The 268,469-nt window shown below is 40.9% G+C and overlaps 4 protein-coding genes across 7 annotated transcripts; 2 read left to right on the forward strand and 2 right to left on the reverse strand.

Moving 5' to 3' along the window:
* Positions 1 to 1,159: 1,159 nt before the first annotated feature.
* nid2a (nidogen 2a (osteonidogen)) lies at positions 1,160 to 162,551 on the forward strand. 4 transcript variants are annotated; one of them, XM_061904667.1, is made up of 62 exons: positions 1,160 to 1,421; positions 6,073 to 6,258; positions 18,046 to 18,165; positions 44,048 to 44,149; positions 44,281 to 44,420; positions 53,817 to 53,949; positions 54,027 to 54,356; positions 57,852 to 57,963; positions 67,453 to 67,492; positions 67,746 to 67,855; positions 67,921 to 68,054; positions 68,191 to 68,302; positions 74,859 to 75,059; positions 75,138 to 75,368; positions 92,339 to 92,485; positions 101,570 to 101,698; positions 106,953 to 107,078; positions 110,567 to 110,700; positions 113,023 to 113,128; positions 113,214 to 113,338; positions 117,857 to 117,962; positions 118,644 to 118,777; positions 118,854 to 118,959; positions 119,050 to 119,174; positions 119,252 to 119,357; positions 119,443 to 119,567; positions 119,645 to 119,750; positions 119,836 to 119,960; positions 120,045 to 120,150; positions 120,236 to 120,360; positions 120,443 to 120,548; positions 120,634 to 120,758; positions 122,079 to 122,184; positions 122,265 to 122,395; positions 124,643 to 124,748; positions 134,867 to 135,000; positions 135,068 to 135,173; positions 135,261 to 135,385; positions 137,706 to 137,811; positions 137,916 to 138,043; positions 138,117 to 138,222; positions 138,306 to 138,430; positions 140,173 to 140,278; positions 140,362 to 140,489; positions 140,557 to 140,662; positions 140,751 to 140,875; positions 141,946 to 142,051; positions 142,134 to 142,258; positions 142,332 to 142,437; positions 144,729 to 144,856; positions 144,921 to 145,026; positions 145,117 to 145,241; positions 145,317 to 145,422; positions 148,715 to 148,844; positions 148,917 to 149,017; positions 149,915 to 150,087; positions 150,162 to 150,291; positions 153,039 to 153,210; positions 156,565 to 156,722; positions 156,785 to 156,908; positions 156,977 to 157,089; positions 162,077 to 162,551. In XM_061904667.1, exons 1-61 carry the CDS (start codon positions 1,227 to 1,229, stop codon positions 157,086 to 157,088), a joined length of 7,848 nt encoding a protein of 2,615 aa, XP_061760651.1. In that variant the 5' UTR covers positions 1,160 to 1,226; the 3' UTR covers position 157,089; positions 162,077 to 162,551. The 4 variants fall into 4 exon arrangements, with proteins under 4 accessions (XP_061760651.1, XP_061760654.1, XP_061760653.1 ...); XM_061904670.1 differs by lacking the exons at positions 141,946 to 142,051; positions 142,134 to 142,258; XM_061904669.1 differs by lacking the exons at positions 118,854 to 118,959; positions 119,050 to 119,174.
* Positions 162,542 to 175,038, reverse strand: rtraf (RNA transcription, translation and transport factor). The gene is made up of 8 exons (XM_061904671.1): positions 174,881 to 175,038; positions 174,689 to 174,813; positions 169,792 to 169,891; positions 167,289 to 167,369; positions 167,131 to 167,219; positions 166,983 to 167,051; positions 162,931 to 162,979; positions 162,542 to 162,847 (listed from the first exon to the last, which is right to left on the reverse strand). Exons 1-8 carry the CDS (start codon positions 174,939 to 174,941, stop codon positions 162,693 to 162,695), a joined length of 729 nt encoding a protein of 242 aa, XP_061760655.1. The 5' UTR covers positions 174,942 to 175,038; the 3' UTR covers positions 162,542 to 162,692.
* A 3,241-nt stretch (positions 175,039 to 178,279) lies between these two features.
* sap18 (Sin3A-associated protein) lies at positions 178,280 to 186,194 on the reverse strand. The gene is made up of 4 exons (XM_061904673.1): positions 186,008 to 186,194; positions 181,941 to 182,050; positions 178,627 to 178,749; positions 178,280 to 178,547 (listed from the first exon to the last, which is right to left on the reverse strand). The coding sequence occupies exons 1-4, from the start codon at positions 186,077 to 186,079 to the stop codon at positions 178,391 to 178,393; spliced, it is 462 nt and encodes a 153-aa protein (XP_061760657.1). The 5' UTR covers positions 186,080 to 186,194; the 3' UTR covers positions 178,280 to 178,390.
* Positions 186,195 to 191,734: 5,540 nt separating this feature from the next.
* LOC133555151 (gap junction alpha-3 protein-like) lies at positions 191,735 to 232,717 on the forward strand. Its single transcript, XM_061904672.1, has 4 exons — positions 191,735 to 191,797; positions 219,925 to 220,013; positions 220,231 to 220,781; positions 230,694 to 232,717. Exons 2-4 carry the CDS (start codon positions 219,945 to 219,947, stop codon positions 231,448 to 231,450), a joined length of 1,377 nt encoding a protein of 458 aa, XP_061760656.1. The 5' UTR covers positions 191,735 to 191,797; positions 219,925 to 219,944; the 3' UTR covers positions 231,451 to 232,717.
* The last annotated feature ends 35,752 nt before the right edge of the window (positions 232,718 to 268,469 follow it).

A 268,469-nucleotide genomic window follows, 5' to 3' on the forward strand; every position in this document is an offset into this window, starting at 1 on the left:
AATAACGTTTAAAATATTAAACATGCTCATGCATTTGAATCCATCCATCCTTTTTTCTACCGCACTTGTTCAAGAAATTGCATGACTTATTTATTATTGTTTTTTTTAGGGCTTGCCCTCCTGGGGGTTCTTCAGACCACCAAGCACCGACATGAAAGCCTGTTTCAGGGTTACGATATCTTTTTATTTTTTAATAGGGCTCTCAGTTGTTTTCCAGCAATTGTATTTTTCTCTTTCGTTCTCGCTCGCGCTCTGACTCCAGCTCCAACGCTGTCTCCCCTCCCGGCTGCTGCTTATAACAGAGCGGCAGGTGATTAGATAACAAGGCCCAGGTGGGCCATCTACGCACCTGTCGCTGATTTCGAGGCCGGTCCTGGCACACCCTGCATCGCTGCAGGCCCGCAGGCCACGCCCCTCCACAGTTAGCTTCAGAATATCAACGTTATTACAAAGAATACGAGACCTATTATACTCTAGCAATGTTGGTCTTACTTAAAAATGCACACGATTAGCTGTGTTCAGTGTTGAAAAAAAAAAAGATCTGGCTCTTACGGAAATACATTTTAAAATATTTGGATTCTTGGCTCTCTCGGCCAAAAAGGTTCCCGACCCCTGGCCTAGTGGTTAGAGTGTCCACCCTGAGATCGGTAGGTCATGAGTTCAAGCCCCGGCCAAGTCATACCAAAGACTATAAAAAAATGGGACCCATTGCCTCCCACTCAGCATCAAGGGTTGGAATTGGGGGTTAAATCACCATGAATGATTCCTGGGCGTGGCACCGCTGCTGCCCACTGCTCCCCTCACTTCTCAGGGGGGTGATCAAGGGGATGGGTCAAATGCAGAGGACAAATTTCACCACACCTAGTGTGTGTGTGACAATCATTGGTACTTTAACTTTTTAAAATGTTGTCACATAAGGAATATATATAGCATGAAACATTTAACATATATGCTTGATTATAAAGTTGGCAGTGTGGTGCAAAAATGTAAAAACAATGAAAAGTGTTGTGGAACAAATAAAAGTTGGATGATATTGTGTATTTATTTAGTCCTAAGTGGAGCCAGATGTTGAAGATGTCGCCACCCACCGCTGTCCTCCATCCCCCGCCTTAACTCCGCCTCTCCCTCCCAGGGTATTAGCGCCTCCGTTGCTTGGAGTTGGAGGATTTCTTCCCCTTTTTAGTCCTCCTGTGAGTCCAGCTGGAGTTCTGTCCTCTTCTTCTGCCATGGAGCGAGGACCGGTGTTATACCTTTTGACCTTCTACTGCAGCATAGTTGCAGCCTTGGAGAAGGCCCAGATGTTCCCCTATGGCTCCTTAAGTGGAGATTCCCTTTTGGAGGAAGGGGACGATGAAACCTCCAAAGTCTTATCTTTGCCTAAACCCTTCTACTTCTACGATACCCCCTTCTCTCAGCTTTATGTAAGTATGTTTTTTTTTTTTTTTTTAACTTTTCACACTGATGATTCATTCAAGCGCGCTCCAGTGAGAAAGTGAACATCCCTCAGTATTCTCAAATAACAGGTTATTATTTTCTGGATTTCACATGTCACATGCAGCTGGTGAACAAGCTCCATGTTGCACCAGTTGGTCACAAACTCAGAACAAATCAAAAATGTTGTCTAGTATATATGTCAAATATTCAACTATTTAAAAAAAAATGCTCATATATTGTATATGCAAAAAAAAAAACTTCCCCTGAAGCCAGTCACTCTACAGCAGGGCTCACCAACGCGGACCCGTAAGGACCAGATGAGTCGCCCGCTGGCCTGTTCTAAAAATAGCTCAAATAGCAGCACTTACCAGTGAGCTGCCTCTATTTTTTAAATTGTATTTATTTACTAGCAAGCTGGTCTCGCTTTCCTCGACATTTTCAATTTTAGGAGACAAAACTCAAATAGAATTTGAAAATCCAAGAAAATATTTTAAAGACTTGATCGTCACTTGTTTAAATAAATTCATAAATTTTTTTTACTTTGCTTCTTATAACTTTCAAAAAGACAATTTAAGAGAAAAAATACAACCGTAAAAATGTTTGGAGGATTTTTAAATACATATAAATTTTTACCTTTCAAATTCCCTCCTCTTCTTTCCTGACGATTTAAATCTATGTTCAAGTAAATGTATTTTTTTTATTGTAAAGAATAATAAATACATTTTAATTTAATTCTTCATTTTAGCTTCTGTTTTTTCGACGAAGAATATTTGTGAAATATTTCTTCAAACTTATTATGATTAAAATAAAATAAAAATATTATGGCAAATCTAGAAAATCTGTATACTCAAAAATAAATCTTATTTCAAAGTCTTTTGAATTTCTTTTAAAATTTTTGTTCAGGAAAATCTAGAAGAAATAATGATTTGTCTTTGTTAGAAATATAGCTTGGTCCAATTTGTTATATATTCTAACAAAGTGCAGATTGGATTTTAACCTATTTAAAACATGTCATCAAAATTCTAAAATTATTCTTAATCAGAAAAAATTACTAAAGATATTTCATAAATTATTAAAAAAAAAAATTCAAAAAGATTCGAATTAGCTAGTTTTTCTCTTCATATTTTTCGGTTGAATTTTGAATTTTAAAGAGTCGAAATTGAAGATAAACTATGTTTCAAAATTTAATTTTCATTTTTTTGGTGTTTTCTCCTCGTTTAAACCGTTCAATTAAGGGTTTTTCTCATCATTTATTCTCTACAAAAAAACTCCCGTAAAAGGAAAAAAAATGTACGACGGAATGACAGAAATAAATACCCATTTTTTTCCATATATATAGATTTATTTATTAAAGGTAAATTAAAAAAAAAAAAAAAAGGTAAATTGGGCAAATTGGCTATTTCTGGCAATTTATTTAAGTGTGTATCAAACTGGTAGCCCTTCGCATTAATCAGTACCCAAGAAGTAGTTCTTGGTTTCAAAAAGGTTGGTGACCCCTGCTCTTCAGGGTGTCCCTAAACTCTGCATTTATAACATCCATACATTACACAAAAAAACTTTAAGTCAATTCAAAATTAATGAGTAAATAAACATAATTGTCTATTTAAAATACTGGTAATCAAAATTAAATAAATAAAACAATCAACAAATAGAAAATACATTAATATTCATCAAATATACCAATATTAATCAACTCATTATAAAAAAGAAAATACGTATTTATGTTACAAACCCAAAACCGGTGAAATTGGCAAGTTGCGTTATTTCGTAAATAAAAACAGAATTCAATAATTTGCAAATCCTTTTCAATTTATATTAAATTTCATAGACTGCAAAGACAAGATATTTAATGTTGGAACTGAGAAACGTAATTACATTAACGTAGAAATTAATGGCAGCAACACATTGCAAAAAAGTTGGCACAGGGGTATTTTTTACCACTGTGCTACATGGCCTTTCCTTTTAACAACACTCAGTAAGCGTTTGGGAATTGAGGAGACCAAATTTTGAAGCTTTTCAGGTGTAATTTTTTCCCATTCTTGCTTGATGTACAGCTTAAGTTGCTCATCAGTCCGGGGTCTCCGTTATTGTATTTTACGCCACACATTTTCAATGGGAGACAGGACTGGACTACAGGCAGGCCAGTCAAGTACCCGCACTCTTTTACTATGAAGCCACGCTGTTGTAACACATAGCTTGGCATTGTCTTGCTGAAATAAGCAGGGGCGTCCATGATAACGTTGCTTTTACGGCAACATATGTTGCTCCAAAACTTGTATGTACCTTTCAGCATTAATGTTGCCTTCACAGATGTTTAAGTCGCCCATGCCTTAGGCACTAATACACCCCCATACCATCACAGATGCTGGCTTTTGAACTATGTGCCGAGAACAGCCCGGAGGTTTTTTTTTTCTTCACAACAGGAAACGACATCCACAGTTTCCAAAAACAATTTGAAATGTGGACTCGTCAGACCACAGAACACTTTTCCACTTTCCATCAGTCCATCGTAGATAAGCTCCTGCCCAGCTCCTGGGTGTTGTTGATAAATGGCTTTCGCTTTGCATTGTGGAGTTTTAACTTACGGTGTAACGACAAATTGTAGTTACTGAAAATGGTTTCCTGAAGTATTCCTGAGCCCATGTGGTGATATCCTTTACACATTGACGTCACTTTTTGATGCAGTACTACCTGAGGGATGAAAGGTCACAGGCTTAGCTGCTTACGTGCAGTGATTTCTCCAGATTCTCTGAACCTTTTGATGATATTATGGACAGTAGATAGTGAAATCCCTAAATTCCTTGCAATAGCTTGTTGAGAAATGTTGTTCTTGAACTGTTCGGCAATTTGTTCACGAATTTGTTCACAAAGAGGTGACCCTCGCCCCATCCTTGTTTGTGAATGTCTGAGCATTTCATAGAAGCTGCTTTTATACCAAATCATGGCACCCATCTGTTCCCAATTAGCCTGTTCACCTGTGGGATGTTCCAAAGAAGTGTTTGATGAGCTTTCTCTTTTTGCCAATTGTGCCAGCTTTTATGAAACATGTTTCAGGAATCAAAAGTTAAAGTTAAAGTAGCAATGATTGTCACACACATACTAGGTGTGGTGAAATTTGTCCTCTGCATTTGACCCATCCCCTTGATCACTCCCTGGGAAGTGAGGGGAGCAGTGGGCAGCAGCGGTGCCGCGCTCGGGAATCATTTATGGTGATTTAACCTCCAATTCCAACCCTTGATGCTGAGTGCCAAGCAGGGAGGGAATGGGTCCCATTTTTATAGTCTTTGGTTTGACTCAGCCGGGGTTTGAACTTAAAAAAAGGCAATATCGCCCAGACCTAACATGAACCCAACAAAACAAATACCCGGAACCCCTTGCATTACTAACTCTTCCGGGACGCTACAATACACACCTCGTTACCACCAAACCGTGCACCCCCCCACCCCAATTCGAAAGTCTCAAGGTTGGCAAGTATGAGGATCATGTGTGGAAACCCAGAGACACAATGTCCATTACAGCAGTGGTTCTCAACCTTTTTTCAGTGATGTACCCCCTGTGAACATTTTTTTAATTCAAGTACCCCCTAATCAGAGCAAAGCATTTTTGGTTGAAAAAAGTAGATAAAGAAGTAAAATACAGCACTATGTCATCAGTTTCTGATTTATTAAATTGTACAACAGTGCAAAATATTGCTCATTTCTAGTGGTCTTTCTTGAACTATTTGGAAAAAAATATGTAAAAATAACTAAAAACAGGTGATTCAGTTATAAATAACGATTTCTACACATAGAAGTAATCATCAACTTAAAGTGCCCTCTTTGGGGATTGTAATAGAGATCCATCTGGATTCATGAACTTAATTCTAAACATTTCTTCACAAAAAAATACATTTTTAACATCAATATTTATGGAACATGTCCACAAAAAAATCTAGCTGTCAACCCTAAATATTGCATTGTTGCATTTCTTTTCACAGTTTATGAACTTACATTCATATTTTGTTGAAGTATTATTCAATAAATATATTTATAAAGGATTTTTGAATTGTTGCTATTTTTAGAATATTTAAAAAAAAATCTCACGTAACCCTTGGCATACCTTCAAGTACCTCCAGGGGTACGCATACCCCCATTTGAGAACCACTGCATTAGAGTAAAGTGTCAATTATAAGTTGTTGTTTTTTTTGTTGTTGTTTTGTTTTTTACAAATTAAACTTATCATATAGTTAAGAGAAGTAATGGAACAAATATGTGAAAAATGATAACACCTATGAAGAATTCAAATGATTATATTCAATGGAAAACTAATTTCTTCTAATTTTAGAACGCATGAACAAATGCTATTTTCAAGTGTTTAGTGTAGAGTAAATCAACTTTATTGAAGACATGAAGATGCTTTGCTTCACATAAAATCTATTCACCAGTTAGTTTTTTCATACATTTATGCATTTTATTTCCTGGTGATGCCAAAGGCTCTGTTTGATTGGAATGGCTGTTATCTTCTCTCATTATTTTCCCTACGTCAGAATTGCACATAATCAAGTTGATGTTTGTGGTGAAAGTTTGGCTTTTTGTGTGTTGTTCAAGCTGATCATGTGATCATCAACATCTGGGTGATTTTTTTGGTGCTTTTGTCCAGGTGGCCACCAACGGAATCATCTCAGCTCAGGACCTGCCGATGGAGAAGCAGTACGTGGATGACTCCTTCCCCACAGACTTCCCAGTGGTGGCGCCGTTTCTGGCCGACATGGACACCAGCGGAGGACGAGGACAGATTTACTATCGGGTGACTGAAACCCCGAGCATCCTCAACAGAGTTGCCCAGGTGTGTTTAATTTTATCACACGACTTGTGTCAATGAGAATGAGTAAATTCAAAGTTGATCCCAAACAAAGCTCCTATGGGCAGCTCAGTCGGGAAAAAAAACTAACTTCATAGCCAGGATAAGCAAAGATACACATTTTACGACAATGAAACATGCTGCTTGATGGGTAGAAAGTGTGGCCTTAGCATCAAAGTCGCATCTTTCGATCTGTATTTCACAAACAATGACAATAATGTGTAGAAAAACAAGTTACAGTGTCAGGAAGCTAAGCAACTTCGACCAAGTGTGACAATAAATCTATCAATTAAAGTTTATTTATGTAGCCCTTAATCACAAATGTCTCAAAAGGCTGCACAAGCCAAAACGACACAGATCCCACATCAGGGCAAGAAGAAACTCAACCCAATGGGATACAATGAGACACCTTGGAGGGGACCTGCAGATGTGGAGACTCACCCTGGGTGACCGGTGCAATGGATGTTGGGTGGATGTAGTTAATAGTGTGAGAGTCTCAGCGCGGGGGATAAACTGTAACCCCGAAGCAGATAGCATTCAATAAAAATATAAGCAACAACTGGAATTATGTGTGGAGTTTGCATGTTCTCCCCGTGAATGCGTGGGTTCCCTCCGGGTACTCCGGCTTCCTCCCACTTCCAAAGACATGCACCTGGGGATAGGTTGATTGGCAACACTAAATTGGCCCTAGTGTGTGAATGTGAGTGTGAATGTTGTCTGTCTATCTGTGTTGGCCCTGCAATGAGGTGGCGACTTGTCCAGGGTGTACCCTGCCTTCCGCCCGATTGTAGCTGAGATAGGCGCCAGCGCCCCCCGCGACCCCGAAAGGGAATAAGTGGTAGAAAATGGATGGATGGATGGAATATAAGGGACACTATTTATTTGCCTCACAAATTTAAAGAATGAACCATTTTGAAGTGCATCGATGGGAGAGAAAAAATAGGCGGGTATTTATTTAAGAAGATAGCCTCTGGAACTGCAGAATGATGGCTAAATTTGGACTCCCGAACAAAAAACTAATTAGATTAAAGGCCTACTGAAATGAGATTTTGTTATTTAAACGGGAATAGCAGGTCCATTCTATGTGTCATACTTGATCATTTCGCGATAGTGCCATATTTTTGCCGAAAGGATTTAGTAGAGAACATCCACGATAAAGTTCGCAACTTTTGGTCGCTAATAGAAAAGCCCTGCCTTTACCGGAAGTATGTGCGCGTGACGTCACGAGTTGCAGGGCTCCACACATATTCACATTGTTTTTAATGGGAGCCACCAACAGTAAGAGCAATTCGAACCGAAAAAGCGACAATTCCCCCATTAATTTGAGCGAGGATGAAAGATTCGTGAATTAGGATATTGATAGTGAAGGACTAGGAAAAAAAAAAAAAAAAAAAAAAAAGCGACGGCTCCGGGCCGCGACAGTGTGAGCGTTTCGGATGTGATTAGACACATTTACTAGGATAATTATGGAAGATCCCTTATCTACTTATTGTTTTAATAGTGTTTTAGTGAGATTTTAAAGATTGTAAAGACGTACTAGTGAGATTTTAAAGATTGTGAAGACATACCTCGAGGTCGGATGGCTGCGGTGAACACGAAGTGTCTCAGAGAGAAGCCGAGGAGCCAAGCTCACAGCTGCCTTTTAAACAGCTGCTGCAGGACGACGAATAATCCAATGATTTCTCCGGTAAGATATACTGTATATCACAATTTCCCCATCCAAAAACATGCTGGTTGACGTAGAGAAAACATGTTCGCTTGACTGCTCCGTGTTTAAGCTTCACAACAAACAAAGAAACACCGGCTGTGTCTCGGTGTTAAAGACAGCTGCAATCCGCCGCTTTCCACCAACAGCATTGTTCCTTATAGTCTCCATTATTAAATGAACAAATTGCGAAAGATTCAGCAACACAGATGTCCAAAATACTGTGTAATTACGCCATGAACAGAGACGACTTTTAGCCTTGTTTGGTGCAGCGTTAATATTTCCTTACAGTCCGTGAAGTCACGCGTACGCATCAACATTCCGCGACGTTTTCAACAAGAAACTCGCGGGAAATTTAAAATTGCAATTTAGTAAACTAAAAAGGCCGTATTGGCATGTGTTGCAATGTTAATATTTCATCATTGATATATAAACTATTAGACAGCGTGGTCGGTAGTAGTGGGTTTCAGTAGGCCTTTAAATAGAAAAAAAGCAGGTATACATAGTATAGTACGTATTATTATTATATACATCGTACATATTAAACTTACATACATACATTGTACATATTACACAGAATAGGTGGCTGACAAATTTGGATGATTGACAATTATTAATGGACCTTTTTTAAGACGTACTGTAAGACTATTATGTGTAGGTCTTTACTTTGTCTGACACACACATTTGTGTATCAGACAAGTGTAACCTTTCAATATGAACTAGTACAAGTATACATATGTGACATCAAGTTTCAAATAGGTTGATTGGCAACACTAAATGGTCCCTAGTGTGTGAATGTGAGTGTGAATGTTGTCTGTCCATCTGTGTTGGCCCTGTGATGAGGTGGCGACTTGTCCAGGGTGTACGCCGCCTTCCGCCCGATTGTAGCTGAGATAGGCGCCAGCGCCCCCCGCGAACCCAAAAGGGAATAAGCGGTAGAAAATGGATGGATGGATGGAAGTTTCAAATATGAAATGGGATAAGCACTCAACCTATGACCACTTTTATTCCGAACTTGCAAACTAGTTATTTTGAAGACACAACATCAAAGCCAAGTTAATGATAAAAATATGCAACTCAAAATACACTTTTTGCAAAGACATTCAAGCAACAACAAAACTGCTGGGAAAGATTAGCTCTACGGGTTTTTTAGTTATGCATTTATCCAGTAACTCTTTAAAACAGAGCCATCATATCCTTATTTTCTTTTCTTACTTGTTTTTTTTTTTTTTTTTTAATTAAAGAACAGACATTATTTCCCAAATTTTATCCAGGAGATTTTTAAGTTGTTGTTTTTTTCATAATAAAATATGTCGAGTCACTCTGAGAAGCATTGTTCAGTAAACTTTAAAAATCATTTAAGTATCTCATTGCCAGGGGAGTGTACTGGTTTTTGAAAATTAAAAATACTGTATGTTCACCCTATGACAGGGGGATCCAATTTTTTTAAATTGAGGGCTGCACACTGAAAAATTAAAACATGCCAGGGCCAATTTGATATTTTTAATTTTCAACACAAATACCATATATAGATTTTTGTAACCTTTCGGGCACCCCTCAAGTTTTGTCCCTGGGACCCGGAAGGGTTTCAGTATTTTTTTATTTTTTTTAAACACGTCATATGTTATGTATGTTTTTTATTTAATGCTTAAATCTCTAGATCATCTTCAAATCTGTTGATATAAAGTTAAATTGTTATCCTTTTTTGTCAAAGCTGTGGGTTTTTTTTTTACGAAATGTGCAATATATTCTCTCCAAAACATTTCAAAGTGGTATATTTGATGTGAAGTAATTGCAGCCTTAAATAGGTCAATAATCCATAAAATCATTAATTATATCTCTTTTTTTTTTTTTAGCAATTAAAAAAAAAAAAATCCCACTAAAATTCTGGGAATCCAAAAAGGCCCCTACTCATAAAAGTGTTTAAATAAAGTCGTACATTTTATATTATTTCTTTTTAAAACGTTCAATGCTTAAGTCTTTATATCAACTCCAGATATATCCTTTAAACATACATTATATTTTTGTTTGTTTGTTTGAACCAAGCGGTAGAAAAATGGATGGATGGATTCATGCCCTTTTTGTCAAAGAAAACTTATTTTTTCGTATGGTGAACACATAAAATATGCAATATTTTTCCCCAAAATATTTCAAAGTGGAATATTTGATGTATTTTTGGAAAAACGACAGCTTTAAAGTACCAGTAGAATGGAAAAACAGGTTACCGCTATATTGAAACTGTTATCATATATATATATATATATATATATATATATATATATATATATATATATATACTGTATATGATTTATTGGGCAGCACGGTGGCACAGGGGTTAGAGCGTGTGCCTCACAATAAGAATATCCTGGGAGAAACAGTAGAAGATGGATGTATGGATGGGTTCAATCCCTGGGCTCTGGGTATTTCTGTATGCTGTTGTATGTTCTCCCGATGACTTTATGGGTTCCCTCCGGGTACTCCAGCTTCCTCCAATCTCCAAAGACATGCACCTGTGGATGGGATGATTGGCAACAATAAATTGTCCTTAGTGTGTGAATGTGAGTGTAAATGTTGTCTGTCTATCTGTGTTGGCCCTACGATGAGGTGGTGACTTGTCCGAGGTGTATCCTGAGTGGGCTAAACCGCGGAAAATATATATGATTTATGACAGCGAAAGTCTTACAAAGTTTGCAAATAAATTGACATGATCAAAATAATATCAATGCCACGGAGACTCCCGAGCAATTTTGAGCGATAATAAGCTCGCCAGTCACATGATTGTGTGATTAGGGTAAGAACCGCAGATCCCCTCCCCACCAACAACAGTGCAAATCATGCAGACTTTGTGAGAGTCACCAACGAATATCAATCAATCAATCAATCAATCAATGTTTATTTATATAGCCCTGAATCACAAGTGCCTCAAAGGGCTGCACAAACCACAACGACATCCTCGGTAGGGCCCACATAAGGGCAAGGAAAAACTCACGCAGTGGGACGTCCACAATAAAGACTATGAGAAACCTTGGAGAGGACCGCATATGTGGGCAACCCCCCCAGGGGACCAAAAGCAATGGATGTCGAGCGGATCTAACATGATATTGTGAAAGTCCAATCCATAGTGGATCTAACATAACCGTGAGAATCAAGTCCAAAGTGGATCCAATATAGTAGCAAGAATCCCATCCATAGTGGAGCCAGCAGGGAACCATCCTAAGCGGAGGCGGATCAGCACCGCAGAGATGTCCCCAACCGATACACAGGCGAGCGGTCCATCCTGTGTCCCGACTCTGGACAAGCGGTCCATCCTGGGGGACGTCCCGACTCTGGACAGCCGGTACTTCATCCATGGCCACCGGACCGGACCCCCTCCACAAGGGAGGGGGGGGGACATAGGAGAAAAAGAAAAGAAACGGCAGATCAACTTTGAATACTTTGGGGACAATTATTATCCAGAACAGTATATTGTTGAAACTCTGAAATAAAAGAGGTTCAACTGCAAGTTTAAAAAGCTCCGCTAAACTGATCCAACTTGACTGAAACACTAAGCGTCATGTAGCAGTATTGCTAAGTGCTTAGCAAGAAATACAAACTACGAACATAATAAAATGAATAATTACTGTACAATGTCTGCTCTTACTTCGATGACCACTGATAGGATATCTATACCTTTCCGTTTAGATAAAGAATCAATCATGATGTACACAAAGGTTTAACAAAGACAATTCTCCTTGCAGCCACTGTCTTTGGTTTTCACAGATGAACAACTTCAAGATTTATGGCAAAATCCTCCTGATATCCAGATGAGATGCATTATTTATAATACAATTTTGACGAGCCGTGGTAGGATGATGCGGGAGCAGCAGGCTACTGCTGCCGGCTCACAGTAAAGGCAGCAGAGGGCTACTGGGATGTGTTATACATCAATCTACTGCTAAAAAATAGTTTGTCTGCGTTAGAGCTTATAATAACAAAAATGCTAATATTTGGTTAATATTCAGGTTATAGCATGTAAGGAAGGGAGTCGGGAGAGGAGTTTCAAAAGAGGAAGCTCGCTGTTTTAATTCAGTACTCTAGATCCGTGCTTTTCTTTGGTCTGTGCACAGCAACAACAGAAATGTGTTCCCTTCAAACCCATCCAACCAGAACTCTCCAACCTCAACTCAAGATTTGTGGGTAAATTATGCAATGTAAGCCCCCCCAGAATTCACCCATAGTCAAAATTTTCGCGCCGGGGAGGGATGATGGCCCGACCACAGTGGGTAGAGACGACAGGGGCCGAGGGAGGGAGGGCTGTGGCGGGTGTAGCTGGACGACCCCCAGGGCAGGGGGGCAGTGGTGCTGACAGGGCAGAGGGCAACCTGATTGGATTAAGGAGTTAGGGCATGGGAGGGTGGCTGCAGTGTGGGGCCTCGGCCAATTCCAATGGCCTTGACACATCTACTTAGGCCGGCTTGATCTTATCGATGTAAACAACCTCAGGTCTGCCCCCAAAGTCCACGACCATGTTCTTATCACACCGTTATAGGACCTTAAATGGCCCGTCTTACGGGGGAGGCGCAAGGGGTCACGAGGGGGTACCCGAGAAGCGGGGGTAACATGTTGTGACGTAAGGACGAGTGCAAAGGTCATGGCGGCCTCCACCAGGCTGCAGACCAGGGTGAATTGGCAAACGGAAAAAAATCCCCCGGAACTCGCAGAACCTGGCCATAGACAAGCTCGGCAAAACAAGGGCTGCGGGTCTTCCTAAGGGGTGGTCCTGAGGTCTAGCATGACCTAGGGAAGTTTGTCCACCCTATTCCAGTCAGGTCAAGGCAGAACGTTGGGCATCTTGCGTGGAGCAGTGGCAGCGCTCTCACAAACTGTCAGCCTGGGAGTGGTAAGCGGTGATTTGGTGCAGCTTTACCCCCCAGGCCCCCGGCGACTGCATTCCAGAGCTCTGAAGTAAACTGGCCGCGGTCAGAGGAGAGGTCTAAAGGGGTTCGAAGCATGCGACCCACGTGCTGATGAAGGCCCGAAACATGTCAGGGACTGACGCTGACACGAGGGAAACAGCTTACAGCCAGCGGGTTGTCCTGTCCACCATCGTGAGGAAGTAGGTGAAACCGTGTGCCCACCAGGTCGAAGATAACATGGTCGAACCTCCTCTCTGGGACAGAAAACGGCTCCAACGGGGTCATGGTGTGGCGGTGTATTTTCGCACACTGACAGGCCACACATGACCCAGGCCCTAACGTCCCTCTTCATCCCCCTCCAGACAAACGTCTGAGCTTCGCAGAGGCCTATCTGCCAGGGTGGGAGAGACTGTGGACTGCCTCAAAAACAGCCCGCTGCCAGCCAACTGGGACTAGGGGCTTCGGCTGGCCAGTTGAAAGATCGCACCACAGCCTGACGTTTGAGTCGCAGACCGCGACCTCTTCCAGTCGCAGTCCAGTGTCCGAACCAATGTTTCCTTTAATTGTGCATGTGTGTGAGCAAACACTCAAACTCCCTGAGCATTCAGTGGAGCACATGTGAGCAACGTCATACCAGCAGCACACCTGTCTCAAACCAATTTGAATATTTTATTATAACACTCAAGTGACAGGAGTCATTTTCATGAGATTATTTTCTAATATTAGTGATTTGGCCCACTTGTAATGAAAATAACAAAACAAATCTTGTTTTTCATAAGCTATGTATTAATATTTTACAGTATGTCTAGTTAGGGGTCCTGCTTTGGAAATGATTTGTACCCCTTTCAGAGATCACATTTAGTTCTTAAACATCCTCCTGTTGAACAATTAAATGTAAGCATGGGATAAAGAGAACAGTCCTGTAACTTCCTCCAGTAACAGAATTTCGCGATTAATATCCAGAAATTATCATAACGATAAATGACAGTAGAATAAGCACACACATGATTGAGGAGTCTTAGTGTAACGTTGTGTGTTGTTTGAGTTTTCTGACTTTTTGTGGGGTCCAAGTGCTATGAGTGGTGTGTTGGTGCAGGTGAAAGAGAGCGAGCGGCTGCTGTTGATATGACGGATGACAGAGTTGGTTTTGGCCTGGTTTGTACGGTAAAAAAGTTTTTCAAGATAGAACATTTTTACTCATGTTTTTGGTGTGGTTATGGCTGAATACAAACATCCATCCATCTATTTTCTACCGTTTATTCCCTTTGGGGTTGTGGGGGGTGCTGGAGCCTATCTCAGCTACAATTGGGCAGAAGGCGGTGTACACCCTGAACAAGTCGCCACCTCATCGCAAAATCATACAGAATAAATTATGTGTTTATTTTGTTTTGAACTCAGTTGGGATTGGATTTTGTGCGCAGCATAAATTTGCTGTGCGCAGAGGACGCTTCAGCAATGCACAATTGCGCAGACGCACACCTTGGAGGGAATGTTGGTCCGAACCCTTAAAGGGGAACATTATCTCAATTTCAAAAGGGTTAAAAACAGTAAAAATCAGTTCCCAGTGGCTTGTTGTATTTTTTGATTTTTTTTCCAAAATTTTACCGGTCCCAGAATATCCCTAAATAAAGCTTTAAAGTGCCTTATTTTCGCTATCTTCGAAACCACTATCCATTTCCCTGTGACGTCACACAGTGCTGCCAATACAAACAACATGGCGGTTACCACAGCAAGATATAGCGACATTAGCTCGGATTCAGACTCGGATTTCAGCGACTTAAGCGATTCAACAGATTACGCATGTATTGAAACAGATGGTCGGAGTATGGAGGCAGATAGCGAAAATGAAATTGAAGAAGAAACTGAAGCTATTGAGCGAATAGCTATTGACGCTATTCACCCATAGCATGGGTGTACCTAATGAAGTGGCCCATAGCATGGCTGCCTTATTAGCATCGTCGGTAAAATGTGCAGACCAAACGATCAGGACTTTCGCATCTTGTTACACTGGAGCAACTGAAATCTGTCGATTGGTAAGTGTTTGTTTCGCATTAAATGTGGGTATCTAGTTTCAAATGTACATACAGCTAGCGTAAATAGCATGTTAGCATCGATTAGCGTAGCATTTTAGCATCGATTAGCCGGCAGTCATGCTGCGACCAAATATGTCTAATTAGCACATAAGTCAATAACATCAACAAAACTCACCTTTGTGTTTTCGTTGACTTAATCGTTGCAAATGCATCTGCAGATTATCCATACATCTCTGTGCCATGTCTGTCTTAGCATCGCCGGTCAAATGTGAAGACACTTTGGTACATTCAATGGGGGTCTGCCGGCAGATTTCTTGCCAGTGGTGCAACTTGAATCCCTCCCTGTTAGTGTTGTCACACCCTCCGACAACACTCCGACAAGGCATGATGTCTCCAAGGTTCCAAAAAATAGTCGAAAAAACGGAAAATAACAGAGCTGAGAGCCGGTGTTTGTAATGTGAAAATGAATATGGCGGTTGTGTTTCCTCGGTGACGTCACGTTCTGACGTCATCGCTAAAAGACCGATAAACAGAAAGGCGTTTAATCTGCCAAAATTCACCCATTTAGAGTTCGGAAATCGGTTAAAAAAATACATGGTCTTTTTTCTGCAACATCAAGGTTTATATCGACGCTTGCATAGGTTTGGTGATAAGGTTCCCCTTTAAGTATCAGATTCCCATGGTCAGAGGACTGGTCCAAATTCATATATGAGTAGTCAAGACCCAGTTGCATCGCGCAGACGATCGATCTGGAGAGGCAGTCTTCAACCACATGGGATTTTCCCGCGATGTGTCGGATGCCTGTGGTGTACTCCGAGATTAATGAGAACTGGCATTGGAGGTGGGGGGACCAGACGCCAGACGCCAGACTCAGCCACCTTGGACATGGAGAATGTGAGGGGTTTGTAGTCCATAAAAACCATAAACTCGCATCCTTCCAGGAGGAAGCGGAAGTGGCGGATTGCCAACCAGACGCCGAGCAGCTCTCTGTCAAAGGTGTTGTATTTATACTCCCTGGGAACCAGCTGATGGCTGAAAAAGGCAAGTGGGTGCCAGGCGCTGTCGACCCACAGCCCCAGCACAGCGTCTACGGTGTAGTCGGATGCATCGGTAGTGAAAGCGACTGGGGCGACTGGGGACAGGTTGACCAACATAGCAGCCCGGCACAACGTGACCTATGTGTTTTCGAATGCCTTGTCCCTCTCGCCTGTGCAGTCGACATCCTGGTTGGGGGACTTACGCCAAAGGGACAGGGGACGCATGATGTGGGCTGCCTAACAGATAAACCGATGGTAAAGCGTAACCATCCCGAGAAATTATCTCCGCCTTCGGGCCAGAAACAGCTTACCCCTTCGACGGCAGGGGGGTAGCCCCATCCTTGCTGATGAGGTGCCCGAGGAACTGGAAAGATGGCACGCCAAAGACTCACTTTATCAGGTTTATGATCAGTCTGTGCTGGTTGAGCCTCATGAAGAGGTTCCTGAGGTGTGTCAGGTGCTACCCAGCGGCCAGTACATCGTCTAAATAGATAAAAAACGAAGGGCATGTCTCTATGTGCTGAGTCCATCAGCCGCTGGAAAGATTGGGCCGCGTTCTTCAGTCCGAAAGGCATCCTGAGGAATTCAAACACCCCGAAAAGTGTTACCACAGCAGTCTTAGGGATGTCTGCAGGATGCACAAGGTGGTAGCCCTGTACCAGGTCCACTTTGGAAAATAGGAGCTTCCCTGCCAGATGCGCAAAGAAGTCCGGAATGGGAGAGGAACAGGTAGCGGACCCAAGTGGTTGTATCATTCAATCAATCAATCAAAGTTTGCTTATATAGCCCTAATCACAAATGTCAAGCCAAGCCACAACGACATCCTCGACTCAGATCTCTCATCAGGGCAAGAAAAAACTCAACCCAATGGGAACAATGAGTAACCTTGGAAGGGACCACAGATGTGCACCGTGACTGGTCCAATGGATGCTGAGTGGATACAGTTAATACATAGGCATATTGAATCAGTAAACTTTGCCAGCTTAATGTTGTTATCTGCTTCTTGTAGATGGAGCTAGCATTCATGCTAGCATGTAGCATGAATTAATTAACGTGGACACCGACTTAAACAAGTTGAAAAACTTATTCGAGTGTTACCATTTAGTGGTTAATTGTACGGAATATGTACTGAACTGTGCAATTTACTAATAAAAGTTTCAATCAATCAAAGCTATCGGCGCGAGCAGAGCAGCAGCACAAACAAAAGTGGACAAAAGGACTGACAACACTGTTGGCCCTGTCACGCCAAATTTCTTCCCCCTACAAAAACCTTCCCCCGGAAGACCCTCCAGTGCCTGAAGGACCCCAATGAGAGCGGAACAATACCAAGTTATATGACTCTTAAGGGTTACAGCTGCAAAATTTGCAAAGCAAAAATGGATTGAAAGGTTAGAAATGCTGGAATGCTAATATTTTTTCCTCACCGTTATTTTTCACCAATGACAATCAAGCCTATTATAATGCTTTTAAAACAGGCAGCTGTGTGGGCTGCTTTAAGGTCCTTCCACCCTCATTGGGGTCCTTCAAGCATTAACGTCAAATGTCTTCCGGGGGAAGGTTTTTGTAGGGGGAAGAAATTTGGCGTGACAGCCCCATCATCGAGTCTGTGTTTCACTCTAAGTTAGTATTTTAAACTTGAAATGCGCCAATGATAAGATGGTTGTGTTACTTTAGTTTTAGCCAAAGTTCTATTTTGAAGCAAAATTGGCCGCCTCTCATTGTGATCACAGATCGTGTAACAAATGTTTGTGTCTTCCAGGTTAAGATTTAACCTAAATGTGATTAGTTTTCATTCATATTTGATAACATGATCATTTTGTTTTAATAATCACAAGCAATAACGCATTAACTTTGACAGCCCTAATATAAAGTCAACTATTTTTCCCACTCTACTGGTACTTTCAAGAAAAAAAATTGTCTGCATGGCAGTATATTTAGAATGTGCCGCAGGCCGTTAAGAAATTAACCGCGGATAGACTAAAATGGCCTTCATGCTAGTCAGCTCATTTTCCATCATTTGCTTTTAAAAACCCCAAAACAGCCTTAAAATGCTTTACTTGAATCAGTTCCCTCACCTCCATCATTCATGTACTTTCTTGCAGGAAGTCCAACGAGGGTTCCCGGAAGCCAAATTCACACCCAACTACGCCGTGGTGGCGACTTGGGAAAACGTAGCCGCCTACAACGAGCCCACTCGAACCAACGGAGGCACTTCCAATGAGGTAAGATTTGATACCACACCTGGAAAAACGCAAAAGTCAACAATTAGCCCAAATTCCTGCAGGCTTCGTACGCCCTTTGTATTCTCGCCTCAGGGCAAGTACATTTGTACTCTTTCTACTAATCTACCCCTTAATCTTTTCAAAAGATCAGAGGTCAACTTTAAGGGTCACCTAGATTTCCTTCCCACCCTTTCAATGCAGACAAACTACATTAACCCAAGCTCCTTCCTGCTTTATGTTTGCCCTCCAGGTAGCCGTTAATAACTAAATAACTAAGTTAATGTCTAAACCTCCCAAGTATTTCATGCAGTGTGTAAGAAAGTCCACTAGAACTGGACTACATGATTTTAATGGTAATAAACATCAAATTTTACTCGTTTATCACAACTTCGTTCAAAATACATTTTAGTGTAAAAAAATTAATTTACATTAAAACAATGGAAATACCCTCCTAAAAGTCAGCGTACGTCACAGGTTTTTGCATAACAAAGTTTTCTTTCCTGACATTTGTAATTCCGGCCAAAATAGTGAATCACAAACAATTAGGTTGTCTGCAACATCACATATTAATTAGTCATATTTTTCTGTTGTGTTAGTATTTGTTGTGTATTCAATTTGTAAATAATCAAGCAGGAAGGAGAGGAGCAATAGCAAGTATGGTTTTTGACTTTGAAAGGTTTTGTTTAGAGATGTCCGATAATATCAGACTGCCGATATTATCGGCCGATAAATGCTTTAAAATGTAATAACGGAAATGATCTGTATCCAAAAGTAAAATGTATGCCTTTTTTAAAACGCCGCTGTGTACACGGACGTAGGGAAAAGTACAGAGCGCCAATAAACCTTAAAGGCACTGCCTTTGTGTGCCGGCCCAGTCACATAATATCTACGTTTGTATGACTTTTCACACACAAGTGAATGCATGGCATACTTGTCAACAACCATACAGGTCACACTGAGGGTGGGCGTATAAACAACTTTCTATCAATTAATCAATCAATGTTTACTTATATAGCCCTAAATCACTAGTGTCTCCAAGGGCTGCACAAACCACAACACAAACCACTACGACATCCTCGGTAGGCCCACATAAGGGGCAAGGAAAACTCACACCCAGTGGGACGTTGGTGACAATGATGACTATGAGAACCTTGGAGAGGACGAAAGCAATGGATGTCGTGCGGGTCTAACATGATACTGTGAAAGTTCAACTTTAACACTGTCAAAAATATGCACCACACCAAACAAGAATGACAAACGCATTTCGGGAGAACATCAGCACTGTAACACAACAGAACAAATGTCCAGAATCCCTTGCAGCATTAACTCTTCCGGGACGCTACAATATACACCCCCCGCTACCACCAAACCCCGCCCCCCCCCCCTTCCCCCCCGCCTCAACACCCCCTCTCTCTCCATCTCCCGAATTCGAAGGTTTCAAGGTCGGCAAGAATGGCCAATGGCCGGCGTGTATTTGAAAAAGACTTTCTAAGAACGCCCCCCTTTGTGTTCAACCAATCAGCGATCGACAGCACAGCCCGCCCTCGGAAAATGTTCCTGTTCGCTCGGAGAAGTCCCACTTAGCTAGGAGAAACTCCGAAAATCTATCCGGGTAGTTTTTGGTGGAAACACAGGGGGAACTTTATTTAGCCTAGTAAGTGGGAAAGTTCCTGATAAAGTTCCTGCGGGGGAAACATGCCTATTCTAAACATTGAAACAGGACATAAAACTCTTAAAATGTAAACATAACAAAAGGTCATAAAACCACGTACAATGTAAACATAAGAACAGGACATAAAGCAGCTTTCATCAGTTCATGCTCACAGACTTAGAGAGGACAGCTCTAGTCATAGATGAATGGGACATTTCTTATCAGCAGTTGTAACACAACGCTGAGATCTTTTGTTCAGATTGTTCGAAGTGGTCCCATCTTTCATTTTATACACTTCTCAAGATACAGATTTTTTTGTAAAATCAGTGTTTTGGTATTTTTTAATATGCCAAATACTGTTCATGCAAAGATTGCATTGGTTTGACATTTTGTGTAAATAGTGCTTGGGGGAATGAATGGTGGCTGGAGGGAGTGGTTATCCAAAATCCACAGGGGATCCTTGTGACTTCTCATCTGTGTTTGTCTTTGCTTGTGCTCCAAATCTGCCTCGTCTGAGGCCTCATCCCCCTCATGTTTCACAAACACTATTACATAAACGGTATGGACGGTGATTTCCCAGAGTGCTACTACTTTCAGTTACTTCTTCAATTGCGTGGATTAAGAGGAAGTTTGTCAGGGAGGGGTAATGGTCTTACTGGTCCCAGCAGTTCCACAGTCTGTGGGCTCATGGACTGATAGCATCTCGCTTTGAAGAGATTAGCCAGACGTGCTGGGTGGAGCTCAGTGGGGGTGGACTTGTCCTGGATGTGTGAACTGATTAAGTGGAGGACAGGACGTGGATTCTAGGTGACGGTTGGGGGAAGTGTGTGTTATTTGGGGGTAGGACATGTTGAAAAAAAGGGAGTGGATATACCAAAGACCAAGTGGTACAAATGGAAGATATTTAAATACTTCTAACTAGGATATACTTGCGCCTCATCTGTGGTCACCTGGTAACCTCCAACCCCAGGAGAGGGGGGCAAAGCAGAAAAGAAAACAGATGGCAGATCCATCCATCCATTCATTTCTACCGCCTGTCCCTTTCAGGGTCGCGGGGGCTGCTGGAGCCTATCTCAGATCAACTGGTCTAAAAGGGGGGTCTATTTAAAGCCTAGTGTATACAAATGAGTTTTAAGACGGAACATAAATTCTTCTACTGAGGTAGCATCTCTAACTGTTATTGCTAGGGCATTCCAGAGTACTGGAGCCCGAATAGAAAACATTCTATAGTCAACTGACTTTTTTTAGGCTCTGGGAATCATTAATAACCCAGAGTTCTTAGAACGCAGATTTCTGGCCGGGACGTATGGTACAATACATTCAGCAAAATAGGACGGAACTAGACTGTTTAGTATTTGAAATAGTAAATTCTGTGGTGACTTGTCCAGGGTGTACGCCGCCTTCTGCCCGAATGCAGTTGAAAGGTTCCAGGACGCCTTGCCAACCATAAAGGGACCAGCGGTAGGAAATGGAAGGATGGATGGACAGTAAAACCTTGAAGTCGTATCTTAAAGGGGAACATTATCACCAGACCTATGTAAGCGTCAATATATACCTTGATGTTGCAGAAAAAAGACCATATGTTTTTTTAACCGATTTCCGAACTCTAAAAGGGTGAATTTGGCGATAGAAATGCCTTTCAATTGTTCCCTGTCTTAACAATGACCTTCCACCCGTGACGTCACAACAGGAAGCAATCCGCCATTTTCTCAAACACATTACACACACCAAGTCAAATCAGCTCTGTTATTTTCCGTTTTTTCGACTGTTTTCCGTACCTTGGAGACATCATGCCTGGTCGATGTGTTGTCGGAGGGTGTAACAACACGAACAGGGACAGATTCAAGTTGACTTACGTGGAGTGTGCTAATCAGACATGTCAATGGCCACGGCATTACTGCAAGGTAATCGATGCTAACATGCTATTTAGGCTAGCTGTATGTACATATTGCAACACTATGCCTCATTTGTAGCTATATTTGCATCCAGCCTTTCCCTCCACCCACATCTAATGCCAAACAAACACATACCAATCGACGGATTCAAGTTGCACCAGTGGTCAAAAGATGCAATCGCTGGTTACAAGGCGATCGCCGAATTCGTCCTCTTTGCCATTGTCTGTCGTGATATGGCTCAATAGCTTCATTTTCTTCTTCAATTTCGTTTTCGCTATCTGCCTCCACACTCCAACCATCCGTTTCAATACATGATTAATCTGTTGAATCGCTCAAGCCGTTGAAATCCGAGTCTGAATCCGAGCTAATGTCGCTATATCTTTGGGTTCTATCAGTTGTAATGGCATCACGCAGTGACGTCACAGGAAAACGGACGGGTGGATATAGCGATGGTGAAAATCAGGCACTTTGAAGCAGTTTTTCGAGATATTGCGTGATGGGTAAAACTTTGAAAAAAACTTTGAAAAATAAAATAAGCCCCTGGGAACTGGTTTGTATTGGTTTTAACCCTTCTGAAATTGTGATAATGTTCCCCTTTAAGTGCACAGGAAGCCAGTGCAGATGAGCCAGTATAGGCATAATATTATTATTACACTTTCTTGTTCTCGTCAAAAGTCTAGCAGCCACATTTTGCGCCAATTGTAATCGTTTAATGCTAGACATAGGGAGACCCATAAATAATACGTTACAGTAATCGAGACAAGATGGAACTAACGCATAATCAATGATCTCAGCGTCGGTGGTGGACAAAATGCAACAAATTTTAGCGATATTACGGAGATGAAAGAAGGCTGCTTTAGTAACACTCTTAATGTGTGACTCGAATGAGAGAGTTGGGACGAAGATAATACCAAGATTCTTTACCGTGTCGCTTTGTGTAATTGTTTGGTTGTAAAATGTGAAGGTGGTTTTATTAAATCTGTGTCGGTGTCCACCAGGACCGATAATCAGCATTTCCGTTTTTTTAGCGCTGAATTGCAAAACGTTAATGGACATCCATTGTTTAATTTCATTTAGACATTGCTCAAGGTTGACAACAATCTGCCGTGTTGATCAGCTTGAAGGGCATTTAGAGTTGGGTGTCACTGTAGAGTGCAGGGCCAAGAACCGAACCCTGTGGAACTCCGCATGTTACCTTAACATACTCCGAGGTCATGTTATTATGGGAAACACACTGCATCCTGTCAGTAAGATAGGAGTTAAACCAAGACAAGGCTTAGTCTGACGTAGCAATACGTGTTTTGATACATTCGTACGAATAACATTTTTTGATCGACAGTATCGAAAGCAGCACTAAGATTAAGTACCAGCAACATGGATGACACATCAGCATTCATCGTTAGCAGTAGATCATTTTTCATTTTTGCGAGGGCTGTCTTTTTAGAGCGATTTGCTCTGAAACCGGATTGAAAGGGTTCACAGAGATTGTTAAACGCTAAAAAATTGTTTAGAGGATTTTTGAGATAAAGAAGGGTAGTTTACCATTAGGTCAGGATTGAGGTTAGGTCTTTTGAGCAGAGGATGGATAACCACTTTTTTGAATGCTAGGGGAACACCGCCAGAGGAAAGTGATCAGTTAATCATATTTAGCACAGATGGACCTAATATTACAAACAGCTCTTTGATAAGTTTCCCAGGAACTGAGTCAAGTAAACATGTTGTTGGTTTTGTCCTATATACAAGTCGCAGGACTTCCTCTAATGTTATATACGTTTCGGACAGACTGTTTTAGAGGGCAGTATCCGTCGTATATACATTCATATCTGTGTTAATAAAACCCAGTTGTAGCTGGGATGCCTTGTCTTTAATCTCCTTTCTAATGACTTAAATGTTCTTATTAAAGAAATTCATCAAGTCATCTGCCGAGTGGGTGGAGCTACTGGGATTAGTCCCTTGTTGGGTTAGCGATGCGACAGTACTGAACAAATATTTAGGATCTTTTTTATTGAAAATGATGATAAGAATGACATGGGATGAGAATCAGCACCTCCAAGTTTGAGTCCATGGTTCTCCCCGGAAAAGGGTGGAGTGCCATCTCCAGTTTGGGGAGGAGACCCTGCACCAAGTGGAGTAGTTCAAGTACCTCAGAGTCTTGTTCACGAGTGAGGGAAGAGTGAATCATGTGATCGACAGGCGGCTCGGTGTGGTGTCTTCAGTAATGTGGACGCTGTATCGATCGTTGTGGTAAAGAAAGAACTGAGCCGGAAGGCAAAGATCTCAGTTTATCAGTCGATCTACGTTCCCATCCTCACCAATGGTCATGAGCTTTGGGTTATGACCGAAAGGACAAGATCACGGGTGCAAGCGGCCAAAATGAGTATCCTCCGTCGGGTGGTGTGGCTCTCCCTTAGAGATAGGGTGAGAAGCTCTGCCATCCGGGAGGAACTCAAAGTAAAGCCGCTGCTCCTCCACATCGAGAGGAGCCAGTTGAGGTGGTTCGGGCATCTGGTCAGGATGCCACCCGAACGCCTCCCTAGGGAAGTGTTTAGGGCACGACCGACCAGTAGAAGGCCACGGGGAAGACCCAGGACACATTGGGAAGACTATGTCTCCCGGCTGGCCTGGGAATGCCTCGGGATCCTCCGGGAAGAGCTAGACGAAATGGCTGGGGAGAGGGAAGTCTGGGCTACCCTGCTTAGGCTGCTGCCCACACGACCCGACCTCGGATAAGTGGAAGAAGATGGATGGATGGATGTTTTTTATTGAGGCGGATGAGATTGGAGTAGTAATTAGCTTTAGCTAAGGTAAACATGCGTTTATAAGTTTTTAAACTATCACGCCATGCTTGATGGCAAACCTCAAGTTTAGTCACACGCCATTTGCGTTCCAGCTTTCTACATCAATCAATCAATGTTTATTTATATAGCCCCAAATCACAAATGTCTCAAAGGACTGCACAAATCATTACGACTACAACATCCTCGGAAGAACCCACAAAAGGGCAAGGAAAACTCACACCCAGTGGGCAGGGAGAATTCACATCCAGTGGGACGCCAGTGACAATGCTGACTATGAGAAACCTTGGAGAGGACCTCAGATGTGGGCAACCCCCCCCCCTCTAGGGGACCGAAAGCAATGGATGTCGAGCGGGTCCAACATGATACTGTGGAAGCTCAATCCATAGTGGCTCCAACACAGCCGCGAGAGTTCAGTTCAAAGCGGATCCAAGACAGCAGCGAGAGTCCCGTCCACAGGAGACCATCTCAAGCGGAGGCGGGTCAGCATCGTAGAGATGTCCCCAATTGATACAGGCGAGCGGTCCATCCTGGGTCCCGACGAGCGGTCCATCCTGGTTCTCGACTCTGGACAGCCAGTACTTCATCCATGGTTATCGGACCGGACCCTCTCCACAAGGGAGGGGGGGACATAGGAGAAAGAAAAGAAGCGGCAGATCAACTGGTCTAAAAAGGAGGTCTATTTACAGGCTAGAGTATACAGATGAGTTTTAAGGTGAGACTTAAATGATCGTTTAAGAGCTCTGGTTTCTTCTTTAAACCAGGGGGTACGCCTTTTAAGGGCCTTTTTTTTTATCTGTAGTGGTGCTATACTATCAATGGTGTTCCGCAGGGCATAGTTAAAGTTGTTAGTGAGGTTATCGATAGAGCCCACATAATTTGGGAATGCATTACCAAAGGCAGTAGGCCAGCAAGAGTCATAGTTGTGAGAGCATTAATGTGGCGGCTGTTAAAGCAGTGGTCATTAGCAGCTGGAATTGTTGTTTGGACTGCTTTTGTGAATATTCCGTAACAAGCATGAACGCCAAACCAATTCCTTGTTATATGTATATGTGTATATATATTCATATGTATGCATGTGTGTGGATATATATATAGATACATCCCTTATTTCAATCTTTTTTTACAATTTATATTACCAAATTGTATATGCAACTTAGGGGATCTGCTCCAATTTCGTTGTTCTTTGAACCTGTTCAATGCAATAATGACAATAAAACTCTATTCTATTAAATTGGTAAATTGGTTATACTTGTATAGCGCTTTTCTACCTTCAAGGTACTCAAAGCGCTTTGACACTATTTCCACATTCACCCATACACACACACATTCACACACTGATGGAGGGAGCTGCCATGCAAGGCCCTAACCATGAGCCATCAAGAGCAAGGGTGAAGTGTCTTGCTCAAGGACACAACAGGCGTGACGAGGTTGGTAGAAGGTGGGGATTGAACCAGGACCCCTTACCATGAATTGATTAACGTGGACCCCGACTTAAACAAGTTGAAAAACTTATTCGGGTGTTACCATTTAGTGGTCAATTGTACGGAATATGTACTGTACTGTGCAATCTACTAATAAAAGTATCAATCAATCAATCAAACCCTCAGGTTGCTGGCACGGCCACTCTCCCAACCGCGCCACGCCGTCAATATTCTATTGTATTGTATTCTATTCTATTCTATTGGACTGGTAAGCCATTTTTAATCATTTTACAATTGTGAAGCATATTGATTGTTTGATTGAAACTTTTATTAGTTATTAGTTCAGTACATATTCCGTACAATTGACCACTAAATGGTAACACCTGAATAACTTTTTCAACTTGTTTAAGTCCACGTAAATCAATTCATGGTAATTCATATGGGTCTTTAAAAAATATAAAGTTTAGGTACTGTTAAACCACTAATAGTAACATAAAATAGTGTCATAGAATAGAATAGAGACATCGGAATAAACGTAACAACGTATTCTGTTACTCTCTGAAACATTTCACAAGGCGACCACAACATGAAACCCTTGGTGGTCCTAGTGTGTACGTATGTGTGTGTGTGTGTTCGCGCGCGTGTGTGTGTGTATGCGTGCATGTGTGTGTGTGTACTCCCACCTACACACTATCACCCTTTTAAAGAAAAGGTGAGAAAAACAAGCGTTTGGTGGTGTGGGGGTTGACACCTTTGATGTGTGTGTGCTGCAATTGTATTCCACCAAACACCTTCTACGCCAAATGGTAAGAAACCTTTTTAATTAGTCTTCTTTCTGAAACTACTACAACTACTACTACTCGATAGTCTTTCATGTTGACCGGGAACATATATGTTAATACACCTGATGATTTTACATTAAATCATACATTCTCAGGGTATGGAATCGATCGCAACTGGACTGTTCAGATTGTCTAAGAATAAGTTTTGCCTCTCATCTGAGAAGCATTCATCAGTTAATGTCTCCTGAGACAAAATGAACAGTCCAGTTGTGATGAAATCAATGCTTTAGGAATACAATGACCTGGATGAATGAAAATATTTACAGACATCAATACATGAACATAATCATGGTGTGAGCTTTTAATATGAACGGTTGCCTCAGAGAGTATGGGGTATCGGACTGTCTGATTGGGGCAGTTCGTTGTTCGCTCCCTGCACGATCAGTGTCAGAGCTTGGTCCGCATTGCTGGCAGTAAGTCGGACATGTTTCCAGTGTGGGTTGAACTCCGCCAAGCTGCCTTTTGTCACCGATTCTGTTCGTAACTTTTATGGACAGAATTTCTAGGCGCAGTCAAGCCGTTGAGGGGTTACGGTTTGTTGGCCGCGGGATTAAGTCTCTGCTTTTCGCAGATGATGTGGTCCTGATGGCGTCATCTGGCTAGGATCTTCAGCTCTCACTGGATCGGTTCGCAGCCGAGTGTGAAGCGACCGGAATGAGAATCAGCACCTCCAAGTCCGAGTCCATGGTTCTCGCCCGGAAAAGGGTGGAGTGCCATTTCCGGGTTGGGAAGGAGACCCTGCCCCAAGTGGAGGAGTTCAAGTACCTAGGCGTCTTGTTCACGAGTGAGGGAAGAGTGGATCGTGATATCGACAGGCGGATCGGTGCGGCGTCTTAAGTAATGCGGACGTTGTACCGATCCGTTGTGGTGAAGAAGGAGCTGAGCTGGAAGGCAAAGCTCTCGATTTACCGGTCGATCTACGTTCCCATCCTCACCTATGGTCATGAGCTTTGGGTCATGACCGAAAGGATAAGATCACGGGTACAAGCGGCCGAAATGAGTTTCCTCCGCCAGGTGGCGGGGCTCTCCCTTAGAGATAGGGTGAGAAGCTCTGCCATCCGATAGGAGGGGCACTGTTGCCTATCTCAGCTACAATCGGGCGGAAGGCGGCGTACACCATGGACAAGTCGCCACCTCATCGCAGTATGTGTAGAAATCTTTATTTATGATTGAATCACTTGTTTATTTTTCAACAAGTTTTTAGTTATTTTTATATCTTTTTTTCCAAATAGTTCAAGAAAGACCACTACAAATGAGCAATATTTTGCAATGTTATACAATTTAATAAATCCGAAACTGATGACATAGTGCTGCATTTTACTTCTTTATCTCTTTTTTTCAACCAAAAATGCTTTGCTCTGATTAGGGGGTACTTGAATTAAAAAAATGTTCACAGGGGGTACATCTCTGAAAAAAGGTTGAGAACCACTGCTCCAAAAGCCGTAGATGTTATTGTCACATATGCATGCACAGTAGATGGCAGTATTGTCCTGTTTTAGAGTGTCACAACATTGCTGTTTACGGCAGACGAACTGCTTTACGGTACACGAAAACGTGACTGCTGTTGTTGTGTGTTTTTGCCGCGCTGGGAGGACTGCCTAACAATAAACCCACATAAGAAACCAAGAACTCGCCCTCGATCATTCTACAGTTATAACGTCATTGGGCAGGCATTCTGTTTGTATTGTGGGAAAGCAGACGTGAAAACAGACTGTCGACACGTCACTCGGGTCCGCATGGAGCTGGAGGGGGCGTGGCCTCCAACGCCGCCTGAATTTCGGGAGATTTTCAGGAGAAAATTTGTCCCTGGAGGTTTTCGTGAGAGGCGCTGAATTTCGGGAGTCTACCGGAAAATCCGGAGGGGGACCGGGGGTCTTATGGTAAATGGTAAATGGGTTGTACTTGTATAGCGCTTTTCTACCCCTTTTTAAGGAGCCCAAAGCGCTTTGACAGTATTTCCACATTCCCTCATCCACACACACATTCACACACTGATGGCGGGAGCTTCCATGCAAGGCGCTGACCAGGACCCATCAGGAGCAAGGGTGAAGTGTCTTGCTCAGGACACAACGGACGTGACTAGGATGGTAAAAGGTGGGGATTGAACCAGTAACCCTCAGATTGCTGGCACAGCCACTCTACCAACTTCGCTACGCCGTCCCTTAAACGTTGACATTGTTGTGTGTGGACACAGATAAGGTTAGGTGGGATTTACCCTTGATAACCTTGTCTGGCTTAGTGTAAACAGGGCCTGAGATTTACTTTTTTATCTAATCCTCCCCGAGGGTCTAGCTTTTTCCCACCTTTTACGGGGAGCCATAGATCCATCAGCGTTTTTCTTCTGTACCCTGAATCAGAATAACGCTTCTGTGATCTTAAACGGGTTTGTGCTGAAAACAACATTTTGTTGTACTTATGGACACGGTCATAACACTGGAGAGGCGTTTTTTTTTTTTTTGTCCTGTCCAGCTTCTCAGGCAAATCCTATAGCCCCATATGGGCTGTTCAGGTTTACTTTACAAAAGAGAAGTGTAGGATACTTCTCTTGTTGCCTTATTTGAATTTGACTTTATTAAATGTATTTATATTATCAATTGGTGCAGCCGGGCCGGAGCAGGAGTATATAGAAAGAGAAAAAAAAGGAAGACAGAGGGGGAAATTGTGGGGATAAGAGGGGGATTAGACAGAGAGACAAAAACAACAACAGCAAACACAACAATAACAACAACAACAATAGAACAACACCAGCACATACGATATGTACAAATATGATCGTAAAAGTGATAGCAAAGAAACAGTTGGTTAAATAAATAATAATATAGAAATGACAATGAGCATTTTTACACTACAACTGGAGCAATACAAATACCAATAGAAAAAGCGCTATTGATCATGAACAATAACAATAGTTTACCTCTATTATCAACAATACAGTTGTTCAAATGCAACAATACGTATACATGATGATAACTAGAAAGATTGAAAAAAAAAAAAAGGAATACCGAAAGATGGAGGGGAAGCGAGAGAGGCAACCTATATTAATCTTGTAGATTGTTATAGTGACAATAGGTTAAGCTTTGTCAGTATGCCATGTGTTACCCAGTTTACCCTAGGGCAGGGGTCTCAAACTCCATTTACCGGGGGGCCACTGGATGCAGAAACTGGGTGAGGCTGGGCCGCAAGAAAAGATTTCTTAAAAAAATCTAACATGCATTTTTTATTGAATTCACCTTCTTTGAATGGCTTTCCCGCCCTAGCAACATACTTGCCAACTCTCGCGTTCTTTACGGGAAACACCTGAATATCAGTGCCCCTCCCGACAATCTCCTGGGGGCAATCACTGTGCCGGTTTCCACCCGGACAACAATATATTGTACAATATACACCCCCGCCGCCCCAACCCCGCCCCCTATTGTAGCCCGGAAGAGTTAGGGCTGCATTGGATTCTGGGTATTTTGTTCTGTTGTGTTTATGTTGTGTTACGGTGCAGATGTTCTCCCAAAATGCGTTTGTCATTCTTGTTTGGTGTGGGTTCACAGTGTGGCAAATATTTGTAACAGTGATAAAGTTGTTGATATGCCCACCCTCAGTGTGACCTGTATGGCTGTTGATCAACTATGTCTTGCAGTCACTTACTGTGTCTTCACAAGGTAAATACAACATGTTGCTGGGCTGGCACGCTGTTTGTACAGATTGTAGAGGATGTTAAAGGCAGTGCCTCCACGGTGCCCCCCTTATTATCGTTGTTAGGGGGGAATTCGGGAGAATGATTACCTCTGGAGGGGTACTGACAACTGGGAGTCCCCCGGAAAAAGCGAGGATATACAAGTATGACCCTGTAAAGCATTATTCATTGAAGACTCGCGGGCCGCACCAACATTAAATTTTCATATTAAGGTGCGGGCTGCAAAATAACAATCTGCGGGCCGCGTGTTTGAGACCCCTGGCCTAGGGCAACAACGTTGATATATGTTTGATGAAACGTGATTATGTGCATGAGTGTATGTATGTATATGTACTTGTATATGTACAGAATGTGTATATGAATGTTTGTACAGTAAATGTAAATGTACAGTATTTTAAAGTGTCTGTGTTCACGTGAACACGGCCTAAAGACAAAGCAAAAACAGATTGATGGACACCCCCCAAAAGACACCCTAACCCCCTCTCGTTAAAATGAGCCTAGAAGCTGCAAAAGTCCTCTTTTATCCTTTACAAGACAGAAGATGGTTTAAAGGTGTTTGTAAATAACAACACAATATAAGGTTAATGAATATAGGTGAGAAGACATCTGGATGTGTGTGTGTGTGTGTGTGTGTGTGTGTGTGTGTGTGGGTACACTTTACAAGCATGTCTGCTGCAAGCATGCGTGTCTTGATGATTCCCATGAGCGATGTGTGCACCCTCAGAAAGACAGCTGTGCACATCAACATCGAGCTTTGTAATTGTGTGCGTGTGTGTGTGTGCATGTGTGTGTGTGTGTGTGTGTGTGTCACATGGAATCACTCACAGTCCTCCTCTCATGTTTCCCCCCCAAACCGTGTTTGCAAGTCGAGATTATTTGCAATACGAGACAGGGTCCCTAATCACTGAGCTACGGGTGTTTTACAATATTCAACCATTCCATTAAGAGGAATCTGATTCAATTATCAACCTCGCAGTCAAACTGTCGGACATTAAATCCACCTCCTCCTTTCATCGGTGGGAGGCGAGTTAAAGGCCTACTGAAATGAGATTTTCTTATTTAAACGGGGATAGCAGGTCCATTCTATGTATCATACTTGATCATTTCGCGATATTGCCATATTTTTGCTGAAAGGATTTAGTAGAGAACATTGACGATAAAGTTCGCAAGTTTTGGTCGCTAACAGAAAAGCCCTGCTTTTACCGGAAGTCGCAGACGATGACGTCACATGTTGAGGGCTCCTCACATCCTCACATTGTTTTTAATGGGAGCCTCCAACCAAAAGAGCTATTTGGCCCGAGAAAACAACAATTTCCCCATTAATTTGAGCGAGGATGAAAGATTCATGTTTGAGGGTATTGATAGCGAAGGACTAGAAAAAAAAAAAAAAAAACGCGATTGCATTGGGACAGATTCAGATGTTTTTAGACACATTTACTAGGATAATTCTGGGAAATCCCTTATCTTTCTATTGTGTTGCTAGTGTTTTAGTGAGTTTAATAGTACCTGATAGTCGGAAGTGCGTGTCCACGGGTGTCTTGAGGCCAGTGTGTGATGAAAGTCGACGGCAGCTGTATGGACTGCACAAGCTCAACTGGTCTCCGGTAAGAGGCGACTTTTTACCACAATTTTCTCACCAAAAACTGCGGGTTGACATTTGGTTGGGATCCATGTTCGCTTGACCGCTCTGATCCATAGGAAAGCTTCACCTCCGGAAATTTCAAACAAGGAATCACCGTGTGTTTGTGTGGCTAAAGGCTTTAGCTTCCCAACTCCATCTTTCTACTTTGACTTCTCCATTATTAATTGAACAAATTGCAAAAGATTCAGCAACACAGATTTCCAAAATACTGTGTAATTATGCCGCTAAAGCAGACGACTTTAATCTGTGTGTGTGTGGAGCGCTAATATTTCCTAACAGTCCGTGACGTCACGCGTACACGTCGTCATTTCGCGATGTTTTCAACAAGAAACCCTCGGGAAATTTAAAATTGCAATTTAGTAAACTAAAAAGGCCGTATTGGCATGTGTTGCAATGTTAATATTTCATCATTGATATATAAACTATCAGACTGCGTGGTGGATAGTAGTGGGTTTCAGAAGGCCTTTAAATACTTGAGAACCCACATGTACAGCGGGTGTGTCGGGAGGATGTTTCAGGATGAAGGATGGGGGGCTCGACACCATGTGGGCCAAAACCCCTTTCCGGCCCCAGTGAGACTAGCCCGAAATTAGACTCACCCTGAAGGTGTAGTTTGCTTGTGCAGGAGGCCTCCCTCACTGCTCTCCTCTGGCAAAGTTAATGATCCTTCAGCAGGTTCACACACAAGAACTTTCTTACGACTTTTATTTCCTCAATTTGGTCAAGTCTTCTCGGCGCTTTGCCTGAGCCAAAGATCCCGCTAAACTATTGAATCTCTACTGTGTTTATTTGTTGATCCGAGTGTTTTAGCCTTTTGAGTTGGAAAAAGTTGCAAAATAATTGTGTTTTTTGGTTATTTTCATTGAAGGACTCTATTACTGGGCTACACGGTGGCAGAGGGGTTAGTGCGTTTGCCTCACAATACAAAGGTCCTGAGTAGTCTGGGGTTGAATCCCGGGCTCTGGATCTTTCTGTGTGGAGTTTGCATGTTCTCCCCGTGAATGTGTGGGTTCCCTCCGGGTACTTCCTCCCACTTCCAAAGACATGCACCTGGGGATAGGTTGATTGGCAACACTAAATTGGCCTTAGTGTGTGAATGTGAGTGTGAATGTTGTCTGTCTATCTGTGTTGGCCCTGCGATGAGGTGGCGACTTGTCCAGAGTGTACGACGCCTTCCGCCCGATTGTAGCTGAGATAGGCACCAGCGCCCCCCGCGACCCCAAAGGGAATAAGCGGTAGAAAATGCATGGACTGTACTACTTTGAACTTCTTTGCACGGGCTATGTTTACATCCATTTGATGTTATTTACACTCAGAGAGGGCAGCACGGTGGAAGAGAGGTTAGTAAGTCTGCCTCACAATACGAAGGTCCTGAGTAGGCCTGGGTTCAATTTCCTTTCTGTGTGGAGTTTGCATGTTCTCCCCGTGACTGCGTGGGTTCCCCTCCGGCTTCCTCCCACTTCCAAAGACATGCACCTGGGGATAGGTTGATTGGCAACACTAAATTGGCCCTAGTGTGTGAATGTGAGTGTGAATGTTGTCTGTCTGTCTGTGTTGGCCCTGTGATGAGGGGGGGACTTGTCCAGGGTGTACCCCACCTTCCGCCCGATTGTAACTGAGATAGGCACCAGTGCCCCCCGCAAGACAAGTCATTTTATTGTACTACATGTCTAAATAAAAACCCCACAATACCATAGATTCGACTGATCGTCAATTTAGGGCAAAATCTAACGAATCCGATTCGACTATGAATAGTTTTTGTTGAAGTGATTCGTACACTGAGATATAGATTCCAATCATCATCATCATCGGCGGTCACTCAAAGCGAGTATGACGATCCTCCTGGTAAGGGGTACCCCTTTATGGAGGATGCCTGTGCGTGACTTTGTTTAACATGGGGAGACCGGTGCACAGACAGTCACCACACGATACTTGCCAACCCTCCTGGATTTTCCAGGAGACTCCCGAAATTCAGCGCCTCTCCCGAAAACCTCCCGGGACAGATTTTCTCCTGAAAATCTCCCGAAATTCAGGTAGAGCTGGAGGCCACGCCCCCTCCAGCTCAATGCGGACCCGAGTGACGTGTCGACAGTCTGTTTTCACTTCCGCTTTCCCACAATATAAACAGGGTGCCTGCCCAATGACGTTATAACTGTAGAATGATCGAGGGCCAGTTTTTGGTTTCTTATGTGGGTTTATAGTTAGGCAGTTACATTAAAGTCCTCCCAGCGCGGTAACAACACACAACAACAGCAGTCACGTTTTCGTCTACCATAAAGCAGTTTGTCTGCCGTAAACAGCAATGTTGTGACACTCTTAAACAGGACAATACTGCCATCTACTGTACATGCATATGTGACAATAACATCTACGGTAGTGGGTAGATTGGCCGGCCAGAAACCTGAGGGTTGCAGGTTCGCTTCCCACCTATTAACATCCACATCGCTGCCGTTGTGTCCTTAGGCAGGACACTTCACCCTTTCCCCCGGTGCCGCTCACACTGGTGAATGAATGATGAATGAATGATTGGTGGTGGTCGGAGGGGCCGTAGGCGCAAAACTGGCAGCCTTGCTTCCGTCAGTCTACCCCAGGGCAGCTGTGGCTACAGATGTAGCTTACCACCACCAGGTGTGAAGGAATGATGGGTTCCCACTTCTCTGTGAGCGCTTTGAGTATCTAACAATAGAAAAGTGTGATATAAATCTAATCCATTATTATTATTATTATTTTCAGAGATGTACCCCCTGTGAACATTTTTTTAATTCAAGTACCCCCTAATCAGAGCAAAGCATTTTTGGTTGAAAAAAAAAAAAAAGATAAAGAAGTAAAATACAGCACTATGTCATCAGTTTCTGATTTATCAAATTGTGTAACAGTGCAAAATATTGCTCATTTGTAGTGGTCTTTCTTGAACTATTTGGCAAAAAAAGATATAAAATAACTAAAAAACTTGTTGAAAAATAAACAAGTGATTCAATAATAAATAAAGATTTCTACACATACTGCGACGAGGTGGCGACTTGTCTAGGTTGTACCCCGCCTTCTGCCAGATTGTAGCTGAGATAGGCACCAGCGCCCCCCGCAATCCCTAAGGGAATAAGCGGTAGGAAACGGATGGATGGATAGCTGTAAATATACTCCTCCCCTCTTAACCACGCCCCCAACCACGCCCCTCACCCCACCCCTGACCCCGCCATCCCAGCTGTTGTGACACTCCATAGGGTTAGCAATCATCCTCCGCCTGTTCAACCGTTGAGGTCTTGGGTTGTTATTTCCCCATAACTGGGCCCACATGCCCTGCGATGAGGGGGAGACTTGTCCAGGGTGTACCCCGCCTTCCGCCCGATTGTAGCTGAGATAGGCACCAGCGCCCCCCGTGACCCCAAAGGGAATAAGCGGTAGAAAATGGATGGATGGATGGGCCCACATGGATTCCAATACATACAGTCCATGGTGTTTAGGAACTAAAACTCAAGGCTACCTTTTGGGTGGTCTCTCTTATACACAGAAGTGGAAATGAAAGCATAAACACAATTATGGGGTCCATCACAGTACCAAAACTCTAGACATTTTTCATACTGGCTAATGTAATTTCATCCACGCTATTACACATCTTACAAAAAGCATGAGGATGTTTGACAGGCTTGCTCTGACGACTTTAGGTAAGGCAACTGATTGATTGATACTTTTATTAATAGATTGCACAGTACAGTACATATTCCGTACAATTGACCACTAAATGGTAACACCCGAATAAGTTTTTCAACTTGTTTAAGTCGGGGTCCACGTTAATCAATTCATGGTACTCGACAGATTTCCTGTCAATTTCCAACTTACCAAGGGTGCTAATTATCAGTGGAGAGAGTGTTTAGTTGGTAGAGTGGCTGTGCCGGCAATCTGAGGGTTATTGGTTCAATCCTCACCTTCTACCATCCTAGTCACGTCCGTTGTGTCCTTGGGCAAGACACTTCACCCTTGCTCCTGATGGATCCTGGTGAGCGCCTTGCATGGCAGCTCCCGCCATCGGTGTGTGTGTGAATGGGCGAATGTGGAAATGCTGTCAAAGCGCTTTGGGCTCCTTAAAAAGGGGTGGAAAAGCACTATACAAGTACAACACATTTACCATTGAACACTACACAGAGTAGTTTGGGAAGCTACTCATTAAACCGGCACATTGGAAGGGTCAGGATGTTACCAACAAAGCTAAAGACAAGTTTCTGTTTTTGAGTTAATATATCAAGATATTAACTCAAATAATGCGAACGTTGTACCGATCCGTTGTGGTGGACAAGGAGCTGAGCCGGAAGGCAAAACTCTCAATTTACCGGTCGATCTACGTTACCATCCTCACCTATTGTCATGAGCTTTGGGTCATGACCGAAAGGATAAGATCACGGGTACAAGTGGCCGAAACGAGTTTCCTCCGCCGGGTGGCGGGGCTCTCCCTTAGAGATAGGGTGAGAAGCTCTGCCATCCGGGAGGAAATCAATGTAAAGCCGCTGCTCCTTCACATCGAGAGGAGACAGATGAGGTGGTTCGGGCATCTGGTCAGGATGCCACCCGAACGCCTCCCTAGGTAGGTGTTTAGGGCACGTCCAACCGGTAGGAGACCTAGGACACGTTGGGAAGACTATGTCTCCCGGCTGGCCTGGGAACGCCTCGGGATCCCCCAGAAAGAGCTAGACCATGGTCGATCTCGGAGGGTGTGTCAGTCGATCTCAAGCCAGGCATTAAAAATAGACATACAAATGAGCAATCATCAATCATACCAAGACTTCACTTTCGTCAGTTGTTTGACATTCTCGGCACCCGAGGATCTTGTGAGATGACGCTGGCTGCTGCAAGCCCATATTTAAGAAAAAAATCACTAACAGGGCGGACGCAGAGAAACACATTTTATTTCTAGAGACTCCGTACCTACTGTCAAAACTCTAAAGACCGACTGCACAGTTCCTGTCTTCACCATAAAAGACCTGTTTCATCCTGCCTGTGCTAACAAAATAAGAGTCTCAGAAAGCTAGCGTGCACAAGCTAGCAAGCTACGGAGTTTGATGCCAATGTATTTCTCCCCCGCCCTCAGCGACCGCTTTCTCACTTGCTTGCCCACCCGCACAGTCACTGACGTCACTCACCTGCTGCCAGACATTAAAGGGCCACACACATATGCTACTCTCATAACAAAGTGTTTAAAAACGAGTATGCAAGTTGGACAAATGAGATGCCAAATCCAACCACTTTCATGTGGTATTGGACAGAAAGGAGGACTTTTTTTTTCCTCCATTTGAAAATGCGGACGTTATCAGCACCACTGTCTAATTCCAATCAATGCAAGTCATCAGAATCAAATACACCAACTTATATTCTTGTCTTCATGAAATAAAGGAATCTATGTGTGTTAAACATGCTTGTATTATCATTAAACACTATTAACTTGTTAACAAAAATGTCTCTTTCATAAATAAATAAATATAAATTATAAATAGGAATGAGGTAGATCTCCTCGACTTGGTCAATTGAAAAGTAGCTCGCCTGCAGAAAAAGTGTGAGCGCCCCTGAGCTAGACGAAGTGGCTTGGGAAAGGGAAGTCTGGGCTTCCCTGCTTAGGCTGCTGCCTCCGCGACCCGACCTCTGATAAGCGGAAGAAGATGGATGGAGGGATGGATATCAAGATATTACAGTTTCTCTTCTCACTCCATGTTGTAAGTGTGTGCATGTTTGAAATAAACTCAAACCCTCACCATAACCACGCAGAGAATCTACGGCAAGAAAGAAAGACGGCGCAACCACACTTGTTATGAGAGTAGCGTATGTGTGTGTGTGCTCCTTTAAGAATGGCAGTGTGTTGGGTGAGTGAAGTGAGTAAAAGAGTGAGGAGAGCGAGTTGTAGCACGCAGCAGTAGTGGCGACTGGCGAATGTGTCCAGTTGTAAAAATTGTCACAAATCGGAGGCCTCGTCATTTTGACCCAAATGCGGAGCCTAGAAAACCTATTATTGGGTACATTGAAATGTGTTACCAACAACAAAAACATGGGCCCTGGAGGGAACGTCTCCCCTGTGCTCCTTGACTACGGTGTGCGACTAGGAGTCGAGCAGCAGGAAATATTTAGACATTTATACCAGTGGTTCTCAACCTTTTTTCAGTGATGTACCCCTGTGAACATTTTTTTAATTCAAGTACCCCCTAATCAGAGCAAAGCATTTTTGGTTGAAACAAAGAGATGAAGTAAAATACAGCACTATGTCATCATTTTCTGATTCATTAAAATTATATAACAGTGCAAAATATTGCTCATTTGTAGTGGTCTTTCTTGAAGTATTTGGAAAAAAGATATACAAATATCTAAAAACTTGTTGAACGATAAACAAGTGATTCAATTATAAATGAAAATTTATACACATAGAAGTAATCATAAGATTACTTCTATGTGGGCGGCATAGCTCGGTTGGTAGAGTGGCCGTGTCAGCAACATGAGGGTTGTGGGTTCGATTCCCGCTTGTGCCATCCTAGTTACTGCCGTTGTGTCCTTGGGCAAGACGCTTTACCCACCTGCTCCCAGTGCCACCCACACTGGTTTAAATGTAACTTAGATATTGGGTGTCACTATGTAAGGCGCTTTGAGTCACTTGAGAAAAGCGCTATATAAATATAAGAAGTAAGAAGATAAATACAGATTTCTACACATAGAAGTAATCATCAACTTAAAGTGCCCTCTTTGGGGATTGTAATAGAGATCCATCTGGATTCACAAAAAAATAAATCTTTAACATCAATATTTGTTGAGATCCGCTTTTTGGATCCTCCACATATTATTGTTTGTGGTTCCGTTTTTATTTTCACTCTCCGTCTGATCCTATTATTTCCTGTTTAAGTCGGTCACCATGGTAGCTTATTAGTTTCACCTGTTTCTCACGGCCCTGCACACCTGTCCTCACTAATCACCTGCCTTATATAAGCCTGCATCTTTTATTGTTCAGTCTGCAAATTTGCACAATACGTCTGCTTTGCGCTTTTGCTTACATGCAAATTTCAGTATAATTCTCGCGAGCTCTCACGCTGCGCACTTTTATTCAATCTTAGCTCTCATGCTAAATGTTTTGTTTTCCCCTTTGTGTGCCTATGTGCCAGTTTAGTTTACTATTTGTTTATCCTGGCTTTCATGCTAGCGTCTTTCGTTTGCCTTTTCTTAGCTCCGGTATTTTTGTTCTCTAGCACCTTTTGTTAAATAAATCATTAGTTCATACCGTTTGCTGTGTTCAATTTTCAACGCATCCTCGAGGGAATCGAACCCGGCATCACAATGCCGAACAGGCGTAACAATATTAATGGAACATGTCGACAAAAAAATCTAGCTGTCAACACTGAATATTGCATTGTTACATTTCTTTTCACAGTTTATGAACTTACATTTATATTTTGTTGAAGTAGTATTCAATAAACACATTAATAAAGGATTTTTGTATCGTGGCTATTTTCAGAATATTTTTAACAAATCTCACGTACCCCTTGGCATACCTTCAAGTACCCCCAGGGGTACGCGTCCCCCCATTTGAGAACCACTGATTTATACTGTTACTCAGTGACTCTTCCTGTTTGCTGAGTTCCCACAAAGCACAAATAATTTCATGAAACAAAATCTTGCTTCAAAATTTCTGGTTTCTTCTGAGCCAAAAATATAAATATATATCGAATATTTTATCAAACACATTTATATTGATATCGAAATGGACAAGCGGTAGAACATGGATGGATTGATGGATAATGTGTCTATTGCGATATATATTGATATTTTATTATTAACCCAGGTCTCGTTTCCAGGATTTTACAATAAGACAAGAAACAGTGGCGAGGTTAGTAGAGTAAGAGAGTTGTAATCAATCAAAGTTAACTTATATAGCCTTTAATCACAAATGTCTCAAAGGGCTGCATAAGCCACAACAACATCCTGGGCTCGGATCTCACATCTGAGAAATAAAAAAAACGAGAAACCTTGGAAGGGATGCGGCGGATTGGAGTAGTGATTAGTTTTAGCTAGGGTAAGAGCATGTTGCAACACATGCCAATACGGCCGGTTTAGTTTACTAAATTGCGATTTTTAATTTTGCGCCGAAGTATCCTGCTGATGACGCTTGCGCGTGACGTCACGCATTATAGAGGACATTTTGTTCCAGCACCGTTCCCAGCTATCAGTCATCTGTTTTCATCGTATAATCCCACAGTATTCTGGACATCTGTGTTGCTGAATCTTTTGCAATTTGTTCAATGAATAATGGAGACGTCAAAGAAGAAAGCTGTAGGTGGAGAGCGGTGTATTGCAGCCGCCTTTGGCAACACAAACACATTCCCGAAAGATGACGGTGAAGCTTTACTATTGAACAGAACGGTCAAGCGAACACGGTTAGATTGGACCACACACACAAAGTACAGTGTATTATTCAGCGATCATTTTGAAAAATCGTGTTTCGAAGACGGTCTCTTGCGAAGGGCAGAGATGGGTATTGCCACCACCCGTCGACTGGTGCTGAAGAAAGGTGCGGGGCCGACCTTCAGGTTGTACAGGTGCGACCATATAATCTCACTAAAACACTAGTAACACAATAAGCAGATAAAGGATTTTCCAGAATTATCCTAATAAATTTGTCTAATAACATCTGAATCGCTCCCACTGTATAGTGTTTTTTTTTTCTTTCTAGTCCTTCACTCTCACTTTCCTCATCCAGGAATCTTTCATCCTCACTCAAATTAATGGGGAAATCGTCGCTTTCTCGGTCCGAATCGCGCTCGCTGCTGGTGGTCATTAATGTAAACAATGTTTGGATGTGAGGAGCTCCACAACCCGTGACGTCACGCGCATATCGTCTGCTACTTCGGGTACAGGCAAGGCTTTTTTTTATCAGCACTAAAAGTTGCGAACTTTATCGTGGATGTTCTCTACTAAATCCTTTCAGCAAAAATATGGCAATATCGCGAAATGATCAAGTATGACACATAAAATGGACCTGCTATCCCCGTTTAAATAAGAAAATCTCATTTCAGTAGGCCTTTAGGAGCTCTGGTTTCTTCTTTGAACCAGGGGGGAGGCTTTTTAGGGTCCTCTTGTAGCTTTAGCGGTGATATACTACCGATGGCGTTGCACAAGGCATCATTAAAGTTGTTAGATAGCTATCAATAGAGCCTATATTATTTGGAAATGGTGCCATTACTGAGGGAAGTAGCCCAGCAAAAGTCGTAGTTGCTACAGCAATAATGTTCCGGCTGCCAAAGCATTGGTTATTAGTAGTTTGTTGACAATAAGTCAGAACTGCAAATTTTATAAGGTAATGATAGAACCAGAACTTTGGAGGTGGTGACACCCGGGACAAGGACTTGATCTATTACCCTTGCGATGTGTGGGTTCACTTATTTATGATGTAAGACCACAGCTATCAATTATAGTCTGGAGCGCCACGCAAGGAGGGTCTGATGGGGTATTCATATGGATGTTAAAATCCCTTATTATAATTATATTATCTGCATCACTAGATCAACGACAAACTCTGAAAATTCACTGATGAAGTCCAAATAGGGCCCAGGGGGGTGATAGCTAACAGCTAAAAAAAAGAGAGGTAGCCATGTGACAGACCTTTACGTTAGTGGTAAGGTTAAGGTTTTCATGGGATATTAATGCAACCCCTCCACCCCCCTTTAAGGAGGAAATATGTGCACTCGTACAGTTTGGAGGGGATGCCTCGTTTAAGCGGGTAAAATGTATCTGGTTTTAGACAAGTTTCGCAGAGACTAATGAAGTTAGGATTGTTGTCTCTCCTGACCTCATTAACTAATAACGATTTGGGAGACAATGATCTGATGTTTAAAAAGCCCATGTTATAGGTAGTGGGCTGTTCTGAGGCATTTTTGTTAATGGTATCTGTAGCACTGATAAAAATAACTTTAAAACAATTATAAGCACACAAAAAGATAGAAATATTTTTTTTGTAACAAACTAAGTTCTCAGACAGACCCGTCTGTATGTTTGTGGCAGGTTAAATCTATTTGTAGCGATCGTAAAAATGCTTTTGTTTTGTTAAGTATATAGGTGTTTTTAGCTTTGTTAGTTTTTAGTTCCCCATAATAATGAATGTGACCATTAACACACACACAAACACATACACACACCATACTTGACAGCCCTCCCAATTTTTCCGGGTGACTCCCGAATTTCAGTGCCCCTCCCGGAGCAACCATTCTCCCGAATTTCGTGATGGCACTGCCTTTAGCTTACTCCACAATCTGTCGTCGCGTCCACTTTTCCTCCAAAATAGAAAGCGGGACGACCAAGTCACGTGTTGCATATGGCTTCTACAGACACACGAGAGTGACTGCAAGGCATACTTGCTCAACAGCCATGCAGGTCACACTGAGGGTGGCCGTATAAACAGCTTTAACACTGTTGCAAATATGCGCCACACTGTGAACCCACACCAAACAAGAATGAAAAAACACATTTCAGGTGAACATCCGTACCGTAACAAAACAGAAAAAATAACCAGAATCCCTTGCAGCCCTAAATTTTACGGGACGCTACAATATACACCCCCGTGTCTGTCCCTGACACCCACATTTCAGGCTCTGGAAACACTCTGTGGAAACGCTTCCTACCCACACTGCTTGATGCTTCATCTGAACTGCTGTGACTTAGATTACGATAGTAACTAATTAGGTGACCGTAGTAACTCATTTAGATTATCATAGTTACTAATTAAATGACCATAGTAACTAGTTTACAATGCAGGAGTGCATATTCCAACCATTGAAATACTTTGTATAGTTCAAGGGTCGGTAACCCCCAGCTACGGAGCCGCATGCGGCTCTTCGACCACTCTGATGTGGCTCAGCCGCATATTTGCCGACCGCCCGGAGAAGTCCGGTAAATTTCGAAATTTTAGTGTCTCTATCAGAAATCGCCCGGGTAAACATTTTTCGGCCGGCTGGTCACATTTTGGATGCGGCCTCCGTTCTGAAGGCATTCGCTACTGCAAGGCATACTTGTTCAGCAGCCATACAAGTCACACTGAGGGTTGTGATATAAACAACTTTAACACTCTTACTAATATGCGCCACACTGTGAACCCACACCCAACAAGAATGACAAACACATTTCAGGAGGGTTGGGTTGGTGGTAGCTGGGTATTCTGGGTATTTGTTCTGTCGTGTTTATGTTGTGTTATAATGCGGATTTTCTCCTGAAATGTGTTTGTCATTCTGGTTTGGTGTGGGTTCACAGTGTGGCGCATATTAGTAAGAGTGTTAAAGTTGTTTAAACATTCACCGTCAGTGTGACCTGTATGGCTGTTGAATAAGGATGCCTTGCAGTCTCTTACGTGTGTCTGCAATAGCCTCGTCAAACAATTCTTTGGGCCGGCAAGCTATATGTACAAGCTGTAGAGGGCGGTAGTGCCATCATTGTACGCCCTTAGTATTGTTCATTGGGTGAACACCAGCGTACTTTCGAGAGATTAATTACTTTGAAATTCGGGAGTCTCCCGGGAAAATTGGGAGGGTTGGCAGGTGTGACGATGTCAAGCGGCATTCATATAAAACTCGCGGGCCGCACTAATATTACATTTTCATATTAAGGTGCGGGCCGTGTGTCTAAGACCCCTGGTTTATACATAGCACAAAGCAAAAAAAACTGTGTATGCAGTATTATTTCATTATGTGGCTCCCATTGGGTCAAAATGGGTCTTTGAGTGGTAAAGGTTGCCGACGCCTGGTATAGTTCAACACTTAGAGTCATTAGAAAACATCACTGCACATCAAAATGGCAGCTACAGTTTGCATCTTAGAGCTCTAAATTCCGCATGTGGCTTCTGGACCTTAATTTGCCCTGGTCTGACTTAATCACTAAGTCAGGCCAATGTATTATCAGCGTAGTTTTATTCCAAGTTTTCAACCGCTCCCTCTGTACAGGTCAACACCTTCCAGGCCGTGATAGGATATGATGAAATCGACTCGTACGTTCTCTTCCTCTACCCGGAGGGTGGCCTGAACTTCTTTGGGACGAGACCCAAGGTAAACGCAGCAGAAACAAGGAAGTGCTTGTTTTCGCTGCACATGCCTGCATGCAGATGCTCAGCATCATAGCGGCGCGGCCCCCACGCCGCCTGTGAACACAACTTTACATTGTTTTCTTCTTCCCCCAGGAGTCATATAATGTGGAGATCGAGCTTCCTGCTCGAATCGGATTCAGCAGAGGCGAAGTAACGTATCTGATTTTTTCCCGAACCGAGGGACCTCACTACAGCGTGACCAGCGATCAACAGAGTATCAAACGTCTCTACCAGTTAGTGCACTTCTTATACTCATATATTTGTCTACACATGCGTGTTCATGATGTGAAAAATTCGGAGAACATACAAAAATACACGGGCAAAAGTCCTGAGACGCTCAAGCCTGCCTATACCTGTTCACTCCGGAATTGGTATAGTATTGGAATTGGGGGTTAAATCACTCAATCAATCAATCAATGATTATTTATATAGTCCTAAATCACTAGTGTCTCAAAGGGCTGCACAAACCACAACACTAACCACAACGACATCCTCGGTAGAGCCCACCCAGTGGGATGTCGGTGACAATGATGACTATGAGAAACCTTGGAGAGGACCGCAGATGTGGGTATAAGCCCCCTCCAACCCCTTTAGGGGACCGAAAGTAATGGATGTCGAGCGGGTCTAACATGATACTGTGAAAGTTCAATCCATAGTGGATCCAACACAACCATGAGAGTCCAGTCCAAAGTGGATCCAACACAGTAGCGAGAGTCCCGTCCATAGTGGAGCCAACAGGAAACCATCCCAAGCGGAGGCGGATCAACAGCGCAAAGATGTCCCCAGTCGATACACAGGCGAGCGGTCCATACTGGGTCCAGACTGGACGAGCGGTCCATCCTGGGTCCCAACTCTGGACAGCCAGTACTTTATCCATAGCCACCGGACCTGTGTCCCCCCCACCTCCCTCCACAAGGGAGAGGGGGACAGAGGAGAAAAAGAAATGAAACGGCAGATAAACTGGTCTAAAAAAGGGGTCTATTTAAAGACTAGAATATAGAAATTAGTTTTAAGGTGAGACTTAAATGCTTCTACTGAGGTGGCATCTCGAACTGTTACCGGGAGGGATTTCCAAAGTACTGGAGCCCGCACAGAAAACGCTCTATAGCCCGCAGACTTTTTTGGGGCCCTGGGAATCACTAATAAGCCTGAGTCCTTTGAAGGCAGATTTCTTGCCGGGACATATGGTACAATACAATCGGCAAGATAGGCTGGAGCTAGACCGTGTAGTATTTTATACGTAAGTAGTAAAACCTTAAAGTCAAATCCTAAGTGCACAGGAAGCCAGTGCAGGTGAGCCAGTATAGGCGTAATATGATCAAACTTTCTTGTTCTTGTCAAAAGTCTAGCAGCCGCATTTTGTACCAACTGTAATCTTTTAATGCTAGACCCGAAAATAATACGTTACAGTATTCGAGGCAAGACGTAACAAACGCATGGATAATGATCTCAGCGTCTTTAGTGGACAAAATGGAGCGAACCAAAAACGATTACCGGGCGCGGCCACCGCTGCTAGCCACTACTCCCCTCACCTCCCAGGGGGTGAACAAGGGGATGGGTGACATGCAGAGGACAAATTTCACCACACCTAGTGTGTGTGTGTCAATCATTAGTACTTTAACTTTAACTACTCCGACCCCTTTGATGTTGTCTTGATTTTATAGTTTTATTGTGTGCACAAATGCAATTCTGCAATTTTTTTCAAAGAGTTAACTCTCGTCAACTATTTATCTTGTCAGCTTCCTTCGTTGCAAACACATAATAGTAATTACACTAAAGTGAGACGGAGTGTTAAAGGAGCTGGAACTAATTGATGAGTTATATAAGTCACTTTTATTGCAAATGTTGATCCAAAATCAGAGGAGAAGGCATTCGCAGAGGTAGGTTCTGCACTCTCAGAACTACTCTAAAACTGTACATACAGGAAGTTATGTACTAGATAGACTAAGAATTTAACAACCCTGTTTCCATATGAGTTGGGAAATTGTGTTAGATGTAAATATAAACAGAATACAATGATTTGCAAATCCTTTTCAACCCATATTCAATTGAATGCACTACAAAGACAAGATATTTGATGTTCAAACTCATATACTTCATTTTTTTTGCAAATAATAATAAACTTAGAATTTCATGGCTGCAACACGTGCCAAAGTAGTTGGGAAAGGGCATGTTCACCACTGTGTTACATCAGCTTTTCTTTTAACAACACTCAATAAATGTTTGGGAACTGAGGAAACTAATTGTTGAAGATTTGAAAATGGAATTCTTTCCCATTCTTATTTTATGTAGAGCTTCAGTCGTTCAACAGTCCGGGGTCTCCGCTGTCATATTTTACGCTTCATAATGCACCACACATTTTCGATGGGAGATAGGTCTGGGCAGCAGGCGGGCCAGGAAAGTACCCACACTCCTTTTTTTACCAAGCCACGCTGTTGTAACACGTGCTGAATGTGGCTTGGCATTGTCTTGGTGAAATAAGCAGGGGCGTCCATGAAAAAGACGGCACTTAGATGGCAGAATATGTTGTTCCAAAACCCGTAGGTACCTTTCAGTATTAATGATACCTTCACAGATGTGTAAGTTACCCATGCCATGGGCTCTGATTACTGCTTTGCACACTCTTGGCATTCTCTCGATGAGCTTCAAGAGGTGGTCACCTGAAATTATTTTCACTTCACAGGTGTACTTGAAGCTCATCGAGAGAATGCCAAGAGTGTGAAAACAGTAATCAGAGCAAAGGGTGGCTATTTTGAAGAAACTAGAATACAAAACATGTTTTCAGTTATTTCACCGTTTTTAAAGGATGCGTTCATTCATAGTTTTGATGCCTTCAGTGACAATCTAAAATGTAAATAATCATGAAAATAAAGAAAACGCATTGAATGAGAATGTGTGTCCAAACTTTTGGCCTGTGCTGTAAATGGCGAAACATTTTGCAAACGGTGGCTCCGAAGTGCTATTATCTGCTAGCTGCTTCTTATTTAACCATACGAGGAACAGCTTTCCCCCCTGGACTGGCACTTTCTTTCTGTCCTCGGAGATATATTTAACCCCTTTGGTAAATTCAGCAACCATATAAACGTCCTTTTTTATAATCGTTGCAATTGTGGTACGATGCGTCGTTGCCGACACATACTCCTCGTTATACAAACCCTGTTTCCATATGAGTCGGGAAATTGTGTTATATGTAAATATAAAAGGAATGCAATGATTTGCAAATCCTTGTCAACCCATATTCAGTTGAATGCACTACAAAGACAAGATATTTGATGTTCAAACTCATAAACTTTATTTTTTTTGCAAATAATAATTAACTTATAATTTCCTGGCTGCAATCCATGCCAAAGTAGTTGGGAAAGGACATGTTCACCACTGTGTCACATCACCTTTTCTTTTAACAACACTCAATAAACGTTTGGGAACTCAGGAAACTAATTGTTGAAGCTTCGAAAGTGGAATTCTTTCCCATTCTTGTTTTATGTAGAGCTTCCGTCGTTCAACAGTCCGGGGTCTCTGCTGTCGTATTTTACGCTTCATAATGTGCCACACATTTTCGATGGTATACAGGTCTGGACTGCAGGCGGGCCAGGAAAGTACCCGCACTCATTTTTTACAAAGCCAAGCTGTTGTAACACTTGTCTTGCTGAAATAAGCAGGGCCGTCTATGATAACGTTGCTTGGATGACAACATACAGTATGTTGTTTCATGGACCTTTCAGCATTAATGGTGCCTTCACAGATGTGTAGGTTACCCATGCCTTGGGCACTAATACACCCCCATACCATCACAGATGCTGGCTTTTGAACTTTGCGCCTACAACAATCCGAATGCTTATTTTCCTCTTTGTTCTGGAGGACACCATGTCCTCTGTTTCCAAAAACAATTTGAAATGTGGACTCGTCAGACCACAGAACACCTTTCTACTTTGCATCAGTCCATCTTAGGTGAGCTCGGGCCCAGCGTTACAGGATATTGTTGATAAATGGGTTTGGCTTCGCATAGTAGGGTTTTAACTTGCACTTACAGATGTAGCTACCAACTGTAGTTACTGACGGTGGTTTTATGAAGTGTTCCTGAGCCCATGTGGTGATATCCTTTACACACTGATGTCGGTTTTTGATGCAGCACCGCCTGAGGGATCAAAGGTTCGTAATATCTTCGCTTACGTGCAGTGATTTCTCCAGATTCTCTGAACCTTTTGATGATTTTACGGACCGTAGATGGTAAAATCCCTAAATTCCTTGCAATAGCTCGTTGAGAAATGTTGTTCTAAAACTGTTCGACAATTTGCTTACAAATTGGTGACCCTCACCCCATCCTTGTTTGTGAATTACGTAGCGATTCATGGAAGCTGCTTTTATACCCAATCATGGCACCCACTCTTCCCAATTAGCCTGCACACCTGTGGGATGTTCCAAATAAGTGTTTGATGAGCATTCCTCAACTTTATCAGTATTTATTGCCACCTTTCCCAACTTATTTGTCACGTGTTGCTGGCATCAAATTCTAAAGTTAATGATTATTTGCTAAAAAAAAAAAAGGTTATCAGTTTGAACATCAAATATGTTGTCTTTGTAGCATATTCAACTGAATATGGGTTGAAAATGATTTGATTGTATTTCAGTTATATTTACATCTAACACAATTTCCCAATTCATATCGAAACGGGGTTTGTATATGTAAACAGGATGTGATGTCGTGGGGCCCGTTTCCTCAAAATGGCCGGCAGCCCCGATAATGCTTCCATAGGCACACAAAATGAATGAATGAATGAATGAATAAATGAATAAAGCGCTCGTAAGCTGAGACATTGTGTTCACACAGAAGCACATTAGGTTCCATCTAACATTTTATAAATAGAGGTGTTGTTATATCGATGTTGCATTGCACACAAATAAAATTGGATTTAACATAATTTAGAAAAAAAACATGTAGAATATGTTTTAAAGAGCCAAGTACAGCACAATTCCTCTCTTGACACGCTTGAATTGAGGTATTCTGTGGTTTGGGTTATTCCGTGCGCTCACAAATCGCCTCATCATGGAATCACTGTAATTTGATCGCTCCTTTCAGTCTACATCCATATGTTTATTTTGTATTTCATTTATGACAGAATAACCTGCCAGCAGCAGTTTATGTTTAAACATGATAAATCATGGACCGTGAAAGAAGTTAACACAAAAGCTCAGCAGTTTTATGTTTAGCATTTTGTTCCACCAACCTTTTTGAAACCAAGAGCTACTTCTTGGGTACTGATTAATTGCGAAGGGCTACCAGTTTGATTCACACTTAAATAAATTGCCAGAAATAGCCAATTGGCTCAATTCACCTTTAACTCTATGTTCCATCCATCCAGCCATTTTCTACCGCTTATTCCCTCTTGGGGTCGCGGGGGCGCTGGCGCTTATCTCAGCTACAAACGGGCGGAAGTCGGGATACACCCTGGACAAGTCGCCACCTCATCACAGTTAACTCTATGTTATTATTAATAATTATTGATATTTATCTTTGCGGAAACACTGGTCATCTTAATGATTTCTCACAATACATATATATAGAAACAGATAAATATCAATATGAAACACCATCCATCCATCCATCCATCCATCATCTTCCGCTTATCCGAGGTCGGGTCGCGGGGGCAGCAGCCTAAGCAGGGAAGCCCAGACTTCCCTCTCTCCAGCCACTTTGTCTAGCTCTTCCCGGGGGATCCCGAGGCGTTCCCAGGCCAGCCGGGAGACATAGTCTTCCCAACGTGTCCTGGGTCTTCCTTATGAAACACTTTATTTATATATTTTCTCTAAGTGCACATTTTTCAAATTGAACACTTTCAAATGATCACTTCTAAGACAGTCTTGTGAAATCACAATATTCCATTTAACTAGCTAGCCACTAACATTGTTTAACAAATCATGTTTGTACAAATAATAACTCATGTAAAATACAAAAGTCAACTCTCAAATGTTTAAATAAATCATGTCACACTTTGAACTGGACACCAAATCTGTTATCTGTTTCTTTGTCAGTTAGTGGAATGCCTGGCTTTGCTGTTAACTATTGTGTTGTACTCTGGTGTGTAACTTGACACTGCAATACTGAGTGAGTCTTGCAGATGTGCATCAGTGAGGCCTGTTGTGTGTTTACCAAACAGGCTTGCAACCTTCATAGCTGCCGCACATACACTGCAAAAAGTCGGTGTTCAAAAACAAGAAAAGAAATTACAAAAATGAAACATATTTTACTTGAACTAAGCAAAATCATCTTCCAATAGAACAAGAAAATTTGGCTTGTCAAGACTGTCCAAAACAAGTAAAATTAGCTAACCTCAATGAACCCAAAATACCTTAAAATAAGTATATTCTCACTATAACAAGTGCACTTTTCTTGGTAGAAAAAAAACCTGAGACTTTTTTTGCCCAATATGTTGAAAAATATTCTTAAATTAAGCTCCTGTAGAACTTTGTAGTGTCTGGCCTGGTTTTGTAGGCCGTCAGTACTTTCAGACCCCACACTGCAAGAAGTCAGTGTTCAAAAACGAGAAAAAAAATACAAAAATGAGGGGTATTTTACTTGAACTAAGCAAAATGATCTGCTAATAGAACAAGAAAATTTGACTCGTCAAGACTTTCCAAAACTTATCAAATTAGCTAACCTCAATAAACCCCAAAATACCTTCAAATAAGTATATTCTCACTCATAACAAGTGCACTTTTCTTGATAGAAACATTTTTTTTACCTTTTTGCTCTATTTGTTGAAAAATATTCTTAAGTAAATGCTAGTGCCATTATCTTGACATAATGATATGCGCTCGGAATCTTGATTTTTTTTTTCATGCTTGAAATAAGAAATGATGACTTTAAAAAAGTAGTTTTATACTTGTGAGTGTTAATGACACAGCTTTGCAACACTTGATATTATACTTTCAAGCATGTTTTACTCAATATAGGTCATCATCACATCTCAGATAGATAGATAGATGGATAGATAGATAGATAGATAGATCGATAGATAGATCGATAGATAGATAGATAGATAGATAGATAGATAGATAGATAGATAGATAGATAGATAGATAGATAGATAGATAGATAGATAGATAGATAGATAGATAGATAGATAGATAGTACTTTATTGATTCCTTCAGGAGAGTTCCTTCAGGAAAATAAAAATTCCAGCAGCAGTGTACAGTGTTGAGATCAATTTAAATAAAAGTAAAAAGTAAATAATGAGGGTTTAAATGGAAACAAAATAGAGAAATATTACAATAAGAATAAAAACTAAAAAGCAACAATGGGAATACAAATATAACAGTACAATAAGAATATAACAAGACAAAGTAGGCAATAGTGACCATGTTATGAAAACGTATTGCACTGTTATTGTTTTGCATCCCCTTTCATCCGAGTACCCCCCGTCCCCCGCCCCAGCGAGGAGGTGTACAGTCTAAAGGCGTGTGGGACAAGGAGTTTTTGAGTCTATTAGTCCTGCACTTGGGATGAAGCAGTCTAGCACTGAACAGGCTCCTCTGGCTACTGATAACGCTATGCAGAGGGTGACTGGCATCATCCAGGATGCTCACTAGTTTGTCCACAGTCCTCTTCTCTGCCACCGTCACCAGTGTGTCCAGTTTCATTCCCATTGTAGAACCGGCCCGCCTGATCAGTTTCTCAAGTCTGGAGCTGTCCTTCTTAGATGTACTGCCCCCCCAGCACACTACCATGTAGAACAGAACACTGGCAACCACAGACTGGTAGTACATCCACAGGAGTTTTTTGCAGATGTTGAAGGAGTGCAGTCTCCTGAGGAAGTACAGCCTGCTCTGTCCTTTCTTGTACTGGTGGTCCGTGTTAACAGTCCAGTCCAGCTTAATGTCCCCCCAAACCCCGAGGTACTTGAATGAGTCCACGGTCTGTACCTCAACTCCCTCGATCACAATAGGTTGTGACCGTGGACTCGACCTCTCAAAGTCAATTACCAGCTTCTTGGTCTTTGATGGATTGAGCTGCAAGAGGTTCGTGTGGCACCAGACAACAAAGTCCCTCACCAGATTCCGAAACTCCTCCTCTCTGCCGTCCCTGATGCACCCGATGATGGCTGTGTCATCCGCGTACTTCTGGATGTGACACAGCTCTGAGTTGTAGCAGAAGTCAGCGGTGTACAGGGTGAAGAGAAGAGGGGCCAGCACCGTTCCCTGCGGTGCTCCGGTGCTGCTGATCACAGTGTCAGACGTGATGTCCTTCAGTCTGACGTACTGTGGCCTGTCGGTGAGGTAGTTCGAAATCCAGGCAACAAGCTGTAATATCTTACCGACATCATTTAGGACCAGAACACTTAAAACAAGTAAAAGACTGGAAGATAAAATCTGCTTAGTGAGAAGACTAATCTTATCAGAGAAAAAATAAGCAAATATCACCATTATTCGAGATATTAAATCTTACTTAGATTTCAGTTTTTGCGGTGTACACCACTGTACTTTTCTGTGTCAACAAGGCACCGAAAGTTTGCTACATTCTGGTGGCTTTAAATTTTAAATTGCCAGGAAAGAAGAGGAAGGAATTTAAAAGGTAAAAAGGTATATGTGTTTAAAAATCCCCAAATCATTTTTAAGGTTGTATTTTTTCTCTAAAATTGTCTTTCTGAAAGTTATAAGAAGCAAAGTAAAAAAATTAATGAATTTATTTAAACAAGTGAAGACCAAGTCTTTAAAATATTTTCTTGGATTTTCAAATTCTATTTGAGTTTTGTCTCTCTTAGAATTAAAAATGTCGAGCAAAGCGAGACCAGCTTGCTAGTAAATGAATACAATTTTAAAAATAAAGGCAGCTCACTGGTAAGTGCTGCGATTTGAGCTATTTTTAGAACAGGCCGGCGGGCTACTCATTGGGTCCCGCGGGCACCACGTTGGTGACCCCTGCCTTACAGTATGTACCAAAGTGCCGATGAAGTATGTGCCGAATCGTGTTTTTGGCTTTTTGTTACACACCACAGTGTGGATATGTTTATTTTACTTTTTATTCATAGCTGTATGTAGAAGTGTCTGCTTGTATCTGCTGCTTTAATGTCTTTAATGTCCTCTGTGTTCTTTGATGTTTGATGTTTCCCTCTTGCACACATGGAAGAGGGATGTGTACTATGGCTATGAGTTGTTTTTTTTTTTGTTTTTTTTCCCATTGGCCTCAGTCTGCACCCCCTCTCCAAGGCCCAGGCTAAGACCGATTTTTTTAAATTTCATTTTAATCTTCTGTCCCCCCCCCCCCCCCCCCCCCCCCACCCCTTGTTTACCTGTATCTCATCTTTTTTTGTAAGGGGCGCTGGAAGCCAGCAGACCCGTCAGCGATCCTGTTCTGTCTCCCTGTAATGTTTGTCTGATCTTGAATGGGATTGTGCTGAAAATTGTAATTTTCCTGAAGGAACTCTCCTGACGGAATGAATAAAGTACTATCTAATCTAATCTAATCTAATCTAATCTAGTGCTAATATGTAGTTGTTTTGGTCCCCTCACAAAACATGTGCACTATATCAAAGGGAAGTTGTAGTGATGGAAATGTGGCGAGCAGCATTAGGTCAAGAAGCTTTGCATCCCTTCTGGACTCAAGTGACGGTTTGATGTTTGGTCCATTGAAGGGCTGGCAACACAGGGACTCCAGGCGTTTGGCTTTTCCACACCGGGAACTACTATTCTTTTGAAAACATCGTGCCTGCGTCGAGTAGCGGCCTCCTTTCAACATTGGCACCAAGAGAACATGCCCTGCCTCTGGTAATTTCTCTTTGTCATTCATTCATGTTTCATACAACATCGTTCACATTAACGTCTGTGTGTTTTTTCCCTGCCAGGACACCACCACACCCGAGTACAGCGACTTTGAAGAGTACACAGACAGCAGTAACTTTAACTCCGCTAACGAAGAGGAAGAGGAGGATTACCCTCTGACTGGTGAAGATCCGGAATTCCAGCCAGAGCTCGCTAATGAATCCCTTCAGCCAAGAAGTTCGAACCCTCCTTCGTCAGCGTCCGAGGACTCGGCTCGACAAGATTTACCTTTGACCGCTGAACCCAGACGCAGTTCAGAGAGTGTCGATAGCCAGTACCTTCCTCATCCTCATCCTCGTAGAGATAGGATCCCAGATGGAGGGGACCAGCGGTCGCATGGGCAGAAACCTCAGGTATAGTAATCATGATAAGCCAATAATGAACCACACAAAACCTGGAGTTGTTTTTTTGGTGATTTTTGAAATCCTTCAGGGGAGCACAATATTTTCACTAGAGCTAAGGCGCTGTTTGGTTCACTTTGGGTAAGACTTAGACTTAGACTTAGATAAACTTTAATGATCCACAAGGGAAATTGTTCCATACAGCAGCTCAGTTACAATGATAGAAAGTGTAAGGATGGAAAGGACAGTGCAAGTATAAATAGACTAAATATAGCGGTATAACATATAACACTGGATCGGTTTGCAGCCGAGTGTGAAGCGACCGGAATGAGAATCAGCACCACCAAGTCCGAGTTGGGGAGGAGAGACCCTGCCCCAAGTGGAGGAGTTCAAGTACCTAGGAGTCTTGTTCACGAGTGGGGGAAGAGTGGATCGTGAGATCGACAGGCGGATCGGTGCGGCGTCTTCAGTAATGCGGACGTTGTACCGATCCGTTGTGGTGAAGAAGGAGCTGAGCCGGAAGGCAAAGCTCTCAATTTACCGGTCGATCTACGTTCCCATCCTCACCTATGGTCATGAGCTTTGGGTCATGACTGAAAGGATAAGATCACGGGTACAAGGGGCCGAAATGAGTTTCCTCCGCCGTGCGGCGGGGCTCTCCCTTAGAGATAGGGTGAGAAGCTCTGCCATCCGGGAGGAACTCAAAGTAAAGCCGCGGCTCCTTCACATAGAGAGGAGCCAGATGAGGTGGTTCGGGCATCTGGTCAGGATGCCACCCGAACGCCTCCCGAGGGAGGTGTTTAGGGCACGTCCAACCGGTAGGAGGCCACGGGGAAGACCCAAGACACGTTGGGAAGACTATGTCTCCCGGCTGGCCTGGGAACGCCTCGGGATCCCCCGGGAAGAGTTAGACGAAGTGGCTGGGGAGAGGGAAGTCTGGGTTTCCCTGCTTAGGCTGTTGCCCCCGCGACCTGACCTCGGATAAGCGGAAGAAGATGGATGGATGGAACATATATACTAGCGTTGCTAATCTTTGGGTGTCCCACAATTCGATTCAATATTGATTCTTGGGGTCACGATTCAATTCAAAATCGATTTTTTTTTTCCCGATTCAACACGATTCTCGATTCAAAAACAATATTTTTCCGATTCAAAACGATTTTGTATTCATTCAATACACAGGATTTCAGCAGGATCTACCCCAGTCTGCTGACATGCAAGCAGAGTAGTAGATTTAAAAAAAAAAAAAAGCTTTTATAATTGTAAAGGACAATGTTTTATCAACTGATTGCAATAATGTAAAGTTGTTTTAACTATCAAACAAACCCAAAATATGACTTATTTTATCTTTGTGAAAACATTGGACACAGTGTGTTGTCAAGCTTATGAGATGCGATGCAAGTGTAAGCCACTGTGACACTATTGTTCCTTTTTTTATTTTTTATAAATGTCTAATGATAATGTCAATGAGGGATTTTTAATCACTGCTATGCTGAAATTATAACTAATATTGATACTGTTGTTGATAATATTCATTTTTGTTTCACTACTTTTGGTTTGTTCTGTGTCGTGTTCGTATCTTCTCTCAATTGCTCTGTTTATTGCAGTTCTGAGTGTTGCTGGGTCAGGTTTGGTTTTGGAATTGGATTGCATTGTTACGGTATTGCTGTGTATTGTTTTGTTGGATTGATAGAAAAAAAAAATCGATTAAAAAAAAAAGAGAATCGATTCTGAATCGCACACCGTGAGAATCGCGATTCAAATTCGAATTGATTTTTTCCCACCCCCCTAATATATACGTAATACTTACATAATATATGTACAGTATATTATATATACTGATATATTATATTATGTCAATGTCATATATACAATATATAACAATTACCATGTACAATATTACAGTATATGTGACAGCTGCAGCATAAAATAGAGAGTAAATCCAGCAGAAAATAGAAACGAGACTATAAAAACAAAGAGAAGTTGCTAACCTAGAAGGTAATAGACAGATATCATCTATAAGAGAAAAAAATGCAAAACAAAGCTGCTTAATTTGTGTTACAACTGTATAACAATTTTTAAAATGAAGCATATAAATTGCACGTAGGTAAGTCTAAAAAATAAATAGATAACAATTTGTAAATTCGAAAACAATCAAAATAAGAATCCATCCATACTGTTGCGTACGTTGGAGAAGAAGACGGCACTGAGGCAGGGGCGTCCTTTAGCCTGAAGCGTATTTATTAATATATAATAAAATGACGTGTGTAATAATTCCAAACGTGTATGGTGTGACTATGTTGTGCGTCTAGCTGGTGAGTTTTGCCGTACGATGTTGAAGGTGCGTGTTGTGAGAGGGGCGAAAGATCAGAAGGGGCAAGGCAGGCTCGGAGGTCCGTGGGCAAGCAAGAGGTCAGATGCAGGAGCGAGGCATCAGAGTCCGTGTCCAGGCGAGGGGTGGAGATCCAGGGAGGCATCCAGAAGAAAAGGGGAAATCTGGGAAGAAGAGAGACAGCACAAATCTAGGGAACGAAGAGGAGGGGCGGTATAGCTCGGTTGGTAGAGTGGCCATGCCAGCAACTTGGGGGTCCCAGGTTCGATTCCCATTTCCGCCATCCTAGTCACTGCCGTTGTGTCCTTGGGCAAGACACTTTACTCACCTGCTCCCAGTGCCACCCACACTGGTTTAAATGTAACTTAGATATTGGGTTTCACTATGTAAAGTACTTTGAGTCACTAGAGAAAAGCGTTATATAAATATAATTCACTTCACAACTGCAGGTTGATGACACAGGAGAGGATACAATGAGCACAGAGGGGACGACGACACTGAGAACAAAGAAGCACTTAGAGACGTGTAGGGCTTACTGTACGAAGAAAAGTAGCTACGTTCTGGCACTGGAACGCAGGACACGCTGGCTTATGAAGGACGAGGAGCTCTCATCAACGGCAGGTGTGTTGATTGCCGAGGCGCGGCCGCAGCAGGAGAGGAACACCCGTGGGCGTGTCCAGAGGCGCGCTCCGAGGAGCACACAGCAGGCTGTGTGGAGGCAGGAGCTTGAGCCGTTACACATACCTAATAGAAAAATAAATATAAAATGTTTGAGCTTTTTCATGTCGATATTACTCGACATAGTCGCCAAGCCCCAGCACCCATGGACCATGCCGAGCACCCACGTGATGGATGCCAAATTCTTTCTCACCGCCAAGCAAAAACCGTGCTTGCTCAGAAAAGTAGCGTCAGATTTCCCGCCCGTCCAAGCACCTACTGGCAGAAATGTTCAATGTAGCGAGGAAATATTGATATAGAAAAAGTAATCTTGACTAAAAATTTGCTGATTTCTTCTCTCCTATTTTTGTGGAATAGTACATCAAACAATAGTGTAAAAAGCTAGATTTTTCAAAAATATGGTCCCAATGATAAAGATGAGATGTTTGGTAGATGTCAAGTTGGTTGCTTCTGGAAGCTTTTTCCTATATAAACATTGTTTTTCTTGCCTCTCGTAGGTTCCTGTGGATGTGGTAGACCTGTACCCCTCTCACGGAAACCACCCCCCACTGTCCCCTGGGGGTCATGTTGTCAGTGTGGACGAAGATGACATTGACTTTGACACAGGAGGTAAGACAAATACCGACACTGTAAAAGAAAAATTCTGTAAAAAAACGGTCATCCACTGGCAGCTACGGCTGCCAAACGAAAACCATAAAATTAAAGTAAAACATTGCACACCAACAAATGATCAAAAACATTTTATTTACAGAAATTTTCATGTAACGTTTTGCGGAGGAATATCGTAATTTTACAGATTTTTACTAAATTATTAAGATCAACCACCTTAAATAAAGTGGCGATGCAAACAGTTCTGCAGTAAAATATCTTTATTCTACAGAGTGTTTCCAAATTATTACGATCAACCACCTTTAATGAAGTGACAATTCTGGCAGTTCCACAGAAAAATACCGTTATTTTACAGATTTTTTCTGAATTGTTAGGATCAGGGGTCTCACATGCACTCTACCGGGGGCCACTGGATGCAGAAACTTGATGCAAAGTGGGTTCACCTTCTATGAATAGCTATCCCGCCCTAACAACATACTTACCGATCCTACAGCAAGACTGACGGTGACCATCTCGTAGGTTTAACCCGACGTTTGCCCGGTCAATTATATCACGGGCGTATTGTGAACACGCTTTGCCACTCTCTACGTTCGCTCGTTCACCGAACCAACAGCGAGCCGACTTAAACGTGTAATGTGTACGGCTCTAGTGGACAAATGAGAGTGACTGCAAGACATACTTGGTCAACAGCCATACAGATCACACTGACGGTGGCCGTACAAACAACTTTAACACTGTTACGAATATGAGCCACACTGTGAACCCACATCAAACAAGAATGACAAACACATTTCGGGAGAACATCTTCACCGTAACACAACATAAACACAAAAGGCACGCCCCCAATATGGTTGTCCGGGTGGAAAGCGGGAGAAATTCGGGAGAATAGTTGTCCCGGGAGATTTTCGGGAGGGACACTGAAAATCTGGAGTCTCCCGGGAAAATCTGGAGTGTTGGCAAGTATACTCGCGCGGTGTGAAAGGGTTATGGCTGAGAGGGGAACCATTAACTCGCCCTCTGCAGCTGCATTACAATACTGCTGTTGTGCAGCTTCCAAGTGTGTGTGTGTGTGTGTGTGTGTGTGTGTGTGTGTGTGTGTGTGTGTGTGTGTGTGTGTGTTAGTCATCTGCATGCATGTGTGTCCCAATGTCCCTTGCCTTAAATAAAACTGAAAATATGTTTTTTCTGACTTGGGAAGGGTACAAAGCCTTTTCTCTTACTCTAATAACATAACAAGTTTCACTGTTTTGCTTTCGTCTTTATTTATCAAAAAAGGAACCTTATACTTTTCAAAATAAATGAACAAAATAGCCTGACTGAGTGGACTTGGCTGGTTTTGGACCACAGCGCGGACACAAAAGTCGTCTTAAGGCCAGCCAGGAAAACAACACATACAAACCCTGTTTCCATATGAGTTGGGAAATTGTGTTAGATGTAAATATAAATGGAAAACAAAGTTTTGCAAATCATTTTCAACCCATATTCAATTGAATGCACTACAAAGACAAGATATTTGATGTTCAAACTCAAAAACGTAATTTTTTTTTTGCAAATTATAATTAACTTAGAATTTCATGGCTGCAACACGTGCCAAAGTAGTTGGGAAAGGGCATGTTCACCACTGTGTTACATCACCTTTTCTTTTAACAACACACAATAAACATTTGGGAACTGAGGAAACTAATTGTTGAAGCTTCTAAAGTGGAATTGTTTCGCATTCTTGTTTAACGCTGTCCTATTTTACGCCTCATAATGCGCTGCACATTTTTGATAGGAGACAGGTCTGGACTGCAGGCGGGCCAGGAAAGTACCCGCACTCTTTTTTTTTACAAAGCCACGCTGTTGTAACACGTGCTGAATGTGGCTTGGCATTGTCTTGCTGAAATAAGCAGGGGCGTCCATGAAAAAGAAAGCGCTTAGCTGGCAGCATATGTACCTTTTAGCATTAATGGTGCCTTCACAGATGTGTAAGTTACCCATGCCTTGGGCATTAATGCACCCCATACCATCAAAGATGCTGGCTTTTGAACTTTGCGTCGATAACAGTCTGGATGGTTTGCTTCTCCTTTGGTCTGGATGACACGATATCAAATATTTCCAAAAACAATTTGAAATGTGAACTCGTCAGACCACAGAACACTTTTCCACTTCGCATCAGTCCATCTTAGATGATATCAGGTCCAGAGAAGCCGGCGGTGCTTCTGGATGTTGTTGATAAATGGCTTTCGCTTTGCATAGAAGAGCTATAACTTGCACTTACAGATGTAGCGACGAACTGTATTTAGTGACAGTGGTTTTCTGAAGTGTTCCTGAGCCCATCTGGAGATATCCTTTAGAGACTGATGTTTTTTATACAGTGCCATCTGAAGGATCGAAGGTAACGGTCATTCAATGTTGGTTTCCGGCCATGCCGCCGCTTACGTGGAATCATTTCTCCAGATTCTCTGAACTTTTTGATGATATTATGGACCGTAGATGTTGAAATCCCTTAAGTTCATGCAATTGCACTTTGAGAAACATTGTTCCTAAACTGTTTGACTATTTGCTCACACAGTTGTGGACAAAGGGGTGTACCTCACCCCATCCTTTCTTGTGAAAGACTGAGCCTTTTTTGGGAAGCTGTTTTTATACCCAATCATGGCACCCACCTGTTCCCAATTAGCCTGCACACCTGTGGGATGTTCCAAATAAGTGTTTGATGAGCATTCCTCAACTTTATCAGTATTTATTGCCACCTTTCCCAACTTCTTTGTCACGTGTTGCTGGCATCAAATTCTAAAGTTAATGATTATTTGTAAAAATGAAAAATTGATCAGTTTTAACATGAAATATGTTGTCTTTGTAGCATATTTATCTAAATATGGGTTGAAAATTATTTGCAAATCATTGTATTCCGTTTATATTTACATCTAACACAATTTCCCAACTCATATGGAAATGGGGTTTGTATATTTTTCTGACTTGGGAAGGGTACAAAGCCTATTCTCTTACTCCAATAACATAACAAGTTTCACTGTTGTGCCTTCGTCTTTTTTTTATCAAAAAGGAACCCGATACTTTTCAAAATAAATGAAAAAAATAGCCTGACTGTGTGGACTTGGCTGGTTTTGGACCACGGCGCGGACACAAAAGTCGTCTTAAGGCCAGCCAGGAAAACAACACATACAAGGAGCGGACCAAAGAAACAGTTTAGGAAGACGCCGACGAAACAATAGTCAAAAGTAAAACATAAATCGTACCCTTAAGCAATGTAAAAAAAAAACGACAGCACATTCAGAAACTAAGGAACAAGACTGAGCATGGCAGCTGGCAACATCCAAACAAAGAATTACAGAATAGAGAGCGCTCATCAACACAGGAAAATTATGATGAATAATCTGTCATCTTCCAGGCGAGGACACAGCGCTTATAAAACGTAACGATATTCTGATTGCGTCCACCTGCTTCGTTCCGCCGCCCTGTAAGCCTTGCAAACAGAGGAGGGGACAGGAAACGGCAGACAGAAAACAGAGCCTGACCAAAATAAAATTGAGTAGGGCTACAGACATGACGCTAACATGCAAAACGTCCTTGGTCAGCGCATGCGTTCCGTTCCTATGATGGTGATGTAAATGCAGTTCTAAATTTGTACTTAAAGCTGAGCTACACCCAAGTCAGTGACACGACACAAAACACATGAAGGACATATAAATTACAGTAATAAAAGATGAAAGACAAGAATGACATGAAACAGTAAAAAAGAGAAAAGTCTGGTGCAGCCTATGTTATTTACTAAACATTTTACCAGGTTTCAATTCTCATTACTTCCCTTTTGTTTTAAAGGCCTACTGAAACCCACTACTACTCACCAGGCAGTCTGATAGTTTATATATCAATGATGAAATATTAACATTGCAACACATGCCAATACGGCCTTTTTAGTTTACTAAATTGCAATTTTAAATTTCCCGGAAGTTTCGTCATGAAAACGTCGTGTAATGATGACGTGTACGCAAGACGTCACAGACTGTTAGGAAATATGAGCGCTGCACACACACACAGCTAAAAGTCGTCTGCTTTAACCGCATAATTACACAGTATTTTGGAGATCTGTGTTGCTGAATCTTTTGCAATTTGTTCAATTCATATTGGAGAAGTCACAGTAGAAAGATGGTGTTGGGAAGCTTTAGCCTTTAGCCACACAAACACATGGTGATTCCTTGTTTAAAATTCCTGGAGGTGAAACTTTCCTATGGATCAGAGCGCGGTCAAGCCAACATGGATCCCGACCGAATGTTAACCAGCAGTTTTCGGTGAGAAAATTGTGGTAAAAATTCGCTTCTTACCGGAGATCAGCTGAGCTTGTGCCATCCATAGCTGCCGTCGACACCCCTGAGACATTGGCGTCAAGACACCCGTAGAGACACCCTTTCGACTCTTAGGTACTATTTAACTCACTAAAACACTAGCAACACAATATAAAGATAAGGGATTTCCCAGATTTATCCTAGTAAATGTCTCTAAAAACATTTAATCATTTTTTTCTTGTAGTCCGTCGCTATCAATATCCTCAAACACGAATCTCTCATCCTCGCTCCAATTAATGGGGAAATTGTCGTTTTCTCGGTCCGAATAGCACTTTTTGTTGGAGGCTCCCATTAAAAATAATGTGAATATGTGAGGAGCCCCCACACGTGTGACGTCATCGTCTGCGACTTCCGGTAGAGGCAGGGCATTTCTCTTAACACCGAAAGTTGCAACCTTTAGAGAATATCAACAATAAAGTTCGCAACTTTTGGTTGCTAATAAAAAAGTCTTGCCTTTACTGGAAGTAGCAGACGATGACATCACCGGTGTGAGGGCTCCTCACGTCCTCACATTGTTTATAATGGGAGCCTCCAGCAGCAAGAGCTATTCGGACCGAGAAAGCGACAATTTCTCCATTAATTTGAGCGAGGATGAAAGATCAGTGGATGAGGAAATTTAGAGTGAAGGACGAGAAAAAAAGAAAAGAAAAAAAAGGCGATTGCATTGGGAGGGATTCAGATGTTTTTAGACACATTTACTAGGATAATTCTGGGAAATCCCTTACATTTCTATTGTATTGCTAGTGTTTTAGTGAGTTAAATAGTACCTGATAGTCAGAGGGGTGTGTCCATGGGTGTGTTGACGCCAGTCTCTGAGAGAAGTCATGAAGCTGCAGCAGGACAGAAGCTCCGCTGATCTCCGGTGAGAGGCGACGTTTTACCACAATTTTCTCACCGAAACCTGCCGGTTGACAAGTGGTCGGGATCCATGTTCGCTTGACCGCTCTGATCCATAGTAAAGCTTCACCTCCGGGAATTTTAAACAAGGAATCACCGTGTGTTTGAGTGGCTAAAGGCCAAAAGCTTCCCACCTCCATCTTTCTACTTTGACTTCTCCATTATTAATTGAACAAATTGCAAAAGATTCAGCAACACAGAAGTCCAAAATACTGTGTAATTATGCGATGAAAAGAGACGACTTTTAGCTGCAAGTGGTGCTGGGCTAGTATGTCCCCTCCAACCAATAACGTCACAAACACGCGTCATCATTCCGCGACGTTTTCAACAGGAAACTCCGCGGGAAATTTAAAATTGCAATTTAGTAAACTAAAAAGGCCGTATTGGCATGTGTTGCAATGTTAATATTTCATCATTGATATATAAACTATCAGACTTTGTGGTCGGTAGTAGTGGGTTTCAGTAGGCCTTTAAGTACTGCCATCACATAAATCTGCCTCACACATTATGTCGGAAAAAAAGTAAACGGAAAAAAATGATCGCACTCCCCACAACTTTTTTGACTTGTAAGTCTTTATTTCTGAGTTTTGCATTGATTTCCATTTTATTTTGACATCGTGCTTCCTGTGTGACAAGCGAGGCAGTTACTTGACCCCTAAGTGAGAGCGTTAGTGCCTCACCTGTTGATGATCAGCAATCAGGGTGCTCACCTGTCTGGAATGGTTCCTCTGGAAAGTTCTCCAACCTCGTGTCATCACTTTGTCACTGATGAGTATTTAGGAGGATCTTTCCTGAGGTGCATTCCTTTTGAGCGCCAGGCACCATTAAACAAAAACAAGAATTAGAGGAAGATTGGACTGACTGGTTCTTTGTGGTGGATTGAGTCAGACTGTCCTTAAACTTGTGTCAGTGTGTTTTTGCAATTGCTTGTTTTATATTCTTGGATGATTCTGTATTCTTTGTATGACGCTGCATCTCCTGTTTTTCCTTAAGTCTTCTTTTCGGCTCAATTATGTTCATTTTCTGTCCTCATTCCTGCTCTGTTTTGGTCCTGCTTGATCAACATTAAATATTTTTTTTACTTTCACGTTTCTTATCTCCATGCTCGGGTCACACACAATAAACAAAATTATGTTGTTCCTCAGTATAGGGAAATGCGACTATGTAATCTTCAACGATAAACTACAAACCCCGTTTCCATATGAGTTGGGAAATTGTGTTAGATGTAAATATAAACGGAATACAATGATTTGCAAATCAATTTCAACCCATATTCAGTTGAATATGCTACAAAGACAACATATTTGATGTTCAAACTGATAAAAAAAAAAAAAAAATTGTGCCAATAATCATTAACTTTAGAATTTGATGCCAGCAACACGTGACAAAGAAGTTGGGAAACATGGCAATAAATACTGATAATGTTGAGGAATGCTCATCAAACACTTATATGGAACATCCCACAGGTGTGCAGGCTAATTGGGAACAGTGGGTGCCATGATTGGGTATAAAAGCAGCTTCCATGAATCGCTACGTAAATCACAAACAAGGATGGGGTGAGGGTCACCACTTTGTAAGTGAATTGTCGAACACTTTTAGAACAGCATTTCTCAACGAGATATTGCAAGGAATCTGGGGATTTTAAATCATCAAAAGGTTCAGAGAATCTGGAGAAATCACTGCACGTAAGCGATGATATTACGGACCTTTAATCCATCAGGCGGTACTGAATCAAAAAGCGACATCAGTGTGTAAAGGATATCACCACATGGGCTCAGGAACACTTCATAAAACCACTGTCAGTAACTACAGTTGGTCGCTACATCTGTAAGTGCAAGTTAAAACTCTACTATGCAAAGCCAAACCCATTTATCAACAATATCCTGAAACGCCGCCAGCTTGGCTGGGCCCGAGATGATCTAAGATGGACTGATGCAAAGTGGAAAGGTGTTCTGTGGTCTGATGAGTCCACATTTCAAATTATATTTGGAAACAGAGGACGTGGTGTTCTCCAGAACAAAGAAGAAAATAACCATTTGGATTGTTATAGGCGCGAAGTTCAAAATGGGGGTGTATTATTGCCCAAGGCATGGGCAACTTACACATCTGTGAAGGCACCATTAATGCTGAATGGTCCATACAGGTTTTGGAGCAACATATGCTGTCATTCAAGCAACGTTATCATGGATGCCCCTGCTTATTTCTGCAAGACAAGTGTTACAACAGCGTGGTTTCGTAAAAAAAAGAGTGCATGTACTTTCCCGGCCCGCCTGCAGGCCAGAGTTATCTCCCATCAAAAATGTGTGGCACATCATGTAGTGTAAAATACAACAGCGGAGACCCTGGACTGTTGAAAGACTGAAGCTCTACATAAAACAAGAATGGGAAATAATTCCACTTTCAAAGCTTCAGCAATCAGTTTCCTCAGTTCCCAAACGTTTATTGAGTGTTGTTAAAAGAAAAGGTGATGTAACACAGTGGTGAACATGCCCTTTCCCAACTACTTTGGCCAGTGTTGCAGCCATGAAATTCTTAGTTAATTATTATTTGCAAAAAAAAAATAAAGTTTATGAGTTTGAACATCAAATATATTGTCTTTGTAGTGCATGCAATTGAATATGGGTTCAAAAAGGATTTGCAAATCATTGTATTCCGTTTATATTTACATCTAACACAATTTCCCAACTCATATGGAAACGGGGTTTGTAGTTCTCTTTTTCTTTTTGTGCCGTATTGATCATTAATGGAACGGCGTAATATCCATGAAATAATGTAACCATGAGACTATAGAACACAAAACATTATAACACGGAACGTCGTATTGCCAAAGGGGTTAGTGAAACGCGGTAACCCAAAACGTTGCCACAGAAACATTGTAGCACAAAAAAGCGGAACGTGTAACGGAACATGAAACATAACACTGAATAGCGTATCAAAAAACAGCGTACTACGAAATGTCTTAACATGAAATGCCGCTACGTGAACTGTAACGTCAAAATACATAGCCCAAAATGCGAGATATTAAATTGAGAAAAATCGTAATGCAAAGCATCACAACACGAAAATTGTAATGCTAAATATTGTAACACAAAACGTTGTAACAAAAAATGTCTTAAGACGAAAAGTCATAACACAAAACGTCGTAACACAAAACGTAACATAAATGTCGTAACACAAATCGTCGTAACACAAATCGTCGTAACACAAATCGTTGTAACACAAAACTTTGTAACACAAAACTTTGTAACACAAAACGTTGTAGCACAAAACGTAACAAAAACGTCGTTACACAAAACTTTGTTACACAAAACTTTGTTACACAAAACGTTGTTACACAAAACATCGTTACACAAAACGTCGTTACACAAAACTTTGTTACACAAAACGTTGTTACACAAAACGTCGTTACACAAAACGTTGTTACACAAAACGTCGTAACACAAAACGTTGTTACACAAAACGTCGTTATACAAAATGTTGTTACACAAGACGTTGTTACACAAAACGTCGTTAAACAAAACGTCGTTAAACAAAATGTCGTAGCACAAAACGTCGTTACACCAAACGTCGTAACACAAAACGTCGTAACACGAAACTTTCTATCACAAAACGTCGTAGCACAAAACGTCGTAACACAAAACGTCGTAACACAAAACGTCGTAACACGAAACTTTCTATCACAAAACGTCGTAACACGAAACGTTGTAACATGAAACGTTGTAATACGAAACGTTGTAACACGAAACGTTGTAACACGAAACGTTGTAACACGAAACGTTGTAACACGATTAAAAACACTTACCAGTTTTTCATTTTAAGTGTACTTGAGACAGGTTGCTACGGTGAATGTGTGTGTGTGTGTGTGTGTGTGTATGTGTGTCCTCCTCTTTTGTTTTTTTTGCTTCTTGTTTTTCCAGCTCCTATACTCGTTTTTACCCTTTATAAAATAATACATTGAAGGCTAACTCTATATTGTGTGCGTGTGTGTGCGTGCGTGCGTGTGCGTGTGTGTGTGTGTGTGTGTGTGTGTGTGTCTACAAACTCCTTCCAGCACGTTCTTGCAGCATCCTCCTTTCTGTCTATCAAGTCTTACTTCGAATGAAGAACAATAAAAAACACTTAAAAACTCATCACGGTCATGTGCAAACATCAAATCAAAGCTACACTTTTAACACAATATACATAAACAATATATCAATGTATGACTAATATGACACATATCTTTTTTTTTTTTGTCTCTTCTAAGTGATCCAGTACACCACTGAGAACAAGGAAACATGTGCCAGGTAGGCTGAGTGTTTCAGTGTTGCAATCACTCTTCAGGTTGCATTCCTACAGTAGAACGGCTGCTAAATAATCCACCAAGTCAAAATAAATATGGGTAATTTAATGAATGGTCAAGCTCCTCATATACAGACAGCAATCATGTAAATAAGATAAGAATATTGGTTAAATAAGAGAACAATGCAAGGATCAAAAAAATATTGTTGTCATCGGGTTAACACAATAGTCATTGGAAATCCATGCTATTTGTTGTAGGTTCCAGCAGCAGTGTTCCCAGAATGCATTTTGTTCTGACTACGCTACAGGCTTCTGCTGTCACTGTCAACCTGGATTTTACGGAAATGGCCGTCATTGTCTGCCCAAGGGTAAGTAAGTCCCCTCTTGTCATATCTAGCGTGGACTCTTTTCAAATCTTGTTTCTGGTCTTCAGCGGCCCCCCAACGTGTCAGCGGCAAGCTCAGCGGGACGGTGATAGTGGGTATGACCCCCGTGGAGCTCAACCAAATCGATCTCCACGCTTACATCGTGGTGGGAGACGGGAGGGCGTACACAGCCGTCAGCGAGGTAGAAATATTTTCTTTGTGTTTTTATGCATACTGAAAACTAGCAAAATATTATCTACTTTTTCAAAAAAATTGCCATTATTTACATGTACATTTAATTTCCTGGTTTCTCTGCTGGGCTTCATGTAATTGGTTAGATCCCTGAGCCAGTGGGTTGGGCCTTGATGCCGGCTGCACCGATTGGAGAGTTGTTTGGATGGCTGTTTGCTCTGGAGCTGCCCAATAGCCAAGCCGGATTCAAAACTACAGGTACAAAAAAAGAATGCTGAAAATGTAACCTGAAGTCAAGACGAATGAGAAAAAATATGCATTTACTGTAGAATTATTTTCAGGAAAAAATGTATGAATTTAATATACATTGTAAATTGCAATGTTTTGTATTGGTTTAATTTCATATTTCAATATATTTGTATATGAGCCAATAATTAATTTCTCTCCAAAAAGTTTTCATTGTTTAACTCTAACTATGGTAATATACATAAAATGTGATTTGGTCCATCTCAGGCAACTTTATTTTTTTTTTTTAGTACAATGTGTCCAAGATGAAAACGACACATTCGAGTAACAGGACTGAATGTAACAGGAGTGACCTCCACTAGTGTGGCCATTTCAACAGTTTTTATTTTTGAAGTATTATTGTACATTTAAAACAAGTTTAATTGGAATCAGGAGAAGGATCCATCCATCCATTTCTGCTGCTTATCCGAGTCCGGGACGCGGGGGCAGCCGTCTAAGCAGAGAAGCCCAAACTTCTTCGACTTCCACCCGGGGGACACTGAGGCATTCTCAGGCCAGCTGTGAGACAAAATCTCTCCAGCGTGTCCTAGGTCTGCCCCAAAGTTTCTCCCGACTGGACATGCCTGAAACACCTCGGAGGCGTCCAGGAGGCCTCCGTAGCAGATTCCCCTCAGCTTGCTCTTCTCGACGTGAAGGAACAGCGGCTCTACTCTGAGCCTCTACCGGATGACCGAGCTCGTAATCTCTAAGGGCGATCCCAGTCATACTGAGCAGTAAATTCATTTCTGCCGATTGAATTCGCAACCTCGTCACCCAAAGCTTGTGACCATAAGTGAGGGTAGGAACTTAGACAGACCGGTAAATCTAGAGTTTTGCCTTCTGGCTATCTCCTTCTTCTCACAGTGACTGCATCACTGTCAACACTGCACCAATCCGCCTATCAATATCACCCTCCATTCGCCCCTTACCTGTGAATAATACCTAAAGATACTCCTTCAGTTGAGGCAGAAACTTCCTCCCAACCCAGGGTAGGGTTGGATATCGTTTGAATTCGAACGATTCCGATTCCGATTCTTTGTTTTGATTCCGATTCCTGACGATTCTCGATTCCGATTCTTCTTGTACGGGATCAATGTGTTTGACAGGTAGTACCTGGAAGGTGGTATGTATTTTGGGTTGAGAGTTTTCACTAAATCCCTGCAAACATAAACAAATTGCTGTTACTGTTTAACCCAGTATCAATTAGCTTAGCTCTAACGTTAATGCTTAACTAACCTAAATGTTGGAGATTCCACCTCTGAAAAGGGATGCAGTCTTTTGACTGTGTGTGCAGTGACCTTTCTGTGGCACTCTTCCGTCTGTGGCACCGACATCTTCCCCGTTGCCGCTACGGTGAACGGAGTACGCTGAGCACATCGTGGAGCCTGGCTAGCAGGTTGTAAATTGTCTATGAAAAAATATGCGAGCTAATTTGTTAGCTGCCTCAACGTTGGCGCAAAACACATTATTTATTGCATATATATTGTTTTACTTACCGGATTCGGACTGCAGTGCAGTCACCGAAGTGCCAGGCTGGGCGTCGGAGCCGGAGCCAGAGGAAGAGGCAGAGGAGGACGGTCGGCGCAGCACGTCGAAGACTGGACACGCATTTATTTGTACTCAATGAACTCGGAGGTGCTTCATCATGTTCGATGTGCACCCCCTAAGCACGAAACAGTCCTGTCGCACGTGTTACATTTTGGCGATATTTCATTTTTTTTAGTAAAATAAAGCCACACTTTCGACCGCCGACGCCCGCTATCCATGCTTGACTAACTCGCTCGGATACATAGGCTCGGCTATGCTAACACTTCTTCGTTGGTGTTCAGCGGCTTCTTCTTCTGGTCGGCGGACTTATTCTTTTTTTCCGGTCGGCGGACTGCGTATCGAAACTAGGAATCGAAATTTTAACTTTTGAACGATTCCGGGAGAATCGGAAAGTTAGTCCCGGTTCCAATCAATACTAGATACTCGATACCCAACCCTAACCCTATAGCCAGGGGGGCTTGATATTTATATTCATATTCATCCCAGCAGCTTCAACTCCACCCCAGTAAACACTGGAGGTCACAGCCTGATGATGCCAACAGGACCACATCATCTGCATAAAGTAGATATGTGATCCTTTACCCACCAAACTGGAAATCCAACACATCATGACTGTGCCTAGAAATTCGGTCCATACAGATCATGAACAGGACCGGTGGCAATGGCCAGCCATTGCCGAGTCCAACATCCACTGTGAACATGTCTGACTTCCTATTGGCAATGGGAACCAGACTCCTGCTCTGAACGTACAGGGACCAAATGGCCCATAACAACGGACTCTGGACCCCGTTCTCCTGGAGCACCCCACACAGGTCACTGCGAGAGACGCAATTGAATGCCTTCTCCAAATCAACAAACTTGTCCAGAGTCAAGACCCAGGATGGACCGCTTGCCTGTGTATTGGCTGGGGACATCTCTGCGCTGCTGATCCACCTCCGCTTGGGATGGTTTCCTGCTGGCTCCGCTGTGGACGGGACTCTCGCTGCTGTGTTGGATCCGCTTTGGACTGGACTCTCGCGGCTGTGTTGGATCCACTATGGAATGAACTTTCACAATATCATGTTAGATCCGCTCGACATCCATTGCTTTCGGTCCCCTAGAGGGGGTGGGGGGGAGGGGGGGGGTTGCCCACATATGTGGTCCTCTCCAAGGTTCTCATAGTCATCATTGTCACCGACGTCCCACTGGGTCATCATTATCACCGATGTCCCACTGGTTGTGAGTTTTCCTTGCCCTTATGTGGGCCTACCGAGGATATCGTAGTGGTTTGTGCAGCCCTTTGAGACACTAGTGATTTAGGGCTATATAAATAAACATTGATCGATTGATTGATATCGACTGGTTGAGTAAACTACCATGCCACCTCCAGTACCCTAGCGAGGGTATAACTCTGATCATGGTCTCCCTGAACTCCTCCAATGCCCAACTTTTTGCGTTCACCACCACAGAGGCCGCGGCTCGGTAGGCCTTTGGAACCTGTCAGCTGCTACGGGAGTCCCACAAGCAAGCGCCATGTTTGGTAGAACGTTTGGGCCTGCCAGGTCTGTTCGGCATCCTGCCCCACCACCTGATCCAACTCACAAGTTGACCCGTTGACAGCTCAAGCCTTTCTTCACCCGACTGTTCAAGACATGCGGTTGCACATCTGATGATACCACTACAAAGTCGATCATTGACCTGCAACCTAGTGTGCTCGGTGCCATGTGCACTTGTGCCCACACTTAAACTTGAACATGGTGTTGGTTATAGACAAAACGTGGCTAGCGCAGAAGTCCAATTACAGAACACCACTCTGATTCAGATCGGGCAAGCCGTTCCTCACACTCCTTGAGGTTTAGCTGTTACTGCCAACGTGAGCGCTGAAGTCATCCAGCTAAACGATTCCCCAAGAAGGCTTTGTATTACAAAATGCCAATTGGCGTGGACGCGCAAACCACAGTTAGAGCCTTTCCCTCAATCCGAAAGCGTAGGGAGATAACCTTCTCGTTCACTGGGGATGATGCCAACACACAGGCGCCAAACCAGGGTCTTAATAACATGCTCGCTGAAACTCCAGCACAGAGCAAAGTCCAACCACTCTCAAGGAGTTTGGTTTCAGAGCCTATGCTGTGCGTTGAGGTGAGACCGACTGTATCTAGATCAGGGGTCACCAACCTTTTTGAAACCAAGAGCTACTTCTTGGGGACTGATTAATGCGAAGGGCTACCAGTTTGATACACACTTATATAAATCGACAGAAATAGCCAATTTGCTCAATTTACGTTTAATAAATAAATCTATAAAGAAATCATTCCGTCGTACATCTTTTTTCCTTTTACGGAAGGTTTTTATAGAGAATAAAAGATGAAAAAACACTAAACTGAACGGTTTAAAAGACGAGAAAACACGAAAAAAATGAAAATAAAATTTTGATACACAGTTTTATCTTCAATTTCGACTCTTTAAAATTCAAAATTCAACCGAAAAAAATGAAGAGAAAAACTAGCTAATTCGAATCTTTTTGAAAAAAGATAAAATTAAAATAAGAATTATGGAACATCATTAGTAATTTTTCCTGATTAAAATGTATTTTAGAATTTTGATGACAAGTTTTAAATAGGTTAAAATCCAATCTGCACTTTGTTAGAATATATAACAAATTGGAGCAAACTATATTTCTAACAAAGACAAATCATTATTCCTTCTAGATTTTCCAGAATTTTTTTTTTTAAAGAAATTCAAAAGACTTTGAAATAAGATTTAAATTTGATTCTACAGATTTTCTAGATTTGCCAAAACATTTTTTTTGAATTTTAATCATAATAAGTTTGAAGAAATATATCACAAATATATTTCGTCGTAAAAACAGAAGCTAAAATGAAGAATTAAATCAAAATGTATTTATTATTCTTTACAATAAAAACAAATAAATGTACTTGAACATTGATTTAAATTGTCAGGAAAGAAGAGGAAGGAATTTAAAAGGTAAAAAAGTAGATTTGTTTAAAAATCCTAAAATCATTTTTAAGGTTGTATTTTTTCTCTAAAATTGTCTTTCTGAAAGTTACAAGAAGCAAAGTTAAAAAAAACTAATGAATGTATTTAAACAAGTGAAGACCAAGTATTTAATATATTTTCTTGGATTTTCAAATTGTGTTTGAGTTTTGTCTCTTTTAGAATCAAACATGTCGAGCAAAGCGAGACCAGCTTGCTAGTAAATAAATAAAATTCAAAAAATAGAGGCAGCTCACTGGTAAGTGCTGCTATTTGAGCTTGTTTTAGAACAGGCCAGTGGGCGACTCATCTGGTCCTTACGGGCGACCTGGTGCCCGCAGGCACCGCGTTGGTGACCCCTGATCTAGACGGTATCTCTCGACCTCAAACACAAGCTCGGGCTCCTTCCCTGCTAGAGGGGTGACCTTACATATCTCGACAACCAGATTTGGCGCTCGCCTTCGACTGCTCCCCAGTCCGCATAGCACCGGACTCTCATGGATCCCCCTGCAGGTGATGGGTCCGCGGGCCGCTAAGGAGGAGCGCAAATCTTTTAAGTGACATGATTACATTTGAAGGGGAACATTATCACTAAACCTATGCAAGCGTCAATATATTCCTTGATGTTGCAGAAAAAAGACCATGTATTTTTTTAACCGATTTCCGAACTCTAAATGGGTGAATTTTGGCAAATTAAACGCCTTTCTGTTTATCGGTCTTTTAGCGATGACGTCAGAACATGACGTCACCGAGGTAAGACACCCGCCATATTCATTTTCACATTACAAACATCGGGTCTCAGCTCTGTTATTTTCCGTTTTTTCGACTATTTTTTGGAACCTTGGAGACATCACGCCTCGTTGGTGTGTTGTCGGAGGGTGTAACAACACTAACAGGGAGGGATTCAAGTTGCACCACTGGCAAGAACTCTGCCGCCAGACCCCCATTGAATGTACCAGAGTGTCTTCACATTTTACCGGCGATGCTAAGACAGACATGGCACAGAGATGTATGGATAACCTGCAGATGCATTTGCAACAATTAAGTCAACGAAATCACAAAGGTGAGTTGTGTTGATGTTGTTGACTTATGTGCTAATCAGACATATTTGGTCACGGCATGACTGCCAGCTAATCAATGCTAACATGCTACGCTAATCGATGCTAACATGCTATTTACGCTAGCTGTATGTACATTTGAAACTAGATACCCACATTTAATGCGAAACAAACACTTACCAATTGACGGATTTAAGTTGCTCCAGTGTCACAAGTTGCGAAAGTCCTGATCGTTTGGTCCGCACATTTTACCGGCGATGCTAATAAGGCAGCCATGCTATGGGCCACTTCATTAGGTACACCCACGCTATGGCCGAATAGCGTCAATAGCTATTCGCTCAATAGCTTCAATTTCTTCTTCAATTTCGTTTTCGCTATCTGCCTCCATACTCCGACCATCTGTTTCAAAACATACGTAATCTGTTGAATCGCTTAAACCGCTGAAATCCGAGTCTGAATCCGAGCTAATGTCGCTATATCTTGCTGTGGTAACCGCCATGTTGTTTGTATTGGCAGCCCTGTATGACGTCACAGGGAAATGGATAGTGGTTTCGAAGATAGCGAAAATAAGGCACTTTAAAGCTTTATTTAGGGATATTCCGGGACCGGTAAAATTTTGAAAAAAACTTCAAAAAATACAACAAGCCACTGGGAACTGATTTTTATTGTTTTTAACCCTTTTGAAATTGTGATAATGTTCCCCTTTAATGGTGAAATCAAATTTTACGGACCACAAACTGAAGTAATAAAGATGTTTGTATACAATACAGTATGTGCAAAACTGTAGTGTAATATTGAAGAAGACATTTTATTATTATTGAATTTATTTTATTTTTCAAGGCGAGAAACCAAGCTGTAGGCCCAAGGTTTACAGACTTGATGTACAATAAAAATGATAAAGGAAGCATTTACTCACAAAAATAATGTATATCAATATTTACTTTTACCAGGAGCGGAGTTCAAGCGTCAAGTGGAGCTCATCTTCTACCCTGGAAATCAGCGACTGTCAATCACTCAGACAGGACGAGGCCTGGATGACCACAACCACCTCACCGTGGACACCATGCTCAACGGCAGCGTGCCGTTCTTACCGCCCGGTGCAGAAGTGACTATGGACCCCTTCAAGGAGACCTACCATTACTACCCATCAGGTAACTATGATAACCAAATGAGTCAGCTACCATGAAGTGTGCTCCAGCTTTAACGGCATCTGTCTCATTGGCTTCCAGTTGCCACGTCTACTTCTGTGAGGGAGTTTACGGTGGTCTCACCGGACAAAGGATCGGAGTCCTTCTCCTTCCAGATAAAGCAAAACATCACCTACCGGGACTGTCGACATGACAGCCGGGCTCCCCCTGTGGAGACCCTGCAGATTACCATGGAGAGAGTGTTCGTCATGTATGTGAAGGAGGAGCGCATCCTGAGATACGCCATCACGAACAAGATCAGCCCAGTCGGAGGTGAGTCTAACCGCTGGGGTTGGGAATGGCGGGTTGAGTTTATTTAACGTTCTAATGCACAGCTGACATAGCAGGCATTCGTTACATCAACATTCGTCCATTGGATACAATTGTACACATTTACTAGTGTATGTACAAACCCCATTTCCATATGAGTTGGGAAATTGTGTTAGATGTAAATATAAACAGAATACAATGATTTGCAAATCATTTTCAACCCATATTCAGTTGAATATGCTACAAAGACATATTTGATGTTTAAACTGATGGGGGGGAAATAATCATTAACTTTAGAATTTGATGCCAGCAACACGTGATAAAGAAGTTGGGAAAGATGGCAATAAATACTGATAAAGTTGAGGAATGCTCATCAAACACTTATTTGGAACATCCCACAGGTGGGTGCCATGATTGAGTATAAAAGCAGCTTCCATGAAATGCTAAGTAATTCACAAACAAGGATGGGGCGAAGGTCACCAATTTGTAAGCAAATTGTCGAACAGTTTTAGAACATTTCTTAACGAGCTATTGCAAGGAATTTAGGGATTTTATCATTTACGGTCCGTAAAATCATCAAAAGGTTCAGAGAATCTGGCGAAATCACTGCACGTAAGCGATGATATTATGGACCATTGATCCTCAGGCGGTACTGCATCAAAAAATGACATCAGTGTGTAAAGGATATCACCACATGGGCTCAGGAACACTTCGTAAAACCACTGTCAGTAACTACAGTTGGTCGCTACACGTGTAAGTGCAAGTTAAAACTCTACTATGCAAAGCAAAACCCATTTATCAAAAACACCAAGGAACGCCACTGGCTTGTCTAGGCCCAAGATCATCTAAGATGGACTGATGCAAAGTGGAAAAGTGTTCTGTGGCCTGATGAGTCCACATTTCAAATTATATTTGGAAACTGTGGACGTGGTGTCCTCCAGAACAAAGAGGAAAATAACCATCCGGATTGTTATAGGCACAAAGTTGAAAAGCCAGCATCTGTGATGGTATGGGGGTGTATTAGTGCCCAAGGCATGGGTAACTTACACATCTGTGAAGGCACCATTAATGCTGAAAGGTTCATACAGGTTTTGGAGCAACATATGTTGTCATCCAAGCAACGTTATCATGGACACCCCTGCTTATTTCAGCAAGACAATGCCAAGCCACGTGTTACAACAGCGTGGTTTCGTAGTAAAAGAGTGCGGGTACTTTCCTGGCCCGCCTGCAGTCCATACCTGTCTCCCATGGAAAATGTTTGGCGCATTATGAAGTGTAAAACACGACAGCGGAGACCCTGGACTGTTGAACGACTAAAGCTCTACATAAAACAAGAATGAGAAAGAATTCCACTTTCAAAACTTCAACAATTAGTTTCTTCAGTTCCCAAACGTATATTGAGTGTTGTTAAAAGAAAAGGTGATGTAACACAGTGGTGAACATGCCCTTTCCCAACTACTTTGGCACATGTTGCAGCCATGAAATTCTAAGTTAATTATTATTTGCAAAAAAAAAAAAAATGTTTTGAGTTTGAACATCAAATATCTTGTCTTTGTAGTGCATTCAACTGAATATGAGTTGAAAAGGATTTGCAAATCATTGTATTCCGTTTATATCTACATCTAACACAATTTCCCAACTCATAATGAAACAGGGTTTGTAGTTGTAATCCCATTGTTTGATATGGAACCTTTAGTTTGGTACAGACTGAATAGCTGAGCATAGTAGCCCAAAGTTGTACACAAGTAAGAGTGCCATTACTTTAGAGCAGGGGTCGGGAACCGTTTTGGCTGAGAGAGCCATTAAAGCCCAAAAATTTAAAAAGTATTTCTGTGAGAGTCATATAATATATAAAAGTAATTGTTTGCATTTTTAAGTAAGACCAACATTTAGTATAATGAGTATTGGCTTCACGGTGGCAGAGGGGTTAGTGCGTCTGCCTCACAATACGAAGGTCCTGCAGTCCTGGGTTCAAATCCAGGCTGGGGATCTTTCTGTGTGGAGTTTGCATGTTCTCCCCGTGAATGCGTGGGTTCCCTCCGGGTACTCCGGCTTCCTCCCACTTCCAAAGACATGCACCTGGGGATAGGTTGATTGGCAACACTAAATTGGCCCTAGTGTGTGAATGTGAGTGTGAATGTTGTCTGTCTATCTGTGTTGGCCCTGCGATGAGGTGGCGACTTGTCCAGGGTGGACCCTGCCTTCCGCCCGATTGTAGCTGAGATAGGCGCCAGCGCCCCCCGCGACCCCGAAAGGGAATAAGCGGTAGAAAATGGATGGATGGATGGATGGAGTGTCTTATTCTTTTTAATAACATTGTTATTTTGAAGCTAACCAATAATAAATAAGACACTGTCAGGCTTGCCACTGACTGTTTGTGTTTAAGTTTTTCCTCCTGTGTGTTTAGTATTTCCTGTCCTTAGTTCCTGTCAGCAGTCTTATTTTGGTTCAGCTTCCTGTTTGTCTCCCTGAGTGCTTTGTTTCCCCTCAGCTGCGGCTGATTGGCACCTGGCCACACCTGGTGTGAATCAGCCCATTCCTATTTCTACCTGCTTTGTCTTCCAGTCAGTGGTGGATTATTGTCATGGCGATGTCGCTCTTGTTGTTGCTACCTGTCGTGTCGTATCATGTCTTGTCAATGCAGCGTTGCGGTAAGCTATATTTGATTGCGGTTTGTAGCTTACTGCCTTTTGTTCCCTGCTTTCAAGTTTGTTTTCATATTACATGTACGACTTCTGTTTCCTGCGCGATACCTGCTACCTTCCACGCTAGGCCTTTTTTGTTTTTGCTAGCTTCCATGCTAAGCTCAGTTTATTTTCTAGTTCCCATGCTAGCTCTCTGTGTTTGTTTCAGCCTCGTGCGCGCTTTTAGTTGTACCCCTTTGGTTTGTCCTTGCTTCAGTTTTTTTTTTTTTATTAAATCCATCCATCCATCCATTTTCTACCGCTTATTCCCTTTCGGGGTCGCGGGGAGCGCTGGCGCCTATCTCAGCTACAATCGGGCAGAAGGCAGGGTACACCCTGGACAAGTCGCCACCTCATCGCAGGGCCTTTTATTAAATCATGTTTTCTCACTCCATGCCTGCCTCCATCTCTGCATCTTGGGGTTTGTCACAAACTAACTTTGACAAATACTTCTGAACTGGTGGGTTGGAAAAATGGATGGCAGAGGGGTTAGTGCATCTGCCTCACAATACGAAGGTCCTGCAGTCCTGGGTTCAAATCCAGGCTCGGGATCTTTCTGTGTGGAGTTTGCATGTTCTCCCCGTGAATGCGTGGGTTCCCTCCGGGTACTCCGGCTTCCTCCCACTTCCAAAGACATACACCTGGGGATAGGTTGATTGGCAACACTAAATTGGCCCTAGTGTGTGAATGTGAGTGTGAATGTTGTCCGTCTATCTGTGTTGGCCCTGCGATGAGGTGGCGACTTGTCCAGGGTGTACCCCGCCTTCCGCCCGATTGTAGCTGAGATAGGCGCCAGCGCCCACCGCGACCCCGAAAGGGAATAAGCGGTAGAAAAATGGATGGATGGATGGCTGGATTAAAAAAAATGCATGAGAATATTTTATATTTTCTAAGTTGTTTTTAACACCTTAACACAGACCATGAATTGATTTACGTGGACCCCGACTTAAACCAGTTGAAAACTTATTCGGGTGTTATTATTTAGTGGTAATTTTACGGAATATGCACTGTACTCTGCAATCTATTTATAAAAGTTTCAATCAATCAATAAAACCAATCAAAACTGTGGTTACCAGCTAAATTATTCATTACTTATCGTGTTAAGCTATGTCAGCTAAGATTTATCTGAGAGCCAGATGCATTCTTCAAAAGAGCCACATCTGGCTGGAGAGCCATAGGTTCCCTACCCCTGCTTTAGGGTAATATTACTCTAGTAAAAGTAAAAAGTAGTCATCCAAATAATTATTTGAGTGAGGGTAAATATTTACTGAAAAAATACTTAAGTACTGAGTAACTGGTAAGTAACCTCTGATTTATTTGGAATCTATTTTAATGGTACTTACACTACAGTTGTAGTTGTGTGTGTGGATGTGTTTATTAATTATTAATACAAAAAAAAACATCTACAAATTACAGTGCTATTAGGAAGAAGTGTCTCTGAGAAGCCAAAACAATGTATTTGCAAGCAGTAATTAATCCATCGATTTCTTGCCTATCATTAACATATAATTGAATGGCAGCAACACATTGCAAAAGGGGTATTTTTACCACTGTGTTACATGGCCTTTCCTTTTAACAACCCTCAGTAAACGTTTGGGAACTGAGGAGACCAATGTTTGAAGTTTTTCAGGTGGAATTCTTTCCCATTCTTGCTTGCTGTTGAGCTTAAGTTGATCAACAGTCCGTGGTCTCCGTTGTGGTATTTTAGGCTTCATTTTTGCACCACACATTTTCAATGGGAAAGAGGTCAGGACTTCATGCAGGCCAGTCTAGTTTCCGCACTCTTTTACTATGAAGCCACGCTGTTGTAACACTTGGCTTGGCCTTGTTTTGTTGAAATAAGCAGGGGCGTCCATGAGAACGAGTTGAGTTTATACCATAATGGATACATGGATGATACAGCAGAGGATTGGGAGAATGTCATGTGGTCAGATGAAACCAAAATAGAACTTATTGGTATAAACTCAACTTGTCGTGTTTGGAGGAAGAAGAATACTCTAAGTTGCATCCCAAGAACACCATACCTACTGTGAAGCATGGGGGTGGAAACATCATGCTTTGGGGCTGTTTTCCTGCTAAGGGGACAGGACGATTGATCCGTGTTAAGGAAAGAATGAATGGGGCCATGTATCGTGAGATTTTGAGCCAAAACCTCCTTCCATCAGTGAGAGCTTTGAATGGTTGACCAAATACTTATTTTCCACCATGATTTACAAATAAATTATAAAAATTGCTACAATGTGAGGTCCTGGAATTTTTTTTTTCACATTCTGTCTCTCACAGTTGAAGTGTACCTATGATGAAAATGACGGACTTAACACGGATCAATCGTCCTGTCCCATTAGCAGAAAAATAGCCACAAAGCATGATGTTTCCACCCCCATGCTCCACAGTAGGTGTGGTGTTCTTGGGATGCAACTCAGTATTCTTCTTCCTCCAAACACGACGAGTTGAGTTTATACCAAAAAGTTCTATTTTGGTTTCAATCTGACCACACAACATTCTCCCAATCCTTTGCTGTATCATCCATGTATCCATTTTGTTATAAACTCAACTCATCATGTTTGGAGGAAAAGGAATACTGAGTTGCATCCCAAGAACACCACACCTACTGTGAAGCATGGGGGTGGAAACTTATGGCTGACCAAATACTTATTTTCCACCATAATTTACAAATAAATTATTTAAAATTGCTACAATGTGAAATCCTGGATTTTTTTTTTCACATTCTGTCTCTCACAGTTGAAGTGTACCTATGATGAAAATTACAGACTTCTGTCATCATTTTAAGTGGGAATTTTTTGCCCCACTGTAAGTGGTATATTTTTTGAGTGAAACAAACACTTCTCTCTCCAATATTGAGGGGGACACGTCCCCATTTGTCCCACCCTATTCCCACGCCCCTGCAGGAAAGTCCAGTTTATTGCTAGCGATAGTGCCAAGGAGAATTCTGAGCTTGAAAACCATCTTTCAAAGTCGAAATCTCTTGTTTGGGAACAGTCTCACTCAGCCTTTTTGGTGAAATAGGTAAACAAAGACAAGTGGATAAAATATAAGCAGCTTGCTGCTGTTCTTTAGTGGAGTACAAGCTGCACTTCAGCCAATGATACACTTTACTTGACTTTACATTCTTCAAACTGTTACTGTTCCAATTTAATCCAAAATATGTTTTTTATATTTAGTTTTTTTTTTGAATGGGAGGGCCTTTTACCTTTTCATTTGGAAGACCAGGCCAAATTTATTTCATCTGTATGTCAACACATTGATTATAAATGTTATACGAGACGCACACGTGCAACTCTGCGAACACACACACACACACGCATACACACGCACACACACTTACACACACACACACACACACACACACACACATACACACACGCCAAGAGCACAGCTGGAACAGCTTTCGGGGATCAGGGGTTTTGTAAACATGGGTTAAGTGCTGTGTGTGCGCGCGTGTGTGTGTGTGTGTACGTGAACGTGTGTGTGCATGCCTTTCTGTGTGTGAGTGTGTGTGTGTGCATGCGTGTGTGCGCGCGTGGATGAACGGGTCTCACAGTGTCTGGGAAGTTATATTCCATCCAATGACAGATGACAGATTTAAAGGAAGAGGAGGTTTGCCAAGCAAAATAGTTGCACTGTGATGTCATGAGAATCACTGGACTGACTCAGAGGACGGGAATGCCAAAGAACCATAATTTGGATGGACGCTAATTTTTTGCATTTTTAAAACATTCACCACCTGAGACAAAAACAAATAGATCAATTAGTACAAACCCTGTTTCCATATGAGTTGGGAAATTGTGTTAGATGTAAATATAAACAGAATACAATGATTTGCAAATCATTTTCAACCCATATTCAGTTGAATATGCTACAACGACAAGATATTTGATGTTCAAACTCATAAACTTAATATTTTTTGCAAATAATAATTAACTTAGGATTTCATGGCTGCAACACGTGACAAAGTAGTTGGGAAAGGGCATGTTCACCACTGTGTTACATCACCTTTTCTTTTAACAACACTCAATAAACATTTGGGAACTGAGGAAACTAATTGTTGAAGCTTTGAAAGTGGAATTCTTTACCATTCTTGCTTGATGTACTGTTTAAGTTGTTCAACAGTCCGGGGTCTTGTTGTCGTATTTTATGCTTCATACTGCGCCACACATTTTCGATGGGAGACAGGTCTGGACAGCAAACGGGCCAGGAAAGTACCCGCACTCTTTTACTACGAAGCCACGCTGTTGTAACACGTGGCTTGGCATTGTTTTGCTGAAATAAGCAGGGGCGTCCATGATACCGTTGCTTGGATGACAACATATGTTGCTCCAAAACCTGTATGAACTAATGCGACCCCATACCATCACAGATGCTGGCTTTTGAACTTTGCGCCTATAACAATCCGGATGGTTATTTTCCTATTTGTTCCGGAGGACACCACGTCCACAGTTTCCAAATATAATTTGAAATGTCGACTCATCAGACCACAGAACACTTTTCCACTTTGCATCAGTCCATCTTAGATGAGCTCGGGCCCAGCGAAGCCGGCGACGTTTCTGGGTGTTGTTGATAAATGGCTTTCGCTTTGCATATTAGAGTTTTAACTTGCACATACAGATGTAGCGACTAACTGTAGTTACTGACAGTGGTTTTATGAAGTGTTCCTGAGCCCATGTCGTGATATCCTTATGTCGGTTTTTGATGCAGTACCGCCTGAGGGGTCAAAGGTCCATAATATCATCACTTTCGTGCAGTGATTTCTCCAGATTCTCTGAACCTTTTGATGATTTTACGGACCGTAAATGGTAAAATCCCTAAATTCCTTGCAATAGCTCGTTGAGAAATGTTGTTCTAAAACTGTTTGACAATTTGATTACAAATTGGTGACCCTCGCCCCATCCTTGTTTGTGAATGACTTAGCATTTCATGGAAGCTGCTTTTATACCCAATCATGGCACCCACCTGTTCCCAATTAGCCTGCACACCTGTGGGATGTTCCAAATAGGTGCTTGATGAGCATTCCTTGAAAAAATGTTTATCAGTTTTAACATCAAATATGTTGTCTTTGTAGCATTTTTAACTGAATATAGGTCGAAAAGGATTTGCAAATCATTGTATTCCGTTTATATTTACATCTAACACAATTTCCCAACTCATATGGAAACGGGGTATGTATAACAGTATATGCAGTATGTACAGTATAGGAAGCTACACATATGAAGGTGTCTACAGTTCTTTGGCAGTTAGGTAGTGACAGTATTATGAACAAAGGTATTGGAACAGAATGACTTCTTTATACACTTGTTTTTACATTATTTACAGTCATAGAGTCAGTCAAGAGACATCCCCGATCTCCAAAGCCTCCTTAAGTTGAGATACGGCTGTTCTTTGTTCAATTCAAAGTACATCTGTGGTAGCCTACTTGGTCAGCCCTGACTCCATGCTCTTATGGAATGTTGTGAAAAGCAACAGGTGGGAAGATTCTAACAAAGAAAAAAAAAAGTCTCCTAACTCTGACGATGCACAGCGCATGAGAAAATGGTGTCTGAATGTAAAAGATAATCCACAAATCTTTGCCAGGTGCACGGCAAAGGCTTGATTAGAAGTGAGCACCAGGATCTTGCCTCAGGAGAGGAAAGCAATCTGAACTTGATGTCTGCATCTACAGAATGTACAGTATGTGTACATTCTGTCCAATTCTTTCTCCTTCTGTTTCACTTGCTATTGCAGCTTTGTGGATTATTTTAGAGTTTTTCTGTTGTGCAGGTTTGTGACATGTTACCGTGTAAGCCCGATAATGAAGTATTACAAAATGGGGAATGTTTTCTTTTTTACTCTTTTAACTTTCAAGTTACTGAGTTGTGGAATATTTACACGGAAGAATGCGTGCTCAAAGTGAAGTCATAGTGTAAGGCAGGGGTCACCAATGCCACCAGGTCGCCCGTAAGGACCAGATGAGTCGCCCGCTGGCCTGTTCTAAAAACAGCTCAAATAGCAGCACTTACCAGTGAGCTGCCTCTATTTTTTAAATTGTATTTATTTACTAGCAAGCTTTGGTGGCCGCGGGATTAGGTCTCTGCTTTTTGCAGACGATGTGGTCCTTTTGGCTTCATCTGGCCGGAATCTTCAGCTCTCACTGGATCGGTTCGCAGCCGAGTGTGAAGCGGCCGGAATGAGAATCAGCACCTCCAAATCCGAGTCCATAGTTCTCTCCCGGAAAAGGGTGGAGTGCCATCTCCGGGTTGGGGAGGAGACCCTGCCCCAAGTGGAGGAGTTCAAGTACCTAGGAGTCTTGTTCACGAGTGGGGGAAGAGTGGATCGTGAGATCGACAGGCGGATCGGTGCGGCGTCTTCAGTAATGCGGACGTTGTACCGATCTGTTGTGGTGAAGAAGGAGCTGAGCCGGAAGGCAAAGCTCTGAATTTACCGGTCGATCTACGTTCCCATCCTCACCTATGGTCATGTGGCGGGGCTCTCCCTTAGAGATAGGGTGAGAAGCTCTTTCATCCGGGAGGAACTCAAAGTCAAGTCGCTGCTCCTCCACATCGAGAGGAGCCAGATGAGGTGGTTCGGGCATCTGGTCAGGATGCCACCCGAACGCCTCCCTAGGGAGGTGTTTAGGGCACGTCCCACCGGTAGGAGGCCACGGGGAAGACCCAGGACACGTTGGGAAGACTATGTCTCCCGGCTGGCCTGGGAACGCCTCGGGATCCCCCGGGAAGAGCTAGACGAAGTGGCTGGGGAGAGGGAAGTCTGTGTTTCCCTGCTTAGGCTGTTGCCCCCGCAACCCGACCTCGGATAAGCGGAAGAAGATGGATGGATGATGGATACAAGCAAGCTGGTCTCGCTTTGCTCGACATTTTTAATTCTAAAAGAGACAAGACTCAAATAGAATTTGAAAATCCAGAAAAATATTTTAAACAATTGGTCTTCACTTGTTTGAATAAATTGATTTATTTTTTTTACTTTGCTACTTGTAACTTTCAGAAAGAACATTTTAGAGAGAAAAAAAACCAACCCTAAAAATGATTTTAGGATTTTTAAACACATATACCTTTTTACCTTTTAAATTCCTTCCTCTTCTTTCCTGACAATTTAAATCAATGTTCAAGTAAATTTATTTTTTATTATAAAGAATAATAAATCAATTTGAATTTAAGTCTTCATTTTAGCTTTTGTTTTTTTGACGAAAAATATTTGTGAAGTATTTCTTCAAACTTATTATGATTAAAATTTAAAAAATATATTTGTCTTTGTTAGAAATATAGCTTGGTCCAATTTGTTATATATTCTAACAAAGTGTAGATTTGATTTTAACCTATTTAAAACATGTCATCAAAATTCTAAAATTAATCTTACTCAGGAAAATTTACTAATGATGTTCCTAAATTATTTTTTTAATTTTTTCAAAAAGATTTGAATTAGCTACTTTTTTTCTTCTTTTTTTCGGTTGAATTTTGAATTTTAAAGAGTCGAAATATATTCATAAAAATATTTATCTGTTTCTATATATATTTATTGTGAGAAATCATTAAGATGATCTGTGTTTCCACAAAGATAAATATCATTAATTATTAATAATAACATAGAGTTAAAGGTAAATTGAGCAAATTGGCTATTTCTGGCAATTTATTTAAGTGTGTATCAAACTGGTAGCCCTTCGCATTAATCAGTACCCAAGAAGTAGCTCTTGGTTTCAAAAAGGTTGCTGACCCCTGGTGTAAGGAAACCACACACACACACACACACACACACACACACATCCGCTCACTCATCACACACTGTGTGCTTGTGTGTCATGTCTTTGTTTGTCTAACTTTGTCCATATGTTGTTGAATATCGGGAACCCGCAGGACGTCATTTCCGAAAAAGGGAGCCATGTTGTGGGATTTGTTGAGACGTGTTTGCTTAGCCTTGACGTTGTAATCATCACTAACACCATTAATTAATGCTATTTTATTGTTGTCATGAGCTCCGTCTCATTTGTCTGCAACAGTTGGCAAGTTTTCAGTGCTGGACTCTTTCCCATAAATATGTTTAAAAGCGTACACATTTTTTTAATTATTATTACATTTCTATTATACTTTACAGCAGGGGTCACCAACCTTTTTGAAATCAAGAGCTACTTCTTGGGTACTGATTAATGCGAAGGGCTACCAGTTTGATACACACTTAAATAAATTGCCAGAAATAGCCAATTTGCTCAATTTACCTTTAACTCTGTTATTATTAATAATTAATGATATTTATCTTTGTGGAAACACTGATCATCTTAATGATTTCTCACAACCAATATATATTTTTGATGACATGTTTTAAATAGGTTAAAATCCAATCTGCACTTTGTTAGAATATATAACAAATTGGACCAAGCTATATTTCTAACAAAGACAAATCATCATTTCTTCTAGATTTTCCAGAACAAACATTTTTTTTAAAATTCAAAAGACTTTGTAATAAGATTTAAATTTGATTCTACAGATTTTCTAGATTTGACAGAATATTTTTATTTTATTTTAATCATAATAAGTTTGAAGAAATATTTCACAAATATTCTTCGTCGAAAAAACAGAAGCTAAAATGAAGAATTAAATTAAAATGTATTTATTATTCTTTACAATAAAAAAATTAATTTACTTGAACATTGATTTAAATTGTCAGGAAAGAAGAGGAAGGAATTTAAAAGGTAAAAAGGTATATGTGTTAAAAAATCCCAAAAATAAATTTTAAGGTTGTATTTTTTCTCTAAAATTGTCTTTCTGAAAGTTAGAAGAAGCAAAGTAAAAAAATAAATGAATTTATTTAAACAAGTGAAGACCAAGTCTTTGAAATATTTTCTTGGATTTTCAAATTATATTTGAGTTTTGTCTCTTTTAGAATAAAAAATGTCGAGCAAAGCGAGACCAGCTTGCTGGTAAATAAATACAATTTTAAAAATAGAGGCAGCTCACTGGTAAGTGCTGCTATTTGAGCTATTTTTAGAACAGGCCAGCGGGCGACTCATCTGGTCCTTACGGGCTACCTGGTGCCCGCGGGCACCGCGTTGGTGACCCCTGCTTTACATTATTGTTACACTGGTGCCTCCATGTTTGTCACTAGTCTGTTTCAAGAGGTTCGACAAAAACTAAAGCAAATTTTCCCGTAAGAAGTAACGTAAATGGGATTACATTTAGAATTTTTATTTTTTCAGAAAAAGGCTGAAACCATCAATATGCTGATAAATTATTGATATTTGTCAGCGGCGACATATCATTTTATCAACATAGTGTTAAAGTCTTCAAACTTTTTTATTTAATTTTATTTTACCAATCCAATCCAAAGATTTTTTTTTTCTTGTTTAACTCCATTTTTATCATTATCAGCATAATTGGCCATTACACATGTGCATGTAATTTTTTTGGGCACAAAGACATTAAAGTTCATAATGTCATGACCTTCCTGGCCATTTATTTATTGCAGTGCCTGGTTTTACAGGGCAGAGCCACCTTCGAGTACACCTGATACCTATTACATACCTGACTACTTAAGCACTCCAGTTAATTCAATCAGCGGCAGCTGATTCCTGATACTTCACCCTTCCAGTTGTGTTCATCTCTTCTGCTTTGGCTCCACTCACGTTCTTGTTCCTGTGGCTTTGCCCCAGCGCTCCTGTGTAATGTTTACTTGTTCCTCTCCACACCTATTGTGTGCATCCTTAGTTTTTTGTTATTATTTTTGTTCTTTCTTCTTTGCGTTGGGGTCCTACTTGGGCTAAGGCTGATCATGACACATGAACAGTTAAAAAAAAAAAAATATATATATATATATACACATATATATATATATATATACATATATATATATATATATATATATATATATATATATATATATATATATATATATATATATATATATATATATATGAATACAGTGGGGCAAAAAAGTATTTAGTCAGCCACTGATTGTGCAAGTTCTCCCACTTAAAATGATGACCATCCATCCATCCATCATCCATTTTCTACCGCTTATTCCCTTTTGGGGTCGCGGGGGGGCGCTGGCGCCTATCTCAGCTACAATCGGGCGGAAGGCGGAGTACACCCTGGACAAGTCGCCACCTCAAAAATGATGACAGAGGTCTTTAATTTTCATCATAGCTACACTTCCACTGTGAGAGACAGAATGTGCATGATGTTTCCAACCCCATGCTTCACAGTAGGTGTGGTGTTCTTGGGATGCAACTCAGTATTCTTCTTCCTCCAAACACGACGAGTTGAGTTTATACCAAAAAGTTCTACTTTGGTTTCATCTGACCACATGACATTCTCCCAATCCTCTGCTGTATCACCCGTGTATCCATTTTGGTATAAACTCAACTCGTCGTGTTTGGAGAAAGAAGAATACTGAGTTGCATCCCAAGAACACCATACCTACTGTGAAGCACGGGGGTGGAAACATCATGCTCTGGGGCTGTTTTTCTGCTAAGGGGACAGGACGATTGATCCGTGTTAAGGAAAGAATGAATGGGGACATGTATCGTGAGATTTTGAGCCCAAACCTCCTTCCATCAGTGAGAGCTTTGAATGGTTGACCAAATTCTTATTTTCCACCATAATTTACAAATACATTCTTTAAAATTCCTACAATGTGAATTACTGGATTTTTTTTTCACATTCTGTCTCTCACAGTTGAAGTGTACCTATGATGAAAATTACAGACCTCTGTCATCATTTTAAGTGGGAGAACGTGCACAATTGGTGGCTGACTGAATACTTTTTTGCCCTACTGTAAATTAACTTTTTTCTGTGGCTTCTTTTCGTGGGTTTGTTTAATGTCACAAACTCGACAGACTGTGAGTGCTTGTTGAGAATAGTAATGCATACTTTCATGTAGGAGTTTTAGAACGTGTCCAGTAAGATCAGAAAAAGTTGCTGGGTTCGTCGCTAGTCAGTTGTTGTTTTTTTAAATATAGTGTACAATGTAGAACGCTCTGAATATTGCTAAATATAGCAACAATGTTGCTAAGCTGGCAACTTTGATTACGATGCCAGAGTTGTAATGACAAGCAACATTTAGAGACAGTCCTGTTATTAATGTATTTAGAGGCGAGAGCAAAGTGGAAGCACCAAATTATGTTGTGCCAAATGTATTTTTGGCCAGCCGTATAAATGAATTATAGAAAACACTACTTGATGAGTTGGTCTAGCACAGGCCTGAGCAATAATTTTGACTCGGGGTGCCAAATTTAGAGAACAAAATGTGTCTGGGGGCCGGTATATCTGATTCTTAGGAACACCAATACAAAACCTCACAATAATGTCTGATTGAATGCTAAAAACGTTATGACAGACCGCCGTAAAAAGCATAATGGAAATTACATTTTTTTACTCCATGAAAATAAAGAATGTGGGATTTACAATATTAGCAATGAACGATAAAACACTGAATATTGACAACATATGAACGTCACAACCCATCTCGATCGACATATTTTACAATCAAGCAAAACGCAACCAAAATGCAACAAACACAGCAAAATATGAATACAAAGGGTAAAAATGTGATACATCTGATATATCACTAAGCTTTATGTCAGGTTGGGTTGGTGACGAACCCCAATCTGCAGAGAAGGCGGCCGGCATTGTGCGGGAAAACATTATTTAATCTTTAAAAATAAGGAAAAGAACACAAACCAGGAACCAGAAACTGACAAACTGGAAACAGGGAACAGGAACCAGCAAACAGGAAAGCAATCCACGGCAGCGACAAGTAGGAGCACAACATCGACAGGTATTAGCGACAAGAGGTAACAACAATAATCCAGCACTGACTGGAGGAGAAAGCAGGTCTAAATAATGTCTGGCTGATTGACACCAGGTGCGGCCAGGTGCCAATCAGCCACAGCTGAGGGGACACAGCACTCAGGGAGACAAAGAGGAAACAGAACCAAATTAAGAGTGCTGATAGGAACTAAAGACAGGAAACAAAGACAAATGCAGAGGAAAAACTAAGACATAAACCAAACTGTCAGGTACAAACCTGACACTTTCAATCAATCAATCAATGTTTACTTATATAGCCCTAAATCACTAGTGTCTCAAAGGGCTGCACAAACCACTACGACATCCTCGGTAGGCCCACATAAGGGCAAGGAAAACTAACACCCAGTGGGACGTCGGTGACAATGATGACTATGAGAACCTTGGAGAGGAGGAAAGCAATGGATGTCGAGCGGGTCTAACATGATACTGTGAAAGTTCAATCCATAATGGATCCAACACAGCAGCGAGAGTCCCGTTCACAGCGGAGCCAGCAGGAAAACATCCCAAGCGGAGGCGGATCAGCAGCGCAGAGATGTCCCCAGCCGATACACAGGCGAGCAGTACATGGCCACCGGATCGGACCGGACCACCTCCACAAGGGAGAGTGGGACATAGGAGAAAAAGAAAAGAAACGGCAGATCAACTGGTCGAAAAAGGGAGTCTATTTAAAGGCTAGAGTATACAAATGAGTTTTAAGGTGTGACTTAAATGCTTCTACTGAGGTGGCATCTCGAACTTTTACCGGGAGGGGTTTCCAGAGTACTGGAGCCCGAAATGAAAACGCTCTATAGCCCGCAGACTTTTTTTGGGCTTTGGGAATCACTAATAAGCCGGAGTCCTTTGAACACAGATTTCTTGCCGGGACATATGGTACAATACAATCGGCAAGATAGGATGGAGCTACACCGTGTTGTATTTTATACGTAAGTAGTAAAACCTTAAAGTCACATCGTAAGTGCACAGGAAGCCAGTGCAGGTGAGCCAGTACAGGCGTAATGTGATCAAACTTTCTTGTTCTTGTCAAAAGTCTAGCAGCCGCATTTTGTACCAACTGTAATCTTTTAATGCTAGACATGGGGAGACCCGAAAATAATACGTTACAGTAATCGAGACGAGACGTAACAAACGCATGGATAATGATCTCTGCGTCTTTAGTGGACAGAATGGAGCGAATTTTAGCGATATTACGGAGATGAAAGAAGGCTGTTTTAGTCACGCTTTTAATGTGTGACTCAAAGGAGAGAGTTGGGTCAAAGATAACACTCACATTCTTTACCGTGTCGCCTTGTTTAATTGTTTGGTTGTCAAATGTTAGAGTTGTATCATTAAATAGAGGTCGTTGTCTAGCAGGACCGATAATCAACATTTCCGTTTTTTTGGCGTTGAGTTGCAAAAAGTTAGCGGACATCCATTGTTTAATTTCATTAAGACACGCCTCCAGCTGACTACAATCCGGCGTGTTGGTCAGCTTTAGGGGCATGTTGTAAAAATCTCCTTCCACGTCTGTCCCTGACACCCGCATTTCAGGCTGGCTGCTCTGGAAACACTCTTTGGAAACGCTCCCTACCCACACTGCTTGGTGCCTCGTCTGAGCTGCTGTGACTTAGAATACCATATTAACTAGTACATCATGCAAAAGCACAGATTCCAATCTTTGAAATACTTTGTATAGTTCAAGACTTAGCCCTGCGATGAGGTGGCGACTTGTCCAGGGTGTACCCTGCCTTCCGCCCGATTGTAGCTGAGATAGGCGCCAGCGCCCCCCGCGACCCCGAAAGGGAATAAGCGGTAGGAAATGGATGGATGGATGGAGTTCAAGACTTACGGTCTTTTGAAAATATCACTGGACATCATAATGGAAGCAACAGTTTCCATCTTAAAGATCGAAAAAAAATATTTGGGCCAGATTGAAAAGCTTAACGGGCCGCGTGCAGCCCCCGGGCCTTAATTTGCCCAGGTCTGGTCCAGCATGACCGATTATATTAGTTTTCTTATCAACATTGCATATCAACACAGGGACAGTATAGCTCGGTTGGTAGAGTAGCCGTGCCAGCAAATTGAGGGGTCCAGGTTCGATCCCCGCTTCCGCCATCCTAGTCACTGCCGTTGTGTCCTTGGGCAAGACACTTTACCCACCTGCTCCCAGTGCCACACACACTGGTTTAAATGTAACTTAGATATTGGGTTTCACTATGTAAAGCACTTTGAGTCACGAGAGAAAAAGCGCTATATAAATATAACTAACTAACTAACATAAACTTTTTCTTGCCTTTTTCCTTATTTTCCACAAAGTTTTGCTAGTGTTTCTTTGTAGTTTTCTTTGTTTAATTTACTTTTTAAATGTGCCCTCCGGCCGCACGTTGGACACCCCAGTCTTTTATCCTTGCGTTGTTTTATCACGGCCATTCACTACTCTGAAAACATTGCTCATGCTGTAAATGGTGACTATGTTGAGATAACATTGATTATTTTGTTTCAGCGGGGCAGACGGGCCCAGAGGTGCATCACCCCTGCTATGATGGAAGCCACGACTGTGACACCACGGCACAGTGCATTCCACTGGAGGGCCAAGCTTTCCAGTGCCGATGTGCAACTGGTTACAAAGGGGACGGACACAACTGCTACGGTACGTACCGTATTTTTCCAAATATAAATCGGTCCGGACTATAAGTCACACCTGCCGAAAATGCATAATGAAGAAGGAAAAAAAACATATAAGTCGCACTGGAGTATAAGTCGCATTTTTTGTGGAAATGTTATTTGATAAAACCCAACACCAAGAATAGACATTTGAAAGGCAATTTAAAATAAATAAAGAATAGTGAAAAACAGGCTGAATAAGTGTACGTTATATGATGCATAAATAACCAACTGAGAAGCTGCCTGGTATGTTAACCTAACATATTATGGTAAGAGTCATTCAAATAACTATAACATATACAAACCCCGTTTCCATATGAGTTGGGAAATTGGGTTGAATGTAAATATAAACGGAATACAATGATCTGCAAATCCTTTTCAACCCATATTCAATTGAATGCACTACAAAGACAAGATATTTGATGTTCAAACTCATAAACTTTTTTTTTTTGTCAAATAACAATTAACTTAGAATTTCGTGGCTGCAACATGTGCCAAAGTAGTTGGGAAAGGACATGTTCACCACTGAGTTACATCACCTTTTCTTTTAACAACACTCAATAAACGTTTGGGAACTGAGGAAACTAATTGTTGAAGATTTGAAAGTGGAATTCTTTCCCATTCTTGTTTTATGTAGAGCTTCAGTCGTTCAACAGTCCGAGGTGTCTGCTGTCGTATTTTATGCTTCATAATGCGCCACACATTTTCGATGGGAGACAGGTATGGACTGCAGGCGGGCCAGGAAAGTACCCGCACTCTTTTTTTATGAAGCCACGCTGTTGTAACACTTATCTTGCTGAAATAAGCAGGGGCGTCCATGAAAACGTTGGTTGGATGACAACATATGTTGCTCCAAAACCTGTATGAACATTTCAGCATTAATTGTGTCTTTACAGTTGTTTAAGTTACCCATACCTTGGGCACTAATACACCCCCATACCATCACAGATGCTGGCTTTTGAACTTTGCGCCTAATGGTTATTTTCCTCTTTGTTCTGGAGGACACCACGTCCTCTGTTTCCAAATGTAATTTGAAATGTGGATTCGTCAGACCACAGAACACCTTTCCACTTTGCATCAGTCCATATTAGATGAGCTCGGGCCCAGCCAAGCCAGCGCCGTTTCAGGATATTGTTGATAAATGGGTTTGGCTTTGCATAGCAGAGATTTAACTTGCACTTACAAATGTAGCAACCAACTGTAGTTACTGACAGTGGTTTTATGAAGTGTTCCTGAGTCCATGTGGTGATATCCTTTACACACTGATGTAGTTTTTTGTTGCAGTACAGCCTGAGAGATCAAAAGTCTGTAATATCATCCGTTACATGCAGTGATTTCTCCAGATTCTCTGAACTTTTGGATGATTTTACGGACCGTAGATGGTAAAATCCCTAAATTCCTTGCAATAGCTTGTTGAGAAATGTTGTTCTAAAACTGTTTGACGATTTGCTTACAAAGTGGTGACCCTCACCCCATCCTTGTTTGTGAATTACTGAGCATTTCATGGAAGCTGCTTTTATACCCAATCATGGCACCCACCTGTTCCCAATTAGTCTGCACACCTGTGGGATGTTCCAAATGAGTGTTTGATGAGCATTCCTCACCTTTCTCAGTATTTATTGCCACCTTTCCCAACTTCTTTTTCACGTGTTGCTGGCATCAAATCCTAAAGTTAATGATTATGTGCAAAAAAAAAAATGTTTATCAGTTTGAACATTAAATATGTTGTCTTTGTAGCATATTCAACTGAATATGGGTTGAAAATGATTTGCAAATCATTGTATTCCGTTTATATTTACATCTAACGCAATTTTCCAACCCATATGGAAACAGGGTTTGAAAAACATGCTATACGTTTACCAAACAATCTGTCACTCCTATTTGCTAAATCCCATTAAATCTTATAATGTTATACGTGGGGGCTCTTACGTGAATGAGCTAAATAATATTATTTGATATTTTACGGTAATGTGTTAACAATTTCACACATAAGTCGCTCCTGAGTATAAGTCCCACTCCTGGCCAAACTATGAAAAAAACTGCGACTTATAGCCCGAAAAATACGGTAACCTACTTCTCTCTTTTGTTTGAAGAGGTCTCGACGGAATAGTGTCCGTCTCACACAAGGGCTCGATGCACAATGTCGGTGCTTTAAACATCTGTCCAAGGACTGTGTTGGGATGGAAGGAGTCATACCTCCTGCCCGTCTCTCCCACTCAACCTCCTTCTCATGTTTAATGACGTACTTAACTTCCATCGCTTGAAGCTTGTTTGTGGTCTGTCATTAGAGGAGCAGCATGTCTGACGGCATAAGAAAAGCCTCAGGCACTGCTACAGTTCCCATGCCTGGGCCCCAGTGTCTCTCCCTGGCTGCATAATCACAAAGTCTTTTACAGTACTAGGGAGGCAGACTATACGTTCCAGGTTTACTGTACTTGCAAACAAGTAATGTACATGCCTTAAAAGGAACAGTAATTACCTTAACCCTTTAAATTGTTTTTATTGGGTTTGTCTATGCCTTTGTTTTTATATCGCACCTAATAAACCGATTACAGTAAGCCTTGCCTTTTGGGGGCGATATTCTTGGATTACACCCACAAATTATATAATTTTGTGAATAATTGAGATACCGTGCTCCTGAAATGGCTATTTCTGACAACCTGACTCTATGACCATGTGGCTACTCTCCATAATATAAATGTGTTTTCAGGAAGTTCTCTTAATTTGCATTTGTGAATGTATTTATTTAAATATTTGTTTAGTCGCTGTGGTACAGTAGCAATGTGTGTTTCGCATGTGTGTTTTTTTTTTTTTTGGTAGCTCCATGAGTTCAGGAGGTTTTGATCACCTACTACTGATTTGCAGAACCGGCTGCAAAAAAATATTTAAAGGGGGGCATTACATTTTTCTGGGGGGTTACAAAATATTGACTCTCGCCAAGGGAGCGTACATCATACTTGCCAACCTTGACACCTCCGATTTCGGAGGGTGGGGCGGTGGCGTGGTCGGGGGTAGGGCGGAGGCGTGGTTGGGGGCGTGGTTAAGAGGGGTGGCGTATAATTCACCAACTCGAGTATTTCTTACATATATAAACTATTATATAGAAATATATATATATGTATGAAATACTTGACTTTCAGTGAATTCTAGCTATATATATTTATTTTATTATATATATAAATAAAATAAATTGTTGAATTTCCCACGGCACCCATCAAATACATAGTAATAAAAACACAGTTGTTCTACTAACTGTACTGTGCCTGCTGGTTACTGAAAAAAACAACAACAACACTTACCTTTCACTATTTGAGTAACCTTTGTTCTGCCATTTGCGTACTGGCGAGCGATCTCCGAATCCGGGAACATCCTTCACGGATTTGTTGTAGAGATCTGCAAATGAGAACGGAATGTTGCTTCCAGCTATCAGCATAGCCATCTTTGTCTCAGCATAAGATACACCAACGGGTCTCCGTTTTGCGAGGTGGCCCATAATACTGGGTTGTGAACGATGCTGCACTGCGGACGCTTTGTGCTTCGCTGACCGTTCATGACTGAGTATATCTGTACGACCACCGTGTTCAATGGAGAAGTCTGTTCTACAAGATTTCCAGGCAACATACTCTTCCCCTTTGAACTCTCCTGCATAAACTGAAATTCTTTTTTTCATTTGTTTTGGAACTTGCAAGCATATTTCTTCATTTTGCTCGTCGACGGTGTAATATATTGGGTTGGAGTCAAGAACCAGGCGACGTGATGAAGTTACGTCTCTTTACTGTGGGCTTCAGAACAGACTCCCTAATGCATGTTCCTTGACTGCACTTAAATGTATAATATATTTACATTCTATTCTATGTACAGTAGATGGCAGTATTGTCCTGTTTAAGAGGGTCACAACATTGAGTCAGGTCTGCATGCAATTGAAGGGGGCGTGGCCTCCAGCTCCGCCTGAATTTCGGTAGAAAATTTGTCCCGGGAGGTTTTCGGGAGAGGCGCTGAATTTCGGGAGTCTCCCGGAAAATCCGAGAGGGTTTTCAAGTATGGCGTGCATGCTTGTTAAAGTTGCAATTCTGGGGCTTTGTCTTTCCACAACTAATCACTACATGTAAGGCAAAACACTTATATTTGTGGTTATCGTAAGGATATGTGTTTGAAATCGTTTAAGCCTTTCGTTTCCAAAAAACAAAAGAGTTGGCCATTTCTGGAGAATTATTTGTAAAAGACTGTTGTCCATCCGATGTTGATGTGCTACAACTTTTTTCTTGTTTAAAAGTTACAGACAACATTAGCATTTATTTGTTCATGCACATGATAAATATTATTAAAGTGTTCGAATGTATTCATTAAATCCCTGTGTTTACCAAAAGGTATTCAAATTAACATTTTAATATTGACACATCTCATCTGTCTGTGCATACATTACTAAAATAAACCTCGCAGATCCAAAGATGTAATGTATCAATATCCAAATGTTATTCCTAATCATTTAGATATCGTTTGGGGTTAATATCAACTTTTTAAAGGGTTCTTTAACACGTAAACAGTACTTCATTATCATATATGCATACTTGTCAACCCTCCCTGATTTTCCGGGAGACTCCCGAAATGCAGCGCCTCTCCCGGAAGAAATTTTCTCCCGAAAATCTCCTAAAATTCAGCCGTAGCTGGAGGCCACGCCCCCTCCAGCTCCATGCGGACATGAGTGGCGACAGCCTGTTTTCACGGCCGCCTGCCCAATCATATTACAACATCTACGGATTTTAATAAAAAACTGCACACACAAGGAGACAAAGCAGATGAACGAGGAAGTTACCGCCATGGCTACGCCGTCTGTAATAAAGTGATTCTATGTTGTCTGTTGCCATCTCCTGGTGAATGATAGCTATAGCGTAATGGGGTTGCTTTTTGATTGGCCAACGATTTACGGTGTGTTGCGCACCTGACGGCAAGTGACTCCCGCCAGTACATAAATGGCAGAACAAAGGTTACTCAAATAGTGAAAGGTAAGTGTTTTTTTTTTTTTTTTAGTAACCAGCAAGCACAGTACAGTTAGTAGAACAACTGTGTTTTTATTACTGAAATACTCAAGTTGGTGAATTATACTCCTCCCCTCTTAACCACGCCTCCGCCCCACCCCTGACCGAGCCCCTACACCCCCCACACCCCACATCCTGAAATCGGAGGTCTCAAGGTTGGCAAATATGCATATATCTAACTCTCTTGAATGTGTACATCCAAACACCTGATTAATATTTATTATGTGCATGAACAAAGAGCAGCAGAGTGGAAGAGGGGTTAGTGCATCTGCCTCACAATACGAAGTTCCTGAATAGTCCTGGGTTCAATCCCGGGCTCGGGATCTTTCTGTGTGGAGTTTGCATGTTCTCCCAGTGAATACGTGGGTTACATCCGGGTACTCCGGCTTCCTCCCATCTCCAAAGACATGCACCTGGGAATAGGTTGATTGGCAACACTAAATGGTCTCTAGTGTGTGAATGTGAGTGTGAATGTTGTCTGTCTATCTGTGTTGGCCCTGCGATGAGGTGGCGACTTGTCCAGGGTGTACAACGCATTCCGCCCGATTGTAGCTGAAATAGGCTCCAGGACCCCCCGCGACCCCGAAGGGAATAAGCGGTAAAAAATGAATGGATGGAATTATTTAACTTCAAAGCCGAACTATCTACACAACAAATAATGCGTACAGTACAAAAAATACCTCACCTCGAGAAGGATGAATACAACCAGACACAAGTCCTATGTTGATCTTTCAAAGCAGTGATGTGCCTCTTTGTGTCAGTTGGCCACATGATAGCACGATTGGCTCACCTTTCCCCCTTGCAAACCAAACATCTGTTCATGCTTTCATTGAGCTATTTTCCAATAATAGGACGGCGCAGTCGTGTTTTAGTGCTTGTTTTCTTTCACTTTGGAAGACACTGCCTTCCTGCGCCAAAAGCGCTTGCTTAAAAATAAGAGATAACATGAGGACACCATGACAAAATTATAGTGAATATTAATCATAAATCTGCTTTTCTTGACTTCTTTTCACCATCTAAAGCAGGGGTGTCAAACGTACGGCCTGCGGGCCGGATGTGGCCCGCAAACAGGTTTCATACGGCCCACGGGGTGAGTTTGCCAAGTATAAAAATGAGCCGACATTTTTGAATGAAAGAAACTGCTGTTCTAAATGTGTCCGCTAGATGTCGCAATAGCAATTATTTGTATATTTGTAGATGATGCTACATATGTAAAAAAACAACAACAAAAATACACATATTAGTACATCAGCCAAGGAAAAAACAGCAAACTACATAAATAACATACAGTAATTAGATTTATATATATATATATATATATATATATTTTATTTTGATAGATTGAAAATTAACACCAATGACTTGACCGATGAACATTATGACATAATTTATTCAGAAAGTATAAATAACGACAAATAAAGATAAGAGTACTATTAACCACAACATGTAAGTGTAAAAAAAACCTAAAAATAATATTAGGATTTCAACAATTTCAGAATGTGCTTGTTCTATTTTTAAACAAAGAAAACCAATCTGAAGTTGTCTTTATTTTTAAGTTATCGTGCCGTGGTTTTACCAGTCGGGCCCACTTGGGAGTAGATTTTTCTCCATGTGGCCCCCCATCTAAAACGAGTTTGACACCCCTGATCTAAAGACTTGTTTGCAGTTGGAAAACTCCGCTTTGGACGCAAGTTGAAAGGTAGCGTCTGTGTGGCTGTGTTATTTTGCTACCACAAAGGTTGCAAAAGTGGAATACAGTGTTGCCAAGTTTTTTTCTGATTGATACTTTTATTAGTAGATTGCACAGTTCAGTACATATTCCGTACAATTGACCACTAAATGGTAACACCCGAATAAGTTTTTCAACTTGTTTAAGTCAGGGTCCATGTTAATCAATTCATGGTAAAGTAAGTGCACCGTATTTTTCGGAGTATGAGTCGCTCCGGAGTATAAGTCGCACTTGCCGAAAATGCATAATAAAGAAGGAAAAAAAAACATATATAAGTCGCACTGTATATATATAAGTCGCATTTTTGGGAGAAATTTATTTGATAAAACCCAACAGCAAGAATAGATATTTGAAAGGGAATTTAAAATAAATAAAGAATAGTGAACAACAGGCTGAATAAATGTACGTTATATTAACATGACATATTATGGTAAGAGTCATTCAAATAACTATAACATATAGAATATGCTATAACAGGGGTTGGCAACCCGCAGCTCCGGCTTTAGCGCCCCCCTAGTGGCTCTCTGGAGCTTTTTCAAAAATATATGAAAAATGGAAAAAGATGAGGGGGAAAAAACAAACATATTTTTTGTTTTAATATGGTTTATGTTGGAGGACAAACCGCCCTAATTGTTATAAAGCACACTGTTTATATTAAACGTTATTCATTGATTTGAGTATTTGCTGGGTGCCATTTTGTCCTACTAATTTTGGCGGTCCTTGAACTCACCCTAGTTTGTTTACATGCGTAACTTTCTCCGACTTTCTAGGACGTTTTTTATGCCACTTCTTTTTCTGTCTCATTTTGTCCACCAAACTTATAACGTTGCGCATGTATGCACAAAGGTAAGTTTTGTTGATGTTATTGACTTGTGTGAAGTGTGCTAATCAGACATATTTGGTCACTGCATAACTGCAAGCTAATCGATGCTAACATGATATTTAGGCTAGCTGTATGTACATATTGCATCATTATGCCTCATTTGTTGGTATATTTGAGCTCATTTAGTTTCCTTTAAGTCCTCATAATTCAATTTATATCTTATGACACACTATCTGTATGTAATATGGCTTTTAATTTTTGCGGCTCCAGACGGATTTGTTTTTGTATTTATGGTCCAATATGGCCCTTCAACATTTTGGGTTGCCGACCCCTGTGCTATACCTTTACCAAACAATCTGTCACTCCTAATCGCTAAATCCCATGAAATCTTATACGTCTAGTCTCTTACCTGAATGAGATAAATAATATTATTTGATATTTTACGGTAATGTGATAATAATCCATCCATCCATCTTCTTCCGCTTATCTGAGGTCGGGTCGCGGGGGCAGCAGCCTAAGCAGGGAAGCCCAGGCTTCCCTCTCCCCAGCCACTTCGTCTAGCTCTTCCCGGGGGATCCCGAGGCGTTCCCAGGTCAGCCGGGAGACATAGTCTTCCCAACGTGTCCTGGGTCTTCCCCGTGGCCTCCTACCGGTTGGACGTGCCCTAAACACCTCCCTCGGGAGGCGTTCGGATGGCATCCTGACCAGATGCCCGAACCACCTCATCTGGCTCCTCTCGATGTGGAGGAGCAGCGGCTTTACTTTGAGTTCCTCCCGGATGACAGAGCTTCTCACCCTATCTCTAAGGGAGAGCCCCGCCACACGGCGGAGGAAACTCATTTCGGCCGCTTGTACCCGTGATCTTATCCTTTCGGTCATGACCCAAAGCTCATGACCATAGGTGAGGATGGGAACGTAGATCGACCGGTAAATTGAGAGCTTTGCCTTCCAGCTCAGCTCCTTCTTCACCACAACAGATCGGTACAACGTCTGCATTACTGAAGACGCCGCACCGATCCGCCTGTCGATCTCACGATCCACTCTTCCCACACTCGTGAACAAGACTCCTAGGTACTTGAACTCCTCCACTTGGGGCAGGGTCTCCTCCCCAGCCCGGAGATGGCACTCCACCCTTTTCCGGGAGAGAACCATGGACTCGGATTTGGAGGTGCTGACTCTCATTCCGGCCGCTTCACACTCGGCTGCGAACCGATCCAGTGAGAGCTGAAGATTCCGGCCAGATGAAGCCAAAAGGACCACATCGTCTGCAAAAAGCAGAGACCTAATCCCGCGGCCACCAAACCGGAACCCCTCAATGCCTTGACTGCGCCTAGAAATGAATAATTTCCCACATAAGTCGCTCCTGAGTATAAGTCGCACCCCCGGCCAAACTATGAAAAAAACTGCGACTTATAGTCCGAAAAATACGGTACATGCTTTTCCAAGTAAACACTTTTCCTGACAAGTTCTCTCTCCCAGTAGATGTGGACGAGTGTGCTGAGGGTTCGGCGACATGCGGCGCACATTCTCAGTGCGTCAACCTGCCAGGTAGCCATCGCTGCCAGTGCCAGGGTGGCTATGAATTTGGCTTCGACGGACGCACATGTGTGGGTGAGTTGTATGATGTACATGTGTAACCGGTGGTCTTTTCCTCTGCGTTGTGTGTTGTTTATGGAAGACGACCGACACCATGGTTTTCTCCACTGCGGTATAGCTCGGTTGGTAGAGTGGCCGTGCCAGCAATTTGAGGGTTGCAGGTTCGATTCCCGCTTCCGCCATCCTAGTCACTGCCGTTGTGTCCTTGGGCAAGACACTTTACGCACCTGCTCCCAGTGCCACCCACACTGGTTTAAATGTAACTTAGATATTGGGTTTCACTATGTAAAGCGCTTTGAGTCGCTAGAGAAAAGCGCTATATAAATATAATTCACTTCACTTCACATTACTGATTATACAGAATACAATTATCATCAAAAACTTTGTACCATCGTCGAGCCCCTCTCCCTTTATCATGGACAAAAAGGGAAGTTGGAAGGCGTGTCCAACGCATATAAAAAGACAGGTGTCACAGTTATTATTGCCGTAGGAGGGACAACGAGACAATGGTTCCACATTGACAAAACATCAAACAATATTCAGGTATTTACATGTAACTTACATATTTTGTGAAATTATAACTGTAATAAAACATTAGAAAATACATTATTTACAAGACGTAATTGACCCTGTACACATGTCATTATTTGGAATGTAGCTGGTTCAAAGTGGCAAAGGTATAGGTGTGTTTAAGTGATCAAGTGAAAGAAAACAGCTGGATTTTATTGAATTTTATTTATGTTTGTGTTTATGATTAATGTGTCGTTCTCAGACAGGTTATAAAACACAGTCTAGTGTTATAGAGCAGGGGTTCTCAACCTTTTTTCAGTGACGTACCCCCTGTGAACATTTTTTTAATTCAAGTACCCCCTAATCAGAACAAAGCATTTTTGGTTGAAAAAAAGAGATGAAGAAGTAAAATACAGCACTATGTCATCAGTTTGTCATTTATTAAATTGTATAACAATGCAAAATATTGCTCTTTGTAGTGTTTTTTCTTGAACTATTTGGAAAAAAAGATATAAAAATAAGTAAGAACTTGTTGAAAAATAAACAAGTGATTCAATTATAAATAAAGATTTCTACACATAGAAGTAATCATCAACTTAAAGTGCCCACTTTGGGGATTGTAATAGAGATCCATCTGGATTCATGAACTTAATTCTAAACATTTCTTCACAAAAAAAGAAATCTTTAACATCAATATTTATGGAACATGTCCACAAAAAATCTAGCTGTCAACACTGAATATTGCATTGTTGCATTTGAACTTACATTCATATTTTGTTGAAGTATTATTCAATACATATTTTTATAAAGGATTTTTGAATTGTTGCTATTTTCAATAAATATATCATAAATGTTTTTTTTAATTGTTGCCATTTATAGAATATTTTAAAACAATCTCACGTACCCCCTGGCATACCTTCAAGTACCGCCAGGGGTACACGTACCCCCATTTGAGAACCACTGTTATAGAGTGAAATAGATTGACCTGCTGGTATGCAGAAGGCCAGATCAGCAACAACAGCCCTAGAGTCACGACCCTCAGGCAGGGGCGCCGCTAGGGATTTTAGGCCTCATGAAAAGAATCTTTACAGGGCCCCAACACATGGTTTCATATAATTTGATCTTTCCATGTATATATTGTCCTTTGGACACCCTGTCAAAAGCTTCTTCTAGCTTATTTGGGGGACCCTTTCACGTACCAACATCTTTGAATGATGATATTCACCACTATTGTAAATGTTATATGGTATTGTGAATAAACTTGTAAACTTGAAACTTGAACTTAATTTCATCATCATTAGGGGCCTCTCTGGGCCTCTCTCCATCATGGGCCCCTAGAATCCATCATCCTCAGTAGAGCCCACATAAGGGCAAGAAAAAACTCACCCCAGTGGGACATCGGTGACAGTGACAATGATGATTATGAGAAACCTGGGAGAGGACCGCATATGTGGGCAACACAACCACCCAGGGGGACCGAAAGCAATGGACGTCGAGCGGGTCTAACATGATATTGTGAAAGTCCAATCCATAGTGCATCTAACATAACGGTGAGAGTCCAGTCCAAAGTGGATCCAATATAGTAGCTAGAGTCCCATCCAAAGTGGAGCCAGCAGGAAACCATCCCAAGCGGAGGCGGATAAGCAGCGCAGCGATGTCCCTAATTGATACACAGGCAAGCAGTCCATCCTGGGTCCCGACTCAAGACGAGCGGTCCATCCTGGGTCCCGACTCTGGACAGCCAGTACTTCATCCGTGGCCACCGAACCTGCCCGCCCCTCCACAAGGGAGAGGGGGACAGAGGAGAAAAAGAAAAGAAGCGGCAGATCAACTGGTCTAAAAAGGGGGTCTATTTAAAGGCTAGAGTATACAAATGAGTTTTAAGATGAGACTTAAATGCTTTTAGATACAATAGAATACAAGTGAAGTTGCGACCACTTTGGGGCCCTATACTGGATTCTGATGAAGATGACATTTTACTTGCAGTGTAAATATTCAGTTCGAAAGAATAAGATTTTGAAAAAAAAAATCAGATTTGGGCCACTTTGGCCTGCAGTGTAAACGTAGTCAAGGGATATTGCTCTGGAATGAGTGTGTGTTTTTTTTAATATGTGTGTGTGTGTTCACCCATCAGTGTGAACTTTTGATGAACTTCCCTGAGCACTCTCCATACTGTCGTTTATATTATTATCCGAATGTTGTAAAAGCACCAAACAAGGTGACACGCACTAAATACAGTTTTGCTTTGGTTGTCATTCGTTTCCAAAAGGTCAGACGAAGACCAAATCATACGAAAGCCGAAGCAAATTTTCCCATGACAAATAATGTAAACCTAATGAACAGATACTTCTAACCACCCACAAATGTGTACACAAAACACATTTTAAAGAGAATAATCATAGATTTACTTGCAGTAAAAAAAACATGGTTAGGGGAACATTTAAAGGCCTACTGAAATTAGATGTTCTTATTTAAACGGGGATAGCAGGTCCATTCTATGTGTCATACTTGATTATATCGCAATATTGCCATATTTTTGCTGAAAGGATTTAGTAGAGAACATCGACGATAAAGTTTGCAACTTGTGGTCGCTAATAAAAAGCCTTGCCTGTACCGGAAGTAGCAGACGATGTGCGCGTGACGTCACCGGTGTGAGGCCTCCTCACATCCTCACATTGTCTATTATGTGAGCCACCAGCAGTAAGAGCAATTCGGACCGAGAAAACGACAATTTCCCCATTAATTTGAGCGAGGATGAAATATTCGTGGATGAGGAAAGTTAGAGTGAAGCACTACAAAAAAAATAATAAAAATAAAATAAAAAAGGCAACGGCTCCTGGCGGCGGCAGTGGGAGAGTTTCAGATGTAATTAGACAAATTTACTAGGATAATTCTGGAAAATCCCTTATCTGTTTTTTGTTTTAACAGTATTTCAGTATAAAGTCATATCTGAAAGTATAAAGTCATACCTTTTTGAGCTGCAGGATGAGGTCGCATAATCCACTCAAGTCTCCGGTAAGAGCCGACTTAATATCACAATTTTCCCATCCAAAAACTTGCTGGATGACGTAGAGAAACATGTTCGCTTGACCGCTCTGTGTTAAAGCTTCACAACGAACAAAGAAACACCGGCTGTGTTTCGGCGCTAAAGGCAGCTGCAATCCACCGCTTTCCACCAACAGCATTATTCTTTATAGTCTCCATTATTAATTGAAAAAATTGCAAAACATTCAGCAACACAGATGTCCAAAATATTGTGTAATTGCGCGATGAAAAGAGACGACTTTTAGCCGTAAGTGGTGCTGGGCTAGTATGTCCCCTAAACAGGCGTCATCATTCCGCAACGTTTTCAACAGGACACTCTGCAATTAAAAATTGTAATTTAATAGATTAAACCGGCCGTATTGGCATGTGTTGCAATGTTAAATGCCTACTGAAACCCACCACTACCCACCACGCAGTCTGATAGTTTATATATCAATGATGAAATATTAACATTGCAACACATGCCAATACGGCCTTTTTAGTTTACTAAATTACAATTTTAAATTTCCCGGGAGTTTCGTCTTGAAAACGTTGTGTAATGATGACGTGTACGCAAGACGTCACGGGTTTTAAGGAAGTATGAGCGCTGCACACACACAGCTAAAAGTCGTCTGCTTTAACGGCATAATTATACAGTTTTTTGGAGATCTGTGTTGCTGAACCTTTACAATTTGTTCAATTAATATTGGAGAAGTCACAGTAGAAAGATGGAGTTGGGAAGCTTTAGCCTTTAACCACACGAACACACGGTGATTCCTTGTTTAAAATTCCTGGAGGTGAAACTTTACTATGGATCAGAGCGCGGTCAAGCAAACATGAATCACGACGGAATGTCAACCAGCAGGTTTCGGTGAGAAAATTATGGTAAAAAGTCGCTCCTTACCGGAGAAAAGCTGAGCTTGTGCCGTCCATAAAGCTGCCGTCGACTCCCCTGAGACATTGGCGTCAAGACACCCGTGGACGTACACCTCCGACTATCAGGTACTATTAAACCCACTAAAACACTAGCAACACAATAGAAAGATAAGGGATTTCCCAGAATTATCCTAGTAAATGTCTCTAAAAACATCGGAATTTTTTTTTTAACTTATTTTTTGTTATAATTTTTTTTTTTTCTAGTCCGTCGCTATCAATATCCTCAAACACGAATCTTTCATCCTCGCTCAAATTAATGGGGACATTGTCGTTTTCTCGGTCCGAATAGCACTTTTTGTTGGAGGCTCCCATTAAAATCAATGTGAATATGTGAGGAGCCATCAACATGTGAAGTCATCGTCTGCGACTTCCGGTAGAGGCAGGGCTTTTCTCTTAGCACCGAAAGTTGCAAACTTTATCGTGGATGTTCTATACTAAATCCTTTCAGCAAAAATATGGCAATATCACGAAATGATCAAGTATGACACATAGAATGGACCTGCTATCCCCGTTTAAATTAGAAAATCTAATTTCAGTAGGCCTTTAATATTTCAACATTGATATTCAAACTATCAGACTGCGTGGTCGGTAGTAGTGGGTTTCAGTAGGCCTTTAACATCACTTTTATCTTTATTCGAGACTCTTGTTATGACAACCGTACGATAACAGACAACAAGATGGGGCAAAATGTTGGCAACATTTTTTGTAGAAAACGTAATCCTTCAGGATAGTTGGGCATAGATAATTGAGGTACACTGTAAAAACAATAGCAACACATACTTGTTGTCTTTGTCCTCAGACGTGGACGAGTGCCACACTTCTCCATGCCACACCAACGCCAGATGCACCAACAGCTTAGGTTCCTTCTACTGTGACTGCCAGACAGGCTTTTATGGAGACGGCCTTCATTGCTCCCAGCAGGAAGGTCAGTGATCTTACCTCTTTCTTCTTCTTCTGTGTTTACATCTAGACCCGGGGTGGGTAAACTTTCTGACTCTCAGGGCCACATTGGATTTGAAAAATTGGCCTCGGTTGTGGGGTCAGAAGCTTTTTACCAGGACTACTTTTTTCATCATGTGTCAGTTGTTTAGCTTTACTGCATGCTTTAGGAGGGCTGTTTGCAACCTTAAGCGGATGCTGGGTGGGTGCTATCTTTCCCAAGGATTGTAAGCATTATATTACCACCTCTTTCTGTTTGGAAGACATTAAACTACACCCCATGTAACACGCAAACATGCACTTGTTGTAAGATAAGAATAGGGATTTGGCAAAGTTTAGCTACTAATATTTGACTAGGCTAGACTTCCATTTTATTGTCTACTGCTCTTGTTAGTGCAGGATAAAAAACAAATAATAATAATAAAAAAAAGCAATAAGTTACAGATATAAATAAATAGATTACTGTACAGATAAATGCATTGCACTTTTTCACATGCGTCCAGATTTATGGATGTATGTTATATTGTCTTTTTTTATTCCAGCGAGTTAATCCATTTTGGGGGGAGTTGAGGGGGTAATCTAATTATGATGCGTTCAAGAGTCTTACGGCCTGAGGGAAGAAGCTGTTGCAGAACCTGGAGGTTCTGTTATGAGGCTGCGGAACCTCTTCCTAGAGTCCAGCAGTGAAAACAGTCTTTTTTTTGATTGATACTTTTATTAGTAGATTGCACAGTTCAGTACATATTCCGTACAATTGACCACTAAATGGTAACACCCGAATAAGTTTTTCAACTTGTTTAAGTCGGGGTCCACGTTAATCAATTCATGGTACAAATATATACTATCAGCATAATACAGTCATCACACAGGTTAATCATCATAGTATATGCATTGAATTATTTACATTATTTACAATCCGGGGGGTGGGATGAGGAGCTTTGGTTGATATCAGTACTTCAGTCATCAACAATTGCATCAACAGAGAAATGTGGACATTGAAACAGTGTAGGTCTTACTTAGTATGTTATGTACAGCCAGCAGAGAACATAGTGAGTTCAGATAGCATAAGAGCAAGTAAATGCATTAGAAGTACATTTGATTATTTACATTAGGTTATTTATAATCCGGGGAGATGGAATGTGAATGGAGGAGGGTATTTGTAAAGGGTTGAAGTTGCCTGGAGGTGTTGTTTTAGAGCGGTTTTGAAGGAATACAGAGATGCACTTACTTTTATACCTGTTGGGAGTGCATTCCACATCGATGTGGCATAGAAAGAGAATGAGTTAAGACCATTGTTAGATCGGAATCTGGGTTTAACGTGATTTTTGGAGCTCCCCCTGGTGTTGTGGCTATGGCGGTCATTTACGTTAAGGAAGTAGTTTGACATGTACTTCGCTATCAGAAAGGTGTAGCGGATTTTATAGACTAGGCTCAGTGCAAGTTGTTTTACTCTGTCCTCCACCCTGAGCCAACCCACTTCTCCAAAGTGGGTTGGAGTGAAGTGTGATCTGGGGTGGAGGTCTAAAAGTAACCGGGCTAGCTTATTCTGGGATGTTTGGAGTCTAGATTTGAGGGTTTTGGAGGTGCTGGGGTACCAGGAGATGCAAGCGTAATCAAAAAAGGGTTGAATGAGAGTTCCCGCTACAATCTTCAAGGTGCTTGGTGGGTTTGGGAGGATTCAATTATTATTGAATGTACTGTATCTTCAAACATAACAATGACATGACTGCAAATTGTTAGTTGATTTTGTGTACGTGCTCAATTTCTGGGTGTGTACGCGTGAGACAGCCGTGGGTGGGTGACAGCCACAACGTTAGACTTTTTCTTTGACAGATGAGCAAGTTTTTGCACATTTTTTATTCAGTAATTGTATAAAATATAGACATTTAAGGGTTTCACGGTGGAAGAGGGGTTAGTGCGTCTGCCTCACAATACGAAGGTCCTGCAGTCCTGGGTTCAATCCCGGGCTCGGGATCTTTCTGTGTGGAGTTTGCATTTTCTCCCCGTGAACGCGTGGGTTCCCTCCGGGTACTCCGGCTTCCTCCCACTTCCAAAGACATGCACCTGGGGATAGGTTGATTGGCAACACTAAATTGGCCCTAGTGTCTGAATGTGAGTGTGAATGTTGTCTTTCTATCTGTGTTGGCCCTGCGATGAGGTGGGGACTTGTCCAGGATGTACACCGCCCTCTGACCGATTGTAGCTGAGGTAGGCACCAGCGCCCCCCCGCGACCCCAAAAGGGAATAAGCGGTAGAAAAATGGATGGATGGATTTAAATAAATATGTCCGGCTTCCTCCCACCGCCAAAAAAAATGCACCTGGGGTGGATAGGTTGATTGGCAACACTAAATTGGCCCTAGTGTGTGAATGTGAGTGTGAATGTTGTCTGTCTTTCATCTGGCGACTTGTCCAGGGTGTACCACGCCTTCCGCCCGAATGCAGCTGAGATAGGCTCCAGCACCCCCCGCATCCTCAAAACGGGACAAACGGTAGAAGATGTATGGATGGATGTTCTGTTTAAATTTTGGGGTTGGAAAATGTAACGTTGAGCAAGTTTCAAACAGCCCTTTAAAACGTAATAACCGTGACGGTTTGCTGGCATCGTGGTGCGGGTTCGTTCTCTCAGGGATGCAGTCGGATTTGAACACAGCGTGAAGGTAGGAAATTATGATTTATTTACACTAACCAAACAGACTAAGAACAGCAACACTTGCACAAGGCACTAAAGGCAAAAACGAACAGAATTAGCATGGGAGCTAGAAGAACTAAAATCACTAGCATGTGACCTAGGGAACAAACAAAAGAAGCATAGCGCGAAAGCTAGCAAGTACAAGAAATATTTTTTTACCACCTGCACGGAACAGAAACTAGGATGCGAGAATGAGTAACGGAAAAGTCAGGCTTAAATAAGGGGAGTAATTACAAAGCAGGTGCACGTAAAAAAACAAGGGGCAGGTGATACTAATACGTAACTATGACAACAGAACAAAACAGGAAGTGCCACCAGGAACTATGGAAGTCAAATACTAACAAGATGAGATACAAAACGGAACCAAAACCCAAATATGACATCCAAGCAGCAGATTATGACAATAACACTGTATAACAAAAGACCAACTCAAAAAACAGAACTGGACTTTTCAAGTTTTTTTCTGAATAAGGCATTGACCATCAGAAAATATGTGAACCACTACTTAGGCTTGTACTTTTAAAACATGTTTTAACTGCTTACTGGTATTCAGATGTTTAACTCCTTCCTTGAATCTGTTGTGCAAAGCTCTTCTACATGATTGTAATAAACCAAAAAAAAAAACATGTCAAAACCATAAAACAAACTCTAAGAAAAGCAAAGATGCCCGACTGCATTATGTAAAGACTTCAAACGTGTAATACCTTGTGCATTGTCTTGTTGTGCAACACAAGGTTGGATTAGTACATCATCTTTACATGATTTGGCTTGCTTCTTCAAACAGAGGAACCACAACGTCCTAAAAGCCACTGCGAGCATCACAGAGACAGCGTGCAGACCACCAGTCCAGAAGGTTATCCTCTGGTGGGAGCGTTTGTACCTGAGTGTGATGCTAATGGACAATACACACCTCAACAGGTAATTTACAACAAATGTGGTATACGCAGGAAGTATTCAAAAACACTTTTTCCATATGTTGTCATATTGCAGCGGTATTTCAAAATGGAATAAATACATTTTTGTCCTTGAAATTTGTCACACAATAATATCCCAGAATGACAAGGTTTTGTTTTTTTTTGTTAAGTTTTTATCCAAATTCTGAAAAATAAAAAATAAAAACTAAGAAAAGAAATCACTAAGAATTCACACTAGGGCTGGGCGATGTATTTTGCCTTATCCTTGAGTGAACACTTGATACATATAATCACAGCAGTATGATGATTCTATGTGTCTACATTAAAACATTATTTTTCATACTGCATTAAGCTCATTTTAAACTTTCATGCACAGAAGGAAATCACAACTAAGTAAATTTACCAAAACTGTATTTATTAAAGTTATTATCAGGTGACTTTTCAAACGATGCTAAATATTAGCAGTAATGCTACTTCTGGTAGCAACGCTTGTGCCCCACACTTGACAAGTTACAGTTGTCTATTCGACATATTCCTGCTTGAAGCCAAACCACCGCCAGACGATGGACCCCGTGCTGTGTTCCTTGAGAATTAACTCTTCCTTCATTTGTTACCATATTCGCACCTTCTTTCTCTCGTATGATACCTCGCAACACTTTGCTAGCATCACAGATAACGTTGGCCACGCTGCTACCTCTCTGCTGGGCCAGGGCGTATACGTATGTGACATATGACGTGACAGTATGTGACGTATGTAAGAATTTGCGCTCACTGTCTGTGAGAAGGAGACACAAGAAGGAGTGAAAAGAGCCTGTAGTGTAATGCCCGCAGCTAAAAGCAACTGCATGAGAACGTATACTCGAATATTACGATATAGTCATTTTCTATATCGCACAGAGACAAACCCGCGATTTATCGCGTATATCGATATATCGCCCATTCCTAATTCACAGCCTTTGCCATTAGGATCAAACGTGAGATCAGGAGCATCCCGTTTTTCTACCACTCATCATTAAGATGTTCCTACAGCTTAATTAGAGTCCACATGTGGTAAATTCAGTTGATTGGACATGATTTGGAAAGGCACACAACTGTCAATATATAAGGTCCTAAACGTGACAGTGCACAGCACAAACCAAGCATAAAGTCGAAGGATTTGTCTGTAGACTTCCGAGACAGGATTCTCTCGAGGCACAAATCTGAGGAAGGGTATATAAAAATATCTGCTGCCTTGAACGTCCCAATGAGCACAGTGGCCTCCATCATTGATAAACGGAAATGTTTTGAACCACCAGGATTCTTCCTAGAACTGGCAGTCAGTCTAAACTGAACGATCAGTGGAGAGCAGCCCTAATCAGGTAGGTGACCAAGAACCTGATGGTCACTCTTCAGAGCTACAGCATTCCTCTGTGGAGACAGGGGAACCTCCCAACAGGAAAAACAACCCTGCAGCAATCCACCAATCAGGCCTGCATGGTAGAGTGAGCAGACGGAAGCCATTTCTTTGTAAAAAGCACATGGCAGCCCACTTGGAGTTTGCCAAAATGTCCCTGAAAAACTCTCAGACCATGAGAAGCAAAATTCTCTGGTACGATGTGACAAAGATTGAAGTCTTTGAAGTGAATGCCAGGCATCATGTTTGGAGGAAACCAGGCCAATACCATCCCTACAGTGAAGCATGGTGATGGCAGCATCATGCAGTGGGGATGGTTTTCAGCGGCACGAGCTTGGAGACGAGTCAGGATAGAAGGGAAAAATGAATGTGGCAATGTAGAGAGACTTCCTGGATGAAAACCTGCTCCAGAGCGCCTTTGAACTCAGACTGGGGCTATAGTTCATTTTTCAGCAGGACAACGACCCTAGCACACAGCCAAGATATCAAAGGGATGCCTTCAGGACAACTCTGAATTTTCCTTGAGTGGCCAAGCTAGATCCCAGACTTGAATCTGTTTGAACATTTCTGGAGGGATCTGAAAATGGCTGCGCTCCAACACTGCTCATCTAACCTGATGGAGCTTGACAGGTCCTGTAAAGAGGGATTGGCGAAACCGCCCAAAAGTAGGTGTGCCAAGCTTGTGGGATCGTATTCTAAAAGACTTGAGGCTATAATTGGTGCAAAGGTTCCATCAACAAAATGTTGAACAAAGGCTGTGAATACTTACCGTATGTACATGTGATTTTTTTTTTAATTATTGTAGAATTTTGAGGTCAAAAATGTATTTATTCCATTTTGGAATATGGCTATAAAAGAGAAGCACTGTGAATAATTCCCAAATGCATTGTATTTAAATGATCATGTACAGTCAATGACCGAAGTGTATTTCAGTGTCATGGTTCCAGTGGACATTGTTGGTGTGTGGACAGTCAAGGGAAAGAAAGACCAGGAACCAGAACTCTGCCTGGTACAACACCAACAGATTGTGACAAACCAGGTGAACTAAGGCTAAAAAAAATGTTCCTCTATTAAGACTATATTATATTTTCAGTTCATGTATAATTCTAAGATGTACTTGACAGAACGTCCTAAAAGCCACTGTGAGCATCACAGAGACAGAGTCCAGACCACCAGTCCAGAAGGTTATCCTATTGTTGGAGCTTTTGTACCTGAATGTGATGCCAATGGACAATACACACCTCAACAGGTAAAGCAAGTTAACCTTTTAAACCCTAGGGAACCTATTACAGACGGCAATATGGTTGAATTTTGGTTGCTATTGTAATGCTTGTGCTGTACATTTATCGTGTCACTACAAGTGTCTTAATCACCGGCTTTAAAGGGGAACATTATCACAATGTTAGAAGGGTTAAAAAAATTAAATATCAGTTCCCAGTGGCTTATTTTATTTTTCAAAGATTTTTTCAAAATTTTACCCATCACGCAATATCCCGAAAAACGGCTTTAAAGTGCCTGATTTTAACCATTGTTATATACACCCGTCCATTTTCCTGGATAAAGATGGCGGATAGCACAGAAAGGTATAGCATAGTAGTTTTGATTCAGACTCGGATTTCAGTGGCGTAAGCGATTCAACAGATTACGCATGTATTGAAACGCATGGTTGGAGTGTGGAGGCAGATAGCAAAAAACAAAATTGAAGAAGAAACTGAAGCTATTGAGCCATATCACGACAGACAGCGGAACGGGAGGAAGCAAAGACGAATTCGGCGATCACCTTCTAACCAACGATTGGTACGTATTTGTTTGGCATTAAATGTGGGTGGAGGGAAAGGCTGGATGCAAATATAGCTACAAATGAGGCACAATGATGCAATATGTACATACAGCTGGCCTAAATAGCATGTTAGCATCGATTAGCTGGCAGTCAGGCCGTGAGCAAATATGTCTGATTAGCACATGAGTCAATAACATCAACAAAACTCACCTTTGTGATTTTGTTGACTTTATCGTTGGAAATGCATCTGCTTTGAGTGTCGCAGGATATCCACACATCTCTGTGCCATCTCTGTCGTAGCATCGCTATCGTCAGTATAGTGTGCGAGGGACTTTCGTATCTTTTGACCACTGGTGCAACTTGAATCCGTAGATTGGTATGTGTTTGTTTGGGATGCAAATATAGGTACAAATGAGGCATAATGATGCAATATGTACATACAGCTAGCCTAAATAGCATGTTAGCATCGATTAGAATGCCGTGACCATTGATATGTCTGATTAGCACACTCCACGTAAATCAACTTGAATCCGTCCCTGTTCGTGTTGTTACACCCTCCGACAACACACCGACGAGGCATAATGTCTCCAAGGTACGGAAAACAGTCGAAAAAACGGAAAATAACAGAGCAGATTTGACTTGGTGTGTGTAATGTGTTTGAGAAAATGGCGGATTGCTTCCTGTTGTGACGCTACGGGTGAAAGGTCATTGCTCCGACAGCGAACAATTGAAATTGTTCACCCTTTTAGAGCTCGGAAATCGTTTAAAAAAACATATGGTCTTTTTTCTGCGACATCAAGGTATATATTGACACTTACATAGGTCTGGTAATAATGTTCCCCTTCAAGAGATTGAGAATCCTACCATATCCTCATTAAATTTCACTGTAATTCTGTTTTCATTATTGTTTTTTCTTGATGTACAATGCATTTTTAGATAAATATACTTTTTGTAAAGCAATCATGTCATTGACCATAAACCAAATCATAATGTTTCTTGTCAATCCATGTTGTATTTGCTAAGTCTGTGCATTAACATTTTAAAATGTGCCACATTTGTAAGGAACGTTTTGGGATGAGCATCAAAGCTAAGTATGTGGGTTGCAACCATGAAAAAATTACCTAATCTTCTCTTTCAAACTTTTATTTTTGTCATTGGCTCTTGGTTTGTGTTTTGTGGAATGATGCTTGAAGTTTTAAGAGAGAAGACATATTTGCAATTTATCGATTTATCCACGTGCCAAACCCAAGCTGTTGTTGCTATTGACTGTTGCTTTGAGCTTCTAGTATATCCTCCACCTTTGAGCATGGGCACAGATACAGTGGTTAGTAGGTTTCTGCTCAAAAAACAGCTGGCAATGTTTTAAATTACTGATTGAAACTTTTATAAGTAGATTGCACAGTACAGTACATATTCCGTACAATTGACCACTAAATGGTAACACCCAAATAAGTTTTTCAACTTGTTTAAGTCGGGGTCCACGTTAATCAAGTCATGGTAATTCATTGTTTGACTGATCTGAATGGTGTGACTATAAGGGCCGACTGCTCTTCACCCCGACAATCCAGAACAGACTTCACGCAGTCAATCTCCAGTCTCATAGGGCTGCCAGGAGGCCTGCCATGACTGACTTTCACAATCAGACCTTTTTCCGCTACAACATGTGCACTAGAACCTAAACGTGTGATATCTAGATGAAATTTTGGAACCTGTTTCAATTCAATAGTCTGGGACCGAACTCTATCCTCCACAACGCTCAGACCTACAGAGCAGAGTCTATTAGGGGTTATTATAGACTACCGCCAACATTTGTGACCAAGTTTAGATCTTAGAAGGTTTTTTTGAAATTGTATGAGGATTTAATGTTTATCTCGTATAATTTGGTTGAGGATCAAACAAATATCTTCTGAATCAAAAGGCAAGAATGTGAACCACTGGGCAACCAGGGATCAACAAAGTTACAGATGTTATATGTGTTGTAATTCTTTCAGCAGTGACAGTTAGAATGTTTATGCCACAAAGTTTTATGTCAACAACATAGCCACCTTCGACTTGGCCCTGCCGGTATTCGGCAAGAACAAGTCACAGGTGGAACAACTCCTCAGTGCTGAACTCCTTGGTATTTGCACCTGGCTCGCTGACAACAAGCTATCTATACACTTAGGTAAAACGGAATCCATCCTATTTGGGTCCCACATCAACCTTAAACAAGTCAGTGACTTCACTATAAAAGTGGGTGACATTGTTATCACCAGGAAAGATGAGATCACCTACCTAGGTTCCATTCTAGAGGCTAATCTTTCCTGTGATAAAATGGCAACCAAGGTAAATCAAAAAGGTCAACCAAAGAATGAGAATTCTCTACAGAATCTCCTCTCTGGTCAACAAAAGCACCTTGAAGATTCTAGTGGGAACTCTCGTTCAACCCTTTTTCGATTACGCTTGCACCTCCAAAACCCTCAAATTTAGACTCCAAACATCCCAGAACAAGCTCGTCAGGCTACTTTTAGACCTCCACCCCAGATCACACCTCACTCCAATCCACTTCTCCAAAGTGGGCTGGCTCAGGGTGGAGGACAGATTAAAACAACTTGGACTGAGCCTAGTCTATAAAATGCGCTACACCTCCTTGATACCAAAGTACATGTCAAACTACTTCCTTAACTGACCGCCATAACCACAACACCAGGGAGGGAGCTCCACAAACGACGTTAAACCCAGATTCCGATCCAACAAAGGTCTTAACTCATTCTCTTTCTATGCCACATCAATGTGGAATGAACTTCCAAATATGTGTAAAAGTAAGGTGCATCTCTATCCTCCTTCGAAACCGCTCTAAAACAACACCTCCAAGGAACTTTAACCCTTTACTATTGTATTTGGTTATTGTAAATAACCAAATGTAAATAAGCAAATATATTTCTAATGTATATACTTGTTCTTATGCTTTCTGAACTCACTATGTTCTCTGCTCGCTGTACATATCCTACTAAGTCAGACCTACACATTTTCAATGTCCATTTCTCTGATGATGCAATTGTTGATGACTGAAGTGCTGATATCAACCAAACCCTCCTCATCCCACCCCCCAGATTTTAAATATTTTGAATAATTACATTTATATACTCTGATGATTAACCTTTATGATTACTGTATTATGCTGATAGTATATATTTATACCATGAATTGATTTACGTGGACTTAAAAAAGTTGAAAAACTTATTCGGGTGTTACCATTTAGTGGTCAATTGTACAGAATATGTACTGTAGTGCGCAATCTATTAATAAAAGTTTCAATCAATCAAAGCACAATATATTTTTTTTAATTTATTTTACTTGCATGTGAATCTTACTGCGGTTTGCAGGGCATCTTTTCTCTCTATCTGCATCCAACTCCCCATCACAGAATCTGACTTCTAATTAATCAGCTGCTGCGTGTTGTCAACAATTGAGGTGAGGTAGGGTCATGTTAGGCCCCAGAACCAATCAGTGAGCTTGTAGGCGGTCTAAGAAAACAGGCTTCAGTTTGAACTGCCTTTTTTTTGCATGGTGCAAGTTCTCAACTTGCCTTTATTCACAATAGCGTAACAATTTGGGACAGTATAAAGTGCACGAGACAGATTAAGACTCGGGTGAGTAGAACATGAGTCTAAATGGAAAAGAGGCTAATTTACCAAACACAAAAACAAGATTGGAATTGGAATATCTTTATTTTTTTTATTTTTCATTGGTTTAACCCAAATACTCAGCTCTGTACACATCCCACAAATGTTCCTTACAAATGTGACACCTTCGAACATTTTGGTAAACAAACTTTGCATCAGTATGAGATGTATTGACAATAACTTTCAGACAATGTAGACATCATCCACTTGAACGAAATGTTGTCTTTTTGTGCTACATTTAATTAATGAAGCAAATGAATTAATTTGCATGAATGCATTAATTTTGACAGTCCTGATTATTCGAAATGATTGTGTATTTCAGTGTCATGGTTCCAGTGGACATTGTTGGTGTGTGGACAGTCAAGGACAAGAAAGACCTGGAACCAGAACTCCTCCTGGTACAACACCAACGGATTGTGACGAAGCAGGTACAGAAGGCTCAGCAGAAAGACATTTTATTAGCTGTCTCTGTCAATGTTTGTGTCTTCTACCATTGACAATGAGCCTCATATCATCAGATGATCGTCCTAAAAGTTACTGTTTTCAAATGATTTTCTCCTTCTTGGATCAGCTGCGTATGCACCTGTTTCACATGTTTACAATAAAACCAAACACGCAAAAGGAAACGCGTCAAAACACGAAAACAAACCTTGTAGTTGTTGCGATTTTCTTTGCTTCTTGCATTGGACAAAAGGCATAATCTACCAAGTCAAATCCATTGTGTTTTAAACATACTTGGTAAATAAATGTGAGAAGAGAATAATAAGAAAAGCCAATCTGTCCGATAAAATATATATTTTCTGCAGAACTGTGTCATATGAAGATTGCTTGTCTGTCGCTGTTCAGTAAACAAACCCCAACTCTGCTTTATACCGATTGTTTTCTGGGAGCTGCTGTCATTGGATGGGCCTACCGAGGATGTCGTAGTGGTTTGTGTTGTGGTTTGTGCATCCCTTTGAGACACTAGTGATTTAGGGCTATATAAGTAAACATTGATTGATTGATTGATTGATTGAAGACATATACAGTATGTCATACATGTACTTGTAAATACAATATTTGATTAGTACATCATCTTTACATGATCTTGCTCTGCTTTCTTCAAACAGAGAAACCACAACGTCCTAAAACCCACTGTGAGCATCACAGAGACAGTGTGCAGACCACCAGTCCAGAAGGTTATCCTCTGGTGGGAGCTTTTGTACCTGAGTGTGATGATAATGGACAATACACAGCTCAACAGGTAAATGCTACAAGTGAGGTATGTATATTTCCTTTCTCATGTACAGTAGTTGACATTTTTTACTATTATATCTCAGTGTCATGGGTCCAGTGGACATTGTTGGTGTGTGGACAGTCAAGGACAAGAAAGACCAGGAACCAGAACTCCACCTGGTACAACACCAACGGATTGTGATAAAGCAGGTGAGCAAAAGCGATTTTTTAGTACCCTGAAATGATAGTACCGGTACTGTATTTTTTGTCAATTATATAATTCTGAATTGTACTTGACAGAACGTCCTAAAACCCACTGTGAGCATCACAGAGACCGAGTCCAGACCACCAGTCCAGAAGGTTATCCTCTAGTGGGAGCATTTGTACCTGAGTGTGATGCTAATGGACAATACACACCTCAACAGGTAAATACTACAAGTGTGGTATATATATATATCCTTTCTCATGTACTTTACTTTAAATTTTTACTATTCTATTTCAGTGTCATGGTTCCAGTGGACATTGTTGGTGTGTGGACAGTCAAGGACAAGAAAGACCTGGAACCAGAACTCCACCTGGTACAACACCAACGGATTGCGATAGAGCAGGTGAGCGAAAGGGATTTTTTTTTACCCTAAAATTATCGTACTATATTTTTTAGTTTATTGCATATATCTGAATTGTACTTGACAGAACGTCCTAAAACCCACTGTGAGCATCACAGAGACAGAGTCCAGACCACCAGTTCAGAAGGTTATCCTCTAGTGGGAGCTTTTGTACCTGAGTGTGATGCTAATGGACAATACACACCTCAACAGGTAAATACTACAAACGTGGTATATATATATTTCCTTTCTCATGTACTTTACTTTAAATTTTTACTATTATATTTCAGTGTCATGGTTCCAGTGGACATTGTTGGTGTGTGGACAGTCAAGGACAAGAAAGACCAGGAACCAGAACTCCACCTGGTGCAACACCAACAGATTGCGATAAACCAGGTGAGCGAAAGGGATTTTTTTTTACCCTAAAATTATAGTACTATATTTTTAGTTTATTGCATTAATTCTAAATTGTACTTGACAGAACGTCCTAAAACCCACTGTGAGCATCACAGAGACAGAGTCCAGACCACCAGTCCAGAAGGTTATCCTCTAGTGGGAGCTTTTGTACCTGAGTGTGATGCTAATGGACAATACACACCTCAACAGGTAAATACTACAAGCGTGATATTTATATATACATATTTCCTTTCTCATGTACTGTAGTTTAAAATGTTTACTATTGTATTTCAGTGTCATGGTTCCAATGGACATTGTTGGTGTGTGGACAGTCAAGGACAAGAAAGACCAGGAACTAGAACTCCACCTGGTACAACACCAACGGATTGCGATAAACCAGGTGAGCGAAAGGGATTTTTTTTTTACCCTAAAATTATAGTACTATATTTTTAGTTTATTGCATAATTCTGAATTGTACTTGACAGAACGTCCTAAAACCCACTGTGAGCATCACAGAGACAGAGTCCAGACCACCAGTCCAGAAGGTTATCCTGTAGTGGGAGCTTTTGTACCTGAGTGTGATGCTAATGGACAATACACAGCTCAACAGGTAAATACTACAAGCGTGATATTTATATATATATTTCCTTTCTCATGTACTGTAGTTTAAAATGTTTACTATTATATTTCAGTGTCATGGTTCCAATGGACATTGTTGGTGTGTGGACAGTCAAGGACAAGAAAGACCAGGAACCAAAACTCCACCTGGTACAACACCAACGGATTGCGATAAACCAGGTGAGCGAAAGGGATTTTTTTTTTACCCTAAAATTATAGTACTATATTTTTAGTTTATTGCATAATTCTGAATTGTACTTGACAGAACGTCCTAAAACCCACTGTGAGCATCACAGAGACAGAGTCCAGACCACCAGTCCAGAAGGTTATCCTGTAGTGGGAGCATTTGTACCTGAATGTGATGCCAATGGACAATACACACCTCGACAGGTAAAGCCTGCCTGTTTGAATCTTTTCACGTGTAGTCATTGGGTTTTTTGACTAGTGGTATTAGTAATATGGTTTATTTGCTCAGAACTTTATCAAAAAAATTCCATTAAAGAACATTGCATGTATAAAGGCCTACTGAAACCCACTACTACCGACCACGCAGTCTGATAGTTTATATATCAATGATGAAATATTAACATTGCAACACATGCCAATACGGCCTTTTTAGTATACTAAATTGCAATTTTTAAATTTCCAGCTAAGTGTCATGTTGAAAATGTCGCGGTATGATGACGCGTATGATGACGCGTGCGTTTGACGTCTGGGGTTGTAGCGAACATTATTTTCCAGCCCGATCCAAGCTTTAAGTAGTCTGCTTTAATGGCATAATTACACAGTATTCTGGACATCTGTGTTGCTGAATCTTTTGCAGTTTGTTCAATTAATAATGGAGAAGTCAAAGAAGAAAGATGAAGGTGGGAAGCTCTTAGCCTTTAGCCACACAAACACAGCCGGTGTTTCCTTGTTTAAAATTCCCGAAGGTGAAGCTTTACTATGGAACAGAGCAGTCAAGCGAACATGGATCCCGACCACACATCAACCGGCAGCTTTGAGAAAATTGTGGTAATTAATCAGCTCTTACCGGAGACATCAGCGGAGCTTCATTCCTGCTGCAGGTGCGTGACTTCCCTCGGAGACACTTGCGGTCAACACACCCGTGACCACACCTCTCCGACTTTCAGGTACTATTTAATCTCACTAAAACACTAGCAACACAATAGGCAGATAAGGGATTTTCCAGAATTATCCTAGTAAATGTGTCTAATAACATCTGAATCGCTCCCTTTTTTTTACCTTGTTTTTTGCTATTCCTTCACTCTACATTTTCTCATCCACAAATCTTTCATCCTCGCTCAAACTAATGGGGAAATCGTCGCTTTTTCGGTCCGAATAGCTCTAGCTGCTGCTGGCTATGATTGTAAACAATGTGAGGATGTGAGGAGCTCCACAACCCGTGAGGTCACGCGCACATCGTCTGCTACTTCCGGTAAAGGCAAGGCTTTTTTATTAGCGACCAAAAATTGCGAACTTTATCGTCGATGTTCTCTAATAAATCTTTTCAGCAAAAATATGGCAATATCGCAAAATGATCAAGTATGACACATAGAATGGACCTGCTATCCCCGTTTAAATAAGAAAATCTCATTTCAGTAGGCCTTGAATGTACCAATTCAACATTTCTGAAAAGAAGCAGAGCCTATTTAATCATACCCTCTTCCCTATGTCTTGGCTGTAATTCCTGTTTTTTTGTGTATTTAGTGCCACGGTTCTACTGGACATTGTTGGTGTGCAGATAATAGAGGGCAGGAAAGAGAAGGAACCAGAACTCCAGCCGGCACAGCACCTATAAACTGTGACCCACGAGGTAGCTATTTCTCTTATAAATCATTACCAATTGCCATTACAGCGGTTCTGCTAAACAAGCTATAAACATTTCCTTCAAAGATGGACCACAGGTCAAAACCCAGTGTGTGCACCATCGTGACAGTGTGCAGACCACCATTCCTCAGGACTCCTCTACAGTGGGAGGGTATGTCCCTCAGTGTGATGCTGACGGGCAGTACACACCACTACAGGTATGTAATATCCCCCATCATTCCTAACTCCACTCTCAAGCATGGAAACTTAGACAAAAACACATTCAAAATACCATTTAAAAAAAATACATATAATACTTTTATTTAATAAACCATTTGCAATGCAAAAAAAAAAATTATGTTTTTCTTATTTTTAATAAAATTCCTAATGTTTGGAATATGTATCTATTATTTCTTTCATTTGTTATTAGACATTTATTATAAATGTTTATTTTAATATGCCTTTATTAATGAATTGAAACGGTATGATTTATGCATATAATTCAGGGGTCTCAAACTCAATTTACCTGGGGGCCACTGGACGTAGATTCTGGGTGAGGCTGGGCCGCAAGAAAAGATTTCTTAAAAAAAAATGTTGCATACTCAGCATGTCTAGTTGTATAATGATGTTTCAAATTGTATCCATTGTGCACCGCAACGTTCTCTGCGCAGATAAGACACGTCGGGGTGCCAATGTGCTCAACAAAGAAATATTGCGACTCCTACTTTTCCTGGAATTGTCTTTGCTCATCACAAACCTTTCTCTTCAATGCAGGCTTTGAAAAGGACATGTTTGGGGTTGTGGAATATATTTGTATTCAGCCAACGCACGGAGAATAATGTTATTTACGCAATGTGTGTCGTTCCGCTTTTCTTCCCTACAGCAACACGGCAGTCGGCGGATAATAGCCGGGAAAGTACCGGGATAGCGAGCGCAAAAAAGTGACGGCTACCGGAGTGTTATCCGGTGTCATATAGAAATATATGTAGTGTTCATCGTGTGAGGCGATACAAATTAAACAATAAAAAAAACAAACAACGGTTTGAATTGGTCCAGGTTATTGGGTACTGTTATTACTGACGGACAGGTGTCGCGGTGTGACTGCAGCCAGGCACATAAGGAAACCCTCGTCTCCATGGCAACATTTCTATCGCTTTCACTCATTTGCCGCTTTTCCACTAACGCAGGGGTAGGCAACCCAGAATGTTGAAAGAGCCAATTTGGACCCAAATAACACAACGCTGTCAAGCGGCATTCAAATAAAACTTGCAGGCCGCACTAACATTAAACCTCAAAATTAAGGTGGGGGCCGCAAGATAACGTCTCGCAGGCCGCAATTGGCCTGTGGGCCGCGTGTCTGAGACCCCTGAAATAATTTTTTTACTTAATTTGTCCAGAATTTAAAGGGGAACTGCATTTTTTTATTTTATTTTACCCATTGTCCACATTTATTTTGAAAGACATGACGGATGTAGACGGATGTATTTTTTTAAATGCATTTTAACTAGTAAATACACGTCCGCTTACAACAGAGTCAATGGTAGGTCCTCTATTCCACCCATAAAAGCAAAAAATAACCATCGATAAACAGCCAACAAAACTCCATTTACATTTTGTGACTTGAATATTAACCAAGTATTAGTAATATTGTTATTATAAGTGCTAACAAAGACAATCTATTTATAAAACCCCCATGATCTTAAGCTTGTGTGCCTATATTGACATCATCATGTGGTAAGTCGCTTAATTGCTTGTAGAACTTTATTGTGGATCATAAATAATGCCTTTCACCTGGATAATATAAGGATGAGGATGTATTCCGTCAAGTTCGTACACGTTGACAGCTCAATTTGGACAGTCACACCCCACTTTACTTTGTGAGACTTATGAGTCATTCTTCATCTAAACAGGAATATAACCAGATTATTTCCATCGGCATGGTAATGACATAAGACATTATACAGTAAGTGATGATTATTTTTGTTGCCTCTCATAAAGTCTGCAGTGAGTAATAATCAGTGATGTTGTTCAAAGAAAAAGCAAATGTTGTGGTGCATTTTTGATATTAATGCGCTGCGTATGCATAAAATGATCAAAATACCTAAATATTAAACATTACTATAAATGTGGTCGTTAGTACTTTACATATATACTTACAGTGTGTATATAAAACCTAATGGAGGTTTTTAGATGTTTTTTTAAAGGCTTTTATAGCAGAATAGAGCGACTGGCATAGGCTCCATTGCAAGCTGAATTTTGATCGCATTTATTTACTATTTAGAATGCATAAAAACATGTTTTAAAACATGTGTTCTTCTCTTACGTAAGGATTGTAAATGATAGGCAAAATCCCTAAACAAGTGGAGTTCCCCTTTAAGGACCCTTGTACAGATATATTTTTTTCTTGCATGTAATTCAAGACAATGTTTCGCCACATTGAATAAATGCCAAGTGTGTTTTCACAGTGCCATGGTTCCACTGGGCATTGTTGGTGTGTAGACAGCCAGGGACAGGAAAGACCTGGAACCAGGACTAGGCCTGGAGTACCACCTACAGACTGTGACAACTCAGGTAAGAGAAGGAAAGATCCCATAACAGGGCCACATAATGATAAAAAACAATCCAGCGTGGATGTGTTAGGAAGTTCTGTAGACGAGCAGAGTGCAGCAAGACATTAAAAAAAAAGATCCCAAATAACGAGTGCTAAATGGAGTGTGCAAATGTGTTTTGCGTTAGTGCAAAGGATGTGCAGACCGCCCTATTTAAATTTGGTTTGGTGTGTACTGTACTTCCCTTCTGAAAAGAGTAATTTTCCTCCACATCCATGTTATCATGCTCCAACCTGGGGGGTTTTGCTATGTTTTGGAACATGCAGCAGGCAACACAAATCTGCACCACCTCTTCTCGGCAAGATACAAGCTCTTCCAGTGCGATCGAGACAAAAAAAAAGACTTTTCAGCAGTCCAAGGATCACTAACAGCGTGTTCAAACTTTAACGAAGCTACGTAGCCCAACTACATTTCCCAGAAGTTTGGTGGGAGCTACTTTTTGAACGAGCAGCCATTCCCGTAGCTTAGCTATTTTTAAACCCGTTGTGGAGGGGGTTGTGGCCTTCGGACCTGCAGGAAAGTGGGGAGTGCCAGGAGCGACTTGGAGATCACCAATGGGTGCGTAGATGGCCCATCTGGGCCTGGTTATCTAATCACCTGTTGCTCTGTTAAAAGGCAGCAGCCGGGAGGAGAGAGGGGTTGGAGCTGGAGTAAGACAGCGAACAAGAGCGAGAGCGAGCCTGAAACACAAAAAGACAATTACCAAAAAGCAACCCACTGAACTATTGGGCTGTCATGTCGGTGCTTGGTGGTCCGAAGAACCCCCTGGAAGGCAACCACCACACCATGTAGCGAGGTAGTTTACATCAAAGCTACAAGCTACTATAAAGAGAGAAATGGACCGCTAATCCAAGGGGAGTTGGTAAGTGTCAAGATGGAGGTGTCGCAGCTTGCTGCGAGGTCATTCTCCCAGGAAGGCAGACGGACTACTCGGAACATGACGTTAAGGTAAAAACATGATTTAATTTTAACTAAAGAAAGATAAAAACAAAAGGCGCTCACAGCGGAGGCACAACTTGGGCAAAGGAACAAAACTAACGCATAAACAGACTTGATTGATACTTTGATTGATTGATACTTTTATTAGTAGATTGCACAGTTCAGTACATATTCCGTACAATTGACCACTAAATGGTCAACTTGTTTAAGTCGGGGTCCACGTTAATCAATTCATGGTACACATATATACTATCAGCATAATACAGTCATCACACAGGTTAATCATCATAGTATATACATTGAATTATTTACATTATTTACAATCCGAGGGGTGGGATGAGGAGCTTTGGTTGATATCAGTACTTCAGTCATCAACAATTGCATCAACAGAAAAATGGACATTGAAACAGTGTAGGTCTTACTTGGTAGGATATGTACAGCGAGCAGAGAACATAGTGAGTTCAGATAGCATAAGAACAAGTAAATACATTAGAAGTACATTTGATTATTTACATTAGGTTATTTACAATCCGGGGAAATGAGATGTGAATGGAGGAGGGTATTAGTAAAGGGTTGAAGTTGCCTGGAGGTGTTGTTTTAGAGCGGTTTTGAAGGAGGATAGAGATGCACTTACTTTTACACCTATTGGGAGTGCATTCCACATTCATGTGGCATAGAAATAGAATGAGTTAAGATACGAACATAATTCAAACAAAACTTACTTGGCATGGCATGAAACACGAAACTATGGCAAGCCCTGAATAAAGTCAGCACAGAGCAAGAAAAGATCACAATGTTGCCAGGGAGACTGATTGGTAAAGAAGAGCTTAAATACTGCCTCTGATTAGTGCTCAAGAAGCAGGTGAGCGGGCGAGCACTAATCAGAGACAGGTGGATACAATTTGCAACCATGGCAACAAAACAAGGGAGTGGAAAAAAAACAGGAACTTAAAGAGTCCAGAGGTCAAACAGCACATGGCCAAACAAAAACATGATCAGACATGACAATAAGAAATAAAGAACAAATTCTTGATGATTGGCTGGTGTACTATGATGAGTCAAGATTGGTTAAGTTAGGTTCCACTGCGCTAATCAGAGGCAAGATAGGGGCGGGTCATCAAACCAGGAAGGAAAATCACAACAGACAAGCTTTGATTGATTGATTGAAACTTTTATTAGTAGATTGCACAGTTCAGTACATATTCCGTACAATTGACCACTAAATGGTAACACCCGAATAAGTTTTTCAACTTGTTTAAGTCGGGGTCCACATTAATCAATTCATGGTAATTGCACCTGCGGCATGATGAAGGAGTCGGGGACGGAGAGAATATTCAAGCCAACAATTTAAAGAAAATTAAAAATACCTTGTGGAAAATATGCGAAGGGATTCCCTTTTCCATTTAATAATGAAGACGACGTCCAGGAAACCCACAATGCATCTTTGTTTGGATAAAACAACGCCCAAAACATTTATTTGAGTTTACCATGTAAGCCCAAATCATAATCACAATTAAGATGACTCAGGTTTAAAGTTTTACTGCACATTTTACTGCACACAGCAACTATTAGATTAGATAGATTAGATTAGATAGTACTTTATTTATTCCTTCAGGAAAATTTAAATTTTCAGCACAATCCCATTCAAGGTCAGACAAACATTACAGGGGGACCGAACAGGATTGCTGACGGGTCTGCCGGCTTCCAGCGCCCCTTACAAAAAAGGTGAGATACAGGTAAACAAGTGAAGGGGAACGGGAGAAAAAAATAGAAGATTAAAATAAAATAAAATAAGAAAAATCGGTCTAAGCCTGGGCCCTGGAGAGGGGATCCAGACTGAGGCCAAGGGGAAAAAACAACAACAACTCATAGCCATAGTACACATCCCTCTCACATGTGTGTAAGAGGGAAACATCAAACATCAAAGATCACAAAGAACATGAAAGATATTAAAGCAACGGATACAACCAGCCACTTCTACATTCAGCTATGAATAAAAAGTAAAATAAACATAAACACTGTGGTGGCCTCTGTGGTGTTCCACGCCATCGTCCGCTGGGGTGGAGGGAGCATGGCCAGAGACAGGAGCAGACCCAACAAAGCAACCACTCTTGGCTGCCAACAAACTCTCTATTATCAACTGTTCCCAAACAACACACATTGTTTTTATGTCAAGATGTAGATAGATGCTGTTTTTATTTACGGTAGGCAGAGAACATAAGTAATATTATAGGGGTGGGCCAAAGAAAAGGCAAACTAAAAGAAATACATACAGTTGGGTGTGGGGACCCCAGATAGAGTCTTAGGATGTCCCCTGCTATATGACAGATAGTTCATATTAATCGACCCTTATTGAAACCATTTGGTTCCGTAAGTACACTCTTAGATATATTAACCTAATTACCGCTGTAAGAACTTAAAATGTAGAAGTTGGGGAGGAATTTAATCCTGTTAGACTCTGTTCCACAGTCAGGAAAATATGTTTATGTTTTATATGTTCTGTTTTATTGATTTCCGTGCTTGTAAAGATGGAGTTTGTTAAAGTCTAATTTGTAAGACAAATGTTTTGTACTTTTCCATTGGCCAAGTTATTTTCATTTTGCCACTGGGGTTTCTGTTAAAACAGTAATTTATCCTGTGATGAAAAGTCTCAATTAGTGTATATATTATGGTGTTTATTTATCATTATTATTGTTTCATTGCCTTTTATTTCATTTGCTTCCTGTGTTTTTCCCTCATTTTGTGCATGGCACCGCAACCTAAAAAACATGTTAAATGTCAAAAAGCCAGACAGAGGGCATGTTTCTAGTTTGTGTTTATTGTGATAAAGAATCAAACTGAGAATTGTTTATATTGTTTGGTGGGAAGTTGTACACATAAATATATATATATATATATATATATATATATATATATATATATATATATATATATATATATATATATATATGTATATATATATATATGTATGTATGTGTGGGAAAAATCACAAGACTACTTCATCTCTACAGAACTGTTTCATGAGGGGTTCCCTCAATCATCAGGAGATAGAGGGAACATTGTTTAGGGGTATCGATAAAACGCTGATAGGGAGAAGTTTGTATTTACACGATGAGTCGGGTGTGTTTTGACCTCCGCCGAACCCCTGAGGCCGACTCACCGAACCCCTAGGGTTCGATCGAACCCAGGTTAAGAACCACTGGGTTAGAGGGTTAGGGCCAGGGTTAGAGAGTTAGGGTTATAATAAGGCCATGTCGAATAAGGCATTAATACATACTTAATAATGACTAGTTAAGAGCCAATATGTTACTAATTTGCACGGTAATAAGCAACTAATTAATGGTGAATATGTTCCCCATACTAAAGTGTTACCGTGTTTTTTTTTACTGGTGCACAAAATGAACCGTGCATGAACATCACCTTGGTCAAAGAACAAGACCAACTCAGTGCATAAACTCACAACAAATTACTTCTGCTATTGTCGTATCCGTAAAACGCCAATAGGGAGAAGTTTGTATTTACACGATGAGTCGGGTGTGTTTTGACCTCCGCCGAACCCCTGAGCCCGACTCACCGAACTCCTAGGGTTCGATCGAACCCAGGTTAAGAACCACTGCTTTAGTGTTTTCCTTTTCTTTCTTGTATTTTTACAATGTGCTGCAAGCTATAAATACTCCGCTGGGCCGCACTTTGGTGTGCACATAAAGATGAACTTCTTCCACCATGTGACTAGTCCTGCAAAACTGTCTTCTGTTGCAGCAGATGTATCGTCTCATGATGTCGGGGTTCTCCAACGATTTCTTGCTAAACATTGACCTTTGAACCCCATCCTTTAACGCAATGACACTCATCGCCCTTGTAAGGGCTGTACGATTCAGGTCATTGCTTTGGAATGTCTGCATAAACACGCTCTATAGTTGCAATAAACACATGAATGCTTGTGTTTATGACAGGAAAAAATATGTAAGAACTAAGACTAGACTGTACTTTTAATGTACATGTAAACATTTACATACAGAAACGGAAGTATAACATGGTGAAGTTTAAAAATCTGTTCCAGTTAGATAATAGGGGATACAACACGGATGACAATAATGCTGTTTGTTTCTAATCGATGTCAAATATTTGTGACGTCACATACTGTATATGTTACATTGTTCATAATAAATGTATTACTTATCTGAAAACAACTTATTTTAGTGTAGTACATATGTACTTTGATGTGAACAACTAACATAACTTCAATGAAACAGTGACATTGATTGATTGTGTCATAAACATTTTTGCTATAATGACAAATACGTCACGTTAGACTTTCCATGGCAAGTATATGTCTTAAAGCCCGAGAGCGGTATTATCCTTGCTTGTTTTCTATGTATTCATTAAAGAAATATAGTAATATATTAAATATAGTAACAGTGATCAATAATACTTGTATTACAAACCCCGTTTTCATTTGAGTTGGGAAATTGTGTTAGATGTACTGTAAATATAAATGGAATACAATGATTTGAAAATCATTTTCAACCCATATTCAGTTGAATATGCTACAAAGACAACATATTTGAAGTTCAAACTGATAAAGTTTTTTTGTTTGCAAATAATCATTAACTTTAGAATTTGATGCCAGCAACACGTGACAAAGAAGTTAGGAAAGGTGGCAATAAATACTGATAAAGTTGAGAAATGCTCATCAAACACTTATTTAGAACATCCCACAGGTGTGCAGGCTAATTGGGAACAGGTGGGTGCCATGATTGGGTATAAAAGCAGCTTCCATGAAATGCTAAGTAATTCACAGACAAGGATGGGGGGAGGGTCACCACTTTGTAAGCAAATTGTCGAACAGTTTTAGAAAAACATTTCTCAACGAGCTATTGCAAGGAATTTAGGGATTTTACCGCCTACTGTCTGTAAAATCATCAAAAGATTCCGAGAATCTGGAGAAATAACTGCACGTAAGCGATGATATTATGGACATTTGATCCCTCAGGTGGTAGTGCATCAAAAACCGACATCATTGTGTAAAGGATATCAACACATTGGCTCAGGAACACTTCAGAAAACCACTGTAAGTAACTACAGTTGGTCGCTACATCTGTAAGTGCAAGTTAAAACTCTACTATGCAAAGCCAAACCCATTTATCAACATCACCAAGGAACGCCGTTGGCTTCTCTGGGCCCGAGCTCATCTAAGATGGACTGATGCAAAGTGGAAAAGTGTTCTGTGGTCTGACGAGTCCACATTTCAAATTGTTTTTGGAAACTGTGGACGTGGTGTCCTCCGGAGCAATGAGGAAAATAACCATCCGGATTGTTATAGTCGCAAAGTTCGAAAGCCAGCATCTGTGATGGTATGGGGGTGTATTAGTGCCCAAGGCATGGGGCACCATTAATGCTGAATGGTCAACACAGGTTTTGGAGCAACATATGTTGTCATCCAAGCAACGTTATCATTGACGCCCCTGTTTATTTCAGCAAGACAATGCAAAGCCACGTGTTGCATCAGTGTGGCTTCGTAGTAAAAGAGTGCAGGTACTTTCCTGGCCAGCCTGCAGTCAAGACCTGTCTCCCATCAAAAACGTGTGGCGCATTAGAAAGCGTAAAATACAACAGCTGTTGAACGACTGAAGCTCTACATAAAACAAGAATGGGAAATAAATCCACTTTCAAAGCTTCAACAATTAGTTTCCTCAGTTCCCAAACGTTTATTGAGTGTTGTTAAAAGAAAAGGTGATGTAACACAGTGGTGAACATGCCCTTTCCCAACTACTTTGGCATTTGTTGCAGTCATGAAATTCTAAGTCAATTATTATTTGCAAAAAAAAAAGAGTTTATGAGTTTGAACATCAAATATCTTGTCTTTGTAGTGCATTCAATTGAATATGGGTTGAAAACTATTTGCAAATCGGTCTATTCCGTTTATATTTACATCTAACACAATTTCCCAACTCGGGGTTTGTACTATTGATAAATATACTTTATACTAGGGCTGTCAATGATAACGCATTAATTATAAATTTATCACCAAAATTTTTTCCAGGCGATTAACGCGAACACTTCCTTTTTGACACTCTCACTGCCGTAGCGGGGAAACTTTGTTGCAGTTCACTTGGTAGCAGAAATGGCACATTATGGAAATATCATGTTCCAGGCCATAACAAGTTTTTCTCCTGACAAGGAATGACTATTTTTTGCGATGAGAAGGAGCGACATCCCTGCAGCAAACACCTGCTGTGCGCGTTGTTCTCTAGGTGGGTGATGCTTCACTTCCGTGTTCAGATTACGGTTAAAGGCCTACTGAAATTAGATTTTCTTATTTAAATGGGGATATCAGGTCCATTCTATGTGTCATACTTGATCATTCCACGATATTGCCATATTTTTGCTGAAAGGATTTAGTAGAGAAAATCGACGATAAAGTTCGCCGCTTTTGGTACTTCCTGAAAAAGCCTCGCCTTTACCGGAAGTCGCAGACGATGACGTCGCAAGTGTGGGGGCTCCTCACATATTCACATTGATTTTAATGGGAGCCTCCAACAAAAACAGTTATTCGGACCGAGAAAACGACAATTTCCCCATTAATTTGAGCGATGATGAAAGATTCGTGTTTGAAGATATAAAAAAAAAACAAAAAAAACAAAATGCGATAGCATTGGCACGTATTCCAATGTTTTTAAACACATTTACAAGGGTAATTCTGGGAAATCCCTTATCTTTCTATTATGTTGCTAGTGTTTTACTGAGTTTAATAGTACCTGATAGTCGGAGGGGTTTGTCCACGGGTGTGTTGAAGCGCAGTGTCTCACGGGTGTCGACAGCAGCTGTACCAACGACACAAGCTCAGCTGATATTCGGTAAGTGGCGACTTTTTAACCACATTTTTCTCACCAAAACCTGCTGGTTGACATTCGGTTGGGATCCATGTCTGCTTGACCGCGCTCTGATCCATAGTAAAGTTTCAGCTCCGGGAATTTTAAACAAGGAATCACCGTGTGTTTGTGTGGCTAAAGGCTAAAGCTTCCCAACTCCATCTTTCTACTGTGACTTCTCCAATATTAATTGAACAAATTGCAAAAGATTCAGCAGCACAGATCTCCAAAATACTGTGTAATTATGCCGTTAAAGCAGACGACTTTTACCTGTGTGTGTGTGTAGCGCGCATACTTCCTAAAAACTTGTGACGTCCTGCGTAGACGTCATCATTAAACGACGTTTCCAAGACGAAACTCCCGGGAAATTTAAAATCGTAATTTAGTAAACTAAAAATGGCCGTATTGGCATGTGTTGCAATGTTAATATTTCATCATTGATATATAAATTATCAGACTGCGTGGTGGGTAGTAGTGGGTTTCAGTAGGCCTTTAAGGTGCCGTTATAACATAACATTTAGATTGTTACTGTGACTGCTTCAGAAAGTAAGATGACATTAAGGTCTAAAGGAGACTTTTTTTTATTGCAAACTGTCGATCCGACATGAAAACATGTCAAGACACTTTCTCAAAACAATCACACACTTTGTTTCAAAATAAAATCGCTACGCTTTACAACCGATTTAACTACATGTAGGGTTTTTCCTTAATGTACGGCTTCATATTAGCCGCCACACCTAACAAAACGAAGTAAAATAATGTATTGAAGCATCCAGGAGAAAACAAATAAAGTTTGATTTACTTTAATCACCGGAACACTGCTTCTGAATCCAATGTTGTGATGACGTAAGCTATACGTACGAGGTTGTTTGGAGCGGAGGCGGCGTGTCCGCGCATGGACGTACTTTAGTATGTTCGAGATATACCCGCGGACGGCGATCTTCACAATTTCAGATGACAAAGAGAAAAAGTTTCCTAGCAACGCGAAGCAAGTGTGACATAAGGCTCGCTTTTTGTCACAGACATGGTGTGGTAGAATCCAATAAGTCTTTAAAACACAATTACAGTCGCCAATAACACCAAGAATAGATGCTATATTTGTTTCCAGTCCTTGTTATTAAAGAAGGAGTAACTCATGTGTATATTTTAGGCCATTGGTTCTTTTTTTTATTTTTTGAAAAAAAAAAAAATATATATATATATATATATTTAATTTTTTTTATATTGCTGTTTTTATCTTTGGTATGAACATTATTATGTAAGCTCAAATTTATTAATATTTTTTTGGTTCTTTGTTGTTGCTATTTTTGTATTACAACATTTTATTATTTGATCATGTTGTACTGCATTGTAATCTTTTGTTTTGTCATTGTGTTATGTTTTTGCCTGGACCTCAGGAAGAATAGTCTCCATTGCGGTGTACACTAATGGGAATCCTTAATAAACTAAACTAAACTAAATTTCTTGTCTCTGTGATAAGCAGAGACAAGAAAGAGTGAGAAACGCCTGTAGTGTAATGCCCGCAGCCAAAAGCAACTGCGTGAGAACGTATACTCGAATATCACGATATAGTCATTTTCTATATCGCACAGAGACAAACTAGCGATATATCGAGTATATTGCCCAGCCCTGAATTGCAACTATTTTTCATTTTCCTTTTAAACTTCTTCAGCTTTTCAACAATTTGTTTTAGCTTTTATCCTATATGCAAATCCATCAGGTTGTCGGACATTCTTGCAGATACGCCACTGTTTTGAGTCACCGCTTCAAAGTTCTTATTATTCTGCATATTGCTTTGTAAATATGTTTAAAAGAGCTTGCCCATGTGTCTTAACTTACAGCAGAGAAGTTAAGCTTGTAAAAATTAATAAACAGCTTTATACTGCAAACTAGTTCAAACACTACGGCTGAGTAAATACACTACAGAATTGTTCCACTAATCAGCATTCTTCAGTACACAGATGCCTCACAATAGTTGCTGCAACTTGAAAGTTCCTACCGTTCTTCTTTTTTTTTGTTGTCAAACAGCTTGTATTAGAAATACACAAGAAATAAGAAATAAACAAGTTGTCCCCTCATACTGTGATGGTGGCTGTTGTGCATGGATAGAGGGTTTTACGCAGGGGGGTATTTCAATTACAAGAATAAATTGAAAAATTCTTGTAAAAGGTTTATAGGAACTTGAAGTACATTTAACACATCTAAAAGACTGCAATAAACATACACAATTGTTTGTATGACATGCTGTGTTTTCTGTGTTTTCAAACAGAAGAATCTGTACGTCCTAAAACCCACTGTGAGCATCTAAGAGACCGAGTCCAGACCACCAGTCCAGAGAGTTATCCTCTAGTGGGCACTTTTGTACCTCAGTGTGATGCTAATGGCCAATACACACCTCAACAAGTAAATACTGCATATGCGGCATCTATTACATATATCTTGTACAGTAAATAACTTATTTGTGTTTCAGTGTGATGGCTCGACTGGACATTGTTGGTGTGTGAACAGTCAAGGGCAAGAGAGACCTGGAACCAGAACTCCTCCTAATACAACACCAATAGATTGTGATAAACCAGGTGAGCTGATGCAAAATATTTCGTTTATCATTTTAATGACCGTATTACATGTTCAGTAACTTCATAACTCGGAAATGTACTTGACAGAACACTCTAAAACCCACTGTGAGCATCACAGAGACGGAGTCCAAACAACCAGTCCAGAAGGTTATCCTATAGTTGGAGCTTTTGTACCTGAATGTGATACTAATGGACAATACACAACTAAACAGGTAAACACTACAAGTGTGGTATATCCGTTTTGTTGTCCTAATGTCTTGGATGGGTGAAAAGGGGGCTTGAGCTGTCAATGTTGCATCAAATGTATCACCAATTGGTGCGGGATAGACCTGGCAGATCTGAGCTGTGGTTGCAACCCAAAAGACCGATGGTTTGACACAATAAATTGTACGAGGGCCCTAAAACGATAAAATGAGTTTTACTACGCACATACTTCTATAGCAGCTGACAGGTACTGCTCTGTGCTCTGTGGACATGGAACATTTGGCCATTTTCTTTGCAATGTCCCGTCGGAGGTGATTCGAAGGTATGGGGTTAGTGGCACACTGTTACGTGCCATTCGGTTCTTGGACAAACAGGTTCCTTGTTTGCATTGCTAGTTGTAAGTCAAGTCTGTTCACATTGAAAGTTGACCTCCGCCGAGGCTGCCCTTTGTTTCCAGTTCTGTCTGAAATTGTTATTGACAATTTGTACGTGCAGACAAGCCGTTAGGTTTTTCCCGTTTAGAGGGCTCCAGATCTGGTCTCTGTTGTTTTCGGACGATGTGTTCCTGATGGGCTCATTAAGCTATCACTTTCAGTGTTTACTGGGACGGTATGCACTTCAGTGTGAAGCTTCTGAAGTGAGACCCAACACCTCCAATTATAAAGCCATGGCTCTCAGTCGGAAAAGGTTTCATTGCACTTAAAGGGGAACATTATCACAATTTCTGAATGGTTAAAATTGTATTTTTCTAAGTTTTTCTCAAAATGTTTACCAATCACGCAATATCCCGAAAAACGGCTTCAAAGTGCCTGATTTTAACCGTCGTTATATCCACCCGTCCATTATCCTGGGACGTCACAGCGTGATCACACAGAAACAAACATGGCGGATAGCACAGAAAGGTATAGCGGTAGTAGCTCGGATTCAGACTCGGATTTCAGCGCCGTAAGCGATTCAACAGATTACGCATGTATTGAAACGGATGTTTGGAGTGTGGAGGCAGGTAGCCAAAATTAAATGGAAGAAGAAACTGAAGCTATTGAGCCATATCACGACAGACAGCGGCACGGGAGGAATCGAGGACGAATTTGGCAATCGCCTTCCAACCAACGATAGGTATGTGTTTGTTTGGCATTAAATGTGGATGGAGGGAAAGGCTGGGTGCAAATATAGCTACACATGAGGCATTTTGATGCAATATGTACATACAGCTAGCCTAAAAAGCATGTTAGCATCGATTAGCTTGCAGTCATGCCATGACCAACTATGTCTGATGAGCACACTCCACATAAGTCAATAACATCAACAAAACTCACCTTTGTGCATTCATACACAACGTTATAAGTTTGGTGGAGAAAATGAGACAGAAAAAGAAGTGGCATTAATCATATCCAGGGGATTTACCTCGATCGTCTGCGGGAAGAGACTGCCGTCGTCCCTGAGTAGCTCGCACTCGGGCAGATTCAGTGGTGGTCTATTTTCCAATATTGCAGATTTTGTTGACTTTATCGTTGGAAATGCATCTGCTTTGAGTGTCGCAGGATATCCACACATTCTTGTGTGGATATCGGAAAAATAACAGAGCTGATTTGACTTGGTGCGTGTAATAAGATTGAGAAAATGGCGGATTGCTTCATGTTGTGACGTCACGGGTGAAAGGTAGACGCTCGACAGGCTATCAATTGAAAGGCGTTTAAATCGCCAAATTCACCCTTTTAGAGTTCGGAAATCGGTTAAAAAAACATATGGTCTTTTTTCTGCAACATCAAGGTATATATTGACGCTTACATAGGTCTGGTGATAATGTTCCCCTTTAATAGATTGGGTTTTGGTTCCTGCTGAAGGTCGACAAGTAATGCATTGGGGGTTTTGTTCATGTGCAAGGGGAGGTAATAGATCGACGGAGTGTCTGCAGAAATGTGGCCACTGTACCGGAACATCGAGGTGAAGAGAGAGCTGAGCCGTAAAACAAGGCTCTTGATATACCGTTTGATCCATGTTCCTACCCTCAATTATTGCCAAAAGCTTTGAGTAGTAACCAAAAGAGCAAGATTGCCTATGCAAACAGCTGAAAGGGGTTTTCTCTGTAGGGTGGCTGGACTCATCCTCCAAAATGGGGTTAGGAGCTCAGTCCCCCGTAGGGAACCTGGAGTAGAGCCACTGTTCCTTTGAGAGAAGTCAGGTGGCTGAGGCATCTAATGTAGATGCCTCTTGGATGCCCTCCTGGTGAGGTTTTCTAATCATGCCCAGCCAAGAGGAGACCCCAGGGGAAACATATGAGATGCTACATTGTTCACCCAAAACTTATTTATTATTTATGTATTTCAGTGTCATGGTTCCAGTGGACATTGTTGGTGTGTAGACAGTCAAGGACAAGAAAGACCTGGAACTAGAACTCCACCTGGTACAACCCCTGTGAACTGTAATAAACCAGGTGAGAAAGCCATTTTATTATCTGTCACTGTCATTGATGCTATGCTGGAAGTATTGCATTTATGACAATTTTTCTGCTTTCTAAAATGAGTTCTATATCCTCAGATGAACATCCTAAAAGCCACTGTGAGCATCACAGAGATAGAATCCAGACCACCAGTCTAGAAGGGTATCCTCCAGTTGGAGCATTTGTACCCCAATGTGATTCTAAAGGACAATACACACCTCAACAAGTAAATATAACAAGGGTCATGGAAATGTGTCTTTATTACATTTTTGTTAATTCAAACTTAATTTGTATTTCAGTGTCATGGTTCCACTGGACATTGTTGGTGTGTGAACAGTCAAGGACAAGAAAGACCAGGAACCAGAACTCCACCTGGTACAACACCAATAGACTGTGATAAACCACGTGAGCTAAAGCCTTTTTTCTATACTCTATGATTACTTAATCATATTTTACCAGAATTTTTAACTCTGAAATGTACTTGACAGAACGTCCTAAAAGCCACTGTGAACATCACAGAGACAGAGTCCAGACCACCAGTCCAGAAGGTTATCCTCTAGTGGGAGCTTTTGTGCCTGAGTGTGATGCTAATGGACAATACACAGCTCAACAGGTAAACAATGCATCTGTTAAGGATTTGCGTTTTGGCATCCGCATGTTTTGGAAGAGTGACGAGAAGGGCTGAACTTTCAACTGTTTTGATGATACATTGGATTAGAGCAGGGGTGCCCATTACGTCGATCGCGAGCTACCAGTCGACCGCGGGGGGGGTGTCAGTCGATCTAAAGCCAGGCTTTTAAAAAAAATAGACCTAAAAATTAGTGATCATCAATCTTCACCAAGACGTCACTTAAATGACATTCACGGTACCGGAGGGTCTTGTGAGATGACGCTGGCTGCTGCAAGATCATTATTATTAAAATATGACCGAGAGGAAGGCGAGAAACACTTTTTATTTCAACAGACTCTCGCGCCGTACCTTCCGTCAAAACTCTAAAGGCCGACTGCACATTTCCTATCTTCACAATAAAATCCCTGCTTCATGCTGCCTGCGCTAACTAAATCCAGAGTCTCGGAAAACTGGCGTGCACAAGCGGTCCCTCAGAAAGCTGGCGTGCACATCACTTGTGCACGCTAGCTTTCCGAGACTCTTATATTGTTAGCGCAGGCAGCATGAAGCAGGGCTTTTATTGTGAAGATAGGAAATGTGCAATCGGCCTTTAGAGTTTTGACCGAAGGGACGGCGCGAAGGTCTGTTGAAATAAAAAGTGTTTCTTGCCTTCCTCTCTGTCATTTTTTCATAATAATGAACTGGCAGCTGCCAGCGTCATCTCACAAGACCCTCGGGTGTTGTGAATGTCAATCAAGCAAGCTACGTAATTTGCCGCCAATGTTTTTCTTGTAAAGTGTATGGAAGCTGGATGAATTAGATGCCAAAAACCAACCACTTTCATGTGGTATTGTACAGAAAGGACAACTTTTTTTCTCCTCCATTTGAAAATGTGGGCGTTATCATCATTACTGTCTGATTCCAATCAATGTAAGTCATCAGAATCAGGTAATACACCAACTTATATTCTTGTCTTCGTGAAAGAAAGACATCTATATGAGTTACACATGCTTGTATTATCATTTAACACATTTAACTTGTTTACAAAAATGTCTCTTTCATAAATAAATAAATATAAATGATATATATAAATGAGGTAGATCCCCTCGAGTTGGTCAATTGAAAAGTAGCTCGCCTGCAGAAAAAGTGTGGGCACCCCTGGATTAGAGGGTAGGAAAGAATGCAGGGTCGATCCGGCAGACGGACCTGTGTTTGCGTGGTGGTCGATGGGACGTACTCCGAAGCCTGATAGTCGAGCCCAAGTATCACAGGGTCTTGTTCATGAGCATGGGAAAGCTCAAGGAGGAGATCAACTGATAGATTGGCGCAGCATCTGCAGTAATATGGTCAGTGCACCAGACCCTTGCAGTGAAGAGAGAGCTAAGTCGTAAGACAAGGCTCTTGATTTATGGTTGGATCTTTATTCTTACTCTCCCCTTTGGTCACAAGCTCTGGGTAGTGACGGAAAGAGCAAGATTGCAGATACAAGCAGCTGAAACTTGTTTTCTCAGTATGGTATGTGGATTTATCCTAAAATATAGGTTGAGGATCTCAGTCACCTGGGAATAGCTCAGAGTAGAGCTACTGTTGCATTTAGAGCAGTTAGTTGAGTTGGCTTGGGCATCTAGAGTGGATGCCGCTTGGATTCCTTCCTGGTGAGGCTCTATCTATCGCCAGCCAGGTTGAGGCCCAGGTGGCGACATAGGTGACAGATATGGTTCACCCAAACCTAATTTGTATTTCAGTGTCATGGTTCCAGTGGACATTGTTGGTGTGTGAACAGTCAAGGACAAGAAAGACCTGGAACTAGAACTCCACCTGGTACTACGCCCGTGCACTGTGATAAACAAGGTGAGAAAGCCATTTTTTATTGGTTGTCACTGTCATTGATGCTGTGCTGGAAAGGCTTTTTAAAATGAGTTTCATATCCTCAGATGAACGTCCTAAAACCCGCTGTGAGCATCTAAGAGATGGAGTCCAGACCAACAGTCCAGAAGCTTATCCTCTCGTAGGAGCTTTTGTACCACAATGTGATATCAATGGACAATACAGACCTCAACAGGTAAAAACGGCAATTGCGGCATTTATTTCATATATCATGTACAGTAGATGACTTACGTGTATTTCAGTGTGATGGCTCGACTGGACATTGTTGGTGTGTGGACAATCAAGGACAAGAAAGGCCTGGAACCAGAACTCCTCCTAGTACAACACCAATTGACTGTGATAAACCAGGTGAGCAGATGCTAAATCGTTCGTTTATCCTTTTAAATGACCATATTAAATGTTCAGTAAATGTATAACTCTGACATGTATTTGACAGAACACCCTAAAACCCACTGTGAGCATCACAGAGACAGAGTTCAGACCACCACTCCAGAAGGTTATCCTATAGTGGGAGTTTTTGTACCTGAATGTGATGCTAATGGACAATACACACCTCAACAGGTAAACATTACAAGTGTCAGAGAATTGTCCTTTATATATCAGTTTTGGCGTCCTAATGTCTTGGATGGGCAAAGAAGGGGCTTGAGCTGTCAACTTATCACCAATAGCCATAGAAGGAGTTTTATCAAGCATGGATGGCTTGCAGGATTTTTCTAACAGCTGACAGGTACTGCTGTGTGCTCTGTAGTGTTGGAAAGTTTTGACCGTTTCCTTTGCGGTGTCCTGTAGAAGATGCTCCGAGAGTATCAGGTTAGTGGCACACCACCACGTGCCATTCGGTTCCTGTAAAAGTAGGTTCCTGAATCGCATTGCCAGTTGTAAGTCAGGTCTGTTTGCAGTGAAAGTTGGCATCCACCGAGGCCAACTTTGTCACCGGTTCTGTCCAAATGTATATGTGCAGAGAAGGCATTGAGGGTGTTCAGTTTGGGGGCCTAAGGGTTTGGTCACTGCTATTTGTGGACGATGTGATCCTGATGGGCTCATCAAGTGGTCAATTTTAGTGTTTACTGGGACAGGTTGCAGTTGAGTGTGAAGCTTCTGGGATAACATTTAACACCTTCAAATCTAAAGCCAGGGTTCTCAGCTGGAAACATTTGGATTGAACCATTTGGATTGGGCTTAAGTTTTTGCCCAAGGTGTAGGAGTCCATGAATAACGGTCTTGTTCATGAGCAATAGCAAGAGTGTGAAATCAACGAACAGATTAACCCAGTGTCTGCAGTTTTGTGGTCTCCGTAATGGACCTCTGCAGTGAAGAGAGAGCTAAGGCATTAGAAATACCGTTGGATCTATGTTCCTACTGTCATCTATGGTCACAGGCCTTGGATAGTCACTAAAAGAGCAAGATTGCAGATACAAGCGGTTAAAATAAGCTAAGTCAACCAGAAGGATCCCAGAGAAGAGCCACTGTTGGCTTGGGGCATTCAGTGGCTTGGATGCCTTTCTGGTGAGGTGTTCCCGAACATGCTGGTGAGGCTTTCCGAACATGCCCAGCCAGGAGGAGACTCCACGGGAGACAAAGGAGACGTTGGATAGTTCACCCAAACCTAATTTATTGTAAATGTATTTCAGTGCCATGGTTCCAATGGACATTGTTGGTGTGTGGATGGTCAAGGACAAGAAAGACCTGGAACCAGAACTCCACCTGGTACAACACCCACAGACTGTCATAAACCAGGTGAGCCAATGCTAAAACTTTGTTTTTGTACTGACCTAATCATATTTTATCTCCATGTATAATTATCAAATATATTTGACAGAACGTCCTAAAAGCCACTGTGAGCATCACAGAGACCGAGTCCAGACCACCAGTCCTGAAGGTTATCCGCTATTGGGAGCATTTGTACCTCAATGTGATGCTAATGGTCAATACACACCTCTACAGGTAATACTATAAGTGTTAGACAATTTTTTCTTTCATATATTTTTGGTTAACCCAAACCTGATTTGTATTTTAGTGTCATAGCTCGACTGGACATTGTTGGTGTGTGGACAGTCAAGGACAGGAAAGACCTGGAACCAGAACTTCTCCTGGTACAACACCAAGAGACTGTGATAAACCAGGTACAAAATGCTCATCCGAAAGACATTCTAGTAACTGTTATTATCAATAATGTATATCCGCTGGACAGTCACCTTCAATTGTGTACGGGCGTGCTAAGAGTGTATTCACACTGGTCCATTCATAAAGTGATTAACCTGCGTTCAATTCCCTCTCCATCTCCTGGGGCCTCATGTACAAAAACTTGTGGGGATTTCCTACTAAATCATGACTTGTGCTTAAGTACAGAAAACATATGCACAAAAATATTCATATACATCATAATGTGGATGCATGAAATAAAACATATATCCTTTGTACGCATCAAAGGATTGATATTACGACAACTCTGTTAAAAAACAAAGACTCACCAAGAAGCCAGCCATCAAGCAGTGTCATCTTGTAACCCGTCTCCAACCATGATGTACCAACTATGGGTTACAGCAGACCACATCATGGCAACGTTGGTTCATTGCATTTGTGAATCACAAATGAGCACATTTGATCATTGATCAAATGAATTTATGTTGAAATATACCGTATTTTTTGGATTATGAGTCGCTCCGGAGTATAATAATAAAATATTTATATAATAATAAAAGCCCATATCGGCCAGCCGTAGTGTGAGGCATCACACATTTTCACATTCATTTAACTCATGATACATCTGAACTTTGCCGTGAAAAAAAGAACATACGCCATGTTTTTGTTGGCACACCAGCGTGCGTTCATACTGAGCATTTGTGTTCTGGCCTGTTTTCTCTGACTTTGTGGATTATTTCCGACTTCCAGTTTATTTTGAGAAAGATAAATGTTGTCTTTACTTGTGAGAGAGGAGATTGCATTGATAAAAGTTGTGGATGTGCCAGCGTGCCATGCAGACTTTCATATTATTTTGAGTCTTTGTATTTTCTCTGATAAATTGTGTCAGTTATCATTAATAATTACCTCTCCCTAAAGTTTGGATGTATCATATCCATATCCAACATTTGAACATGTTCAATTTAAATAATAATGAAATCATATTATGAATAAATTAACTAATTATTTATTGTAAGAAAAAACATTTAAATAACTAATGTAACAATAAAGATTAATACAAAATATAGCATGTGCTTGAATAATATACTTTAAGGACACCCATTGTTTTGTGTATCTCATTAGAATAGGGGAACATTATCACCATTTCAGAAGGGTTAAAACCAATAAAAATCAGTTCCAAGTGGCTTATTTTATTTTTCGAAGTTTTTTTCAAAATTTTACCCATCATGGAATATCCCGAAAAAAGGCTTAAAATTGCCTGATTTTAGCTATCTGTAAATCCACCCGTCCATTTTCCTGTGACGTCACATAGTGATGCCAATACAAACAAACATGGCGGATAGCACAGCAAGATATAGCGACATTAGCTCGGATTCAGACTCTGATTTCAGCGGCTTAAGCGATTAAACAGATTACGCATGTACTGAAACGGATGGTTAGGGTGTGGAGGCAGATAGCAAAAACGAAATTGAAGAAGACACTGAAGCTATTGAGCGAATAGCTATTGAAGCTATTCGGCGATCGCCTTCTAACCAACGATTGCATCTTTGGACCATTGGAGCAACTTAAATCCGTCGATTGGTAAGTGTTTGTTTGGCATTAAATGTGGGTGGAGGGAAAGGCTGGATGCAAATGTAGCTACAAATGTACATACAGCTAGCCTAAATAACATGTTAGCATCGACTAGCTGGAAGTCATGCCAAGACCTAATATGTCTGATTAGCACATAAGTCAATAACATCAACAAAACTCACCTTTGTGATTTCATTGACTTTATCGTTGGAAATTCATCTGCTTTGAGTGTCGCGGGATATCCACACATTCTTGCCATTTCTGCCATGTTAGCATCGATTAGCATGCCGTGCTAATCGATGCACACTCCATGTAAGTCAACTTGAATCCGTCCCTGATCGTGTTGTTACACCGCCCGACAACACACCGACAAGGCATAATGTCTCCAAGGTACGGAAAACAGTCGAAAAAACGGAAAATAACAGAGCTGATTTGACTTGGTGCGTGTAATATGATAAAATTGCGGATCGCTTCATGTTGTGACGTCACGGGTGAAAGGTCATCGCTCCGACAGCGAACAATTGAAAGGCGTTTAAATCGCCAAATTCACCCTTTTAGAGTTCGGAAATCGGTTAAAAAAAACATATGGTCTTTTTTCTGCAACATCAAGGTATATATTGACGCTTACATAGGTCTGGTGATAATGTTCCCCTTTAAGAAACTGTTTGTCTACATAATATAATTTGTTTTACACCTTCAGATAGACATCCTAAAACCCACTGTGAGCATCACAGAGACAGAGTCCAGACCACCAGTCCAGAAGGTTATCCTCTAGTGGGAGCTTTTGTACCTCAGTGTGATGCTAACGGACAATACGCAGCTCAACAGGTAAATACAAGTGTGGTATATACTCCATATATCATGTACAGTAGATGACAGAAGGGTTTTTCAGTGTCATGGTTCCAGTGGACATTGTTGGTGTGTGGACAGTCAAGGACAAGAAAGACCAGGAACCAGAACTCCACCTGGTACAACACCAATGGATTGTGATAAACCACGTGAGCTAAAGCTAAATGTTTCATTTCATCCTCTAAAATACTTCATCTTATATTTTCAGTTCATATGTAACTGTGAAATATACTTGACAGGACATCCTAAAACCCACTGTGAGCATCACAGAGACAGAGTCCAGACCACCAGTCCTGAAGGTTATCCTCTGTTGGGAGCTTTTGTACCTGAGTGTGATGCTAACGGACAATACAAGCCTCAACAGGTTAAACATGTTATTTTCATGCATGGAATATTTGTGTGTTCTGTTTGGTGTTCTCACGTTATCCTTTCATATCAGTGTCATGGTTCCACCGGACATTGTTGGTGTGTGGACAACAACGGTCAGGAGATAACAGGAACTAGAACTCCACCTGCTATTTCTCCAGTGGACTGTGACAGACATGGTACGCTGAGATCACTCTTTGTACACACTAGGGTTTTATGTCCTTTTGGAACTTGTCCTTCACACACACACACACACACACACACACACACACACATAGATAGGCGCACACACACACAGGGTGAATTTTGTTCTTGCTAGAAACTATTTTTACCTTTTAAGAGTGCGTCTGGCAAATAAAAATGACGGTAGTTCCCATGTCAACCAAACCAGATAAGGATTTTTTGGGGATTTTTTAGCTTGACACACACCATAACAACTATCATGTGCTTGTTTTGTTTTTTTATCCTTTCATATTCATAAACATCATCGTCCTTCGTCCAACAAAACATACACAATCTTTCTGATAGCATAAAGGGCTTTTATTAGATCTTTTACAAGGTAAGACGAGTGTGCATGTCTTTCAGCCCGTATGAAGTATTTCATGACGACAAAAAAGGAGGTTTTGGTACTTGCTGAAGAAACTGGTGTTGGCATTAACTAAGATCAGACGTTTTTTGTAGTTGTACTATTTGTGGTGGTGTACTTGTAGTTTCTTGAAGATTAAATGTTGCTTAAAACCAATATACAGTGGGGCAAAAAAGTACTTAGTCAGCCATCGATTGTGCAAGTTCTCCCACTTTAAATGATGACAGAGGTCTGTAATTTTCATCATAGGTACACTTCAACTGTGAGAGACAGAATGTGGAAACAAAATCCAGGAATCCACATTGTAGGAATTTTAAAGAATTTATTTGTAAATTATGGTGGAAAATAAGTATTTGGTCAACCATTCAAAGTTCTCACTGATGGAAGGTTTTGGCTCAAAATCTCACGATACATGGCCCCATTCATTCTTTCCTTAACACGGATCAATCGTCCTGTCCCCTTAGCAGAAAAACAGCCCCAAAGCATGATGTTTCCACCCCCATGCTTCACAGTAGGTGTGGTGTTCTTGGGATGCAACTCAATATTCTTCTTCCTCCAAACACGACGAGTTGAGTTTATACCAAAATGGATACATGGATGATACAGCAGAGGATTGGGAGAATGTCATGTGGTCAGATGAAACCAAAATAGAACTTTTTGGTATAACTATGTTGTAGTTACTTGTAGTAACTAAAACATATAGAACATGCTATACGTTTACCAAACAATCTCTCACTCCTAATCGCTAAATCCCATGAAATCTTATACGTCTAGTCTCTTACGTGAATGAGCTAAATAATATTATTTGATATTTTACGATAATGTGTTAATAATTTCACACATAACTCGTTCCTGAGTATAAGTCGCACCCCCGGCCAAACTATGAAAAAAACTGCGACTTATAGTCCGAAAAATAAGGTACATAGTTTATTGGAGTTGTAGTCCTTGTAGTAGTGTATTTGTAGTTTCTTGTAGTTGTAACACTATTGTAGTTGTAGTACTCTTATCAGTGCACTCTTAGTTTCTTGGTTTTGTAGTACTTGTAGTAGTGTACCTAAAAATAGATATACCGGCCCTCCAGACACATTTTTTTCTCTAAATTTGGCCTCCGGGTCAAAATAATTGCCCAGGCCTAATTTATGGGATGATATTTGGTTAGTATTAGAACCGGCCCGCAGGCCGCAGCCGCCTGCTGCTGTTTTGCACGCACCAATACTCCATCAGTGTTGGCCCTAGGAATTTTCGAAATGGGGTCCCAGAGACCCCATCTAGTCATAAAAAGGGGGTCCCATAGTAAATATTTGGGGTCACACTTTTTTGTAACCGTTTTGAAAACAAATGATAAATGTATGCAAGAAACCTTGTCATATCTCACATTCTTTATTGTGTGTTGGAAAAAGGTTGTCATAATCGTTACTTAATTCATCCCAAAAATAATATAAAAGAAAACACATTTTTATGCATATGTAAACTTATTCAGTTCTAAACATTCATTCACTTTCTTCTTCTTTACCGCTGCCAGTATTTTTTTTCTATATTTGTATTATAATATTTTCAGAATCTATTTTTGGGCAAAGTAAGACAAAGAAAATCTAAAATTGTCTTTATTTTTTAGATTTAATGCCATGATTTTTAAAGGCCTACTGAAACCCACTACTACTGATAGTTTATATATCAATGATGAAATATTAACATTGCAACACATGCCAATACGGCCTTTTTAGTTTACTAAATTGCAATTTTAAATTTCCCGCGGATTTTCCTGTTGAAAACGTCGCGGAATGATGACGCGTGTTTTTTGACGTTATTGGTTGGAGGGGACATTTTAGCTCAGCACCACTTACGGCTAAAATGTGTCTATTTTCATCGCGCAATTACACAGTACTTTGGACATCTGTGTTGCTGAATCTTTTGCAATTTGTTCAATAATAATGGAGACGTCAAATAAAAATGCTGTTGGTGGAAAGCGGTGGATTGCAGCTGCCTTTAGCACCGAAACACAGCCGGTGTTTCTTTGTTTGTTGTGAAGCTTTAACACAGAGCGGTCAAGCGAACATGTTTCTCTACGTCAACCAGCAAGTTTTTGGATGGGAAAATTGTGATATTAAGTCGGCTCTTACCGGAGACTTGAGTGGATTACGCGACCTCATCCTGCAGCTCAGAAAGGCAGCTGTGATCTTGGCTCCTCGGCTTCTCACAGAGACACTGACGTTCACTGCAGCCGTCCAACTTTCAGGTATGACTATAATCTCACTAAAATACTATTAACACAATAAGCAGACAAGGGATTTTCCAGAATCATCCTAATAAATGTGTCTAATTACATCTGAAACTCTCCCGCTGCCTGGAGCCGTCGCCTTTTTTTTTTTCTTCTTTTTTTTGTGCTTCACTCTAATTTTCCTCATCCATTAATCTTTCATCCTCGCTCAAATTAATGGGGAAATCGTTGCTTTCTCGGTCCGAATTGCTCTTGCTGCTGGTGGCTATGATTATAAACAACGTGAGGATGTGAGGAGCCCTCACACCGGTGACGTCACGCACACATCGTCTGCTGATTCCGGTACAGGCAAGGCTTTTTAATAGCGACCAAAAGTTGCGAACTTTATCGTGGATGTTCTCTACTAAATCCTTTCAGCAAAAATATAGCAATATCACGAAACGATCAAATATAACTCAGAGAATGGACCTGCTATCCCCTTTTAAATAAGAAAATCTCATTTCAGTAGGCCTTTAAAGTCCAGCCCGCGTGTGCACAGCTTTTCCTCCACGCGGCCCCTGAGCTAAAACGAGTTTGACACCCCTGTTGGAGGCCTTCATTGTCCCTTCGGACAGAATAAGACCAAAGGATGATTCTAAAAAAATGTTTTCTCATGTGTCCCTGACAGTCCACGTGTCTCCAACCCAGCGTCCCGAGAGTGTGTGCGAGCGATGGAGGACCAGCTTAATGGAGCACTATGGTGGGAAGCCAGAGCCGCAACAATACCTACCCCAGTGTGAGCCTGAAGGAAACTTTAGGTAGTTCACTAAGATCTGTTCCTTGAAGGTCTTTTGTTTGCAAGCCTCTGTTTAATCCTTGCCACCTTTCAGTCCGGTCCAGTGCTATGGCGAGACCACCTACTGCTGGTGTGTGGACCAGGATGGGCGAGAGGTTCCTGGCACCAGGTCACATGAGGCCGTCAAACCTGCATGTGAGTTTTGGATCCTCATTACACCTAACACCATACTTGCCAACCCTCCCGGATTTTCCGGGAGACTCCCGAAATTCAGCGCATCTCCCGAAAACCTCCCGGAAGAAATTTTCTCCCGAAAATCTCCCGAAATTCAGCGGAGCTGGAGGCCACGCCCCCTCGAGCTCCATGCGGACCTGAGTGGGGACATCCTGTTTTCACGCCCGCTTTCCCACTGCATAAACAGCTTGCCTGCCCAATCACGTTACAACATCTACGGATTTTAATAAAAAACTGCACACACAAGGAGACGAAGCAGAAGAACGAAGAAGTTTTAGCCATGGCGACGCTGTCTGTAATATAGTTATTCCATGTTGTCTGTCGCCATCTCCTGGCGAATGTTGACAATAGCGTTATGGGGTTACTTTTTGATTGGCCAATGATTTATGTGGTGTTGCGCACCTGACGGCAAGTGACTCTCGCCATTACGCAAATGGCAGAACAAAGGTTACTCAAATAGTGAAAGGTAAGTGTTGTTTTTATTTTAGTAACCAGCAAGCACAGCAAAGTTAGTAGAACAACTGTTTTTATTACTGTGTATTTGATAGGTGCCGTCTGAAATTCAACTTTTTATTTTATTTATATATATAATAAAATAAATATATTGCTAGAATTCACTGAAAGTCAAGTATTTCATCCATATATGTATATATTTATATATATATGAAATACTCGAGTTGGTGAATTATACTCCCCTCTTAACCACGCCCCTCGTCCCAACCACGCCTCCGCCCCACCTCCGACCACGCCCCCCCCACTCCCCACCTCCGAAAATCGGAGGTCTCAAGGTTGGCAAGTATGCCTAACACGACTCTACAATCGCCAACCAACGTTTCTTCTACCGACTTTTTCCTGCAGGCCTTCCCTCAGTGGCCCCACCCACTGTGCGTCCTTACCCCCGCCCAGATGTGACTCCACCCCCTAACGCGGCTGTCACATTGCTCTACGCTCAGGGGCAGAAGATAGGAGCACTGCCCCTCAACGGGACCAGACTGGATGCAAGCCGCTCCAAAACACTACTGACCCTACATGTAAGAACATATTTGTGTTATTCCTGAACTGATTTATAAACCATTGCCATGATCACGCATGTGTGTGTGTGCAGGGATCCATCGTGGTCGGTTTATCCTACGACTGCAAGGAGAACAAAGTATATTGGACGGATTTGTCTGCACGCTCCATTAATAGAGCAGCTTTATCGCCAGGAGCTGAGCCAGAGATACTCATCAACTCAAGTAAGCACACACACAAACACACACACAGACACACACGCACGCACGCACACACACACACTTATGCGTTTAGATGCTCAGAAATAAAATATGAAATTTTGCTTGACTTGGCTTTAAATCAGCTTTTTCTAAATTATGTGTGATTGTAACTCTGATCCCTGGGGGGGAAGGCGCCTGAGCTGGTGCGCGAGGTGGAGAAGTTTCGGTTCGATCTAATTGGACTCACTTCGACACAGAGCAAGGGGCTCTGGAACCAGTCCCCTTGAGAGGGGCTGCACTCTCTTCCTCTCTGGCAGTGCAAGCATTGACAGGAGACTGGCTGCGGTAGCAATTGTTGCTGTTGCCCCCTGGCTCAAAGCCTATACATTAGAGTTCAACTTAGTAGACAAGAGGGTAGTTTCCCTTCGCCTCCAGGTGTTGGGATGGTTCCTGACTGTTGTGTGTGCTTACGCACCAAACAGCTGCTCAGAATACCTGCTCTTTGTGGATCCCCTCAGGTGATTGCCTTGTTGTGCTGGGTGGCTTCAATGCTCACATTGACAACGAAAGTAAAACTCAGAGAGGCGTGATTGGGAAAAACGGCCTCCGGGATCTGAACCCCGAGTGGTGTTTTGTTATCGGACGTTTATGCTTGTCACATAATGTCCATAACAAACACCATGTTCAAACATAAGGGTGTCCATATGTGCACTTGGTACCAGGACACCCAAGGCCGCAGTTTGATGATCGACTTTGTAGTTGTGTTATCGGATTTGAGGTCTAATGTTTTGGGCACTCAGGGGAAGAAAAAGGGCTGTGACGTCAACAGATCACCACCAAGTATTGAGTTGGCTCTGATTGTGAGGGAGGATGCCGGTCAGACCTGGCCGGCCCACAGGCATTGTGAGGGTCTGTTGGGAACATCTAACAGTCTCCAGTTAGAGAGTTTCAATTCCCATCTCCAGAAGTACTTAGAACATGTCCCGAGGGAGGCGCTGGACATTGAGTCTAGGTAACAGTAAAGTACCAGAGCCGGGGAATCTGTGGTGGGCTCTCCTATTTCTGGGGCTGAGGTTAAAAAGCTCCCTAGTGGCAATGCCCCGGGGGTGAATGAGATCTGCCCGGAGTTCCTTAAGGTTCTAGATGTTGTGGGGCTGTCTTGGTTGACATGACTCTGCAGCATTGCGTGGACATCGGGGGAGATGCCTCTGGATTGGCAGACCGGGGTGGTGGGTCCTCTCTTTAAGAAGGCGAACCGGATGGTGTGTGTTCCAACTATTGTGGGATCAAACTCTTCAAGCTTCCCGGTATGGTCTACACAGGTGTAATGTAGAGGAGGCTATGTTAGGTATTTAAACCTCTTATACGGGAGGAGCAGAGTGGTTTTCATCCTGGTCGTGGAACTGTGGACATGCTCTAAACTCTCGGCAGGGTCCCTGAAGCTGCATGGGAGTTTGCCCGACCAGTGTACATGTCCTTTGTAGACTTGGAGAAGGCATTCAACCATGTCCCTCTAGAATTCTTGTGGAGAGTACTCAGAGAGTATGGGGTATTGGACCTGATCTCATTGTGGCGATCCGGTCCCCGTGTCAGAGCATGGAGAGTTGGACTCCGCCAGGGGTGCTCTATGTCACCCTTTCTGTTAATAAATTTTATGGCCAGAATTTCTAAGTGCAGTCAGGGCATTCAGAGGCTCCAGTTTGGTGACTGTAGTATTAGGTCCCTGCTTTTTGCAGATGATGTGGTCCTGTTGGCTTCATCTGGCCAGGATCTTCAACTCTCACCGGAACGGTTCGCAACAGAGTGTGAAGCGACTGGGATGAGAATCAGCACCCCCAAGTCCGAGTCTGTGGCTCTTGTCCGGAAAAGGGTAGATTGCCATCTCCGGGTTGGGGAGAAGATTTTGCTCCAAGAAAAGGAAGAGTGGATCATGAGATTGACATGTGGTGCGGCTTTCGCAGTGATGTAGACCCTGCGTCGATCCGATGTGGTGAAGAAGGAGCTGATCCTGAAAGCTAAGCACTCATTTGACCGGTTGATCTACGCTCCCCATCCTCACCTATGGTCATGAGCTTTGGGTTTTGACCGAAAGGACAAGATCACGGGTACAAGCTGCCGAAATTAGTTTCCTCATTTGGGTGGCGGCGCTCTCCCTTAGAGATAAGGTGAGAAGCTATGTCAGCCGCGAGGAGCTCAAAGTAAAACCGCTGCTCCTCCACATCGAGAGAAGCCAGATGAGGTGGTTTGGGCTTCTGGTTAGGATGCAAAGTGTTTAGAGCACATCTGATCAGTAGGAAGACACAGGGAACTTATGTCTCCCGGCTGGCCTGGCAATGCCTCGGGATCCCCTGGGAGGAGCTGGACGAATTGGCTGCGCTTCTTTGCTTAGGCTGCTGCCCCTGTGACCCGTTCTCAGATAAGTGGAAGAAAATGGATGGATGGGTAAAGTAAAAACATGGTTGTCTAATAACTATCAAAACATTTCACAACAGTGGTCAGGAATCTTTACTAAGAAAAGAGCCATTTGTTCCCCCTCTTAAACTAATGAAAAATAGTCAAGAGCCACAAAACATGACAAATCTTAAACTTTTTAAAGGTTCACTGTTCTTTTAAATTTTAAAGTAAACATACCTTATCATCGAGGTAAAAATGAAACTCTTGATTATATAGTTAGCTTACACACACACATGTGCAAGATGCTGACCTAGCTCTAATGCAGACATCTCACACCCATCATGTCAATGCTGTTTTCAATGATCTGCTCCTTGTAGATCTGGTCAGTCCAGAAGGTTTGGCTGTGGATGTAAAGCGAAGGCTGATGTTCTGGGTGGATTCTAACCCCGACCTGATCGAAAGGTCCAACCTGGACGGCAGCGATAGGAGGACGCTTTTTGACACCCAACTTGTCAACCCCAGGGCCATCATCGTGGTCTCGTCCACTGGGTAAAGTTCATTCCGCTGCTTTCGCCTCCTGGTGGAATATCTAAGAATATGCAATGATGCCTTGGTTTTCATACACCCTGGTCTTAGTATGATTCAGTGTTAGGCGAACATATTAACCAAACATGTGTACATACTAGGGGTGTAACAGTACACAAACATTTTGGTTCGGTACGTACCTCGGTTTAGAGGTCACGGTTCGGTTCATTTTTGGTACAGTAAGAAAACAACAAAATATACATTTTTGGGTTATTTATTTACCAAATTTGTAAACAATGGCTTTATCCTTTTAACATTGGGAACACTATAATAATTCTACCCACGTTAATCCACATTAAACTGCCTCAAGTTGTTGCTTTGATTAAATAAAATGACAAAACCTTTCTTCTACATATAAAAAGTGCAACATTAAACAGTTTCAAGTCAACTCATCATGCTTAATTTATAACAGCATTTGGGAAGCCTGTAGTTGACTTTTATTATGCACGCGCGCACACACACACACACACACACACACACACACACACACAGCAAAATGAGCTAACCTAACGCTAAAAGCTTATTAGCCTTCACCTCAACCCAGAACTATGAGAGAGCTAAGCTGCAGTTTAAGTTTCTAGAAGGTCAACAGGCTCATAGTGATGTTTGTAATAGTTGTGACTGGGACGTGCTTTTTATAATTTGGGGAGTGTACGATGTCAGCTGCTCACCTGCTAAGCACATACCTGCTCATCTCGACGCCGGAGCACTGACTCCATGCTTTCTGAATACGCCCTGCTGATTGGCTGTTACATCGCTCTGAATACGCACTGCTGATTGGCTTTGTATGTAACCAATCAGATGGTTATCTGGGCGGGACAATGCTGGATGTTCACTGCTCAGACAGAGGCAGAAAGCAGAACAGCTTGTTAAGACTGGTTTGCAAACTCGTTCAATACACCCTCGTACCGAACCGAAACCCTTGTACCGAAACGATTCAATACAAATACACGTACCGTTACACCCATAGTACATACACTATTTCGTTTTAAGGAGGATTTATACTCAGTGTGTACACCCAGTTTAGCCAAACAATCAAATGTAGTATTGCGTTTACCGGCTGTCCTATGTAGTTTTTTGGAGTCCAGTCATGAATTGTCTTGTGCTAATTGCAGTTCCCCACTTTAAACAAACCTGACATGCTCAGATTGCCTGGTAAATAAGTTACTGCATCAAGACTGCACTTAAGTGCTTAAAGTTGCGGAGTTAGAACAGTGTTGAGTTTTTTGTTGTAAATTTGACTCACACAAGCATGTGGTTGTATTACTTTTTGTAAACAACTCTGTTTATTGAGTGTTGTTAAAAGAAAAGGTGATGTAACACAATGGTGAACATGCCCTTTCCCAACTACTTTGGCACGTGTTGCAGCCATGAAATTCTAATTATTTGCAACAAAAAAAAACGTTTATGAGATTGAAAAACAAATATATTGTCTTTGTAGTGCATTCAACTGAATATGGGTTGAAAAGGATTTGCAAATAATTGTACTCCGTTTATATTTACAACTAACACAATTTCCCAACTCATATGGAAACGGGGTTTGTACAGTAATAACGACAACCAAGGTCCCATTTTTACTATAATTGATAATAAATATATTAGATTTGTACAATATGCTGAGGTCCAGACGTGTTCTCACATACAATCACTGTGCATTCAGCAACATGTGTTGGCTATCTCTAAGACATTCTCGTACTCGCTCCGTGACAGCTGCCAAGGCTCATGAACACACACCCGCACATTCACACACACACACACACCAAGTGAGAACACAAGGCCATCATCAGTCAGCGCTAAAGAATAACATCTGCTTTACATCATTGCAACTAATCACATGTCACCAGCAACTGTGTGTGGGGTTTAGAAACTCAACTGCAGTGCATTGTGGGCTGAATCCGTCATTAAACACAACAGCTGTGAGCCAAAACTTAAAACTTTATGTACATTTTTGAGGCGAGGCCAACTGTATGCACGTACGTGTGTGTTACCCCAAGTTAAATTATGGCTTCACATGGCTACACTTATGTTTGTTTTTTGTAGTCTGCGCCTGTCATGCCTACACACACTGAAATGAAATGAGGCAAACAAGTATGTGCACGAGCACCTTGATTTTCAAACTGATTAACTACTATAAAGAGTGTGTGTTCTTGTATTCCGACCCTTCTTGAGACATCAACAAGGAAAAGTACCATCCATATGAGGACCGGTGAACAAGTTAGGACAGAAATCATGGTCCCAATATGGAAAACCATAGCATGTAAAAGAAAATGTCTCATTTGCACCCCTGGTGGTGAAATCTATGAAAGTTAGGGTGATCCAAAAAAGGAGGCATGTTAAAATTGACTGTTTGTCAGTTTTAAAAGTGCTCCCCGGCTTCATGGTGGCAGAGGGGTTAGTGCGTCTGCCTCACAATACGAAGGTCCTGCAGTCCTGGGTTCAAATCCAGGCTCGGGATCTTTCTGTGTGGAGTTTGCATGTTCTCCCCGTGAATGCGTGGGTTCCCTCCGGGTACTCTGGCTTCCTCCCACTTCCAAAGACATGCACCTGGGGATAAGTTGATTGGCAACACTAAATGGTCCCTAGTGTGTGAATGTGAGTGTGAATGTTGTCTGTCTATCTGTGTTGGCCCTGCGATGAGGTGGCGACTTGTCCAGGGTGTACCCCGCCTTCCGCCCGATTGTAGCTGAGATAGGCGCCAGCGCCCCCCGCGACCCCGAAAGGGAATAAGCGGTAGAAAATGGATGGATGGAAAAGTGCTTCCCCTCTGGCCAACATATGTAATAAGTGTGTGTAGGAAATTGAATTGCGCCCCCTTTATATATAAACCTAACTCATCATGTTTGGAGGAGGAAGAATACTGAGTTAAATCCCAAGAACACCACACCTACTGTGAAGCATGGGGGTGGAAACATCATGCTTTGGGGCTGTTTTTCTGCTAAGGGGACAGGACGATTGATCCGTGTTAAGGAAAGAATGAATGGGGTCATGTAGCCAAAACCTCCATCAGTGAGAGCTTTGAATGGTTGACCAAATACTTATTTTCCACCGTAATTTACAAATAAATTCTTTAAAACTCCTACAATGTGAATTCCTGGATTTTTTTTTTCACATTCTGTCTCTCACAGTTGAAGTGTACCTATGATGAAAATTACAGACCTCTGTCATCATTTTAAGTGGGAGAACTTGCACAATCGGTGGCTGACTAAATACTTTCTTGCCCCACTGTAAATAAAATGAGTTATTATTAGCGTGTGTGTGCACCTGCACTCTTGTGTTCCAAAGGTCATGTGACCACCATCACCCTGTGCTTCCCTGCAGTTCTCTATACTGGACCGACTGGAACCGAGAGGCTCCCAAGATCGAGAGCTCGTCAGTGGACGGCCAGAACCGCCGGGTGGTTGTGACCGACGGGATCGGTCTGCCTAACGCCTTGACCTTCGACTCGTCTTCAAGACAAATCTGCTGGGCCGATGCAGGTGAACGAGATATCGATTGGCGGGACACTGAAGTGAGACTGAACGTCTGATGGTGTTGTCAGGTACCAAGCAGCTGGAGTGCATATTCCCTGACGGCTCAGGGAGAAGAGTGATCCACCCCAGTGTCAACTACCCTTTCAGTATGGTTTACCACCACAACCACTTCTACTACACCGACTGGAGAAGGTTGGTCTTCTTCCTGCTGCTTTCCAAATTTTTGCTACGCAAACTTCATGCTCAACGTGCCCCGGCAGGGACGGCGTGATCGCTCTCAGCAAAGACGGCGGTAAACTCACAGATGAATACCTGCCAGATCAGCGGTCTCACCTCTACGGGATCGCCATAGCAACGTCCCACTGTCTATAAGGTGAGCTCATGTCGGTTCTGAAAGTACTATACAGTCAATTATAAATGAATTAGGTTTCTCTTTCATTAAGGTAAATAAGTATTTGATTCCATTATACAAAACCCAAAAGCAGATAAGTTGGCACGTTGTGTAAATCATAAATAAAAACAGAATATAAGGATTTACAAATATTTTCCAACCTTATATTCAACTGAATAGACTGCAAAGACAAGATATTTAACGTTCGAACTGGAAAACTTTATTTTTTTCAAATATTAGCTCAATTGGAATTTGATGCCTGCAATGTTTCAAAAAAAGCTGGCACAAGTGGAAAAAAGACCGAGAATGTTGAGGAATGCTCATCAAACACTTATTTGGGACATCCCACAGGTGATCAGGCTAATTGGGAACAGGTGGGTGCCATGATTGGGAATAAAAGCAGCTTCCATGAAATGCTCAAGTCATTCACAAATAAGGATGGGGCGAGGGTCACCACTATCCATCCATCCATCCATCCATCTTCCTCCGCCTATCTGAGGTCGGGTCACGGGGGCAACAGCCTAAGCAGGGAAACCCAGACTTCCTTTTCCCCAGCCACTTCGTCTAGCTCTTCCCGGGGGATCCCGAGGCGTTCCCAGGCCAGCCGGGAGACATAGTCTTCCCAACGTGTCCTGGGTCTTCCCCGTGGCCTCCTACCGGTTGGACGTGCCCTAAACACCTCCCTAGGGAGGCGTTCGGGTGGCATCCTGACCAGATGCCCGAACCACCTCATCTGGCTCCTCTCAATGTGAAGGAGCAGCGGCTTTACGTTGAGTTCCTCCCGGATGGCAGAGCTTCTCACCCTATCTCTAAGGGAGAGCCCCGCCACCCGACAGAGGAAACTCATTTCGGCCGCTTGTACCCGTGATCTTGTCCTTTCGGTCATGACCCAAAGCTCATGACCATAGGTGAGGATGGGAACGTAGATCGACCGGTAAATTGAGAGCTTTGCCTTCCGGCTCAGCTCTTTCTTCACCACAACGGATCGGTACAACGTCCGCATTACTGAAGACGCCGCACCGATCCGCCTGTCGATCTCACGATCCACTCTTCCCTCACTCGTGAACAAGACTCCTAGGTACTTGAACTCCTCCACTTGGGGCAGGGTCTCCTCCCCAACCCGGAGATGGCACTCCACCCTTTTCCGGGCGAGAACCATGGACTCGGACTTGGAGGTGCTGATTCTCATTCCGGTCGCTTCACACTCGGCTGCAAACTGATCCAGTGAGAGCTGAAGATCCCGGTCACATCTGCAAAAAGCAGAGACCTAATCCTGCGGTCACCAAACCGGAACCCCTCAATGCCTTGACTGCGCCTAGAAATTCTGTCCATAAAAGTTATGAACAGAATCGGTGACAAAGTGGGTCACCACTTTGTAAACAAATGCGTGAGCAAATTAAGAACAACATTTCTCAACAAGCTATTTGCAAGGAATTTAGGGTTTTCACAACGGTCTGTAATATTATCAAAATATTCCGAGAACCTTGAAAAATCACTACATGTAAGCAGCAAGACTGAAAACCAACATTGAATGCCCATGACTTTCGATCCTACAGGTAGTACTGCATCAAAAAGCGACGTCAGTGTGTAAAGGATATCACCACATGGGCTCAGGAACACTTCAGAAAATCATTGTCTGTAACTTCAGTTTGTCGCTACATCTGTGAGTGCAAGTTAAAACTCTACTATACAAAGCAAAAGCCATTTATCAACAACACCCAGAAACGCTGCCGGCTTCACTCATCTTCTTCCTGCTACTTTCCAAATGTTTGCTACACAAACTTCATGCTCAACAGGAACACATCTAAGATTGACTGATGCAAAGTGGAAAAGTGTTCTGTGGTCTGACGAGTCCACATTTTAAATTGCTTTTGGAAACTGTGGACGTAGTGTTCACCAGACCACAGAATGGGAAAGAATTCCACCTGAAAAGCTTCAAAAATTGGTCTCCTCGGTTCCCAAACGTTGTAACTCTGACTTGAGGAAAGGCCATGTAACACAGTGGTAAAAATGCCCGTGTCAACTTTTTTGCAATGTGTTGCTACGGTTACATTCTAAGTTAATAATTATTTGCAAAAAAAAATTAAGTGTCTAAGTTGGAACATGAAATATCTTGTCTTTGCAGTCTATTTAATTGAATATAAGTTGAAAAGGATTTGCAAATCATTGTATTCTGTTTTTATTTACCATTTACACAATGTGCCAACTTCACTGGTTTTGGGTTTTGTACAAAAGGTGACTTAGTTCTTGGTATTAGCAAAGCGCCCTGTGACCCCGAAAGGGACAAGCAGTAAAAAATGGATGGATGGATGAGCTAATAGAGATCAGATGTTTTCTGTAGTTGTAGAATTTGTACAACGGCAACACTTGAATAAATTAAATTACGAAACAGTTTTGATTTAAATTGTGTTGATTAGTTGTTCAATGAGCATAACTAAACATTTTTAAAACTGCTCCTCATTAAGTACCCAAAACTTTAAATACATGGACATAGTTTCTATATGGCCGCTGCAATAAAGCGCACGAGTGCGATGTGTGTACCTGAGTGGCAACTAATAATGGACATTGGCATTTTTATTTTTTTATCTTTTATTAATGCTAAATTATTGTGCAACTTCTATGTTGTCGTGCATTCATGAGAAACAAGAGTATTGGTTATGGCAAGCAAAATTATAAGAACATATTTAAATTATTTTTCCGAAAATACGCATTGCGGTTATGTGTTTTGTCCCATTACTCAAATAAATCAAAACTATCAAATTAATAGTAGTTGTAGTAGTGTACTTGTAGTTTATTGTACAAACCCCAAAACCAGTGAAGTTGGCACATTGTGTAAATGGTAAATAATAACAGAATACAATGATTTGCAAATCCCTTTTAACTTATATTCAATTAAATAGACTGCAAAGACAAGTTATTTAATGTTGGAACTGAGAAACGACTGAGCATTTCATGGAAGCTGCTTTTATACCCAATCATGTCCCTAATTAGCCTGTTCAACTGTGGGATTTTCCAAAATAAGTGTTTGATGAGCATTCCTCAACTTTGTCTTTTTTGCCACTTGTGCCAGCTTTTTTGAAACATATAAACAAAGTTTTCCAGGTCAAACGTTAAGTATCTTGTCTTTGCAGTCTACTCAATTGAATATAGATTGAAAAAGATTTGTAAATCATTTTATTCTGTTTGGGCTTCACGGTGGAAGAGGGGTTAGTGCGTCTGCCTCACAATACGAAGGTCCTGCAGTTCTGGGTTCAATCCCAGGCTCGGGATCTTTCTGTGTGGAGTTTGCATGTTCTCCCCGTGAATGCCTGGGTTCCCTCCGGGTACTCCGGCTTCCTCCCACTTCCAAAGACATGCACCTGGGGATAGGTTGATTGGCAACACTAAATTGGCCCTAATGTGTGAATGTGAGTGTGAATGTTGTCTGTCTATCTGTGTTGGCCCTGTGATAAGGTCGCGACTTGTCCAGGGTGTACGCCGTCTTCCGCCTGATTGTAGCTGAGATAGGCGCCAGCGCTCCCCGTGACCCCGAAAGGGAATAAGTGGTAGAAAATGGATGGATGTATTCTGTTTTTATTTACCATTTACACAACGTGCCAACTTCATTAGTTTTAGGGTTTGTAGTTTGTCAGCAGCGTTGCAAAAAAAATATGGAGGGATTTTGGTCCGAGAAAGATTACAAAACAATGTTTGCAACCTCTATGTTTGACAGTAGTGATGACGATGATGCATTCATTATCAACATTTATCTGCAACCAAACCTCCATTTAATTTGTCATGTGACATCACATCCCATTATCCTTGGCGTGTCATGTGAATCAGTCAGTTGTTGGTTTTCAAAAGTGTATTAGTCCATTACTCCCGTCCAAAGGCAAAACCTAGTAACTCACTTCTAGCTGATTTTTATAAAACAAAGGAAAACCAATCTATCTTGATGCTGTCTTACAAAGATTTACAAAGTCATCAAACGTATAGATGTTTTCTGGAGCTTTCATTTTCTTGCAGATTGAGCCATGGATTGAATCTGCTCTCATGAACGTGTGCCCTTTCTCCAGATATTTTATCACAATCTCGGGTGGGCCCCGTTCTGCGTTTGCACATTGGGCAAGAGCCTTGTACAGCGTCCAGTTTTTATTTCGACCTCCACAGTTATCTGCCCAAAAGAGTATGCAAGGGGAAGAATCAAGAACAATACACTTAATGAAGGTGCTTGCAACGTCCTGGGCCAATCTTCCAAATATCCCCTCGTGCCATAATATCGCATAATTAGGTTGACCGTCGGCCCCCATTCGTGCAAATGTCTCATTAAAGACAATAAGGCGACTGAAGAAGAAGCTCCGATTGGTCCCTTGAGATACTAGGTTTTTCTGTTGTATCGACGCGGTTATGTGGTAGTTGCTAGGTCCTGCCATGCGCGTAACAGGTTACTTACGGAACAAATTACAATATCGCATACACTAATGTAAAGCATATCACCTAGGAACTCTAAAATTATTATCAGCTCAGTTTTGACCAAAATTGAGTTACTGGGTTTTGCCTTTGGACGGGAGATTAGTCTTGTGCAGGTCTACGACCAAAGACTTTTGATGTGTTTTCTCCTCCTTTTGCCGGTAAGAAAACATCACTGGCGTGTGACTTGCAATAATGAAATGTGTGTTTGATGTGCCGATGCTCTTGTCGTCACCTAAAACATGTGAGGAACAAAGTGGGAGACTAAACACAGGATGATCCCCAAAGTAGCACCTTGGTGGAGCTCATTGTCAAAGCGACGCAAGCTGTAATAACAAGAGACTCACGTGTGTGGAGTATGTGCTCACACGCTGACAGATGTTACTCATCACACCCACACTTTAGTTTGGTGACATCTTTGTCATTAGGATGCTTTTAGGATGGGAAGTGGAAATGAGGACTGACCAGCCTGATCCAAGTGTTGATGCATGAGGTCCTGAAAGTGTGATGTGTGTCACAGGAAGGGCTAACAGCAGAGTAGCAGCAGTGCGGTCCTTTGGTGCTAAAATTCTGGGATCGTTCCGAGTGGCGGACATAAGGAGGAAAAGAAAGCTGCAGAAGGAACAACATGGATTCTTGTGAAGCATCAAGATATAACCCCGCATTAAAAGTTCTGTACATTTGTTTTATACCTCATTTTAACAATCTTTCTACTGTATTTTTTCTCAAAGCCAAAAAATAGATCACATTTGTGTTGTGAAGAAATAGTTTAAACTAGAAATGACCACATTTAAAATGTTATTACAGGTTAGACAAGTATGCCATTTTAGCCTCACGTGAAGACAAGAAGCACCGATCCAAACTGAGGAATGTAATCAGATTACTAAGGCTGTCAAGATTACAGCAGCTGGTTAACATGTTTTTTTCTATGTACCACAAAGCTTATCTCATTATAACAAGATGTGATATTTATAACAATAAAATGTGATTTGCTACTTGACTCGTTTTATTTTCAATTTTACCAAACGACTGAGCAGTTATTGGGATATTTGTCAAGACTGTCGCTTTGTGAGTGAAAACGTTATTGCACATACGCAAGAAAACAACTTCAGTCCACCACAACCTTCTCGTGGGCTTCATCTGCCGACTTTGCCCAGCCTGTGGTCCGTTTTTGGGTCAGCGATGACGGCCTGGACCGCGACGATAGCTTCGTTGATTTTTGTCTGAAGTTCCCGCAGCTCCTCGATGTGCAGCAGACGCAAGATCTGAGCCGCTTCATTCAAGGTGGCGTCTGTGAGGAGATCGTGAATCACGTCTTTTGTTTCTATGCACGCAAAAACTGCTTGTTTTAGGGAAAACATGGCAAAAACTCACCTCCTGTATCAAAACCCAAGATGTGTTGGTCTAAAGCCACTGGGACTCCCTGAACAGAAACACATCCACTTACATCATTTATTATGTAGACTTATTTATACACATATTACAGACTTTCAAGACCTTGTGATGTCTTGCATGTAATTCAACATGGAGCTAACACAGAGTGCATCATCACAGTTTGTTACGTACTTTGCCTTAGTTTTTAGGTACACGTTCATTTTGAAAGCGCTTTCTTGCTTTGGTTTCTTTTTTACCCCCCAGTACAACTTAATGTTAGAGGAGCACACTTTTTTTTCACGTAGTACATTAATAACTGGGCTTAAAATCACACAAAAGTAAAATCAAAGTAGAAAAAAAAATGTTATATTTTAGTGTAAAACAGGTAATGAATAAAGAAATGTATTAAACAATAGTTAATATAAAGATTCATCCTCAAAGCCAGGTGAGGCGTGTGTGCCATGTACACAAATAATGTGTACGTTACAAAAAACATGTTTTCATCAACCAAATAAAGATGATTATTGTTCATCCAGAATAAAACGTTGAGTCTGTGTTGGGAGTTTCAGTCATAATGGTAGTCTTTGCATCATTTGGGCACTAGGTGGCACTGTTGGCTTACCTTCCTTTATATCCCTCTGCAACCAAACATCTGCTCATTAATAAATTGATTGTTTTACACCAATTGCTGGGTTGTGATCAAGTGACCTAGAGGCATTTCCGGGGTCTGGATCAGGGGTCACCAACCTTTTTGAAACCAAGAGCTACTTCTTGGGTACTGATTAATGCGAAGGGCTACCAGTTTGATACACAAATAAATTGCCAGAAATAGCCATCCATCCATCCATCCATTTCTACCGCTTATTCCCAGAAATAGCCAATTTGCTCAATTTACCTTTAATAAATAAATCTATATATAAATAAAAAATGGGTATTTCTGTCTGCTCTTTTCCTTTTACAGAAGGTTTTTTGTAGAGAATAAATGATGAAAAAAACGATTGAACAGTTTAAAAGAGAAAACAGGAAGAAAATAAAAATTTTATTTTGAAATTTATCTTCAATTTCGACTCTTTAAAATTCAAAATTCAACCGAAAAAAATGGAGAAAAACTAGCTAATTCGAATCTTTTTGAAAAAATTTAAAAAATAATTTATGGAACATCAGTACTAATTTTTCCTGATTAAGATACATTTTATAATTTTGATGACATGTTTTAAATATTTTAAAATCCAATCTGCACTTTGTTAGAATATATAACAAATTGGACCAAGCTATATTTCTAACAAAGACAAATCATTATTCCTATAACAAAAATGTTAAAAGAAATTCAAGACTTTGAAGAAAGATTTAAATTTGATTCTACAGATTTTCTAGATTTGCCAGAATATTTTTGGGGAATTTTAATCATAAGTTTGAAGTAATATTTCACAAATATTCCTCGTCGAAAAAACAGAAGCTAAAATGAAGAATTAAATTAAAATGTATTTATTATTCTTTACAATAAAACAATAAATAAAAATTACTTCAACATTGATTTAAATTGTCAGGAAAGAAGAGGAAGGAATTTCCATCCATCCATCCATTTTCTACCGCTTATTCCCTTTCGGGGTCGCGGGGGGCGCTGGCGCCTATCTCAGCTACAATCGGGCGGAAGGCAGGGTATACCCTGGACAAGTCGCCACTTCATCGCAGGGCCAACACAGATAGACAGACAACATTCACACTCACGTTCACAAGGTATATGTGTTTAAAAATCCTATAATCATTTTTTGAGGTTGTATTTTTTCTCTAAAATTGTCTTTCTGAAAGTTATAAGAAGCAAAGTAAAAAAATAAATGAATGTATTTAAACAAGTGAAGACCAAGTCTTCAAACGATTTTCTTGGATTTTCAAATTCTATTTGAGTTTGGTCTCTTAGAATTAAAAATGTTTAGCAAAGCGAGACCAGCTTGCTAGTAAATAAAAAAAAATAGAGGCGTCCCGCCCAAACCCCCCCACCTCAACCGACGCACGGAGGGAGGTGGGGGGGTTTGGTGCTAGCGGGGGTGTATATAGTAGCCCAGAAGAGTTAGGGGTGCATGGGATTCTGGGTATTTGTTCTGTTGTGTTTATGTTGTGTTACAGTGAGGATGTTCTCCAGAAATGTGTTTGTCATTCTTGTTTGGTGTGGGTTCACAGTGTGGCGCAATTTAGTAAGTGTGTTAAAGTTGTTTATACCACAACTCTCAGTGTAACCTGTAATGCTGTTGAACAAGTATGCGTTACAGTCGTCTAAGTGTGTCTATGGAAGCCATATACGACTCGTGGCTGGATTGTGCCAGATAATTGTACATATAATAGAGGGCGGCAAAGGCAGCGCCTTAATAGCACGTCCGCATTGATGTTGAAGGGCAAAAATCAGCAGACATTCGCGAGAATAGTTACTCTGAAATTCGGGAGTGTCCCGGACAGTTTGGGAGGGTTGGCAAGTGTGATAGTGTCAAACGGCATTAAATTAAAAGTCGCGGGCCGCACTAACATTCAATTTTCATATTAAGGTGCGGGCTGCAAGCCTGAGACCCCTGGTTAATACATAGCACAAAGCAAAAAAAGAAAAATAAACTCTGTATGCATTGTTATTTTTTTCATTTTAAATTTCAAAAGAGTTTTGTGGCTCCCATTGTTTATCTTTATTTTGTGAAACGGGACAAAATGGTTCTTTGGGCACGGCGTGGCGGCCGTGCAAAACCCGAGGGTCCCTAGTTCAATCCCCACCTAGTACCAACGTCGTCACGTCCGTTGTGTCCTGAGCAAGACACTTCACCCTTGCTCCTGATGGGTGCTGGTTAGCGCCTTGCATGGCAGCTCCCTCCATCAGTGTGTGAATGTGTGTGTGAATGGGTAAATGTGGAAGTAGTGTCAAAGCGCTTTGAGTAACTTGAAGGTAGAAAAGCGCTATACAAGTACAACCCATTTATCATTTAAAGGTTGCCGACCCCTGTCCTATACAAAACATGAATTAATCTGTTTTTTTATTTTAAAGTTACTTATGTTTATTGTCTATTGTATTGGTGTTCTTAAAAATACATCAAAACGCTTAATCACTCATGAGCTTGTTAGCTAACCCCCCACAGGGCCAGACACTTTTTGTTTCAACAACATCACTGATTATTACTGACTGCAGACATCATGAGAGCCAACAAGCATAATAAAACATTACTCACTGTCTGCTGTAACTGGGATGCCGACTCACAGGATGTTTATATATTCTCGTTCAGATGAATGACTTATAATACCGAGATGGGGGTGAAACAAAGCGCCTTTTTTTTTTTTTTGCTATTTCTGTGTCTAAGTTGGCTGTCAAAGTGTACCAACTTCTCAGTTAATATCCACATAATTATACTATCCAGGTGAGAGGCATGAGTTGTATTCTAAAGTTAACTTTCCAAAGCTCCAAGGCGAAAAAGCAGCTCACCAACTTATGTCAATAGAGCGTCATAATGAAGTAGTCTCTCTCTGATCAATGTGCATCTTAAAATAAGCATTTAACATTAGTGCTTATAAGATATCGCTAATACTTAATTAACATTCAATATTCAAATGTAATGCAGTATTGTTAGCGTTTTTTGGATTGTTATTTGTTGGGTTTTATGGTTGGCAAAAATGCAATAGACACAATGTCATGGCTCCCATTGGCTCGATTGTAAGCCAAATTTGATTTACGAGTTAGAACGCATAAAATAAAAATTAAAAGACGTGTTCTTGTCTCTCATAGAATTGTGAATTATAGGCGAAATTCCAAAAAAGTGCAGTTCCCCTTTATGGCATTTTAAGACCTCGCAAATACGATACTCTGATCTGATACGCAGTTACCAAGGTTGCAATAACCAGGTTACAATAAATTAAACATGATGATGGATTAAGCCGTTTTAACATAATTCTGACAGCCCTAATAATAATACAATTGTAAACTGGAGACAAAAAATGTGTGGAACCTGACTAACAAGAACACAAAATCTAACAATTGTTCATTCCTGAGAAGGCGAGGTGAAAAAAGGCTGCAATGTGTTTACCTCTTTGCTCTGGCTGGCTTTAGCGATGGCTTCTGGGGAAAGTCTCTCCTGGATGAGGATGCGAATGGCCTTGCAGGTAAGGTGAAAACTCCATTAAAGATAAAGTTGTGTGCAGCATTAAATTAGGTAAAGAGGTGCAGGCACTAACTTTGAGCATCACCAGGTAGTCGTCATGTCGCTGTATCTTGAGAATGTTGGCCAGGGCCATGACGCCGGCTTTAAAATCTGGCGAGTCAGCTGAATAATGCAAACACATGATTGGTGTGGAAGAAAGACAAAAGAACTTTCCTGATTTGTGATGCGTACTGTCCAGGTTGACAAGAGGGTCTGACGCCGCTTTGCCGTTGGCGGGGCCTTCCAGTGTTGGACAGTTCTGGTACTTGTCCACTAGGAGGAGAGGTGATCTATTGTCATTGCTCATAAAATATACACCAAAACTTGGTTCGGTGGCTGCACTTCCATTTATAGCCGTGTTGAGGAAATGTTAATGAGGCTAGGAGACTTTACCTCTTTTTTTGACCTATAAATGTTGATACAATGTCAGACGCTTGTTCTAAACGACGCCAAAGTATCATTTAGAGTACATGTAATTGGAGGTCAAGTCATTTTTTTTTAAATGTTCTTTTTTAAATAAGTGGTGTCAGATCGACACGAATGTGTGCCAATGTAATTATAAGAGCAGTGATGTTTTTAGGTACGCATCCTGTAGGGCTGTGAATCTTTGGGTGTCCCACGATTCGATTCAATATCGATTCTTGGGGGTCACGATTCGATAAAATATCGATTTTTTCAATTCGATTCCCGATTCAAAAACAATATTTTTCCGATTCAAAACGATTCTCTATTCATTCAATACATAGGATTTCAGCAGGATCTACCCCAGTCTGCTGACATGCAAGCAGAGTAGTAGATTTTTTTTAAAAAAGCTTTTATAATTGTAAAGGACAATGTTTTTTCAACTGATTGCAATAATGTAAAATTTGTTTTAACTATTAAACAAACCAAAAATATGACTTATTTTATCTTTGTGAAAATATTGGACACAGTGTGTTGTCAAGCTTATTAGATGCGATGCAAGTCTAAGTCACTGTGACACTATCGTTATTTATTTTTATTTTTATAAATGTCTAATGATAATGTCAAAGAGGGATTTTTAATCACTGCTATGCTGAAATTATAGCTAATATTGATACTGTTGTTGATATTAATTTTTGTTTCACTACCTTTGGTTTGTGTCTCCTCAATTGCTCTGTATATTGCAGTTTTGAGTGTTGCTGGGTTAGGATTGGTTTTGGAATTGGATTGCATTGTTTCGGTATTGCTGTGTAGTGGTTTGTTGAAATGATAAAAAAATAAAAATAAAAATAAATAAATAAAAAATAAAAAACAGATTTTTTTAAAAATGAGAACCGATTCTGAATCGCACAACGTATTCGATTTGATTTGTATATGAATCAATTTTTTCCCACACCCCTAGCGTCCTGCATTCCACACGCATTCAAATCTGAAAGGACGCTCTTGCCTCAACCTCTATGCGTCTCTGGGAGGCGCCTCATTTTCCAATTAAAAAGCATCAATTGTCGACAAAAATTATGAAGAAATGTATTGCCAATAAATGTAATTTTATAATAATGATTGGCGACATCATTGCTCTTGTTTTTCCGGACAGAAGCGAACATGCACATGTCAGCGCGACTGATGACTGCCGAGCAACAGGAAAAGAAAAATGGCTCTGACCACTGAAAGTGTAAACTAAACATGTCAAAGACACAAATTACTTGCTTTTCACGGCAGTACGTCTGTGATGAGGAAACATTTAAAGTGGAGGCATGTTGGATATCTGGGAGATGTGATTTGCGACTTTCTTCGGTAGGATTGTTAGCCAGCTAGCTAGCAACAGAGACAGACTAGCGTGAAAAATATATGCAACTATTTTTTTAATCAAGGGTCTGCCAACTGAACTTTGTCTACATACATACAGTGCACGCCAAATGTTTGGAAACATCTTCTCATTCACCACGTTTTCTTTACTTTCATGACTATTTACATTGTAGATTGTCACTGAAGGCATCAAAACTATGAATGAACAAAAAAACGTGAAATAACTGAAAACATATTTTATATTCTAGTGTCTTCAAAATAGCCATTCTTTGCTCTGATAACTGCTCTGCACACTCTTGGCATTCTCAATGAGTTTCAAGAGGTAGTCACCTGAAATGTTTTTCACTTCACAGGTGTCATGGTTTTGATATTTTGACCTTAACATATTGTCATAACAAAATACATTTCCTTTTTGAGGAAGCTGGATAGCTTTGGTGTCGTTTTGTATTTTTTGCCTTATTAAAAAAAAACTTATCACCAATTTGTCTGTGCTTGCTTCTTAAATGGACACAATTTGAATAGAGTAACTTTTGTTAGAGACTAATGAGCAGCATAGTTAGCGTATAAATATTTCAAAATTAAATATGTATCACTGTTAGGACGTGCCTAAAAATAACTTAATCGGAATTTTAGACCCATTGACCTAATTAGAGGCAATTAATAGGTATATGCTTAATAATCCAATTAGTAGTTTATTTTTAAGATAGTCAATGACTAGTCAACTATCAAAATGGTTGTTAGTTGTAGACCTTTATATGCACTGGAATTGTTTTTATTTTGACAAGGGCTTAGAAGTGTAGAAGTGAAAAATAATTATTTGTGCTATGGCGTCGTTAATGTACTCCAATATATATGTACTACTTGCAGAAAAATTAATTATGATGCCTTTGCTTTGTCTTACACATCCAATTAATACTGCTTGTCTTACCATTGTCTCCATATTCATATCGAACAGCCAGGCCCAGCAACCAGTCCACAGCCTCTGCTCTCTCAGTCGCTCCAAAAGGACAGTTCAAGTCCTGCAGGTACTGCACACAAGTACACACATGCAATAAATATAATATTTAACACCAACTGTTCAGTCAAAGTGACATTTGTTGCAAAATACTTTCATTTAAAGCTCTATCCAAACACTCATGAAAACTATTCTAAAAGTCCAATAATTGAAGGGTATTTAATTTACTCTTTATTGTAGCTAAATGGGGTACCCAATCCCCGCATGTAATAACGAACATGGACAAAATGATCACAAAACCAAATGTCAGTGCACAAGTGTATAAATAATTGAGCTTGAATCTTTGGAACAATATGAGCCTATCAACACAGAGGAGGTTGTTTGCCGAATGTGCTCGAATACAACAAACTTGTGCGCCCACTTTAAACACAATCACCCAACAATCCACGCTCACTGAGGCATTCAATGTACAAGGTGAGTGTGAATAAAACAACGCAAAATTGTATGTGCTCACAAAGTGTGGTAAATACATCGCCAAAGACATGCTGCCATGTAATACTTTTGTAAACTAGCATTTCTAAAAGTGCTGCAAACATTTGACAGGTATTTGTCATGCCACGTGGTTCATCCTCCAGAATCCGCCAGACTTTAGCTTTTGTTTTTTGCTTTGCATATGTCCTGTTAATACATATGCTTATAGTGAAGTATTTAAAAAGGTCCGAGCTTGATTGTCAGTTAAGTAATGTTCGTCTGGCGGATTCCGAAGGATGAACCACGTGGCATGACAAATACCTGTCGAATGTTTGCAGCACTTTTAGAAATGCTAGTTTCAGAAAGTATTAAATGGCAGCATGTCTTTGGCGATGTATTCTCTCCCTCTGCCAACATGTTGAATATTGAAGAGCAATTTTGCTTGTCAATACCTTATTTAGCCATTTTGTTTGCTTTGCTTGTGTATATCTGAGGGCCCCTCACCCAGTCAACATATTTTAACAAAGAGATTTAAACGTTTACATTCCAATTACAATATTAAAATATACATCAAATACAAGTTCATTGCATTTGAAAAGGATATACACGCAATATCATTATGTATTTTTACATCAGCAGTTAATTTGGTCTTAAAATTATATTAATGCAGTATGAACAAGAATGTTTTAATAAAGACACAGAATCATCATACTGGTGTGATTATATGCATCAAGTGTTAATTCAAGGCCATGGCAAAATATCGGGATATATATTGTGTATCGCTATATGGCCTAAAAATCTTGAGATATTAAAAAAGGACCATATCGCCCAGCCCTAACCCCACTTTCCACCCGAATGCAGCAAAGATAGGCTGCAGCGAACCCCCATGACCCCGAAAGGGACAAGCGGTAGGAAATGGATGAAGTTGACAAGGTGAATGACAGCAAAATGGAGGCGTTTGGCATCAAGAGGACTGACACGTGTTTTATGTAAACAGAAACATTCTGCTTCGTAATGTTTCGCTCACCAAATTCTCGCCTGACATGTTTGCCACCCTGCTTGTACACAAAAAACATGTGACGTCAGTGATTGACTGCATGAAGCAGCTGAGAATCTCGTACATTTGCACATCACATCGCTGCCAAATGTGACATTTTGTTATTGTATTGAAAGTAGTTTTGCTGGCTGATACAACTTTAACATTCGACAACCAAATAATTAAACAAGGTGACTCGGTAAAGAATCTGGGTATTATCTTCGACCCAACTCTCTCCTTTGAGTCACACATTAAGAATGTTACTAAAACGGCATTCTTTCATCTCCGTAATATCGCTAAAATTCGCTCCATTGTGTCCACTAGTGACGCCGAGATCTTTATCCATGCGTTTGTTACGTCTCCTCTCGATTACTGTAACATATTATTTTCGGGTCTCCCCATGTCTAGCATTAAAAGATTACAGTTGGTACAAAATGTGGCTGCTAAACTTTTGACAAGAACAATAAAGTTTGATCATATTACGCCTGTACTGGCTCACCTGCACTGGCTTCCTGTGCACTTAAGATGTGACTTTAAGGTTTTACTACTTACGTATAAAATACTACACGGTCTAGCTCCATCCTATCTTGCTGATTGTATTGTACCATATGTCGCGGCAAGAAATCTGCATTCAAAGGACTCCGGCTTATTAGTGATTCCAAGAGCCCAAAAAAAGTCTGCGGGCTATAGAGCGTTTTCCGTTCAGGCTCCAGTACTCTGGAATGCCCTCCCGGTAACAGTTCGAGATGCCACCTCAGCATAAGCATTTAAGGCTCACCTTAAAACTAATTTGTATACTCTAGACTTTAAATAGACCCCCTTTTTAGACCAGTTGATCTGCCGTTTCTTTTCTTTTTCTCCTCTGTCCCACTCTCCCTTGTGGAGGGGATCCGGTTCGGTGGCCATGAATGTCCAGAGTCGGGACCCATGATGGACCGCTCGCCCAGAGTGGGGACCCAAGATAGACCGCTCGCCTGTGTATCGACTGGGGACGTCTCTGCGCTACTGATCCGCCTCCACTTTGGACAGGACTCTCGCTACTGTGTTGGATCCACTTTGGACTGGACTCTCACGGTTGTGTTGGCTCCACTATGGATTGAACTTTCACAGTATCATGTTAAAGGCCTACTGAAAATAGATTTTCTTACTTAAACGGGGATAGCAGGTCCATTATGTGTCATACTTGATCATTTCGCGATATTGCCATATTTTTGCTGAAAGGATTTAGTAGAGAACATCCACGATAAAGTTCGCAACTTTTGGTGCTGATAAAAAAGCCTTGCCTTTACCGGAAGTCGCAGACGATGACGTCACAAGGGTGAGGGCGCCTCACGTCCTCACATTGTTTATAATGGGAGCCTTAAGCAGCAAGAGCTATTCAGACCGAGAAAACGACAATTTCCCCATTAATTTGAGCGAGAATGAAAGATTTGTGGATGATGATATTGATAGCGAAGGACTAGAAAAAAATGTTTAAAAAAAATAAAGTTAAAAAAAAGGGCGATTGAATTGGGACGGATTCAGATGTTTTTAGACACATTTACTAAGATAATTCTGGGAAATCCCTTATCTGCCTGTTGTGTTGCTAGTGTTTTAGTGAGATTAAATAGTACCTGATAGTCGAAGGGGTGTGTCCACGGGTGTCTTAACGCCAGTGTCTGAGGGAAGTCGACGGCAGCTGCATGGACGGCGCAATTTTCTTACCAAAACCTGCCGGTTGACAATTGGTCGGGAACCATGTTCGCTTGACCGCTCTCATAGTAAAGCTTCACCTCAGGGAATTTTAAACAAGGAAACATCGGCTGTGTTTGTGTGGCTAAAGGCTAAAACTTCCCACCTCCATCTTTCTACTTTGACTTCTCCATTATTAATTGAACAAATTGCAAGAGATTCAGCAACACAGATGTCCAAAATACTGTGTAACTATGCGATGAAAAGAGACGACTTTTAGCTGCAAATGGTGCTGCGCTAATATGTCCCCTGCAACCCGGGACGTCACGCGCACGCGTCATCATTCCGCGACGTTTTCAACAAGAAACTCTGCGACAAATTTAAAATTGCAATTGAGTAAACTAAAAAGGCCGTATTGGCATGTGTTGCAATGTTAAAATTTCATCATTGATGTATAAACTATCAGACTAAATTGCAATTTTAAATTTCCCGTAATGATGACGTATACGCGTGACGTCACGGGCTGTTAGGAAATATGAGCGCTGCACACACACAGCTAAAAGTTGTCTGCTTTAACCGCATAATTACACAGTATTTTGAACATCTGTGTAGCTGAATCTTTTGCAATTTGTTCAATTAATAATGGAGAAGTCTAAGTAGAAAGGTGGAGTTGGGAAGCTTTAGCCTTTAGCCACACAAACACACGGTGATTCCTTGTTTAAAATTCCCAAAGGTAAAACTTTACTATGGATCACAGCGACCATAGATCCCGACTGAATGTCAACCAGCAGGTTTCGGTGAGAAAATCGTGGTAAAATGTCGCTTCTTACCGGAGATCAGCTGAGCTTGCGCCGCCCATAAAGCTGCCGTCGACTTCCCTGAGACACTGGCAACAAGACACCCATGGACACACACCTCTGACTATCAGGTACTATTTAATCTCACTAAAACACTAGAAACACAATAGAAAGATAAGGGATTTCCCAGAATTATCCTAGTAAATGTCTCTAAAAACATCGGAATCCGTCTTTTTTTTTTTCCTAGTCCGTCGCTGTCAATATCCATAAACACGAATCTTCCATCCTCGCTCAAATAATGGGGAAATTGTTGTTTTCTCAGTCCGAATAGCTCTTTTTATTGGAGGCTCCCATTAAAAACAATGAGGATGTGAGGAGCCATCAACATGTGATGTCATCGTCTGCGACTTCCGGTAAACGCAGGGCTTTTCTGTTAGCACCGAAAGTTACGAACTTTATCGTGGATGTTCTCTACTAAATCCTTTCAGCAAAAATATGGCAATATCGCAAAATGATCAAGTATGACACATAGAATGGACCTGCTATCCCCGTTTAAATAAGAAAATCTCATTTCAGTAGGCCTTTAAGACCCGCTCGACATCCATTGCTTTCGATCCCCTGGGGGCGGGGGTTGCCCACATATGCGGTCCTCTCCAAGGTTTCTCATATTGTCACTGTCACCGAAGTCCCACTGGGGTGAGTTTTCCTTGCCCTTATGTGGGCTCTACCGAGGACGTCGAGGTTTGTCTTGTGGTTTGTGCGGCCCTTTGAGACACTAGTGATTTAGGGCTATATAAATAAACATTGATTGATTGATTGATACTAGGGCCCCAGTAACCAATTTAGTTTTATCGGAATGACTTGTATGCAAAAGTGTAATTAGTTTGTGTCTCACTTGGTTGTAAGCTGCTGGCCAGTCGGAGCCGGGTATGTTTCTGAGATTTCCTCGGTCTTCAATTGGGTAATGTCGGATCTTCTGGTCCTCCAACCACACGATGCAGTTCCTGAACTGGCTCTCATCTGTGGACACATACAGGTGCTATGTGTTCGCTTCAACAACTACACGACGTTTAGGGAATTGTCTTACCCTTGCAGTCAAATTCACCGGGGTTGTGATAATCTAATGCCGTCAGTTTTCGTCGAAACATGTCTGCGTTTGATGTCTCCTTCCCTTCCACACTAAACCATCCGCACGTTTGCGAGGAGCGACTTCCGGTGACAAGTTATGGAAGGACGCATGCGCAGGATATACACGTTTTTTTTTTCGTAGATTCCGTTTTTATAATTTCACTCTTTACCATCGCCATATTATATCTATCTAGCTACCCGACGATAATAAATTAAGTCTTAACATTCATTGTTTTTTCTAGCCTACTTCAGTGACACGCATGCGCAAACTGACACGGCTGATTTCCAACCATCCATTCATTGTTTTTTCTAACATACTTCAGTGACACGCATGCGCAAACTGACAGGGATGATTTCCAACAATCCATTTCTACCACTTCTTTCTTTCTTTCTTTCTTTCTTTTTTCCATCCATTCTTTTTCTACCGCTTATTCCCTTTTGGGGTTGCGGAGGGCGCTGGCGCCTATCTCAGCTACAATCGGGCAGAAGGCGGTGTACACCCTGGACAAGTCGCCACTTCTTTCTTTCTTTCTTTCTTTCTTTCTTTCTTTCTTTCTTTCTTTCTTTCTTTCTTTCTTTCTTTCTTTCTTTCTTTCTTTCTTTCTTTCTTTCTTTCTTTCTTTCTTTCTTTCTTTCTTTCTTTCTTTCTTTCTTTCTTTCTTTCTTTCTTTCTTTCTTTCTTTCTTTCTTTCTTTCTTTCTTTCTTTCTTTCTTTCTTTCTTTCTTTCTTTCTGCGGTATAGCTCGGTTGGTGGAGTGGCCGTGCCAGCAACTTGAGGGTTGCAGGTTCGATCCCCGCTACCGCCATCCTAGTTACTGCCGTTGTGTCCTTGGGCAAGACACTTTACCCACCTGCTCCCAGTGCCACCCACACCAGTTTAAATGTAACTTAGATATTGGGTTTCACTATTTAAAGCGCTTTGAGTCACTCGAGAAAAAGCACTATATAAATATAATTCATTTCTTTTTTTCTTAGTTTATTTTGAACTCGAACATGAACACACAACACAATACATCAAACAATCCCACATCATTTTGATTGATTGATTGATACTTTTATTAGTAGATTGTACAGTAGTACAGTACATATTCCGTACAATTGACAACTAAATGGTAACACCCGAATAAGTTTTTCAACTTGTTTAAGTCGGGGTCCACGTTAATCAATTCATTTCACATCACATCATGTACGAAAAGGAGTAGGAAGAAGCTAAGCTTAAATAATCCTACCCCTTTCCCGCGTCAGAGCGTCTACAATTATATGCATTCATCCACTGACATCTGTTATAATAAAATGACATAGGTGAATGAGTAATACAACAGTTTTGTAATCCATCCATTTCTACCGCTTATTCCCTTTGGGGTCGCAGGGGGCACTGGTGCCTATCTCAGCTACAATCCGGCGGAAGGCGGTTTACACCCTGGACAAGTCGCCAACTGATCGCAGGGCCAACACAGATAGACAGACAACATTCACATACTAGGACCTATTTAGTGTTGCCAATCAACCTATTCCCAGGTGCATGTCTTTGGAAGAGGGAGGAAGCCGGAGTACCCGGAGGGAACCCACGCATTCACGGGGAGGACATGCAAACTCCACACAGAAAGATCCCGAGCCCGGGATTGAACCCTGACTACTCAGGACCTTCGTATTGTGAGGCAGACGCACTAACCCCTCTGCCACCGTGAGTGAGGGTTGGACTCTGCCAAGGCTGCCCTTTGTCACCGATTCTTTTCACAACTTTTATGGACAGAATTTCTAGGCAGTCAAGGCGTTGAGGGGTTCCGATTTGGTGGCGGCGGGATTAGGTCTCTGCTTTTTGCAGATGATGTGGTCCAGATGGCTTCATCTGGCCGGGATCTTCAGCTCTCACTGGATCGGTTCGCAGCCGAGTGTGAAGCGACCGGAATGATGATTTGTCAATGAGATATTAAGAGAAATGACACTGTTTGGTATGTTACAAAATATAATGTTGTAATTCAAGTTGCATTTGTCTATTTAATGCATCTTTATTTGATATGACTATAAACAAAATACTGAATAAATGTCCAACTTGCTAAAACACCAAAATTGTGTGGGGGTTGAATAATTTTGATCACAACTGTAACCCAAAGCTCATGACCATAGGTGAGAATGGGATCGTAGATTGACCGGTAAATTTAGAGCTTTGCCACAACAGATCAATACATTGTGCGCATTACTGAAGACGCCGCACTGATCCTCCTGTCGATCTCACGATCCACTCTTCTCTCTGTCGTGAATAAGACTCAGAGGTACTTGAACTTCTCCACTTGGGGTAAGATCTCTTCACCAAATTGGAGATGGCACTCCACCCTTTACCGGACAAGAACCATGGACTCAAACATGGAGGTGCTGATTCTCATCCCAGTCAATTCAATACTCGGCTGCAAACCGATCCAGATTCCTGAAGATTCTGGCCAGATGAAGGCATCAGGACCACATCATCTGCAAAAAGCAGAGACCTAATCCTGCAGCCAGCAAACCGAATCACATCAATGCCTCGAAATTCTTTCCATAAAAGTTATGAACAGAATCTGTGACAAAGGGCAGTCCTGGCGGAGTCCAACCCTCACTTAAATGCCGGCAATGCGTACCAAGCTCTGACACCGATCATACAGGGAGTGGACCTCCACAACCAGAAAGTCCGATACCCCATATACTCTGAGCACTCCCTACAGGACTTCTTAAGGGACACAGTCAAATGCCTTCTCCAAGTCCACAAACACAATTAAAATATTAGATAATCAAATTTGATCAAAGACTAGAGGGTTGTGACATAATTTTCATCTAATGTGTGGCTCAATAACAGGAACGATGAGAATGGGATTTTGCAGTGAATTGACAGTGAAGAAATATTTACATTACACATCTTGGTCTTGAAACCAGGACGAAAACAGCAGCGGCTTTGCTAATGTGCATTTCATTTGCAGTCTGGACTTTGAGTGGTAGGGGTCTACGCTCTACTGGCGCAGCAGACTGACTGCCTGTGAGTGCTTTGGAACGGGGGAGGCACCCGCCACTGCTCGTTCAGGACAGTAAATGCAGCCTGGTTGCACCCCAGTCTCCAAAACACGAGAAAAGTATTAAAAATCACCGGAAATTGTTTTTGCTGGTAGCTGTTTACAAAAAATTGTTGCAAAGAGGATTTGAAAAGTCGCCAGATTTAGCCACAAAGTCACCAAGTTGGCAATACTGATTACAACTAATGGGAAGACTTTGAAAATAGGAATTTGAGGTTCAAATTTTGTCACTGATAAAAAAAATAAAAATGTATTGTTGCAAACGTAAGAGTTTACAAACATATACCTTTATGGAAAAATAAAGACAAAGACAACACTTGAGGAAAATGTTTACTAAACTACACAATGCAAATTCCACATGAGCCAAAAACATTTTCTAAATGATAAAAAAAAGCGACATTTGAAAAGCGGGTGGATTGTGTGTTTGCTCAAAAGGGCCTCATACGTGGACCGAGTGGCGGCGCTCTATTGGGAGGTGTGATGGCGATGTCCAGGTAGTCTCCAATATGAAAACGTTGAGACTGCAGTGTCATGGAGTCATCAGCACCCTTCCTGCCGGACACGGTGTTGCCCATCTCTTTGAAGCTAATGGACGAAGGACAAGGAAAACTTTAGACACCATTGTAAGTAATGCAAATGTTACTGATGTTACTTGCACACTAACCGATACATTTTTCCTCGTAGGTCAGGATAGACGATAGAAAAACTGAAATGGGTTCCTTTTTTCCTCGCTTCTGGATACACCTCCTTCACCAGGCTCGTAAGCTCCCGCAGCGTAGCGTCCATCCTTCAAAAGACACAAAGCATCCGACAGGTTACACAGAGGACTTGTCTGGATTGTAACCAGATTGTTAGTAGAGCATTAAATTACAAAAGAAGAAAACCACTGTAAACGATAAAAAACAATTAAACAGTCAATTCATTGAAAAATGCCTTGTAGTTAGGACTGGGCAATATATCGATACACTCGATATATCGCGGGTTTGTCTCGTGCGATATAGAAAATGACTATATCTTGATATTCGAGTATATTTTCTCACGCAGTTGCTTTTAGCTGCGGGCAATACACTACATGTTCTTCCCACTCTGTTGTTTCTCCTTCTTACATACGTCACATTCTGTCAAGTCATATGTCACATACGTATACGTCCTCGCGGAGCAGACAGGTAGCGTCACGGGTAACGTTAGCTGTGGTGCTTGCGGTAATACGAGAGAAAGAAGGTGCGAATCTGGTAACAAATGAAGGAAGAATTAATTCCCACGAAAAACAGCGAGGGGTCCATCGTCTGGCAGTGGTCTGGCTTTAAGTGGGAATATGTCGGACAACCGTAATTTATCAAGTGCGATGCTAAAGCGTTGTTACAAAAAGTAGCATTACTGCTAATATGTAGCATCATTTGAAAAGTCACCTGCTAGAGAATGAAGAGTGCTTACTCCGCATTTCAACATCTCCATTCGGTGCCACACGCCCAAACCATCATGCACAAAAGTGCACTTTATTTGTTTTAAAATATTGTAGTGGCATTCTGTACAAAAAGTGCACTTTAATTTAGTGTTATTTTAATATGTCATCTTAGTGACATCATGCACAAAACTGCAGCCACAGCTTGTTTTAAAATGTCTCTGACAATCTTGCACTTTCTGTTTTGGAAATGACATGAATGTGTGTGCCAGTGCTTAATAACTGTTTATTAAATACAGTTTTGGTCAATTGACTTAGTTGTGATTTTCTTCTCTGAATAGGCGCCAGCGCCCCCCGCGACCCCGAAAGGGAATAAGCGGTAGAAAATGGATGGATGGATGGATGTAAGTTTAAAATGAGCATATATTATTGCAGTATGAACAAAAATGTTTTAATGTAGACACATAGAATAATCATACTGGTGTGATTATATGTATCAAGTGTGCATTCAAGGTTAAGGCAAAATATCGAGATATACAGGTGCTGTTCATATTATTAGAATATCATGAAAAAGTTGATTTATTTCAGTATTTATATTCAGAACGTGAAACTTACATATTATATCAATTCATTACACACAGTGATATATTTGAAATGTTTATTTCTCTAAATTTTGATGATTAGTACTGACAATTACTGAAAATCCCAAATTCAGTATCTCAGAAAATTAGTTACAACTAGTACCAAAAAATATTTTTTAGAAATGTGGGCCAACCGAAAAGTATGAACATGGAAAGTTTCAGCATGTACGGCAATCAATACTTAGTTGCAGGGTGCGTTTATCCCTCTTGCTTGTACACTTTTTTCTACCACATCTTTGTCTTCCTTTCGCCTCTCTATTAATGTGCTTGAACACAGAGCTCTGGGAACATCCAACCTCTTTGGCAATGACCTTTTGTGTCTTGCCCTCCTTCTTTAAAGTATCAATGGTCATCTTTTGGACAGTTGTCAAGTCAGCAGTCTTCCCCATGATTGTGTGTCATACAGACTCAAAACGAGAGACCATTTAAAGGCTTTTCCAGGTGTTTTGAATTAGTTAGCTAATTAGAGTGTGGCACCAGGTGTCTTTAATATCTGACCTTTTCACCATATTCTAATTTTCTGAGATGTTGAATTTAGGGTTTTCATTGGTTGTCAGCTATAATCATCTCCTTTTTGGCAAAAAACACTTGAAATGTATCAGTCTGTTTGGAATGAGTGTATACATTCTACAAGTTTGACTTTCTAAATGGAATCAATGAAATAAATAAACTTTTTCAAGATATTCTAATAATATGACCAGCACCTGTGTATCGTGATATGGCCTAAAAATATTGAGATATTATAAAAAGGCCATATAGCCCAGCCCTACCGCAGCAACAAACAAACTCCTGCTAAATAGTAGCTTACTGTGGTGGTTATTTACACAAGATGATTCCATGTATGATGAGAAAGGAGAAGAATACACAGAGCGATCACTAAAGCAGTCGCTCTGCAATCCAAACCAGACAGCTCGTACGCTGAATGCAGCCTCAAAAAACTCTTGTGGAATTATAACACATTTAATCATCAATACAGTAATATATTACACGTGCAATGAAATTTACATTGTCTTTACCATCAGTACACCCTAACAAGGAGACCAAGATACTTAAAAAAGCCTGCAATTATTTACCTACTAAAACTATATAGACATGAGACATGTTTAATACAAAAATAATTTATTCAAGACAAGTTTTAAATTCGCACTTTATTTGATATTAATTACTATTTATTGAATATTGGTATCGTTATTGATTTATTGGAGTGTACGTATTTGCACGCCATGTGCAATGCTACATTTTTGTTAACTCAAGTATTTTATTCAAGACAGAAGTCTTAAGTCTGATCTTTATTAATGTTAATGTTGGAGATTATTATTTATTTGCATGCACTGTAAAATGCAACTTTTTTGTTAACAGAAGTATTCTATTCAAGACATAAGTATTGCCTCCAAAAGAAAGTTTTTAATTTAGTTATTTGAAAATTGCATAGTGAGTACATTTTGTATAGAGTCTAAAAAGAACATTATTTAAATAAAAATGTTGTTTTAAGTAAGAATCAGTGTATGCAGTATCATTTCAAACTACTAATTGTTGACCAAATAAAAGAAAAATGTGTTTTGAATTATCTCTGTCTTTTGTATTCATTGGTTTCACTAAGAAGTGGGAAAATAAATTTAAAAAAATTTAGAAATCCAAATTTTGGGTGAAAAATTCTGAGATGTTATTTTTAGGCCATATCGCCCAGGACTAAGTTGATGAATCGTTGCAAGAGTTGATGGCTAGTTGACTATCAAAATAGTCATTAGTGGCAATCCTAACCAATGCACGTAAAGAAAGGCAAGTAGAAAGACGTTATGCATTTCACCATACCACCTATAGCATTAATACTTACCGGTACCTTTTACCTTGTAGCATTCTCTTTCTCGAAGCCCTAACAGTGTTATGAAATCTTTACATTTTCATCTTTAGACAATTTTAATTAAAATCTCTCACCACGTGTATATTTGCAGCTCACTGGAAGGGACGTTGCCTCGAGCAAATTCATCTGGTCTGTGGTGTCTGCCATTGTTGGTGGTGAAAACACGCAGAAGAAGGGGACAGGTCTGTCACAGAGAGCAACAGATTAGAATGTATTCTGTATAGGTTTTCAAAAATAAGGTGAAACTTTTGTGAAAGTGTTTCAGCAGAGAGAAACTCCCCCATATTTATACCAAAGTTCACAGGATTAATATTCATATACTGCTTTAAAATAGCCTGGTGAGAAGCGTAGATTTTTGACCCCGCCTCTTAAAATATTCAGAATTGAGAATCGTTAGGAACTGGAATTGGATCCGGAATCGTCCAAATTCATTAGGGCTAGGAGATGTACTGAGTTTGCAAGATATATTGATCCATTTTTAAACATGATATCAATTTAAAAAATATCTTAATATCAATATAATTTATTTCACGTTAAAATGACCAAACGCCACTTATTTTTTGTGTTCCTTGAATGGCTCCCCCGCTTCCCACTCCCTCTCAACACTCTATGGGCTATTAAAACCCTCCCCTTCCTCCACTGTACTGACCCACTACAACAACACACAAACAAACAAATATTCGCTACGTAGCTTAAATACATGTACTTTTTAAACAAATACCAATTTCCTATTTTTAGATCCATATAGCGGTTAGATAAACTACATGGTAAAAAGAAGAGAGAGGGACAAGAAGAGTCCATCCATCCATTTTCTACCGCTTATTCCCTTTGGGGTCGCTGGTGCCTATCTTAGCTACAATCGGACGGCAGGTCGGTACACCCTGGACAAGTCGCCAACTCATCACAGGGCCAACACAGATAGACAGACAACATTCACACCCACATTCACACACTAGGGCCCATTTAGTGTTGCCAATCAACCTATCCCCAGGTGCATGTCTTTGGAAGTGGGAGGAAGCGGGAGTACCCGGAGGGAACCCACGCATTCACGGGGAGAACATGCAAACTCCACACGGAAAGATACCGAGCCTGGCATTGAACCCCAGACTACTCCAGACCTTCATATTGTTAGGGGGGGGGGACAAGACATGACTAGTGTAAATCCACGGGGAGGGGACAACATATACGGGAAACATCAATGATGATTGGTTGGTTAACATATAAGAACATTCATCATTGGTTGGTTGGTTTACTATGATGATTCACGACTGGTTAAGATTAGGGCAAAACATTAAGGACTGGCCAACAGAGGCAAGATAGGGCGGGTCATCAAACCAGGAAGGGAAATCACAACAGACATCCCAAATGACAAAGAGAATGTCAGAGAAGACAAGAAGAAATATTCAAGCGGGCGATTTATATATTTAGAAAAACTAACGGAAGATGGCAGAAGGATTCTCTTCTTTAGATTATTCTTTTAGCGATGTAGACAACGTCCAGCAAACCCATAATGCGTCTACTTGACCACATTTGGACAAATGTATGCGTCTGGATAAAACATTAATTTTAGTTGTTTACCATATAAGCCCAAATCAAAACTGCTCTCAAAATGGAAGACGTGGAATACACATTTAAGAACACACATGATCGTGGCAGACGTGATGACTTTTCCGACAGTATAGCCTGTCTAAATGTGGGGAATTATGGAAACTTTTGAATGTCTCAGAGTTCATTCATAAGGTTCTATGGATTGATGGAAGGAGTTTTAGAATAGAATAGATAGAATAGAATAGAGTTTTATTGTCATTATTGCAATGAACAGGTTCAAAGAACAACAAAATTGGAGCAGCTCCTCCGAGGGCAAAGACAGTTCGCCAATTATGTTCCAGATGAAGGTTGTTATTGTCCTGGAGTGATTGATTGATTGAGACTTTTGTTCTAGATTGCACAGTACAGTAAATATTCCATACAATTGACCAGTAAATGGTAACACCCGGACGGATAAGTTTTTCCGAAAGCAATAGATGTCGAGCGGCTCTAACATGATACTGTGAAAGTTCCTACCATAGTGGGTCCAACACAACTGTGAGATAGGTTGCCTGTCAGGATATTTAATGTCCAGCAGATATCAGTACTTAGTGACACAGTATCGATACAGTATCAATACAGTTTTGCAATGTGTCGAAACGCTTCATGACTCAACCCATCACTACTCTACAAATGGAACTAGGGCTAGGCGATATATCGATATATCGCGGGTTTGTCTCTGTGCGATATAGAAAATGACTATATCGTAATATTCGAGTATACGTTCTCACGCAGTTGCTTTTAGCTGCGGGTGTACATTTCTGGCTCTTCTCACACTTTCCTGTCTTTCCTTCTCACAGACAAGCAGGCGCACATTCTTACATACGTCACATACGTGTCCGCCCTTGCAGAGCAGAAAGGTAGCAGACTGGTCTACGTTAGATGCTAACGTAGCCGTATAAGAGAAAGAAAGTGTGGATCTGGTAACAAATGAAGGAAAACTTAATTCCCAATAAAAACAGCAGGGCTTCCATCGTCTGGAGGTGGTTTGGCTTCAAGTGGGAATATGTCGAACAGACAATCGTAATAAGTCAAGCATGCAGCACAAGCGTTACTAAAAAAAAGTAGCATTACTGCTAATATGTAGCATCATTTTAAAAAGTCACTCGCTAGAGAATGAAGAGAATTTCATAACTGTAGTAACTTACCACATAGTGAAGGACGAATACTATTTGATTTCCTATTATGCAGCTCATTTTTATTTGACAATTAAAATGTCTCTGACAAACTTGCACTTTATGTTTTGGAAATGACTTGAATGTTTGTGCCATTGCTTAATAACTTTAATAAATACTCTTTGGGTCAATTGACTTAGTTGTGATTTCCCTCTCTGCATGGAAGTTTAAAAGTAGCATATATGAATGCAGTAAGAAGAAGAAAACATATAAAATCATCATACTGCTGTGATTATATGTATCAAATGTTCATTCAAGGCCAAGGCAAAATATCTTAATATATATCGTATATAGCGATATGGCCTAAAAATATTGCGATTTAAAAAAAGGGGGCTTCACGGTGGAAGAGGGGTTAGTGCGTCTGCCTCACAATACGAAGGTCCCGAGTAGTCCTGGGTTCAATCCCAGGCTCGAGATCTTTCTGTGTGGAGTTTGCATGTTCTCCCCGTGAATGCGTGGGTTCCCTCGGGGTACTCCGGCTTCCTCCCACCTCCAAAGACATGCACCTGGGGATAGGTTGATTGGCAACACTAAAATTGGTCCTAGTGTGTGAATGTGAGTGTGAATGTTGTCTATCTGTGTTGGCCCTGTGATGAGGTGGCGGCTTGTCCAGGATGTACCCCGCCTGCCGCCCGATTGTAGCTGAGATAGGCACCAGCAACCCCAAAGGGAATAAGCGGTAGAAATGGATGGATGGACTCTTCTTGTCCCTCTCTATCTGTGTTGGTCCTGTGATGAGGTGGCGACTTGTCCAGGGTGTACGCCCGATTGTAGCTGAGATAGGCACCAGAGCCCCCTGCGACCCCAAAGGGAATAAGCAGTAGGAAATGGATGGATGGATTAAAAAAAGGCAATATCGCACAGCCCTAAATTGAACTCACAAGAAGTATCCATCACTGTGTTATGGGTGCAATATTCGGGCACTGCAAATACAAAGTACCTAAGTGCACACATTGAGCTCTAAGAAAATACTTATATTTTATCCCGAAAAGTACGCAATAACGATGGAAAGTGGTGCAAATTCAAATATCTATCCCTGTTAAAAATCAATTAAGTTTTTCCAATCCATGGGCACAAAACCTTACTAAAATAGGTCAAATTAAGTTTTGTATTGAAGCAAAATAATACGAATTTTAAAGTAAGTACTAACTCGGAAGAGAGTTAATGTAGCAATATACTTACGTCTATACAGAGCGCCGACACCGAAAGATATATTTCAATTTATGTTAATAAGACACATGTGATTAAAATACTTATAAACCTATTTTAATCCCTTCGGAGAAGAGTTTAGAAGCACATTAACTCAGCAGGACTGCAAGCACGTTAGCTTAGCACTAAGAGCTAACGCGCCTCCAAAGCTCTTGTGGGGAATATCATACCTTTTCTCTGTCGATTGGCTTCTCTGTTTCCTTCTTGATTTCTTCTTGTGTGATACGCGATTCCAGAGCCATTTTTTACAATTATTATACCGGCAGGATTTGTACACTTTGGCAGTCTGGAATGAATGTAGAGCACAACACAACCGTGCCTCGTCGCGTACTCTGCAATGCATTCAGACAAAAAAAGCAGATCCGGTTCTAGTGCTTGCGTTTTATGTGAGTTTGCTGCCCCCTGTCGCTTGGGAAGAGCTACTACAGCCACCGGTCCATCTAATTTAGTGGTTCTCAACCTTTTTTCAGTGATGTACCCCCTGTGAACATTTTTTTAATTCAAGTACCCCCTAATCAGAGCAAAGCATTTTTGGTCGAAAAAAAGAGCTAAAGAAGTAAAATACAGCACTATGTCATAATTTTCTGATTCATTAAATTGTATAACAGCGCAAAATATTGCTCATTTGTAGTGATATTTCTTGAAATATATTTGGAAAAAAAGATATAAAAATAAGAAAAAACTCGTTGAAAAATAAACAAGTGATTCAATTGTAAATAAAGATTTCTACACATAGAAGTAATCATCAACTTAAAGTGCCCTCTTTGGGGATTGTAATAGAGATTCATCTGGATTCATGAACTTAATTCTAAACATTTCTTCACAAAAAAATACAATTTTATACATAAACAATATTTATTTCATGTCCACAAAAAAATCTAGCTGTCAACACTGAATATTGCATTGTTGCATTTCTTTTCACAGTTTATGAAATTACATTCATATTTTGTTGAAGGGGCTTCACGGTGGCAGAGGGGTTAGTGCGTCTGCCTCACAATACGAAGGTCCTGCAGTTCTGGGTTCAAATCCAGGCTCGGGATCTTTCTGTGTGGAGTTTGCATGTTCTCCCCGTGAATGCGTGGGTTCCCTCCGGGTACTCCGGCTTCCTCCCACTTCCAAAGACATGCACCTGGGGATAGGTTGATTGGCAACACTAAATTGGCCCTAGTGTGTGAATGTGAGTGTGAATGTTGTCTGTCTATCTGTGTTGGCCCTGCGATGAGGTGGCGACTTGTCCAGGGTGTACCCCGCCTTCTGCCCGATTGTAGCTGAGATAGGCGCCAGCGCCCCCCGCCACCCCGAAAGGGAATAAGCGGTAGAAAATGGATGGATGGATGGATGGATGGATTTTGTTGAAGTATTATTCAATAAATATATTTATAAAATATTTTTGAATTGTTGCTATTTCTAGAATATTAAAAAAAAATCTCACGTCCCCTTGGTATACCTTCAAGAACCCCCAGGGGTACATGTACCCCCATTTGAGAACCACTGATCTAATTCAGTGGTTCTTAACCTTGTTGGAGGTACCGAACCCCACCAGTGTCTTAAGAGCATTCACCGAAGCCTTCTTTAGTGAAAAATAAAATGTTGTTTTTTGTCAAATTCAAGACAAAGTTATGTGTGTTTGGTAACACTTTGTTTTGGGGAACATATAAGTAACAAAGACTTAATTTAGAGTTTTTTGGACACTAGGGGAACACATTCAATAAGTATCAAATACTTAATTTAGAGTTATTTGGTAAGGGTTAGGGCCAGGGTTAGGATTATAATAAGGCCATTGCCGGATAAGGCTTTAATAAGTACTTAATAATGACTAGTTAAGAGCCAATATGTTACTAATTTGCATGTTAATAAGCATGTGAATGTATTCCCCTTACTAAAGTATTAGCATGTTTTATTACGGGTGCACAAAATGGACCGTGCATGAAAATCACATGGTTCAACGAACAAAACCAACACAGTGTCAGTAGAAGCATTTACTGTAAGTCTCACCTTAAAACTCATCTGTATACTCTAGCCTTTAAATAGACCTCCTTTTTAGACCAGTTGATCTGCCGCTTCTTTTCTTTCTCCTATGTCCCCCCCTCCCTTGTGGAGGGGGTCCGGTCCGATGACCATGGATGAAGTACTGGCTGTCCAGAGTCGAGACCCAGGATGGACCGCTCGTCGGGACCCAGGATGGACCGCTCGCCTGTATCGATTGGGGACATCTCTACGCTGCTGATCCGCCTCCGCTTGAGATGGTCTCCTGTGGACGGGACTCTCGCTGCTGTCTTGGATCCGCTTTGAACTGAACTCTGGCGGCTGTGTTGGAGCAACTATGGATTGAACTTTCACAGCATCATGTTGGACCCGCTCGACATCCATTGCTTTCGGTCCCCTAGAGGGGCGGGGTTGCCCACATCTGAGGTCCTCTCCAAGGTTTCTCATAGTCAGCATTGTCACTGGCGTCCCACTGGATGTGAATTCTCCCTGCCCACTGGGTGTGAGTTTTCCTTGCCCTTTTGTGGGTTCTTCCGAGGATGTTGTAGTCGTAATGATTTGTGCAGTCCTTTGAGACATTTGTGATTTGGGGCTATATAAATAAACATTGATTGATTGATTGAGTGTCTAAACCCACAACAAATGACACACCTGCAAATCAGTATGACTTCTGCTGTTGCCATATCCGTAATACGCCGATCGGAAGAAGTTTTTATTTACACGATGAGTCGGTGTGCTTTGACCTCCGCCCAACCCCTCAGCCCAAATCACCGAACCCCTAGGGTTCGATCGAACCCTGCTTAAGAACCACTGATCTAATTTCTTTAAAAAAAAATAAACTAATACTAACATTAAATTTAAATAAAATGTATATGTATTGTTACATTTGAACAACTGTATTGTTGATAATAGAGGTAAACTATTGGTATTGCTCATGATCAATACTCCCGTCCAAAGGCAAAACCCAGTAACTAAATTTTGGTCAAAACTGAGCTGATAATAATTTTGGAGTTCCTAGGTGATATGCTTTACATTAGTGTATGCGATATTGTAATTTGTTCCGTGAGTAAGCTGTTACGCACATGGCAGGACCGAGCAACTACCACATAACCGCGTAGATACAACAGAAAAACCTAGTATCTCAAGGGACCAATCGGAGCTTCTTTGTCAGTCGCCTTATTGTCTTTAATGAGACATTTGCACGAATGGGGGCCGACGGTCAACCTGATTATGTGATATTATGGCACGAGGGGATCTTTGGAAGATTGGCCCAGGACGTTGCAAGCACCTTCATTAAATGTATTGTTCTTGATTCTTCCCCTTGCATACTCTTTTGGGCAGATAACTGTGGAGGTCAAAATAAAAACTGGACGCTGTACACGGCTCTTGCCCAAATGTGCAAACGCAGAATGGGGCCCACCCGAGATTGTGATAAAATATCTGGAGAAAGGGCACACGTTCATGAGAGCAGATTCAATCCATGGCTCAATCGGCAAGAAAATGAAAGCTCAAAAAAACATCTATACGTTTGATGACTTTGTAGATCTTTGTAAGACAGCATCAAGATAGATTGGTTTTCCTTTGTTTTCCCAAAATCAACTAGAAGTTAGTTACTAGGTTTTGCCTTTGGACGGGAGAGTAGCGCTTTTCTATTGGTATTTGTATTGCTCCAGTTCCATCCATCCATCCATCCATCCATCTTCTTCCGCTTATCCGAGGTCGGGTCGCGGGGGCAGCAGCCTAAGCAGGGAAGCCCAGACTTCCCTCTCCCCACCCACTTCGTCTAGCTCTTCCCGGGGGATCCCGAGGAGTTCCCAGGCCAGCCGGGTGACATAGTCTTCCCAACGTGTCCTGGGTCTTCCCCGTGGCCTCCTACAGGTTGGACGTGCCCTAAACACCTCCCTAGGGAGGCTTTCGGGTGGCATTTGACCAGATGCCAAAACCACCTCATCTGGCTCCTCTCGATGTGGAGGAGCAGCGGCTTTACTTTGAGCTCCTCCCAGATGGCAGAGCTTCTTACCCTATCTCTAAGGGAGAAACTCATTTCGGCCGCTTGTACCCGTGATCTTATCCTTTCGGTCATGACCCAAAGCTCATGACCATAGGTGAGGATGGGAACGTAGATCGACCGGTAAATTGAGAGCTTTGCCTTCCGGCTCAGCTCCTTCTTCACCCCAACGGATCGGTACAACGTCCGCATTACTGAAGACGGCGCAGCGATCCGCCTGTCGATCTCACGATCCACTCTTCCCCCACTTGTGAACAAGACTCCTAGGTACTTGAACTCCTCCACTTGGGGTAGGGTCTCCTCCCCAACCCGGAGATGGCACTCCACCCTCATCCGGGCGAGAACCGTGGACTCGGACTTGGAGGTGCTGATTCTCATTCCGGTTGCTTCACACTCGGCTGCGAACCGATCCATTGAGAGCTGAAGATCCCGGCCAGATGAAGCCATCAGGACCACATCATCTGCAAAAAGCAGAGACCTAGTCCCGCGGCCACCAAACCGGAACCCCTCAACGCCTTGACTGCGCCTAGAAATTCTGTCCATAAAAGTTATGAACAGAATCGGTGACAAAGGACAGCCTTGGCGGAGTCCAACCCTCACTGGAAACGTGTCCAACTTACTGCCAGCAAGCTCTGACACTGATCAAACAGGGAGCAGACCGCCACAATAAGACAGTCCGGTACCCCATACTCTCTGAGCACTCCCCACAGGACTTCCCGAGGGACACGGTCGAATGCCTTCTCCAAGTCCACAAAGCACATGTAGACTGGTTGGGCAAACTCATATGCACCCTCAAGAACCCTGCCGAGAGTATAGAGCTGGTCCACAATTCCACGACCAGGACGAAAACCACAGTGTTCCTCCTGAATCCGAGGTTCGACTATCCGGCGTAGCCTCCTCTCCAGTACACCTGAATAAACCTTACCGGGAAGGCGGAGGAGTGTGGTCCCCCTTCCTAAAGAGAGGGACCACCACCCCGGTCTGCGAATCCAGAGGTACCGCCCCCGATGTCCACGCAATGCTGCAGAGTCTTGTCAACCAAGACAGCCCCACAGCAAAATATACTCCTCCTATCTTAACCGCGCCCCCAAACACGCCTCCCCCACCCCCCACCTCCCGAAATCGGAGGTTTTAAGGTTGGCAAGTATGATTGTAAAGCTAGTTTCTTGTGAGTGTTTAATCAAAGAATCCAATTTTTTAATGACAATTTGTGCTTTTTTTTATTGAGCACAATTGCAGAATAATCCAACATGGGGCCAAAGAAAGTTGCGAGTGCCAGCACTTTGTTAAACAATGTGAGAAACATCATGAAATTAAAGAAAGGTACCTCTCCCCTGAATTTATCCATTTTTATCATATGTATGTTTTTCACATAGTTTTCTGCAATTAAATAAGAAATATTCTCTATAAAACGTGTTCAACTTTCTCTGTGAATGGAATAGTTTCATTGGATTTAGATAATTCCTTATGGGAAAAAATTGCTTTGGTTTTCGTACGATTCGGTTTCCAACATACCTTTTGAATCAAAAACTTGTGATCTAAAGTTGACAAAGCACTGGTCTGTGCTAAAACTGACCGGTCGCCACTTCAACACGACACAGGCTTGCACTCACTCCCCCCTTCTGTGCATGCCACCCCACTACGGCCACCTAGACCCCCCGCCCCCCTCCGCCGCACCCTTCCCCCTCCCCGCCCCCGTGCACACAGGGGGGCACATTAAGTGACAGAGGCGGATGGCCTTGGCCACGCGGGACGCAGCCGCTGCGCTTGGCCTTAGTGGGACTCGTGGTTCCATGCGCGCCTTCTTCACGTTGGACTTGCCTCGTTCCTCCTTTTTCATTTGAACTCTCCATCTCGTGTGCCACGCCCACTTTTCCTGGAGGGGTCACCTCCTGCTGCGGGAGGATAAGGAGAGGCTGGAGGAGTCCTGCTGGGGCAGGTGTGCTCGGAGGAGAGAGGGAAGAAGGTGGGTGCAAAGTGATGCTCTTGTAGGAAGCGGGAGGGAAGAGGGATCTCCTGAGATCAAGATACAAGTGTGTACAACCTCGCTGGGAACCTTTAAAAAGGGTTGCTAATCTCATGATAGGAAATAAAAACAAATGCAAATGCCTGCCATGAAGCAGTTTTAGTCATTGTAATCACTTTTTCCATAATGCTCATCATTAATTAATTAATTACGTCTTCCAAATAGTTTTTTGCCTACTTTGCCGATGCATGCAGTGAACAGTAAAGTGCTGGCTAATACTGCATAGTTTAGTCCAGTGGTTCTCAAATGGGGGTACGCGTACCCCTGGGGGGACTTGAAGGTATGCTAAGGGGTACGTGAGATTTAAAAAAAATATTCTAAAAATAGCAACAATTCAAAAATCCTTTATAAATATATTCATTGAATAATACTTCAACAAAATATGAATGTAAGTTCACAAACTGTTAAAAGAAATGCAACAATGCAGTATTCAGTGTTGACAGCTAGATTTTTTGTGGACATGTTCCATAAATATTGATGTTAAAGATTTCTTTTTTTGTGAAGAAATGTTTAGAATTAAGTTCATGAATCCAGATGGATCTCTATTACAATCCCCAAAGAGGGCACTTTAAGTTCTATGTGTAGAAATCCTTATTTATAATTGAATCACTTGTTTATTTTAAACAAGTTTTTAGTTATTTTTCCCAATAGTTCAAGAAAGACCACTACAAATGAGCAATATTTTGCACTGTCATACAATTTAATAAATCAGAAACTGATGACATAGTGCTGTATTTTACTTCTTTATCTTTTTTTTTCAACCAGAAATGGTTTGCTCTGATTAGGGGGTACTTGAATTAAAAAAAAAAAGTCCACAGGGGGTACATCACTGAAAAAAGTTTGAGAACCACTGATTTAGTCTTGCAGGTACTGAAATTTTTCCAAAGTCATTGAAGTGTTTGGAGATTTTGCCTTTTATAAATAAAATCAAAATAAAATACAGGTACTGAAATTTTTCCAAAATCATTGAAGTGTTTGGAGATTTTGCCTTTCATAAATAAAATCAAAATAAAATACAGGACTAAGATTTTAGACATAAAAAAAACTTGTTAGTGAACTGTGTAACAATACATTATAACAATGGGAACAAAATAATGCAACAAGTCCCTTTTATTACATGAATACAGTTGTACAAAATAAATAAAAAGTATTGTAAGCTTTCATTGAAATCATTTAAATCCCTCCTCCAACTTTTGCCATGAGCTAATGAACAATAAATACATATAATAGTATCAACAAGATGAAAAAAACACAAATAATTTCAAAAGTGAACGATGAGAAGTCAAACATATTAATCTCATCACATTGTATCCGTCGAATACTATTTCTAAGCTTAATGTCGATTGTTGGATGGATCTTCCAAGTATCCTCCGAGTAAAACACGTTTTCTTTTGTCAGACTTACAAGCTTTGGAACATAACAGCTGCCTTACGAAAACCGCAAATGTTGTTTCTCATGAGGATAATGTACATCTTGCAATTTTGACTTTCTGATCAATTTTGCATTGCTCACACATGATCATGTCACGGTGACACCAGATGAGAGTGCACAGGTCAGACGTCCAAATATAAACGAGCGATTAAATGAGAGAATGTCAGCTGGCCGCCGGTCTTCAAAAGGTTTTTGTGGCGCAAAACAGTTGGCCGAGAGTTAACTGTTTGACTGTTTGAGCACAAAGACCTCTGAGCCATCAATAGTTGACGTCAGCGCTGGGACAATGTCCATCTGGCAGCTTCTCTATTATGTCAGGATGGATGGCATTCGGTCACGTGACCGCATCATGTACAGGTCTATATGCACGTGCATGCATCTAAAAAAGTACTTACGAGCTAGGAGGCCCCAGAAAACATCTTTGATTGATTGGCTGATAGAAGCCTTTATTAGTAGATTGCACAGTACAGTACATACAGTGGGGCAAAAAAGTAATTAGTCAACCACCGATTGTGCAAGTTCTCCCACTTAAAATGATGGCAGAGGTCTGTAATTTTCATCATAGGTACACTTCAACTGTGAGAGACAGAATGTGAAAAAAGAATCCAGGAATTCACATTGTAGGAATTTTAAAGAATTTATTTTTAAATTATGGTGGAAAATAATTATTTGGTCAACCATTCAAAGCTCTCACTAATGGAAGGGGGTTTTGGCTCAAAATCTCACGATACATGGAGACATTCATTCTTTCCTTAACACGGATCAATCGTTCCGTCCCCTTAGCAGAAAAACAGCCCCAAAGCATGATGTTTCCACCCCCATGTGTCACAGTAGGTGTGGTGTTCTTGGGATGCAACTGAGTATTCTTCTTCCTCCAAACACGACGAGTTGAGTTTATACCAAAATGGATACATGGATGATACAGCAGAGGATTGGGAGAATGTCATGTGGTCAGGTGAAACCAAAATAGAACTTTTTTGTATAAACTCAACTCGTCGTGTTTGGAGGAAGAAGAATACTAAGTTGCATCCCAAGAACACCACACCTACTGTGAAGCATGGGGGTGGAAACATCATGCTTTGGGGCTGTTTCTCTGCTAAGGGGACAGAAGGATTTATCCGTGTTAAGGAAAGAATGAATGTGGCCATGTATCGTGAGATTTTGAGCCAAAACCTCCTTCCGTCAGTGAGAGCTTTGAATGGTTGACCAAATACTTATTTTCCACCATAATTTACAAATAAATTCTTAACAATTCCTACAATGTGAATTCCTGTTTTTTTTTTTCACATTCTGTCTCTCACAGTTGAAGTGTACCTATGATGAAAATTACAGACCTCTGTCATCATTTTAAGTGGGAGAACTTGCACAACCGGTGGCTGACTAAATACTTTTTTGCCCCCAATTGACCACTAAATGGCAACACCCGAATAAGTTTTTCCACTTGTTTAAGTCGGGGCCCATGTTAATTGATTCATGGTATATCCATAGGAGACAACTTCAGGCACATTTCACCTTGTTCTTCATTGAAGGGAGAAGTATGATAAGGATTTTTAATACTCATCTATTAAAAACACAACTCTTTCCTGGGAAGGTCTCATACAGAAAAATTGGAGGATGAAATACATTGCAAACGTTTATAGCAATACTGTATATGTTAAGCTTCTGAACAGAAAATTTTAACTCTGTGTTATAGCTGACAAAACTAATTATTATGCAAAAAAATATTGCATAATCTATTTATCCTAAACTTATGTCAAGGAAAAATAAAAACTAGGTGCTGGACAAAAATGGCCACTGCACTTTGGACCTGCTTGCAGAGGGAGCTCCCTCTGCAGTGGAAACTTGTGCTTTGCATAACAGGGATATCTGTTTCCGAAGTTTGTAACTCTGGCAAAACAAAAATCAACCACCAACTGCAGATAATGTTGGTTCTTAGGAGGATATACTGGCATAAAGTTGTTTGATTAGAAACCAGGCAGAAGAAAAGTAACGCAGGTCAAGCTGCAGAAAACTTTGGCATGCAGAAAACTTATGAACCAGCACTGGGGGATGTAGCAAGGTGGAATTAAATAGAACTAAATATCAATGAGGAATAAGTGTGCTGGCAGGTAAAGGTGCTAGTAAACACAGAGACCAAACAGGAAATACCACCAAAACAAGAGCACCAGGAACGAGGTCCAAGATGACAAAGCGGATCATGACATTATGTTGGCAGAGATGATAATGAGCAGACAGGGAGGAGAGGATGGCTGCCATCATACCTTGCTAAAAGTTTTTTCCCAATAATAATAATAAAACATTTTATTTATAAGGCACATTTCTGGGCACTCAAGGTCACCGTACAAAATCAAAACTATAAAATCAAATTGGATAAAAACAACAATAATTAAAGCTGCAAGCAGCGTTGGTCGGGTCCGCTTTGGCTGCTGCCCCCGTGACTCAAGCCCTGGTCTTAGTCAGACCTACATAGAGGTTTTTGTTTCATGTCTCTATGACATACTTAACAGAAGTTACAAGCAGTTTTGTCTGTGTTTTTTCCTAGGGGGCGCTAGAGCGCAATTTGGATTGTTGGGTTTTTTTTTTTTTATTAGATGGCAATTTTCTCCAGTCCTGGTGTGGGTGTAAAATTTGGTGAGTTTTGAAGCATGTTAAGGGGGTCAAATTAAAGCTCGGCGTTTCTGGATGTTGTTGATAAATTGCTTTCGCTTTGCATAGTAGAGCTTTAACTTGCACTTAGAAGCATTTTAAGGGGGTCAAATTACAGCTCAAAGAGGCAAAACTGACATATTTTAGGAAACTTTGCGCAGGGGTTCTTTGAAGACGCGTAAAATCAAAACCGGAGCAGTAATCAAAACTCTCTGGATAACTTTTAACCAGAAGGGTTCAATCTCTCTCCTGTGCGAGTTTGAAGCCGAAACGACAAACACGCTCAGAGGAGATAATGTTTGAAGAAAGGTGACCGGTTTTTACAAAACTTTTGTTTTGAAGGGGAGATTGCAAACTTCCTGTTGATTTTTGTTGGGAGTTGTCAATCTATGAAATATAGGCCTAAGTGAGAACTACATAGAGGTTTTTGTTTCATGTCTCTCCAACATTCCTACCGGAAGTCACAAGCAGTTTTGTCTGTGTTTTCTTCCTAGAAGCAGTTTTTCCTGTGTTTTATTCAAAAATTGTTGTAGAGCGCAATTTTCAGTTTTGTGTTTTTTTATTTTTTTTTTATTAGATCTCAATTTTAGCCAGTCCTGATGTGTGTGTCAAGTTTTTGTGAATTTTAAAGCACTTTAAGGGGGTCAAATTACAGCGCAAAGAGGCCAAAATAGCATTTTTTGCGAACATTTTGCTTTGAATGGGTTTTTGCAAAATGTTTGTTGATTTTTGCCCTAGAAGGTAAAATTATGAAATCTAGGTCTAAGTCAGCCCTACATAGAGGTTTTTGTTTCATGTCTGTACGACATTCCTAACAGAAGTTACAAGCAGTCTGTTTTTTTTTGGGCCATGTACTGCTTGCCTGTGTATCGGCTGGGGACATCTCTGCGCTGCTGATCCGCCTCCGCTTGGGATGCTTTCCTGCTGGCTCCGCTGTGAACGGGACTCTCGCTGCTGTGTTGGATCCGCTTTGGACTGGACTCTCGCGACTGTGTTGGATCCATTATGGATTGAACTTTCTCAGTATCATGTTAGACCCGCTCGACATCCATTGCTTTCCTCCTCTCCAAGGTTCTCATAGTCATCATTGTCACCGATGTCCCACTGAGTGTGAGTTTTCCTTGCCCTTATGTGGGCCTACCAAGGATGTCGTAGTGGTTTGTGCAGCCCTTTGAGACACTAGTGATTTAGGGCTATATAAGTAAACATCGATTGATTGATTGATTGATTTTTCCTAGGGGGCGCTAGAGCGCATTTTTTATTTTTGGGGTTTTGTTTTTTTATTAGATGGCAATTTTCGCCGAGGTGAGTTTTGAAGCATGTTCAGGGGATCAAATTACAGTTCGAAGAGGCGGCTGAATAATAATCAATCAATCAATCAATCAATCAATGTTTACTTATATAGCCCTAAATCACTAGTAAAGAAAGAATAAAACCTTACAGTTTCAATAGGGTCCTTTGGCCTCCTTTGGAGTCCTTTTGCAATGGGCCTGGCGGACCCTAATAACAACAAAGATAGATAAGATAGGATGATTAAGGTAGGTGTGTTTTGAGTCTTGACTTGAAGAGGGATATTGAGTCCAAGTTGCGAAGGTCTGGTGGTAATGAGTTCCAAAGATGTGGGGCAGAGTGGCTGAAAGCTCGGGCACCCATGGTGGACAGTTTAAATAAGGGGACAGTGAGATGGATGGATGAAGAGGATCTTAGGGATTGTGAGAGCGTGGCGACATGGATCAGGTCAGAGAGATATGATGGAGAAAGGTTATGGATGCCTTTGAAAGTGAGGAGAATTATTTTAAAGTGGATACGATGTTTGGTGGGTAGCCAGTGGAGTTGCTGCAGAACAGGGGTGATGTGCTGGATTGAAGGAGGTCTGGTGATTATCCGGGCTGCAGAGTTCTGGAGAAGCTGAAGTTTGTGAAGTGACTTGTGAGGGAGACCAAACAGGAGAGAGTTGCAATAGTCCAGGCGAGAGGTGACCCGGCTATGGACTAATATGGCAGCAGTATGTGGGGTAAGGGATGGACGAAGACGATTAATGTTCCGTAGGTGAAAGTAAGCAGACCGGGTAATGCTGTTTATGTGGGCTTGGAAGGAAGTGAATAGTGTTTCTCACCTTCTACATCAGGGGTAGGGAACCTATGGCTCGCGAGCCAGATGTGGCTCTTTCGATGACTACATCTGGCTCTCGGATAAATCTGAGCTGACATTGCTTAACATGATAAGTGATGACTGATTCCACTTGTAATCACAAAAATAACGTTCAAAAAATAAAACATTCTCATGCATTTTTATTCCATCCATCCGTTTTCTACCGCGCCTGTTCAAGAAGTTGCGAAATGGTAAGAAGTTATTTATTTATTATTGGTTAGTGTGGGGATAGCCCCTCTTGGGGTTCTTTAGACCACAAAGCACCAAAATGAGAGCCTGTTTCAGGGTTACAATATTGTTTTATTTTTCAATAAGTCTTTCAGTTGCTTTCCAGCAATTGTATTTTTCTTTTTCGTTCTCGCTCGCGCTCCGGCTCCAGCCCCAACCCTGTCTCTCCTCCTGGCTGCTGCTTATAACAGAGCGACAAGTGATTAGATTATCAAGGCCCAGGTGGACCATCTACGCACCTGTCGCTGATTTCGAGGCCTGTCCTGGCACACCCCAGTTCGCTGCAGGCCCGCAGGCCACGCCCCCTCCGCAGTTAGCTTCAGAATAACAATGTTATTACAAAGAATAATAGACCTCTTATACCCTAGAAATGTTGGTCTTACTTAAAAATGCACGCGTTTAGTTGTTTTCAGTGTTAAAAAAAATATTATATGGCTCTTACGGAAATACATTTTGAAATATTTGGCTTTTTGGATCTCTCAGCAAAAAAGGTTCCGGACTCCTGTTCTACATCAAAGCCATGGTACTCGCATGCTCCCAAGGTGGATTATTTTGCAGTCGGACTCAATAGAAAATGTACGGACAATGTGGAATTCTATGCTTGGGACTCATTTGTTATGTAACATGATTGTCCATACTTGAACTGAAGCTGTAAATGAAAATCGGGACAATATTTTGGTAACAAATGTTCGTCAAACAAAAACTGGGGCGTACAAAAACCGAGGTACTACTGTAATTGAAGTTTTAAAATTCCACCAGAAATGTTGTTTTGTTGAGTTTGGTTTGTGTTATGTTACTAGCAGACACACACATTACGGACTATTTTACAGTAAGAACAGTTCTTGTGGCCCTTTGGTGGATCAGATGCACTGGAGTAGAGAACGCTATTGTAAGTGTGTGTGTGTGTGTGTGTATGTGTGTGTGTGTGTGCGCGTGTGTATGGGTTGATCCCAGGCAAACATTTGCCCTCCTCAGCATTCCTGGGATGTGATGAGTCCAGCATTCAACAGGGACAACCTGTTATCCACTCTTTCACTTCCCACACATGGCCAGCCATTGTCTGCTGACCAGCCAGCACACACACACACACACACACACGCACACACACACACACACACACACACACACACACACACACACACACACACACACACACACCCGCGCATGTGCAAATTCTTGCAACTGTTGACATGAGCAAGTTTTGTAAAGTTGATTTTTTAACAGTAGCATGCATGCATGCATTTCTTTTATTTCCTAATGCAAATTATTCACAAAGAGTGTGTGTGTTTATGTGTGTGTGTCTGTGTTAATTAATGAAAGTACCAATGATTGTCACACACACGAGGTGTGCTGAAATTTGTCCTCTGCATTTGACCCATCCCCTCGATCGCCCCCTGGGAGGTGAGGGCAGCAGTGGGCATCGCCCGGGAATCATTTTGGGTGATTTAACCCCCAATTCCAACCCTTGATGCTGATTGCCAAGCAGGGAGGTAATGGGTCCCATTTTTTATAGTCTTTGGTATGACTTTGCCGGGGTTTGAACCCACAACCTATCGATTTCAGGGCGGACACTCCAACCACTAGGCCACTGTGTGTGCATGTGTGTTCTTGTATTTCTACCCTTCTTGAGACATCAACAAGAAAAAGTACCTTCCAAATGAGGACCTGTGAACAAGTTAGGACATAAATCATGGCCCCAATACGGAAAACCATTGTATCTAATAGAGAATGTCTCATTTGCACCCCTGGTGATGAAATCTATGAAAATTAGGGTGGTCCCAAAAAGGAGGGATTTTTCAAATTGACTGTGTTTTAAAAGTGCTCCTCTTCTGGTCAACATACGAAATAACAAGTGTGTGTAATAAAATTAAGTATTTCCCCTCAGGCCAACAGATGTCATAACAAGTGTGTGTAACAAATTGAAATGCGCCTCCTTTGGCCAAAATTCAGAGGAATAAATAAATATGTACCATATTTCCTTGAATTGCTAATTAATTTAAAACCTCTTCTCACTACTGCGCCTACCAAAGGCATGCGGTAAAAGTAAGCATGCGCTAATTATTTCAAAAACTCTTCTCACTCCGGTATTTACCAAAGGTATGCAGTAACAATTTGAGTGTGATGTAAGCTTGGACTTTAAATCCTACTGAATAGCTCTTTATCTTCTTCCCTTTATGCGATTTCAAATTACCGGTATTGAAATCAGCCTCTTCCATTTTGAAAATGATGACAGGGGGAGTGTCACTCGTGATGTCACGAGTTTGACCAGGCGGTAATACTAGGCATGCGCTAATTATTTTGGGAAGCGAGTTTGGCCCGGCAGTAATTCAAGGCAGGCGCATACTATATGCCCTGCGGCAATTCAAGGAAATACGGTATATATATATATACTGTAATACCTAAAGTAAATTAATTGCAGTCTTTTTCTCACAATGTGTCGACGTTTTTCTTATAAAAATTGGGAACAATTTCTCATACGTTTCCGTTTCTGTAATATTGTAATATCTTCTCGTAAGATTATTACTTTTTTTTTGTAAAATGGTTACTTTTTATTGCAAAATGGTGAACTTTGTAATCTAAAAGTCTGACTTTTATCACAATATTGCCAATTCTTTTGTTGTTCTTGTAAATACTGACATTTTGTGAGAAAAATTCCAATTATTATTATGATATTGATAACATTTTTAAGTTTTCTTATAAAATTGTGGCTTGTCAAGTAAAATTATGACTATTTTCATAAAATTGCCAACATTTTGAGTTTTTCTTGTAAAATTGCGATTTTTTTTTGTAAAATTTAAACTTTTTTCATAACATTTCACAAATGTTAAGTTTTTCTTGGGAAATTTTGAACTTCTTCTTGTGAAATTCCAACTACTTTTTCAAAACGCACTTTTTCATATGTGCATAGTATGTATATATTATTAATGTTGTAAATGCAAATCTTTATATATCTAGAAAAGGTGGTCTGAAAGAGGTAGGCATTTTTCAGAGGTCTCAAGAAGGTAATAAATACAAGAATGTGTGTGTGTGTGTGTTTGCGCAAATGGAGGCATGATGCTGATGCTGCTGCTGCTGTGTGTGTAAGTGTGTGTTCATGTGGAAGTATGTATGTACACACACACACACACACACATATATATATACGTATATATATATATATATATATATATATATATATATATATACATATATATATATATATATATATATATATATATATATATATAAATCTGAGATATATGTATATATATACAGAAGTACATATATATATATACATATATATACACACGCATATATATATATATATACATATATATATATATATATATATATATATGTATATATATATATGCACATATATATCTCCATCCATTCATTTTCTAACGCTTATTCCCCATTGGGGTCGCGGGGGGCGCTGGTGCCTATCTCAGCTACAATCGGGCGGAAGGCGGGTACACCCTGGACAATTATATATATATATATATATATATGTATATATATATATATATATATATATATATATATATATATATATATATATATATATATATATATATATATATATATATTATATATATATATATATATATACATCAATATATATATATATATATACATATATATATATATATACATATATATATATATATCTACACGGGACGGCGTGGCGCAGTGGGAGAGTGGCCGTGCGCAACCCGAGGGTCACTGGTTCAAATCCCACCTAGAACCAACCTCGTCATGTCCGTTGTGTCCTGAGCAAGACCCTTCACCCTTGCTCCTGATGGGTGCTGGTTGGCGCCTTGCATGGCAGCTCCCTCCATCAGTGTGTGAATGTGTGTGTGAATGGGTAAATGTGGAAGTAGTGTCAAAGCGCTTTGAGTACCTTGAAGGTAGAAAAGCGCTATACAAGTACAACCCATTTATCATTTACACATATATACATACAAACCCTGTTTCCACATGAGTTGGGAAATTGTGTTAGATGTAAATATAAACGGAATACAATGATTTGTAAATCCTTTTCAACCCATATTCAATTGAATGCACTACAAAGAGCTTCAGTCGTTCAACAGTCCGAGGTCTCTGCCGTCGTATTTTACGCTTCATAATGCGCCACGCATTTTTGATGGGAGACAGCTCTGGACTGCAGGCGGACCAGGAACGTACCCGCACTCTTTTTTTATGAAGCCACGCTGTTGTAACACTTGTTTTGCTGAAATAAACAGGGGCGTCCATGATAACGTTGTTTGGATGACAACATATGTTGTTCCAAAACATGTAAGGACATTTCAGAATTAATGGTGCCTTCAGAGATGAGTAAGTTACCCATGCCTAGGGCACTAATACACCCCCATACCATCACAGATGCTGGCTTTTGAACTTTGCGCCTATAACAATCCGAATGGTTATTTTACTCTTTGTTCTGGAGGACACCACATCCTCTGTTTCCAAATATAATTTGAAATGTGGACCCGCCAGACCACAGAACACCTTTCCACTTTGCATCAGTCCTATTTAGGTGAGCTCGGGTCCAGCCAAGCCGGCGGCGTTTCAGAATATTGTTGATAAATGTGTTTGGCTTTGCATAGCAGAGTTTTAACGTGCATTTACAAATGTAGCGACCAACTGTAGCTACTGACAGTGGTTTTATTAAGTGTTCCTGAGCCCATGTGGTGATATCCTTTACACATTGATGTCGGTTTTTGATGCAGTACCGCCCGAGGGATCAAAAGTCTGTAATATCGTCGCTTACGTGCAGTGATTTCTCCAGATTCTATGAACTTTTTGATGATTTTACGGACCGTAGATGGTAAAATCCCTAAATACCTTGCAATAGCTTATTGACAAATGTTGTTCTAAAACTGTTTGACAATTTGCTTACAAAGTGGTGACCCTCACCCCATTCTTGTTTGTGAATTACTTAGCATTTCATGGAAGCTGCTTTTATACCCAATCATGGCAACCCAACTGTTCCCAATTAGCCTGCACACCTGTGGGATGTTCCATATAAGTTTTTTGATGAGCATTCCTCAACTTCATCAGTATTCATTGCTACCTTTCCCAACTTCTTTGTCACGTGTTGCTGGCATCAAATTCTAAAGTTAATGATTATCTGCGGAAAAAAAAAAGTTTATCTGTTTGAACATCAAATATGTTTTCTTTGTAGCATATTCAACTGAATATGGGTTGAAAATGATTTGCAAATCATTGTATTCCGTTTATATTTACATGTAACACAATTTTTCAACTCATATGGAAATGGGGTTTGTACAATAGCCTGATCCCTGACCATAAAGCAACTTGCTCCACTTTTCAGGTAATAATTCACAGTCAAAGTAATTGAGAACGTGCGATCAAAATAAATTCCACAATTAGGATGCGTTTATACATGAGTCATGTGATAATGTTTTGTGATTAACGGCATTAGTTAAAGCGCTAACTTTGACAGCCCTTATATATATATATATATATATATATATATTTATATATGTAACATAATTCATGGTAAATGCATTCTTAACTTGACCCCTTTAATTGTATTTTAAATGTAGTTTGAGTTTAACAAATAATTATAATATTTAATATAATATTCATCCGTCCAGTTTTTTCCACTTGTCTCTTTCGGGTTCGCGGGGGGTGCTGGAGCCTATCCCAGCTGCACTCGAGCAGAATGCAGGGTACTCCCTGGACAAGTCGCCACCCCATGGAAGGGCCAACACAGATAGACAAACAACATTTACACTCACATTAACACACTCGGGCCAATTTAATGTTGTCAATTAACCTATCCATCCATCCATCTATCCATTTTCTACCGCTTGTCCCGTTCGGGGATGCTGGAGCTTATCTCAGCTGCATTCGGGCGGAAGACGAGGTACACCCTGGACAAGTCACCACCTCATCGCAGGGCCAACACAGATAGACAGACAACATTCACACTCACATTCACAAACTAGTGTTGCAATTTAGTGTTGCCAATCAACCTATCTACTGATTGAAAATCATTGAAACGTATTGAGTGTCATTATCTCGGTATTTTCACTAGAGGGCGCACCTCACACATCTGTCTGTATTAGTTTCCTATTAGGTGGTTTATTAGAGCCCTTATATCATACTAACTAAGCTGACTAAAATCCAGAAAAATATCACATTTTGTTATTTCAGATATAAACTTTAGGTATGTTATATTTTTTTCAGACATGCATCACATGGTTACAATAGCACAATTCAAGGAGATGGAAGAAGCATGTCTAATTAAATCTACATACTGTCTATGCAGCAGAGTGTCCCTTAAAATGTAACATTCTAAATTTACCCTACATCACCCATTGTTTCATCTGTAATGATTTTTCTTATTTTTAACAATATTTGGTTTACACAGTTTCACATATTATTATAATGATTTCCAATTTTCCGGCTGAATATACTTTCTGATTCAAAGTTGACACAATCCTATGCTTTCTTTAAAATGCTGCCTGAAAAGTAATGAACATCTCATCAAATTGTTTTCCTGAAAGATTTAAATGGTAGACTGAACAAAAAGTTGTTAAACTGTGCCGCACCTCTTGGTCTTTCATCCGTCACCTATGTTCTAGAACATATTGAATGAATGTATGAGTGAATGACTTAGTTGACACTGCTGAGTTTTGTAATGAGTTACAATGTCTTTTAATGGGTGTTGTTGATAAGAAAGATGCATTCAAGAGCAGGGGACAAAATAGGCCCTTTTCCATCATAAGGACTTTTTCATGGACTTTCCCCTGGTGTTTTCGCCCAAAACTATTCTAGACTTAGTTCTTCATGAACCTTTCAGAGTTCCTCCTAGCTCAGTGGCAATTTTCCAATCCACCCAGAACCTTTTTGGGTATAGGCTGCGCTGTCGAATGCGGATTGGATGAACACAATTCCTTAAACTTCTTTTCCGTTTGGAAAATAGGTTTTTTATGTCTTATTTCATATATATTTGTATTACAACAAACTTAAAAATGGACAGGAAGAACAATTTTTGTGGGGCATTTTTGTGCTGAAGAATGCTGATCAGTGGAACTATTTTAGAGGGTTTTTACTCAGCCATAGTCTTTTAAACTATGCAATTTGTTGTTTATTTGTTCCTACAAACTTCATTTCGTTATGCGAAGCTACAAGAAGTGCACGGACTGTTTTAAAAGGTATTTACGGAGGAGTACGAAGCCGGACTCGAAGCTGCGACCTCGTTTGCTTACTACTCGGACTTTGTTGGATAAATGTGAAAAAAAGGAGGAGGCACATGACTGGAACGAAGGTAAATAATATCAGATATTAACTACTTACTTTATTACAATATGTAAAAGTTGTCAGTGACACTCCATTTGTGTAGTTATTAGCGGCAACCCAAGTGAACAGAATGCTAATGCTAATAGCTAATACTAAAGCCAAATGGGTTTGTGTTGTTGGCGTGAGATAAACACTGACATTTATTATTTATATATTGTTATTTACAGCTGAAATGGACCAAAAAGAATCACCTGAACTTCATGAATTCATAATTTACAGAGAGGATGACTTTCTGACTGTTGGACATTGCGGACAAAAGCCTGACTTCAAGAAAGACCACTACAAATTAGCAATATTTTGCACAGTTATACAATTTAATAAATCAGAAACTGATGACATAGTGCTGTATTTTACTTCTTCATCTCTTTTTTAAACCAAATATGCTTTGCTCTGATAAGGGGGTACTTGAATTAAAAAAAATGTTCACAGGGGGTACATCACTGAAAAAAGGTTGAGAACCACTGATCTAGACGTTATTCTACACACCAAAACGGATGAAAACTTTAAAAAGTTTGGAGGCCAACATTTTTTTTGTTTGTGGCTGGGTCAAGGAAATTTGTATTAAGACTCTCCCGGATAAATATGCATGGTTTTTGCCCAGGTACGGTTGTATTTCATGATTTAACATACCGCGTTTGTGTTTGTTGCCTTGTTGTCAATGGACGTGCCGTTTACTCGAAAGCGTGTTTTTCCCTATCTTTCTGAAAATACAACTACAAATTTAAACATTCTGCATCTGCTGAATGCTTGAATTTTGATTGCTGCTTTTGGTGCTTTACAAAACACTCGCAGGAAAAATTTGTTTGAAGAAAAACTAATAATATCAAGAACTGAACATTAAATGTATTAAACAAACCTTTAATGAAGTGCGTTCTTACACTTTCCCGCCCTTCTGGAATACCTCTTAAGGAACTCTGATAAAATGTTTGTCCTTTTTGCGATTTGAATGGTTTGTACAGCCGAAAACAACGCCAGCACAGGTCAGTTTTCTTTGAGAGTGTCTAAATGGCGCTGAGTACCCATCGAGAGCAGTCGCTGGCTTTTAGAAATATTGTTTGAAAAACAATACAATCGTAGTGCATATAAAAAGAGTATTTTTTATTAAGTAACATAATAATAACATAAAGCATCTACCTTTCCCGAAGACGAAAGAGGACTTCCAAATCCTTTTTAGTCTGTTCTGATTGGCGTTACCGAAAAGGGATGTCTGGTCAACCAGGCTGGTAGAGCAGCAAGTAATAGCTTTGAAAAATGGGATATTCCTTGTTAATTTATTCATCACAATCAGTGTAGTGGGGAAGGAGAGTGGACACTTTCAAACAATTTCACTCATATTTGGTTAAGTCAAAAACGCAAATGGAGTTTTGTTGGCGCTTATTGGATGTTTTCTTCTTAGCTTTTATGGGTGGAATAGAGGACATTTATTTACGAGTTAGAATGCACAAAAAAAAAATGATGAGAACGATGTCATGTTTTTCATAATGATTGTGAACGAAAAACAGCAGTTCCCCTTTAAACTGTACCAAGACTGATCGTTTACATTTTAATACTGTCAAAATGGGCCTAAAACAGTTTGATTTATGCAAATGTTTGTTTGTTTGTTTGTTAAACATTGTGCTTTTTATGAAGAGCCCAACAGAATATGAACGCAAACACTCTTTTACATAGACACACACACACACACACACACACACACACACACACACACACACACACACACACACACACACACACTCTTAAAAAGTAAAAGTAAGTATCAAAAAGTAATTGAATTACAAATGTAGTTACTCTTAAATAAATGTAATAAATCACGAGGGAAACTAATTAATGTGTTACTTAAAAAAAAAAAAATTATTCAAATGAGAGACGTTTCATAACTGCTGAGAGTGTGTGTGTGTTTTAAAAGGAAGACCGGCAAAAACCATCATCCCGATTATTTTGATTGATATATAAATCACGATAATAAGACAATGATTCATTCATTTGAAAACATGAGTATTTGTTGGCCCAATAAAACTCTACTTTTTTAATATAATCTTAAAAGAACAACTGGATATGAATGAGTAATGTATAAACAACAAGTAAATAACAGTAACAATAATGCATTTGAATAACACTAGCAATATGAAACAATTAGACAAACTTTATTGATCCACAAGAGAAATTGTTTCACACAGTAGCTCAGTTTAAAAGGATGGAAAGGAGTAAGCAATATGGAATATAACATATACAGTGGGGCAAAAAAGTATTTAGTCAGCCACCGATTGTGCAAGTTCTCCCACTTAAAATGATGACAGAGGTCTGTAATTTTCATCATAGGTACACTTCAACTGTGAGAGACAGAATGTGAAAAAAAAAATCCAGTAATTCACATTGTAGGAATTTTAAATAATGTATTTGTAAATAATGGTGGAAAATAAGTATTTGGTCAACCATTCAAAGCTCTCGCTGATGGAAGGAGGTTTTGGCTCAAAATCTCACGATACATGGCCCCATTAATTCTTTCCTTAACACGGATCAATCGTCCTGTCCCCTTAGCAGAAAAACAGCCCCAAAGCATGATGTTTCCACCCCCATGCTTCACAGTAGTTATGGTGTTCTTGGGATTCAACTCAGTATTCTTCTTCCTCCAAACACGACAAGTTGAGTTTATACCAAAATGGATACATGGATGATACAGCAAAGGATTGGGAGAATATCATGTGGTCAGATGAAACCAAAATATAACTTTGTGGGTTCTTCCGAGGATGTTGTAGTCGTAATGATTTGTGCAGTCCTTTGAGACATTTGTGATTTGGGGCTATATAAATAAACATTGATTGATTGATTGATTGATTTAAAACTGTTTCACAGAGTAATGAAGTCAATTGGAGCCGCTAAATTTCTCGCGACTGTCCAATAGTGTTCATCCTGATGATATAGCGTTCATCCTGATAACAAGAATATGCTGTGAAGTCATTGCCTTAGACACCTTCAACAACATGTACAAACCTATTGATGGTCCGGCAACATGTTGTGTGCAGATTTCCCAATTACACGTACAAGATTGAAAGGCATACTGGGTGATACAGAGTACACTGATGGTTGTGATATAAACAACTTTAACACTTACTAATATGCGCCACGCTGTGAAGCCACACAATACAAGATTGACAAACACATTTCGGGAGAACATCCTCACAGTAACACAACATAAACACAACACAACAAATACCCACAATCCTTTGTATACGTGATATTTCTTGAATATATTTTACACCCCCGCGCCCCCAACCCTGCCACCTTACCGACGCACGGGGTGGCAGGGTTTGCTGCTAGCGGGGTGTATAAAATAGTCAGGAAATGTCATGAATACAAAGGATTCTGGGTATTTGTGTTACTGTGAGGTTGTTCTCCCGAAATGTTGTTGTCGTACTTAATTGGTGTGGCTTCACAGTGTGGCGCATATTACTAAGAGTGTTAAAATTGTTTATATCACAACCATTAGTGTACTCTGTGTCACCCACACACAACATGATGCTGGACTGACAAGCAGATCGTACACGTTGTAGAAGGCGGCAAAACCAATGGCTTCATAGCACGCCCTAATACTTATTATCTGGGTGTCTGCCGGCAGTCATTCAAGAGAATGATAGCGTCCCCTGTTGTCTTCTTTGCTTTATGACACGGGTCTTAAATGGCTCTTTGAATGGCAAAGGATACCGATCCTAGAACCATGTATATCAAATATTTCCGGATGGTTCAACCGCCACCCGCCCGAATCTAATTAAAATATATTTTTTCGTCATGTCAACCGCCCGACCCGCGGTTTATCCGCGGACTCCGCGGATGAGACCGCAAACCGCGCATCTCTAGTGGTTATTGAGGCAAACAGCGTTCAGGCATTTAGAAAGTGGCTGAGAGTGGAGACAAACATGATGTGGAATGAAAAAAAAGAGAGTGCTAGACCGTAACTACATACCAAAACATAAGAAAACAATAAACACAATTTTATCTGTACAGCATTTCAACGAATCAACATTGGCAAACTAATTCCACACAAATTGTCTGTATTTTAATTCTAAGTTATTCTATTATTCAAAAAGGCACTTTTTAAGTTACCGTATTTCCTTGAATTGCCGCCGGCGCGCTAATTATTTTAAAACCTCTTCTCACTCCGGTGCTTACCAAAGGCATGCGGTAAATTTAAAGCACATTTAATAAAAAAAACGTTATTATGGTCTTACCTGTACTTATAAATGAAGTCCATGCGCAGCTCCTTCTGATCAAAAGCATCGATAACTTGTTTATAGAAGTCTTCCTTATCTTTCTTCAGTTTTAAAAGTCTCTCTGTCTCGATGGAGATCTTACTTATTTACCTCCTGCTTCGATTGAAAGTCCAGTTCAGAAAACTGTTTTATTTTAGATATGTAATCCCCCATGTTTGGCTTCACGTGGCAGAGGTGTTAGTGCGTCTGCCTCACAATACGAAGGTCCTGCAGTCCTAGGTTCAATCCCAGGCTCGGGATCTTTCTGTGTGGAGTTTGCATGTTCTCCGCGTGAATGCATGGGTTCCCTCCGGGTACTCCGGCTTCCTCCCACTTCCAAAGACATGCACCTGGGGATAGGTTGATTGGCAACACTAAATTGGCCCTAGTGTGTGAATGTGAGTGTGAATGTTGTCCGTCTATCTGTGTTGGCCCTGCGATGAGGTTGCGACTTGTCCAGGGTGTACCCCGCCTTCCGCCCGATTGTAGCTGATATAGGCGCCAGAGCCCCAAAAGGGAAAAAGCGGTAGAATATGGATGGATGAATGGAATCCTCCATGTTAAAAGTGCAAGCGAAAGGAAAAAATAAACAATCGCTGGTCACTCTTGCTGCTTGTTGTCACTTCTTCTGCAGCCGAGTAGTCGCAAGAAGGATCACTAGCGCCCATTTAATGACTGATATTTGACACACGCAGCTACGGTATATTAATAAAACATAGCTGTTTACTGTTCTTTTTAGCATATTCAATAGCTTGGACCTTACGCTGCTGATCCGCCTCCGCTTGAGATGGTCTCCTGTGGACGGGACTCTTGCTGCTGTCTTGGATCCGCTTGAACTGAACTCTCGCGGCTGTGTTGGAGCCACTATGGATTGAACTTTCACAGTATCATGTTAGACCCGCTCGACATCCATTGCTTTCGGTCCCCTAGAGGGGGGGGGGGGTTGCCCACATCTGAGGTCCTCTCCAAGGTTTCTCATAGTCAGCATTGTCACTGGCGTCCCACTGGATGTGAATTCTCCCTGCCCACTGGGTGTGAGTTTTCCTTGCCCTTTTGTGGGTTCTTCCGAGGATGTTGTAGTCGTAATGATTTGTGCAGTCCTTTGAGACATTTGTGATTTGGGGCTATATAAATAAACATTGATTGACATTGATTGATTAAATCCTACTGAATAGCTCTTAATCTTCTTCCCTTTATGCGATTTCAAATTATTGAAATCAGCCTCCTTTATTTTGAAAATGATGACATCTTTATTTATTTTCTTAATATTGTACCTTTATTATTTTCTTATTTAGTTGTATTCCTCAATTGTGTATTGTTACACATTTAATGTATTTATTTACATACATAGAAATGGAATTTAACTATTTGATGTAAACAAACTATTAAAAATGGAAATGGAGAAGGGGTCGGAGCTTATCACAGCCTAACTTGCTGAACTGCTTGATCCGTATGTGCATGCGCCAAAACCCACCCACTTCTGTTCGCTACTCTGTAGCACTTTAAACAACATATCAAACAGATATGCCAGAGACTTAAGTACAAAATAAAAAAGTTCAAATGTATCAGGCATTCATCAACACTGGAGGCAGCTACAACTCATTTCAATGCAATGATTATGTCTCGTTTTTGTTATTGTACAACAGGGGTAGGGAACCTATGGCTCTCGAGCCAGATGTGGCTCTTTTGATGACTGCATCTGGCTCTCAGATAAATCTTAGCTGACGTTGCTTAACACGATAAGTAATTAATAATTCCGCTGGTAATCACAGTGTTAAAAAAAACATTCAATATACAAAACATTCTCACTTATTTTAATCCATCCATCCGTTTCTACCGCACCTGTTCAAGAAGTCGCATTATTGGTCAAGAGTATTTTATTTATATTGGTTACCTTCAGAATAACAATGTTATTAAAAAGAATGAGAGATGCACACATTTAGTTGTTAGGAGGCATAGAATTCTCTTGTGGGGCGACACCGTACATGGGTACAGGTCTACGGGTTTCTACTCATTGAGCTAAATTGAATCCAGTCTCTGTTGAATTCCTTGCTTCTTGTCTGTTTAATACATGTCATCAGTGTTTGAACCTGACAGTTGTATTCAGTGTTAAAAATATTATATGGCTCTCACGGAAATACATTTTAAAATATTTGGCTTTCATGGCTCTCTCAGCCAAAAAGGTTCCCGACCCCTGTTGTATAACATGTTAGTCCCAGGCAAGCAAAATGACACTGAGGCTATTGGAAACCTTGCACAAACAATCGCTCAAAATCCTTGACTAAAAACCACCACACCACTATCCCTATTTAGTTCTCCAAAAAAATAAATTGTTATATTTTGCTAACATTCAAAGATTAGCATCAATATGAATGGTCCATTGAATCCTAAATAACACTGCACTAGCACCACTTAAACACTTTGTCCAGTCGACATCTGCTGTGACAACTACAAACACACGAGCCTCCACCAGGGGGCAGTGTTGTATACCCAGATATAAAACCTCTTTTGGACAATCAGCCTTTTCATATAAAGCACGGGAACCTTTTTGGCTGAGCGAGCTATACAAGCCAAATATTTTAAAAAGTATTTCTGTGAGAGCCACATAATATTTTTTTTAAGACTGAATACAACTAAATGCGTGCATTTTTAAGTAATACCAACATTTTTAGAGTATATTAAGTCTCTTATTCTTTTTAATGACATTTTCTGAAGCTAACCAACAATAAATAAAATACTTCTTACCATTAATGCGACTTCTTGAACAGGTGCGGTGGAAACTGGATGGATGGATTAAAATGCATGAGAATGTTTTATATTTTGAACGTTATTTTTGACACTGATTACAAGCGGAATTATTCATTACTTATCGTATTACGCAATGTCAGCTAAGATTTATCTGAGAGCCAAATGCAGTCATCAAAAGAGCCACATCTGGCTCTAGAGCCATATGTTCCCTACCCCTGATATAAAGCAATAAAGAAATGGAACGACCTCACAACAAACTTGAAACATCTTATTATTCGTCATTCACAATTGAACTTAAAAAGTGTCTTTGGAGAAATCAAAGTTGCTCACACGGTCACTGATGTGGGCGCTATGTTTGACATGTCAACGTAATGTGTATTATTATGCATGAGAAAATTTTGTTGTAAGCTGTGAGGTGTGTCTGTTAAAATCCTCGTTGTTTTTGCGAATTATGACAGATATGAACAAGAATATGAATTGTCTATATCAGTGGTTCGCAAATGGGGGTATGTGTACCCCTGGGGGTACTTGAAGTTATGCCAAGGGGTGCGTGAGATTTAAAAAAAAAATATTCTAAAAATAGCAACAGTTAAAAAATCCTTTATAAATATTTTTATTGAATAATACTTCAACAAAATATGAATGTAAGTTCATAAACTGTGAAAAAAAAAATGCAACAATGCAATATTCAGTGTTGACAGCTAGATGTTTTGTGGATATGTTCCATAAATATTAATGTTAAAGATTTCTTTTTTTGCGAAGAAATGTTTAGAATCGAGATGGATCTCTATTACAATCCCCGAAGAGGGCACTTTAAGTTGATGATTACTTCTATGTGTAGAAATCTTTATTCATAATTGAATCACTTGTTTATTTTTCAACAAGTTTTTAAGTATTTTTATACCTTTTTTTCCAAATAGTTCAAGAAAGACCACTACAAATAAGCAATTATTTGCACCGTTATACAATTAAACAAATCAGAAACTGATGACATAGTGCTGTATTTTACTTCTTTATCTCTTTTATCTCTTTTATCTCTTCTGTTATATTGTTATTCCCATTGTTTTTATTCTTTTTGTAATATTTCTCTATTTTGTTTCCTTTTAAACCCCCATTATTTACTTTTTACTTTTTTCTTTAAATTGATCTCAACTCTGTACACTGCTGCCGGAATTTTAATTTTCCTGAAGGAACTCTCCTGAAGGAATCAACAAAGTACTATCTATCTATCTATCTATCTATTTTGAAACCAAAAATGCTTTGCTCTGATTAGGGGGTACTTGAATTAAAAAAATGTTCACAGGGGGTACATCACTGAAAAAAGGTTGAGAACCACTGGTCTATGTGTTATGATGTAAATGATAGGTGTGGTGAAAAATATATTTTTCATATATAAACCTTATATATATTATAGAGCCCATTAAAGGAGTCATATTATTATATATTTTTTTCTAATTTCAAAACACTTCCTAGTGGTCTACATAACAGGTAATGGTGGTTCTTTGGTCAAAATGTTGCATAGACGGCAGCGTCTTCTCACTGTCACCTTTGTTGTAGTGGTGTAGCCTGCAAGGACGGGAGTGGAAGAAGTGTCAAAAGATGGAGCTAACAGTATAAATAAGTGTCAATGAAAGAGAATTTTATCCATCCATTCATTTTCTACCGCTTGTCCCTTTTGGGGTCGCTGTGGGTCGCTGTAGCCTATCTCAGCTGCATTCGGGCGATAGGCGGGGTACACCCAGGACAAGTCAAACTTTTCTTAGTTTGATTACATGCTATAGTATAATTTTATTGTTATAATTGTGTTTCATGTTTTTGTTTTTCTATAATTTAGGAAACCAGGGACTGCAGATGGAAATGAGCTATTTAGCTATAATTTGGTGCAGAACATGTCTGTCTTTCAGTTTAATGATTTGACAGACAACATTCACTCTCACATTCACACGCTGGGGCCAATTTAGTGTTGCCAATCAACTTATCCCCAGGTGCATGTCTTTGGAGGTGGGAGGAAGTCGGAGTACCCGGAGGGAACCCACGCATTCACATGAAAACTCCACACAGAAAGAACCCATGCATTTCTTATTGCGTGGCACACACACCTCACCTCCCAGGGGGTGATCAAGGGTGATGGGTCAAATGCAGAGAATAATTTCGCCACACCTAGTGGGTGTGTGACAATCATTGGTACTGTAACATTAACTAACCACTATTCCACCGTGCTGCAATCTATGCAATAGCGTGTAGTATTAGTGAATGTGTTACATGTAATCTTTACAGTAGCGCTTGCAACTGTAAAGTGGTGCAGACTGCCTTATTTAAATGAAGATTTTGCATGTTTTATATGGACATCACCACAGAGACATTTCATTGAATCCACATACAGTACATATTATTATACTCCTACCTGAGGCGCTTTGCATTATTTTCAACAAGCAGGAGACATGCATTAAATGATAAATGGTTATACTTGTACAGCACTTTTCTACCTTCAAGGTACTCAGCGCTTTGACACTATTTACACTTTCACCCATTCACACACACATTCACACACTGACGGCGGGAGCTGCCATGCAAGGCGCTAACCAGCACCCATCAGGAGCAAGGGTGAAGTGTCTTGCTCAAGGACACAACGGATGTGACTAGGATGGTAGAAGGTGGGGATTGAACCAGTAACCCTCAGATTGCTGGCACGGCCACTCTCCCAACTTCCCCACGCCGCCCCCGTATTACTTTTTATGGGCATTTGAGACACTTTTTTTTAACTACTACCTACCGTATTTTTCGGACTATTAGTTGCAGTTTTTTTCATAATTTGGACGGGGTGCGACTGATACTCAGGAGCGACTTATGTGTGAAATTATTAACACATTACCATAAAATATCAAATAATATTATTTAGCTCATTCACGTAAGAGACTAAACGTATAAGATTTCATGTGATTTAGCAATTAGGAGTGACAGATTGTTTGGTAAACGTATAGCATTTGAATGACTCTTACCATAATATGTACGTTAACATACAGGGCACCTTCTCAGTTGGTTATTTATGCGTCATATAACCTACACTTATTCGGCCTGTTGTTCACTATTCTTTATTTATTTTAAATTGCCTTTCAAATGTCTATTCTTGGTGTTGGGTTTTATCAAATACATTTCCCCAAAACATGCGACTTATACTCCAGTGCGACTTATATATGTTTTTTTCCTTCTATATTATGCATTTTCGACAGGTGCGACTTATACTCCGGAGAGACTTATACTCCGAAAAATATGGTATATGAAGGTGTGTTCATTGGTGATAGGCATACTTCAGGAGGTTTTTTTTTCAAATAGGTAGTGTTTCAATAATATAAATTATATGTGAAAGAAAACAACATCATTAAAATAACACTAAAGGACACAAAAACGAATCAATTGAATTAGTTTTAATCAGTCCCTTTAGCTTAATGTGACGAAGACCAAGGAGCTGGTTGAGGACCTGGGAAGGAGGAGGAGTACTTCAGCGACCCCTGTTTCCATCAGTGGGGTCGATGTGGGCATGGTTGAGGATTATAAATACCTCGATGTACACATGGACAACAAGCTGAATGGTTCAAAACAGGCTGAGGCCCTCTACAAGAAAGGACAGAGCCGCCTTTACTTCCTCAGGAGGCTAGGATCCTTCAACGTCTGTACAAAGATGTTGAAGATGTTCTACGAGTCGGTGGTGGCGGGCGACTTCTTGTACGCCGTGGCTTGCTGGGGCAGCGGGCTCAGAGTGAGGGACACAAACAGACTGGACAAGTTGGTAGAGAAGGCCAGTAACGTGGTGGGAGTGGAGCTGGACTCTCTGGTGGTGGTTTCAGAGAGGTGAAGTCAAGCAAAACTCCTAGCCATTATGGACAACACCTCCCACCCACTACATTCGGACCTCGCGGAGAGAATGAGGACATTCATCGGAAGGCTCAGACTCCCTAAATGCAACACGGAAAGACACAGGAGGTCCTTCATACCGACAGCCATCGGACTGTATAATGCATATGTTCCTTGACTGCACTTAAATGTAGAATACATCTAGAATATATTTATATTATTCATATATTATATATAATATATGTTATGTATTATTTATTATATATTATTGTCTATTGTGAGCGAACTGTGGTGCTGAATTTCCCCCAGGGATCAATAAAGTACTTTCTATTCTATTCTATCTACTCTATTCTATTTAGCAGCAATACGACTAGCTGGGGCAATTCCTGAAGGAATTGCGCGTTAATGCTCCAGGGGAGCATTAACGCGCGTTTTCCGTTCGGGCTCCAGTACTCTGGAATGCCCTCCCGGTAACAGTTCGAGATGCTACCTCAGTAGAAGCATTTAAGTCTCAGCTTAAAACTCATTTGTATACTCTAGCCTTTAAATAGACGTCCTTTTGAGACCAGTTGATCTGCCGCTTCTTTTCTTTTTCTCCTCTGTCCCCCCCTCCCTTGGGGGTGGGGGGTTCCCACATATGTGGTCCTCTCCAAGATTCTCATAGTCATCATTGTCACCGACGTCCCACTGGGTGTGAGTTTTCCTTGCCCTTATGTGGGCCTACCAAGGATGTTGTAGTGGTTTGTGTTGTGGTTTGTGCAATCCTTTGAGACACTAATGATTTAGGGCTATATAAATAAAAATTGATTGATTGATTGATTGAATGACATGAAATGTACATGAGACTAACATTTGTAGCAGGAAATCAACAATCCTATCTTTTTTCCTCATTAGCGTGACACAGCAGCACTGTGCTATATTTCAATCCAGTACAAAAAATAAGTTACTGGGGGGGGTTTGCCCACATTTGAGGTCCTCTCCAAGGTTTCTCATAGTCATCATTGTCACTGGCGTCCTACTGGTTGTGAATTCTCCTTGCCCCCGAGGTTAGAGTTTTCCTTGCCCTTATGTGGGTTCTTCCGAGGATGTCGTAGTCGTAGTGGTTTGTAGTCCTTTGAGACATTTGTGATTTAGGGCTGTATAAATAAACATTGATTGATTGATTGATTGCTGAAGTTGATCTGAAATGCTGTTGATTGTAAGCACAGTTTTAATTTTGAAATGGTTAGAATGTTGAAGAGCTGACGCTGAATTGAAATATAAACTTATTTGCTAAAGTATCTACTAATAACCTCTAATATTACAGTTTAAAAAAAATGTCAGCAACTTATTTTCATCCACATTGTTCACTATTTACAATGTTACTCATTCACACAGCGCAGTGCAGGAGTGGCCATGCGCAGCCCAAGGGTTCCTGGTTCAATCCCCACCTAGTACCAACCTCGTCACGTCCGTTGTGTCCTGAGCAAGACACTTCACCCTTGCTCTTGATGGGTGCTGGTTAGCGCCTTGCATGGCAGCTCCCTCCATCAGTGTGTGAATGTGTGTGTGAATGGGTGAATGTGGAAGTAGTGTCAAAGCTCTTTGAGTACCTTGAAGGTAGAAAAGCGCTATACAAGTGTGGACGTCTTTCTCTTCCCCTCCGGGTTCCTACTGGAGCACTGTGACCACAACACCTGAGACGTCGGTCTTTAACAGGACAGTTTTAATTTTTCGTTTACATTTGTTTCCAAAGTCCCTCTTTTTGCTCTCTGCAATCTGGTTTATTTGATCAATCAATCAATCAATCAATCAATGTTTATTTATATAGCCCCAAATCACAAATGTCTCAAAGGACTGCACAAATCATTACGACTACAACATCCTTGGAAGAACCCACAAAAGGGCAAGGAAAACTCACACCCAGTGGGCAGGGAGGATTCACATCCAGTGGGACGCCAGTGACAATGCTGACTATGAGAAACCTTGGAGAGGACCTCAGATGTGGGCAACCCCCCCCCTCTAGGGGACCGAAAGCAATGGATGTCGAGCGGGTCTAACATGATACTGTGAAAGTTCAATCCATAGTGGCTCCAAGACAGCAGCGAGAGTCCCGTCCACAGGAAACCATCTCAAGCGGATCAGCAGCGTAGAGATGTCCCCAACCGATACATATGATCAAAAGTTCACTCGTTGCCTTTCGGCAATCTAGTCTGCTCCTTCAAAAGTCCACTCTTTGCTTTTCAGCCTCTCGGTCTCCTCTGTCCTCAAGAAGAACCCCCCTCATGGTCCCCGGCCCTGCTAATAAAGGGAACAGGTGACTAGATAACTCGTTCCAGCTGAGATTATCCACTCACCTGTTGGCTGCTTCATGGCCAACAGGGAACGCGCGACCACGCCCCCTCCACAATAAATGCAACCCATTTATTTATTTATCATTATTTCAATTTGAAGGCCCCTTAGTTTTGAATCAGGTGACACATTGACAATCACATGGTTGCAGCAAAATTTGAGGGGATTTTACGGTAATGACCCAACATTAATTGAAAAACATTGTAGGCTTCATTGTGGCAGAGGGGTTAGTGCGTCTGCCTTACAATACGAAGTTCCTGCAGTCCTGGGTTCAAATCCAGGCTCGGGATCTTTCTGTGTGGAGTTTGCATGTTCTCCCCGTGAATGCGTGGGTTCCCTCCGGGTACTCCGGCTTCCTCCCACTTCCAAAGACATGCACCTGGGGATAGGTTGATTGGCAACACTAAATTGGCCCTAGTGTGTGAATGTGAGTGTGAATGTTGTCTGTCTATCTGTGTTGGCCCTGCGATGAGGTGGCGACTTGTCCAGGGTGTACCCTGCCTTCCGCCCGATTGTAGCTGAGATAGGCGCCAGCGCCCCCCGCGACCCCGAAAGGGAATCCATCCATCCATTTTCTACCGCTTATTCCCTTTCGGGGTCGCGGGGGGCGCTGGCGCCCATCTCAGCTACAATCGGGCGGAAGGCAGGGTACACCCTGGACAAGTCGCCACCTCATCACAGGGCCAACACAGATAGACAGACAACATTCACACACTATGGCCAATTTGGTCTCGCCAATCAACCTATCCCCAGGTGCATGTCTTTGGAGGTGGGTAATAAGCGGTAGAAAATGGATGGATGGATGGATGTTTGCTTATCCAAACATTTTCAATGCATTTTGAAAATAATTTCAGCAAAGTTGTTTATGACTGAAGCATGGCATGAATTTGTTTGCCTACTGTGAAAGGAAACTCGGGCAGTGAGATGGATCGCAAAGGCCCGCATTTTACGCCTCCTTTTCGACCGTGTTGAATTGTGTGAAGATTTAATGTAACTTGTCACGCAAGTCTGCGACAAAAAAATCAAAACCAAGACTTTAGCAGAGGTAACAAGCGTCAACAGGTTCCTTAGGTTTTTTTGTTGTAGTTTTCCTCAAAGCATCCTGGTTTCTTCTTCCAGGTCAAACAAGTGAGTGAAGCATGGGTGACTGGAGCTTTCTGGGGCGGCTGCTGGAGAACGCTCAGGAACACTCCACTGTGATCGGAAAGGTGATTCCCGTCAGCCATCCTGTTCTGTCTCCCTGTAATGTTTGTCTAAACTTGAAGGGGATTGTGCTGAAAATTTAAATTTTCCTGAAGGAACTCTCCTGACGGAATAAATAAAGTACTATCTAATCTAAACAATCTAATCTAATCCAGGACGAGTGATTGGGTTTCAGCCTTCGGAGGAAGTCATGATATATTTCTTTCCTAAATTCCAACCCAGGTTTGGCTGACCGTCCTCTTCATCTTCCGCATCTTGGTGCTGGGCGCAGCGGCTGAAGAAGTGTGGGGTGACGAGCAGTCGGACTTCACCTGCAACACGCAGCAGCCCGGCTGCGAGAACGTCTGCTACGACGAGGCCTTCCCCATCTCTCATATGCGCTTCTGGGTGCTGCAGATCATCTTTGTGTCCACGCCCACCCTCATCTACCTGGGACACGTGCTGCACATCGTGCGCATGGAGGAGAAGAGGCGGGAGCGGGAAGACGAGAACAGGAAGTTGGGGCGGCACCTGGAGGACCACGACCCCCTCTACCACAACGGCGACAGAGGTGGGGGGTGGAAGAAGGAGAAGCCCCCCATTCGTGACGAGCACGGCAAAATTCGCATCCGCGGGGCGTTGCTGAGGACCTACATCTTCAACATCATTTTTAAGACCCTGTTTGAGGTGGGCTTCATCCTGGGACAGTACTTCCTGTATGGCTTCCACTTGAGACCACTCTACAAGTGTCGCCGCTGGCCCTGTCCCAACACTGTGGACTGCTTTATATCAAGGTGAGTTTCCACATTTTTCTCTTCCAAATAACTTCTCTTGTGTATTTACCGTGTTTTCCGGACCATAGGGCGCACCGGATTATAAGGCGCACCGCCGATGAATGGTCTATTTTCGATCTTTTTCATATATAAAGGGTAAAAGAAATCTGATTTTTGGGAGTATTAATAGATGATAAAATTAACTTGAAATCTCATATACAAAATATACAACATAAGGTGGCAAAAAACATTTAAATAATGAATAAAGCAAAAAATGTCAGAACAGAAGATTAAAATAAAATTAAAAAAATCGGTCATAGCCTGGGCCCTGTAGTGGGGGTGCAGACTGAGGCCAAGGGAAAAAAAAAACAAAAAAAAACTACAACTCATAGCCATAGTACACATCCCTCTTACATGTGTGTAAGAGGGAAACATCAAACATCAAAGAACACAGAGGACATTAAAGACATTAAAGCAGCAGATACAACCAGACACTTCTACATACAGCTATGAATAAAAAGTAAAAGAAACATATACACTGTGGTGGCCTCTGCGGTGTTCCACGCCACCGTCCGCTGGGGAGGAGGGAGCATGGCCAGAGACAGGAGCAGACCCAACAAAGCAACCAAGACAGCCGACTCCACTCTCGGCCAATGTCCAGTCCGCATGGATGAGCGAGGATACGTCCAAGGTGACTGAGGTGTCCGACACCTGCTCACCCAGTCGAGACACCGCGAAGCCTCTCCGTCCCAGTAGCTCAGTGCTAGCTCCGCAGCCCTGTCCCCCTCATCCGCATCTCCTCCAGTCCCTCCAAACAGACTCCGGTGTAGCAGACACCCAGCAGCTGGTCTCCATGGCCAAAAGGCTCCCGGGAGGCAGATCCAAAAGTCCACAAAAAAAGCACCACAGAGGTCACGAAAGTGCCACCCCTTGTCACACAGTCCCAAAGAGTCCCGGACCAAAATGCAAAAAAATATAATAACACATGAAAACAAGAGGGAAACACAAAAGGATGACACAAGAGCACAGAGCTCCTGCCTACAGCAGCCACTACAGCAGCGCCATCTTGGAAAAAGATACATACACTCATGCACATAATCATGTTTCATCAAATTTACATTCCTGCACGCGCTCTGAGGTCCGAGAGCCAGCTCCAGCTCGTGGTGCCCAAGACCAGAATTAAGACCAGGGGAGACAGGGCCTTCTCTGTGGTCGGCCTTAAGCTCTGGAACACTCTGCCCCTCCATGTTCAAACTGCTTCCACAGTGGAGTGTTTTAAGTCTCGTCTTAAGACCCACTTTTATTCTTTGGCTTTTAACACTACGTGAGTTGTGTGGTCCTCTGTCCTCTGTTGTCCTCTGTGTTTTTTATACACTTTGATTTCTATTTTACTGTTTTAATTGATTTTACCCTTTAAAATAGTTTTTAATCATATTTGTTTTTATATTGTTTTTATTGGTTTTATTTTTTATTTATTTTTTGTTTTATTCAGTCATTGGTGGAGCATAATATTGTTTTTAACATGGCTGTGCAGCACTTTGGAAACGTTATTGTTGTTTAAATGTGCTATATAAATAAAGTGGATTGGATTGGATTGGATCAAACATATATCAACGTTGTTGCCCTAGGGTAAACTGGGTAACACAAGGCATATTGACAGAGCTTAAACCATTGTTACTATAACAATCTACAAGATTAATATAGGTTGCCTCTCTCTCTTCCCTTTCATCTTTCGGTATTCCTTTTTTTTTTTTTTCCCATTTATTTATTTATTTTTTTATTATCTTTCTAGCTATCATTACGTATTGTTGCATTTGAACAACTTTATTGTTGATAATAGAGGTAAACTATTGGTTTTGTTCATGATCAATAGCTCTTTTTCTATTGGTATTTGTATTGCTCCAGTTTTAGTGTAAAAATTGTCATTGTCATTACTGTATTATTTATTTCACTAACTGCTTATTTGCTATCACTTTTACGATCATATTTGTACATATTATGTATGTGCTGGTGTTGTTCTATTGTTGTTGTTGTTATTGTTGTATTTGCTGTTGTTGTTTTTGTCTCTCTGTCTAATCCCCCTCTTATCCCCACAATTTCCCCCTCTGTCTTCCTTTTTTACTCTTTCTATCTCTAGGAAAAACAAACAAACAAACAAAAAAAACTGTTACAAAAAAGATCAATTAGAATAATACATAATGTTGGATATTGAGAACATACAAACCCTTTATTTATTGAGTCCAAATTATTAAAGTTCGGTGATTTGGTAAAATTGCAAACAGCTAAATTGATGTACAAAGCAAATTATAACCTGCTACCAAAGAATGTACAACGATTCTTCTCAACTAAAGAGGAGAAATATAACCTTAGAGGAAAATCGAATTTAAAACATTTATATGCACGTACAACACTTAAAACCTTTAGCATATCAGTATGTGGAATTAAATTATGGAATGGATTAAGTAATGAAGTTAAACATTGTACTGATATGATCCAGTTTAAGAGGTTGTTCAAATTAATAGTGCATACAAAGTACAAAGAAGAAGAGTTATGAAAAACACTTTCAACCTTATTGAAAATAAGATATTCTTCATCTCAGTATGTTAATAATGACTAAATTAATTAAGTACATATTACAAAACTGTTGTGTTACTCATTCACGGATGTCATTTTGCTATTTTGCTGTAAAGATGGTCAGTGAATGAATGTATATATTTGTGGGCGCTCTGACCTGGAAAAAGGAGTAGGATTAAATAAGCTTTGCTTCTTCCTGCTCCTTTTCGGACATGATGTATTGTGAAATGATATGAAATTGCCTGATGTATAATGTCATAGGTATGTCATGTTCGAAATAAACTAAGAAAAGAAAGAAACTTTATATATATTTTAGAGCCCTCTAAAGGAGTCATATTATTATATATTTTTTTCCTAAATTTAAAACACTTCTTAGTGGTTTACATTACATGTAATGGTAGTTCTTTGGTCAAAATGTTGCAAAGATTTTGTTTTATAGATTATCTTCAAGTAGCTTTCTGACAGTCGCTCCAGGATGCGCCGTTTTGTGGGCGGTGTTATTTACGTGGCTCACCTTCGGCAGCGTCTTCTCACTGTCATCTTTGTTGTAGCGGTGTAGCGTGCAAGGACGGGAGTGTAAGAAGTGTCAAAACATTCAGACTTTACTTCAATCAAAAACAGAGCAACAGCTCCTCATCCGGAAACAACAACACCGAAAATGTGTTTCGTGAAAAAACGTCCAACTGGAACTCTCTAATAACTAAAGTTCCTTGGGTGAATAATGTAAACTCACTACACCGATATGTTAAAGCGCTTTCATGGCAAGTTTACTGACAGATATAGGTAATAACTTTATACTAATTTATATCATAAATGGCAACAGTGGAGGATGAATGTCCCATAACAAGAAGATAGAGAAAAAGAAGAAGTTTATCGACTATTACACAGGCTTAGAAACCGGACGTGCTTAATTTTGTAGGATTTATGCAGATTCCAAATACAGATCAGCATGTACCAGAAAGTAAGAAAAGTTGTTTTTGCATAACATTACAAAACAAAATGCCACAAAATGTCTTACCTTATACTCACATCATATTAGAACTCCTACGTTTAATGTGCCGACAATCCATCAAGCGGTGCGGCTTCATAGCTTACCAAAGTCGCACTAAAACATTTTGATAGATTTTTGAACGCTGTGTGTTATGTTCTATATTTTCAGTGAAACACTTAAAATATTGGTGTTATTTACTTGAGTCATATTGCCATCATTGTGCAGTTTACATGTATATCTTATATTTGACTGTCATCTACTGGTCACACTTATCATTACACCATGGGCGCACTGCCGAGTTTTGAGAAAAAAGAAAGGATTTTAAGTGCGCCTTTTAGTCTGGAAAATACTGTACCACTTCCTGTCTGCACTCTGACCTGGAACTTTTTTTCTACTGTGGTCAAGTATCAACTGAAGGCTTTCAGGGTGAAAAATTAAACTTTAATCTTAACCTCTTATAGTCATGAGAGCCGTGAAATTACTGTATATTTTGTGGGCATTTACAAGGTGCACATGGATGGTGTTGAGGTGGAAGTAAATACTTTGATGGTTGATGTAGATGCGTAAAATGTACATATACCGCATTTTCTGGACCATAGGGCACACCGGATTATAAGGGGCACTGCGGATGAGTGGGTCTATTCAGGTCTTCTTTCATACAAAAGGAGCACCGGATTATAAGGTGCATTAAAGGGGTCATATTATGATTTATTTCTAAATTTAAAACACTTCTTTGTGGTCTACATAACATCTAATGGTGGTTCTTTGATCAAAATGTTACACAGATTATGTTTTACGGATCATCTTCAAGTCGTTTTCTGACAGTCGCTTCAGGATGCCCCGTTTTGTGGGCGGTCTTATTTACGAGGCTCCCCTTCGGCAGCGCCTTTTCCTCATCATCTTTGTTGTAGCAGTGTAGCATGCAAGGACGGGAGTGGAAAAAGTGTCAAAAGTTGGAATTAAATGTTTTAATGACATTCAGACTTTACTAAATCAATAACAGAGCAGCATCTCCTCATCCGTGGCTCACTAGTGCAACAATGCGAATAACTAGAGTTCCGTTGGTGAATAATGTAAACCGACTACACTGGTAGTTTTTAGCGCTTCCATAGAGAGATACAAGTTAGAAATTTCCGCTACTTTATATTAGAAATGGCAACAGCAAAGGGCGAATATCCCATAACAAGAAGATAGAGAAAATTAAGAAGCTTATCGACTACGGCATCGCCACAGACTACAGGGCGGATCTGCGAACATTTTCAGGACTTATGCAGATCTCAAATACACATCAGCAGGTATCAGAAGGTAAGAAAAGTTGGTTTTACATAAAATTGAGAAACAAAACGTCAGATACTATGTCTGCTAATGGGTGTCTGTTGAAGGTGGCGTGGTCTGCGTGCCTGCTACGAAATGGGATGTGTAAGGACCGGCCTTGAAGCACAGCTGGCAGGTGACTGGATTGCCCAGCTGGGACTGATCATCCAATCATTTGCCATGCTTATCAGCAGTGGCCGGGGCCATGACACACAGGTTGGAGTTGGAGCGAGACACACACACACACGCGAGACCACGTGGAGAGACAAAGAGAGAGAGAGTTTACTCGCGTCATATTGCAGTCTACACAAATCTCTTATGTGTGACTACCATCTACTGGTCACACTTATCATTACGCCATGTACCCAAAAAAAATTGCTTCCAGGTCGGTAAATACAACCAGAATTATTCCGTACATTAGGCGCACCGAGTAATATGTCACACTGTCGATTTTTGAGTAATTGAAAGGATTTTAAGTGCACCTAATAGGCCGAAAAAAAAACGGTATTTACCACTGGAGTAAAAGTTTTAGTGGTAGAGCACAGAAACTTATCGTGTTTAGTAATATCGTTTTTTTGTTTTATGAAATTATTCATGATGACCGAAAACCGTGTTCCAAGGACTCACCAAACTCCTCCCACTCACGAGCACCGCCAAAGCAACGTGTTGCTGTCAAGGACGAGGCACCCTTCCGCTACCGTCACGCAACACATTCCAAAATACAAAAATTTAAATGGAAAACAGACAAGCAAACAGACAGCACAATACGTCATAAATAATTTCATAAAATAAAGCACAATGAGATAGGCTCCAGCGAGCCCAAACGGGACAAGCGGTAAAAAATGAATAAATGAAATCACAAATGTGTATAATAACTAATGGACCCGTCTCCGCTCGGGATGGTTCCCTGCTGGCCCCACCATGGACTGGACTTTCACAATATTATGTTAGACCCACTCGACGTCCATTGCATCTGGTCTCCCTTGGGGGGGGGGGGGGGGGGGGGGGGGGGAGTGTCACCCACACATCTGCGGTCCTCTCCAAGGTTTCTCATAGTCATTCACATTGACGTCCCTCTGGGTTGAGAGTTTTTCCTTGCCCTTATGTGGGCTCTCTACCGAGAATGTCGTTGTGGCTTGTGCAGCCCTTTGAGACACTTGTGATTTAGTGCTATACAAATAAACATTGATTGATTGATAATGTAATAAAATGATCAGCATTTGAAAATTTTACTCCCGGTCCTTCTAACGGTACAAGTAAACCGTCATTCCTCTGCTGTTAGAACTTTTAATATGCAGCAAATATTTACATTCTATTGTTTGATTGATTGAAACTTTTATAAGTAGATTGCACAGTTCAGTACATATTCCGTACAATTGACCACTAAATGGTAACACCCGAATGAGTTTTTCAACTTGTTTAAGTCGGGGGTCCACGTAAACCAATTAATAGACATTAACCATAATTTTTTTTGCTTACATACCAATTGTTGCTGCAGATATTGAAAAATGAATTTAATGTCTGGATGTCCATCATCCTCTAAATCTAGTGGTCTATGGTCATTGTATTGAAAAATAGCCAATTCAGATTTTAATGTGACGATCCGTTTCCCGGATCATGTTTTGTTTTAGTTTGACTCCCTTAGTTCGGTTTTTAGCACCTCTGGGTTTGTATCTCTTAGTTGCCATGGGTGCTGATTATTTTCACCTGCCTCTAAACAGTGTTCAGTTTGGCTGTTTTGTTTGTTACGTTGGTACACCTTCTGAGTCGTGTTCCTGAGCTAAACTTCGCCATTTGTTTGCTTGTTTTCTATGTTAAACTTTCCCGTTAGCTTTTCCATAGCTACCCTTGCTATCAGCAGGCTTTCCTGTATTTTTGTATTTTGCCTGATTTATGGAGAATAAATCATTGTCCTACCTGCACGCTGCCTCCGGAGTTCCGTCTGCATCTTGGGGAAACGACCCGCGCATTAAACTGCAACCCCACCGGAATGAGTTCAATCTGACTGTGTAATGTGTTTTCCTTTGCTTTACAGTCGAGTTGATATTATTAACATTTGTTCAGTTCCTTGATGTCTTTAAAGGCCTACTGAAACCCACTACTACCGACCACGCAGTCTGATAGTTTATATATCATTAATGAAATATTAACATTGCAACACATGCCAATACAGCCTTTATAGTTTACTAAATTGCAATTTTAAATTTCCCGAGAGTTTCTTGTTGAAAACGTCGCGGAATGATGACGTGTATGCGTGAGGTCACGGACTTTTCAGGAAATATTAGCGCTGCGCACACACACAGCTAAAAGTCGTCTGCTTTAACCGCACAATTACACAGTATTCTGGACATCTGTGTTGCTGAATCTTTTGCAATTTGTTCAATTAATATTGGAGAAGTCACAGTAGAAAGATGGAGTTGGGAAGCTTTAGCCTTTAGCCACACAAACACACGGTGATTCCTTGTTTACAATTCCCGGAGGTGAAGCTTTCCCATGGATCAGAGCGGTCAAGCGAACGTGGATCCCGACCAAATGTCAACCAGCAGATTTCGGTGAGAAAATTGTGGTAAAAAGTCGCCACTTACCGGAAATCAGCTGAGCCTGCGCCGCCCATACAGCTGCCGTCGACTTCCATCTGACACTAATAATAATAATAATAATGGATTACATTTATATCGCGCTTTTCTATTGTTAGATACTCAAAGCGCTCACAGAGAAGTGGGAACCCATCATTTATTCACACCTGGTGGTGGTAAGCTACATCAGTAGCCACAGCTGCCCTGGGGTAGACTGACGGAAGAGTGGCTGCCAGTTTGCGCCTACGGCCCCTCCGACCACCACCAATCATTCATTCATCATTCATTCACCAGTGTGAGTGGCACCGGGGGCAAGGGTGAAGTGTCCTGCCCAAGGACACAACGGCAGCGATTTGGATGTCAATAGGTGGGAAGCGAACCTGCAACCCCTCAGGTTTCTGGCACGGCCGCTCTACCCACTACGCCATGCCGCCCCGGCCTCAAGACACCCGTGAACACACGGGTGTCTATTCAGGTACTATTTAACTCACTAAAACACTAGCAACACAATAGAAAGATAAGGGAATCCCCAGAATTATCCTAGTAAATGTGTCTAAAAACATCTGAGTCCGTCCCAATGCAATTGCGTTTTTTTTTTTTAACTTGATTTTTTTTTTTTTCTTTTTTTTTAGTCCATCGCTATCGATATCATCAAACACGAATCTTTCATCTTCGCTTAAATTAATGGGGAAATAGTCGTTTTCTCGGTCCGAATAGCTCTTTTTCTTGGAGGCTCCCATTATAAACAATGTGAGGATGTGAGGAGCCATCAACGGGTGACGTCATCGTCTGCTACTTCCGGTAAAGGTTAGGCTTTTCTATTAGCGACCAAAAGTTGAGAACTTTATCGTCGATGTTCTCTACTAAATCCTTTCAGCAAAAATATGGCAATATCGCGAAATAATCAAGTATGACACATAGAATGGACCTGCTATCTTCGTTTAAATAAGAACATCTCATTTCAGTAGGCCTTTAATGCAGCGTTTCTCAAAGTGTGGGGCGGGCCCCACTGGTGGGGAATAGAGACATGACAGGTGGGGCGCGAGGAAAGGGAGGAAATTTCACTTACATTTTTTAATTTTTTACTATATTCTAAGAACTTTTTTTTTTTACTATGCTTTCATTTTCTATACACACTGTAAATCACTTTGTGATTCAGTCTGTGAAATCTGTTCTATAAATAAATGTAAATTACTTATTTTTCCTCTAGGCTTTAAATTTCTAGGTAGGAGCGTAAGTTTGACAGACATAGCAACAGTAACTAATGTGGGCGAGGCTAAGTGGAACAATCTTTCACGGGTAGCAGGCTAATGTGTGGACCACAATTACACAAAATGGATAAATTTGTGACTCGCACCTCAAAGGTCGTGGAGCCAGAGCCAGCGCCTGCGGAGAAACAAAAATCTGACGGGCTTAATCAACCAAAAAGCCAACTGAAAAGAAAATATGATGAAGGGTATCTTGCTCTTGGATTCACGACAACGGTGTTGGGGGCCGAAGAGAGACCCCTGTGTGTTCTGTGTCTAAAACCGCTAGCAGCAGAGAGCATGAGACCCAACAAATTAAAGAGACACCTCGAGACCACACACCCCAATCACGTAAATAAGCCACTTGATTTCATTCAAAGAAAACTTGCAGAGTAGTTATTTTATTTATCATTGAACTCAATGCAAGTTACACCACAACTGCACAGTTATTTTATTTATTATTGAGTTTGATGTTATTTTATGTTATTGACTTCGAATGAGGACTTCACGGTGGAAGAGGGGTTAGTGCGTCTGCCTCACAATACGAAGATCCTACAGTCCTGGGTTCAAATCCAGGCTCGGGATCTTTCTGTGTGGAGTTTGCATGTTCCCCCCCGTGAATGCGTGGGTTCGCTCCGGGTACTCCGGCTTCCTCCCACTTCCAAAGACATGCACCTGGGGATAGGTTGATTGGCAACACTAAATTGGCCCTAGTGTGTGAATGTGAGTGTGAATGTTGTCTGTCTATCTGTGTTGGCCCTGCGATGAGGTGGCGACTTGTCCAGTGTGTACCCCGTCTACCGCCCGACTGTAGCTGAGATATGCGCCAGCGCCCCCCGTGACCCCAAAAAAGGGAATAAGCGGTAGAAAATGGATGGATGGATGACTTTGAATGTATACAACTTGAATGTTACTTGATGTTCAATAAAGTTGAAAATGTTAAGCTTGGCATTAGTGTTCTGTTGGGTCTTTGGGGGCAGGGGGGGCCTGAAAACTCCCCCTTGTCCAAAGTGGGGGTTGACAAAAAAAGTTTGAGAACCTCTGCTTTAATGGCTCCTGCTTCTCGTGGTTCACTGAGTATATTTTCCGAGTCCCTGCTTCTTTGGGTTTGTTGGAGCTGGGTTTTGTAGGCTTTCCAAGTCACTGGAGCCCAAGGTTTAAGAGGCAAGATAGCACAGTACCATGCATGTTCTGAAGCCTGTTGACTGTTCACTATTATGTGTTGTTGCAGGCCTACCGAGAAGACCATATTTATCATCTTCATGTTGGCGGTGGCTTGCGTTTCCCTCCTCCTCAACCTGCTGGAGATCTACCACCTGGGTTGGAAGAAAGTCAAGCAGGGTGTCACCAATGAGTTTGCCGTCGACAACGAGTCACTCCTGCTGGGTGCGGTACGAGCTGGCGCTGCCAAAACTCTTCCCGAGGAGGTCAGTCCAGCACTCGACTGTTTGCCCACGTACACGAGCGTGAGTGTGGTCGGGGGCAGTGAGGCTGAGGGGGGCGCTGACAGTCCGACTGAGGTGATCTCCTTAAGTCCCAATATGACAACCAGTTCTGTCAAGTTGGCCCGCGCACTGTTCCACCCAAATGACCTCCTGTTGCAGTCCTTCTACAGTGGCAGCCACAGCCAGCTGTCGGCGGAGGAGCAGAACTGGAGCAACATGGCGCTGGAGATAAATGACGCCGATGGGAAAAACTCCCCCAGCTCATACCCTCCTACCTCGCCACGGAGCTCATCTTCCTCCTCGCATCAGGAGGAGAAGACTCCACCTTCTCCTCAAGAGGTGCAACACTCCACCTTTCCTACACTTCCTTGCCACGCCCGTCTTTACCTTCTCTCGCTAGAGGAGGCCTTGGCAAGCAAGGAGAATGTGCTTCCAAGTGATCACCTTACCGTGGTAACCAAAGCCGAGATGCATCAACCCCCCGACTTACAGAAACCGAGGAGCAGCATCACCCGGGCTCGCCCCGATGACCTGGCAGTGTAGCGAGAGTTAACAAACACAACATATATTTGGGTACAAGTACACAACGGTGTTCATCACCTCATTGGTGCCACACATTCATTTTAGACAGAGCTACACATAGTAATACTCATTAAACCTCCACAAAAGTCGGGTCATTGGATCAGTACCAAATTGTCCACTTTCATTGATAACCACCTCCTAAAATATACCTGAAGTTTTCCTGCATTAATTATACATGTTCAGAAAAATACCTTCTTTCATATAAGTCGAGTAATCATGTTTTATAATCCTGCTAACAAAAGTACAACAATGAGAACATACCCCCCTTGGTCAAGGTAACTAATACTTTGTGGTTACGGTTATTTGATCCCCTGAATTAGTAAGTTTACTCTCTTACAAATATATAATCAGTACTTGGTATTTATGATCATTTTTTTCTAAACAAAGACAATGAAAATAATAATAATAAAAACAAGTTGTAAATTGGTGAGTCTTTGGTTTAGGCTCATAAGTATTTGTTTCCAATGCAAAAGGTGACACTACCTGGTATAAAAAGTATTCTAGCACATATATCAGATGATTCTTGTATTTGTAGGACTTGTAGAAGACCACTTGACGTTTGTTGTCGTTGCGGTACATGTACAAGTGAACATGTAGTTTATTGTCGTAGTTGTTAGGAATGGGTCAAGGAGGTGACCCCAGGATGCAGGGTGGAATTACAGAAAGCGAAACTTTAACAAGTCCAAAAAGTGTAACTAAAGGGTATAGGGCAGAAGTGCACACCATGAATAAGCAGAGAAAAGCAGGTCGGCAGGGGAAAAGGCCAGGGCGCACTGAGCTCAACCAAAGGCCCAACAGAAAATCCTCTTTACCTCAGGGAGGATAGGAAGCAAACACAAAGAGGTGAGGAATTTCAGGAATAAGGAGAAACAACATACCAGGCAGGACGAAGTGAATCAGGCACATGCGCGTGGGAGATACAGGTGACAATAACTAGCAGGACCCAGCTGTCGGTGACAATCTTAAATACACCTGGGTAGGGATTTGTTGCAGGTGTGCCTCGCTGGGGACTAAATAACAGAAGAAAACAGACACCATAAAAAAAAGAGAAGGCAGGGAAATGACAATACACAACAGTAGTAGTGCATTTGTAGTTTTGTGAAATTGTAGTACAAGTAGTAGTGTACAGTACTTGTAGTTTCTTGCAGTTGTAGTACTTGTAGTAGTGCATTTGTAATTTGTTGTAGTTGGTCAGCAGGGTTGCAAACTTGTAAGGAGGGATTTTGGTGAGGGAAACATTACAAAACAGAATTTTTGCACCTCCATGTCTGACAGTAGTGATGACGTTGTTGGATTCTTATTCAACATTTCTCTCCAAACAAATTCATGCAGTCCACCTGATGCCAAACACTTACATTTAGCTGTCGTGTGACCTCATCACATTGTCTTTCATTCAGGCGTTGACTGTCAAACTTGTAGTCCTTTCCAGTCTTGTGCAGGTCTATAATCATGTCCCTCAAGACAGCATTTTGGTCTTGCCAGAAGTTTGAATGGAAGACGGTGTTTGTGTGACAGGTGTGTTTCATTCACACGACAGAGCTGAGATTAGAAATAATTTCTTAGAGTGACAGGAATAATTTGTGTGTTTCATAGACACACAATTGCTGTGTGGGGTCACAATGTTGCCTGGTAGTGGATACAAATTCATGTTTAATCTTTATTTAATATTATGGCTTATAATATGTCATTACCTGTAAAAAAAATAAAATAAAATCAACTATAAACATTATGTACTGTTCATATTTTTGCAAAGGAGTAAACTAATACAAATCAGCAGGGGATCAAATACATGTTTCCACAACTGTATGTGCACAAAAATACAACAGAATGTTTGTCCATATTTTCTACCAGAATAAAAGTGTCGCAAAACTAACAGTACAGTGCAAAAAAGGTTTTAACAGGCTTAGGAAATAGAATACATCAGCATACATACCAATTTAAAGGCCTACTGAAACCCACTACCACCGACCACGCAGTCTTAAAGTTTATATATCAATGATGTAATATTAACATTGCAACACATGCCAATACGGCCTTTTTAGTTTACTAAATTACAATTTTAAATTTCCCGCGGAGTTTCTTGTTGAAAATGTCGTGGAATGATGATGTGTGCTCGTGACGTCACAATCTGTCAGGAAATATTAGGTCAGCACCATTTGCGGCTAAAAGTCGTTTCTTTTCATCGCATAATTACACAGTAATTTGGACATCTGTGTTGCTGAATCTTTTGCAATTTGTTCAATTAATAATGTAGATTGTAAAGAACAATGCTGTTGGTGGAAAGCGGTGGATTGCAGCTGTCTCTAGCGAGACACAGCCGGTGTTTCTTTGTTTTTAACACAGAGCGATTAAGCGAACATGTTTCTCTACGTCAACCAGCATGTTTTTGGATGGGAAAATTGTGATATATATCTTATCGGAGACATCATTGGATTATTCGTCCTCCTGCAGTAGCTGTTTAAAAGGCAGCTGTGAGCTTGGCTCCTCGGCTTCTCTCTGAGACACTGCCTGTTCACCGCAGCCATCCCACCTCGAGGTACGTCTTTACAATCTCACTAAAACATTATTAAAACAAAAAGCAGATAAGAGATCTTCCAGAATTATCATAGTAAATGTGTCTAATTACATATGAATCGCTCATACTGCCGCCGCCCGGAGCCGTCGTTTTTTATTTTTATTTATTTATTTATTTTTTTGTTGTCCTTCGCTATCAATATCATCATCCACAAATCTTTCATCCTCGCTCAAATTAATGGGGAAATTGTCGTTTTCTCGGTCCGAATAGCTCTTGCTGCTGGAGGCTCCCATTATAAAGAATGTGAGGACGTGAGGAGCCCTCACCCTTGTGACGTCATCGTCTGCGACTTCCGGTAAAGGCGAGGATTTTTTAATCAGCACCAAAAGTTGCGAACTTTATCGTCGATGTTCTCTACTAAATCCTTTCAGCAAAAATATGTCAATGTCGCGAAATGATCAAGTATGACACATGGAATGGACCTGCTATCCCCGTTTAAATAAGAAAATCTCATTCCAGTAGGCCTTTAAATTGTTGTTCTTTATACGTGACACACACATGCCTTTTGTCTCATCCTAGAGTGCTGCAACATGCAAACGCTGTTACAATGCTTTGGTGACATCATGACCAGTGTTCGTAATAACGGTGCTATGTAATAACAGCTTTAGTAACGCCGTTACTAGTAGTCCAATTGCCGTAAGTGATTCCTTGACGTAGCGTGGGACGCTACTCTTAATGTGGTTTTATGTCGACAACAAGACAGCGTCATAAGTGCAGCAAGTTCAATGCAGTAAATATATTTTTACTGGTGAAAGCAACAATCAGCACCACACTAAAATAAACCTAATATCAAATAAGAAGAGGCACCATCACACTGTGGCACAGCAGACATCAACATAATTGGAATAATGAACAACAAATCACTGATTGAAGTGACAAACTTGCCATCCAAACAATACACCGTTTGTTGACAGGAAGACATGACAGCCATCGAAGCACGTTCAATCTCTTCATTAAGCAGAGGTAACTCAATACGGTGAAAATATTCAAAAGAGCTGGTGTCAGAGTCGACAAATTGTCGTTATTAACGGCTAGAGCTAACAGATAGCTCCATTAAACTCTCTATTAAGTCATACGTCACTAGGAAACAGGCCCCGCCTTTTAAAAGCACACACACTCACACTGTGCTCTATCAATTCTATTAATAAATACGACAGACTTCCCCGTACGCAGTTAAAAACTATTGAAATCTTGCCATTAAGTAACATTAACAGACAAATATTGAATTATTTATTTTCCTTCAGAAAATGTGAACCATATATTGTGGAGCACAATATAGCAATTAGTAAAAACTAAAAAGCTTCACCTCAAAAATAGAACAAACAAATCTGCTCAAAATGATAAAAAATCAATTATACATTCCAATTAAAAATATACCAATAAACAGCTAAATAAATTGTTGACCTAATAATTACTATGCAAATGTCTCTCAAATGCATATGCCAGATATTAAAAGTAGTTTTTTTTTTAAGTAAGGTGTTAATTACTTTCCCTAGTAATTAATTAAGTTTATCAAAGAGTAATTCTCTCATTTACTTTTTTGGAAAAGTAATTAGTAACTTGAATAATTACATTTAAAGGCCTACTGAAATGAGATTTTCTTATTTAAACGGGGATAGCAGGTCCATTCTATGTGTCCTACTTGATCATTTCGCAATATCGCCATATTTTTGCTGAAAGGATTTAGTAGAGAACATCGATGATAAAGTTCGCAACTTTCGGTGCTGATAAAAAAGCCTTGCTTTTACCGGAAGTCGCAGACGATGATGTCACAAGGGTGAGGGCTCCTCACGTCCTCAAATTGTTTACAATGGGAGCCTCCAGCAGCCAGAGATATTCGGACCGAGGAAACGACAATTTCCTCATTAATTTGAGCGAGGATGAAAGATTCGTGGATGATGATATTGATAGCGAAAGGACTAGAAAAAATAAAATAAAATAAATAAAGTATAAAAAAAAAGCGATTGGAGTGGGACGGATTCAGATGTTTTTAGACACATTTACTAGGATAATTCTGGGATATCCCTTATCTTTCTATTGTGTTGCTAGTGTTTTAGTGAGTCAAAAACTACCTGATAGTCGGGCATTGGTCAAGAGGACGTCCCACACAAACATACGTGGACGTACTCAAGAAGGATGCAGGAGCTCAGAGTACCAAGGAACTGGCCAAATGTATGGAAAATCGGGATGACTGGAAGCAACGATGGAAGGCTCGTCTGAGGACGACCTAGAGAGAGTCGAAGGGGTGGGTCCACGGGTGTCTTGAGGCCAGTGTCTGAGGGAAGTCACGGCAGATGCAAGGACGGCGCAAACTCCACGGATCTCCGGTAAGAGGCGACTTTTTACCACAATTTTCTCACCGAAACCTACCGGTTGACAAGTGGTCGGGAACCATGTTCGCTTGACCGCTCTGATCCATAGTAAAGCTTCACCTCCGGGAATTTTAAACAAGGAATCACCGTCTTTTTGTGTGGCTAAAGGCTAACGCTTCCCACCTCCATCTTTCTACATTGACTTCTCCATTATTAATTGAACAAATTGCAAAAGATTCAGCAACACAGTTGTCCAGAATACTGTGCGATGAAAAGAGACGACTTTTAGCCGCAAATGGTGCTGCGCTAATATTTCCTGACAGTCCGTGACGCCACGCGCACGCGTCATCATTCCGCGACGTTTTCAACAAGAAATTGAAATTTAGTAAACTAAAAAGGCCGTATTGGCATGTGTTGCAATGTTAATATTTCATCATTGATGTATAAACTATCAGACTGCGTGGTGGGTAGTAGTGGGTTTCAGTAGGCCTTTAATAAGTAATTTTTAAGAATGCTGATCATGACATGGGCTTTAAACGATTAGTGTAGAGTTTATAGAACACATTTTGAAAATATGTTGTGACTCTTTTTATGCAGCCTGCGCTAGTTGGTGCAGGGGGCTGCTTCACCTGCAAGCTGCTGCCCCCTTGCTGTCTGGATGCTGTTGAGTACATTCTGCATGTCATTCTGCACCACCATTATTTTATTGATTTACCATTTTAACACTCAACTACTTTCAACAAATTTCATATCGCAACCCATTCAGTTTATTTCAACATCAAAATATTCAGCTCATTCAGGACTGTTGACATATACCCAAAAAAATTCCCACATTTTTCATAATTCTATATTTTAGCCTGACATTACTAATGAAAATGAGTAAACCATTTTTACACGTTCTTAATCGATACAAATCATTCCAACATGTAATCGTTCAAATCATTAAGGACGTTCTGACTGTTACTAATAATTTTCGGCATCTCCAAAAATACTTTACCTCAAATTCCACATTTTTAATAACACCATATCATTTTGTGAATTTTTAGGACTTCCACATTTCTCAACCAAATCAAAACATTTCATCATAAAAACATTCAGCTCATTTTAAACATTTATGTCAGGGGTGGGCAAACTATGGCCTGTTGGCCACATGTTGAATGCTCTTTTTCCGACCCGTGGAACAACTCGAAATCATATATTTTTTAAACACCCAAGTCGTAGCCAGCAACATGACTATTGTGACAAATGTGAGTCAAACAGGAAATAATCAGAGCCAAACTGCACCTATACCTTCATATTTACTGGGTGGTAGGTTGCTGGAGTGGATGAGGGTGAGGGTTAGATTTTCACTGCATATTCTACTAAAAGCCAGAAGCCTGAGCCGGAAGGCAAAGCTCTCAATTTACCGGTCGATCTACGTTCCCATCCTCACCTATGGTCATGAGCTTTGGGTCATGACTGAAAGGATAAGACCGAAAAGAGTTTCCTCCGCCGGGTGGCGGGGCTCTCCCTTAGAGATAGGGTGAGAAGCTCTGCCATCCGGGAGGAACTCAAAGTAAAGCCCCTGCTCCTCCACATCAAGAGGAGCCAGATGAGGTGGTTCGGGCATCTGGTCAGGATGCCACCCGAACGCCTCCCTAGGGAGGTGTTTAGGGCATGTCCAACCGGTAGGAGGCCACGGGGAAGACCCAGGACACGTTGGGAAGACTATGTCTCCCGGTTGGCCTGGGAACGCCTCGGGATCCCCCGGGAAGAGCTAGACGAAGTGGCTGGGGAGAGGGAAGTCTGGGTTTCCCTGCTTAGGCTGCTGCCCCCGCGACCTGACCACGGATAAGCGAAAGAAGATGAATGGATGGATGGATTCTACAAAAAATGCAGGCAAAAAACTGTAAAGGTCCCAAATCCCCCGAAAATGTTACCTTAAAACCAAAATCAGCATCTTTGATGATTTCCATGCGTCCTGTAATAAATACTGTAGTCGTTAAATTAATAACTACTACAAACTACAAAAGAGACACAATTTCAAAAGTGTAAACTTCGCTAGTTTTTTTCTTTATATTTGCTCAAAATATAGACACCATCTTTTTGTCTCTGCGTCCACCTTTCATGAGCTAACCTCATTGATGTAGAACTTTTTCTATGTACACCAAAAAGCACATTACTCTCCTACGCTGTTGAAAAACGTGTGTAAATGTTTGTAAGTAGGGCTGGGCGATATGGACGAAAAAGTATATCTCGATATATTTTTACTTAAACTGGATATTCGATATATATCCAAATATAATTTCCAGTTTGTATAAAGATATTCATTTTTGAGCAATATTCACTGAAATTGAAGTGAATGACAACTGTACTGTAAACAGTCAGTGGCATTTTTATTAAAGGGGAACATTATCACAATTTCAGAAGTGTTAAAACCAATAAAAATCAGTTCTCGGTGGCTTATTTTATTTTTCGAAGTTTTTTTCAAAATTTTACCCATCATGGAATATCCCCCAAAAAAGTCTTTAAAGTGCCTGATTTTCGCTATCTGTAAATTCACCGTCCATTTTCCTGTGACGTCATCCAGTGATGCCAATACAAACAACATGGCGGATAGCACAGCAAGATATAGCGACATTAGCTCGGATTCAGACTCGGATTTCAGCGGCTTAAGTGACTCAACAGATTACGCATGTATTGAAACGGATGGTTGGAGTATGGAGGCAGATAGCAAAAACGAAATTGAAGAAGGAACTGAAGCTATTGAGCGAATAGCTATTGAAGCTATTCGACGATCGCCTTCTAACCAACGATTGCATCTTTTGACCACTGGAGCAACTTAAATTTGTTGATTGGTAAGTGTTTGTTTGGCATTAAATGTGGGTGGAGGGAAAGGCTGGATGCTTATATAGCTACAAATGTACATACAGCTAATCTAAATAGCATGTTAGCATTGATTAGCTGGCATTCATGCCGCGACCAAATATGTCTGATTAGCACAAAAGTGAATAACATCAACAAAACTCACCCTCGTGATTTCGTTGACTTTATTGTTGGAAATGCATCTGCTTTGAGTGTCGCAGGATATCCACACGTTTCTCTGTGCTATGTCTGTCGTAGCATCGCCGTACATACAGCTAGCCTGAATAGCATGTTAGCATCGATTAGCATGCCGTGCTAATCGATGCACACTCCACGTAAATCAACTTGAATCCGTCCCTGATCGTGTTGTTACACCCCCCGACAACACATCGACGAGGCATGATGTCTCCAAGGTACGGAAAACAGTCAAAAAAACGGAAAATAACAGCTGATTTTACTCTGTGTTTGTAATGTGTTTGAAAAAATGGCGGATTGACTACCTATGTGACGTCACATTGTGACGCCATCGCTCTGAGAACGAATAATAGAAAGGCGTTTAATTCGCCAAAATTCACCCATTTAGAGTTCGGAAATTGGTTAAAAAAATATATGGTCTTTTTTCTGCAACATCAAGGTATATATTGACGCTTACATAGGTTTGGTGATAATGTTCCCCTTTAACCCACTTAGTCAAGATGGTTATTAACAGCACATAAAATGAACTGTTTAAGTTGCACAGAATTATATAACATAAATAAAATAGAAACATATTATTTCTACATAAAATAAATAACATAGCTGTGCAAATAATACAAAACATACATTTGCAGGCAGGCACTTTTTAATTCCCAGTCGACAAGGTAATGGACTGTCACACACATGTACGGTTCTGTGGTCCTACTAGTCTAGACCACAAGTCTGTGGTCAGCGCCACGTAAGTGACTTAACTTAACGGTGTGACTATGATCTTGTTTGTTTGTTTCAAAATGAGACAACTATTCAATGTCAAGATATAAAGAGTAGAAATAATGAACAAAATGTCAATTACTGTCTTGTTGTAAAACACCAATGAAAATGAAATGTAACAATTAGACAGGCTATACTGCAAAAATCATCACATGTCTGCTATCAGGTGTGTTCTTAAATATGTATTCCACCTCTTCCATGTCGAGAGCAGTGTTGATTTGGGCTTACATGGTAAACAACTCAAATTATTTTATCCAGACAAATGCGTTTGTCCAAACGTGGCCAAGTAGACACATTGTGGGTTTTCCTGGACGTCGTCTAGGTTCTCAACCTTTTTTCAGTGATGTACCCCCTGTGAACATTTTTTTAATTCAAGTACCCCCTAATCATAGCAAAGCATTTTTGTTTGAAAAAAGAGATAAATAAGTAAAATACAGCACTATGTCATCCATTTCTGATTTATTAAATTGTATAACAATGCAAAATATTGCTCATTTGTAGGGGTCTTTCTTGAACTAATTGGAAAAAAAGATATAAAAATAACTAAAAACTTGTTGAAAAATAAACAAGTGATTCAATTATAAATAAAGATTTTTACACATAGAAGTAATCATCAACTTAAAGTGCCTTCTTTGGGGATTGTAATGGAGATCCATCCGGATTCATGAACTTAATTCTAAACATTTCTTCACAAAAAAGAAATCTTTAACATCAATATGTACGGAACATGTGCACAAAAATCTAGCTGTCAACACTGAATATTGCATTGTTGCATTTCTTTTCACAGTTTATGAACTTACATCCATATTTTGTTGAAGTATCATTCAATAAATATATTTATAAAGGATTTTTGAATCGCTGCTATTTTTAGAATATTTTGGAAAAATCTCACGTACCCCTTGGCATACCTTCAAGTACCCCCATTTGAGAACCACTGGTCTACATCGTTATTCATTTACCATGAATTGATTAACGTGGACCCCGACTTAAACAATTATTCGGGTGTTACAATTTAGTGGTCGATTGTACAGAATATGTACTGTACTGTGCAATCTACGAATAAAAATTTCAATCAGTCAATCAAAAATGCTAAACTAGAAATCCATGCAAGAGAATCCCTCTGCCATTTTCCACTAGTTTTTTAATATATAAATGACCCGCTTGAAAAATTCCCTCATCTCTTCTACAACTCTCTCGACATCATTCGGGATGTCTGTTGTGATTTCTCTTCCCTTCCATTACCATGAACTGATTAACGTGGACCCCGACTTAAACAAGTTGAAAAACTTATTCGGGTGTTACCATTTAGTGGTCAATTGTACGGAATGTGTACTGTACTGTGCAAACTACTAATAAAAGTTTAAATCAATCAATCAAAAATGGTTCGATGATCCGCCCTATCTTGCCTCTATTGGCCTGCCCCTAATGTTTTGCATTAATGTCCACCAATCGTGACTCATCATAGTAAACAACCAACCTATCATGGATGTTCTTATACGTGCAGGCATGTTTTGGAAGGATGAAGGGGAAAGGTTTAGTAGCCCTTGGAGGGGAGCGGAGTAGAACAAGGAATAAAATGAGATTAGAACATACATATCTAAATAGTTCATTGAAATTGATAGGGAAATATAATACAGGACTGTGTGATTCTTGCCATCAGATAGAAAGTGTTGGCCATGTTTTAATGAATTGTAGGAAACACAATAGAGAAAGGGAAATGCTGGAAAGTAAGTTGGCGAAAGAAAATATTAGGTTAGTAGTGGAAGATATATTAGGATTGAATTCAGAACACATAGGATATAAAGCAATATACACATATTTAAAAAAACACTGGGTTAAATAAAAGATATAGAGTAGGGATCCATCTCGGTCCACACTCCATTACAGTAGGTGGCGGTAATGCACACCAGAAGGTTGCTTGCCAACCGCCATAAAAACTTAAAGGGGAACATTATCACAATTTCAGAAGGGTTAAATTCAATAAAAAACAGTTCCCAGTGGCTTATTTTATTTTTCGAAGTTTTTTTCAAAATTTTACCCATTATGCAATATCCCGAAAAACGGCTTTAAAGTGCCTGATTTTAACCATCTTTATATCCACCCTTCCATTTTCCTGTGACCTCACAGCATGACATCACCACAAACAAAGATGACGGATAGCACAGAAAGGTATAGCATAGTACTTTGGATTCAGACTCAGATTTCAGCGGCGCAAGCGATTCAACAGATTACGCATGTATTGAAACGCATGGTTGGAGTGTGGAGGAAGATAGCGAAAATGAAATTGAAGAAGAAACTGAAGCTATTGAGCTATATATCATGACAGACAGCGGAACGGGGGGAAGCAAGGACGAATTCGGCGATCGCCTTCTAACCAACGATTGGTATGTGTTTGTTTGGCATTAAATGTGGGTGGAGGGAAAGGCTGGATGCAAAAATAGCTACAAATGAGGCATAATGATGCAATATGTACATACAGCTAGCCTAAATAGCATGTTAGCATCGATTCGCTGGCAGTCATGCCGTGACCAAATATGTCTGATTAGCACATAAGTCAATAACATCAACAAAACTCACCCTTGTGATTTCGTTGACTTTATCGTTGGAAATTCATCTGCTTTGAGCGTCGCAGGATATCCACACATCTCTGTCGTAGCATCGCTATCGTCCGTAAAGTGTGCGAGCGACTTTCGCATCTTTTGACCACTTTGAATCCGTCGATTGGTATGTGTTTGTTTGGCATTAAATGTGGGTGGAGGGAAAGGCTGGATGCAAATATAGCTACAAATGAGATATAATGATGCAATATGTACAAATTGCTAGCCTAAATAGCATGTTAGCATCGATTAGCATGCCGTGACCATTGATATGTCTGATTAGCACACTCCACATAAGTCAACTTGAATCCGTCTTTGTTCGTGTTGTTACACCCTCCGACAACACACCGACGAGGCATAATGTCTCCAAGGTACGGAAAACAGTCGAAAAAACGGAAAATAACAGAGCTGATTTGACTTGGTGTGTGTAATGTGTTTGAGAAAATGGCGGATTACTTCCTGTTGTGACGTCACGGGTGAAAGGTCATTGCTCCGACAGCGAACAATTGAAAGGCGTTTCAATCGCCAAATTCACCCTTTTAGAGTTCGGAAATTGGTTAAAAAAACGTATGGTCTTTTTTCTGCAACATCAAGGTATATATTGACGCTTACATAGGTCTGGTGATAATGTTCCCCTTTAAGAAGAAGAAGGAAAAAGAAAAAGGAGAACAAGCAACACAACAAATAAGCGCAGTTTGGTCATTTTAACGTGAAACAAATTGTATCGATATCACGCTATTTTCTTAATACATATCTTGTTAAAAATATATCGACATATCTAACACTCTCGATATATCGCCCAGCCCTATGTGTAAGTGAGTACTTCTTCTTTGCTGTGATAATCCATTCACCTAATGTCAAGTGTGGCATATCAAGCGCTGGCTTAGACAGCATTTAATGCCCCGCCAAAATGTGCAGTTTTAACAGCATAATGCCACATATTTTGCAGGCGTTGAGGGAGTGTTTAGTAGGCCTGCTGACTGCAGCGACGTCTACTAGAGCTGTTGCCCGTGAATTAAATGTCCAAAGGTGTTTTTAGAGAACTTGGCAGTACATGCCATGAATTGATTAACATGGACCCCGACTTAAACAAGTTGAAAAACTTATTCGGGTGTTACCATTTAGTGGTCAATTGTACGGAATATGTACTGAACTGTGCAATCTACTAATACAAGTATCAATCAATCAATCAATGTGGGCTTCACGGTGGAAGAAGGGTTAGTGCGACTGCCTCACAATACGAAGGTCCTGAGTAGTCTGGGGTTCAATCCCAAACTCGGGATCTTTCTGTGTGGAGTTTGCATGTTCTCCCCGTGAATGCGTGGGTTCCCTCTGGGTACTCCGGCTTCCTCCCACTTCCAAAGACATGCACCTGGAGATAGGTTGATTGGCAACACTAAATTGACCCTAGTGTGTGAATGTGAGTGTGAATGTTGTCTGTTTATCTGTGTTGGCCCTGCGATGAGGTGGCGACTTGTCCAGGGTGTACCCCGCCTTCCGCCCAATTGTAGTTGAGATAGGCTACAGCGCCCCCCGCGACCCCAAAGGAAATAAGCGGTAGCAAATAGATGGATGGATGGGCAGTACATGCAGTACATACAACTGCAGACCACGGACCTCAATATCCAGCATCTTCACCTCCAGGATCGTCTGAGACAAGTCCCCCAGACTGCGGCTGAAACAAACACTTAACTTTTAAATAATTTCTGCACAAATTGTCACAAGTCGTCTCAGGGAAGGTCATCCGCATCATCTGCTAATTGGTCTTAAATTGACTGCAGTTGGTCGTCGTAAGCAATGTGACTTAGCACATACCCACATTCAGTGATGTCTAGCACTTTGGAGAGATGTTCTATTCATGGATGAACCCTGGTTTTTAATGTTTAGTGCAAATGGCGGACATTAACGTACGATATTGTGAAGTCTGAAGTCAGGGTGGATGAAGTGGTCAATGGTTTGATGGAATGTGCAGGCACATTTTGTGGAGAACCAACACCGATGGATTTCATTGATAGCATTTTTGAATGCACAGATTGTGACGAGACCCCGAGCTCGTCTGTTGTGCCGTTCATCCATGACAGGGGTCGGCAACCCAAAATGTTGAAAGAGCCATATTAGACCAAATATACAAAAACAAATATGTCTGGAGCCGCAAAAAATTAAAAGCCATACTACATACAGATAGTAGGTCATGAGATATAAATTGAATTAGGAGGACTTAAAAGAAACTAAATTAGCTCAAATATACCTACAAATGAGGCATAATGATGCAAAATGGACATATAGCTAGCTTAAATAGCATGTTAGCATCGATTAGCTTGCCAGTGTTCAAATATGTCTGATTAGCACTCCACACAAGTCAATAACGTCAACAAAACTCACCTTTGTGCATTCACGCACATCATTAAAACCTTGGTGGACAAAATGAGACAGAAAAAGAAGTGGCTTAAAACGCGTCTTAGAAAGTCGGCGAACGTTATACATGTAAAGAAACTACGGTTAATTCAAAGACCGCCAAAAATAGTTGGACAAAACAGCGCTCGCCAAATACTCGAGTCAGTGAAGCATGTTTAATACAAACAGTGTCCTTTATAACAATTGGGGAGGTTTGTGTCATGTTTGTCCTCTTACAGAAACCATATTAAAACAAAAAATACGTTTTTTTTCCCCCTTTATCTTTTTCCATTTTTCATACACTTTTGAAAAATCTCCAGAGAGCCAATAGGGCGAAGCTAAAGAGAGCCGCGGGTTGCCGACCCCTGATCTGTGACAACCAGCTCATGATGATGCACAGCCCCCACTCCTGGAAGTTGAAACATCCCATCATCAAGCATACTCATTTTACATGTCACCCGTCGGGTCTGTTTGCAAACTTGCCAGCCGTCCCGGATTTTCCGGGATACTCCCAAAATTCAGCGCCTCTCCCGAAAACATCCCGGGACAAATTTTCTCCCGAAAATCTCCCAAAATTTAGGCGGACCTGGAGGCCACGCCCCCTCCAGCTCCATGCGGATCTGAGTGAGGACAGCCTGTTTTCACGTCCGCTTTCCCACAATATAAACAGCGTGTCTACCCAATGACGTTATAACTGTAGAATGATCGAGAGCGAGTTCTTGGTTTCTTATGTGGGTGTATTGTTAGGCACTTTCATTAACGTCCTCCCAGCGCGGTAACAACACACAACAACAGCAGTCACGTTTTCGTCTACCGTAAACTAGTTCATCTGCCGTAAACAGCAATGTTGTGACACTCTTAAACAGGACAATACTTCCATCTACTGTACATGCATATGCGACAATAGCATCTACAGCTTTTAGAGAGTGCAGTGCACAACTGTGCACACAACAAGGAGACGAAGCAAAAGAACGAGGAAGATACAGCCATGGCGAAGCCGACGATGAGTAAGATGAAGTTCTAAGCCGCATATATATATATATATATATATATATTTTTATATATATATATATATAATAAAATAAATATATAAATATATATAGCTAGGATTCACTGAAAGTCAAGTATTTCTTATATATATATGAAATACTTGACTTGGTGAATTCTAGCTGTAAATATACTCATCCCCTCTTAACCACGCCCCCAACCGCCAAAAAGTTTTATTTTGGTGTCATCTGACCACATGCCATTCTCCCAATCCTCTGCTGTATCATCCATGTATCCATTTTGGTATAAACTCAACCCGTCATGTTTGGAGGAAGAAGAATACTGAGTTGCATCCCAGGAACACCACACCTACTGTGAAGCATGGGGGTGGAAACATCATGCTTTGGGGATGTTTTTCTGCTAAGGGGACAGGACGATTGATCCGTGTTAAGGAAAGAATGAATGGAGCCAAGTATCGTGAGATTTTAAGCCAAAACCTCCTTCCATCAGTAAAAGCTTTGATTGGTTAAACAAATACTTATTTTCCATCATAATTTACAGATAAATTATTTAAAATTCCTACAATGTGAATTCCAGGATTTTTTTTTTCACATTTTGTCTCTCGCTGTTGAAGTTTACCGATGATGAAAATTACAGACCTCTGTCATTTTTTTAAGTGGGAGAACTTGCACAATCGGTGGCTGACTAAATACTTTTTTGCCCCACTGTAGAACAGCAGTTTCTTTCATTCCAAAATTTCGTGTCATTATTATACTTAGCAAACTCAGCCCACGGGTCGGAACTTTGACACCCCTGGTCTAAATAGTCATCAGAATGCATGGATTATACAGCTCATGAAAGGACAAGAAAGTTGGACCTGTAACTTTCCACTCTGACATTTGTGCTAGTTCCAGACCCCCCCGCCCACCCCCACACACATACATACAAGGCTTTTATAGATTTTAAGAAGGAACAAGCAATTCTTAGTACGACAAATAATATTTTTGCAATGACACTCCTAGATTAAAGGGGAACATTATCACAATTTCAGAAGGGTTAAAACCAATAAAAATAAGTTCACAGTGGCTTATTTTATTTTTCGAAGTTTTTTTCAAAATTTTACCCATCACGCAATATCCCGAAAAACTGCTTCAAAGTGCCTGATTTCCTGTATCCACCCGTCCATTTTCCTGTGACGTCACTGCGGGATGCCAATACAAACAAACATGGCGGATACAACAGACAGATATAGCGACATTAGCTCGGATTCTGACTCGGATTTCAGCGGTATAAGCGATTCAACAGATTACGCATGTATTGAAACGGATGGTTGGAGTGTGGAGGCAGATAGCGAAAATGAAATTGAAGAAGAAACTGAAGCTATTGAGCCATTTCGCGACAGACAGCGGCAACAAATACGAATTCAGCGATCCCCTTCTAACCAACGATTGCATCTTTTGACCACTGGTGCAACTTGAATCCGTTGATTGGTATGTGTTTGTTTGGCATTAAATGTGGGTGGAGGGAAAGGCTGGATGCAATATGTACTTACAGCTAGCCTAAATAGCATGTTAGCATCGATTAGCATGCCGTGACCATTGATATGTCTGATTAGCACACTCCACGTAAGTCAACTTGAATCCGCCCTGTTAGTGTTGTTACACCCTCCGACAACACACCCACGAGACATGATGTCTCCAAGGTACGGAAAACAGTCGAAAAAACGGAAAATAACAGAGCTGATTTGACTTGGTGTGTGTAATGTGTTTGAGAAAATGGCAGATTGCTCCCAGTTGTGATGTCACCGGTGAAAGGTCATTGCTCCGACAGCGAACAATTGAAAGACGTTTCAATCGCCAAATTAGAGTTCGGAAATCGGTTAAAAAAACATATGGTCTTTTTTTCTGCAACATCAAGGTATATATTGACGCTTCCATAGGTCTGGTGATAATGTTCCCCTTTATCGAGTAACTTTAGAATCTTGGAGACACCAGGACAATGTCTCCATAAAGGTCCTTTAAGGACAGGTTTGCACTTTTGTTTCTCGTTATTGATGACGACAGAGCTGAACGGGTGTGTTGGATTTGTGCGTTTGTGTTGATGAATAATGTTTCAGTGTTAAACACAAACACATTCGTGCTCATTATACATCAGGGTCAATTATAAATATGTATATAGTATATTTACACTTAATACGATAGGAGATTATTTCAGCCTATTCGAGATGTAATGCACTACTACATATTACATTGTTTTAAATAAAGTGCCTGATTCAGTTTGAATATTGTCACTGATAAACATGCCGGTGTTGGTCTAATCCATGCAAGGCAGGAAAAGAACACACGTCTCCAAAAAGGTCATGAAGGCAAACGTTAAGTGACATCGCCGAGCGTCTCTAGAGGTCCAAACCCACACAGGTCTTTTGGGTTGGGGGACTCGATGTACATCTTCTTTCCGATGCTTGTGTTTGCAGTGTGTTACAGAACTGTTGACTTCCTTCTAGATGTTCTGTATAGGAAGAGTTTTATTTTCTAGACTAGCATTGCGGCTTTTAGATTTTAGGCAGGGTAAATGAAGAAAAAGCAACATGATTTATTTTGTTGTTTGTTTGTTTTTTGTTGGTTTTTTTTTTTTTTGCCAGATATCCCATGTGGGTGTTTATTCTTTTCCTGTTCCAAGCATTAATTCCTGCCTGTTTCTCACCAGTTTCACGTGGAGCTTTCCCGTCACCTATGTTCAACAACACACTCACCTGCCAGAACATTAGGTACACCTGTTCAATCCAACGATGTCCTCTCAAAAAGAATAATGGACAGCTTTAATTGACGCTGTAATTAGCTTTGTTTGGAATTTCAAATATCACAAACAGGCAGTGCATTTGTGAACCCTTGCAATTCTAATCACAATATATAAAGATATTGATAGATTATTACCTTTTTGAAAGTATTCAACTCTTGTATTGTGTGTATTGTTTAAGGATTTTGCAGGTGTACCTCCAAAAAAAAAAAAAAAAGCAACAGAAGATGGTTTGCTTTTAAAATGTAATGTCGTGCAGGAAATGAAAACATTGATGTTTGTAGCTTGATACATATCTGCAAAATAAGTATTTGATCCCCTTTGCAAAAATATGAACAGTCCATTTTATTGTAATTTTATTCAACAGAAAGAGACAGAATACACCAAAAATACAGAAAAACAACATTGAATAATGGTGATTCATTTATTTACACGCGATTAAGGTAAACTCAAGTTTCAAATCATCATGTGTATACCAACATTATTTTGCGTTGAAACCCCGACACCACCTTGAGCAAGACCACAGAGCTGACCATAAGGACCAGATTGTAGACTTGCACAAGACTGCAATGGACTACACGTTTGACCATCAACACTTGAATGAGTCGTGATGAGGTCACATGACTGCAAAATGGAGACGAATGTTTGTTTGCAGAAAAATGTTGAATAGGAATCCAACAACAGCATACCTACTGTTAAAGGGGAAAATTATCACAATTTCTGAAGGGTTAAAACCAATAAAAATCAGTTCCCAGCGGCTAATTTTATTTTTCAAAGTTTTTCCTCAAAATTTTACCCATCACGCAATATCCCGTAAAAGGGCTTCAAAGTGCCTGATTTTAACCATCGTTATATCCACCCGTCCATTATCCTGTGACGTCACAGCGTGACCACACAGAAACAAACATGGCGGATAGCACAGAAAGGTATAGCGATATTAGCTCGGATTCAGACTCGGATTTCAGCGCCGTAAGCGATTCAACAGATGACGCATGTATTGAAACGGATGGTTGGAGTGTGGAGGCAGGTAGCGAAAACGAAATCGAAGAAGAAACTGAAGCTATTGAGCCATATCACGACAGACAGTGGCACGGGAGGAAGCGCGGACGAATTCGCCGATCGCCTTCTAACCAACAATTGGTATGTGTTTGTTTGGCATTAAATGTGGGTGGAGGGAAAGGCTGGATGCAAATATAGCTACAAATGAGGTTTAATGTTGCAATATGTACGTACAGCTACCCTAAATAGCATGTTAGCATCGATTAGCTTGCAGTCATGCCGTGACCTAATATGTCTGATTAGCACACTCCACATAAGTCAATAACATCAACAAAACTCACCACAATATTGCAGATTTGGTTGACTTTATCGTTGGAAATCCATCTGCTTTGAGTGTCGCAGGATATCCACACATTCTTGCCATCTCTGTCGTAGCATAGCTGTCGTCGGTAAAGTGTGCGGAACAAACGAGGACTTTCGCATCTTTTGGCCACTGGTGCAACTTGAATCTGTCTCTGTTTGTGTTGCTACACCCTCCGACAACACACCGACGAGGCATGATGTCTCCAAGGTACGGAAAACAGTCGCAAAAACGGAAAATAACAGATTTGATTTGACTTGGTGCGTGTAATAATATTTGAGAAAATGGCGGATCGCTTCATGTAACGTCACGGGTGAAAGGTCATTGCTCCGACAGGCGAACAATTGAAAGGCGTTTAAATCGCCAAATTCACCCTTTTAGAGTTCGGAAATCGGTTAAAAAAACAAATGGTCTTTTTTCTGCAACATCAAGGTATATATTGACGCTTACATAGGTCTGGTGATAATGTTCCCCTTTAAACATAGAGGTGCAAACAATCTGTTTTGTAATGTTTTTCTCACCAAAATTCCTCCTGACAAGTTTGCAACCTTGCTGATCGACTACAACAAGTCTTGGCAATAATTTTGACTCGGGGGCCACATTTAGAGAAAAAAATGTGTCCAGGGGCCGGTACATCTATTTTTAGGAACACTAATACAAAACCTCACAATAATATCTGATTGAATTCTAAAAACGTTATGACAGACCGCTTTAAAAATTGTAATGGAATTTTAAATTTTTCTATGAACGATAAAACAGTGAATATTGACAAAATAAGAACTTCACACCGCCTTTCGATTGACATATTTTTGAAACGCAACAAAAATGCAACAAACAGTGAAATAGGAACGCAAAGGGTTCAAAATAAACCCACCTACACTCGGATACATCTGATATATCGCTAAGCTTTAGAACTTTGTTGTAAAAATCTCCTTCCGCGTCTGTGGAAACGCTTCCCGACCACACTGCTTGGTGCCTCGTCTGAGCTGCTGTGACGTCGATGACCATAGTAACTAATTAGATGACCATAGTAACCAATTAGATTACCGTAGTAATTAATTACATTACCATAGTAACTGGTTGTGACGGGTTAGCAGCCGTCCTCGTGTGGGGTGCAGTGCCGATCGATACAGGACGCATCATAGCAGGTTTGACTCTGATTTATTCTTTCAATAAATACTTTGTCTGGCCAGTCGGTCGCGCCCATTTCTGGCTCGCTGGCTCTTCCTGCTCGTCGCGGCGCACCTTTCGGTGCCCGGTGGCTGCGTCTGCTGAGGGGTCTCATCTTGCTCGGGGTCTCTCTCGTCGAGCTCATGGTCGTCGTTCGCCGTGGTCTTGCCTACTTCTGCCTCGAGTGTTCCTCCTTCACCCCTTTTATGCTGCAGCAGAAGATGATGGGATTGAGCGCAGGTGTGTAGTTTACGCGAGTGCGCCCCGCCTCTCTGCTTCGCTCCATGCTCCGCCTTCTCGCCGCCATCTTGGGCCGGACCACCGTTCGTCCGAGCCTGCTGTCGGCTCGTTGGCTCCGTCTCCCCACACTGGTATATCATCCATAAGCGGAGATTCCAGGCATTGAAATACTTTGTATAGTTCAAGACTTACGCTCATTAGAAAACATCACTGCACATCATAATGGCAGCTTAAAGCCATCTTAACGATCTAAAAAAAAATATTTGGGAATGTCCAGCAGGCCAGATTAAAAAGCTTAATGGGTCGCATGTGGCCCCCGGGCCTTAATTTGCATAGGTCTGGACTACAAGAATCATTGGATTTCAATACTTTCTATATCAATTACCAACTAACCCCTTGAATTGGGGTAGCATACTTATTTCAGTGATGTACTGTTCCTATTTTTGTAAGGGGGTGAACGTACTAAATCAGCAGGGGATCGAGTACTTGTTACCCCCACCATCTATCCAGAGGTGATTGTAGACTATCCACTATCCATGCATCCATGTATCTACCGATCCGTAGACCCGCATGGTTACCACCCCAACAGAGACCACACGGTTCAGTTCTCCAGCACTTTCCATCAAAAAAAAAAAGACACAACGTTTGTCTCTAAACAGAGCTCATTTTCATAAATGTTAGCGAGCCCCTTTTCCAACCTTTAATAAAGGATTGCACATTGACTTTGTAGCCCACTTTTATGAGGGCATTGATAACACACACTCAAAGAATTGTCTTAGGAGAGTTTAAAAATTAGACTTGCAATGATGGAAGAAATGCATCTTCCGTGATTGCTCTTATTTTGTTCTACGTGTGTGGATGAAGAGATTTATGGCTTTAAAATAACGTGCCTTAATTGCTTTCAGAGAAAACCTGTTAGTAGGTACAAGCCCTGCTTTTAATCTACTTGTATGTGTGTCTTTGAATTCAAGTTTTTGTTTCAGAGCATGTTGATGTAAATGTTCATTTACCTCAGATGTTTAAAAAAAAGTGTTCTCAATAAACTTATTTTGTACCGTAGCCCTTTTCTCTTGCTTCATGCTTTACAGTTGGGGGGTTTCCAAAGTGCCTGTTTTTTTGTGTCTCTTAGCACAGTGGTTCTCAACCTTTTTTCAGTGATGTACCCCACTGTGAAATTTTTTTTAAATTCAAGTACCCCCTAATCAGAGCAAAGCATTTTTGGTTGAAAAAAAGAGATAAAGAAGTAAAATACAGCACTATGTCATCAGTTTCTGATTTATCAAATTGTATAACAGTGCAAAATATTGCTCATTTGTAGTGGTCTTTCTTGAATTATTTGGAAAAAAAGATGTAAAAATAACTAAAAACAAGTGATTCAATTATAAACAAAGATTTCTACACATAAAAGTAATCATCAACTTAAAGTGCCCTCTTTGGGGATTGTAATAGAGATCCATCTGGATTCATTAACTTAACTCTAAACATTTCTTCACAAAAAAAGAAATCCCTAACATCAATATTTATGGAAAATGTCCACAAAAAAATCTAGCTGTCAACACTGAATATTGCATTGTTGCATTTCTTTTCACAGTTTATGAACTGACGTTCATATTCTGTTAAAGTATTATTCAATAAATATATTTATAAAGTATTTTTGAATCCTTGCTATTTTTAGAATATTTTTGAAAAATCTCACATACCCCTTGGCATACCTTCAAGTACCCCCAGGGGTACGCGTACCCCCATTAGAGATCCACTGTCTTCGCTTATTGACAAAATAAAAGGAATTTAAAATTCCCTTCAGTTTTCGATCTTGGAGGAAAATAATCGCCCAAATTTTACCAACTGTTTTAGTTTCGTACGACCAGACTTTGAGCGTGACAGAATTGTCAGGATGTTGATGTGGCTTGTGCAGCCATTTGAGACACTTGCGATTAAGGTCTATATAAATAAGCTTTGATTGATTGACTTTGAAGAAACAACTTCACATAGAAGAAACTTCAATCCAATCCAATCCAATCCACTTTATTTATATAGCACATTTAAACAACAATAACGTTTCCAAAGTGCTGCACAGCCATGTTAAAAACAATTGTAAAATAAAAATAAAAAATAATAATAAAATTAAAAAAAAAAAAATATATATATATATACATATTATGCTCCACCAATGACTGAATAAAAACAAAATGTAAATAAATATAAAACCAATAAAAACAATATAAAAACAAATATGATTAAAAACTATTTTAAAGGGTAAAATCAATTAAAACAGTAAAATAGAAATCAAAGTGTATAAAAAAAAAAAAACACAGAGGACAACAGAGAACAGAGGACCACACAACTCACGTAGTGTTAAAAGCCAAAGAATAAAAGTGGGTCTTAAGACGAGACTTAAAACACTCCACTGTGGAAGCAGTTTGAACATGGAGGGGCAGAGTGTTCCAGAGCTTAGGGCCGACCACAGAGAAGGCCCTGTCTCCCCTGGTCTTAAGTCTGGTCTTGGGCACCACGAGCTGGAACTGGCTCTCGGACCTCAGAGCGCGCGCAGGGATGTAAATTTGGATGAGGTCCGAGATATATTGAGGTGCCAGTCCATGTAAAGATTTAAAAACAAACAGCAATGTTTTAAAATCAATTCTAAAATGAACAGGGAGCCAGTGCAAACTCTGAAGAATTGGGGTTATATGCTGGCGTTTCCTGGCCCCTGTTAAAAGTCGTGCTGCCGCGTTCTGGACTAACTGCACCCGGGAGAGAGCTTTTTGGCTAATGCCAGCATAAAGTGCCTTGCAGTAGTCCAGGCGACTTGAAATAAAAGCATGCACGACTTGTTCAAAAAGGTTCAAAGATAAAAACGGTTTAACCTTTACTAAACGACGAAGGTGATAAAAACACGATTTTGAAACGCCATTGACTTGTTTGTCTAGTTTAAAATCGCTGTCTATAGTGACGCCAAGGCTGGTGACTTTGGGACGCACATAATTTTGCAATGGTCCCAAGTCAGTGAGGGCCGGACCAAAAACTAAAATTTCCATTTTTCCCTCATTCATTATTAAAAAATTCTGGGCTAACCAAGCCTTGAAGTCGCATAGACAGTTAAGAAGGGGTGTCAGGGGGCCGTGGCTTTTTGAAATCGGCATATAAATGTAACATTACGTTTACATTCAATAATGTAAACGTAATGTCAAATATTCATTTCATTATCATTGGTATGTATTTTCCATTGTTTTCTGCAAAAAAACTAATTGATATTTTTGTGTTTGGAACAGATTTATCAGATCTGCATTATTCCTTAAGATGTTTTCGGTTTTCGTACAATCTGTAAGTTTGAATTGCCTTTGGCATTTTTGATATAGAAAATAAGTTTGTACACTTCTGTTTTACACATTTGTTTACGTTTTACATCACACCCACATTAAATGAAACATGCTCTGTTTGTATGCGTGTGTTTGCGTGTGTGTGTGTGTGTGTGTGTGTGTCAAACTGTGCTGAGGCCAGCACTCCCTTTTATTGTTTGTGAAAGTCACAGGGATTTTAATTGAACAAAAAGTGTGGAGGGAGTGAAAGTGCCTTGAATGCTCGCTAATTCCAACCTGACCTCTGCAGTCTTGCAGGCTGTTGTTATACTGACTGTTAAACTCCAAATCAGCTTGAAGCAATACAACAATCTCAGGTCAAATGTCTTGTCAATAAAATGCTGGTTTTACATTTCACGATTATGGAGGAGAAAAAAAAAAAAGGGTAAAAATCCTATGAGGTCAGAGAAGTTGTAATATTTCAAACACAATGCTGCCACGCTTTAATGCACTCCTGAAATGATTCTTCCCAGATTTTTCACAGCTCTGTAGTCTTTGCTATCTCGATGTGTTCTACGTCTTCAGAACATGTTCCTATGATGACCCCTCAGAGGGCCCATACCGCCCAGATGACCGAAATTTCACAAGCAAGTACTCTTGATGTATTTGTTGCTTCTTTAATATTAATTAGATTTGGAGTCATGGGTAGATAACTAACAGTACTTGCAATGCCTTTTTTCCATCACTTGGCTCGATACGCCGTCCTCTCTTGGTGTGACGTCATCTGAAGAACTGGAGCACATTTCCCCGCACAGACAGTGTGGATAAAGAAATGCCAAACTAATATTTTGATCACCTAATTCCATCTTTTTGTCACCCTGGTCCAAGATTACTTAAAAACTGATATTCCATACCATACAAACTTAAAAAATAAAGCCCTTTAAAAACAACCAGAGTTTGGTTAACATTATGAGCAAAAACTTGTCACGGTGCGGAGTCGAGCCCACGTTTCCCCAGCAACTGGAGCTGCTGGCACCTCTGCTGACAGCGCACTCAAACACGCCCCTGCTCGCGCTGAGGGCAGCACGGACATGCAGCAACGAGTCTGCAGACAATCCACAATCAGCACACCTGATATTGATGAGAGAGAGCGGCATAAAGACCAGCGGACCCGAGGAACCTTTGCCAAAACATCGCTCATCTTCCCCGTAGGCATCACGTCTGGCATTCCCTCCCCTGTGCTTTGCTCGCCTTCTCTTTGCTCTCTCCCTTGTTCATGTCCCTTGTGTCTTCCGCAGTGAATCCCCTGTCTTTGGTGATCGTGTTTGCCTCTCGACATCCATCCGGATTCCTGACTGCCTTCCTTGATCCACAACCTCCCTGCTCGGACCCCGACCACGCTGCCTCGCTCCAACCCCTGACCTCTTGCCCGTCCACAAACTGCCTCTTCGCCTTGTCCCCCCCTTGATTCAACGAAGGATACATCCAACATTCACAGACAACAACCCCTAGTAACATTTTCACTATTGATTATAGACATACTTTACACTTATTCACTTTGAGTAGCATACACACGCCACACAGCTCGGTTGGTAGAGAAGGCCGTGCCAGCAACTTGAGGGTTGCAGGTTCAATTCCCGCTTCGCCATCCTAGTCACTGCCGTTGTGTCTTTGGGCAAGACACTTTACCCACCTGCTCCCAGTGCCAGCCACACTGGTTTAAATGTAACTTAGATATTGGGTTTCACTATGTAAAGCGCTTTGAGTCATCAGAGAAAAACGCTATATAAATATAATTCACTTCACTTCACTTCACTTCACTTCACATAATCATCAAAGGTTTTAAAAAACATTTTAAACTGCAGTTCTGCCCTGGTTGTCGCCTCCTTCCCTTCTCTGTACATAAAAATAAATATGAACACATCTCCAGACTTCCCTGGTCTTCCAACTCCTCCTCCATAGACACCATGGCCAGTTTTCCTTATGCTCCTTCAGCATTTACTCAAACATCTTGATGAAAAGATCAGCAGCAGAGGACGTGAAACAAAATACAGGTGCTGGTCATATTATTAGAATATTATGAAAAAGTCGATTTATTTCATTAATTCCATTTAGAAAGTCAAACTTGTAGAATGTATACATTCATTTCAAACAGACTGATACATTTCAAGTGTTTTTTTGCCAAAAAGGAGATGATTATAGCTGACAACCAATGAAAACCCTAAATTCAACATCTCAGAAAAATAGAATATGGTGAAAAGGTCAGATATTGAAGACACCTGGTGCCACACTCTAATTAGCTAACTAACTCAAAACACCTGGAAAAACCTTTAAATGGTCTCTCGTTTTGATTCTGTATGACACACAATCACGGGGAAGACTGTTGACTTGACAACTGTCCAAAAGATGACCATTGCTACTTTAAAGAAGGAGGGCAAGACACAAAAGGTCATTGCCAAAGAGGTTGGATGTTCCCAGAGCTCTGTGTCCAAGTACATTAATAGAGAGGCGAAGGGAAGACAAAGATACGGTAGAAAAAAGTGTACAAGCAAGAGGGATAACCGCGCCCTGGAGAGGATTGTCAAACAAAACCGATTCAAAAATGTGGGGGAGATCCACAAAGAGTGGACTGCAGCTGGAGTCAGTGCTTCAAGAACCACCACACACCAACGTATGCAAGATATGGGCTTCAGCTGTCGCATTCCTTGTGTAAAGCCACTCTTGAATAAGAGACAACGTCAAAAGCGTCTCACCTTGGCTCAAGACAAAAAGGACTGGACTGCTGCTGAGTGGTCCAAAGTTATGTTTTCAGATGAAAGTAAATTTTGTATCTCCTTTGGAAATCAAGGTCTCAGAGTCTGGAGGAAGACAGGAGAGGCACAGAATCCACGTTGCCTGAAGTCCACTGTCAAATTTCCACAATCAGTAATGGTCTGGGGTACCATGTCATCTGCTGGTGTTGGTCTACTGTGTTTCCTGAGGTCTAAGGTCAATGCAGCAGTCTACCAGGAAGTTTTAGAACACTTTATGCTGCCTGCCGCGGACCAATTTTATGGAGGTGAAGATTTCATTTTCCAACATGACTTGGCACCTGCACACAGTGCCAAATCTACCAGTACCTGCTTTAAGGACCATGGTATCCCTGTTCTTGATTGGCCTGCAAACTCACCTGACCTTAACCCCATAGGAAAAGCTATGGGGTATTGTGAAGCGGAAGATGCGAGATGCCAGACTCAACAATGCTGACGAGCTGAAGGCCACTATTAAAGTAACCTGGGCTCTCATAACACCTGAAGAGTGCAACAGACTGGTGGACTCCATGCCACGCCTTATTGCTGCAGCAATTCAGGCAAAAGGAGCTGCAACTAAGTATTGATTGCCGTACATGCTGAAACTTTCCATGTTCATACTTTTCAGTTGGCCCACATTTCTAAAAAATATTTTTTGGTACTAGTCGTAACTAATATTCTAATTTTCTGAGATACTGAATTTGGGATCGTCAGTAATTGTCAGTACTAATCATCAAAATTTAAAGAAATAAACATTTCAAATACATCACTATGTGTGTAATGAATTGATATAATATGTAAGTTTCACATTCTGAATATAATTACTGAACTAAATCAACTTTTTCATGATATTCTAATAATATGAACAGCACCTGTACTTACCTTAGGCCAGGTGTCAAACTCATTTTAGCTGAGGGGCCGCAGTAGGAAAGTTTAGATCCATGAAGGAAAGAAGAAAGTGAATGAATGTTGATAACTGAACACATTTACATATGCATAAAAACTTGTTTTCTTTCGAATAATTTTTTTTTTACGAATTAAGCAACGTTTATGACAACCTTTTTCCAAAACACAATATAGAATGTGAGATATAACAGGATAATGCATACATTTATCATGTGTTTTCAAAACGGTTACAAAAAAGTTGGATCCCAAATATGTATTTTGGGACCCTATTTTTATAAATTTTTAAAATTCCTAGCACCTACACTGATGGAGTATTAGTGCGTGCAAAACAACAGCAGGCGGCTGTGGCTTGCGGGTCGGTTTCTAATACTAATCAAATATCATCTTAGGGGCCGTAGATAATTAATTCACGGGCCGGATTTGTCCCATGGGCCTTGACTGTGACACATACCGTAGGCGTTTTGGCTTATCTTTTATATCTTTTGTTTTTAAACGCTGGGTCTGCTCTTCTTTCTCCCTCTTTCCGTAGCTTCTGACTCACTCTGTCTCCCCTAGTTTCATGATCCATGATCCATGTTATTTTCTGTTAGTTTTGGACTCCCTCAGTTCCTATTTTGTGTACCCTTGAGTTTGTTTTGGTCGCCATGGTTGCTTATTGTTTTCACCTGCCTCTGATTGGTGTTTGGGATGCTCACCTGTTTCTCGAGCACCAATCAGAGGTATCATTTAAGCCTGCCATTGCCAGTCAGTTGGCCTGGCTTCTTTTGTTTGCTTCACGCTCCTGTTACGTAAGTTTTGCTTGTGTCCTAGCCCGTGCTAAGTGTGCTAAGTGTTTAGCCTTGAGTGCGATTGGACTGCATGATGTTTCCACCCCCATGGTTCACAGTAGGTATGGTGTTCTTGGGATGCAACTCAGTGTTCTTCTTCCTCCAAACATGACGAGTACCAAAAAGTTCTATTTTGGTTTCATCTGACCACATGACATTCTCCCAATCCTCTGCTGTATCATCCATGTATCCATTTTGATATAAACTCAACTCGTCGTGTTTGGAGGAAGAAGAATACTGAGTTGCATCCCAAAAACACCATACCTACTGTGAAGCATGGGGGTGGAAACATCATGCTTTGGGGCTGTTTTTCTGCTAAAGGGACAGGACGATTGATCCGTGTTAAGGAAAGAATGAATGGGGCCATGTATCGTGAGATTTTGAGCCAAAACCTCCTTCCATCAGTGAGAGCTTTGAATGGTTGACCAAATACTTATTTTTCCACCATAATTTATGAATAAATGATTTAAAATTCCTACATTGTGGATTCCTGGATTTTTTTTTCACATTCTGTCTCTCACAGTTGAAGTGTACCTATGATGAAAATTACAGACCTCTGTCACCATTTTAAGGGGGAGAACTTGCACAATCGGTGGCTGACTAAATACTTTTTCGCCCCACTGTATATATATATATATATATATATAAAATAATGTGTTAGTACATACATATATATATACATATATATATATATATATATATATATATATATATATATATATATATATATATATATATATATATATGCATATTTAAAGTTATAAAACCATTTGTATTTAAACCAAATATGGTTTCTTTCTTATCAGAGTTACAATTAACTACAGAAAAATTCACAACATTATTCAATGATTATGACATTTTAAGGTCAAGTATCAGTATTGGCGATACTAGCTCTGCATTTTCATGGTATCAGATCGATACCAAAATTCCACGTATCGACAATTACAGTTAGTAAATAGATTTAAAATACCCTTTCATGGTAAAAAAAAAAAAAAAAAATGTTTTTGGGAAATCAGCTATCTTACCTGACACACTGACATATTGGGTAAGTCAAGTCCTGGGATAGTCACATGACTGTCACATGGCAACCACTCATAAATGTTTCCTGTACGTCACTTCGGAACTTAATGAGTTCAAATGCAAAACAGTACAGTACACATTTCAAATAACACCATTTAAAGTCTTCCAGTAGGTTAAAATGTTGAATTAATTGTCGGTATTAGCACAATGGATGCTAGATGATTATATGCACGACACCATGGTGTATTTATCGCATCTATGCACTCACACAAGAATGTACAGACACACACAGACCATCACCCGGGCAACAGTGACAGTACAACTCTCTAAATATAATCAAGCACAGTTTACTCATCCCAACAGAACACACACTTACCTCAGTTACCATGGAGATCTCCAGGAGGAATGTCCTGCTGGTAATGCTATGGTAAGTCTCTGTAAAGTCACAGCACAAATACAGTAATTTTGTACTTGTGCTGAATAAAAATATCTGGCTTTGAATTCCATTAGTTTCTTCGTCAAAACAATATTATACATTAGAAAAAAAACATTTGAAATGCCGTGACAAATCCTTTTAATGATTGTTATTCACAAACTACATATATACCTCTGACATCATTTTTGTAGTTTGGTATTTGTGAAAACACAATTTTACCAATCGTCATAAATCCATCCATCCATCCATCCATTATCTTCCGCTTATCCGAGGTCGGGTCGCGGGGGCAACAGCCTAAGCAGGGAAACCCAGACTTCCCTCTCCCCAGCCACTTCGTCTAGCTCTTCCCGGGGGATCCCGAGGCGTTCCCAGGCCAGCCGGGAGACATAGTCTTCCCAACGTGTCCTGGGTCTTCCCCGTGGCCTCCTACCGGTTGGACGTGCCCTAAACACCTCCCTAGGGAGGCGTTCGGGTGGCATCCTGACCAGATGCCCGAACCACCTCATCTGGCTCCTCTCGATGTGAAGGAGCAGCGGCTTTACTTTGAGTTCCTCCCGGATGGCAGAGCTTCTCACCCTATCTCTAAGGGAGAGCCCCGCCACAAAGCGGAGGAAACTCATTTCGGCCGCTTGTACCCGTGATTTTATCCTTTCGGTCATGACCCAAAGCACATGACCATAGGTGAGGATGGGAACGTAGATCGACCGGTAAATTGAGAGCTTTGCCTTCCGGCTCAGCTCCTTCTTCACCACAACGGATCGTCATAAATAAAATATTAAATACATGGAAAGAACTGGAGAAGGAAAATCTGTGTAAAAAAAAAAATGTGTGTGAATGCTGATGAACTGGTGGAGAGAATGTGGAATTAGGGAAAAAAAGTGGGATTCTTTTGTTTGCCAGAATGTTTTGATGTTGGAATGTTTGAATGGATGAATGTGGAAAAATGGCCTTTCTTACAAAGGGAATTGTTGGGTCAGAAATGGACAATGGATCCTGAATGTTTTGAAGGATGTTTTAATTTTTAAATGGTTTCAATTTGTTCCAAAATGTGAGAGCATGCACTGAGAGTTCTCATCTTCAAAGGGAAAAGGTATTTGAAAAATGCAACGTTTTTGATAGTGTGAATGTTTTGAAGGAAATGAATGGTTTGACAAAATAGAGGGTGCGTTTTGAAAAGTTTCGGAGAATTGGGGATAGTTGGGATGTGGACAATAGATTGCAAGAATTTCATGTAAAAATTCATAGGATCCCAAAACATTTATGTGAAAAATTTGGAATTTGGAGGACAGTGGAAATGTTGTGAGGTGTGTAAACTTGTTGGTGGGGATATCATTAATGAGCCGAATTTGTTCATGTTGCCTAAATAGTTTGAAAATAAAGAAACTTTGTCAAAAAAATGTCTGTTCATTTCTGTGTGTAACATTTTCAATGCTATTTGTGGGACATGAATGGACATTTGGGTCAACAACAAGTGAAATCTGTTAACACTGAGTTATTTTTGAGTTACTGTGTGAAACATTTTATGAGAAATATAGCATTCCACATGTGTTGCTTCCTCTCCATGTGTCTGAATGAACAGTACAATACTCTTCGCTTCTGTAACGTTCGCAAAAATAAATACTTGACATTATAGTCACATTATAACTTTGGCTATTTCTCAGAAAGAAAGATCACAACTTTTAACCTTCCTCTTGTGTTAGTTTTCTGTTACCATGTCTTATGTTTAAAGGGGAACATTATCACAATTTCAAAAGGGTTAAAAACAATAAAAATCAGTTCCCAGTGGCTTGTTGTATTTTTTGAAGTTTTTTTCAAAATTTTACCGGTCCCGGAATATCCCCAAATAAAGCTTTAAAGTGCCTTATTTTCGCTATCTTCGAAACCACTATCCATTTCCCTGTGACGTCATACAGGGCTGCCAATACAAACAACATGGCGGTTACCACAGCAAGATATAGCGACATTAGCTCGGATTCAGACTCGGATTTCAGCGGCTTAAGCGATTTAAAACGATTACGCATGTTTTGAAACAGATGGTCGGAGTATGGAGGCAGATAGAGAAAACGAAATTGAAGAAGAAATTGAAGCTATTGAGCGAATAGCTATTGACGCTATTTGGCTATAGCGTTGGTGTACCTAATGAAGTGGCCTATAGCATGGCTGCCGTATTAGCATCGCCGGTAAAATGTGCAGACCAAACGATCAGGACTTTCGCATCTTGTGACACTGGAGCGACTTAAATCCGTCGATACAGGTAGCGTAAATAGCATGTTAGCATCGATTAGCGTAGCATGTTAGCATTGATTAGCTGGCAGTCATGCCATGACCAAATATGTCTGATTAGCACATAAGTCAACAACATCAACACAACTCACCTTTGTGATTTCGTTGACTTAATCGTTGCAAATGCATCTGCAGGTTAGCCATACATCTCTGTGCCATGTCTGTCTTAGCATCGCCGGTAAAATGTGAAGACACTCTGGTACATTCAATGGGGGTCTGGCGGCAGATTTCTTGCCAGTGGTGCAATTTGAATCCCTCCCTGTTAGTGTTGTTACACCCTCCGACAACACCGCGACGAGGCATGATGTCTCCAAGGTTCCAAAAAATAGTCGAAAAAACGGAAAACAACAGAGCTGAAACCCGGTGTTTGTAATGTGAAAATGAAAATGGCGGGTGTGTTACCTCGGTGACTTCACGTTCTGACGTCATCGCTAAAAGACCGATAAACAGAAAGGCGTTTAATTCCCCAAAATTCACCCATTTAGAGTCCGGAAATCGGTTAAAAAAATACATGGTCATTTTTCTGCAACATCAAGGTATATATTGACGCTTACATAGGTCTGGTGATAAAGTTCCCCTTTAAGGGTCCGTTTTGACCCATGCCTTAAATTATCTGTAAAATACACTAAAAACTATTATATATCATCCAATTAGTTTCTCATCTCTTGGTTACCTTGTTAGGCTTCCTTATCCATGAAAATATTGGTTTTGATATTTTTTATATGGGCCATTGGGCCTTTTTTTGCCAGTATGCCCCTCGATTTCAATTTTAAAAAATGGTAAAATGAATTTTAAAAGACTCGTATAAATAAATAAAAGGTTGTTGTGTTACCTGACTATTAAGGGGTATCAGAACACATCTGTAAAATAAATGTGTTTTATTTTTTTTTTTATTTTAATAATTTTGAGACTGAATTGACCTCACATGTCTGGACAAACCGTCTTTGTTTGTTTTTGTACTGGATAACAAGGTAAAATGAGAATCCCCTAAAGCTCACATTATTGGGAGAGGAGCTGGCTGTCAGTGGGTTCAGTTTTGTCCCTAATTATTGCTTGATAATCTTATTTTTATAACTGGGTCGAAACCGACCCTAACAACACCAAGGTCATAGTTTCAACCAAAGCATTTTATAAATTAGTGAAAAAGAAAAAAATTGTTTTGTTTCGTTGAAATAGAGGTTCCTGACAAAGTCAAAAAGCCTTGATGCAAAAAAATAAATGTATGTGGTTTTTTTATGCATTTAAAAACTAAAACGGGTCGAAACCCACCCTAACAACATCAAGGTCATAGTTTCAACCAAAGCATTTTATAATTTTGTGAACAACCAACAAAAAAAATGTTTTGTTTTGTTGAAATAGAGGTTCCTGACAGAGTAAAACACCCTTGATGCAAACAAATAAATGTATGTGGTTCTTTTATGCATTTAAAAACTAAAACGGGTCAAAACCCACCCTAACAACACCAAGGTCATGATTTCAACCAAATCATTTTATAATTTAGTGAACAACAAAAAAAATGTTTTGTTTTGTTGAAATAGAGGTTCCTGACAAAGTAAAAAACCCTTGATGCAAAAAAATAAATGTATGTCGTTCTTTTATGCATTTAAAAACTAAAACGGCTCGAAACCGACCCTAACAACACCAAGGTCATAGTTTCAACCAAAGCATTTTATAATTTAGTGAACAACAAAAAAAATGTTTTGTTTTATTGAAATAGAGGTTCCTGACAAAGTCAAAAACCCATGATGCAAAAAAAAAATAAATGTATGTCGTTCTTTTATGCATTTAAAAACTAAAACGGGTCGAAACCCACCCTAACAACACCAAGGTCATAGTTTCAACCAAAGCATTTTATAATTTAGTGAACAACAAAAAAAAATGTTTGGTTTTGTTGAAATAGAGGTTCCTGACAAAGTCAAAAACCCTTGATGCAAAAAAATAAATGTATGTCGTTCTTTTATGCATTTAAAAACTAAAACGGGTCGAAACCCACCCTAACAACACCAAGGTCATTATTTCAACCAAATCATTTTATAATTTAGTGAACAACAAAAACAATTTTTTGTTTTGTTGAAATAGAGGTTCCTGACAAAGTCAAAAACCCTTGATGCAAAAAAAATAAATGTATGTCGTTCTTTTATGCATTTAAAAACTAAAACGGGTCGAAACCCACCCTAAAAACACCAAGGCCATAGTTTCAACCAAATCATTTTATAATTTAGTGAACAACAAAAAAAATGTTTTGTTTTGTTGAAATAGAGGTTCCTGACAAAGTCAAAAACCCTTGATGCAAAAAAAAATAAATGGTTGTCGTTCTTTTATGCATTTAAAAACTAAAACGGGTCGAAACCCACCCTAACAACACCAAGGTCATAGTTTCAACCAAAGCATTTTATAATTTAGTGAACAACAAAACATTTTTTTGTTTTGTTGAAATAGAGGTTCCTGACAAAGTCAAAAAGCCTTGATGCAAAAAAATAAATGTATGTGGTTCTTTTATGCATTTAAAAACTGAAACGGGTCGAAACCCACCCTAACAACACCAAGGTCATAATTTCAACCAAATCATTTTATAATTTAGTGAACAACAAAAAAAAATGTTTTGTTTTGTTGAAATAGAGGTTCCTGACAAAGTCAAAAACCCTTGATGCAAAAAAATAAATGTATGTCATTCTTTTATGCATTTAAAAACTAAAACGGGTCGAAACTGACCTTAACAACACCCAGGTCATAGTTTCCACCAACGCATTTTATAATTTAGTAGTCAACAAAAAAATGTTTTGTTTTGTTGAAATAGAGGTTCCTGACAAAGTCAAAAAGCCTTGATGCAAAAAATAAATGTGTGTCATTCTTTTATGCATTTAAAAACTAAAACGGCTCAAAACCGACCTTAACAACACCAAGGTCATAGTTTCAACCAAAGCATTTTATAATTTAGTGAAAAACAAAAAAATGTTTTGTTTTGTTGAAATAGAGGTTCCTGACAAAGTCAAAAAACCCTTGATGCAAAAAAATAAATGTATGTGGTTCTTTTATGCATTTAAAAACTAAAACGGGTCAGCGCTGACCCAAACACAAGACGAAGGTTAAGTACAAGGTGGGCACCAGTGAAGTGGTTAATAATCTACCGTATTTTTCGGACTATAAGTCACAGTTTTTTTTCATAGTTTGGCCGGGGTGCGACATATCCTCTGAAGCGACTTACGCTATTAACACATTACCGTAAAATATCAAATAACATTATTTTATCTCATTCGCGGAAGAGACGAAGAAAATGTCAGCAATCGTCACAAACACGTCAACCAATAAGAATTCGGCGGGGGAGGGTCATGGCAGAAGTGCATTGTGGGTCTTGGAATGCTAACTGCTATATGCTACATGCCACTGCTGTCGCTATTAAAATGGATCATTTCATCGTTGGCGGTAACTTATAAAAACTGAGAAGGGCCGAACAAAAATGGCACCGAAAGGGAGATCATGTACTGGAGATTACAAGCTGGACGTAGTGAAATATGCAGCAGAAAACGACGAGAGGAAGCGGCGCATACCTTTGGAGTTGGCAGAGTGGTTTCGAAGCGACATCGAGGAAGAAGATGTCATCGGATTTACGATTAGGAGTGACAGATTGTTTGGTAAACATATAGCATGTTCTATATGTTATAGTCATTTGAAAGAGTCTTACCATAATATGTTACGTTAACATACCAGGCACCTTCTCAGTTGGTTATTTATGTGTCATAAAACGTACATTTATTCAGCCTGTTGTTCACTATTCTTTATTTATTTCAATTTGCCTTTCAAATCTGTATTCTTGGTGTTGGATTTTATCAAAAAAATTTCCCCCAAAAATGCAACTTATACTCCAGTGCGACGTATATATGTTTTTTTCCTTCTGTATTATGCATTTTCGGCCGGTACGACGTATACTCCGGAGCGACTTATAATCCGATAAATATGGTATCCATCCAGCCATTTTTTTTAACGCTTGTCAGGGTACACCCTGGACAAGTCGCCACCTTATCACCGGGTCAGCACAGATAGACAGACAACATTCACACTCACATTCACACACTAGGGCCAATTTAGTGTTGCCAATCAACCTATCCCCAGGTGCATGTCTTTGGAAGTGGGAGGAAGCTCGAGTACCTGGAGCATACTTGCCGACCTCCGAATTCAGGAGATGGGGGCCGGGGAGGCGGGATTTGGTGGTAGCGGGGTTGTATACTGTAGTGTCCCGGAAGAGTTAGTGCTGCAAGGGGTTCTGAGTATTTGTTCTGTTGTGTTTATGTTGTGTTACGGTGCGGATATTCTCCCCAAATGTGTTTGTCATTCTTCTTTGGTGTGGGTTCACAGTGTGGCGTATATTTGTAACAGTGTAAAAGTTGTTTATGGTGCCACTGTCAGTGTGACCTGTATGGCTGTTCATCAAGTATGCCTTGCATTCACTTAAGTGTGTCTAAAAGCTGCATATATAATGTGTCCGGGTCGGCACGCTGTTTGTATGGAGGAAAAGCGAACATGACGACAGATTGTAGAGGACGCTAAAGGCAGTGCCTTAGAGCAGTGGTTCTCAAATGGGGGTACGCGTACCCCTGGGGATACTTGAAAGTATGCCAAGGGGTATGTGAGATTTTTTTAAATATTCTAAAAATAGCAACAATTAAAAAATCCTTTATAAATATATTTATTGAACAATACTTCAACAAAATATGAATGTAAGTTCATAAAATGGGAAAAGAAATGTAACAATGCAATATTCAGTGTTGACAGCTACATTTTTTGTGGACATGTTCCATAATTATTGATTTTAAAGATTTATTTTTTTGTAAAAAAATATTTTGAATTTGTGAAGAAATGTTTAGAATTAAGTTAATGAATCCGGATGGATCTCTTTTACAATCCCCAAAGAGGGCACTTTAAGTTGATGATTACTTCTATGTGTAGAAATCTTTATTTATAATCGAATCACTTGTTTATTTTTCAACAAGTTTTTACTTATTTTTATATCTTTTTTTCCAAATAGTTCAAGAAAGACCACTACAAATGAGCAATATTTTGCACTGTTATACAATTTAATAAATCAGAAACGGATGACATAATGCTGTATTTTACTTCTTTATCTCTTTTTTTCAACCAAAAATGCTTAGCTCTGATTAGGGGGTACTTGACTTAAAAAAATGTT

This window comes from Nerophis ophidion, linkage group LG06, assembly GCF_033978795.1.
Source record: "Nerophis ophidion isolate RoL-2023_Sa linkage group LG06, RoL_Noph_v1.0, whole genome shotgun sequence".
Lineage (NCBI taxonomy): Eukaryota > Metazoa > Chordata > Actinopteri > Syngnathiformes > Syngnathidae > Nerophis > Nerophis ophidion.

Bases quoted from the DNA above. Each gene is read 5' to 3' on its own strand.
- nid2a (XM_061904667.1), top strand. From the start codon at position 1,227: ATGGAGCGAGGACCGGTGTTATACCTTTTGACCTTCTACTGCAGCATA. The intron at 142,052-142,133 runs GTGAGCCAATGC...TATATTTGACAG, and splicing joins CACAGACTGTCATAAACCAG to AACGTCCTAAAAGCCACTGT. The intron at 150,088-150,161 runs GTAAGAACATAT...GTGTGTGTGCAG, and splicing joins AAACACTACTGACCCTACAT to GGATCCATCGTGGTCGGTTT.
- rtraf (XM_061904671.1), bottom strand. From the start codon at position 174,941: ATGTTTCGACGAAAACTGACGGCATTAGATTATCACAACCCCGGTGAA. The intron at 167,370-169,791 runs GTAAGACAAGCA...CTCTCCTCCTAG, and splicing joins ATATGAATATGGAGACAATG to TGGACAAGTACCAGAACTGT. The intron at 162,848-162,930 runs GTGAGTTTTTGC...ATCTCCTCACAG, and splicing joins CTTGGGTTTTGATACAGGAG to ACGCCACCTTGAATGAAGCG.
- sap18 (XM_061904673.1), bottom strand. From the start codon at position 186,079: ATGGCTCTGGAATCGCGTATCACACAAGAAGAAATCAAGAAGGAAACA. The intron at 182,051-186,007 runs GTATGATATTCC...TCTCTGTGACAG, and splicing joins AGCCAATCGACAGAGAAAAG to ACCTGTCCCCTTCTTCTGCG. The intron at 178,750-181,940 runs GTGAGAGATTTT...TGTCTTTTGAAG, and splicing joins GAGCTGCAAATATACACGTG to GATGGACGCTACGCTGCGGG.
- LOC133555151 (XM_061904672.1), top strand. From the start codon at position 219,945: ATGGGTGACTGGAGCTTTCTGGGGCGGCTGCTGGAGAACGCTCAGGAA. The intron at 220,014-220,230 runs GTGATTCCCGTC...ATTCCAACCCAG, and splicing joins ACTCCACTGTGATCGGAAAG to GTTTGGCTGACCGTCCTCTT. The intron at 220,782-230,693 runs GTGAGTTTCCAC...GTGTTGTTGCAG, and splicing joins GTGGACTGCTTTATATCAAG to GCCTACCGAGAAGACCATAT.